Source organism: Orbicella faveolata, unplaced genomic scaffold (assembly GCF_042242905.1).
Source record: "Orbicella faveolata isolate gen_17 unplaced genomic scaffold, um_ofav_v1 contig_13, whole genome shotgun sequence".
Lineage (NCBI taxonomy): Eukaryota > Metazoa > Cnidaria > Anthozoa > Scleractinia > Merulinidae > Orbicella > Orbicella faveolata.
The window spans coordinates 25169805-25453564 of record NW_028301540.1 but is presented as its reverse complement, the minus strand read 5'-3'; the positions used below and the strand labels follow the sequence as shown (position 1 = coordinate 25453564).

Sequence of the window (283760 nt, the reverse complement as noted above, 5' to 3'; positions counted from 1 at the left end):
ACTTGTAAAGCAGGCTATTCTGGAAACGGAACAACGTGCAGTGGTATGACGTTACGAATTTAGAATAATTGTCAGGATGTAATGCGAATAAAAATTTGAATGCTCTTTTTTTCTTTCTTTTTTTTTTTTTTTTTTGCTTCGTGTCTTTTTTGTGTGCTTGAGGGTGTACAAATGCCGTTATTGGAAGAAGATGATTCTTTTGCTTGGGTGTTTTTTTTTTTTTTTTTGGATTGCGAGAAGTAGAGGACAAATTGAACTAAGCGAAACCTTCTATTTTCAACATAAAATGTAGTTTCCGGACAAAAACATCCCAATTACATGCACGTTGTTTGATTGTCCGGAAATGAAAGTAGAATTTGGCATAGAGGAGGCAGAAATTTAGTTTTTTTAATTTTATTATCGTTATCAGTAGCTGCTCCGAAGAGTATTTCTTTAGAGTTTAATGTGATGAAAGAGTTTTCCTTTTCATTAAACCAGCATAGCACTTTCCGGAGACTGGTTATGTTTTTATGAAAGACCAGGGAAACCACGTACGGCTTTGTACTTTTGTGATTGGATAGCCTAATGCAGACACCTGAATGAGTTGTTTTGAGCACCCGGAAGGCTAAAAATATGATATCTGCTCTCTAGTGCAGTGCGCTACCTCCGTGGAAACAGACTTTGAGCATTGCAAGCCCCGTCTCAATAGGCCATTTCCCATTTCTTTCATATGAAAATGAGATTTCCTTCACATGTAATTAAATTAAACTCGTTTTCATACGAATGGTTGTGCACCAGGCTTCGCTTTGATAGGGAGGTTTATATAGGCCAACTCTCAATGGGCTATCGAAACATTCATGCTAAACTAACAGTCACTTTTTATGAAATGTGTTTTTTTGTGTGGAAGTAAATAGTTATGTCGCTGGGTTTTTGTTTTTTCACATATAGACGTCAATGAATGTACGGCTGGAGCGTCTGTCTGTGATGCCAACGCAGTCTGTGCAAACAGTGAAGGCTCTTACAACTGTATTTGTAAATCTGGATTTACAGGGAATGGGACAGCTTGTTCAGGTAGGTACACAAGAGATGGAGACACTGTTGTTCATTCCCTCACTAATTGACTACTTCATTAAGCAATAAATCATTCTAAATCGATCAATTAATCAATCAATCAAGCACTCCGTCTATCAATCAGTCAATCAGTTGATTAAATTATCATTCATTCATTCGTTTGTTCGCTCGATCGTTTACAAAAATGCTTGACACAATCATGTTCCAAACTGATACAGTGGTATTGCATTCAAAAGATTTTAGTAAGCTTTGTTTTGATATAATCTGCTAACTTGTTTAACTGCGTTATCAGCATTACTCCACTTCCTGTAGAATGACAAGACGTCAGTTCAACGCAGATAATCTCCCCAAATTTTCACAACCGGCAATTTTTGGGAAATATGTCGAACACTGACTTCGTGACCCACTTTTAAAATTAAAGTGTCTCATCGCCTAAAAACACCACAGAAGGATCTGTTAATCACTAAATCTCCTAACATCAGCTGCAACTCACCAATTACAGGCCTCCGCACCTACCAATGTGCATCACTAACCACTCATAACCCAAAACACTTTCTCTTTGCATTTTTCAAAGGGATAGAAAGAGTAGTAATAATAAAGTAGTAATTCTAACATAGTTATTTTTTTTATTATTGTCCTGAACGTAGACATTGATGAATGCATTTCTGGGACATCTGATTGCAATGCTAATGCGGATTGCAGCAACACACAAAGCTCGTACACCTGCTCATGCAAACCTGGTTACACCGGAGACGGAAAGAACTGTTCTGGTGAGATGGGTTCTTTTCTTATCTTGTTGTTGTTATTTGTTGTTAACTCGCAGGTGGTCAAAAGTTTTCAGTGTCGCTTTCTACCTTTCCTTTCCTTTCATTTTCTTTCTCTACCTTGCCTTTCTTTTCCTTTCTTTTCCTTTCCTATTTTTTCCTTTCCTTTCAATTTCTTATCTTACCCATCATTTTCCTGCCTTTCCTTTCTTTTCCATTCCTTCCTTTTCGGTCCCTTTCCTTTTCTCTCCTCTCCCATCTCTTCCTATTCGTTTATTTTCTTTCTTTCCCATTCCTTTCCTCTCTTTACCTTTCAATTCCTTTATTTTCCTCTCCTCTCCCCTCCTTTCCATTCCATCATCCATTCGAAAAGACAGATGTGCGCAAATATTTAGAGGACAGGTGCGTCCCATACGGAGCTCAGTTTCAAATATCAGATGAAATTTCGTTACTTTTATAAGAACATCAAGTTGGCAGGGTCAAGTGCACGTATGCAGACGCATCACCTCGCATATCCAAATATCTATTTGTTTAATGCAGAAAGTAAAATGTCTTTCCCATCAACAGATGTGGATGAGTGTGAACGAGATGTGAATCTCTGTGACAAGAACGCGCTTTGTACAAACACTGATGGCTCCTACACGTGCAGCTGTAACGATGGATACCGTGGAAACGGCCAAAATTGTTCAGGTAACGGTGGTATTGAGAAGGTAGGCGGGAAAGGGGGACGTTAAAATGCAACAAGTAAAATTGTCTTCAACTTGTCTTTGTCTGTCTGTCTCTCCTCATCTTTGACTTATCTTCCGCTTCATCTCACCGCATGAAATGCCTGCGATTTGCTGTTGCTGTTGACCGGTCCTTTATTGAAAGAATAACGTGTTCGACTTCGTTCCTTAACTCGATCGGTGACTTCAATTCCATACGCTTATACATCGACGAACGGTAATTCGGCCTTCAACAACTTCGATTCGATTATTCCCAATGACCTCCTAATCGGTTTGATAACCTCCGTTGTCCGCCTTATCGATTTTTCGATCTCAGTCGTCAGCGTATAATTATTTTCAATAAAACAATAATCTGTTCTGTCAGAAAACCTTGGTTTTTTTTTTTTTTCACCACTGTGTTCCCCAAATAAAATTTGAAGTCTTCTAAGCAAGGTTACCCGCTGCGAAATTGTTCTAGGCGCATGGCTTTTTGTTGTTAACCGCAGAAATCGTTTGTTACACGATGAAATAGCAGGCGCAGAGCCAAAAGTGAAGAAACACTTAACAGATTATAATACTCAGTGTTGATTTTCTCTTCAATTGCAGTTTCAGTAAACTCATCGTTCCTTTGTTGTAGATACATTTATTCCCTTGTTCGTTAAACCGTAGAAAATGTTTAGAACTGTTCTTGGTTCAGCATCTTCTTCTGACGGCATCAAGCAGAGTTATGTCATTTCAAATTTGCTTTATTTAACACAATGATGATTGATTTATTATTTATTATTTGCTAAGACGAAATTAATCGGCGAACTTTGACGATTTTATAAAAAAGGCAAGACGACAGAACTTTCTGTTGACGTCTACTTTCTTTATCGACTGGGACAAAACTAGCGAAACTGAAAGGAATCTATCTTTAGGACATGATCACAATTTCGCCAGACTTGGCCGTGTACCAGAATAAGGGATTAACTACTTAATTGATTTGCCGCAATACCGCCCTTTTGAAAATCAATACTTTTCCAGCGGAGTGGTCAGCATCTGACATCGACACCCGCTAAAGTTTGTACACTTGAGGCTGTATTTAGCCTTACAGCCCTAAGTTTAGAACATTAATTCTCCATATCTATTGACAAGCAAGTGTTTCGATGAAAATTTGTTGGTACAGCAAAACAATAATAAGTTGAATACGTTCTTAATCTTCGTCGCCTGTTGACGACATACTCGGACGCGGGAAGAAAAGAAAGCAGATTTTTTAAATCACTCTAATGCGGGGTTTGTTTTCTTTTGATTTAACCTCTGAAGGCTCTGGGCATCTGTCTAACGGTGACAACGCGGGACAATCATGATCTTGTTTGGAGTAAACTCATAACATTCACTTCAATCATCACACAAAAAAGTATATACTATTGCTTTGTTTTATTCGGGATGGGAAGCCCTACTTGCGCAATGATATTGTTAACTGGAAGCGGGTGTGAACATGGTAGCGACGCTTGGCAAGAAGCAGGCATTTCATCAGGGGGTTAATTCTTTTCATGTTCTGAGAGTTGCGGGACAACGAGTGCGTGACCGCCCATGCAAAGATGACACTACTTCCACTCTGTGCGGCAAAACTTCTAGTCTAGACCTCACACTAGTAAACCACGGTATTGTTGTTTGGAAAATACTTCCGGGGAAATGGATATCGACGGTTGAGTTTCCTTGGGGAAACATCTTTTGTCACGCAAACGTCCTTTTTGACATATCACATAATCCCTTCTACCTTCAGTTATTACATGAAATTTTCGCGACACGTTTATTTCGCGATTTTGGGGTGCACATATTTCGCGACCCTTAAATTCTGCTTTTCTACGAAAATTTTGTATTTTGAATCACTGGCTTTAAATTCGCGTTTTCGAGTTACACACAATTTATTTCCTTAGCAATGTTACTTAAACACGTCCTCGAATTTAGTAAACCGACTTTGTCAAAGGTACAATGACGCCCGGAATAACGCCAAAAGTAACAAAAACGCAATGGCTGGACTATATGTTAACAATAGCATAATGCATATGTTAGTCACTTAATTTTCGTGTCATGTTTAGTTCGCGACACTTATTGTTCGCGTCACTTTTTAATTAATTTCGCGACATTTTTTTAAATTGCGAAATTCGTGAAATTAACGTGTCGCGAAAATGTCATGTTATAAGGTATCCCTTTAAGCAATGACACATATGGACTGATTTTGCACCGACTTCTCTCTATTTCGTTTATCTAAGACTCAAGTGACAAGTTATGAGAATATAGGAGCTAATCGTTTCAGCTATACAGTCGACTAAAACTCAAATCCAAGGAAGGAAGGAATATCTTCACCGCAGGGTTGATGTTTTTGCAGATGTCGACGAGTGTTTGCTATTGAATGTCACATGTGTTTATGGCGCGCAGTGCGTTAACACAGATGGGTCTTACAAATGTGAATGTTCTACTGGATTCAAGCAAGAACTCGACGGAAACTGTTCGGGTGAGATTCTTTGACGGAAATTCCCAGAAACAGTATATAATCGACTATCCATAAAAACGTCAAACAATTATAGCTCATTTCAGTAACAGAGTTGGGCTGAAGCAAAGAAAAGCCGGCAACAATACGCAACGCTCGATATCTCAATATTCTAACATTGCTCCAAGGCTTTCGGGTCAAAATTGTAAATCTGCAAAGTTTCTTTTGTCCCTCAATTCCCAGAAGACGCTTGGATACAAAGAAAGCAATACCAAATATAGGTGTTTGTCCTGAAAGACTCGGAGTTACGTTAGAATGATTGATATATCGAACGTGCCCTGTTCCAAACCATAAGGTTGGTGGAGGCGGCGACCCGGGAGGTCTGGTCCAACCCAATAAAATTTAGAAAAGTGAGCCTTGCTGACTTGGCCCCAGAATGTCGGAAATCCCATTTCCGAGGACCTCAATTGTGTTAATATTTTACAGTGGAGGCTCCCCTATAGGGAGACTGCCTTCGGCGGTCCGCATCTCGAACCCCCTTCACTTAAATCCTGCATCCGCCCCAGCGATGAGACATAATGCTTCCTTTACTCATTTCCAGCGGTCGCACATGTGTTTAGACGTCCTTTGGCCTTGTGGCATTTTTAACAATCTCGTCCCCAGAGCCCAAGCGCTCTCGTTCAACCGTGACCGAGCGACCAAAAGGATCGCGGCACCTGGGAACCAGACTGCAATTTATGTTGCTTTCTTGAATCGTGCGCATCGTTATGCTTTTTCAACTAATCCACGAGTTGGGTCCTTTATTCTTTTCTTTTGAAAGACATTAACGAATGCGAAACGGGAGCTAATGAGTGCGACGAGAACGCCAATTGCTCTAACACAGAAGGCAGCTACACTTGTCGATGTAAGACTGGGTTTGAAGGAGACGGCAATTTATGTCAAGGTACAACTGAACAGAACACTGTACACTTTCGTTTTGTTGTTGCTGTTGTTTGTTTGTTTGTTTGTTTGCTTGCTTGCTTTTTGTGACTATATTAATTACTTCACTTTAGAATGTTAGACATGATGAAAATCTCAAAAGTTTCTAACTCGATCGAGAGGCTAACTGGTTAAACCTCCACATCTGAGATGATATAAATGTTGAAAGCAAACTTATTCTGCCCTACGGTTGTTAACAATCAGTATTTGATAAGGACAAATTTTAAAAAAAGTTAACATATCAGAAAAAAAACAGCCACGTACAGTTGAAATATAAAATAAACTGAGTTCAAAAATTAACGACAACGGATATAAACGCAAGAAGGTAGAACGTGATGCAGTCATTCCCGTGTTGTTCTGTTGGGAAACCTAGCCTTCGCCAGGATGATTTCCTTTTGAACCCCACAAACAGGACTGCATCAAACGCGTTGATTACTTCCGTCAGAGGATATATTATATATGTGCGCTTTCCGTTCGATCAAATACTCCGGTTTTCCGGCAATTCCAGTGGCGAATGTAACAATATTTTCCAAAATCTGTAGATTTGAAGACAATCTCGCTAGGAATATCTTTGAATTTCAAAAATTTTCGGATTTTCCCAAAACTTCTTCGGGAAATATTAAAAAAAAAATACATTGAGTAAAACATACCATCATTCCTGGTAGCCTGCTCAATAGAAAATTAAGTTAATTGAAACGAAGTTTTTGCTTATCTTCCTCCGACGAAGATGAGTGTTTGAAAGGTACGGATGACCGCCACTTGTTTGCTGGGTGCAAAAACACTGCGGGCTCATTCATCTGTTCATGTCTTGCTGGATACTCGGGAGACGGAAGGAACTGCGAAGGTAGAGTTTTCTTGACGCTACACTTCAGCATCGCCCAAGACAAGCATAGTTAATATAACTACTATGCGATTTCTATGCTTAATCTATGATTGATTTACCAGGTGTTTATTAGTCTAATAATTATTAGTTTTAATTTTTATTTCCTTAAACAAAACACTTAACTTGTACCCACGACTGAGAACTCAGCATCCGCCAGCATGAATCTGACTAATTAAGAAAAAATAATAATAATAAATAATAATAATACGAAATGCTGCGAAACTCAAGCGTTGTTTGCAGTGTATTTTGCGTCAATGAATTAAAATCAATGTTGTTATAAACTCGTAGACATACACAAATTCCACTTAACAAGTAACCAGCATCAGTGATTTAGTGCAAGCGCTTCCAATTTATGTTAGTTATTGATGAGTACTAGTGTGAATCCAATCTTTGTAATGTGAATGCTGCGCGTTTCAATAAAAACGGCTCATTCGGGTGTTCTGCGGCCCTGGATTTGAACGGGACGGAGAAACCTGCACAGGTAACAATTAAAACCCTTGGGTTTTGACTTGCTAATCCTTTATTCCAGGTGGCTACTGTGTACTGAAAATTGAACTAAAGAATGTTTCGTGAATTTTCTGAGAATTTTCTCCCCTCCTGTCAATGTTGTCCCGAGCAATATAAACGATTGTAATTGTTTCTGTAATTGTTCACATTGTTTACCAGCAAAATTGTTAATTTAACTGACCAAGTGTAGTAAATGAAAAATTTTATTCTTTAGATATCAATGAGTGCCTGACCACCAACCCATGTGATGAAAATGCTGACTGCGTAAACAACAACGGTTCTTTCACCTGTACTTGTAGGAAAGGATTTACTGGAAATGGAACCACTTGCAAAGGTACTCATGAATATGTTTGTACGCTACGTTCTGAGCTGTTTGTTCATAGCATGACGTTGTAATTATTTATTTTGTCTCAGATATCGACGAGTGTTCCAAGAATGGCAGCCCTTGTGACGAGAATGCGGATTGTTCGAACAATGACGGATCGTACACTTGTACTTGCAAAGATGGTTTTACTGGAAATGGAACAGCTTGTGTTGGTAAATTATATTCTACATACATGTTGCATGTGCCTTGTATATAATTCTGCTTCTGTTTGTTTGTTTGTTTGTTTGTTTGTTTGTTTGGCTAGTTGGTTGGCTGATGGCCGTCGGTTTGGTGGTTTTTGTGCCTTACCCATTGTAGCTCACACTCTACTGTTACTGTTTTAAAACATTCTCGTTTAAGTTCATCATAAGGGGAAGATTTAAACGAGCATCCTTGTAATTCATAACCACATTACTGTGAACCTCATATGACTAAAACGTATTGCATGTTGTATCGCTTCGATCCGGCGTCTCGATGTACATTTTTAATTTATTTTTGTTCATATTAGATATTGATGAGTGTGCAGTCAACCCTTGCGATGTTAAAGCAGCATGTTTAAATACAAACGGTTCATACGAGTGTTCCTGTCGTCGTGGATTTGAAGGAGATGGAGAATCATGCACAGGTAATAGGCTTCTTGTGAATTCTTCTTGTAAGCCTTGTGGAGATAAACGACAAAGGGGAGGGGAGATTGGAGACTGGCAAGAACAATGCACACAACTTCTGCCTCCGCATTCTTTATTTTTCCTTTTGCAACCTTCCACTGGAAATCCTTGTGGGTTATAACGTACCAAGTTCACCAATTAAACGTTGTAGCCAGTAGCGTAAAATGGAAGGGCAAGAACTTCGATGAGAATGCCTCCCTGGTTTCACATTTTTGTCTGACTTGAAAGAGGAACAGAACACTCAAATTGAATGAACGTTTTTGTTTCTCGTCAGATGTCGACGAGTGTCTGGTCGCGAACACGTGTGACGAAAATGCTGATTGTGTCAACACCAACGGCTCTTTCATATGTTCTTGCAAAAAAGGATTCACTGGAAATGGATCAACTTGTAAAGGTGATTGTTATACTGTCGTAGCTTTTGAGCTGTATATACTTGGCATGAAATTTTTCGTTTAACTAACAATTTTGTCTTAGACATTGACGAATGTTCAAAGAATGGCAGCACATGTAACGAGAATGCCGACTGTTTGAACAATGATGGATCGTACACTTGTACTTGCAAAGAAGGATTTACGGGAAATGGAACAGTTTGTGTTGGTAAATTACAATTTGAAGAATATTTGTACCTTCGGGCTTTTTTCACATTTAATTAATTTCTTTAGTTCTATTTTTCATTTATTTTTTTTATTTTTTTTTTTTGCCTCTCGGTCTGTTTGCCTGCTTTTCTGTTGCTTGTCCTCAACGAGAAACATTAAATCAACTGGCGCAGACGACAAAACTGAAAATTGTTGTTTCTTAATAGATATCGATGAATGCCTGTCGTCGAAACCTTGTGACGAAAACGCTGACTGCGTCAACACTGACAGCTCTTTCATCTGTACTTGTAGACAGGGATTCACTGGAAATGGAACAACTTGCAATGGTAAATATTGCAAAGTGCTATTTTTCGAGCTACTTATACGTGACATCAAGTTTCTCGTGTTCTAATTATTTGTTTTCCCATAGACATCGACGAGTGTTCAAAGAATGGCGGCCCTTGTGATGAAAAGGCGGATTGTTTGAACAATGACGGATCGTACACTTGTACTTGCAAAGATGGATATACAGGAAATGGAACAGTTTGTGTTGGTAAGTAAAATTCTAAGAACAGGTTGTGCTTGTGAACATCAAGACTTACATAAACGGGCGTACACGGTAACATATTTGATATTTTTGTCGTTAGATATCGATGAATGTGTGACATCGGACCTGTGTGACGAGAATGCTGTCTGTGTCAACACCAAAGGCTCTTTTGTCTGTACTTGTCGACTGGGATTCACTGGAAATGGAACATCGTGCAATGGTACTCATTTTCATATTTTTGTTTTCTGGTTTCTTGGTTTTTTAATATGGTTTACATGGTATGCAAATCTTTTCTCAGATATCGACGAGTGTTCAAAGAATGGCGGCCCATGTGACAACAATGCCAACTGTTTCAACAACGATGGATCTTTTACCTGTACTTGCAAAGATGGATTTACAGGAAATGGAACAATTTGTGTTGGTAAGTTACCATTTGTAAACTACTTGTGTTTGCCTATTTTCATCGCGTGATTGGTTTTGCTTACACCTTACCTAGCCGCTTGACTACTATCTAGAGTTATTTTATCTTAAGGCAGATTAGGATGTTTTAAAATCTGTGGCATCAGCCATCAGCGCAAGTTATCATACTGCTCTTCCTTTGTACTATTAATGATGTGGATCCAATTTATGGATACATTAACTCTAATATAAAACAGGTATTGATCAATTCTATACTTGGTTCCAGACGTCGACGAATGTACAAAGAATGGAAACCCTTGTGATAAAAACGCAGATTGTTTCAATAACGATGGATCGTTTACTTGTACTTGCAAAGATGGCTTCGTCGGAAATGGAGTTATTTGTCTCGGTAATTCTTTGATTTTGTTGTTTTTTATTACAGCTGCTTCCATTACCTTTTTTTTGGTAATGATGTCGGTTGACTGCAAGAAGCCTCCACTTTTGCAGTGAAATATAGAGTTCTCCAGGCCTGCAGCGGCATGGATGGAATGCTAACTACTACGCAAGACAATCATATCTTTATAGAGATTTTTCCAAAATTAAGCGACATTAATGGAGTTACTCTAATGCGCGCCTTGTGAATAGCTATGCGTTCTCATTTCGGTAACGGCTGTACTATTTTTTACTTAACCTACATTGTTTTCCGGTTATCGATAACACCTTCTGGTTAGAAGAATTTTTTCAAGGGAAGATTACCACGATGGTCAACTTGAATCAGTTGATATAACTTGGTTGTTTTCTATCGTGCATGTTTCCTTCAGATGTCAATGAGTGCTTGGCAGATCCCAGTCCATGTGATGCAAGCGCTGCATGTACCAACACCAACGGTTCCTACACTTGTGCCTGCAATGACGGCTTCACAGGAAATGGGACATACTGTCAAGGTAACCAGCACATCTTATTGACTAAGATTCTTCAATTTCTTTCTTAATAGTAAGATGCGTTGAAACCAACGTCCCGAGAACATCATAGGTGCTCAAGGAAGCCTTTGATTGAAAAGTGTTAAACTCGAGCTCTTTGGGACGATTAAGATTTAATGTAACAGAAATAGGAATAACCGAGAAACATTATACTCAAGACACTTGCTAAGGAAGACAAAAATATCCCTGTGGCCTAGCACACACTGCATTTCTCCCAAAAATGTTGTCTGTCTCCAAAATGAAAGCAATGATTGCATAAGCACGACTTCTGCACACAGTAATCCACTGACATAGACACACTACCCAACACCTTAGCTTCTAGAGTGACCTCCTCTCTTACTTTCAAAACATCAGATATAGATGAGTGTTCAGCGGATTCCACTCCATGTGACGAGAGCGCAGACTGTGCCAACAGCGAAGGTTCTTACAGCTGTGCATGTAAACAAGGATTTACTGGAAATGGGACAGTTTGTGAAGGTAAATCAAACATTTAACGAAGAAAACCACTAAGCGAAGGTTTGCAAGAGACTTTGCTGAAGTGCACTCTTCTCGCGTAACTTTTAAAAAGGCATTTTAATTGACCTTTATCGTTAATAATTGCAGTGCTCCCGTTCAGTACACTATCAAGAGCCGCGAAATGTGTATTGTTTTTGCAGATATTGATGAGTGTTCCTCGAATCCTAGTCCTTGTGATGAAAATGCAGACTGTACCAATAGTGGCGGTTCGTATAGCTGTACTTGTAAGCAAGGATTCGCTGGCAATGGCACGGTTTGTAACGGTATGAGAGGAAGTTCTGAACAAAATATTTCACTTTATATCATCTTAGCAAAGATATGTTTATGTCACAATCCAATGGAATTATACTGAAACGTACGAACGGATTATTTCTCGTGTTTTCATCAGATGTCGACGAATGTTCTGCAGAATCAAGTCCTTGTGATGAAAACGCTGATTGTGCCAACAGTGACGGTTTTTTCAGCTGTACATGCAAACAGGGATTTACTGGAAATGGGACTGTGTGTGAAGGTAACAAGGGAAAATCTGATTTCGAATCAAAGCAAGTAACTGCGGCGTGGGGCGGTTTGGGTCTTTAATTAAACATTTCCTTTCTCTACTTGACTACGTCAGATATTGATGAGTGTTCCGAAGTATTAAGTCCTTGTGACGAGAACGCTGATTGTACCAACGCTGAGGGTTCTTACAGCTGTACTTGTAAGCAGGGATTCACTGGAGATGGTTCAGCTTGTGAAGGTACTACCCATACTTGGTTCCCCACTCCATCACTACTCCCACGTTTTTGAACTCTTTGATGGAAAGACATCAACTAAGTAATGATTCCTTTCTCTGAAATCAGATATCGATGAGTGCTCTGCGGATTCCAATCTGTGTGACCAGAACGCTAAATGTGCCAACAATGAGGGTTCTTATAGCTGTACTTGCAAACAAGGATTCACTGGAGATGGAACATCTTGCGAAGGTGGGCAAGACAATTTCTAAACTCTTCCTGTAGCCGTGACTTTACATACTACATCAGAAAATCCCCATTGTTTGTTTTATAGGACAACGCGAGATAAATCTTTAAAACTATGCAGATTTCCTCTGTCGTTCTTACGTTACTCGTCTCCATTTCATCCCCCTGCCATTTTGGTTTATTAAGCACTTCTCTCTGTGTTTGGAACTGGTATGATTACTTATCTAGATTGCGTCCTTCTCACAATCGCTTCTTTTTTGCGACTCATAAGATATCAATGAGTGTGCTCCAGATGCCAACCCGTGCGATCAAAATGCAGTTTGCGTCAACACCGATGGTTCTTCGAGCTGCACTTGCAAACAAGGATTCACTGGAGATGGAATAACCTGTCAAGGTGAGCGAAAAGGGAAGTCCTTTCCATTAGACACGAATTCAAATTTTTCGCCTTCCTTACAATCACATGCACTATTCAGTCTTTGCTGTCGCATCATTTCTACCTACAGTCTATGTAGGAATAAAGACAGAAATTAAACCACCCCCACATTTCCAGGAATCAGTGAAGAATTCGAGCGAAAAGCAGAATGCGTCATATTTGTATCATTAACATGGAGGAGGGAGGGATGGTGTCACTTTTTCAATTAAATTTACAGCGGTTGTACATTAACTTTTAAACTCAGTGCTTGGAATATAGATTATCTGTAAACATATCTACATGATGTCTCAACATATATAAAAGACCAGTGTCAAACATTTTTTTCCGAGAAATAATATTTCAACATCTTTGTTTTATTCAGATATCGATGAGTGCTCTGCAGATACGAGTCCCTGTGACGTGAACGCTGATTGTGCCAACACTGACGGGTCTTATAGCTGTACTTGCAAACAGGGATTTACTGGGAATGGAGCAGTTTGTGAAGGTATCCAAAACAAAGAGCCATAAAGAACACGTGATCGATAGTTTCAATGGTAGTTTTCCTCATTTTCTGTCACTGTAAATAAGCATTTATTCCGTTTTTATCACAATAGACATCGATGAGTGTTCTGCGGACTCCGGTCAATGTGACGTGAACGCTGATTGCACCAACAGCGCCGGTTCTTATAGCTGCACTTGTAAACAGGGATTTACCGGAAATGGGACAGCTTGTAAAGGTATCTTAGAATGCTTTTTACACAACACAATTTTTACAATCCTTCTCACGTCGTCATCAAGTTAGAATCCCATTTAATCTGCGTTTACAACCACTTATTTCCATTCTTAACGAATCAGATATAGATGAGTGCTCAGCTGATCCCAGTCCGTGTGACGCAAATGCTGACTGTACCAACAGTGACGGTTCTTTTAGTTGCACTTGTAAACAAGGATTCACCGGAGATGAAGCATCTTGTCAAGGTAGAGGCGAATGTCGTTATTTTGCCTTTAAACACAAAAAAATGACCAACCTCGCAATATCAATTGATTCTCAAGTGCACCTGTAAAATTACAACACCCATCCTATACTGTGTTCTTTTAAACTACAGACACAGAGTGCAAGGCGATGTTAATTAATGATATTTTTTTCTCATAAACATGTGGATCAACACTTCTACATTTACCAGCATGAATTCTTATTGTCGACAAAAAAAAAAGTAAAACAAACGCAGATGATAGTATTGGGTTTCCTTTGTAGCAAAATATATTTTCATGAACAAGCTGAGATCTATTAACAGACTCTTTTTAAATATCAGACATAGATGAGTGTTCTAAAGAACTCAGTCCGTGTTACCAGAACGCTGATTGCACCAACAGTGACGGTTCTTACAGCTGCACGTGTAAACAAGGATTTGCTGGAAATGGAACGGCTTGTCAAGGTAGGAGAGAACATTATACCTTATACTACAATCGTAATTTGACTTCCGCAAACTTACAATGACGCTGGAAGCGAGATAGATTTAAAACGACACAAGCTTTATTCTATTTTCTTGGTATCAGATATTGACGAGTGTTCAACTGATCCCAGTACTTGTGATGAGAACGCTGACTGTACCAACAGTGACGGTTCTTACAGCTGCACCTGTAAGCCAGGATTTACTGGCGATGGCACTGTTTGTCAAGGTATGCGTGATTTACAATCAAGAAGCCTTGTCATAAACTCGTGTTTCCTGAAAATATGAAGTATTCCTTTCCAATCCTTACCTGTTAGATATCGATGAGTGCTCTGTTGATCCCAGTCCTTGTGATGAAAAGGCTGATTGCGCCAACAGCGATGGTTCTTATAGCTGTACATGTAAACAGGGATTCGCTGGAAATGGCACATTTTGTGAAGGTATGCAAGAATTCTAATACGTTATATTTCATAAGAGTGTACGTTGTTAAAATAAAGTCGGTTGTCTTCTTCCCTTTCTATTACACCAGATATCGACGAGTGCTCCATTGATCCCACTATTTGTGATGAAAACGCTGATTGCACCAACAGTAAAGGATCCTATAGCTGTACTTGTAGACAGGGATTCACCGGAGATGGTGCAGTATGCCAAGGTACGGTAGAACATTATTTGTGTCAAGTCTATCCTTCCTCAGCAAATCGACGGAATCATATATAAACAGTTTACGGCACGGTTCTATGATTAAGTTTCCTTTCTTGTTATTTCAGACATCGATGAGTGTTCTGCGGATTCCAACCCATGTGATGAAAACGCTGATTGTGCCAACAATGACGGTTCTTACGTCTGTACTTGTAAATTGGGATTCACTGGAGATGGTTCAGTTTGTGAAGGTATAAGTGTAGAATATCATTACATCTCTCTCAGTTGCCATAGTTCGACTTACTGATCAAATAAAGTATGCATGTATGTACATACTGGACGACAGGTTTTGTAATAGTCAAGCTGTCATATTGCCAAGAGTAACGGTTCTTATGGCTGTACTTGCAAAATATAGATTCACTGGAAATGGTGCAATTTGTAGCGGTATCCGAGACCATTTTTTCAGATCTTAATGTTTTGTGTGTAAAATATAGATAAATAGCCTTCATTTATCTTTGGTCAGTGTTTATAGCACAAAGGCTAATGAGGCAGCGCAATTAAACAAACGATCCAAATTAAACAAAACATGGTTAATTGCTCTAACTGGAAGGAGAGACTCCAGTTGGCTATTTTCAAGTGTGGCCGAGAGGTGACCTCGGGAGTACGCTGATACAACTCCAGCTAGTGGTCAAAGCGGTACTTGAGCCCGCGTCTTCCGGTTTTCGTGCCCGGCGCCCTAACCACTCGGCTACGCTGCAGCTTTAAAGAGTCTCTTTCATATATTGCCCAGTTGACTGTTCCCTTTTTCTGTTTCATCAGATATTGACGAGTGTTCTGTTGATACGAGTCCGTGTGATGAAAACGCGGATTGTACCAACAGTGATGGTTCTTATAGCTGTTCTTGTAAGCAAGGATTTACTGGAAATGGAACATCTTGCAATGGTAGGCAATTTTCCTACCAAGATCTCTTAGAATATCTTGCATAAGTTGCTTATGTAATCATACATTCCACTTTTCTTTTATTTTCTCAGACATCAATGAGTGTGCTCCAGATTCCAACCCTTGTGATGAAAATGCGGTTTGTATCAATACTGACGGTTCCGCAAACTGTACTTGTAAACGAGGTTTCACTGGAGATGGAATAATTTGTCAAGGTATGTAAGAATATAACAGACATTTAATGTCAACACAGGAACAAATAAAGTCAGGAGGTGTTCGCAAGTTCTGTTTCCTGTTTGTTTGTTTGTTTGTTTGCCAGACTGTGTCTGTCTCTCTGACTGTCTATATGTTTTTTGTTTGTGATTTCATTAGTATCAAAATTTCATTTCGTATTTTAATTTCAAACAAAGAGATCCTCACAGACAACATATTCCTTGGTTAAACTGATGCAACCGAAGCAAGAACACTGAAACGCCGTCCAAAGATGTTCCTAAAAGATCGCAATACTGTACAAATAAACAGGACACACAATGCTTGTTCGAACTGCCTAACGTATCATTTACCTTCATATCGCATACAGATATTGACGAGTGCTCTGCAGAGACCAATCCGTGTGACGAGAACGCCGATTGCACTAACAGCGACGGCTCTTACAGCTGTGCATGTAAACAAGGATTCACTGGAGATGGAACAACTTGTGAAGGTAACGTTAACAAAATTCAAGTTATAATTCAGCTTCTCGAAAATGAAGAAGAGTAATTATTTGTTTTCTATTGCTTCAGACATAGACGAGTGTTCTGCAGAGTCCAATCCGTGTGATGAGAACGCAGATTGTACCAACAGTGACGGTTCCTACAACTGCACTTGCAAGCAAGGATTCACTGGAAATGGGACAAGCTGTGAAGGTTTCCCCTTTGTAATTAAAGCGTTTTCAATTCATTGTCATAAAACAAAAATCAAAGAAATTACTTAAGCCAATCCCATTGCACACAAACAATAAAGTGAACCAATCAAAACTCAAAGTAAACAGATGTAACTGACGGGAAGTGCAGGGAAACGTACGTGTGCGAGCGAGTCACGATTGGTTTCGGTTTTACTTCTGATTGGATGAAAAAGTGGTGCGAGCTTTTAAAAACAATCTCTTACCGAAGTATGTAAAACCAAAGCCAATGCGAATTATTTTCAATCCTCAAGCCAAAACCGTTTGTTGAGATTACCCAATGACTTATCTTTTCTATTACAACAGATGTAGACGAGTGCTCAGCTGAATCCAGTCCGTGTGACAAGAACGTTGATTGTACTAACAATGACGGTTCTTACACCTGCACTTGTAAACAAGGATTCACTGGAGATGGAGCAACTTGTCAAGGTTTCCCAGAATGTTGCAACAACCCATTTTACTATGCATGCTTTACAAAGAAAACTTTACGTTGAAATTAAGATAACCTAACTATTTATCATTTCACTATAACAGATGTAGATGAGTGTTCCACGGATCCGAGTCCTTGTGACGAGAACGCTGATTGTACCAACACTGACGGTTCCTATAGCTGTTCTTGTAAACAAGGATTTACTGGGAATGGTTCACTTTGCGAAGGTATGAGAGAGAATCCTCCTCTCGAGTTGCACCATCCTCACTGCCTGGGCGAGGGGAGGGGGGGGAGGGTGGGGCTTTAGTGTTTCATCTTAGTTTAGTGACCGCACACCAGAAACGTACACAGCTACTTATGCTAATCCTCGCAACATCTCTTAAGAGTTTGTTTTAAAAACAATTGCAAAATAGTAACCGTTACTACAAACTTAACATTTTATTTTGTTCCTTTGACATCAGATATAGACGAATGTTCCGCCGATTCCAGCCCGTGTGATGAAAATGCTGATTGCATCAACAGCGATGGTTCTTACAGCTGTACTTGTAAACAAGGATTCACCGGAGATGGGTTGCTTTGTGATGGTTTGTTAAAACACCTTTACACCTTAGCCAAAAACAGTACTAAGATTGCAGTGGAACTGTACTTCACTTAAATTTATTATTATTCTTAGTGGGCCATTAGGCGTCTGTATTACTGCTTCCCATCCAGACCCTCAAATATCTCTGGAGCTTGTTCCTTGCCATGATCATTCTTATGAGCGAAGCGATTAACTAAATAAATAAACTGGGCATCACGTTGATTGCTTTTCTATGCTAGATTATCCTATTTTGTGTCAAAGTTAAAACAAACACACCAACAGCTGAGATCAATTGTTCTTAGATTTTAATTTATCGATTATATTGTCTTTGAAATCCGATATCGATGAGTGCTCCGCCAATCCCAGTCCTTGTGACGAGAACGCTGATTGCACTAACAACGAAGGTTCTTTCACGTGCACTTGTAAACAAGGATTTACTGGAAATGGCACTGTTTGCGAAGGTATGGGCCGCGGAGATCGTTAAAAATAAGACGAAGTGTACTCTAAGTTGTGTAACAAATAATGGATTTTTTTTCTACCACATTTAGACATTGACGAGTGCTCTGTGGATTCCAATCCTTGTGATAACAACGCTGATTGTACCAACAATGACGGTTCTTATAGCTGTGCTTGTAAAGAAGGGTTTGATGGGGATGGAATAATTTGTAAAGGTACGTAAGTTGACTATATTTGAAAATAATTCCCCTATCTTTGAAAAAAAAATAACTGAGATTTATTCCAATTCTCTAATTTATTTGGCATCAGATTTTGATGAGTGTTCTTTGGAACTCAGTCCGTGTGATCCGAATGCTGATTGTATCAACACTGATGGCTCTTATAGCTGCTCTTGTAAACAAGGATATACTGGAAATGGAACAGTCTGTGGAGGTAATTATACTAGACGTTATCATTGAAACTATTGGACATACGTTTTTGCCAAGAAATTTCGGACAAAGTATGGTCTCCATAAAGACATGCGATGAATAACCTTTCCGTATTCTGCTACATTTAGATATCAATGAGTGCTCTGGGGATTCTAGTCCGTGTGATGAGAACGCTGACTGTACCAACAGCGACGGTTCTTACAGCTGTACTTGTAAACAGGGCTTCACTGGAGATGGTACTATCTGCACGGGTATGTTCTCGCTGTATAGTTACAGCATGGTCTTGTTAGTTGTAGATCGCTCATTGAGCTAATACATAAATAAAACTTCTTCATCGCGCTCTTTATTCAGTGTCACTTCGTTTTTATTGAAATCAGATATCGATGAGTGCTCAGCCGATTCCAGTCCGTGTGACGAGAACGCTGATTGTATCAACACGAAAGGTTCTTACACCTGTAGCTGCAAACAAGGATTTGATGGAGATGGCACTACTTGTAAAGGTATGCTGAATACCATACAAAGTTATGGCAAAGAAGCTATAATAAGCAACCAATTGTCCTTTCCATTGCATCAGATTTTGATGAGTGTTCCCTGGAACCCAGTCCATGTGGCGAAAACGCTGAATGCACCAACACTGACGGTTCTTACAGCTGTGCTTGCAAACAGGGATATACTGGAAATGGGACGACTTGTCAAGGTAAATACCTGGCTACCTTTCTATCGCTTTAAATTCGAATATGGTTTTATGAGTAAAGATGCTCTTTACAATTTTACTTTTGGCAAACTCACTTTTGTTTGTTTTTGGCAACCGAGGAATAGTTTTATCTAAAACAACTCGACAGGAAGCCTAGCAACGTCTCTTGTATCACCCTTAGATATCGACGAGTGCTCTTTGGGCACCAGCCGATGTGATGAAAACGCTGATTGCGCCAACAGTGACGGTTCGTACAGCTGTACTTGTAAACAAGGATTCACTGGAGACGGTATCGTTTGTAAAGGTACGACAGAATTTTAAACAAGCCCCTGTAGGCACTGAACCGCTAGGTGCGTTTATATCGCTTAGTAAGTGATGCTTTCTTTTTCCGTCACATTAGATATTGATGAGTGTTCAGCGGATGCCAGTCCTTGTGACGAAAACGCTGATTGTACCAACACTGATGGTTCTTACAGCTGTAACTGTAAGCAAGGATTTGATGGAGATGGGGAAGTTTGTGAAGGTAAAACTGGTTTGCCTTTATCATAACCTAATCCTTCGTGTAGTGTTACGTTATTTGTTGTGCGTAAAATCCAAATCGAATCAAATCTTAATTACCTTCCTTTGTGCTCCGCCAGACTTCGATGAGTGTTCTTTGGAGCCCAGCCCTTGCGATGAAAACGCTACTTGCAGCAACACAGATGGTTCTTATAGCTGCACTTGCAGACCAGGATTTTCTGGAAACGGGTCCATTTGCAAAGGTATGCAATAATGATTTTACGAAAATCTGACGCTTATGGCACAATTTCACTTACCATGGCTATAACATTAGAATAGATATTTACATGATAAAACTATGAAATTCTGTATTATGCCTATACACTACGAATTACAGTACAGTAAAATTGTCTAAGGGTTAAAATGCGGCAGAAGACGTTATTCCAGCAAAACTTTCCGGCACAAGGTGTTTCTAAAAGATTTGACTGTTGCTTATTTTTTAGAATGAGGTGGCGAATTTTTCGTCCTTACCTTTCTTGTGCTTGTCTTTATTGATGGACTTTTGCTTTTTATGTACAGCAATGTCCATCGCAACGTGGCTATCGAAAGTCCTCGCTGTGCATTACCTTGTATCTGGCTGTTCTCTGTAAATCACATAATGAAACGGGTTTTAAGGGAACTCTTTTACTGACCCATCCTTTCTTGGGAAATTGTAATCAACCAAAGCCAAACTAAGCTTGAATTAAAGACATCTTCAGAAACCACTTTATTATTATAATGCGTTCCTTTATCATGCCACCTCTAAGATATCGACGAGTGTTCTGCCAATCCCAGTCCTTGTGACGAGAACGCTGATTGCGCCAACAGTGATGGATCTTACAGCTGTACATGTAAAGGAGGATTCGCTGGAGATGGCATATCCTGTAGTGGTATGCAAACTTCTTTCCTATTTCTACTAGCTGTTCCTTTACAGACGAAGCAAATAAATAACTGGTCGCGTTAGAGGACGATCTATAAGTTACATTTCAAGTCAATCTTCACACGGACCAACTGGCGTAAGATTTGGACGCGTAACTCCGATATGTTTTGCATGAAACGATTGATATCACTGGAAATGGGACCGTGTGATTCACAACGATACAACCAGCACCATTGATAGAACTGGCCACGAGAGGTGATCAGAAAGCTATGAAATAATTATTCATTGTCGTTTCTTTTTCGTTCAGATATCGACGAATGTTCTGCGGATTCCAACCCTTGCGATGAAAACGCTGATTGCACAAACAATGAAGGTTCTTACAGCTGTACGTGTAAACAAGGATTTGATGGCGATGGCGTATCTTGTGAAGGTAAAAGCATTAATTAATTTCATTTAAAAGCATTCGTCCTAAGTCTTGACAAAATCCTTCCTCTGCTGGAAATTAAGCTTAATACACAATTTCCACTTCCATTACATCAGATTTCGACGAGTGCTCTTTAGAACCCAGTCCGTGTGACGACAACGCAGTTTGTACCAACACTGACGGTTCTTACAGCTGTACATGCAAACAAGGATTTACTGGAGATGGCGGCGCAGTCTGTGAAGGTTGGGGAGAATGTGGTCAAAAAAGCAATCCACTGCGCCCTCAAAACAATCCACTTTTTTCCAACACGTGTCACAAACCAGCCGCTTTCTTTCATCACACGTCATCATACATTTGAATGTCCTGTTCTTTCATTCTCGTGGCAGACTAGTTGGAACAGGATTACCCTTTACCTGCTCTAGACGAACTCTTCCAATCAAAATTCCACATCCTCACTTTTACAGCCTGTCGCTTATATTGTTTTTGGAGCGGTTCGTGATCGTTTCTTCTTTATCTCGATTCAGATATCGATGAGTGTTCTGCGGATTCAAGTCCGTGTGATGAAAATGCAGATTGCACGAACAATGAAGGTTCTTACAGCTGCACTTGTAAACAGGGATTTACTGGAAATGGAACGCTTTGTGAAGGTATACACGATGTTATTGTTAGACAAACACTATTTTAGCTATTTACAGAATTTAATCATTAACTAAGGCCCTATCTGTATACATTTTTTTTTACCCTAACCCTATCTGTATACATAATGCACGTGAATCAAATCATTTACTAGGTCGCCGCAAATCCATAAAATAGCTAATAATTCCATTTCGATCACATCAGAATTAGATGAGTGTTCTTCGGATCCCAGTCCATGTGATGAAAACGCCCTATGCACCAACAGCGACGGTTCTTACAGCTGTACTTGTAAACAAGGATTTACTGGAGATGGTACAGTTTGTGAAGGTACTTTTAAAAGACTGTACTCCAAATAATGATCAACATATAAAATATCCTAATTTGATCAATACGTCATCTTAAAGCCATATCATCGTGTTGACCATTCTCTAATAGCCAATGCACTTAAGAGGAAAGGGTTCCAATATCACCTTCAGGAATTAAAATGTTTTGAACTGTTCTGGAGTTTTCGCGACATTAATATACTTCCTTTCCGTCATATCAGATATCGATGAGTGTTCTGCGGATACCAGTCCATGCGATGAAAACGCTGATTGTACCAACAGTGACGGTTCTTATAGCTGTACTTGTAAACAAGGATTTACTGGAGATGGTGTAATCTGCACAGGTAGGTTATAGCACAGACTTGCTTCGATTAACTGAAGATGGATTCAAGATAGTAAGTCATGTTCCGGTAGGTATTACCCATGCATGCTTTCCCACTCCAGATTAAGTAAGGTGAAGTTGTACTTACAAAAAAGATTGGAGGCTCAGTCCAATAAACAGACTGATTATTTCTATTACGTATTACACCAGATATAGACGAGTGTTCTGAGGAATCGAGTGCATGCGCCGAAAACGCTGCTTGTACCAACAACGACGGGTCTTACAGTTGTACTTGTAATCAAGGTTTCACTGGAGATGGAACGACTTGTGAAGGTATTCTATGTTTCTCCAATGGTAATAACCCTCGTATTTCTCCTGATGACAACAATAGGTTGTAATACAGAACGAAAAAGAGCACCTAAGCGACAGGATATTCCTGGCAAAGTGTCTAAGTTAGGGGCAACTTAATATCGACTTGATTAAAAGACCAGGTTTCAGTGTTGAAGAAAAAAAACTACTCAATTGTGAGAGAAAAGAAGTAAAACATTCAGTGATGCAGTAACTTAATTTTAGCCGGTGGAAATTACTGCACTTACCAATTTAAATAACGAGTTGCTGAAAACTAAGGGTGCGTTTCTGACATCGAAAAGCGGATTCTGCACTTCTTTAATAAACAGATCAATCAAAATTAATCCAAGATCACTTGGATCATAGTACATCAAAGGAAACAAAAAATCCACTCTGGGAAAGGATTCTTCGGTTTCTTTCATGCACTGTGATCCAAGTGATCTTAGGTTAATTTGTATAGTAAAGAAACGCAAAACCCATTTTTGGATTTAAGAATCCAATCTTACCTTTTCCCAAGGAAACGCACCCTAAAATCGCTCGCATTTATTACCAAAATAGTAATCTTAGAGTCTTAAAGTTTTGCCAAATTTCCAATACTGAGTAGTGGCAAAACAACGTGTCGCAACATTAGAAAAGAGGGGAAATGTTTTAATCAAAGACTTCTCTGTCTAACATGCATAAATCATTGGGTCTTTTTCATCATACCAGATATCGATGAGTGTTCTGCCGATACTAGTCCTTGTGACGTGAACGCTGATTGTACCAACACTGACACTGACCGTTCTTATAGCTGTACTTGTAAACAGGGATTTACTGGAGACGGAACAATTTGTAAAGGTCTAAAGAGTCTTCGAGAAAAACTTCCGTCGTTGATGCTATATTAAGTTCTGACATGTGAGAACTATTTTTAAATTTTCCTTTTTCACTGCAGACATCGACGAATGTTCGGTGGATCCGAGTTCTTGTGACGAGAACGCTGACTGTACCAACAGTGACGGTTCTTACAGCTGTACTTGTAAACAAGGATTTACTGGAGATGGTGCAGTTTGTGAAGGTACTTATGAATTTCCAGAGATGGTTATCATGACTTCTGTCGGTTGTATTCCGTTCCTTTTGTTGTTTTTAAACTAAAAACATCCGTCAAGTATCCCTTTGTCACTCTGTTATCTCTTTGCACTTTACAATTTAACGTCTTTAACTCGCTATAAAAGGAAGTGTTTTTAAGCGTTTCCGTTTTAAGGTACGTTATTGGGCGCGTTTCATTGGATCACTTACCGTATTCCACTCTGCGCTATCGATAGAGCCTATCGATAGTCAATTAGCGTACCCAAATTCGCAATACGCGAATCAGGAGCCGTGTCCTGATATCCTCCGATATAAAGTCACTATTACTTGTACGGGTTTGGGTACAGAAAATACCTAATCGTGCCTTTTGGTACACTTCGGCGGCATTTCAGGTTCATTTGCTCTCGCCATGTGTATTTTGGCTAACCTACGCCTTTCCAAAATACAAACCGACTCGACCAGACTAGGCTGATATGTCGCCATAGCCTATCAAAAAGGTGGGCTACTTTAATTCAAAAATATGCGTATTGTTAACAACAATTTCTGCTCTTCGTCAAATCAGACATCGATGAATGTTCTGCGGTTTCCAGTCCTTGCGATGAGAACGCGAATTGCACCAACACTGACGGTTCTTACAGCTGTAATTGTAAAAAAGGATTTGATGGGGATGGCCTAACCTGTAAAGGTACATACACCAGGAAATATTAATGGAATTTTTTTAACAGATAATCTCTCTTGAGTGTTGAAAAAGTGTTTGCACTTGAACTTTAGTCAATGATTTCCATTGCCATCGCGTTAGATTTTGATGAGTGTTCTGTAGAGCCCAGTCCGTACAACAAGAATCCTAATTGAACCAACAGCGGACTTTTTTCAGTTGTATTTGTAAACAAGGATTTGCTGGAAATGGCCGCGCTGTTTGTGAAGGTGTAGGGGTATAAGCGTGAAAAGTAATCCACTGCGCCTTCATCACAGTCAAGTGAAGGCTGCTCAGTTTTGTTTTGTTGTTTGTTTTGTTGTTTTGTTTTTCGTTGTTCATTCATTTCCATCACACTGGATCAATCTGTTGTCCAGTTACCTTTACCTTCGCTCCACGAACGTTCTTTCTGGGACTTGGATTTCTGTTGTTCCATAGTTGCGACGTAATAAACATCACATCTTTCTCGTTCTTGATTATGACAAACAGTTTATACGTCTCTTACACCTGAAAAGTGCATTGAAGCCTTTGAGAAAAGGAACTGTACTGTGCAAATTAAAATTTAGATTTTCAAGGATGGCTCCTTTTTTCCTCAACAACAGATATAGACGAGTGTTCTGCTGATTCCAACCCATGTGACGAGAACGCTGATTGTACCAACAGTGACGGTTCTTACAGCTGTACTTGTAAACAAGGATTTACTGGAGATGGCACAACTTGTGAAGGTAAGCGCGCCGAATATGTAGCAAATCCACTCTATTGAGTCCATTGCAGATTAGCGTTACTATTTTGGCAAAATCTACATTGTATTGCTTGTACCTTGGAGCGCCCTACATTATGATTTAGGGCTTCTCACTTGACCTGGTGCGTGGGACTTACAACCTATAGTGCACTAAGTCACAATAACATCTTTTTATTCCGTCAGATATCGATGAGTGCTCCGCAGATTCCAGTCCATGTGACGAGAACGCGGACTGCACCAACAGTGACGGTTCTTATAGCTGCACTTGCAAACAAGGGTTTGATGGAGATGGTACAACTTGCGAAGGTATAGGCATGTAGGACTGCTGTTGAAAAAAATATGCTTGCGCTTAAACCAGAATTAAAAGAGGTTTGTGTTGTACTTGAAAGGTAGTAAATGATTTTCCTTTCTTACATCAGATTTCGATGAGTGTTCTTTAGAACCTAGTCCTTGCGACGAAAATGCTGATTGCACCAACAGTGACGGTTCTTACAGCTGTACCTGTAAACAGGGATTTACTGGAAATGGTGCAATCTGTGAAGGTGTGCGAATGTGAAAATGCGTCTTCATCACGCGCAGCATATCCAAATTATGTCGCGTTCTACATGAAATTCAGCACCAATTTTAATTTCTAGCGTCTCTTTTATATAAAATATTCGTCGACCGATCTTAATGAATCAAATGTCTGTCCACCACGCCGACAATGTGCTGAATCAACTCAACCCATCTCACTGAACGGAAAGGCACACTCTTTGGAAACACAGAACAAAATTTGGTTGATGTATTTCTTTTCAGATGTTGACGAGTGTTCTGCAGATTCCAACCCGTGTGACGATAACGCCGACTGTTCTAATACCGAGGGTTCCTACAGCTGTAGGTGCAAATTAGGGTTTACTGGAGATGGAACAACTTGCAAAGGTAGTTAATATTATACGTAAAGGTAATTGTGGGAATGCTTCTTCTGTATTTTGGTAAGCAATTCTGACAAAGCTGACGCAAGAAGGATCGTTTGTAGGCATCGCAGGTTTTTATTAGCTCGTCAATGTAGTAGTTTTCTTTGTTCAAAAGTTTAGTTCACTGGCCAAGAAGGTCTGGGAAGGCTACGACTCGCGCGATCACAAAAGGAGTTGCCATAAGTCTTCCCCTGTACTGCACGTGAAATGGATCTTCAGACATGGTTGTGGTCGTTCTAAACAAACGTACTTAGTGGCTTGCAAACTTTAAAATACCGCAGTTTGGTTGAAAACAATCCATACTCGATTTTGCTTATCACATCAGATATAGATGAGTGTTCTGCGGATTCCAGTCCGTGTGACGAGAACGCTGATTGTACGAACACTGACGGTTCTTATAGCTGTACTTGTAAACAAGGATTCGATGGAGATGGAATATCTTGTAAAGGTACTTACATGCGACAATGTTCTCGAACACTATCAGTTTGAAACTGGAAATCTCCCTCCTTGAACTCAATCCTTGTGATGGAAACTTTGATTGTATGTATAAATTGTTGCGTCTTTTCTTCATGTCAGATTTCGATGAGTGTTCATTAGAATCCAGTCCTTGTGACGAAAATGCTGATTGCACCAATACTGACGGTTCTTACAGCTGTACTTGTAAACAAGGATTTACTGGAAATGGTTCAATTTGTGAAGGTGTGCGAACGTGAAAAACTATTTACAGCTTCTTCATCACGCACAGCGTATCCAGATTATGTCGCGTTCCACATGAAACTAAACGTCATTTTCATTTGTATCGTCTCTTTTGTCTAAAACATTCGTCGACCGTTCTTAATGAATCAAACGTCTATCCACCACGCCGACAATATGCTCAGTCAGCTTTCTTTCGTGCCACACGAATTCTGAAATGTCTATGAAGTCCTTCGAATGCCTTTATACGCTTTGTTGATGCTAAGACGCAGAACGTTACAAAGCGACCCAATGTCATCACTTTCTTTACTCTTTCATCGGGGCATCGATAGGGTACGTCCACTGTTCTCACTGAATCGAAAGGCACATTTTTGGGAAACACAGAACAACATTTGGTTGATTTATTTCTTGTCAGATGTTGACGAGTGTTCTGCAGATTCCAAACCGTGTGATGAAAACGCCGACTGTTCTAATACCGAAGGATCCTACAGCTGTAGGTGCAAATTAGGGTTCAGCGGAGATGGAACAAGTTGCCAAGGTAGTTAATACTTCACAATTCGCAAAGCAGTTTCTCTTGGCGCTAACGTACATGTAATTTTGGGAGTGGGAGTATTCCTATTGTATTTTCGTAAGGTGTTCCTTCAAAGAAGACACAAGAACGACCGTTTGTAGCAATTGCATGTTTCTATCCGCCCGTCAAGTTAGTTGTTGTCTGTGTCCAAAGCTTCATTTCACCGGCCGAGAAGATCTGAGAAGGCTACGACTCACGCGATCACAAAAGCAGTTGCCATAAGTCTTCCGCTGTACTGCGCGTGAAATGGGTCTTCGGACATGGTTGTGGTTGTTGTCGTTCTTGTTGTTGCTGTTGCTGTTGTTAGTGTTGTTGATGGTTGCTCTTAACGATTTGCTCAAAATTGGGCACAATGGTACTAAACAAACGTACTTAATGGCTCGCAAACGTTACCGCAGTTTGGTCGAAAACAATCCGAACGCGATTTTGCTTATCACATCAGATATCGATGAGTGTTCTGCGGATTCCAGTCCGTGCGACGAGAACGCTGATTGTACCAACACTGACGGTTCTTATAGCTGTACTTGTAAACAAGGATTCGATGGAGACGGACTATCTTGTAAAGGTACTACATGCGACAATGTTCTTGAACTCTATTAGTTTGAAACTGGAAATCTCCATTCCTTGTGATGAAAATTCTGATTATATGTTTACATTGTTGCGTCTTTTCATCATGCCAGATTTCGATGAGTGTTCATTAGAACCCAGTCCTTGTGACGAAAATGCTGATTGCACCAACACTGACGGTTCTTACAGCTGTACATGTAAACAAGGATTTACTGGGAATGGTTCAATTTGTGAAGGTGTGCGAACGTGAAACACTATCCACCACTTCAATTCTTCATCACGCACAGCGTATCCATATTGTGTCGCGTTCTACGTTAAACTTAATGTCACTTTTATTTCTATTGTCTCTTTTTGTCTAAAATATTCGTCGACAGTTCTTAGTGAATCAAACGTCTATCCACCACGTCGACAACGTGCTCAGGCAACTTTCTTTCGTGCCACACGAGTTCTGAAGTGTCTTTGAAGTCCTTCGAATATCTTTATACGCTTTGTTGATGCTAAGAAGCAGAACGTTACAAACCGACCCAATGCCATCATTTTCTATACTCTTTCATCGGAGCATCCATAGGGTACGTTCACTGTTCTCACTAAATCGAAAGGCACACTTTTGGGAAACACAGAACAACATTTGGTTGATTTATTTCTTGTCAGATGTTGACGAGTGTTCTGCAGATTCCAAACCGTGTGATGAAAACGCCGACTGTTCTAATACCGAAGGATCCTACAGCTGTAGGTGCAAACTAGGGTTCAGTGGCGACGGAACAACTTGCCAAGGTAGTTGATACTTCACAATTCGCAAAGCAGTTTCTCTTGGCGCTAACGTACATGTAATTTTGGGAGTGGGAGTGTTGCTATTGTATTTTCGTAAGGTGTTCGTTGAAAGGAGACACAAGAAGAACCGTTTGTAGGAATCGCATGTTTCTATCCGCCCGTCAATTTGCTAAAATTGGGCACAATGGTACTAGACAAACGTACTTAATGGCTTGCAAGCGTTAGAATATCGCAGTTTGGTCGAAAACAACATACTGGATTTTGCTTATCACATCAGATATCGATGAGTGTTCTGCGGATTCCAGTCCATGTGACGAGAACGCGGACTGCACAAACACTGACGGTTCTTATAGCTGTACTTGTAAACAAGGATTCGATGGAGATGGAATATCTTGTAAAGGTACTTACATGCGAAAACATTCTTGAACACTATCAGTTTGAAACTGGAAAACATCCTTGTTGAACTTGAACATTCATGTACTGACTGATTTTACAGATTTCGACGAGTGTTCGTTGGAACCCAGTCCTTGTGACGAAAACTCTGACTGCGGCAATAGTGAAGGGTCTTATAGCTGCACTTGCAAAACAGGATTTACCGGAAATGGTGCAATTTGTGAAGGTGTGCGAAATTAAAAAACTATCCACTTCGCCTTTACAATTTCACATAAAAATAGACGCTACCATTTCTTTTCTATCGCTTCACGTATCGCTGAGGACTTCCTCCACCGTTCTTCGACGATCAGGATCCAATCATTATTCATATGAAAATGCGCAGTGTGTCTATATGTGACAAGGATATGGATCCACCGCTTCTTCATTGAGCACAGTCAACCTAAACAATACACAGGGTTTTCATGAATAGAATATCTTTTTTTCATGATGCAAGTACAGGCAAACCTCTCTACAACGGCTATTCTAGAGACAGAGCACTAGCCATTGTGGAGAGGTAGAGCAAATCTCTAGACTGGGACGAGAATATGTAGCCGTTGTGGGGAGGTGGCCGTTAGTATAGGTTCGATCATATTTCATCCTTAACTACGATGCAGAATCTTTTCAGCAACTATCCAGCACAGCCAACTTACTTTAAGCACCGTGGACCCAGCTGCTCAAAGTGTTAATAACGGTACCAGCTTTTAAAAAGTGACTTATCCAATGGATGGCGCTATCCATCTTTTGAACAACTAGGGCCTAGATTTTACAAGGGAACATCATATTTTCTCGTTCTCATCATTACATCGACATGGTGCGTCCACCATACGTCGCGACTCATTAAACCTAAACGGAATTACTTTGACGTGAAGGCCATTACCTCGCCAGCTTCAAAGCAGCGGCAACTGGATGACGCTTTTCGCTTTTCACTACGCGGGCACAACGATACTCAATGTGACAAATTAAATGTGTTAATTTACTTTATTTTTATCTCTCTAGATATTGACGAGTGTTCTGCGGATCCCAGTCCATGTGACGAAAACGCTGACTGTTCTAATTCTAAGGGCTCCTACAGCTGTACGTGTAGAACAGGATTCACAGGAGATGGAAAAACTTGTCAAGGTATACTTTTATACTTAACATTACAAAAGTTTGTGGCGGAAAAGGAATAAAATAGGAAGTGTAAAGCCGTGAGGCCCACTCTTGTCACGTTACTACAAGAAAACTATAGCAGAGAGGTTAGAGAGGGCTCCACTGAAGTCAACTATTTTTCTTCATGTGGAGATTTCGACAAGAGTGAGGTGTATAGATGGATGTAAGGTCGGGATGACCCTCCACTGCATGAAAGACATAGAGACATAGAGTGTTGTGAATATTTTTTACATATATTCCAGATATCGACGAGTGCTCTGCAGAGTCCGCTCCGTGTGATGAAAAGGCTGAATGCACGAACAGTGACGGCTCGTTCAGTTGCTTGTGTAAACAAGGGTTCACCGGAGACGGAAAAACATGTCAAGGTACTTCACCAATTCTTTAGGTTGGCATTACTTTACCATGTTTAATCAGGAGCTAGAAAATGGAGAATCGGTTTTTGATTACCTTCGAAAGTACAGTTTTATTGCCCTTTTTAGTATCAAAAGCAAATTAACAATTTCGGGCGTGCAATTACAAAAAACAAAAAACAACTGGAAGGTAAATTTTACGTGCGAACTGGTTCCATTATAAAGGCAGGAAAACGTTCATAAGCCAACAGTGAACTATTGATTTTGGGCTCCTAGTGCAAGAAATGCAGATGTGTCTGCGGCACAAATCTGTAGATGGTCCACTCAAACATAACGTCTTTAATCATTGATTCCATTCTATTTTATGTAGAAATAGCAGTTACTCCAAAGATCGATCTTGCTGTTATCATGGGTGCCTTATCTAATCCAACGTTGAACACAATGAAGGATGCTACTAAAGTCATCATTGACCAATACGGAACCAAACATACGCGTTACTCTTTAATAACATGTGGAAGAGAAGCCAGCACTAAAATCGACTTCACTGATGGTTTTAAAACCGCACAAGACTTTAAGAACGCTGTTAACGCTGTGCAAAGACCTGAAGGATCCCCAGACTTGAAGAAAGCTCTTGATCAAGCCATGAAGCTCTTCGAAGATGCTCCCCCGCGGCCTGATGCGAACAAAATCTTGGTAGTTTTGATTGACCAGAAATCAGTGAATTATCCTCAAGTGCTGTCGGCCAGTGCAAAAAGCCTGCAAGACAAGAATATCCTTGTTCTGCCAATAGCATTTGGCTCACTCGCTGACTTGGATGAGCTTACAAGACTCGCTCCAAGTAAAGGAGTTGTTATTCAAATTGACGGTGACGAGGATGGAGCTGCTATTGCTCAGAAGATCATGAACGATGGCGTGAAAGGTAAGTACTCGTTGTTGCTGTTTAGTGTTGTGGTTCTTGGTGCCGCCATTCTTAGTTATCTGATGCTGCAGTCGTTGTCGTCGTTGTTACTATTATTCTTGTTGTTTGGCATTGTCACCTTTACACCGCACTCACTTCGTCTATTCCTATTGGCTGCCAGTGTACTAATTCACAAGTGTCGACCACTTGCTTAGATAGCTTCGAACATAATGTACCTTCACGATTGAAGTGATCCATTTCAACGAGTAAGACCAATCCACTAGCTTTGCTTTAATTTACAGTAAAACAATAATTGCGTTCGGTTTTATCGTTTCCATGCTCAATGTCTGTGTTGGTGATATTAGCATTGCCTTATGTTGGGTATGTGCAGGGATCCCAGAGCAACTTTCGCATCATATAACCGTGACTAGAGGTTTTATATAACGTTAAATAATCTTTTAAAGGTAGCTTAATTTAACTACACACTGCAAAGAATTTGCTTAGTCGCTGTACATGTGTCCATGAATACAGCCTGTGTCAATTAGATATTTTTTTATTATTATTTAATCATAGCAACACTTACATGACTCAAACTTATATTACATGTCATTACTTACTTACAATTTTCTTAGGTCTGAATTTATAACAATGTTAAAAGCAAAAGGCTTTTTTTTTTCTTTTTTATGATAAACAATCTTTTTGCATTATTTCTCTATATACAGGACATTAATTTTTTTTGCAACATACAACGTAATAACTAAGTTGAAAATATATGAATAAAAAAGAAAGAAATACTGCTTATAAAGTTATTGATAATTATTTACTTTTAATTAAATTTAAATTAAGTACCTCAAACACTTCCCATTTCTTTTAAACTGGCTGATCTTATTTGCCTTAAAAGCTATGTATTTTTCTGTTTCATATTTGATTTCCGAAATTCTTTTGAAATGGTTGAAGATGGGATTAATTCCTTTACACCTACAGGTCCACAGATATGTTTTTCCTAGAATTGCTATATAGTTAATCAAATCCATTCCCTCCTTCAGAATACCTATCATAATGTCACGTACCGAGAGGCATATCAATCAGATATGGTTTTGCTCACAGGTTCTGATGAATGCGCGCAGTGTAGCGAGAACTCAGTTTGTCTCAGCAAGAATGGAGGCTTTATATGCTCATGTAAAATGGGATACGCAGGCAACGGTTTTAGTTGTGAAGGTAAGACTTAATGGTGTTCATCTTCGCTGTGTTAGGGCGAGCGTAGTACAGTAGAGAAAGGAGTCAAAATGATCGAGTGGTCGCAGGATGCTAAGCTTTAAGTGTGGTGTACCCGAGTTGTCTTCCAGGTCCTCGGCCGCACATCTAAAACCAGGGAACTGGTCTGCTTCCTGGTCGATGAGATTCCTAAACATGCTTTGTCCATCTGCGATATTTATTTCATTCTTTGTTCAAATTGGCCGTAAAAATTTCCTTTGCGTAGAGGTCAATAAAGATGTTTGACATTTTTATAGATATATTTGTTTGAGCCAAACGAATTAATGAACGCGTCTTTCCTGTTTCGTAGATGTCGACGAATGTGAACTGGGAACGGATATTTGTAACGGGAATGCGTTTTGCGTAAATAATGTTGGTTTGTACGACTGCTCTTGTATGGACGGATATACGGGAGATGGCTTCGACTGTCGAGGTAAAAGAATTCTTTACGACTGGTAATAACTGCGGATACACCCCTTTGTTCGTTTGTTTGTTTGTTTTCATGGGAAGTGAGATTAAGGTAAAGCCGGTACTTAACTCACATAACTTCCATCTCTCTGCCCCCTCTCCAACCCCCTTCCAGTCAGATGCTAGTCCATCGTATTTTTACCCCTCGGCATTTTGTCGCGTTGTCTTAACAAGTCGATGAGCATTTGTCCATACATTCGAGGAGGGACGTGTCTCACGCTCGACCACAACAAACAAGGTCAAGGTTAGGGCCAGAATGCAGTACAGAAATCATGAAACCACAGGGCCTGTCTTTACAAACAGTGAAACCGTTCAAAGGTATGCATTACAAAGAGTAATAGAACAAATAGAGGCACTCTTTAGAGGTGCGCAATGAATCCAAATGGAATTTTTCAAGCCCTGTTTCTACAGATTTGTGGTAATTATATGGTCAAATTTCCTTTTTTCAGAAACGGAAGAGACTGTTGGAGCAACTGGAGGGTGGAAAGGTTAGCTGTTATGATAAGTGTCGTCTGTTATTATAAATTGTAGCTCACATTAGCATGTTTCTTTAAGTTGTATTTGAAACGTCACTTTTTCCCCTTGAAGTCGTCAACGAGCATTTGGCAATATCTTGCGGAAAGATGCTCATCCAAGTGGTACTGAGCAAGGCATTCCTAATGGGCATGCGCAGGACTGACGTGCGCCTTAACGACCCAAGGTGTCTTCCCAAGGATAACGGGACGCACTTCCTGTTTGAGACTAACCTTACATCGTGCGGTACTAAGATGGTGGTTACGGACAATGCGTTTATTTACGAGAACACGATTCAAGAGAGGCCGACAGAGGGCATCATTACGAGGATGGCAGACGTTGACATTCCATTTAGGTAATGTTTAATGTGTAATTTTCAATGACCAGTGACGAAGTGCTAGAATATTTTTTGGGGGAAGGGTTATTCAATCTAAAATCAACTGCTGTTATGTATTGCAAATTTCAGGTGCTGTTACCTCAAGGAAGTTCAAGCAAGCGCCATTCAGTTGGAAACCAATAGGAAAATAATCCGAGGCAACGCCTCAGATATCGGAATGTTCGATATTAACCTGGGTGTGTTTAAAGATGACGCCTACACTCGTCCCTATGGTGACCAAAGCTTCCCTATCGGCGTTAGAGTTAATGAACGAATTTTCCTTCAACTAAGTGTGGACTCTAAAGATCCTCGTTTGGCTGTGCAGGCGAAACGTTGTCACGCCACCCCTGATCCTAATCCGAACAGTACCCTACAATACGATCTGATTCTAAACGGGTGAGTATGTCACGCAACACCCAGACTTTTCTCCTCCCCAGCTTTTGCAGTCAACACCGTGATCTAGTCCGTTTCTGGTAGTCTGTCCACACACCCTCTATTTTATCTGAGTTCGTCTACATCGCAAGCAAAATTATTAACCGCAGAGGATTTGAAAAAGCCCGAACTCAAAGGGGTGGCCCTGGAGAAAGACAAAAATAGAGGATTTGTGGAATTCTTTTGAGAAACTGAATTCTCTTTTCTTCTAGTAACCTGCGAGCAGGCTCACCTTTGAGTCACGCGCGCGAGTGGCGAAGAGCAACGCGATCCGGCGAGAAGGAGTCTGGTGAAGAGGCGCTCGATTTCGGGCACGCGGCAAGGCCGCGCGCGCTTGTGCTTCAAGTGTTCCTCGAGAAACATAAATTTCCCATTGGCTAAAGGGCGATTAACATTTCATCATCATGTCAAGGTACATCATGCACGCGGCATGCGATTGAAAGCGATTGAAGTCACTTCATATAGAATCAGTTGCCGCCAGATTTGCCAAATATGACCGTGATGTTACACTATCGATCTCCCCACGAGATCGATATGTGAAAACTAGTCCTCGATTTTGTCTTCTGGAGCATGAGGGATATACAACTAATCCTAGCTTATACATTACCGCAGAAATGAAGGGATTGGAGCAATTAAATGAAGACGCTAAAATCGCAGTAATCAGCGTCACATAAATGGCGTAACGCAAATTAACGAAATGAGTAATGCACATTTGCGCTGTAGCATCTGACACAGACCTGGGCCCTCAAAGTATCTGACAGAGACCTTGGGCCCTTAACCAGGAGACCAACTCGAGCACTAATCCTCGCTTGCAATCTTTGGTTACTGGAGTAACCAAAATCGGGGCTTCTGCCGGGAAGAGCCCCGATTTTGGTCTATTTTGGTCCATTGTTTCGTCCCATTTCTAAAATGGCAGTCTAATCCGTTCGTAAATTGTTTCTCTTCACAGTTGTCCCCAGGACTCCACGGTTCAGTATCACCATAATGGAGGAGTACAAGGCCTTCATCGTTTTAGTCTTCAAACGTTCAAGTTTGTTAACACACCTGACCCGTTTGTGTACATCCACTGCAAGGTAACGCAAGCATTTAGCAATCGCTACTTGATTGTTCTGTGGCTATTAAAATTCGACGAACTAAATTTTTGTTCCTTGCTACTGTCAGGTCTTGAAATCGTTTATTCTTATTGTGCTTCCTTTATTTATTTGTTGATTTGCTTGTTTGTTTTTCCAGTGTCCCTTCTTTGTCTGTGTGAACATAATTTGTAAACTGTTTCGCATCATTGAACGAAAGGGATGAAAGAACCATATGCAGTGTCCGACCTTACCTCGTATATCTTCGTTTTTGTTTGTTTCTTAATTAGTTGGCCTGTTTTCCGGTCTGTCCGTTTGTCCGTCCGTCTTATATCACACCCGTTTCAAACACTGCTTTTTCTTCCCTAGGCCATCGTTTGCAATTCTTCAGATCCAAATTCTGAGTGCTTTAAAAATTGCGACCTGCTTCCGAGGAGTCGTCATCGCAGAGCCCTCCCCTACAGTGCGCCTGTGCATACGACGTTACTCAGCCATGGCCCGATTTGGTTGACGAACTTCGAGGAAATTAAAGGTATGGTCTAGACTCTTTGAAGAGACATATATCTAGCATCTTATTGTGAAACAACTGTAGTCTAAGTCTATTTGAAACGGAGGTTTCACTCTGAAAACGCATCGAATGCTTTCCGTCCACAATACGCTGGAGGAATTTGAAAATGCCACAGTAACCGGTCATTTTGGATTTGTATTTGAGGAAAACTCAGGCAGGGAAATCACGTGATTATCGTGACGTCACCGTTATCGAAAAGCTCCGTTGTCAAAATGTTTTCCGTCCAGACTAAAACGCAAAGCCGGCGTTTTCAAATTCTTCCGGTTTTGAGAGCGTTTTCGAAAAGCTCCGTTTTCGTGACGGATTAGTGTGGACGGTAGACCTAACTGTAGAAATAAAGCGGCGATTTCAAATTTCTCCGGCGTAGTGTGAACGCTGCCTAAGAAAGTAGACAAATGCATGTCTATGCAACAAGTCAAATCTTTGTTTCCCTTTTATTTTTGTCCTTCAGATTCCGCGCCAAGACAAGATCCCCTGATTGGAGTGTCTGTAGTCATGGGACTTCTCGCTCTGCTCTGTATTGTGGTGTTTGCAGTTGTTCGTCGTAGAATGATCACGAGCAACACACAAGGAACATCGGCGGATGTTTGACGAGGAAACAAGACAATGAATAATTATATTATTTCCCTAAATTATAATGTTAAAGAAAGTGGCAAGAATAATCTATGGCCGCGCTAAGATAGGGGATTTATATTCTAGTGTTTACGTCCTTTACTCCTAAGAGTTGCCAAGTTCTTTCAAAATCGGCAAAAATTTTATTGTGCTAATGATAATCAAAAACATGCGATGTCATATGAAAGTACTGTCCAGTAGCTTTCATTTGAATGGTCGCACACAGTGGTTTCATCTACAAACGCAAAAGTTAAAACCACCTTGTACAGCACCGTAAACAGCACTTTATGACAGCGCTGGTCATTCGAATGGTGATCACACACTTGGCTTGAAAGTTAGAACTGCTTAAATTGACTCCGAAGAAGGCCGACTCGAGGAGTGAAGTAGCTAAACACGAAAAATTGAATTCCTTATCACCAAATGCTCGTGCTTAAAGAAGACAAAAGTAACAAGTTTTCAGGAGATACAGATGACTTTCAAGTGGACCAGGACCGCTTGTGTGGCGGGCTTGACTACAATGATTGTCATCGGTGAAATTACCTATAGGCGAGAGGGTACTGGGAACAAGAAATATTTTCATTCATAAGTTAAACTGTATCCGGGATTTTAGTTAGAAATGCTGCTAAGCAACAAGAAGTGCCCGCGTGGTGCCACGCTGACGGGACAGCTTCTGGTGTGCTCATAAGTGCTCGTGCTATCAGAAACTCGTCGACCGATTTTATGGAGATTTCCCATAAAGCGCCTTTTTTACCCTAACAAGTTAGGGTACTAGGGTACTTGGTGCTAGATTTAAAAACTTGGCAGAGTTTCCTCTAATATCCGGCCTTTTTTTAGCAGGTGAGCGAAATCTTGAAGGGACCGGGATTATTTCTTTGCATTCAAAAATAGATTGCTTAAACCTCTGAATACACTCGCTCTGTTTATTTTGAAGTAAAATGTTCTCTCACAGGATACTTATTAGCTATTTTTGTAGTAATTTAAAGAAACGACGCAAAAAGTTAAATTAGAAGCTTAGAGCTTTAGAATTGGGTTTTAGCAAAATGTAGAGGATTTCGTATTGCTGTTTTATATATTTAAGAATAAAAGAAAGCAGTCAAACAGGATTCAGAGATCTAGTAAACTGCTGTTTCTTCTCTCTGTATGCTGCGAGATGAATGTAAAATAAAGGGTAGTGCTTAAGTCAATTTGTGGGTGTCTACTCACTGTAAAATTATTTGCATTAAGTGATAGGAAAATGGAGATATATCTGATTGGTATTTCAAATAGGCCAATTTCGATACATTAAAATTCTCTAACTTGGCTCCGATAAAACAAAGAAATCGCATCGACGACAAGGGATGAAAAATTAATTTATTTTGTTCTGTTCCCCTAAGCCTCGGAGCCAAGTTAAAAATGTTATTTTAAAATTGGCCTATAAGAGCGCGGGCTCAGTTTGTTCCTCAGGGCTTTACTCTTGTGTTGCTGCCTCATTCCCCAAGCGCCGTCAAATTTCATAAGCGAAGATTGGGCACAGAGAACTTGAGGCGTAGTGTTAAAGATACCTGGGTAGGAGGCAACTTGTGCATCATGTTGTAATGAGGTATTGGCTCTCTTTTCACACTGGTGGTCAGAGTTTGAGTGCCAAATAAGGTGTCGCCTGCGAGCTCTCTCTCTCCTTCACTTCCCTCCAACCCCCTCCCTACCCTGGGAGCTGCCAAGAGACCTTGCTCGCAGGGTAAAGGTGACGGCTACTCCAGATCAGTGAAAATTGGCATTTTTCAATATTTGCGCGTTGCAAAACTCTGCCGCAATAACCGCAGAAAAATGGTTTACTGGGACGGAATACTGCCTCCCTCACTCCATCCCTCCTCGCTGACATTCAGCAACCGACCAGAAAAAGTCAGAATAGAGCGTTTTCATTCAGTGGCTAGCACCCATGTAAATTTATTGGAGCCAAAAGAAGTGTTTATATAACAAAAGAGTTCAACTCCCACAGGATTGGTTTGGTACACCAACATGGCCACCGTTTCTTTGTTTTGGAACACCAATATGGCTGCCGCGACGTCATTTCAAAACGCTCTATTACGAGTAAAGTAAGCAATTATTTTACATTTATTCCAGGGAACCAGGGAGATCCCAGCAGAATGTTTCTCTGCACTTATTTTATTGTGCGTATCTTTTTTAAATCATATGCGTAAAATTTATTGTACATAGTATTTAAATCAATTTATAGCAAAATTGAATCATGAATGAAATCGATTACTAACTGAAAAAAAAAAACATATAAATTTCCTTTAGCAGAAAAAGGAATTCACGTCTTATTCACTGATCTGAATTGTAATGTTGTATTGTATAACTGTCTTGCAGGGTAAGAACTACCTCTCTTGAAAACAACTTCAAATTCGCCGCGAAATGGTGCGAAATGACATGATAAGGGCAGGACCAGCCCAGCCCAATACAATGTTTTACACACTGACCGACAAGGAAAATGTTATACTCTCCACGTGACAAAACCTTGTCACCTAAATTTCCGTATAGTTTATATCAGCATAAAAACACCTCCCGAATTACAAAATTAAGAATAAAAAGCAGCGATATTAAAGAATGACGTGCATATGAGACCTTCACACGTACCTTCACTATATAATGAACTCACATAATGTACTTTATTTGAATTTGGGAATGATGGCATGGAGCCGTCGAAACGCACTATATAATGAACTCACATAATGTACTTTATTTGAATTTGGGAATGATGGCATGGAGCCGTCGAAACGCACTATATAATGAACTCACATAATGTACTTTATTTGAATTTGGGAATGATGGCATGGAGCCGTCGAAACGTCATTCTCTAATATCGCTGCTTTTTATTCTTAATTGCTCATCGAAAACCTTAGTTATTAGAAATTACAAAATGCCATACAAAAAGGTTATGGCACGAGCAACTTACAAAACACGCCACTTGACCGAAGTCAGTCCCAAAATGTTGGATGTTGACCTGGAAAATGTAGTTTGCTGTATGAAATAACGGTATAAAACTTTTCAGCCCATCGACGGTTCGTCATGTTGGGATCAATCTACTAACGTCATCCTTTGTGTGAATCAGGATGAAAAAATGTCGCTTTTTGCAAATTGGCGACAAAGTTGTCGGCGTCGAAATGGAAGGAAAGGAATACAGTTCTGAAATATGCAGCCGTTAGGCTGAGTTTGAGTAACAAACTCAATAACGACCACGAAAAAGACAAATATAAAACTCTGGTATAGCTCAGCGCAGTTGATAATAATCTGCATGCAATATAAACTGTATGGCAAGCAATAACCATTACTCTGCCGTATTATAACTCTCCCAAGTCCTACAATTAAATACACTGGACCCGTTCTTTCTTCTACAAATGAAGTCAATCAGCTTGGATTGACTACAGGTAAATGTAATTTACGTTTTGCATTGAATTGGTTTTTCGTGTCTTTACCTTCTACGGTGTTTTGTCTTTGAAAGGGAAGTTGTCAATGCAAGTACCTTTACACCAGAATATTTCAGAAACAATAAGCTCTCAATCTTGTGGAATGGGCCCTGTTCACGCCCACTTTTTTACCTCTCTAAAAGTAACTGCTTCAGTGTACAAACAATTTAGTTTTCTTCTTCCTCACTATTTCTCTTTCAAGACCTTTCATTAAATTTGCGCGACAATTTCCAGGGAATTATCGGCAATAGTCTCATCAGAAACTTCCCGTGGTTCTCGTTGATTAGCATTGTTGTTATCTACTTGAACCTTCGAGGGAAAATCTTGTTTATCTTCAGTTTCCAGAACAGGATCGTCGCTCGCTTTATTTGATTCACAGTCACTGCTTGCACACTCTTGACCCTGTGTGTTCTGATTACAAGCAGAGTTATCTGACTCCATCGTTTGAGTGTCTTCATTAACTTCATCTCCTTGATGTGTAGTAGTATCAGTCTCACTTTGTTCTGGAACCTCTGCAGTTTCATTAATGGGTGACGCAATTTCTCCCGGTATATTCACAATTTCGCTAGCAATATTTCCATCTCCTAAAACATCTGAGCCTTCGGTTTCAGGTAAAGTTGTTATCGCAATGGCATTGGATTCACCGATGGTGTTTGATACTTCGACATTCTGTTCGGTTTCTTTAGTCGGGACGTCGTTCCCACTACACTCGCCCACTTCACTGTCTTCCTGTTCACAGCCATAAACCTCTCGTTTAAAAGAGCCACTTCCGGAAATGCTCGCCCGCGAATCAGAATCAACGCTTTCAGTACTCTCGGCACCGGATACACTCCTCTCCAAGGTAACTCTTGACGCAGACCCCAGGCACGTATTTCCCAGTTGCGCGGCAGCACCATCAGCAGATGAACTTGCGCCAGATGGACCCTCTGCCCCAGGTGCCATCTGTATTCCCCAGCCAGGGAGAGGTGGTAATTCAGGGAGGTTTGCCGGTAGGATTCCATCAACGTCACTAAGGCTCGAGTTGCAGTCAAGATCAAGATCGAGCTGACTTTGATCAAGGGACGTCTCGTCTTCAGAGTCTGCACCGACACCTGCCTCTCTTTCTTGTAGATTTGCCAACATGGCTAGCATTTTCTTGTCTTTTCTCTTCTGATGAATGTCGTCGCTGATGACCTCCAGTGATCTCAAGCACTTGGAGTAGTTCTGTTTGGCTTCACTGAGACCTTTGTGGATTGAGTCCACCCTCAATTTTAATTGCTGAAGAAAAGACGTGTAACCTTTTTAAAAGCTAACAAATAGCTAAAGGAGAATTTGTTCTGACACTAACAAGTTCCACTTCATAGGACTACAGTGAAGGCTCTTATGTAGACTAGCCACTGCTAGAAGTAGCACATGCGTTTTCTAGAACTCGCCGGCAAATCTGAAAATTCGACAATTTGTCTCAATCTTTCTCACTGTTTAACACCTGTAGCCAGTAAACTCAATGATTGCCCAAACGGTGGTACAGAATTTATCGTTCTTCTGTTCCACCCTCTTAATTTCACAGTAAGACGTGACTTATGTGCGGTATTAACTCTTCTTACTGGTTACAAGTGAGGTAATTAATTTTTGTGATAATTACAACAGGTCGAGTGTATGATCTTCTCAGTTTTTCTCATCAGCTGATAGCAGCAGAGCCTGGCAACCTGTCCATCTTGTAAATTGCAAAACATTCAAAATTGTATAGTTCATTGTTACACACTCTCTATTTCATGGTACATGTAGATGATTGACAGAACCATGGCAGTTACATGTAGCAGGACTACCATCCTGACAATCCATTGGCAAATTGTTTGACAAACTGGCATGTATAGAGCCTGCCTCGTCATACCTATAGAACATGCACATCTTACTTGTGGGGGATGGGAGGGGGTGGGATGTTTGTACATGTACCAGCAGCAGACCAGTCAAATCAACTTGAACCTTCATCGGTCTACAGTGCATAATGTAATTAAAATATACTTACCCAAAGATGCCGATCGAAGGACACTTTTTGGACAAAATATGGCCTACAAGATAGAAAACAGTGCCTTTTAGTGTCAGTTGTTGCAAGTTTCAATGCAAATCTTGGACCACTTTAGGCTTTTCCTTTTTTTATTTATTTTATGTTTGTTTATTTGTTTGTTTATTTGTTTGTTTGTTTTTCTGTCCTTCTTTTACAGTTTAATGGGGTTTCAGTTGCCATTGTTCCTGCTGAAAATATTCCCATCTAGACCTCAAGAATGCAGTAGTTTTGAACTAAAAGTGCCCACAGCATGGAGTGTCAAGTTGTCCTTTGCATTTGATAGAAGACATTTCAACATGTAGATATATTTCCTATCTCTGTGCAGCCATGTTAATTATTCTTGATTCATTGTCACCAATGAGGTGCAAGAATTGAAGACAAAAAAGCAATTTAACGAAATATGACTGAATAATTAATCAACATGGTACGTCAGGTAATTTCATAGAAATATAAAATGAGCAGGCTTATTTCTACATGTCAGACACAACCCACCTGGCTTTCTCAACAGATTTTTTCAGTTTGCTTTGCATCGTCTTTGTGGTTTTCTCAATTTCCTGATAGGACTTATACATTTTTTGATGGGTGAACCAACTTTCCTTCTTCTGATTTTCAGCCTCGTTAACCTTCATATGTAAAATAGAGCACAGTGTATTCTTAATATTCCCAGCTAATGGCTGGATCTTGGTCTTGTCACTGCCACTATCAATAGAGATGTTGACAACTTTCAAAGCCTACCTACAAGCCTAAGTGACCTGTGCACCCACAAAATGTACCTAATGATATTCTGCTTCAAAAGCATAAACGAACTGGTCAGGAAGACTGGTCATATTACTACTAAATATAGAGTACATGGGATCATTGCTAGCCCATCTCAACAGGCCATAAAACATTTTTGACTGAAGATGGGTTGCCCAGGGAGAATTTGCCAGTGACTATTTATACATCCAGATAGAGAAGTTTACCGCAAGAGAAATTTCTCCATGAACACAACTCAATGGCCCACAAAACCCCTTTCTATAAACAAACTAATGGAAACAAAAAATAGTTCCTGTATGTGTGACTCTGGATAATCTGAGAGAAAAAAACCCTTAAAACAAGGTAAGAGATAATTATGGCTGTTATTGACCAAGTGTACAGACGGAATGGAGAAAAGTAATGAGGCCCAAGCATTTTGTCTTTAACCGTGTTGTTGAGACGAAGTTTACGTGCACTAATGTAGACAAGGTCAGTGTTTCCTCACGTACACCTGGACCAAACAGGCCTGGACACTAGGATTTCTATAATATTTTTCTGACATCCAGAATCAAAGCTGAAAACAGAACAGTGCATAATTGCGTGGTTTTAGCTGAAATGAAAGCAGTCTAAAGAAAAAGGTGGACTACTAGGTAAATCAATCAGAAATATTTATTCTAGACTTCACGCTTTACTGCAGTCTTTACCTCAAGTGTTGCCTGGTTAAGCATTTCTTGTAGTGCAGTATCAAATGCTCTTTTCTCTCCACTACCAAACACTCTTTGTTCAGCCTCATGTACTCTCTGCCGTGCATAAACATGCCTGCTGTTTGCTTTTTCAAACTGTAGTGTTGCTTTTTGTAACTCAAAGTGAGCCTATGAACAACAATGTAAAATACAGTTAGACAACTGAAGGTAACATGAAAACCAGCATTACATTTTTCATGACAGAGCATAACTGAAAGATTAAAGTGTTAGAAGATGACAGTTATTGGAATAGGGGTGCTTTCTAACAAATTGCTTATTACAAAGGGGGCACTTACTAGAAGGCCACTAAACCGAATCATCATAAGCTATTCTAAAAACGTTCTGCATTTTCCTACCTTTCGCATCTCTCTCAGCACATCATAAAAAGGTCGAGCCTTGTCTATACACTTTCCAAGCTTCTGTGCCTGGGCATTTAAATGATAAGTTGCAGCAGCCATGGTTTGGCGGAACACAGCTCTGGCCTCCTACAAGTATAGAACATGACAATGTAGTTCTAACATGATTTGCTGATTGTAAAGTTCACAGAACAGCGTTTTACCCACTACTTTCTAGAAGAAAGGACTCGAGCAGGAAACAGGAATTCAATAAAAGCGAGACAAGCTCTGTCGACAAGTTTTGGAAAAGCAGATGGAGGGCAGGTGAGCTTTTCTGGATGTCTCAGACTTTTGAATGCCACCAGTGCTGAAAGCCTCCTAGCACTTCTGGTTGTTTGACATGTCAAAAATAAACCAATCAGCACAAACCTTTGACAGAATATAACTACATGCTAATGGCTGTTTCACCCACACAAGAGACGTTTGAGATTTGTATCAAAAAAAACCCATACCAATGGAGATTAGCACTAGAGAGATCATGTACTGTACATACATGTACATGTTTTCTGAATATTAGTTACTGCTTGGTTTTGAATTTATGACATCTAAGTATTAACAAATTGGGGGAAATCAAGACCAACCTCTGAAGAGCTATCATCTGACAAGGGGAGAGGGTAATTGGGATGTGATATTTGACACCACATGGGAGGGAATGAGTATTTCAAAGAACTCTTGCTTTGTTTTACCTTGATCAAAATCATGGTGGAAATTGCAAAGATCAGAGAAATATAACATTAGGAAAGATGAAAAAAAATGGCCTGAAAAAGCTGCATGCTGCATTTGAAGCTACAATATTAAATTTTGTTATAAATATTTGTGTGTCAAAGTATGTTCAAACTTTATTTCTATCGCATAAATTAGTGTTCTCTCAGTCAATTTTTCCAAGAACATCCCAGGTGCAGGGGAATTTGATTGCCTATCAAGACCCAAATCATGTGTACTTAAGGCATCCACGGACAAGTGTTTATTGCTATCCTTGATCGACATTTCCATTGACAATTGTTCGACATTTCAATCACTACTCAGTTGACAATCGATCGACATCTCAGTCAACAGTCAGTTTAGAGTCAACTAATTTTCACAGACACACCATTGAGTGTTGATTGATACATTTGAGTCAGTTGACACTCAGCCAACTATTGACCGCCTGTCAATCAAGTGTCAATCAAGATGTCGATTGAGCATCCATTGAGATATGGATCGACTGTCAAGGATTTTGATCACCACTCAACTGTGGATGCCTTTAGTTTTAACACATCTTCCCCTGACCCTGAAGTGCCTGGGCATTGAACCACAACTTTTGGCTGAAGGATGAGAGTTTGCTTCAAAGTCTCATATGCCTTAGGGTTTCCCAGAAAATGAGGGGGAGGTATGTTGAAATTTTGAATTGACAGATACTCAAGTCTGTAAATGCAAATTTTTTTTTGTGCATGCCCATCAGACAAGGACCACACCCATAGATACATTTTAGCTCAGACTAGTGAATACATTTTGTGGATTTCAGATTGATGTCTTCAGGTTGTGGAGGAAAACCATGGAAACTGCGAAAATTGAAATATACACGAATGGTGTTAACGTCAGTGGAAAAAGCTCAAAGCTCAAGCTGACGTTGAGATGGCTGTATTTTCATTACAATTGACAATATAAACAAAGAAATTAAATCAATCACTCGTATCCCGTAAAACTAAACAAAGAATGGAAAACTATCCACACTTACATCAAGTTCAGCTTCCAAATGGTTTATTGAGTTGGCAGACACATTCAGTCTCTCAAGCTCGTCCTGAAATTTGTACACAGAGCACGATATTGAAGACAAGATGGCATGAAAAATTTAGCTTACTTCGCCGGAATTTAGCATACCTGTACACGAGGGTCTAACTCCTCTTCTTCTTCCTCGTCCTCGTCCGTATATTCATCTCCACTGTAAGAGGTCGTATCAGTCATACTGCAAAACGAAACGAAAAAGAAGAAAGAAAAACCAGATGGTAGTTACATGCAGTGCAAAAACAATTTGGTTCAACTCAGTGATATCCCGCTAATGAACGGAAAACTTCGACAAACTTCGGAAAGTTTTCGGGTGTTGTCGATTTTACGGAAGTTGAGTACCGCTGACCTCAATGTCAGCGTTTCATTCCATTGTTTTGAGACTTGTTTTGATGGGAAAAGGTGTCGGAAAGGTTCTAACAGTCGCTCTAACATGGGGAAAGTGGACGAATGGAAGGCGTCTTATTATTGTAATGGTAGCAAAACGTGGATTTATGGTCACCTTGTCATTTACACCCGTTGTATACGCTTTATAGAAGATAAAGGAGGAACGAGCGGCCTCGATTTTCGGATCTACTTCGAGAATTTCTTCGAGCTCAAAAAAGAGACTACGTCCATATTTTTTTCGGCTATAACAGTCCGTGTGAGGACTGATAAATATTGGTTTTCCTCGTTTGCAGATCGTGGTCATGTGTTTAATACAATCGAGCATTTCTGGAAGGAAAGACTTTTTGCAAGGTATGTGGAACCCCGACTATTTGTAAGAAAATAATGCACAGCTACACAGTGGGTAAGAAACTTGGCCCTAGCGGAGCTTGTATCCTTATGTTTTTCCTGCCTTTTTTTCTCTTTCTTTTTTAATCAGTTTTGGAGCTGTCCTGACTGAATTGAAAATTTTTTGAGAGCCAAGATGGCTGACATTTTGGAAATGTGACATCATTTTGGTGTTCTGTGACATAGTGATTGACACATGACTATCACTTAAGTAAACAAGTTTAATTTGGATGCTTTATACCCTGTATTTAACAAATTGACGTCAGTTTTTTATGCGTCTGGGCAAGATTTCCGTATAACCCCATACATTTATTATGCATACAGTTCTTTGTTTAACTAAACAATAGCGAAAACAATAGCGCTCCTTTGAGACTTATCTGATTTGAATAACTCTAAATTTTACCATTTTTTTTCTAAGTGTCGCATACTTTTTTTTTACTTTTTTTCGAATTTGCTATCTAAAATACACAAAAACGAAATGATTTCTTGGAGACTTTTGCAAGTTTTAGGTCTGAATTACGGAAAACCGAAATGAAATATCATAATTTGGGCGCATTTACCGTATTTTTAAACTGAGCACAGGCTTAAAACTGCTTAAAATAATAGCGATTTAGACCTGTTCGCTAGTTTAAAAAAGCTCAAAAATACTGTTTTAGGCCTAAGCAAAACCGGCCGCTTGCGGTTACCTATAATCTGTTGTGCGGGTTAGTGACCTTTATACTAATTTTGTAAATCTAAACAAAGTGAAATAAAATTCTAGCTTACCTGTTGCGTCTCTCCGCCTTTTTTCCCCTTGATTTCCTTCCTCAAATTCAGACCCATGCGATGAAGCTGTGTATTTTGTTTCTTCCCTCCATGAAGTGGCGATCAGATCACGAACTGTGCATACAGTGGTACAAGGAACAATTTACACATCTTTGCGCACTTCGTATAAGTCGGCGATATGCTTGATAATGTTTCCAAAAGGATCATCTCTATAGTGCTGACGCCACAACCATTCCTGTAGATAGCTTTCGAAGAGATCTTTGGATGTTCCTGTACGAGGCATACTTCGTTTGACTCCCCCCCATGTATTTTCAATGCGCTGGGTGTGCGCACCTGTGTCTGGGTCTACGAAGTTTAGGCTGTGGTTGACTGTCAGAAGTGATTGGGAGAAAGAAAAAAATCACACAACCCCCCCCCCCCCCTTTTTATTCACCAGGGACCTACACATGCGATGCATGTTTTAGTGCAGCGTGCAACATGCGTTAAACACATGAATAAGTAAATTGTAATGTTAATTTTTTGGAATGCAATCAAGTCAAGTAAAATAAAAATTATTTTTCAAGGGGTAAGTCTCAACTGAACCTTGTAGTGTAGTGGTGTAGAAGAGAGACTGGTGAGCGAGAGGTGTGTGAAAGATAAGTGGTTCGAGACCTGATGGGGCACATGAAAAAAAAGGAAAAAAATCCGTGAGGAGCCTGGGTAATATGGAGAAGAAAAAGAGGACAGAATGAAGCTAGGGGAAGAGGAGAATCGGCGAAAAGACAACGCGCGATAGCGCGCCACAGTTCGCAATCAAATCCTCTTTTATTCACATAGTAAGTAGTAATTATCAATGTATATATTCAATACCTTGGGGAGTTGCTATTGTCTTCAAAGACAATAGAGCGCATACATAATTAATAATTCTGCATGCATAATAAATGTATGGGGTTATACGGAAATCTTTCTTGCGTCTGTCCTCTTATTGATGATGAATTGCATGATAACATTGTCAAAGTGGCTGTGGAACCACGAGCCGCAGGCGAGTGGTTCCGCAGTAAACTTTGACAATGTTATGACGACATTTATCATCAATAAGAGGACAGACGCATGAAAAACTGACGTCAATTTGTTTTTTTACAATAACAAGACCCCAAAATGGTCAAATGTCGGGAATAAAAGAGGGGAGAAGACGCCGTAAACTTGTTGTGAACAAAGATAAGTGAATTTATTCAAAGTGATGGGAGCATTGTCAATAACTTTTCTCGCTTTTTGGTTGGCTACTTAAAAAAGTCCATAAAATCTCATTGGTTAAAAAGTTGACAGTTTGACAGGTGAAAGTTAAACTTGAAAGCTTGCATAAATTTAAATTTTATCTGTCTGTACTCTTATTGATGATAAAAATGAGCCAATCAGCGCGCGATTAATTAGACAATTATTGTAAAAAATTAGTTTGATTATCAATGCAGGGTTTTCACTAAGTGTCAGCTCCCAATGAAATTTGCCAGTTGAGAAAGAGGTTATTGCTGGCATGATTTTGGGCAGCAATCACTCCGTAAAGGGCAACAAAGAGTTTTTAGGTTGCATATGTACAATCATTTGGTATCGAACCATATCATCTACCTTGAGTATCGGTGCCACTATAACGGGCAAAGAAATTGAAACAAAATCTTGTTTTGAGCACTTGTTTAGCATGTCCTCTTTACATGCCTTGTGACCTCCATCTTCTAAATGCAAAGCTTGGTAACCCCACATTCAAGGCGTACATGTAGCAAAAGATTCTGATTGGGAATGAAATTTTGTTATCAAGTCTCTCATTTAAGATTGCAAGCCTAATACATATGAACGGTATGCCAGCACAATGAAAATCTCCATCAGTACACTATTTTCTTGGCCACAACCCTGCCATTGAGTGAATACCTTTGGAGATGCATGGGGGGGGATGATACAAAGTACTGCCATCCTGCTAAATCAGGTTAAGTTCTTAACTTTATTCTTAAAAGAGTGTATATTGTAGAAACTTCTCATTGGTATTTATTAGTTTTATTTAGACTAGTCTGATAACAGGGTGTTGCTCATGGACCTCAAATGTAACACTGATACATACAGTACATGTTCATGTAGATGAAGCACCTTCCTTTGAAAGATCATGGTGCAATATTTCAATGTAAGATTATTGTGGTACAGGATTGATTGGAATCACCTTCAGCCTTAGAAAATCACTCACTCATTGTTACTAAGGCTTGTACTTCACGTTTCTTTCTGTTTAATACATTTCAGTTCCAAAAGCCAGACTCCTCACAATACAGAACTCCTCAACATCTTGTACGATGCTCAGAAAACTCTTGCAACAACTGGTAAGACTGTGCAGAAACAAGGACAGCAAATTGACTCTGCTTGCAACAACATGAACAAGATACACAATGATCTGGGTGTTGCAGAAACTTTAATTTACAATCTGGATTCATGGCTAAGCAAATGGAACATTGAAACTCCTCAGGTGTACATAGATGTTCCAGAGCACAACATGATCATCGAAAAAGCTGAGTATCCTATTGTGTATGCCAGAACTCAAAAAGAAAAACACCTCCCTGGTACTTTGACAGTATCAAATAAATCATTGGAGCTCTTTAATGCAGAAAGAAATCTTGATGTCTGTTTTGCTGTCAAGGAGATAACAGAAGTCAGCGTCCATACTCCCTGGGAGGTCACAATATCGCAGCTAAGGATTGGCCATGCTGGGCATTCAGTGCATCTGATTTCAGCTCGTTTGGTTCACATTCTTCAAACTCTTGAGGTTCTGTTACCTGGCAGAATTAATTATGATGAGCCTCCTTATGATGCTGGGGATCAGGATGGCTACAGTTTGGATTCAGACCAGTTTCCTTCTCAAGGTACATGTACATGCACATACACCATGCAAGATATGTAAGCCTATTGACTGACGTAACCCTATGAACCTATAACAGGCCTACGTTATTGTGCTTTACAATATTGTATTCTGAGGGTTTAGCGTCATATCCCCTTGCACGCACTACGCGCCTATGATGCTATTCAAAGATGTTGTCGACCATGCTTTTAAAATTACAGATTAAACCAAGTGTGTGACCATTCAAACAAAAGCTGCAGAGTACTGTTTTCAGATTATACTGGTTATTATGCTGTACAAGGTCATTTGAACTTTTTGTCTGTAGATGAAACCTTAGTGTGTAACCATTCAAAATGAAAGCTTTTGAGCAGGTACTCTCATGTAGTCTTGTTTACTATGCTGTTCAAGCTGAGCGGCTCTGTAGCTTTTAAGGATAGTATGTTGGATTCTGGATTGAGATTTTGTGGTTAACTGCCTTTGCCAGGGTCACTCAGACTGCATTATGTTTTGGGACAAACTGTCACGAATTGTCACGGTGGCCTGGCAAAATGCTGCCAGGGCCGAGGGGGATGGGTAATCTACTGTAGCGTCTCTGTCGAGAGAATCAAGTTCAGAGGATTAAACAAATATTATTTACCTTCATGTAGTGACCCTACAAATCTGATTCAATGTTATAGGTGACGAGAGTGAAGAAGACAGCCAAGAAAAATTTCCTCCTTCAAGTAGTACAAAAGGAAAAGATTCCAAGGTGGTAACAGATGCTGAAGCAGCAGAAATGGGCCGTGTTCTGCAGGACATGAGAAGTCTCGCACTTGGCATCCAAGGGGAACAAGACAGACAGCTTGGACAACTGAACTTGCTGTCTGACTCAGTCGATAAAGTTAACGAGAGAATCAGAACTGATGTGCGCAAGGTCAACAAGCTCACCTAAATTTGAAGCATTTTTTTTTAATCTTAATGTAAAATGAAGAAAAGGTTTTAAATGTTTTCTGTGGGTCCCTGTATCACTCTATTAATAAGGGGTGGCCGGAATAAAGCCCCTAGTGACGTCTGATAAATTACCAGGTTGTCCTTCCAAATTGCTTTGTATTCCCTTGTAAAACACAAGAAGAGTTTGATGTTACATCAGCAGTCGCTTACAGTATTGCCTTATTCTGCACATCCCTTCATTCTTTACATGCCGTGGTTGTCTGAAACCTTTGCAAACATCGGTTCCCAGCTCGGTTTCAAACTGGAGCTTGGTGGGTTAATACGAGTGCACTGTGCATTGATAGTAAAAAGTTGTTTCCTTGGATTCTTTGAATGAGCAAGCAATTACTAGCGCTCAACAATTACTATGAAAGAATGAAGTTTAGAAGCCCAAATCAAACGGAAAAACTGCGCTAGCTTTAAATTCACAGAGATAGACCAACACATGATCAGTACATTTTTGTAGGACAAGGTGGCAAATATTTACTCCTAGCAGCAAACCTACGAAATTCAAATGTTTTATTAATAAATTAATGATTATAGTTTTTACTGCATGTACGAGAGGCTTACAACGGGGAAGATATTTGATGTTTTGGTGAATGTAAGCTTCCGACCTGTAAAAGTGGAAGCTTTTATTTGGAAAAAATAAAATGTATATTTGATTCATTTACTTATTTATTACCTCAGTCACGTTACGTTATGGTCAGTTATTTTGGCCACGTACAAAATTAGCTCTTATTGAAGTAAACCTGAAAAGTGTAGTTTACTCAGAAAGAAAACCACCAAAGAGATACTAAATTATAAATAAACCTTAAAGAAACAAGGATGGTTAAGGATGGAGAAGATTACCACAGATTACAAACGAAAAACTTAAAACCTAAACTTTTCAAGATGTGCAAACCGTGACGTAGCTCCTTGTATGTCAGGCATCCACGCTCTACGTCAAAAGTGCATTATTTGGCTTCGTGGGTAAATAGGGCCATGGGTTCTCGTAGAAGGTACAGTTTGCGATGAGACTGGGTTCTAGATTGACACTGTACCGTAAGGTGAACCAACACTCAAACCAATTTCCGTGCGTTGTTTGTTCAACCAAATGGTAAGCATAGAGGAAATGACAACACGGAAGTGCCATTTAGTTGAAGTTGTCAGCTTTTAGTCTCGCATTACGTGTCTCCAATCATCGCTAACTGTTCCTGTTTAAAACAGCGAAGAATACCGCGAACTTTCAGCTATAGCATACGGATCTTAACGGAGTTTTTTTTTCTAAAACATCCGGGAGACATAAAAATCACACTGGTAGTGAATATTGAGGTAAAGTATGAATTTTTTTGTGCTATCTGTAATAAGTAAATGTCTTTTTGAGGCGTTTCCAACCGATAAATAACCTACGGACTTCAAAATCGTATTTGTCATAGGATGAAAAGACGGAAAAAGCAGAAGATTAATTTTTTTTAACACTGATGAAAAGTGGTGACATTTGTACAATCTCGATATCATTATCGCGCCGTTTTGTTGTGATGTTTTGACACTTGCCTGACTGTAATCATTTCTGCCCTCGAAAATTTGCTGAACAGGAGAAAAATGAATCTGAATCTTGCTTTTGAAATTTAACCAAAGCTGAAGGCGTTTAATCGCTACGGTTAAACGAAAGCGTGGCTTAACTAAAGGAAAACAAAACACTTGCTAAAAGGGTGTTAAGGATTATATATTCAGGGCATTCGATGACGGCTTCACATCAAAACATTTGACCTCAATCTCGAGCATTTACTAGACATGTCAACAAGAACTTTAAAACAGTATTGACTTAATAAAAATCGTTGTATTGTGCTGAGCAGGGTCTCTGACGGCTGTCAACAATCCGGTTATACCAGCTGCAGAAAACTTGTTTTTAACCTCGTTTTAAGGCGCGATTTTCCTGACCTGTTATTGGATAGCATAGAATCACGTGGCGTTGATTGCCCACCATTTTAATAGTGTAAGCGTAGATATATGAATTTTTTTTTGTTTTGACTTGTTTTGTAGCAGAGCACTTTGACAAACGACGTAATTAAATGGAAAATACTTCATGAAAAGTCTTTCCCAAAAGTCCGAATGCACATTGTTCTTTTTCTTTGATGTTTTCGAATGTTTTGAACAGATTGATTGGAAGTAAAACCTTAAGCTCCGGTCATATAGTTCTTGAAGTTTTTGCCATTTAGCTGAATATTCCGATCTAGAAAAATTAAGTGTGCTAATGTGTGTTGATGTTTCCACCTTGAATAATGGCCTACAAACTAGGGGTCCTGAACCTATTCCGAAGCATAGCCCTTTGCACGCAGCCTGGTTTTCAGACCCTAGTTCAAATCAGTTTAACAACTTTATCTTGGGATTCGACTGAGCTGTTTCAATATTTGAGTTGAAAAAAAAATAATGTTTAACACCTGGTTTATACTCGATCATTAAATGCAGCCAGATTTATTTTAGATTAGACAGGACCAGGAGAATTATTTTTTTTTTTTGCCCTATATCTTTGAAAACGAAGCCAAGATGGTTTCACAAATCTGCATTTCAATGGTACGTTTAGCAGGTATAAGATGTACGAATAATCCATCGATGTTACCATTAATATTAAACTAAAACTCAGCGAATGCACCGAAAAGCGGCACAAAACAAGAAAAAACGGACATTAAAAAGAAATCCTATAGCTGGTGAGGTGATGTGGAAAGCCAAACCGGCCTGGTCAGTTAATAGAGCTTTGTCGGTCAGGGTAGCCTGTGTAGGCGTTCATTTCCAAAAACACGCGAAGAGAATGAAATCGCGCGCTCACTTGCTAAATCGTCTGGAAAATGGAAAGAAAACGTCTGCTACACAGGCTACGGTCAGGGTTAAAACGCCTGGCTGTCTGTCTGTCGTATTTAACCGATCCATCCTCGGCCTATAATTAGCGATTCTTTTGTCTAAAAATCTGGATTCTTTTCTTTTCTTTCAAGGGTAGTTGTTGGGTATTCCTGTTTTAATTCCTTTGAAGAGTTTCTCTTAATTTTGTGTTTCCGGGACTAATATAAGTGCAAGGAAAATGTGCTAAGAAATTTAGTTTTGTCAGTATCAGGAGAGAACATTCGTGACAGGTTTTCTATTCCAGTTAATAAATGATTTAACATGTTGAAACCAGAAGGCAAGTGGCTTTAATTTTGTGAATTGGTTTTCTTTTTTTGGAAACGAGACACAAACAAGATTTTGAATAATTAATGATTTAACACCACATAGCGTTTGGAGTATTCATATAACAAATTCATGCGGTGATGACAGTTTTCTGCCAGCAGAAAAAAAGATTCAGACTGCTATATCAGTAGTTGATAACAACTTCACAGGCCACAGCAGTTCAGTTTGCAGACACTTAGAAAGCACAGCGATGAGATGACCGCCGGGATGCACGGCACACGAGTGAAATAAGGAGGTAAGGATCAGGAGAATCGACACGATACCACGACAAATCAATTTTTCATGCACACTATTATTATTTTTCACTGTTATTTTTTTCTTCTAAGGCGCTTGTAATGAAATGTTACAAGTGATAACCAGAAAATAAATCACAAGATTTGTTGCATGGTCAGTCAAATATTTAGTACACCGGCGCCAAATGCATATGCCCAGTTTGAATGATCTTCAAAAAAGAAACTTTTGACGGCAAATAAATATTGAGAGAGCATAAACAACCGAAAAATAACGGTATGAACTTTGAATTAGAACAGCCTTGTGACTTAGCTCTCGCTGAATGCAGTTCATCTGATAGATACGCGAACAGTAAGGCTATGAATTTGATCAAAATCCCACACTTGACCTATAAATTTCCATAAAGAGCAAAGTCGGTATCACTCATAATATACCGGCTGGCTTAATTATTTTCTTTCCAGAAATTGAAAATGCTTAGCTCTAAGAATAGAATAGTACATCTGTGAGATAACATCTCTAAGTCAATTATCTTTTCTCTATTATTTTTGAAGAAAGCTCAGCATTACTTTGATACAGCAACGGGAATCATCGTTCATTAATCACCACCTTTCGTTTCGTATTTTCACCACTCCCTATCCCAACCCGGAGCAGAATTCCTTCTTAATTTACATTTACATCTGTTTGCATGTTTCGGCACATCGAGAACTCGGTTATAGATTAAAGTATACATATTGAAGAAAAATCAATTTACCATATGTTAGAGTAGCCAAATCGAGTCATCAAGAAGGTTTAAACGGTATATTGGCAATGCTTAGTTAAGCACTAGCTAGATGGTTTGTTATGAGACGAGACAAATTTCCGCGAAAATTATTTTCTTCCTTATAACGGCCTCGAGCACTTTTTGCAGGATAACAAGTTTAATTTGAAAAGCCGTTTCCAGGTAGAATTATTCTTTGAAGCGCCGTTACATGTATCTGTTGGACATTGTCATTTTAATTATTTCACGATAAAATGCAATACAGCTTTTTTTCAGATGAGTCTGCTGTCTGAAACGCAATTAAATTTAGTTTTACATTAGCAATTCAAAATAGAGCACAGGTTAAATAGCTTTCTTTGTTTGAGTGTAAATTGACGAGATATTCCGACCGTAACGAATTAAGTACAGCCTCAGATGTCTCTATTAAGGATTAGAATCTTAACATTTCTTTGAAAGATAATGAACGTTTCTGAAATAGGTAGAACAACCAGTCAGATGAATTTTCAAGCTTCACACCTTGAACTAAAACAAGAAAAACAATACATTTTCTGCTTGGAGAAATGCTGAGACTAAAGAAAGCAGATACAGCGGTAAAAATAAGACTAATTTCTTGGGAGAAACAAAATTTTACGATGTAAACAACCAGCTACATAAAAGCACTAACTTCACTGATAGCTTTGTTTTGCAGCAGGCTTGGCCTTGATAGATTTAATTATCATCATCAGTTCCGCTTCTCCGTATGGAGAGTGGCCCAGAAATTTCACTTCTCCAAGACGCTTTGTCAGCCGCCGCCAGCCCTGCCTCTACCCAAGAACAGTAACCCTATCGCCGTTCGTTCTTTCTCCACTGTCCTATGCCATGTTTCTCCAAATCTTCCTCTCTTGCGTTTTCCCTCCGATGCCCACGTCAGTGCAACTCGTGGGAGGGAACTGGTATCCATTCGCAGCACGTGTCCAATCCATGTCTACCTCCATCTCCTTACTTGTTCTCCGATAGTTTCCACGGTAGCTCTGTTGCACACCTCTTCATATGACATGCGCTTAGGCTAACAGATTTTTAAAAACCTACGCAGGCACTTGTGCTGGAAAGTATCTAGTTTGACTAGATTTAATAGGTTCTATCAATTACCTCTTGTAGCCTTCACTTTTAGCCGCCTATAGAATTTTCTAAACAATGTAACAAGGAGACTTGCCTCGGTTAACAAAATGCTGTTAGCGCGGTTCGTAGCATCCTTCTGTGGCCAAAAGAAATTAACTGATACTCGTTTATTTGGATAAAAGCTGACTGATAGAGACGAGCATGCGCTGAATACGAGAGAGATTTTATAATGCAGTAGCAAATTATTTTAGCCAAAAGAAAAGTCAAAGCCATGCAACCATAGATTACAGAAAAATTGTACAAAAGGTAAGGATATCTAACGTTAGGGGAAAAGTTCTGTACAAAATACAGTCTGGAAAACAGTTTAATGAATAAACTCACCAGTATGTTGAGTCTATTCAGGTATAGGCTTAAGGCTAATCTGACAACTTTCTTTGGAATAATATAGGTGCATATGATTGGCTCGAGCAAATTAACAGTGTACAATGAACGTCTTCCGCTGGGGATTATGGCACGTTGCCGACTTATATAAAACCGTGTTATCTAACTCTCACTGTGTATATGAATTGGCCACCTTTTCAAAGCATAACAAACAAGTTATTCATTTATTCTTGGGCGAAATGTACTTTCCTTAGTTGGGTTCTTGTGTAGTAAACAAATTAATGATTCACAAACTCCGTGCGACATGTCACGGGGACAAAATTCCGTAAATTTTTTGTGGCACGAGTTTAATAATCGCAGCATATTCCAGGTGATGAGTCTCTTCAACTGATATCACCGAGAAATGTCCCCGCATTTCATTTCTTTTATGAGTGTGTGTATGCATATTGTAATTTTGTCGCTTCCGCAAGGCTTCGTTACCCGATTCTGTTTCGAATTCACCGTGTCCCCTCGTGTGAAAAGGGCATGATGTTCTTGTTGTTCTACGTATCCACCAGACGTCCCTACTCCATGAGATGTCCCCTTGTATGAAGAGCACATTATTTCGTGGCTGCTATTTCTTCCTGCAACGTGTCCCCTCCTACGTCAGCACCAAAGTCTGTTACAACATTTATGCTCGCACGAGCCATGTGCTAAGCTCATTCGGACGCTTATAACTGCGGCTGAGTTTCTGTATCCTAATGCATTCTGTATTTCAGTGCTAGGACGTGCGTATAGTAACCTGCGCCTAGTAGCTGGCATTTTCATTTGCGCACGATTGCAAAATGCTTATTTTACATTACGTGCCATTGAAACCGCCAGAAGCGTGGAGTGTGCGTGTAATCGACTTTTATCAGGTACGCATCAAGATGCACGTGCAATTTAGCAGGCCATTACCAAATGTTAGCAAAACGCCATCATAAAATAAATGAGATATATTATACGCGCGCTATCATTGGTCGATAGTTGTGTTTAGATGAGATTGTGTAAACACGGAAAAGGTCCTCTATTATTTAATCAGAAAATACTTTCCTAAATGAATGGGTTCAACGTGCAACTTCGCGCAAATCATATCACACTCGCAGGAATCGCCAAGCTTACCGGATTTTTACGTGAAATTTAACGTAGAATTCGCGATAATTGCAAGGAATATCTTGAGGACCTTGAGCTCAAAACGTTCATCCTATTGAATAATGTAGGTAACTTTAAGGCTTATGTTGATATTATTTAGAAGCAATTTTATCAAAATCACCATTCATCTGTCGGTCCAATTATTATTATTACAAGTAATAGTTCTCACTGAGGTTGCCCCCCCCCCCCCCCCTCTTCTTTACTGCTTTTTTGTGTGTGTGCTGATTGAAAACAGTTGAAAATTATTGTATGAGCTAAACCTTATATTTCTTTTTCTTAGGTAAATTATATCGCTCATAATGTTCATATAACTTAGGCAATTTATCATCAATATGATCCTAACAATCAACTAAGTAAACTAAATCAGTTAAAGGACAATATTCACACATGATATTCTTTACATAATATTTCACGAAGCATTTACAGCGAAGCAGTTTACCGTATCTCGTTTGAAAGGGCTCAAAAAGAATTTTAATCAGTAGAACTTTTTATAGGAAAAAAAGGTTAACAAATTATAGAAAAGCAAAAAATTATGTCAAACCACTCTGATGATCGAAACAAACCATTTGTCTTGTTATACTAGCAAACGTATCTCGAAAGCAGAACAGAAGTAGAGAGCATCATCTGGACTTTGCTCACGATTGTTTTTTTCCGAGACGTAAACTGAAGTATCGCGTTACAGTCACCATGGCAACCTCCCAAATATGCAAATAAGAGTCAAGTTACATGCCTTCAACGAAAACGATGCAAAACTAAGCTCCCATCATTTACATTTACATTTGGATTCTTGCAAAGTCACCCAGTGGCATGAGCTCTACGCCACGTAAGATCACTCAATACAAAATGGCGATCCTAACAAACGAGATTCCAAACGTAAAAATAGCGAAAAAAGATGGCGGCTGTACGTTTTACCACAATACCATGCGAACCTAACACAGCTCATAAAAGTACAAGGAAAGCCATATTTTCGCAATATAGTTGTTTTCCTCCCAAGTCCCAAAATCCATCTTCAGGATCTTTGAAATCGTTTTCAATTTGTTCTAGAATCTTCGCAATTACTGCATCGTGCTAAAATCGTCACGTAGGCCATATTGGAGTGTCTTAGCTCAGCTTACCGAAAAATTAACCGGGACCACCGTGCGCGCCTAGTTTTTTCAAATCGGTATTGATTTGCGTACTACAGATATTACCAATATTTCATTACTTCTTTATACGCGGCAGCCACTGTTAATGCCTCCTAACCCTGCGGGGGCAACTATGCAAAACTATGGTTTACAATGTTATTTTGTGATTTATGGTTTGTTACTTTTATTTGCAGTTCACTGTAGTTTACTTAAGTTGTCGATACATGTAATAACGTTTTTGGAACAAATCTGGTTCGCGCAAACATAAGTTATACTGAATTTGAGTTTTTCTGTTTATCTTCTCCATGGAAAAATCGATTTCCCTTCAAATATACAATACCAAACTTTGATCTAATTCCAGAACTGAAAAAGAACAATTTTGATTTCGGTCTAAATATGACTTAATATATTACTTCATCAAGTTTAACAACATACCAAGTTCACAACACTCAAAGTTTACAGGATGTCAAACAACTTCGTTCCCAGCTAGGGTTTAAGTTGGATGTCAAGTCAAAAAATGAATTGTGAAAGTCAATGAAGTAAAAGTGGCAAAGCTTTTACTCCTTAAGTTCTGCGTAGAATTATAGTTTTTCAAAATAATCGACAGCGGCAGTTCCACGGCAGAAATTTAGGAAGTGAACGGATCGGATTTTTTATCGTAGGTATACTCCTTTTTGTATCTGCATATTCTTGGTATCTTTTTCAATCAGTAACACGGTATTGCATCTTCGCTGAGTGTTTGAAATCTTCCATCCATTTTCCCTTTCTCTAGCTCTGCACTGTGACAACCATCGCTTTCTGTTCTATGACGTCGTTCGTCTGATTTTCTTTTCTGTTTTACGATTAACATAGTAAGTAAAATGATTGCACGAATGACATAAATGTTCAAAATTTGTTCCACCAACTAGTTATGAGAAATGTACTGGGGAAAATCAAACAATCAGAAAAGAAAAATGTTTTGAATGAAAAATATAATCCCCTTCGCTCCACTTCAGTTTACGTTTATAGACAGCACAAGTTATCTGTTTAGGACAATGGAGATGTTGTAGTATAATTCGTCGCCACAAGATCTATCAGCGAGATAGCTCTAAAATAGAACTTAATTGCACGAGAGCCTTCCACGGAAAATAAATACGAACCGTAATATTTCAGTGGCGCGGTGTCATTATAAACTGTTCGCGAATTGTTTTTTTGTTTTAGATCAGTTCACCTCGTCAGTACTGTGTTTCATCAGGTTTGTTTTATTTCGTGAATTCAGTAAAATTCATGCGCGCAAAATCATTTTGACGTTTTTTTATATTTGCGAGCTGTCGAATTAGCAAGAAATGAGTTTGCATTTAAGAAAGGCACTTTTGATTGATTTTGGTTGAGCCCATTATATCTTAGCTATAGTTGTTGAATTTCTTGAGTTCGATAAAATTCGCCAACCGATTTGACGTTATATCGCTTTGTTGTCAAATGAACAAGTAACTGAATTATGTTTGGTTGCCTTCATTAATGTAGACTTACAAGCCAAGTGTGTAAATATTTGCCACAAATTAATATGCACATTAAAAGCACTTTAAAATTGTCATGTTTTCGCTTGACGACGGTCAACCAAAAAGTCGTCGAACGAACTAAAGTATATCCTAAGCATTTCACAAATATCGCGTAAAATCGCATAAAAATACTGTCACCTTTCTGGAGATTCTCAAAACATTTTCTAAAAATCGTAATAATTTTCTGAATATATCGAAAAATCCTCTAAATATCTCTTATACTTGTCTTAAAAATAAACCGATTTTGAAACCCTTTGGCCAAAATTTTCAAAACTTTCTTACAGTAGAAGGACTTGAGGAGGAAGATTCAAGCGCTTCGATGTTACCAGCATCCGCCATTTTGAAAATTTCTGCTTTAGCGCTTTTAGTGGATTACATTTTTCGAGTGGGAAGTCCCTGAACTGGATTGTTTGTGGTATAGAACCTAATATATGTTGTTTGGAGAAAATAGCGAGGAATACAGAGGGGTACGCCAAAAAAAAGCAAGGAATATCCATCTTGAAATACCCTTAAAATTTTCTAAATTTCATGTTTTACTGAATATCTCGGAAACTTCTTCAATATCACAAAAACTATCCGGATATTTGTAGAAAGGTCTACGTTATTCTTAGATTAGTTGTCATTTTAATATACTTCTCCGCGTGAATTTTTTTTCTTTTTTTGTAATTACCGAAAAGATTAGGAGAGCAACGTTCTATTTGCTATTATTAGCATTTACGTCTTACTGATGGACTTGCGGATTTTTAATTGAACAACAGGCTGCACCTGTCTTTTATTGACAAATTCAAACAATTAATTAAGCGTTTCGAGTTGCTTGGCATTTTATTCAAATTCACCTCCTTTACTAATCCCTACGACATTTTGTCGCCTCTTTAAACTCTCTTCACAGATCTGCTGACAAAGATTTCGCCTCAGTTTTGACCTTATTCGTGTGTTACTTCCCAGTGTCGAGGGAGCAATTCTCCGCGAGTTCGAAGATGTCCTTCCGGGCATTTTTAAAGCTGGTCGTGTATTTGTGCTCTTTGTACACTACGAGTCAAGGGCTTGCAAATAACAGGAGGGAGCTATTAACAATAGGTGGACTGTACGCTTCGGGAGCAATGACGACCTTTCAAAACTCTTCAGGCATCGTTAAGACCGTAAATGAAGCCATTCGATTCATAAATGAGCGATCACAACTTCTTCCTGGCTATGAATTGGCCATAGAATGGCGTGATACCAAGGTGAGTGCAAGTCTTATCGCATTTTGTAAGCCTTAATTAAGCTAAACGTAGCTAGGTAAAAGCACCAAGTTTATTTTTCACCCCAGTTCTATGTACTTGGCACTGAGCAGTTAAAGTTTTCCCCTTTGTCCAGAGCTTCGTGAACGGCTCGACGAGTAAAACTAAAATGGGCGTGGATTATGCTTGACTGTTTAGCTTCAAAGAACATTGTTATTTTAACACTTTAATATCTAGTTTGCATGCAAGAACCTTGAACTTCCAAATAAATAACTGCTCTGCTTTACTCTTCTCATCCCGAAATCCCTGACAGATAAATGTATTTCGTTTTAGAGGATGCCAAATATTTTTTAATGTCTGATTAATAATTTCCTTTATTTTGTAGCAAAACAGTATTTTGTTGTTTTGTTTTGTTTTGTCTTTTTGATATATTCCTGCTTCTCAGCTCAGCTCATTATTGAAGCTTTCTGAATTATGCACGTTATATCAAACAACTGCTTAAAATAAACTTTCAGAATTCAAGCCTTGATAGTCAAACACAATTTTGTGTTGCCTATTAAGCTTACCTGACCGGTGCCCAAAAGTCTGAAGTGTTTAGTAAATTGGTAGCGTGTATCGGGAAATTGAACTCAGCGTAATTCGCTGCCATAGATGAAACGGAACTAAGGTGATAAGTCAACAAAGAAACACGTAATTATGTTCCAAAATGGACAGATTACAAATTTCTTCTTAATACTTCAAGAATTTTCTAGAAAAAGAATTGATTAAGAGAACAAGCAAAATGATCAACTAGGAAGTGTTGCTTTGATTTACAAACAAATTCTCCGCACAAAGATCAAGAGATTAGATAACAACCCGTAAGGAGAATCGATTAATTAATATGCCGATCTAGCAACTAATAGAAAGCACCAGTTAAGAGTCAAATATAAAACTGGCTAAAACAAAGGTTAATTAGGGAGTTTTTCGTATCTTTTTTTTTTTTTTTTTTTTTTTTTTTTTTGACTAGCACTTCAATCAACCCATTTATATTAAGCCTCAAGCACACTGCTTTTACGTTTTGACGCCATACATGAACTGCTAACCTCAGTTTATCTTTTTTCTTTTGTCTGGATAGCGATCCGTTTTCTATATCTAATGACCTTGAAATAGTTAAAATGCGGCTTTTTTTTCAACCGAACGTGACGCTGATCTAACTGTGATAATAAAGAGTAAGTCCCTCTACATATTTTTTACTCGTTCTTTCCTTCACCTAATTCAAACCCCATCTATTTAAATGATTTTGCTAGTGAATATATACTGAAGCCTTTTGGAGTTTTTTTTTTTGTGACTAATTACCGTGACTAAACCTTATTTTGGGTCAAATAATTCTTCCCCAAAACGTCTCTCTACACGAACACTATATGTTCATGCACTTTCCATTCTCTCGGTTTTGAAGAAAATAAAGGTGTTCCAGTTGCTAATCATATTAAGTTCTTTCCAAATGTAAATGGAGTAAGCTTCTAAAATGAAGTTGACACGTACATCAACAACCTTTGTTGTATTTTCAGTCATTTGCGGTTTTTGAGGCAGAGGCTGACCCTCAATAAAAGACATAATACTATAAAAATAATACTATACTATTGACTACTTTGCACAGAACGTAAAGGTAATTTAAAGCGTGAACGTGAAAGTAGACTTTTAAAAAGTTCATGCATAATTAGCTTTTAAATTGTTGATAATTAATCTGTTCTCACCGAATGAGGATTGGTAATATTCTTATAATTTATGTAATATATCAAACACGTACGAAAGAAAGTTTTTGACCACATTTCCAAACACCGAGAAGAGAGTTGAAAATACGACGCGTAGCGCAGTATTTTTGACGAACTTCGAGTTGTTTGGAAATGTGGTCAAACACTGTCTTTCGTGTTTGATATATCTTCTCATATCGAAACTAAAATTAAGAAGAAAACGGAGAATTAAAATTGAAAAAACCTATGCTAATTAAGATCAGATATCCAAACACCGTCACGGTCATGATTTCCTTTGTTTAAACTTGATGAATTATTAATGAGTTTGAGAATGTTAAACCAGATATGTCACCCCCTAAACGAGATAAAGATGATCCTCATCAATGGGTTCTTCTGGTGACATCTCCCCTCAAAATGAAGGATTTTTCAATCGTTACGATGAACGGTTCCAAGGGAAGACAAGGTTTTAACAAAGATAGCATTGGTAATTTTCAAACCACTGTTTTTGTGGTGGATATTCTTTTAAATCAGCTGAGACTGAAAGGGGAAATAGAGAAATAAGGAAAACTGTAAACCTCACGCTATCAACAACAGTGACATGATATATACTTGTGGCCAGATTTTGATTCATTAACTGCAGACCACAACAACATATATTGCCGTCTCTCGGGGTTTTTCTCACGGACAAAAATTAATTATTGACTACATGTCAATGTCGTATATTGCATATCTTGAAGACTTTCGGTGATTTTCATTACCAGTGGAAAATTTAAGAAAGCGTTCTCAACATTTATGAAGTTACGCAATGATCTTACTGGCCTAGCTGATAAACGCAATCTTCAGAATAAATATTTGAAAAATCGAGACAGGATACATAATCTTCTCTCTGAGGCTGAATCGGTGTGTGTTATTTGAATGAAGACATTCAGCTACATTCAGATACATTCAGAAGTAAACTATCATAATGTGAGATTTTGTCGATCGTTTTGCTTTTAATCGACTTGTAACTTGGTCAGTCCTCATCCAAACACTACCCTTCAAAGCTTGCTAATTATACCTGATCGTACCTTTTTTGGATACGCTTTGGTGGTATTTTATAGGCGAGCTTAGTCGAGCAATGGTTCGGTAAGATACCCAAGGCGAGCCGACCAGCCAAGCCTGATATCCCGCCGAAGTGTGCCAAAGAGGAACGATTACGTATTTTCCGTACCCAAATTTGGCCAAGTGACCATAATAAGTACACATTGATAAGTTAATAAAGGTGGTGAATTTTGAAGCTCGGTAATGAAATGTGAAGGTGAATTAATCAACATGACACGAGCATGGGACAAAGAAAAATTCTGAGTTCCCGACGGTAATTGAACCCATGACCTCCCGAACACCGGGCGGGCGCTCTATCCACTGAGCTACGAGAACTCATGGAGAACAAGGTCATTTAACTGAGTTCATATATGGCAGGTGTCCTGCATACTGCTAGGATCAACACTATCGAAGTCATCGTGAGTAGTGACAAGTTAATAAATATGGCGAATTTTAAGCTCGGTAATGAAATGTGAAGGTGAATTAATCAAGATGACACGAGCATGGGACAAAAAAAAATTCTGAGTCTCCGACAGGAATTGAACCCATGACCTCCCGAACACCGGGCGGGCGCTCTATCCACTGAGCTACAAGAACTCATGGAGAACAAGGTCATTTAACTCAGTTCATATATGACAGGTGTCCTCCATACTGCTAGGATCCACACTATCGAAGTCATCGTGAGTAGTGATAAGTACACATTGGCTTAAGGGCACTTTCGGACTTGGGGGGCTGTGACTTTCTTGTCCGAAAAATTTGCGTAATGCCCGAGTGCGAGATTCTCGAAATCGGGATGCAAACGTACTCAAATTGCATGAAAAACAAAAATGTGCACAATTTCCACATCTAATGAAACTGCTATAATTCCAAAAATAGTTCTATTCAAAGCTAACATAATCAATCAATCAGACTCTATCAACAGTCTCAATCCGAGTGAAATCTAAAACTTATTCAAAGAAAAAATTCTAAAAAAAAGTAACTAACTAGAAACCTCATTTACCAGTTTTAGAAACCACGCAAACAGCATTATTTTGTAATGTTTTCTCTCAAGTGTCGTTGCCCGAATCATTAGCATTCAGTTTCCGAAAAATCACAGCTCCCCTCGCCCACCACCCGCGCCCCCCCCCCCCCCCCCCAGCTCCAACGCCCATGGCCATGCATTGATACATTGTGTAAAATTGTTATAAAAGACAGACGGTTAAACTAAATAATAAATAAATAAACAAATTCTAGCCACGTCAGGTCAGTGACTTGATATCTTAAGATACCAGGACAGTAGACACGGCTTCTGATTGGCTAACTGCGATGTTGGGAGCGTTAAACAACAAAACTTTCAAGCGCATATGAGCTGTTATTTTTGAAGTGGAAAATTCATATTAGTTTCCTCTCTGCGTCTTTTCATTTTTTTTTTCTTTTTTTTTTTTTTTTTGCAGTGTCAGTTAGGTCATGGAGTACAGGCTCTGTTCCAACACGTTAATGAACCGCCGACCAAGATCATGCTCCTTGGGGGAATATGCAGTGCCGCTACCAGGCCTATTGCCGAGTGCTCTCACCTCATGAACCTAATACAGGTACATACGTGTGTCAGTCAAAAGGCTTGTAACCAATCAGCAGTCGAGAGTTTATCTTGTGTGCCAGAGACGGTAGAGCGTTGAATGAGCACGCGAAACTTGTCCCTCTTAACTCGAAAGCTCTTTGTAATAATAACAATAATAATGATAATAATAACATTTGAAGTTTATATAGCGCAAATGATGATCAAACTCACTTAGATGATCAAATGCGCGTTGAAAATATCGTGAAAAAGCTATAAACTAGCAAAAAGACTAATTTGAGCCACAAAAACTGAAAACTGTTCTACAAAAGTAGGCATAGATTAAAATAGACATATGAAATAGAAATATTCATTATAGAGAGCATTTTGTGCCGGCATTGATAAGCCACAGGAAAGACCATATTGAATTCACAAGGCAAATTCAGTTGCTCTTCCTGTGCATAAACATTTCCGGGTGCGTAGTCTACAAAAAACACACAAAAAAATGCATCATTGTTTTTAAGGGCTTGTCGTGCCCCGAACGAATCCGCTCAGAGCTTTGCTGGGGCGTCAAAAGTACCATTAACGCAATTCTAAAAAACCCAAATTTTGGTACCAGACGGGCCGAGGCACAAATCAAAAATTGTCAAAGGCGCCTGAAATGCTAGGCAAAAAATGTGGGTGTCAATTCAAGACAGGTTTTTGTGTGGTGATATTAAAGCCACAAGACAAAACTTTGAACACATTATAATGTAAATTCTATAGTTGCTTTTCCGTTGTACACACTACGTCTGAGAAATTTGAAAACGCAGCTTTATTTCTATTTTTAATGGTCCTTTTGTTCGTCCTCTGCAGGTCAGCTATGGTGCATCTTCCTTTTATTTATCGGACAAAGAAAAATATCCACTGTTCTTCAGAACTGTACCTCCAGAGGAGGGCCACAATCACGGTCGCGTAGCTGTGCTGAAGTATTTTAAATGGGACCGGATTGCCATAGTAACGGAAAGGGAGCCTTACTACGAAGCTGTAAGCAAAAACCGCTATTCACGCTTTTTAAGAGTAAGGTGTCTAATTTGTTTTCGAGATGGTTGATCAATTGCAAAGAAGTTAGTTACTGAAAATAAAGAAGGAACCATACACTGGTCTCGACGTACAAGTAGATTTCAAGAACAAAAAATACAAATAAAGTTAGCGCACAAAAATGAGAAAGGACAACCTCAACTGGCCTATAAATGATACTTATTTACGGACAAGTAACTGTGGTTAACTAGTTGTTTGTTACTTGTTCACACATTTTCATGCAAAACTTTGATTGAACTCTTTGAGTATCTTCAGGAAGATTTACTATAGGTGATGTGGAATAATGTATCGTATATAGCATGATATAACGTAATGTAATATGATGTAATAGGACGTTATGTAACTTGTTGTGTTGTGATGTGATGTGATGTGTTGTGATGTGATGTGACGTGACGTGACGTGATGTGATGTGATATGATGTAATGTGATGTGATGTGATGTAACGTGACGTGATGTGATGTGATGTGATGTGATAGATGCGGTGTGTAATCATGTGACTTGACGTTATCCGACGTTACGTACTGTGATGTAACGTTATGTGATAAGACTTGATGTGACGTAGACGTTATGCGTTGTGATGACGTAGATAACATAGACAAGTTATTTTGCGACAATAATTTATTTCATCTATGCGGAACTACTTCACAGGCTTTGGCGAGTCTGACAAAACTCCTTGAATACAACAACATTACAATCGTGGCTCAGGAATTACTTGGTGACAGTAAGGAAGAAATTCATGAATCTCCAATCAAAATACTGAAGGTAGGAAGCGCCCGGCGGTTAATGATAATAAATTTAACTTTGTGAGGGACGAAGTAAATAGCGAAATATTCTACCCTAGGTATTGTTATTCGTAGCATGATAATATGTTATGGGGAATCACTCTGGCCAGGGACAAGTTCAAGACCAGGCGAAAATAGAAGCGAACAGCTAGATCAAGCCCAACTTACCCGTTGGGTGGGTCGCCAAACTCGTCGCTTTCGCGGCCTCGAGTAGAGTAATGGGGTGGAATACGTGTAAATTCTAATACACTTCATGTGTATAATCCTCAGGGAATCAATTACCAATGCATAGGTAGAGTGCATAGGTAGAGTGTGCGACCAGAAACAAAAATGCAAATCGACATGCGCAGCAGCCCCCTCATTCCCAGCTCTTTCCCTTGCCTGGTCTCCCAACTGTTGAAGGAAAGGTCCTGGGAACGAGCTTGCATGTGCAGCTGTAATCCAAACAGTTTTTTTTTCTTTTTAAGGTAGATTAGATCCAGCACATCTAATCTTCCAGAACTTGCATAAGGGTAAACCTACGTAATAATAAAGATCTAGAAACATTTCACTCAACCACACTATGTATGCTACCTTCAAGCAATAGAATAGAACAGAATGCTTTATTTAACGTAATACAGTCAAAATGGACTGGGGAAAGACTTAGATGGTATAGTCGTTAGTTGTTGTGGCTAAAAAAATATATTTTATCAACATTTATTCCATGATAAGCCTTGATGCCGTATTTTTTTTTTTTTTTTTACCTATTTTTAGGATAGAGATGCTCGAGTAATTGTTGGACTTTTCTCAGAGGAAAAGGCTGTAGAGGTTTTCTGTCAGGTATTTTGCCACTTAGTACCGAAATCAAAGCCCTTATAATCGCAGTTCTCACAGCGTTTTTGTTCCGTCGTTTCCAGGCTTACAAGCAAGGCTTTTATGGGAAGAAGTACGTCTGGCTGTTGATAGACTGGTACCAACCCCGCTGGTGGGACAAGCACGCTGTTCATGCGTCTAAGCTCAGCTGCAAGACGAAGCACGTGATCGAAGCCTTCGGTAATTACATCAGCACGGAGTTCCTGAAAGTCGGGCCCAACTCACCGGACATAATAGGAGGCGAGGTAAGGGGTATCAGAAGACCAAAAATTTAAGACTTGGTGAAAACTTGGGGAAAACTTGTTTGTAATACTACGAGGAAAGCACTAGGGAACGAAGACTGACAAGTAACTTTTATGTCATTTCTTAGAAAACCTATCTCAAATGGAAGGACAAAGTCGAAGAGCTTGGATTTTATTCAGGTTTTGCATACGATGCCGTTATCGCCATGGCTCTAGCTCTGAACAAGTCAGAAGAAGTCCTCGCCAGGAAAAATAAAAGCTTGGCGAATTTTACTTACGACGACTCGGAGATGGCACAGTTGTTCAAAAACTCATTGTCAGAAGTCACATTTCTTGGATTTTCGGTGAGAGCGGTTGTCAAGGCAACCTGCAGCCTCGTCCCAGGCTGTATTTCCCGTAAAAAAATAGAAACAAAAAATGAAACGCAAACCCGAAGGGCTTCTTTTTGCAATGCTTCTCCATCATTATTTTTTATTTGCACTACAACGGTGTGAGCCCAGAAGTTAGTGTACTGTGATGGTCAGGGTGGGGTGGGTAGTCCTGTTTTGGGTAGTCCCCTTACCTCCTGTGTTGGTGATTGATGTTTCAACGTCAGCAAAACATGCCTAGGTTTAGCTAGTCATACAGAACCTGAAGGAGATAACTAGTTTTCTACCAACTTACAGGGTCGCGTATACTTTAACAAACAAGGAGAGAGAAAAGGAGTGATAACAGTTGGCCAAATGCAAGGTGAGAACACTGTAGTGTTCCTTTGAAATGCCGGCAAAAAATGTAAAACTGCTTCATTATAGTTCATGAATTCCTCGGCAGTAGGCCTGGGGGAGCATTTGTAATGAAATCACAGAGACCTCGATAACAACATTTCTTATGTGTGCGATTCTAAATGAATTAACTTTTTCCCTAAAAAATACTTTTGTGACCGTTGCCTTATTTTGTAGTACTAGTTGTTAATCTTGCTCTTGTTTTGTTTTTTGGAGCGGTTTTCATTTGAGTGTCGAAAATAATCAGCCAGTTATTTTGGCTTTGTTTTTGTTTTTACCACTGTTTGAGATTGGCCGAGTAGTCTAATTGAGTAAGTAACTGGTTTGGTTTTGGTTTTACGGCATTCAACTGAAAACCGCTCTACAAGATATCGAAAAGAGCGGTTTTCAATTGAGTTCGGCAAAACCAAAACTAAAGCAATTACTCTTACCAATCACAAAGGGCACAGACAATACAGTGAAAACCAATCAAAACTCGAAGTCAATACATGTAGCTGACGCGAAAGCGCGGGAAAACTGTGAAAATGAGTCACCAGTGGTTTTCGTTTTACTTCTGATTGGATGAAGAAGTGGCCCGAATTCTTTTAGAGCGGTTTTCAATTTAGTGTAATTACTTTGGGTTTGGTTTTGGTTTTACTATGCTTTAAGATTGGCTGAATAGCGGGTCTAATTGGTAAGTAAATGGGTTGGTCTTGGTTTTACGACACTCAATTAAAAAACGCTCTAACCCAATCGTGTTGCGTAGTGATGTTAAACCAGTTACTTTTCGACACGTCCTGAAATAAAAACCGCTCTATAATTAGGTTCAGAGGAAAAAGACCATCGCCTCTTTGACCGCAAAATTAAACGAAAGATGAATTTAAGTGATTTTGAATATATATGTTTTGTAAGCCATGTCACGGGTCAGAAAAGCACCAATACTAATTATGTGTGTCATTGGTTTTACTTCAGACCAAGAAACAAAAATGCTGGGGAACTACACAGTGTTAACAGACAAGCTTGTTCTTGAATCCTCGAAGTTCGTTTGGGAAGGTGAGTCGCGTGTAATTAACTTGGATGCACTGTTAAACAGTCAATACAGCTGATGGGTTAACAATTTGAGCCCCGTCCCACTACGCCGGAGAAATTTGAAAACGCAACTTCCTTTCTACGGTTAGGCCAACCGTCTACACTAATCCGTCACGAAAACGGAGCTTTTCGAAAACGCTCTTCAAACCGGAGGAAGTTGAAAACTTCAGCTTTTCGATAACATGGACGGAAAACATTTTAAAAACGGAGCTTTTCGAAAATGATGACATTACGATAATCACGTGATTTTTCTACCCGAGTTTTCCACACACACAAATCCAATATAGCCGATGATTTGGGGGTTTTCAGATATTCTCGAGCGTAATGTAGACGATGCCTAAGATTCGTGTGGCTGCAGACATAAAAGAATTTCTGTTTAATGAGCACTTCAACAGGAACGGCATTTCCTGAACAGATTACCAACTCCTACTTAGTTATAAGCATGCTACATAACTATGCTTTGCAAGTCGATTCAAAGTGGAATTATCACGTCACATTCGTTCACAGGCGGCAGCGTTCCAGTGGACCAAATGACCACAGTCGACAAACTTTTGACAGTTTCCATTGGTTTGTTCGCTTTCTTCTGTGCGGTGGAAGTCCTGGGAATCATAATGGCCGTAGCTTTCTTGGCATTCAACATCAGCCACAGTAATCATAGGTAAGGCTTAAGTTAGGTCCGTAAAGCATGCAGAAAATAATGACGGACAGCAGGTGCCAAAAACACAAAAATAGTTACAATACACGCGCACCTTTTTTAAGACTTCTAAATATATAAAGTGTTAATTAGTATGTTTTCGCTTTCGGAGAAACCGATCATTTGGTTTCTATGAAGGAAGGAAGTAAAGCAGTAGTGTTTTCGAGGGCTTCTAAAAATATTTGTTAACGAACTGAATCGTGCGGTGAAATATAATGAAGTAACGTATTTTATACGGGTTTGCAGGTATATCAAATTATCAAGTCCTCGTATGAATAACGTGATTGTGGTTGGTGCGATTCTTATTTACATCGCCGGGATTCTGCTCGGCATTGACGGTAACTTTGTAAGCGCTGACGTTGAAGCAATTTTACGCTGCAGGGTGAGTAGCTTTAAAATTGAGCCTCTTATTCTCAATATCAGTTTCTACACGACAAAAGACAATAGACAAAAGAATGTTTTAGTTTTGTTTTCTCAAGAAATCTATTTCTGAAATCCGATTGCAAACGTGCTTGAGTTAGAGCGGTTTTCGATTAAGTGTTGTAAAACTGAAACCAAAGAAGTCACTCTGGCCAATCACAAAGGACACAGACAATCCAGTGAACCAATCAACACTCAAAGAAAATGTATGTAGCTGACGAAAAGCGCGGGAAAAAGTGTACGAATGATATGAGACACGATTGGTTTTAATCTCACTTTTGATTGGATTAAAAGTGGCATGCATGAGATTTTTAAGCCAATAGTGTAGCATAGTAAGGCAAAACGATTCAGTTACGTTTCGACATTCAAGTGAAACCGCTCTATGAAAGATAAGTTAAAGGTCTCAAAGCTCAACTAGATGGCCCCATGGTTAAAGCACTCGTCTCCGGATCGAGCGGTCCGGGTTCGAGCCCTGGCTAGGGCTATTTTGTTGTGTTCTTGGGCAAGACACTTTAGTCTCACAGTGCCCCTCCCAATGCACCCAGATGTATAAATAGGTACCGGCGATATTAATGCTGGGGGGGTAACCCTGCGATGGACAAGCATCCCATCCAGGGGGGAGTAGAAATACTCCTAATCGCTTCATGCTAAAGAAACCGGGATAAGCTCCGGCCTGATGAGCCGCTTAGCTGGTATGCAGACTTCACCTTAATACGCTTTCTTGACTTTTTTAATTTCCTCTTGTTGTTCAGTTTTCTACCTGGGTGGCTTGCTTTGGATTCACGTTAGGGTTTGGTGGCATGTTCCTTAAGACCTGGAGGGTTCACAAAATATTTCTCAATCGTACAAAGAAAATGGTAAGTACAAAAATCGCACAGAACTGGTGTAGTTACAGTAAGGTAAGGTCTTGAGCACGCTTTCTCTGTACCTGTCAGCGGCATTGACAAAGCAACCTTAGAAAGTTCGTTGCATCTTTGCCGCGCTCATAGGCCCTTTGCATGATCCGGTCACATGGTACAAAATCACACATGCTGGTGAACAAGTTGCACAGTGGGACTTCCAAAACAATGCCACTCGTACCAGTCCACCTGGGCCTGCCTTTGTTTTGGAAGGCCCACTGCGGAACTTGCTCACCAGCATGTGTGATTTTGTACCATGCGACCGGATCGTGCAAAGGGCCTATTGCGAGTAGAAAAACTAACCTCGTTACCAGGGCTTTTGGACTTTGAAATTTGGAAGAGACACCCCCCCCCCCCCCCCACTCCCCCCGCACCCCGTCCCCAATCCCTGGGCCTTAACGAGGTTGCACCAAAACTTAATTCTATTTCACGCATATAGGTGAGTTCTCTAGCAACTTAGTTAATTTTCATAGTATAACCACGGTTAAAGTATTGTGCACCCACGGTATTTTAAGTTATTTTGGCCACGTACAAAATATCTTTAAATTAAAAGAAACCTGAGAATAGTAGTTTACTAAGATAGAAAAACACCAAAGAGATAATAATAAATCATACAGCAACAAGGATAGTTAAGGATGGGGAAGATTGACACGGATTGCAAACGACGAACTTGAAAAATTTAGGCTAAACTTTTCAAAATGCGAAAACCGTGATGTAGCTCCTTTACACTGTATGGAAACCACAGGACGCAATTCTTGACTGATAATTGCTGATTTTGTTGTTATTTTGTTCCCTGCAGGTCATCAGTGACTACCAGTTGTTTGCCATGCTTGGATTGTTCGTATCTATCGACCTTCTTATTCTCATGGTCTGGGAAATTATCGATCCACTTTATGCCAGTAATTACTACTCTGAACGAGAGGTCTGCAAAACTTTGATGCCTTTGAATTCATTTTCACACACATTCTGACACCACTGAAGACAGCAACAAACAGAAGATTATCTTGAAATACGTTTAGTCTCAATGCTGAATCTTCCGTAGGAAAAAAGATGGCGGCTGTACATTTTACCACAATACCACATGAACCTTGAAATACCCATAAAGTACAAGGAAAGCCATATTTTTGCAATAATTGTCCCTGTGCTAACGACATTGTGTATGCTAGGTTTGAAAGTTTTAGAAGTTCTCTGTACATTTCTGTGAGCGTTGTTAAAGTTCTCATGCGGTAAGAGCGATGGGTAAATGTACCAGTCGCCATCTTTTCTCCTACGGAGGATTGTGAATTTAGCCAGACGTGATTTGTCAATCGTCAAGATCTGGAAATAGCAGTATAGACTATTTTACAACTATCTGCAATTATCAAAGGAGATGCTGTCAACGGCACATCACGAGTGCAATGGCTAAAGGAAGAGGGCATTTCTATCATTATTTTTCACCACAATTGCTACTAATCTCGCAATCTGATTGGTTAATTTGCCGTTGTCGATAAGAGTCCAGACAACGCTGCTCGCGTCAATGTATCCCGCTCTTGGTCACGCCAAGAGCGTGACCAAGAGCGTGACCAGTTCCTCCTCTATGCGTACACTGTATAACTTTCTCATATAACAAGCAACAATTTTAGAAAGATTGATAACTTTTCCGAAGAGAGGATGAAGGGTAATAGAGTGAATCCCCTATAGAGGCCGTCTTTCCGAGGTAATCCCTAGGACACTCGCGGTTTCGGAAATTCCAGGAGGGTCTAGAAATAAGCAATTCTGTGACGCTAATTTACTCACGTGAACAGTCAAAGTAAGCAGCTCTGCAAGCTTTTTTTATTCTCACAAAAACACACCCACGCTACACGCGTGGTAACACTCGCTCCGCACAGGAACTGGGTACCGAAGATTTTCTAAACGTAGTGCACAATCTGACATACCTCTTCACCAAGCCAAAGGGAGTTATCAAAACCAGAAAAATTTGATGGGGGTGAAAGAACTAAACTAGCGTGTTTCTTCAATTGTCTTTTCAGGAATACAGTTCATCCACGGACACACAGTACAAGCCTTATTATATCGACTGCACGTCTGCACATCCCAGTGTGTGGCTCAGCGTTATCTACGCCTACAAAGGTCTCATGTTAGCATTTGGTGCTTTTATGGCCTGGGAAACAAGGAATGTGACATTTGCCGCGTTGAATGATTCGCGCCATATCGGCATCTCTGTGTACAACGTGGTGTTTCCGTGCGCGCTGGGCATGACGGTCGTCAACGTGGTTGACTATCACCCGGATGTAACCTTCGCTGTTCTGTCCGTGCTGGTGGTGTTCTGTACTACTATCACGCTTTGTCTTGTCTTTTTTCCAAAGGTATTAACAGATCGTTTCCTAACTAGCTCTTTACTGGGAGGGGGAGGGCAAGGCCATGCACACTAGATAAATAAGTAACTTGGCCTAGGTTGTTGTGTTTTTTTTTTCCTGAAACACGGTATTTCACCCTGTAGGTGCCTCTTTCGACACAGTTTTGTTGGGTGATCAAAACAAAGTTGCGGGGCTGCCAATATTTCTAGCTGCTTTATCGCACAGTTGACGGATTTAAGCGTCGGCCTGTAAATCCACAAAGCTCTGAGAGGATTCTTCTCTTTATTTGACAGTAATACTCATTGTTCAGGCCTCAAGTTTCTTTAGGACAGCGTTCCTTCCGCCTTCCGCACGATCATGATTCCCTGGTGAAAAGCGACTCGTTATTCTCCATATTAGTGAGCTGATAGATCATCTCTCTAACTTGAAAAGCCTTCCCTGCAATAATTCCTAGTAACAGCTTAAGTTCTTTCCTTGACAGATCTCAAACGTTAGGGCAGACCCTCTTGGAACAAGCAGACCTCGTTTTGTAGCGGGTTTGAACAGTCAAACACCACAGACACGAACAGAGGAGAGACAACAGTTACGACCAGAACAAACTCGTGAGCCAAACTCCAACCCTAAGCAAAAACCAGAGGAGAAACAACGCGCTAATACCACTCTTATATGAAGATCAATGTCGATGCACGCAGCAAACGAAAAGCGAGGGGAAGTTGCCATGGTTCATCATTTTTTACTTGCGAACTCTTTTAGTATCATTTGTTTGAGAAGACAGGAATACCTTTACATTATCGTTTTACCAAGGAAGAAAATGATAAACTAGGAAATAGCAAGCTTGGTTTCACATTAGATAAGATCAAGAACGATCACGAACTACGGAGACTTCGGGCTTGTGGCTTCTAGCAAGGATGAGTTGGAAAGAGTTACAGATCTTTCTCCGATCTTTGCGCCACAAAGAATTTCGCGCTGACGAAAACACGAGAAGTTTGGCAGATTAGCGAGACATTTAGTACAGCACACGGTTAAAAAAAAAAAACTCTTTTGCCACAAAGAGGATCCTTAGAACTACAAGCCAGTGAAATTCTGACGTTCATCTGAGTTCTTGGAGGCATATTCTTCAGATATGCATTACCCATAACCTGTTAAATACAAACACAAAGTTATTGTCAACTGATGTTGAACCGTCTTCAATCAGTTTCGGTTTCAGTCTCACCGTTGTTCAAACACTGCAAGCCAAAGTTCAGGTTTAATAATCTGCACGAAAACTCTCAGCTTTATTATTGTTTTCAATGAGAAATTGTCATTAACTGTACGTACGAGGTATTACGAACCTCAGTCGCAAGCATTAAAATACGGGGAATAACCGGCTTAGAACTCTATTTTTTCCGATATTGGCATAACACGTATTATTGTATCTCTCAGTTAGTACGCGCGCTGTGATTGGTCAATTTAGCGGTCCGTAGTCTACCGTACGGCCCGCTAAAATTTAAAGCTGTTTTTGTTGCCAAAATGTTTCGTGATTTATCGCCAAGTGTTGTAACTTTTTTAGCAAGTAAAAGCTTAAACCTTTCTTTTACTTCTAAAATTGTGTATTAAAACCTGCTAACAACTTAAGAGTCACTTAACAACGATTTCAAATTGACTCGTTTTGCTTTCGAGGTGGATCAAAAATTTGAAGCCGTTCCGGGTGAAAAGAAATCGTTCCCGAACCCGTCAGACACACAGTAGAGATATAATAAATATCTTACTAACCTCGTTTTCTCGGTCCGTTCTGTGAGTAACGGATCCACGTTTTTTCCCCTTCGATTTATGGCCCGCGCGCTTCGCGCTTGGGGATGGGGAAAAAACTCGGTCCGTAACTTACTGTACGGCCCCCGCGCTCGGTTAGTAAGAGGTATATATTCTTAACTAAAGTTTCGACAGTCTGACTAGAAGACATCTACTAAGACATGTTCACTTCTACAAAGGTTGGTTTAACAAGCACATTTTAATATTTATTTACTTTCATCAGGGAGATCAGTTTAACAAACCACTGATACTCCTGGTTTCAACTCTCTTTCAACTACTCAGTTTTATTGCACAGCAAGAAAACAGGTGACACTGTTACGCATGGAGAACGTATAATTCATTAATTTTCAATTGGATAACAATCTAATGATCAGCGTTGGCTCTCGGTATAGCTAATTCAGTCAATATTGATGGAATTCTGAGACGTATGAATAGGACAACATCAACATCAAGTTTTAGCTGGAAAATTTCCCCCGTCCTTCCACCGTGAAAAATTCGCCCATACCAGCAATCGGAAGGTCTGAGAACAATCGTCCGTTCGGGAATGTTCGTTGTTTATCCGGAAAATCTCCGGAACAATCCTAACTCAAAACTGCGTCATGATAATTTATTGAAAATGGCGTATTCGAAAAATGTTCAGTTACATTCCCCCTGTCGTTAGACGAAACATTTCATCTGCTTTAAAACCTGAGAAGCTGAAAGGCGTGCAAGGAAAAGGCAAGTAATTTCTTCGGTTGTAGAGCATAGTTTACTTCTTTTTTCCTTTCTTCTTTCCCTTGGAAGTGGCATCCTGTTCGTTTGGATCTTTTCCCTCAGCGACAGCCAGTTTTTTCTTCAGCGCCAGAAGAATGGCCACCTCGGCTTCTACTTTTTCCTTTTCAGCTTTTTCCGCTTTCAGCTGACGAACCTTGTCACCCTAGAAACATAGTGGTGTTGAAACTTAATACCCACTAGCGATGAACAACTAATTTTTCCATGCGATAAAAATGCATGGCAGTATAGGCAGGTAATAGGAATTAACAAAAATCATCAACTAGGGGATATCGTCTCACAACTAACAAATTTACAGAGTAAAGCCAGTGATAAACCAGAATTGTAGCAGGTCTTGTGAGCTTGTAATTCTTTTGCTTGTTAGCAGCTGTTATTGTTTTGGTGCCAGGGGATTGCTTCTGTTGTTTGTTCTATTGTTCTCTCAAAGGGTATCAAGCCATTCATGTGAGACTTAACGGGAACTGCTTCTCGACCCTGACAAGCACGACTGGCATAGCATTGTGTTTGAAGACGGTCAGGGAAAATCAAACGGTAACATCTTACAGCTGAAGTATGGAAAATAACTTACGTTGAAAGAGAATTGGGGCCATTGAGAGTTAAGAAAGTTAATCCTCCATACGCATAAAGGCCGTATTCCCAAGGAAAACCCTCTCAAGTTATTTTTAGATCAGTCCCAGTTTTGGAAATCCCAGGAGAATCTGGAAATAGCCAATCATGTGACGCGCATTTTGCTCAAGTAGATGACCCACGTGGCTTAACACGCGTTTTCATCCTCCACGAAAACATCCATGCAACGGGCGTGGCAACGGTATTCGCGGACGAACTGGGTACCATGTCTAAAAATAACTTAAGAGGAATAACCTTAGGAATAAGGCCTATATGGAGGATTAACTCTCTTACAATTATCCTCTCTTGCTTGGGTCGATTCTAGAATTAGAAATCCACTAGCATTAAATAATCTTTAAATAATCCTTAATTAATTTGGACAACAGGCTCGAGGCCCACTTCTACTCCATGCCTCCAGCCCCCCAAAAGAATTATTTCTTACCTGTTTAGTAAGCTCCGCTTGCAAAACCGCCACGTCAGTGTCAGCGGTATTTTCGGTAACAGCGTTAGTCGATTTGTCGCCTTCAGGTTGTTGCTTCGGTTTGTTCCCGCCATACTTTGCGCGCAACTGATCCGCAACGGAGGCATCGATCTTTTGGAACAGCGGACTAGGCTAAGAGACAAACTTCACGTCATTTCGTTGGAATTATTCTTTTCTTAATAGCAATTACAACCTGGTGGCTGAAGAAGGTGTCACGCACCATATAAAAGAGGTTTCCAAAGTAAGACATCCCTGATTTGTCAATAGTCAGCGACAAAGAAAGGTCGAGTTTTTTATTTCGTAAATAATTCCTGTACAAGAAGAGGTAGGGCGTTTTCTGAGAAATAATAATCACAAAGAAAATTAAGTGTTTTTCTTGTTTTTTACTCTTACCGTTCCGATTTTGTGACCAGGTTGTAGATAAGGAACGAAGTTATCCAAGACTACATTTCCTTCGTCCGTAACCTGTAATTAACAACGGAGAACGTGTTATCTAGCTGCAACATTTTTGACCCCAAATTACTAAAGCCTTAAATGTTCATTTATAGACGCGTTAAGGTAGCCTCCCTTTTTTCCTCTACAAGATGTAAACAATGTGCGATCCTTTTATACATCATAAAAACAAACGGTAGAAACATCTACCCAAGTACCTTTACCCAGATCCTAAAATTTCTCTGCACGCCAAACGAACCTACCTGCAACTGGCGTTGAATTTCTTCACTGACGCCAGGCATGTAAGGGTGAATGAGAACGGAAAGTAACCAGGACAGGTTCGTCGCCACACCTAGTACTGTACCTGCGCGTGATCTAAAAAAAAAAAACAAAAACAAAAAACAAACAAACATGTGACAATGATTACAACAATTCCTCCAATCCATAGAAACGCACCAACATAACCAACGTGAGAGAGAACAGGCAACAATCTGTCTCCGCTCCCCCCCCCCCCCCCCCCAAAAAAAAAATTCTTGAGATCTGATCTTACAATCTGTTCACTTAGGGCTGGAGGTATGGTCACCGTGGAATAAAGGGGGAATAAAGTTTCAGCGTTCTAGACACAGTTGTTCAAGGGGTGGATAACACTATCGACCGGACATATTGCTATGCAGTGGATAAGGGTTGAGAAAACAAACTAAGCTAACCACTGCATAGCTATTTATTTGGTAGATAGTGTTGTCCACCCTTTGAAAAACCTGGGCGTGACCATTAGGGCACCGCACCTCCCATAATTAGGACTGCACATTTCATACCTGTCTGATTCGCTTCCCTTGACTAGAACCCAGGGCTGGTTGGACTGAATGTACTGGTTACCAAACTTAGACATGTTTAACACGCCTTTTAAACCTTCACGGAGCCTGCAAAAAATCATTTGTGGTAAGCGCCTAAAAAAATGTCTAAATATAGAAAACGACAGAGTAGCATAGGAAAATAAAACATGGACAGGATTGGATGTAAATGGTTGTCTTACCTCATTTTCTCAAGATCGTCAATGTATGTTTTTAGCTCCTTATTGATGAGCGCTATGAAATTCTTGTCTTCCTCAGTTAAATCCATGGCTGGTACTGCGCCGCCAAAGTTGTTGTGCACAAACATCAAAGCTCTGAAGAACAGTTCATTTCACAGTCACAAAAACGTAGAAAAGCAGAGACATTCAACGCACTCTGCCTGGAGCTCTAACGTTTCTTTATGAGCGAACGTTAACAAGGAGCTCAGTCACGATATTTTGAGTTATTTCGGCCACGTACAAAAATTGAAGGAAACCTGAAAATAATAGTTTACTAAGATAGAAAAACACCAAAGAGATAATGATAAACCATACAGGAACTAGGATGGTTAAGGATGGAGAAGATTAACACGGATTACAAACGATGAACTTGAAAAATTTAGGCTAAACTTTTCAAGATGTGCAAACCGTGACGTAGCTTCTTTAACAAGGCACATTCTCTGGTTCGGGTGTTCGATATAGAACGTCGTGCGAAATGAATGCTGGCGCGAAGTAGTATCCGCAGTCATATCGGTCAGCGGATTCAATTCGCAGGAAGCCTCTGCGGAGGAGATGTGTGCATTTTGGGTTGTCTTTTGTATCAGTTTGACGGTAACCCCTGGTGTAAGCCAATGAAAAGGAGTTATTCACATGTACTCATTTTTATGCACATCGGAGACGTTGCCACTTTCAAATGAAAAGTTTTGGCAACAGATGCAACAATCTCGCATTAAACGGAGTAAAAGGCGCCTGGAGAAAATCAAGTCGCTGAGGAATGAAATGAGCTTCGGCGGGTCAAAGAGTCGATTCAAGGATTTGGGGTGGGGCTACACAGTGACAAATTTATGCCCTGAACATGGAGCAGTGAAACCCGAGCACAAATAACTTATAATCTAAGGAAAACTTAAATGTTTGATGAGAGTGAGAAGGTAGATGCATTGCACAAGTGCCCACAAGTTTAGGAAGGAAAATGAACAAAAAATAATGAAATAAAAAATAACGATCATGCCTTACCGATTGATGAAATTGCCAAAGTTGTTGAGAAGTTCAGTGTTATTCTTCTGAATGAAATCTGACCAACTAAATGCGCTGTCCTTTCAAGATATAAAGCAGAATAAAGGTGAAACCAAAAATGATACAACCTCCAAAACTGATGCAAATGAACTTTTCAAAAAAGAGGCAGCTGTAAAACTTCACATATTTCAGGGCATTCCTATCTGCACAATCATCACAGCACTCAAAAAATACTTTACGGAGAACTTACTTGGTTCTCGGGTCTAACGTAGAGTAGGTAGAATCTCCAGATGTCTGCTGGAATACCCGTGTTGGCAGCATCGTTACCAAACACCCCCACCCCACGACTCTTAGAAAATTTGTCGTCTTCATAATTCAGGTATTCTGAGGATTGAACAAAACCATTAAAGAAAATTAAATTAAAGTTAGGTGAAATATTGCTTGTTAGAGCATTTAACAAGAAATATAAGGAGCAACGTAATTCGACGTTTTGATGTATCTAACATCACTATCAAGAATACAAGAATACATCGAAACGTCGAATTATGTTACTCCTTATATTTCCAGGCGAAATATTGTCAGAGAATAAAACCGAATCCAGTTAAGAAACACAAACAAAATATTGCTCTCCAAGGGCGCGATCCATTAAATCAAAATTTCCGGGCTGAGATTCGAAAATTTCTTGGTGGCGTCCGGATTGCGACGCGTACGAACAGTCTCGCACCATTCCACTCACAAAAAGAGTTTCGTACCCTTATTTGAAATGGCGGATGTTAGATCACTGTTGCTCGTGTCAGAGTTAGATGACCGTATTTCGACTTTATCAATAATAATATTGTGCAAGCTGTTTCATGCGTAGAAATTTATCCCGTATAACAGGTTATTTTGAGCAGACCGTTCCCAGTTATTTGCCGGTTGAGCTCAAACACCACGTTCGAATGAGGAAAACAACATTTGAAATTCTCTCGGAAAATAAACTGTTTTCAAAAAGCCAAAGGATACACTTAACTTGCGAAGCAGCTGCGAACCTGTTCTAATTGCACATCAGTGGATGTACGAGTAACACCGATAAATCCGCTGTTAGCAATCCGCAAAAGCTGCAATGATAAGTGTTTTCGTCCCTGTTGAACACGGAAAGTACCGAACAGCGAGGTACTGGAATTGAGAATAGATCGAAATGGTCAAATGGAAAGCTCAATTTTCGATCGGACCGGTCCAACCGAGAAAAGTAGTCCACCTCGAAAGGTGGACCTTGTTTTTTTTTTTTCGAACTTTTCCGATTGGAGCGAACCGATCCATTCAATTTTGGTTGAATGGATCGCGCCCCAAAAAATCGCCCCTCCCTACAAATTAACGTTTGTTATAGCAGCTGAAAGAAGAAAAAGTGCTTCTTTCCTTCTTTCTACCCTGGCTCCTCCTGGAAACCACGCGTCCAGGATTCCGAAACCAGTTTTACAGGTTTCTTACCTGTGGCACTGATGGAATTTAGAAGACTGTAATTGTCATCGGCGCCAATAAGAGTGCAAGGGAACACGACAGTGTGGAAGGGAACGTTATCCTTTGCCATGAACTGATTAAGAGTGACCTAGAACATACAAAACCATAAAGTTCACTGTTTAAGCTAAATTACTCTTAGCTTAAACGTAGCACAGAAAAAATAAACACTACACTAAGAAAAGATTTAACAAGGATTCACATTTTCAATGTTCTCAAGTTTGTCGGAAGATGTCAGATGTCTCAATTTACGTTTGGAAACTCGTTGGTTTCCGTTTTTGGAAAAGTCGCGCAAATTTCTCAGTTCCCGAAATTTACACGATACGTCATTTTCATGGTTCCACACAACTAAACTAACGGCTCAAACGCTGTAATAAATGGAAACTAATGAAAGAAATTTCTTTAGTTAAGCACGCTGACTAGAGAGAGTGAAGATTCGCAAAGCAATAAGAAACGGTAATGATATTGGTAGAAAGGTACGGTATAAAGAAATAGCTTGGTGTTATCACTCACTTGTTGAGGGTTTTTCCACCATTTCTCCCACTCTTTGGTGTAGTTAGCAGTGATAGAAAGGTACCTGCAACACCAACAACATCCAGAAAGATCAAGTAACGGCACAATAAATTAAACGATCTCTCCCCAGCGCCCTTAAAATGGAAACTGGTAAAAGCCAAGGGCGACCATTTTCACCTGTAAAACGCATCCTGTGCAGTCTTTACTAACACTGTGGATAACGCTTTAAACTTGTCTTACCCAATAGGTGCGTCAAACCACACGTAAAAGACCTTGTCCGTGTATCCCTCCAAAGGGACCGGGGTGCCCCATTTCAAGTCACGTGTGATACACCGTGGTCTGAGGCCCTCTTGGATCCATCCTCGGGTAATATGGCGCGCGTTTGAGGTCCACGTACCTGCAAAAGCCAATATTTTGAGCACGTTTAGCATCCTTGTTATTCGGTTTGCTATTGCCTCCTTGGTGTTTTTCTTCCTTGGTAAGAATTTAATTATTTCTGCATCTCAAAAGGTAACTTAAAATGTCATGACACAAAGATACCAGCACAAAACTTCGCTTAAACCTACCTTCCGAAGACGACTTCTCAACCCACTGTCGGAGAGACGGTTCAAGCTAAAAGAAAAGGAAACAGAGCATGATTAAAACTTAATTAAAGAAATTAGAAAATAACACAATTAATGTTCCTTGCATACGCTAGACATTTGGGTTACCCACACAAAAATCACAGAAAACAACAATAACAACTACAAACAGTGTTCAGAATTCCGCCTGGTAGCTATCAGTGAGGTCACGCGTGACTTTGAAAAATCGCGCTAAGACTGCGTGACCACTGGTGGGGAGATGCGTAACGTGACAACACTTACAAATTTCTTTGTTCTTTGGAGAGTTTTATCTGATGTATTCTCTGGGCACAGAGCATATCTTGCTGTGGTACTTGTATTTTCCTTTGTTGTGGGGTATAGTAATATGGCCACCTTAGAAACCTCTGATTATGACAAACTGGGAAGTTTTTTGTGTACGATTTTAAAACTACGAAATTAAAAGGCTACCTTGGTCAAATTCAAGAATAAGTGCTTGCTACTTCTAACTTTTGGTGTTCCTCCGCAAACTTTACATCTTGGCTTCTGTAATACAAAATAATCAATTTGCTGTTAGCAATCTTCTTGAGGAACCACTCCCTGTATATACTGCCTTTTTTTACCGCCATCTCCCTGAAGCAAACACATCAAAGATAGTACGTTCTCGTTACCTTCAGTTCAATGGCGTTTATAAGCTTTCCACACGCATCGCACTGATCTCCTCTGGCATCCTGCAAGAAATAAGTACAATTTTCTTAACTTACTACATCAAAATGGTTTTGAAGATCAAGCGATAACAACAAAATGCACGCTATCAAAACCTCGGTGCTAAAGTAACCGTCAGGTGGTCTTCGTAGCTAACATTAAGTGAGATTCTTAGTAAAATCTGTTACCTCTTACCTCAAAGTTGCAGAAAGGACAAGTGCCTTCCACAAAACGGTCAGCGAGAAATCTGCAACGACATGAAAAAAGAAAAAAAAAATGGTCAAGGACTAAAAACATCAACTGAAATACGAGATGTGAAATGTAAGATAATATTGCTAAATAGAAAAACACGTTAAAACATGTCTAAACAACCAGTTTCCGAAAAACTTTACATTGACCCTTGAACGGGTTTTCATAGGCTATAGTGTGGCAACGTTTCACTCTTTGAGATGTTAGTACAATAGCTTATGATAGCAAATAACTAACAAGCTACTTTGTTAACTCACTACTGGCAAAACCTGTTTGTGTAACTCGTAAGACAGGTGTTCACAGTATCAAACCTGTCTATGAAAGTCTTCTTGAACATTCAACACGTTAACATGAAAACTACGTCACAAATGAAGAGGACGGGTCTGCCAGGGGTCTGTATTGAATCTTAATCTAAATGCGATTTTTCAGGCTTGGAACTGTACTGTTTTAAATCGCTGTGCTATTTTTTAAGCTAACTCTCCCCTGTACCATTCATTGTGTTTAAGTCATAAATTAAGGTTGCACTGTTCTATTGCACAGCAACAAACTTGATCCACTTTTTACCATCAATTGCATCTTAAAAACTAAGCCGGTGACCTCATATATATATATATTTTTTTTTTATAAAAATCTTTTTATTACTCACAGAAGAAGAAACAGGCAAAATTAGAAAAAATTCTGTGCCGTGGATTTTGCTTAAATTAAAAGAAAAAAATGGAAATTTCAGGATTGGAAAAATTCCACCCCACAGTTTTTTCACAATTTCGCACATGCATTCCGCTTTTGCTGTTGAATAATTTTTTGCATTAAAAAAGTATGGTCACTGGATCAGTATTTGAGATATCAGCTTCGTGGATAAGGAATTCTTAGCGCGCGTTGTACGCGCAAATTAAAATCTCGACTTTGCAAGATCGCACTTTGCGCACGCGTGAAGGCGGTCCGCTACTCAGTAAAGCGCGCAATTCCACGCGAATAAACGTGAATACCCGTGAATAGTGTTACCATAAATACCCGAAAGTGAGACTGGCCTGGTAAAAAGAATGAAGAAAACTTGAAGAGTAGTTTTCTCCTGCTTTGTTTTAGACTGATAGCCTCCGCGATCGATCGCAGCATCAACATCACAATTTTCGTTTACGTTCAAGCACAGCGGTTTAAAGAATGTTTCTTCATTTGAAATTGCTTGAAGGATGGATATTTTCGAAGGTGAAAATTCGCGATATCGCAAACAGCTCACTAAACTTGGCGGAAACAAAGTTTTACGAAGTAGGCCTCGCGCCGCCATGTTTGCTGTTAGTTTTGCAAACTTTAAATCTTGCGCACTATCTTGCGACCCCTCGCCACGCGCTGAAGTGCGCGCTAGAGCCCAGGCTACTCACGGAAATATTTCTGTTTTGAGCCACCTTAATAGGACTCTCACAAACGTTTATGATCGCGTTACAGTTTATCGAACAAATAACTATGATGAATAACACAGCTCCATCGTCTTACCATTTTTTTAACTATCGACTTGCACAATATACCGTCATTCCCTAATCATTCAGTTATTCTAGATTCTTAAATTCCACATTCTTTGAGTCAGAACGTCATCATGCCTCTCTGCTGATACTTGCAAACTACACGTTTCTATCTAATGTATTAGGTATTATTATTGTAGTTTTAAGGTATTGAGACAGTGAGAACTGAATGTACCGTTTACAGTCCACGCATTGAAGTTGCTCTAGAGTATCCTCCACCAAATGATCTCGCTTGTGAAGACGCCAGAAAATGTCCTGAGCGATTCTGATAACAAGAGAACACGGTCAGGTTATTCTTGGAAAAAAGCCTAAACATCTTATTGAGCAATCTTCACCCACATTATTTTTTACATCTCAAAGGTAGATATCCACTCAATGTAAAAACAGCTGAATATAGTCAGAAAGAGCACGTAGAGTTTTGTTTAAATTCCAAGCTCAAAGGAAACAGTACGCAAGTTCCGACATTTGATGAAGTGCATATAAACTAGACACCTAGCTACACACCTACCATAATTCTGTGTCTATTTAAGGCAGTCTACGGTTTTCGTTGTCTCCTCTTTACTCTAAACTACGTCAAGTTGGTATGAGCGAAAAAACAACAACAACAACAACAACGAGGTATAGAAAGAAGCTAGGAACATTTCAAAATTTCCCTCAGATGGTCAGCAAGAAGTTCAAGAAAGCCAGTAGCAGAGTGGCCGCGCGAAAACTGTGGGCGAGGCTACTCTCTTCCGCTTTGACTAGTCCCCAGTTTTCTCCGTTTTTCGTTTCGTACTTGATTTTACAAAACAAGCGCCTGCTGCGCTCCATGCAAGCTTGAAAGTTCAATATAGAAATGAGGAAGACACGTAGATGACTTCAAAATAAATAAAGGAGTTTTCTTGCTTACAGTCTCGAAACCAGGGGGTTAGAGAGACAAAAAAAATGAGCCGAATTTCGCACAAATACTCACTCGGTTTGTTCTTCAGTGGTCGTCCTTCCAAAGTAATCAAACTTAATCTCAAACCATTCGTAAACTTCCTTGTGAAGTTTAAAATACTTGTCACAGATCTGCTGGGGTGTTAAGCCTTCTTCTAATGCCTAGCGACAAAGCCAAAGAAAGAATTAAACAAGATCATTAGAACAGAATTTCACTGAGTGTCGTAAAACCAAAACCAAAGTAATAACTCTAGCCAATCACAAAGGGCACAGACAGTACAGTGAACCAATCAAAACTTGAAGTGAATACAATGTCAACAAACACAAAAAGAACAACAACAATATATGTAACGCAAAATGAGGTTTGGTAGATGTATTGATGATTTGCAAAAGACACGAGTAAGTTACAGTTGTTACATATTCATTCAGCTGATTTATTGTAACCTGTTCTAATGAATTTAGCCACATCCACTCTGATCTTCCAATGGCTGTGTTTTTCTGTGCAATCAGGATAGAGTCTCAAGGATTCTAAATGCGCGATTTTGGTCTTACTTTGAATTAAAAATCAGTTAAGTTTGAACTAACAAGTATTGAACATTTACCTTAGTTTCAGTAGCTGTGCCGTATTCATCTGTCCCACAAATGTATAGCGTGTTATACTGACGAAGCCGGCAAAACCTGTTAAACAATAAAAACCAAAACTGGTAAAAGCACTGAACTAGAAACTGTCAACAAAACCGCTCTTTTCTTCAAGGGTGGATTTGTATATTCTATTGCACAAAATTAGTCGAGCTCTTTCAGCTATCACACTGGTCAATCACAACAGACGCAAGCGACAGGTAACACAATTGACCAATTCGAAGAAAATTCGCATAACTGTCGCCAAGCGCGGGAAAATTGTCTAACCGAAATTTCCGAAATGCAGGTAAATGGTAAACAACCATTAGTCGCAGGTTTGATCCGTTTTAGAGACAGGATGCGATCAAATAAAGTGCTTTTTAGTGGGTAAGGTACCTGGCAAATACGTCAGCACTGAGGACACAGCCAATGATGTTTCCCAAATGAGGCACATTATTCACATAGGGCAAGGCGCTGGTGATCAGAATGTTCTTTTCTCCTTCTATGGGAAGACTGTAAAATGAAAAGAGATGAAACAGAAACGAGTCATTTCAGTTAAAAGACAAAGAAGACTTAAAACTAACTGAAAAAAAAAAAAACGCTGAAAAAAATGGAACGACTATTGCTCTCTTAATAAAAGTTCAATAGCGCATCATTCTTCAGCGATAGAAGAGAGTCCTTAAACAATGTCTTGGAGTCATTTCCAACAGAGTCTTTCGTGAAGTAAAGAGCTGCAGTAGGAATGTTTTGACTTTTAGCATGAGAACTCAGCTTCCATTCAAGAACTCCAGAGCATGTGAACAGTAAATGCAATTCTCTGGTGTGTACACTTTCAAACAAAGCATCTATTTATACCTCCCAAGTGCACGCCATCATAGCACTGTCACAGTGAAGTGAAGACCAGTGAGGCAAAAAAAAAAAAAAAAAAAGATGTTGACCAGTGGATTGTGAAGGTAGAGTATGAAATAATATAATATAATATAATGATTTTATAGTGAGTATAATTCAAACTGACGCTGGTTAGTTTAAAGTTGAGTAGCTTACACTGGGTCTGCAAGCCGGCGAGTTTTTGGACGGCTTTTACAGCCATTGTTCCAGCTCTCGACGGCTTCGTCAACCTCTTCCTTCGAGCAAACTTTGGTTTGACTTGCCTGGAACAAAAGGAATGTTTACAAAGCTAAACACTACTAGGCTTTACTCAGCTGTAACATTACAAAGGCAAGAAACTTAACTAACGAGCCACCCAACCAAAGAAATTCTTCTTTTAGCTACACGTAGTCCTGAAGGCATAAAGCGTTATTGTGTGGAAGAACAGTTAGTTTTGCAACTAGAGTATGCAAGTTTGACGGTTTTCTGTTTTGTCTTGAGTTTTAGTTTGGGTTGAGAAGATACACCTTGAATCAAATGCTCAAGACAGTGTTTGTTACATTTCCGAACAACTGGAAGTTCGTCAAAAATACTACTGACACCACTTTGTGCATTGTATTTTCAACTAACATCTCACTAAGTGTTTATAATTGCGGTAAAACACAGTCTCTCACGTTTAATAGTATTACGTTGAATGAAAAAAGCAGATTTTATGTAATATGAGGTACCTTACAGCTACTATTTTTATGCATGAGTAAATGAATACGTATAAAATCTAATTCCTTTTAATCAACCAGTTTACTTATCCCTTATTCCAACTCACCTCCTCTAATGGCACAGCACTTTTGTTTTCCTGATGGGATGCTTGTGACCCTAAACAAGGCATTTATATGTATTGCTTTTAAACAAAATATGAAATTGTTCTGAACTAAAGAACAACTTGTTGCAAAATTGTTAGCAAATGCCAGGGGTCTGTGGAGGGGAGGGGAGAGGGAGGTTGCATAGTTTAATATTTTACATCACAGTGCCTATAAAACTCTCACTGAGGTGGAGTTGAGGAGATTTTTTTCTCAAATAGCGCAACATGATAGAGGCATGTCTTTCCAAACCTTTACGTGTAAATGGTTGATGTTCCACACCCCCGATCACAAAGGGTTTCTTGGTTTTAAATTAATTCTTTCACCCCTCTGGAAATTCAAGTTCATCTCCATACTTTGGCATTCAAATTAAATATTAAATATTTTTAATTAGCATTTGAAACCCACCACCCCTCAGAATTGCCAATGACCTTCAATGAGGTGGGTTAATGAATATTTTCTCAAATGCTTTTGCTTCGACATTAGTATTTATAGAAATTAGTACTTAAATTGTGGTGGTATGCTTGTTACACATGGTACAAAGACAGTTCTGTCTAATGGCACAGCACACAGCTGGAAGATTTTTCTGCCAGTTTCTGTTGAATGAAGTACTAGCTTGGAGTTATCCTGTACAACACATTAACCCTGCCCGAGGCTCAAATCCAGATAGCTTAATCTAAAGTCCAGCCCACTTAAAGGCCACGGCACCTTACCCTAAAGGTCTTTTCCAATTAATTTTGTTCTATTAGCTGATCAATCAATCTTATTCTCTCCCACCTTTTGTACTCTGTTTGGCTTTAATAGTTTCTTGTGGCTTTGAACTTGGTGGAGCTTGTGTTCCAGACATTGCCAGCAGAGAGTCCTTCAACAAGAATGACAATAATAATTTTTCACTGTCTATTAATTAAAATTGGTGTAAACTACATCATCCCAGAATTACTAATCCGTAAATGTGCTGTTTGCCAAAGTCAAGATGACTACAATAACACCTTGTTAGACCATGTCAATCACCAAGTAACATTAGTCTTTCTATAGACTGCTGTGACCTAGATGACCATTCATGGCAGACTAAATAGATAGCACAGTATTCTTGAAAAATAATCATTACCTTGTCAAAGATCACTGAAAGTATATGTACACGTAAGAAGAGAATGTACAAAAAGACAAGTCAAAATAATTTTATAGTAGAAGTGCGCAATTGTGGGGGACCCACCCCCTCCACCCCACTCTCTCAACTCCCACCTCCCTCCATAATTTGTAGTAAAATTAAATATTAATTTAATATTAATTACCTTAAATGCAGATATCCCTTTGCTTTCTGTCACTTCTAATTCACTTTTACAGAAAATATCCTGAGTCATAAGCTGGCTATGCCACCTTGTTATATTGCTGATGTGTGGATCTGTGGTATCAAAAGACATTCAGTTTCTAGGACCTTCAGACATCATTTAATATATATATAAAAAAGAAACAAAAAACATGTCAGAACTTCAAGACATTCTTAACCTTGCAAAAAATCGAGATTGTGAGACAACTTTATGAAAAAAAAAACAAAACAAAACAAACAAACAAACAAAATGAGACTGCAAGACACACACAACTGCTTAAAAAACCTGAGACTACAAATGCTACATTTATCAAAATCAACAAAAATTTTGCAAGACTCGCAGATTTGTAAACAACCATTCACCAACCCTTTTCTACACTGCAGCCACACACTGCAAGCTGGGGAAACAGTTACTCATGGAACAATAATTTAGAGCAAATAATACACTACTGTACACGTACACGAATAGAAACAAATCAAAGACAATTATACATACCAGAGAAGCCAGATTCATTAATGAACAAAGGATGAAGAGATCCCCAAAGAATGACATCAGCTAATCCAACTTGATCCTTAAACCAAAAAAATAGTAAGCTGATGAATTTTCTATGTCACGTAGTCAAGTATGCAAAGAAATTAATCTATGGTATACTTATTGTTCATTTACTTATTAATTAATTAAAATTAAATAATAATCGTATTCTGTCCTGTACACCTCGATGTTGAGTTGTCTTGTAGTATATGGCAATTGATCACAACTTCTCTAAATAAATTCGAGTTTTTTGTTTCATTAAAGGGCTGGATCTGGCCTGGCCCATTTGAAAGGTGGATAATGCTGTACACCAGATAATTATAAATCACTATCCAGTGGATAGCGTGGTTTGTTTTGTTAACACTCATCCACTGGATAGATATTTATCCAGTGGATAGTGTTATCCAGCTTTCAAACAACTGTGGCCTAGCTGATGGGTACACCCAAAACCAATGTTAGATCACTCAGACCAATCAAGTGTAGAGCAAAATGCACATTCTAATGGCAGAGCTCTGGTGGCCCGAAGGGCTGCCAAGCAGAGCCCCATACCCATATAGGAAAGAAAAGCTAAGGAAACTCATGAATTGATTTTCTCATGGTTATCACGGCTAGCGGCATTTATTGCTCGTGGGTACATGACGGCAACGATGACGGCGACGACAGCGACGACTGAGTCTCGCAAGATGGCGGCCATACACCGAATTTCGAGTAAATCCGCAAAATCCCGTGAAATTCACAAAAACATGCAAAATCCTGCGAAATTCGCTGGAAATCTTACCAAACACTTATCGGCACAATGTTTGAAAGTTTTTTTCGCTGTTGGGGCTGCTTACTTGCTGTAAACTTGCTAAATTACCTTGCAACTTCATCACTGCAACAAGTAAACAACATCCCAAAATTACCAGGCATTCTTAGATTAATGTCGCTAAAAACTGGGCAGCAGCCACGATGTAAAAAGCTTTGTCATTGGCACATTTCTAGAGTGCATTGTTGTTAAAGAGCATATGATGTTCTCTGTTAAAAATAACCTCGTGGTCAAACATAGAGCAAACCGCAACCTAAACAGAACAAAACTTTGAAGATGAGGCAAACAACAAGAAGACATTCCACCAAGCAAATTGATTAGTAAATATCTAAGCGTAACTTTTGTGTTTTTAATATCCTGATTCTCTTATTTATTTTTCTTGTGTTCTATAAGCTTGCTTGTGAAGTACGATTTCATATTGCGGTACAAAGCCTGAGTGAGTAAATGCTCTAACAGCGCCTAGTTTCATTAAAAACGTTCCTCAAATCAGCGCAAAACCAATATTCTAGCGAAATTTGCCAGAAAACCCTCGCGAAATCGGCCGTGTTTTACCGATCATTTTTCAGTGAAATTGGCCTTGAAAATTCCCACAAAATTCTCGCAAAATCGTCCCTGGAAATCCCTCGAAATTTGACTTTTTTCTCCGCAACCTACCAGAAGCCCTGGATATTGGACATCCATGTTATGGTCAAAAAACAAGGTATCCGCTGACCAGAATCATGTGATCATATCCCAGGTTCAAGTTTAGAACTCATCGAGGTCACATGACTTTTTTTTGAGTTACCCCCTGACCAAGTGTTGGTTTTTGATTGAATCGCAGGCTCACATTAACTTGTTGAAATCAGGGCTACAGTATGTTGTTCAGAAGCCGGGCTCAAAAGTTAACCGAAGTATAAATTTTTCTTGTATACAAATGTTTTTCACTGCTTTTGTTTTGTGTTATTTGAGATTACTCTTAAAACAGAAGACCAAACAGTGTACAGAAAACCTCACCGCAAAGTTACAAACTCAAATCAAAATTCTCGCTTATCCTGGGTTAGCTTATTCGGGCTTTGAACAAACTGGCCCAGGAGCTCCGCATTTCTAAGAACCAGTTAAGACTCAAAGTATTTTTAAAGTATGTAACTGTGTGAGTGACTCATATTGATTCATTGGTTTTGGTTATACTTCTGACTGGATGACAAAGTGGCATGAGTTTTTTAAAAGCAGATCGATCGCTTGGTGTTGTTAGTTATTCAAAACCAAAGCAAATGAGATTTAATTTTGACACTCAAATAAAAATCTACTGGCTCTTATGCCAGTCAAATCACGATCAAATTGAAACTAAAGGGAGCAGGAGGAGCAGGGAAGAAAATACTACATGTAACAATCCAAACAAAACAAATCAAAATTGAAATCCTTATTAAAGGGTAGGAGTCCAACACGTTTGCTTTGGTCACTAAAAAATAAGGACAATGAGCATTTAGTACTCAGTTTGAATTCATACCCCAGAGAAAAACATGTGTGATGATAACTCTCCATCTGCATGTCTCAACAGATTCCTTACATCCTCTACATGGCCACTATCCTGTCTACCCAAGCCAATGGACAACACAAGATGAGAGAAAAGAACAGGCTGCAATGAAAGAAAGTTGCATTACCTCCTGATGTCCAATCTACTGTACTCTTCTCCTTCACCTACGGAAAAACCTACCTGCAAAGATGTACTCTCCCACTCCACCCATTGATTAATGACTGCTTCCTTGTTAGGATCAGGGACTTCACTTGATTTTCTGCCCAGTGCAAGGAGATATCTGTAAAAGATGACTGCACTAAGTTATTTATAATTACAGTTAGTTTCCATTGGTACTTTTAGTTTCTGTTCTGTCAGTTTCTTTGGCCCTAATTCATCCTGTGATTCTATATTTTCATTTAATGCCCATACATTTTGAAGACAACCTCTCATTAATATTGAAAATAAATGTGCGTGTCTCTGAACCATTACAAAACTTACCTGCAAATGCTATTTGGACTGTTTAATAAACTTCCACTATCAGTTTCAAGCACAGGAAGCTATAATACACAAACAGTAATATTAATTACTCTAACTAGTGTTGAAATTTGAGGATCTAAATTGCATGAGACAACATCCACTAAACTGAGTTCTTAAGGCACCTGGTTCTAAATTATTTATTTATTAATTACTAGACAATAAATCTTGAGTGTTCATAACCAGGCCATCACTGTTGTAACGTCGACCAAAGAAGTTAACTCTGCACATATGGGATTGTTAAAGGTCACCATCTTTACCATTTTCAAGTTAATATCAACAAGCCAGGGGTTTTTTTTAAGAACAGACATTTTATGACACAGTCTGACTTCAGAATGTCATTAGCTTATAATAAAACTATTTTAAGCTAATGATAGTCTGAAGTCATATTTAACCATAAAGAGTCTGTTCTTAGTCTGATAGCTACTCATATACACTCCAACTAGTGGCTGATAATTAAAGTAATATAATTTAATTAGTAAAAGTTCAAACATATCTTCCCTGGTCCCAGAGGTTTTTCTTGATTTTTCTCCACATGAGAGAGCTGAGAGAGAGCCATGAAGTGGTGAAAACACGAGTCATGTTTGCTGCTTCATGGCTCTCTCACAGCTCTCTCCTGTGGAGAAAAATAAAGAAAAGCCTCTGGGATCAGGGTAAAACAAACCTTACTACTTCCTGGACAGTGAAATTTGTTTTTGTCTGAAAATAGAAAAAAAATAAGGAAGTCAACAAGATATAAACAAGATATTATTAACCAGCATGGCTGATGATAAGAAGCCTATTAATCTTTATCGTAATGATCAATACATTATCAGTATACCTGTAATAGCAACTTCAACTAAAAATAGACACTGTGCTCCTTTTACCTTCTATCAAACAAAGTACAACAGTTTCTTTAGAAACTAGAAATCACTTTATTTCATATGTTTGAATGTATTGAAATATATTTGATCAAATGTACATCCACTATCTAGTACACATACTTTATTTCAATGCATTTAAACATTAATACAGATGTAAAACTGATCCACTGGCAGCATTAAGCTAGTTAAAAATAATAATTATTAACATAGCAAGGGAAATGAGGAGAAGGGTGGGAACATAGGAGGAAAAAGGGCAGGAAGGTTATGGGAGACAGGATCTCAAGCAAAGAGCAGGGAGTCTCCCTGCCAATGACATCCTGCCTCCCAGGTATGGGTTTTCTGAAATTTTATAGAAGGAAGTGGGAGAAAAATTCCAAATATAGCTGATTAATTAAAGGTATTTTTGTTAATCAAGATCTTAGACGCCCTTCATGGATGAGGAAACTCATTATATCTCTACCCTCCCTCCACACTCTCCCATACAAACTATAACCTTCAATGTGTGGAGTATACTAGGCAGTATCTGTGATGACAAATATTCTTTTTCGGGAATATGTAGAATTCTCAGAAAAAAATAAATGAGCAAACCTTAGCTCAGAATTACTAGAGAGAAATAGTTGCATGGGTGAGGTGGGGAGTTTGCTGGGAGGTGATTCACATAAAGCGCGCGCCCCTTAAATCACTTCAACCATTTGTTGAACAACTACAGATCTTGTTTCCCTCTTGTTTGTGCACCAGTTTTTCAAGATTTCCTGCTAATTCTTTACAACAATGAATAATGATACGATCTACTGAATTTGATCTTGCATCAGAAAGAAATTACAATCATCACTTGAGAAATTCCAAAGTGAATCGAGAAGTTTATCACGAAGCACTGAGCTTAAATCACACGTCTTACTGTAGACGTTTATTTCTTTATTACCAGCTATCTTAAAAACAAAAGATCCCTAAAATTCCATCACAGTTCCGGTTTCGTTTTCGTTTCACGGAGGAAGTGAACTTAAATTTTACCTTCATAATTGATGTACTGTACGGTCAGTGGAACGCCTGCCAGATTCTTTGCTGCCAAAATGCGAAGCAGGACCGGGTTTCCTCGGTCACTGTAAAGCTTCATGATTTCGCCAATTTGAGATGAAAAGTACCTGCTGTAGTGTAAACGTCTTGAAAATACGGTAGATCGGAACAAAGACAATGATTTGACCCCCAAAAAGATCCCAAACATCTGATGCAACTAGTTTTGTCTAGTTTTCACGTGTGAATATACCGGGTTAAAGTGTCGAGGAAGTCTGGAACGAGTAACAACCGCAGTCCAAAACACTGCGGGTTCAAGAAAGATCCGCCATCTTTTTGCAAACAGGAACTGAATAGTGGGTGAACGTGGCTGAATTTGAAAGCGAATTCAGGACATCTTTCCTTCCAGTTCACTGCGATCTCAGAGTTTCCAGGCCTTGATTACCCTCATAGGAGATATGTCGAATTCACAGAGACTAGCGTTCGCCATTATCGAACATCTTTCTTCGCAGTTGAAATCCGGTGCTGTGATCGGCGATGCAGCGGAGAGTTTAGACGGTGAGTGAAGTCTGCTTAATTGTACATTTTTAACGCGCACGTGTTAGTTTCGTCTCTATTGTAACGTTTAGGGCAAATCTTCTCAAACTGCTTGGTGGATTTGTTGTAACTGTGTGTGTCGCTCAAAATGTACTTGTAAGAAGACCTTTCTCGTGATCACAGTTTGTTCTGTGGACTCTTTCATTTTACGATTGTTAAAGTCAATACAATATAACAGAATCTTAAGACTACCTTCAATTTTTAATCACACTATTTGTTTTAATTGCTTGATACATTTGTGGTAAAATTGTATTCTAGTAATTCTTATAGTACACTGTATACAAATGATACATTTTTTATCTGCCCCCAACCCGCCATGGAGGGCAACCTTGGGCACTGAGTAAAGTCTGTTTCACCATAAGGGGGGCAGGGGGGGGGGGGGGGAGGGGGGGGGAGAGGGAAGGGGGTGCAAGGTAAAAAATTCAATGTCCCAATACATTATAATTGTATATATTTTTGTTATCTTCTTGTGGACTTCACTTTATGCTTGATCAACTATCAGTCATTACCTGCACATGTTACTGCAGGAGTTTCCCAGTTAACCAAACTGAGAAGGTGTAAAGTTACCAGTATTTTTTCCTCAGGAGACTTTAAAATCTGACAAAGTCAATTTCCCAAGGCATTTTTAAAGAAAATCCCTTTTTTTTCTTGGACAAGTTAAATATAAATCTATTACCATTTTTCCCGGAAATTGAAATTGAAATTAATATTAATAAAGTAGAAACCAAAATTTGAATTTTCAATTTTCAGTTCTCATGAATTTCCCAAGAAATTAATGAGCAAAGTATAACAAATGTTTTTGAAGAATTCGTAATAATAATTCATAAACTGTGTTTGGAGTATGCTGGGAGTTTATTCTTGGAGATCAAGGATTGGAAGAAAGTTAAGATGAAAATTTAGAGTGCGCAAGTTGTTAAATTGTTAACTTTTAATTAGAAATACTTCTGTTCAACACGAAAGGTTCTATCTAAGATACTGTGTGGCTCCAGAAAATATCCATACCTCCCAAGAATGGTTATTTGGTTTGCACTCCTCTCCTCCCGGGAATTTCCAGTTTTAATTAGCTTCATACTTTCCCTTGAAAATTTGGCTATTGAGAATTCCCTCCTCCTCAGAATTTCCAGTGTCCCTCCATGGTGTGGGTATAGATTTTCTCTGGACACACACATTGGGGATGTTAGTATCAATTTGAGGTGATGTCTGAGAGTTCACAAGGTTGTTACTAGATCTGTGTGTGTTACTTGAACAGAGAAACTTTTTTTCTTCTAGTTTCTATCCAGTGTTTAGAAGCTGTTTATGATATAAACAGAAACGACCCTACACAAGTTGAAACATTGAAGTGTGATAAACCTCTAGGAGAAATATTTGAAACTGCAACCCAGGTTTGTGTCTCTTTAAATGTACTTTGAATTATGGACTTAATTTAACTGGAATTTTATTCATAACTGTTACAAATAAATGCAACTTACAGTAAGATTTCTCTTTTGCAATTACATTATTAGTGTCTAACTAAATGAATTTCATAAATTGAAGGATCATTGTAGATATGTTATGTATAAATAAGGTTATATATATTATTAATATCAAATTAAAACACAAATCTTCTTGACCATGTTTGACCACATTTCCAAATGCTAAGAGGAGAGCTGAAAATATGATACATAGTGGTGTATTTTTGACAAACCTAAAGGTGTTTGGAAATATTGTCAAACACTGTCTTGAGAGGTTGATATAGCTTCTCAGTCCAAACTAAAACTAAGGAGAAAACAGAGAAATAAAATTGTAAAAATCTATGCTAATCAAGATCAGATATCCAAAGACCGTCTCGGTCATGATTTCCTTTTCTTAAACTTAATGAAGTACTGATTAAAATGAGTTTGATAAGTATTTCTCTTTCCACATTTGAGTGTTTCTAGAAAACATTTCTTTATCTGTTTGTAGACAAGGGGAGGATCAACAGCTGCTCAGCCTACTGCCGAAGACAGGGCCAAAGCAGAAGAACTTAAAACTGAAGGTACAGTATAATCTGTGCAATAATGCCAGCATCTTATAACCTTAACTCACCAAATTCCTTCTTTCCCTTCCTTTCAATGCCATACTTTAAGTGGTGTACCACTGGTGTTTTGTTGACTGTGGAACAGTAGATTAAAACTCTCACTAGTCCAACATTAGACCAGCACTAGCAAAATTCTGAATCCTGACCTTCTTGAGCATTCTTGTCTAGATACATTGTACATATATATACAATGTAGTGAACATGGCCTAGATAGCTCTGGCACAGGTGATTAGCATGCACTTTACAATACTGTATATTACACAGTGTGCTAGTTTGTGAAAGGTCTCAAAGGTCTATCAATATTTAGTATCACCCAACTAGTGGACTAATTAATGCAATCCTGTATTTTAATAGGCTACACTACTAGAGGACTATTAGTAATAGTCCTCAAGTAGTGAAATTGGCGCAATCGACCATGACACGTTCTTTCATTTTATTCCCAAATAAATATTTCTTCAACTTGCATTTGCTAAATTTTATTATTGCCTTTTCTGTCCAACTAGTTGGGTGATACTAAAACAGTTAGACCCTTCGCCCTCAAGGGCCACGGGTCAATAGCCCATTCGGCTTCGCCTTATGGGCTATGGGTCTAATTGTTAAATATCACTGTACATTCCTTAGGAAACCAGTTGATGAAAGAAGAAAAGTATAACGAAGCAATACTGTGTTATACCAAAGCCATGGAATTGGACAGTGCTAATGCTGTCTTTCCTTGTAACAGGTTTGTGGAGATTCTATTGTCAGTCACCTTTCATTTTGATTGTTTGTGAAAATCCTGCTAAATCCATGTTCCCATCTTTTACACATACATGTACATGTACACTAGAGTATCACAGGGTTTCTATAATAGGCTCTTGGTCAAGTAAGGGTACTTGTTGTTTCTCCATACTATTAACAATACCAGATCAGTGGAAGAGAATGACAGGATCCATTGTGTTTTTGGATAATATCCATGCTCATCCCACTGAGGCTCATTTGATATATGGTAATGGGAGGGGGGGTAGCTCAAACGATAAAACTTTTAAAAGGAAAGAATGAAGCTCAACTGGAATTTCTAGCTGGGCAAAGAGAGGTTTTCAAACAAAGAAACCCCAGTATGGTAGTGTGGATGTTTTCTGGAGTAACACTGACAATATTGTCACTGACGTAAGACATGTCTTGATCAATATTTCTTCTATGTAGGGCTGCTGCCTACAGCAAAATGGGTGAACACCAAAAGGCAATAGATGACTGCCAGAAAGCTCTAACTCTGGACCCCAATTATGGAAAGGCCTATGGACGAATGGGGTGAGCTTACATTGTTCTTGTGTGATGACAAAGGCAGTTACATGTACAAGTAGTAACCTTCCCATCAATGACACCTGGGTCGTGGTTTACATTGATTTGTTTACCCTGGGTCTTTCATATATTTCAGTTTATCATATCACAATTTGAACAACCTCCAGAAAGCCAAGGAAAGCTATGCAAAGGTATGAAACTCTAATTGAAATACTTCATCGAAAATAAGAAGTGCTATTGACGATATCATTGTCACTTGTTTCTGTCAAGTCTATTCATTGTGAACTCAGACAATTCTCATCTGGAGAATGTTGTGAAGTAACTGACATGTTGTTTCATTTGTTTCAAAGGCTCTAGAATTAGAGCCTGGTAGCACATTTTATCAAAGCAGCTTATCGCAGGTGGAAGAAAAGCTTAGGGAATCCCAGCAAGGAGGGGTTGGTAACACCAGACCTGCTCCAGGAGGTCAGTATGTGAAAAAGACTCTTTATTGTAGTACATATCGGACAAATGTAATAGGGTTTTTTGTGTTATAAATTATGTCAATGGGCTTAGCTGTGGTCTGTTAAACTAAGTGATAGACATAGTGATCCCAAACCTTCCCACAATGCTCCTTAATCAGTTAAATTTAGTTGGAGCTCTGAAGACTTCTAAATCTGTAAGGTTAACTGAAGATAATTGTACTTTGCTCCCCAAAGTACATGATTGTATGGTTTTGTTGTACAGTTGTAAAGTGCTATTGAGCTAAAGGGAAATAGTGCTATATAAATAAAGTATTATAATTATTATTATTATTATTATTGTTATTATTACTATTGTTGTTGTTGTTATTGAACATTGTTGTTGTTGTTATTATTATTATTATTATTATTATTATTATTATTATTATTATTACAGTTACAGTTACAGTACACTTTTCCAAGGATGGCCAGAAATAATCAGTGATATTTTCAAGTTCAAACTTCCACTGTATCTTAAACAAGTTCTTTTGAAGTTTTGTTTTACTGTAAAGTGTACAGTTGCCCAGTTGGTATGAATTAATCACCAAATGCAACTGAATGATTGGATCTCAAGTCAAAATATCCTTTTCTTTGCAATTTTTTGCCTCTAGGTGTTCCAAATTTAGGAGGACTTGATTTGGGCAGCCTGTTAACAAACCCTGCAATCATGGATATGGTATGTCTTTTTTCTTGGCTAGTACATGTGTTAACTTTAATACATGTAAAATGTGATTCCATTCCTTATACTACAGTGTACTTCATGTTTCATTCCTGAGAATGGAAAGTCATTGGTAATAAGTGAGCCAATGAACAAACAGTATCATTCACTATGAGTTGCTGGTGAATTAGATTTGCATTTAGTTCTGGAAATGCACGCTGTCTTTCAACATTATTATTACTCACAAGAACAATTTCTTTCAAAAAGTTACTTCAAAAATTCTTCTTCTTGGAAAAAAAACTTTTAGTTAATATTACATTATGTTAATTATTATTATTATTATTATTTTAATAATAATAATAATAATAATGTTTATTAGTGGCTTATAAAAAAATTACAACTGTAAAAATTCTTAGGACAATATATATATCAGGGAAACACTAACTTACAAACGAATTACAAATTACACTCATTCTTTACAACCCTTATAAATTTGTCTATTGTCATTTGTCGAAAAAATTTAAATAAGAATAGTAAAAAATACTCTACACATTTAAATGGCAAAAACTCTACCTTAAAAATGCACTGTAGCTATATGCAGGTCCACTTCTTGGCTCAGTGCTCGTGGCTTCGGCTAGAGTTCCCCGGAAATAGCATTCTCAATTGCCTTAACAAATATTTGCATGTCCTTTTTTGATATATAAATCAATGCCCGACAGTTCTACAGTAAGTGGACTCTCCTAGGAGCTCGCGAGCCTCTTAAACAAAGTAATGCTGATCTTAGCAGCGCAAAAGATACTCTTGCCCTGATCCATGACATGGTAGTCGCATAACTTTCGCCCTTCTTTGTAGCAACTAACTCAGCAAGTCTACTATGGTATCGATTACATTCCACTGCCCTTCCACCCGTTGTGCTAAAAACTAATGGCGTGAATGTAGCTTGCTCTACTTCTAACACATGGCTGGCATACTGGTGCTTCTTCTCTGTTTCGTGCTGCCTGATTATCTAGTCTGGATCCAAATCTCTATTGGAGTCTGCATTCGGATGGCATACTCTGACATCAAAAAAAGCCGACCTCTGCCTCTCCCAGAATCCCCTAGCAACTATATCCAGCCGCGCATCAGGGGTGGTGTTGGCTCCCCTATTCAAATCTTCTCCTGTGATGTCTTGCAAAACTGGTTCGGTTTCGACACCATCGCATACCATGCTAAGCAGTTCTGCCTCCAAATCCCGTAGTTCATTATGGCGTTGGATGATAAGTCCGCCTCTTTTGCATATCATAGCATGATCCACATTGAATATGTCCCCGCAAACACAAACAGAGGGAGTATCAGGAACTTCCCAGTCGTACCTGAGTTTCACAGCGTCTCGGAGCTCACTCTTGTTTAAATCAAAATTCATATCTCTAATTGGCAAAACAGTAAGCCAACTAGAAGCACCTTTCTGAGTGGCAAGGTCGACAGCTCTCAAAATTTTTCCTGAAATCGAGCCCTTCACCTCATCAAGTTTTTCCTTCAGATAGTGATACTTCACTTGGCTCATCTCCCGTTGTACAGCGTGTACTTCACTTTTGTCTGGTGGCTTATGCGACTGTGATTTCATTTGATGGGCTAGTGGACCAGAGATGTTGGCTGATGCTGCATACTCTAAAGCTGCTGTTTGGCTCGGATTTATTAGGCCCATACCTCCCATTCTCACTGGCAGTGCCAATAGCTCACGTTCAGCTTCTGTACAATTGTGACCTGTAATTATTATTATTATTATTATTATTATTATTATTGTTATCGTCCTCATTATTATTATTATTATTATTATTATTATTATTATTATTATTATATGTAGATTCCTTTTATGCACTAAACCAAGGAAAGAAATGGAAATCAAGACTGCATAATTATATGAATGTGTTATGTACTGTAGACTGTATACATAGTACTTTGTTTATGTCCTGAGTCATTGTGTCTGTGAACTCATCTCAATTTTTAATGGGCATTTTTTTCAAGTACCCCCAAATTCCTAGGGAGTGTACAGTCATGTATACTTACGAGGTTATTATTATTATTATTATTATTATTATTATTATTATTATTATTATTATTATTATTATTATTATCGTCCTCACGTAATGTTTGCTTAGAGTCCTTAGGGCCGAGACCAAACCATGGTCCTGGGGCACTAGGGGATAGCCAGTTTTTAGCTTGATAGCACCCTCCTCAAAATGTGTGCTGTACCTAGCAAGGTTATCTTTTGTAGTTCACTGATGCTTAATTGGCCAGGAATTCTTCCAAGATAAGTTTCTAGTCCCTTTTTGATAGCTCCAAGTGCTCCAATGATAACTGGTATCGTTTCCGTTCTCATGCCCCACATTCGGCTTGTTTCGATTTCCAAGTCCTTATATTTGGATAGTTTTTCACTGACTTTCACGGATGTGTTTCTGTCTGATGGTACTGCCATGTCAATAAATTTACAGGTTTTCATTTTGTGGTCTTTAATCACTATATCGGGTCTGTTGGCTGTTATTTTCCTGTCTGTGTGTATTGGCATGTCCCATAATATCGTGACATCCTCGTTTTCTGTAACTGTTTGCAGTTCATGGTCATACCACTTTTCTGATGTCTTTATATTATAGTTGTGACAGACTTTCCAATGTATATACGCGGCTGCTTTATCGTGTCTGTGGGTATATTCTGTTTTTGCAAGTTCAGGACACCCAGACACGATATGGTCAATTGTTTCGTCGTATTTGTTACACATCCTGCATAGGGGGCTAGTACCATCTTTGATAATGCTGGCGTGGTATGATCTGGTAGCTAGGCTTTGGTCTTGGGCTGCGATTATGAATCCTTCCGTTTCTGCCTTCAGTCCACTGCTTTTGAGCCACTCGTTGGTTTTGTGGTGGTCAACATCTGCCTCCTTTATTCTCTTTGGGTATCTTCCATGTAGGGCTTTGTTCTCCCACTGCTTTGTTAATTTTTCTTGGGTCTTATTTCATGCCATTTGTTTGGTTCTCTTTGCATATTTGGCGGTTGTTTCTTCTGCTTGTTTATCTGGTATTGTTAGGTCTAGTTCTTGTTTGAATTGTTCTGCTTGCCTTTGTATAGAGTACAATTTCTTTCTGCCATCATGTTCTTGCACTAGTTCGATTAGGGCATCATCAGTGTTCTTTAGGTATGTATCGAGCCCTATCGTGGTTGTTTTGTAGGAGGCTTCTAATTGGATAAGACCCCTACCACCAGCATTTCTTGGGAGGTAGAGTCTGTCTACATCTGCTTTTGTGTGATGCATTTTTGATAGGGTGAGTAGTTTTCTTGTTTTTGTGTCTAACCTCTTGATTTCACTCATCTTCCAGTCGATTATGTTAAAACTGTAGGTTACCACTGGGATAGCTAAGGTGTTGATTGCCTCAAATCTATTGGCAGCATTGAGCTCCGTTTTTAGGACCATCCTTACTCTGCGTTAGTATTCCTTCCTCACTCTTTCTTTCATCTTGGCATGCTGTATACCATCACCTTCATCCACGCCAAGGTATTTATATGTGTTCTCTTGGTCTAGTTCCTTGATACAGGTGTCAATGTCAAGTTGTAAATCGGAAGTTTCTGTCAGCTTTCCTCTTTTGAATGTGGCTTTAGCGCATTTGTCCAGCCTGAATTCCATCTTGATATCATTGCTGAATGTCTTTACAATATTGAGTAGGCCGGTTTGCTGGCTGTCACTTTTTGCATATGTTTATTATTATTATTATTATTATTATTATTATTATTATTATTATTATCGTCCTCATTATTATTATTATTATTATTATTATATGTAGATTCCTTTTATGCACTAAACCAAGGAAAGAAATTGAAATCAAGACTGCATAATTATATGAATGTGTTATGTACTGTGCACTGTATACATAGTACTTTGTTTATGTCCTGAGTCATTGTGTCTGTGAACTCATCTCAATTTTTAATGGGCATTTTTTTCAAGTACCCGCAAATTCCTAGGGATTGTACAGTCATGTATACTTACGAGGTTATGGGACAAACTGATTATTTGTCCTAGTTATAGTAATGCTAAATTTCTTTAATTTCATTTCAGGCCCAAACCTTTATGAGTAACCCAGGTGTTCAGCAAATGTAAGTATAAGTTTTGATGTAGTAAAATACTGAGATACTGCATGTAGTGCCTCTACTAGTAATACGATTTGAAGTAGATGGTTGTCCTGGTTCAGCACCCATCTGAAAGCAATAAGTTAGAAGCTGATATAACAACCTCCTCTTGAGGACCAGTTTTCAAAAACTGCTGAACGTTAAAGCTGATGATTCACGACAGAATACCCTGGAGTTCTGGAGAATGCCAGGTCTTATCAAAAGCACAGTGTATGATGCTTGATCCACAGATTATTTCCTTCCATCCATGGGCACATGCATCTTTTAATTGTTGTTAGTCTCCACAGAGTCCTGTTGTACGGTGTAAGTGCATGGTATCAGAAACATTGCAATGCTATAAATACTCTTGCTTGTATAAAATGACCATTTAAAATACTGTCAGAGTATTTAACTGTAACTATAGTATTTATAAGGTCTATTAATTTGAGTATTATAAGAAATATTACATGTAGAAATGATATCAACTTGAAAAAAAAACATCCTAGTTCTAGAGGGTCAAGGGTTCATATCCCATCGGGAACTCAAATTTTTTCCGAGTTGATTTCATTTCTGCATTTAGTATTTGACATATTTCTTATAATAAGTTCACTTTGAAGGGATGTTGGTTGCATCTTTGATATGCCTCAGTGTAACTGCGTGATGCAGTTATGAGTTCATACATGTATGTGCCAAGTCATTATTGTGTGACCACGTGATGCAGTTCCAGTCACAGACCCACATTTCACCCTTGCTCACCATAGAATCTCCAGTAGCTCGGTGGTTAGAGCATCCAGCTAGATCACCAAGGCTCATGGGTTCAAATCCCATCTGGAACTCAGATTTTTTTCCAAGTTTATGTCATTTCTATTAATTTATTGTGCTTTTAGGATGACAAATATGATGGGAGGCGGTGCAGGAGGTGGTGGAGGTGCCGCTGGCATTTTTCAAGCGTAAGTTGCATTTCACACATGCCATCTCATGTTTTGCTAAAGCTGTTTGATATAATTATTGGCATAGGCTTTTTGCATTTAAAAATGCATGTATTGTACCTCATACATGTAATTATCAATTGGCATCTTTTGGAATAATGTTTGAATAGAAGAACTCGTAGACAACCAGTTTGGAAACCCTATTGGGTCATTTACTCAAGGTTGACAGAAAGAGGCTTGTCTTTTATAGTGTGTTCATGTTTGTGCAGGGTTGTAGATCAGCTGCCCACATTTTGGACTATTTTTTTTTTCCTCTTCTGGATTGTTGAATTTCTGACTGATGAGTGCCTTTTCTGAAAATTTAGACATCATTTAACAAATTTTCACTTAAAACTGCATAACATATTAAGGGAGCACAGCCCTGGATGTCTATAAGGTTAGGTTTTTAGTCACATATACTTGTATAGAATTTTGGATGGCTACTTTTTGAATTCCTGGCCAATACCCTGCCCATTTGTTTAAAGCTTTGTTAATAATGGCCTTACCATAGTCAAGTGGTGGAAATTGTTCCATTCAGAGAAAAGGTAGACACCCGTGAATGTCTAAAATTGAAAGACGTTAATAAACTTGGTTGCTTCAGTGCCCAACAGTTCGGTGAACAGATGCAGCAGTCCAATCCAGAGTTGTTTGATCAGTTAAGAGGCCAGGCCCAGGCTGCCGTCGATCAACACAGAGCACAGAATCAACCCGGGGAAGGACAAGATCCCAAACCAGGTTAGAAATGCATCAATTGGACATTGCAACATTGCAACATTATAGCTAGTAAAGTAAAGAAGAAGTAAAGCCCAACTGGCTCCTAGCTCTCAACATTTAACTCCAGTTTCTGTAGCTTAGAGTGGCTACAAGTATGCTTCCCCCCTGGATCCGATGCTAGTCCTTTACAGTTTACTCCTCAGCATTCTGTCAGGTTGCCGGGATAATCCACTACTACCTACTCCTGGGCCAGGTTGTTCAAAGCCTGATTAAGCTAACCCAGGATTAGCAAGAATTTTGATTTCAGTTTTGTAACTTTCTGGTGACGGTTTCAATTTATATTGTTTGTCTTTCAGTTCTGAGTTTGAATAATCTCAAACTACACAAACCCAAAGCAGCAAAAACTGTTTATACAAGAAAAATTGATACTTCAGTCAGTTACTTTTTAACCTGGGTTAGTGTTAACTGGCTTTTGAACAAACCATCCCTGGATGGAGAGAGGCACTGTGAGATTATAAAAGTGTCTTGTCCCCAAAAAAACAAAACCCAACTACATGTACCCCAGCCAGGGCTTGAACCTGAATCGATTAATCTGGAGTGCAGTGTACTAACCATTAGGTCACCACCTCCTCACAATCAAAATCAACTTGTGTGCATTGTATCTAGTAAATCCTAAGGTTTCAATTGATTCAGAGATGGTTCTGCAGCAGAGGGAGTGTGAGCGACCTCAGAGCAATATCCAATCAGATTGGTGAAGGCTCTTGACACATACATGTAGAACTGTGTTCTTGACTCTTTGTATACATTTTTCCTCTGCAGATGATGGAGATGCTAGTTCACAGTAACCCAGTGGTCCTTGAATTCTGATTAATTATAGCTAAAAATATTTAGTGTGTATCATATTGGATGGATGAGCCTTGAAGAATTATAAAGGTAGAAAGAGAGATCAGCATAGCTTAGTCTGCCTGTTTTCCTCTGACCCAGAGTGCTGTTCATTTTGGGAGATTCTGTGAAGAACAATTGTATTTCCAGGCAGACACAATCCTACAAATCAATAAGTAATCTACCAAAATGAACAGATTAGGTAAGTGTCAGATATGAAATGAAAAAGAAAATATTCTGTCCGTAGGGGCTTTGATCTCTGCTGAAAAGATAAACATGCCAAGAAAACCTTATTACCAATCTGTTAAAGTGCACTCCTTCAGGTCACACTGTACAAGTGTTTCTACTTTCTTGTTGATCTAAAGAGGAATGAGTGACAGTCTAGTTTTGATCACTTAACTTATAAAAAGATCAATTTAAAGTGTTACAAAATGAATCATTTTAGAAGGTAAATAATATTTAAAATCCATGTGTGTGTTTAAATACATATCTAATTTATAAGTTGTTGAACTTGATTCTTGAAATAACAGGGACATGAAGTAGACCAGGTAGCCTAAACGCTAGCATGCAAATTTGTTCAGTGTTTCTCACAAAATGCCAAACTATAGCCTATCGGGAGTGGAGAGAGGGGGCTTTATTCACAGGCTACCTCCTAAATGAATTATCTTTTGTTTGCCTGTGCCACCTTTTTGATTACTTGATGGGCCAAAAGGTTTTGGCTAACAATTACAGTCGAACCTCCACTTGGGACAACCTCTTGTAAGTGACCACCTCTCCTCAGTGACTAGTTTTCCAAAATACCAAAAGTTTTCAAGTCAAATCACTACAAGTATTTGGAACCTCTTGTAAGCAGCCACCTCTCGCAAGCGACTGCAACCACTTTCAGAACTAAAAGTTTGAAATTTTCTTTTGTATCTAACCTCCTGTAAGTGACTGCTTGACAGATAACAGAGTGAAAATTGGATTTAAAGTGTTGTAACATTTTTGCATTCCTGGAAAGTACATGAGACGGACATTTCTCAATGGGAAGTACTTTTCATGCGAATACAACATTTAAAACATGTGGTAAGGCTCTGCAGTTTACAATATGTTAATGAGGCAAAGTTTTGTCCCAATATGGTCTAATCTCTCATAAGCGGCCACCTCCCGTAAGCGACCACTTAGGTTTGAGATTTTGGGTGGTTAGTTACGGGAGGTTCGACTGTAGTCAAAATCAGCCAAGGCTAATATCCAAGACTAATAATATTGCCTAAGGATTTTCATTTAAGTCTATGAAACTGGTATTTTATTTAATATTGTTATGCCTCAATAATTTCTAAGCCAATAATATAGTAACCAATGGAGAGAAGTGTTGTGTCCTAATCATAGGTTTGCAGTGTTTTTAAAGGTCAACTTGTCACAAAAATAATTTTGACAAAATTTGTAAATCAGTTATGGAACATTTAGTATGCAGTCACTGTGTTCATGTATTTGTAAAATTATACAAAAAATATGTCAAAATATATAGGTTCTGCTACCATTACCACTCACTTCTAAATAGCATTGAAATATCCTAAAAATTTGTCACCTTGGGACATTCCAAATTTTTTCAAGATACTTTATTTCGAGATTGAAGCACTCTATGTTCTTTAGTTTAGCATATGTGAAACTAATAGCCTTAGTTACAGGGTTGAAAGTTCAGCTCCTGATATGAGAATCACCTGATTGGTCTGGACATGTGAGCTGTTTTGTGTCCTGATAACTTCCTCCCTCCCTCCCCACCCTGCAGACTATTTAGCAACGCTTCCGTAGGGCAAAGATCTCTTCTTCAATTCTTTTTACGAATGTGTTATTAGCTTTACAGAAGCAGATCTATCGTCTTCCAAGTACCCCCAAGTAAAACAAAGTTTACAAACCCTCTCTTATGTGTATTTTGCAATGTCGACAAAACATTACTTGGACGGGAGGAGTGAATGGTTGATGTTCCGGTGCCCCGTCCCTACCATGATTGATCCTCGGAATTGGTACTCTAGACATAGCTTAGAGAACTTCATGTTTGAAGACTGCTCGAACATTTGAGCAGATTTCATCTAAAAAATGGGTTTTCATTGGTCTTTAGCTGCCATTGCTGCTGGTTACCTTGTAGGTGAATTTCTACGTGAAATTCTTCGGCGACTACTCCCAAAAACGTACTACATATACGCCAACGAACTCATCTCCACTTTTCAGTTGTCTGTTTGCGTCTTCGAGATATCAGTCATCGGAAGATTCTATAACGTCTGGATTGCACTGTTCTGTTCTTTTTGCCTGTTAACATTAAAAAATGCCGAATACATTTTCGAGGGAGCATTCGCGAATCCATGTGGCCTTATGGAAGACTTCGTGTACAAGAAAGGGTATTGGATAGCGGACAATGTAACGAAAATTGTATTTCAACTTTTTGGCGCCCTTCTGAGCTTTCCGTTCATTCAAATGCTGTGGAAGTCAACGTGGAGTGATCTACACCATCAGCAAGTGAGGAAGGGTTTGCGATCTACACTGGAAGTTTCTCTGTTGTACGGAATTTCGATCGAAATTTTGGGCACGTTCGTGACGACAATCAGTGACTTCTTGTCGCGTGGCGGACTCAAGAAGTTCAACCCTGTCATTCGATCGGCGTTGTGCGTCCTGGTTAGTTACTTTCTCGCCGAAACCACTGGAACATGGATGAATCCAGCCCTGGCCACTGCTCATTCGTTTGTGTTTTGCACGAAGAAGGAAGTAATATGGGAGCATTTGTTCGTGTTTTGGCTCGGACCGATTGTTGGGACGCTAGCCGCTATCGAGGTAAACACGAGATTATTGAAGCCCGAGGACAAAAGAAAGAAGAAAAGCTTGGCGAAGAAGATCAAAAAATCTTCAGCAAAGAATCATAAAAATGGAACACTGAAGCCTTCCTCGGAAATGAAGAAAAGACACGCCAAAAACGCGTAAAATTAATTTTAGTGTTACTTGTTCCGATATAGTGAACTAAAAAGTTGCAAATTAACAGACAATAAGTGCTTCAAATTGAGAGTTGCACAATATCCCGTCTAGTTTTCGAACGATTTTATGAAAAATGTTAAGTTTTTAATTTCTTAAGTGATGATTCGCTTTACTTTCTTTAGGGAAATATTCCTCCATGTTCGGGCAACAGGAAGTGTTAATTATCGTATTTGTATTTAAAAAATCGTGTATAAATTGACACAAAATGTAACAGTGTTCCTGGAGTCTATCACAGCATATTTAAAATTTTTGACTACGTGGGGCGGTAGTCTCGCAATAGGAGAGCTTATCGGTAAATTTAAGAAATCTTTTCATTTTGTGGTATGTACAGGTAATTGCATATACTATATTTTAACTGGTTGCACATTTTAGGTGATAAATATTCATTATACGTGATGAGACAAACTAAATGGCGCTTTATGTTCAGTAGCGCATGAAACTGACTGTGATAGACTGGAAAATTATCCTGGGATTTACGAAAAAAGAACAACCTAGCTTGAGCGGTTCACCCAAATTTTTAAAAAAAATTGGTCATAGCAATTTCTATTCCATCTAATTGTGCCACCAAAATTTGTCTGAATGGTTTGAATTCTAAAAATCCAACAATTTTTAGATTATCTTCAGACGTAATATTTACCAGGAAATTTCCAAACCATTTGCCTGCTTACCCAAATTTTCAGAATTTCTAGTAGAACAGGGAGCACCACATTGAAAGTATTTGTAAGTAGATACATGTATTGCTATTTTAATAGCCTGCAATTACAGGCTCCTGCCCTGATCGCTTCACTCTCCGAATTCTTCTGTTTCGTGCTCCCCAAAATTTTCTTTCCGTCCTTGCCGGGAGCCTGTTCGCAGGTTATGCTATTAATGGCAAGTACCTGAGCAGTCATTTCTTTTAGCCAATTCTAGATTGAAAAAGATGGGGGTAAGTTACCTTAAAACTAATAGGCCTATCACTGTTTTTGATGCCATCTTGATGGGTAGGCAAAGTGGTCAGAAATTACAGTGTTTGTGTGGGAATCAGACGACAAAATTAAGAACTTTTTTTAAATACTGAATTTTGCACAACTTGTGCATCACAACTTTATCATACTAGGTAGCAGATTGTATTCACCAAATTTGAAGAACGTAGTGGGATTTCCAATACATTTGTCTATAAATGTTTTTCTCGGGAAGCGTATCTACCCAGCCAAATTTGCAGACATATGTACTGAAAATAAAAATTCACTGAGTGTCATTTAGTCAAGTTACATCCTTCACACTTGGTGAATGCAATCTTCTACCTTTTTAGTGCAAAGTGCACTATTGGGATGGTTATGGGAGCTGCCTGGCCCTAAGGAAATAAGGCGTTAAGGCCCTATGGCACTGAGGTGTAAACTTTAATGTTTGTTTAATCAATTAATTTCAGTCAATTAATTAGTCTAGAGGCAAGGAAGTAGTAGGGGTAGGGTGGGAAAGGTACATGTGTACACTACGTAAAACACATTCCATTCCCGTTACTTAGCTCTGAACATTGCAAAGCTATATATTTGTTCCAGGTAACCCCTTGCTCTCCTTGTGGTACCATTCTCCTTAGAACAAAACTAATTTGCCCTAAACGCATGCGTAGATTAGTTAGCGTTCGTGGCTTCTATATTAGGTGAAGGATACATTGCATATGGAATCGTGCACAAATGTTGAGTGGTTTTCCTTATGGTAGAGCTCAAAATGTAAGACGCATGCGTTCTAGCATCGTTGGTGTTATACACTATCTTTCCACACGGTATTTTATATATCATGTCATGTGACCAAGGACGGCAGTTATTTTTCAGGTAGCACCAATTGTCCCTTTTTATTGCAAAAGTGAAACGTTGCTGGGGCTGCGTATCTTTTAGAATCACACACAGGTCGGTTCAACGAATATCATCTGCTGTTTTCAATCTACAATAGTGTGCTTGTCAGGGTTCAAATGTATTGCTTCTCCTTAGCAGCTAATGTTTATTTCTTGCCTTAATTGTGTCTGTAAGAGAGACCAAAAAGTTCCCAAGTTAGTGGCTTTAATACTCTACAAATTGTAAATTTGTAACAAAAGAAACCAGGAAAATGCTCAAATATTGCTGCAGACACCGTGGCACCTAATGAAAGCGCAAATTAATTTAATCAGTCTTCGAGGAGACTCATTCATATTGGCCAAGTAGCGCTGTTTATCTTCAATACTTTTCGTTGAAATGTTTCTCAGCCATCAATATCGTTGTGTGTTAATTTTGAATTGTTTTATTGTTAACAACAAAGGCGGCAACTGAAAAAGAAAGTCAGGTATTTCGTGACTATATCTGATAATTAAATTAGTTCTTGTTCATCAGTAAAAATTTGCATTTTTAGTAGAACAACATCATTTCTGTTCCGTTTCTTCATCACTACATCAGATATTTAACTTTCTTTCATTTATCTCCAAAAAACAAGGACATCTTCTGTATGTTTTGGAGAAGGGTTTCATATTACATGCCTTTGCGAGGAAAACAAAAGTATCAAGTTAAAGTTGGCGTGAAGAGCTAAATTGTCACGTTTGCTGCTTCAGCGTATTATTGAATTTAAAATGGACGAAAATCAATGTAAAACACCTGTAGTAATTAATTTGTGCGTAATTTTTGGACCTTGAATGAAAATAAAACCTTGAAACACACACTGCAAAGAGGAAAAGCCGTAGCAGACTACCAAGGTAGACACAAACCGGAAGTGAACTGAGTAGGGGTGAGTACTTATAGGACTATTGTACCAGAGCTATCAATTGCACTCTGCACTATCTGAGATTGTCTCACTAGTTTAACGTTGCGATTCACCCAGTATTTTAACATTGCAATTGTGTAAAATTCCATTTTTGAACAAGTTATTTGCTGCTGTTCGGGAAACGAGCCCACCCTCCTCCCCTGCACTCCTTGCTCTTGGGGAGGAACAAAGACTGTAGTGGCGGATCCAGACTTTGAGCTGAAGGGGGGGGGGGGGGGCGCAGTCTTGTTTTGCTTGCCCTGCTGGCTTTTCTTCCTTCTGTGAGTTCGTCTTTTTTTTTACCCAAAATAAGGGGGGGGGGGGCCCTCCCCTGGATCCGCCACTGGACTGGATATGAGAGAGAGAGAGGTGGAAATCGAGCCTAATTCACATACAAATACTGATATTTCTGACCACTTTGCCTATGCGTCAAGATGGCGTTGAAAATCATGATCAGGCCTATTAGACCAGTTGGGAAATGGATCCACAGGTTTTCAAGCCTAATGTTATTATGGAGGGATTATCAGCTATCTCAATTCGCATACTTCCCAATTCAGGCTACTTTTTCATAGATCTTGGAAAGCAATTGCATAATATAGTTGAAGAGGGGTTATGCAGAAAGAATTGAACACTCAGTTCTCCCTCCCCACTTAAGGTTTGTTTCATGATAGACTGACACCCATAAGTCATTTTAAGGTTAGTCTTGCTAATTAATTGTCAATTGAGTAATTAGATCAGTGATCTGGATATCACTAGAACAAATGAAGCCATCACTGAAATTTGGAAGAGATGAAATAACTTTGTGATCACTTAACAGTTACCACGGCAATAGTTGGTAGGGAACCCAACTTGCAGTGGCAGTTTTCAGTGGGGCCCTCCAAAAAAAATGTAAAAGGTTGAGGGAAGGGAGTAGAAGATTGGATTCAGTCATCTGCTTATAAAGCCGGGCTTCAGTTGCCCCAGTGAAGGGCTAAATCTTGAGACATGAGGTTTCCAGTATTCCAAAATATGTTATCTTTGCCTCTTGGTAACCCACACGCAGGTACACTACAACAACCCCAGAATACCCCTTTGAGATCAAAAGTGGCACCTAAAGAAGAGAAGCAGTATTACACTGAGGAACTATTCACATGACCCCTTGGTTCACCACCACCACCACCACCACCACCACCCCTCCCCCCCTCATCTACTGACAACAACAACAATGACAACAATGCTTTATTTTACTCTAGACACTTAACGGGAATCTTCTGTTGTTGAGGGAAGACCCGAGCCAAATCTGGAATAGATGGAAACATCTGTGGAGCGGCCATCCAGATGGCTTTGAAGAGGTTTCACTGGTCTCACTGTGTCGATCGATAAGTATTTATTGTGGATCGATTGTGTTTTCACTATGTGAAAGAGGGGTACTACCTTATGTAAGAACCCCTGACGAGTATATAGGTTATTAATAAGTGCCAGTGATTTTCCACTTATAATTAAATTTCGACCTGCACCCTGCAACCTGCAAAATATACTTGCCGGAAGCCATATAGGATAAAGGATATAGTTTGTTTCCCGGTGTTTGTTCACTGTTTGTTCTGACTCGTGATTTGCAGAGCTAGGTTTTGGCTAGCAACATATCTAGTATTATAAGTATGAATGCTACTAGCATACTGGAAAACATAGGCACGCAAGGCGTGCAAGAGTTATTTTTTTTTTTGTGAAGTGTTGGAGATAGGAGCATTTATGGAGCTGTTAACAGTAATGATTTGGTTAATTTGACAAGTGTTTTTGGTCACGATGTACAGCAAGAAAGAAACTGCGAGTTTATGATGTACGTGCGATGTTACATCGGTCATGGTAAGATAGCTAAATAGTAAGCCATAAAATGTTTGACTGAACAAAGTACAGTAATCTGACAAATCTCCAGATTAATGTAGATACCATCTTATTTTCTAACAGGCAATTTGATTCGTTCTTTGATACAACCCACACTGTGATTGGTGTGACACGCGCACATGCATAACTCCCTCACTCACCGATCACATAGCCCTTCCAACCCCCAAGAGGGACTTTTTGCTCAGAACTGACTCAAGTTAAATAAGAGACCTTTTCGCATTTTATACAAGTCATAAGTTTACCCTTTTTACACAACACAACACAACACTACTTCACCAAAAATAGAAAGAAAGACAAAAAAAACCTCTCTGACACGTTGAAAGTCTGATTTAATTAAATTGCACTTTAACTTGGTGCCACGCAGTCTTCAAAGAACATTTGAGCAGTTCTCGTACTTTTTACCTTTAAAAATATCGGACTGAAATGAATGTCATCTATTAAAACTATTAAACTGCTACTGAAAAGACGTAAAAACCGTCCAGAATTGAAAGCTTCTTTTTTGTTTAATATCCTGGAAACAATAGCCGATAACTTGTCGGTACTAATAGAATTAACTCCCATATAAAAAACCAAAGTGTTAAGTTACCATTTGTAACTAAAGATAGCAAACACCTTGTGGGAAAGAGTAGTGACGATTCGTCAGCTCTAATTGAATTTACTCCCTTGTGAAAAACAAGAGTGTCAAATTACCCTTTGTAACTAAAAAATAAAAATATCTCGTTATATTTGCATGCAACAAGAACAAAACAATCGTTACCTGCACTTACTATTGTAAATGTTAGAACTCTTTCAAATCTAAAGTCTCATCTTCTCTAAAACATGTCCTAAGAACTAGAAGCGACGATTCGTGACCTCTAATTGAATTTACCCCTTGTGAAAACAGAATTATCAAGTTACCTTTGTAACTAAAAATGAAACTGAGTATCTCATCCCATTTGCATACTACTAACTGATGAACTGTTTCAAACCTCAAGGCTCATCTTGTTTATAACTAAAATACTCTGCCTAACCCACAGAAAATGTCAAAGTAAACCCAATATATGAATACTTCCTCCTCTTTTATAGAGGAATAAATACAGCCATTCTGAACTCTATCGGGATCAGATCTTCTCACATACCATTTACCTTTAAAACAAGAAATTTGATTGGCTGTTTATGGTAGATCCGGTCTGATTGGTGTGACATACATACATCTCTCACTCACTCACTCACTCACTCACTCACTCACTCACTCACTTGCTCATCCATTGACCCATCCATAACATACCCGATGCGCCGACTAAGAGGTATTTTTTTACAAAAAAAAAAACTCAAAAATCGTGAAAAACAATAAGTGGGCATTAAATAATTTTAGAATACTGTGATGTTAGATCGAGGACTGTTGAGTTTTTTCTACAAATTCAATTTTCATCTGTCCTGGTCTAAAAACAAACCCATGCCCTGTTTAAAATCTCTGCTAAAACAAGTTTTTGTGATGAGCTTTTTGTTTTGTAATGTTATGGAAAACTGGTTGTAAAGAGACGGTTTTTCACACGGTACAAAACGTGGACCCCTCAATCTGGACCCTCTGCTGGACCCCCTTTTGGACCCCCATCTGGACCCCTTCTGGACCCCCTTCTGGAACCCCTTCTGGACCTCCATTTGGACCCCCATTTGGACGCCCATCTGGACCCCCTATTTTTTCTTCCAGAAAAATCGAAAAATCATGAGTGGCCGCTATTTTCGGCAGTTCATTGAACTTGAACCGGGTTAATGGTTACCATGGAAATTAATTGAAGAACAATAGATTTATTAACCGAGTTAGGTTAATTTTAAACTACCTTTCTTGCATCGTCTGACCCAGGTTAGGGGTCTCTGATCAATGCCGTGCATCACAGGCGGCCCATGTTGTTGGCGATTACGTTACAATTTTAGCCATTTATAAGACAATGTAAGAATGCTTCGAACATTACTCTAAATGCTATGTGTAGAAAATAATTTGAATAAAATGGCTTACCTTATGTTTGCATTGCGTTGTTTTAATGTCTCTGGGTTCCTGGAGGTGGTTTAGAGTCATTTAGGCGAGTTTTACTTTCTGGCGGTTTGCTTCCCCTAAAGAGAAATGAAAGGCGAGCGACCCACTGGCTCGACGGCCTGCACTCAAAGCTCTGTAAATTCCACAAAAATGGTCTAATCTCGTAAGAATTGCCTCATGGCAGCCGTCGATAACTCTTCTTCCCATTCGCTTTCTCCCAAGGTTTCGAAGTTTATCGTAACCGCTCGAGAATTGCTGGTTTTCCAGCTCTTGCTTTCCATTTCGGCTCCATTTCGATCCGTAACCGATTATCTTGGCCACAGGATTTGAATTTCTAGCTTAGTGATCTCGATTATCACTCTACAGTAATATTTTCAGTTTTCTGTGATCTTGTCCCTCTGGCCGGTAGGATCTTGAAAATACTACCAGCCAGAGGGACAGCTTGTGTATAAGGTAACTGGACTTAACCCTTTAAGTCCCGATAGTGCCATATGGCACAAAATGTTATAATAAGCTTAATATTTGGCCAGTTCATTTCAAATTTAGACGCCAAAAGGATCTTTGAGATATCTTTACATTGAAAGCATGAAATCATACCCCCCTCCTGAATCAGACTTGATTAAACACCCCTCAAGTTTTTGAAACTTTTACGCTTTACAATTTTACGGTCAAGTGAATATCTGATAAAAATCTGCACACCCAGAGCTGCAAATTAAGCTATTGTTTAGGGGTATACCCAATATATACAAGGAATAAGGTATTTTTGAACGTTTTCATTTTTTTACTTTGAAGACTCCTCAATTCAATTTGTGACACCTTGTATGTCTGTTATGGTGATTTAGGACATACCCCAAACAATACCTTTTAACTGGTACATTACTTGTGGTCTTTCGATCTATGGTTATAATTTTAGAAAAATAAGGTTTTTCTCTCATGGGTTTAAAGGGTTAAGTGCATGCACATTTTTATTTGTAGAATAGTTTGAAACATTGTTCTTTAGTTTTATACCACACTAGAATGGCTCTACAGTTAAATATTTTCAGTTTTCTGTGATCTTGTCCCTCTGGCCGGTAGGATCTTGGAAATACTACTGCCCAGAGGGACAGCTCGTGTATAAGGTAATTGGACTCAAGTCCATGCACAGTTTTATTTGTACAATAGTTTGATAATTGCTCTTATTGCTTAAGACATAAAGCAGGCTAGAATATTGAGGATTCCCATTTATATGAAAGTTATCAGACACTTGATGCCTTAATAAAATTTATTTTACATTCACTTCAAGTGAAACAGAGTGCCAGACTGTATTAGGACACATTTCTGACATGTCCAGTGGTCTCAAGTTTTATACATCAATATATAATATATTATTTTGTGACTTACATACTCTGTAAGGATAGAGGAATCTCTTCAGGATTGTTAAACTTAAAGAATTGGATACTGTTCCTTAGCATTGTAAGACTATCTGTTTATGGAATAAACACAAATTAAAGTAATGAAAATGTCCTTCTATTGTCTGTTTTTGGTGAATGGTGTTTACCTTTAAACAAAATAGGTTTAAGGAAATCCTTCATTTAACCAAAACGTATTGCTTAAAGGGCACTGACCTGACATACTCACAAAGCCACTCTCATTGCAAAATTTCTAGTCTATTTCCCTCATGTTTATTAAGCCTGTATCCTGCAAAGGATAAGTCACTTCTAAAATGAGGCTTTCTAAATAACAAATGTAAACAAGTGTAAATAGTTAATAAGTGTAACCCCAGTTACCCTAAAAATTAATCAGATTGAATAGTTTGCTGAGTTTGCATATTTGTGCACCCATGAGTAAAATTGGGGGGGGGGGGGTAGGGGGGCGGGAGCCCCAGAAGAATAGGGGGCAGGAGGCAGGAGAGGAAAGGGTGGGAAGTGAGAGTTCTATGAAGGTGGGAATCATTTATTTAAAAGCATTAAAATCCTTTCAAAAACAAGAACCCAAATGCTTTTTGACTTACATTTACCTCATCTTGAGACTTCTGGACTGAAGGAAAAATTAAAAGACGTGAAGAGCTAGAGGAGCAAGGCTGAAAACAAAGCAAAAAAGGAAAAAAAAGCTAAAGGATTGCGCAGCTAAATGATAAGTATGTGTTTTGAGTGTCCTTATTTACAGGGGATGGGGCAAAATGGAAGAGGGTGGGAGTCAAGAGATAAAGGTATGGGAAGCAGGAGAACTGGGAGGGTCTGACCCCCTTTCACCCCCCTTTCCCCCCCCCCCCCTCCCAAAACAAAAGAAATTGTTAAACAGCTTAATTGAACGCGATTAAATTTTTTAGTCCACACAAAACAATTATATATAAATGGAACAAATAGAGCTACAGTTGCATTAGAAAGCTTATAGGGGTCCTTATGATGAAGGTGACAGAGCTAATAATCTCCCACCCCTAGTAACTAGTCTCAGACAATGTAAATGGCATGTGATGAAATTGGCGTGAAATAGGCAGAAAATTCAAGTGACAAAGACTCTGGTGGCCATGTTGGATGACAAGAACAATAAACTAAGCTAATTCTTTTGTTAATGGTCATCCAACATGGTAGAGATGGCGTCAGATATATGCCAGTTAGTTAGATTTATGGTAATATAAATGTGCCAGGCTCTTTGTCTGCACTAAGTCCACACAAACTCGCACTCTTTTGACTGAACATTTTCTTACACATTTTAATTGAATCCCTATACATAGGATACACCTGAGCAAAAGAATGATTATGATTGTGGTGTCTTTGTCTGTATGGTAAGCTCTGCAAATACCATAGTCTATCAATTACCATGTCTCTTTAAATAATCAGCTTGGCTTGAGTTAATTCAAATCAAAGTGTTCATCTTTACCTGAACTGATCACTTGTGCTAGTGATACATTTTAAATTCATTGGTATTATCTATGTTTAGTTTCCAGAGCATCTCAGCAGGGGAGAAACTCCTAATTTCAACCAGGTATTTTGAATCAAAAGCAAGTATCAACACTTCTCATCACATGACAAAGTAATGGAAAATCAATTTAAACCAAACTACATGGATACCAACTACACATCTCCTATTCATAACACTTTCTTGCAGAAATTCACTATGTTTGTCTTATCTTCCAGGATGACATTCCCTCTCTCCATGAAGTGATGAAAAGGCAGATCTTACAGCAAAAGCTACCAAACTGAAGGAATGTACATTCAAAAGAACTCAAAAGTTCTCATCAATAGTAAAATATTGATTTTATTGCAACAGAGCATGAATAGACTTTTACAGACACCATGAACTTCAGTCCAATTAACTTATACACAAGCTGGCCTTCTGGCTGGTAGTATTTCAAGATCCTACCAGCTAGAGGGACAAGATCACAGGAAACTGAAAATATTACTGTAGAGTGATTCTAGTGTAGTGTAAGACTAAAGAGCAGTGTATCAAACTATTCTACAAATAAAACTGTGCAACGACTTGAGTCCAATTATCTTATACACAAGCTGTCCCTCTGGCCAGTAGTATTTTCAAGATCCTACCAGCCAGAGGGACAAGATCACAGAAAACTGAAAAGATTCAACTGTAGAGTGATTCTAGTCTAGCATAAAACTGAAGAGTAATGTATCAAACTATTGTACAAATAAAACTGTGCATGAACTTAAGTCCAATTACCTTGTACACAAGCTGTCCCTCTGGCCGGTAGTATTTTCAAGATCCTACCGGCCAGAGGGACAAGATCACAGAAAACTGAAATATTACTGTAGAGTGATAATCTAGTGTAGTGTAAGGCTAAATAGCAATGTATCAAACTATTCTACAAATAAAAATGTGCATGGTCTTAAGTCCAATTACCTTATACACAAGCTGTCCCTCTGGACGGTAGTATTTCCAAGATCCTACCGGCCAGAGGGACAAGGCAAAGGAAGTTTGAATTCGGGGATCCGTCGAATCAATAAAAAAAATTCGTCCTTAAGGAACGACGTATTTAAAAACGTTTGTGCCTATTATAAGTCAAAGACGTCGACAGTGTAATGTGTTAGACGGCTTTAATACAAATTTACGGTTTACGAACTAGACGGGAAGAGATCTAAAGAAATATACAGCATTTGCCCAACAACTCACTGCTTTACTCTCTACACATTATTCTTAACTTGTCAGGTGAATAAAAACGTACTTGTCTTGTTGATCAACATAGTTTTATCACTGGCAATTCGCATATTTATGTGACTGGTATAGTCCGCCATATTGGAATAGCCGACAATTTCCGAAAACTGCTCGACTCGGAAACTCGCTCCTAGTAATCCTCGGTTGTCCTTCTGAGCGGTAGGATTTAGGCACAACCATCCATTTCCCGCCTGAAAAATCACGTGAACAACGTAGTGGAGGGAGGAAGAAGGGAAGAGAAAACGTAACATCACGAAAGACATGGCGCGTCGTAAAATTCTACCAAAGTTTAATCGCTATAGTTATTATATCGAAGAAAATTCAGCTGGAAAGCTTCTTGGTAGGGCAGCTGGAGGGAGCCAGCTGCCACCTTAAAGAGCATAAAAAGAGACTGAGTTTCCCAAATGTCAGTGTTTTTGGTTTAAACACAAAGATGTAATACACTTAAGCTTTTGAAAAGCTGTGATTAAGAGAGCTTTGTATGGTGTTTAAAATTTTCAAACTATCAAATTGTCCTATTCCCAGCTAGCAGAGGCTCTTTCCCTGGTGTTCGCTGACAGGAGAAAAGAGACCTCTGCCATGGGTCAAAAATGGCTATATTGAGCATGCTCCGCAGCTTAGCGACCAAGCCATCACGTACTGTTCATAGCACATGACGAAATGAGAGCGGAATTAATGTAAAGAATGCACGAGACACAACAGGCTCAAGTTGCGGTCAACAAACAATGCAAGAGCATGTGTTTTAAATAGAGCTGTCCAAGACTGAGGACACTGATTAATTAAATCAAAACCATTTTCAACCCATGGTAGGGGTCTCTTTTCTCCTGTCAGCAAACACCAGGAAAAGAGCCTCTGCTAGCAGGGAAACTGCCCTAGAATCTTGTGCTAAAAGATAGACTTAGTTTGAAGAACTATCATCGACCAAACACTTTTAAGTTTAGTTTCCTTAATCGTATTGTAGAATTCGCTTCCATTTGTAGTTAGATCATGGCCTAGTATTTCAAGTTTTAGGCGTGGTGTAAGGAGCGTCTTAATGAATACCAACTGAACTGGTTGGCTTATAGAATATATTTGTTTTAATATTTTTTCATATAATCATAATGTAGGTGATCTCAGACCATCCGTATGGCATTTCTGTGTTCATTAATTTGTTGTCATTAATTGTAACAAATAAATAAGTAAATAAATAAAACATCATTGGCCTCAAAATCTTAGCAATTTCATCACCTCTTTCCATTTCTGGAATCTGTTTCATACCACAACCACTTTTTATGATTGACAAGGTCGCGTGACATGGTCATGTAAAGGACCTATTGTACAGTCTTTATACCACTTGGACGTTTATATAAACCATTGATTAAGGTTACTGTCAACAAAATAGGGTGCCTTCCAGAAAAATCTTCCTATGTGTGCTACTTAAAAGAAACCACAAAAACCTATGAACCACTGTAAAGCCAACAAAAAATATAGATTCCAAAAAAAAAAAAAAAGTATACTTTTAACCATTTTTGTTTTGGTAGACACACAAGCCTCCAAACACAAACCTGACAGTGTTTGCTTAACTTAACTTACCGGCCTTTGTGTTTAGGGTACATGTATCTGTGATATGATCAAAATTATTATTAATAATAAAGTGTAGATGCAAGACAACTCATTAACCTAAAATTCATGGCTGTAAATTAATGAAAAAGGAATAAAGTTTGTTTTTGGTGGTGGTGGTGGTGGTGGTGGTGCTACAACCATTGGACAGTAACCTTGAGTAGACTCCTCACCAAGTAAACACCCTGTGTTGACATCACAAGTCCCAAACTTTTCTTCCCAATATTAATTTACCGTAAAACATTACCTCTTTTTGGTTGATGTGGACTTAACAAATCGCATGTGGTTTAGCGTTGTCTGGACTCTTATCGACGATATGTGTCATCGCAGTGGTCAAAATGCTATGGACCAATGAGGCGCAGCTGAGTGAGTCCACAACAAATTTTGACGACTGCGATGATGCGTATCATCGATAAGACTACAGACCACGCTAAACCATATTTCGATTTGCTTTTTACCACAATATCAACGTCAAAGAAAATGTTTTGTTCAGAGCGAGAGCTGAAAAAGGCATTGTGTGACACATTGACGTGAGCAGTGATGTCTGGACTCTTATTGACAATGGCAAATTAGACAATCAGATTGCGAGATGAGTAGCAATTGTGGTAAAAAATGAATTTGAACCCCTTTGCCACATTGACAAAAATTGTCCACTTTTGAAGCATATTTTCTGCTAATTTCAATCAACAAAACAGTGGTCCATATTGTAAAATTCAGACTTCTCGGGGAACCAATCAGAGTTCTCCTTATCATTACGAACCAGTTTGCCACATAAATCCAAAACGGATTTTGTACCAGTGTTTCTTTACTACACAGATAACCAAGATCACTCGGATCATGGTGCATCAAAGAAACTAACAAGTCCACTCTGGGATTCTTCAGTTTCTTTGATTCACCTTGATCCAAGTGATCTTGGATTAATCTGTTTCATAAATGTACGTCTAGTAATGGTCATCAAATCCCTGGTTTCTACACTTTGATATCCACACTATCGTGCTCTACACATGGATTCCGAAGTGTAGAATACCGTGACAAACTACCACTGCTGTAATTCTTTATTTACTTCTGCACTTCTCTCTGTGTGGACGATGGTAGAATACCATGACAAACCCTAGTTTGTCACAGTATTCTACACTTCCTTACTAAGATTTGTTTAGTAAAGAAACACAAAATCCGTTTTTAGATCTAAGAATTCAATATTGGATTTTGCCAAAGAAACATACCCTGACCAATAATGATATTAATGTGAGAGACAAAAGAACAGTACAATTGCTACAATTTTTTTTCTGTTACAAAATGTTATTTATTAAACAGACATCTTACTTATGTACAAGTTTCATTGTGTTTTCAAAAATTAATGTGAAGACAAACTATTAGCAAATGTTCCATTTTCAAACTGACTTGGAGAGGCATTATGAGAAGATGGAGAAAATAGTAGTGGAATGAAGGAGACACAACCATCTGACCAACACTGAAAACAAAGGTGTTTTCAATACATATGTAAATAAAAGCAATGGATGAGAAGTTCTTCACGTTTACAATAGCATTTGTTACCACTGCTCTCATGACAAGGGGTTTAGAATTTTGTATAATCTTTAAATATTATTTTATGTGTGTATATTTCCATTCAATTAAAACACTATTGACTGCTATTTCATGTGATCAGTGTTTATTATGCTGCATGCAGGGTGATTCTTGCTTTAACGCCTGTGGATACAACTTAATATTAAGTGTGTGGTCTTTCATATAAAATCTAATATTTTTTTAGTATTTAGTAGCACATAGGTACTCTTTGTTTTTCAATAGAGCAATCAATGTTCAGTTGAGTGTTGTAAAATCAAAACAAATGCACATTTTACTTGAAACACTTAAGTGAAAACCACTATCATCCAGTGATGTATTTCTGCCAATCAGTCCAGAACTTTGCCACCAACATTTAGAAAGGGAAAGTCTATGTCATAACAGTCTCCCTTGCTACTGGGTTTCTAGTTCATGTAGCATTTTAAAAGTGACTTGGAGTACCTCAATCTACTCGACCCGTGGATGAGATGTCAGTCCACTGCAGGGTCACTTGCTTTGGAGTAAAAGAATTGAACAAAACTTACAACAGTGAGAAGGGCTCCTTTCTTGAAGTCTTGCTGGAAGGTGACAAGTTCTGGGACTGTATTAGGAGGGCCTCGTACAAAGCCACTGCATATTACAGAATAATAAGAATTAATTACTCTTACTACTGATTACACAGTCGCATACTTGTGTGCATACTATCCATATTACTGGTACTGGAACTTGACCTACACTGTACATGCACATGTAACAACATTCTGCATTCAGTGGAATCCCACAAACCTGGGTCAGCTCCAATAGTCAGAATTTCAATTAGAATTAATTTCATCATTTTTACTCCTGCCAGTCACTTACTTATTCATTAGCAGAACTTTTAACAAGTTTAAAGTATCACTCTGCAATTATAAAAGAATCCAAACTTTCAAATCTGTGGTAAATAATGAGAGGATTTTTATATAATCAGTGATCTAGATTTTTGTTATTCCCAGAAAGCCTAGATAATCAAGACAGGATAAATATCACTATAATTATAACTTGATATCAGTATAAACTAACGTCCTAGTCAAGAATACAGTCAAGTAGTCGGTTTTTATTACTGAAATCCTCTGCGTGCAGAACTTACTAGATAAGTTAATTTTATGCAAATTAGGGAAAGAAATGAGGAGGGAATGGGGAGAAGCTTTTTCCTCTTTCTCTGCACATGCGCTTTTTGCAGCTCATGACTTCACGGCTCAACTGCTCAACCACTAAAAACTTGTTGTGGGGGCATGATAAGAAAAGAAAGAGACTGCTTGCAGTCTAAAAAAGTACCGGGCAATTATAAAAATAACTTTCCTCCATTCAGTCTCACCTTGGCATGATTTCAAATGTTGGTTTCAATCTTGTTTTAAATACAGCAACTAGTTCTTGAGCATGTTTGTCTTCATCTATGTTGAAAGTGACAACAAGATTTCATCGGAATTTATAGTGAAAATTCTATCTAATACGTCCCTGGCAAACCTCTGAAAAGGGGACGGATTTGGCCATGCAGCATTGTTGTATTGTAGCAGTAGCAATTGTTGCATGTGTCCTGTCATTTTTCTGTTGTAATAAATGAATTGCATTTCAAAAATAAAGCAGCTACAGTATGCTCCAAAGAAGAACCCATAATAAAGTAAGAGGAAGCTTATAAAATTTGTGCTTGGAGCCAACTGGGCCTCGCAGCTTGAACTTCTAGCCCAGATTCCAGTAGTATAAAAGCACAAGGAGCACATTGCTTCTTCCCCTGAATCGGATACTTGTCCAATGATAGTTAACCCCCCCGATTACACCCCCCAGCAATGGAGGAAGCAATCACTCAGATTCTTGAATTTTGTAATAGAACACACTGACTTTGTACTAGTCAAAGTTAGAAAACACTGAATCGTTTGTTAATTTGCAATGTACTTTTAAACAAATTAAAACCATTTTGCGGCTTCAAAGGTTTATCGAGCAATCTTACTCATCTATCAGCATAGCAATTAGTAAATCAGTATGATGTTTTGATTATCACATCTTTGAATTAAATGTTGTTGTTGTTGTTGTTATGACGTGCATGGACTCCTGAATCAAAGTCAAACAGGAATTCAAAACTTCATGACCTTTGTGATAACAGTCTGAAGGCCTCCCTAAGCAAGCTCGGCATCAGTACTGGGAAGACAGTAGTCTTTTTCCTGTCCCATAATGATACACATACCTTTAAATATAATTGCTAGTCTTTCACCGACTGGATCCCAAGCCATGGAACGAACACAGCCCCCTACAGTCACTAACTCCTCATCCAGCTCCCAGCTGTATGATGTCAAATCAGCACATCTTACAGCCAGCCGTGCACCTTTTGCCACAGATGTTTTGTTGTCCCCATTACCTTAATATAAATATATTAAAACAAACTTCTTAAACAGCAATTATTCATAAAAAAATTAATCTCCACATAACTGACATTTTTTTCATTTTGTGTTAAATGGTGTAAGTGCACATTATGGTACCCCTTGGTACCCTGGGTGCCAGAGGTTTCTCTTGTGTGGTTTCTGGTGTCGGTCATGTCTATATTGGGACCTGCACGAAAAACCTCTGGAGCAGAGCGCGATTTCTTTGACAGTGCCATGCCAATGACAGGCCAGTTTTAATCTCTCTAGTCCAAAATCTGGACTGGAAAGCTGATTGGCTCCTAATGACCTCCCAAGGGTTTTCTGATCTAACAGACATGGTGATTGGTTTCTAAGAATAGAGAACGTGAGCCAGTGAAATGTCGTTGGGTGACGTGATGATCATGGCTGGCGGATTTTGAGATTGATGTTTGTTCGTGCACTGTAAGGTTTGTGAAAGATCAAGATCTGGTCAAAGCCATAACAAAAATTCCTCAAAACTATCAACGGTGTTGACAACTTTTAAATTAAACGCCAAGCAAAGGGATGGAATTTTCTTCACAGCAAGGATGTTTTGGCGGTTTTGGCAACAGGATTTGGGAAATCGTTCAGTCAATCAATCAATCAATCAAACTTTATTAGGAGGGTGACACTTAACAGTTAAAAAACTAATGAACTTGTGGCCCTCTATAAACATTACTACAATTGTTATTTCAATTAATTTCTGGACTCTGTGTTGAACTACACAATGCTCCCAACGCCGGTGTACCAGAAGAGCTGGAACAGCATTTTGAATGTGTACTTTCACCATTTGCAGTTTCTCCTTTCTAACAGACAAGATTCTATTTGTAATATTCTCAGTTTAAATTTGTGACTTCTTTGACAGTCGCTTCAAGTTTTTCGATTCGTCGATAACATGTCTTACAAAGAATATGCAGCCCGACAGACAGATTCTTGTCCTTGGCAGTGAAAAGTGTCGAGATTCTTTCGAAGATTTTCAGTTGTTGAGCATTTTCAGGTACAAGGCTGTAATATCCACCATTACACATAACGTTAGTGTCAAGTAAACAGCAAGAGAGCGACGAATTCGAATTAGGAACCTTTTTAACGGGAGTATTAAGTAAACATAGTTTTTAGTCCCGTAGAAGCCATAATTCAAACCAGAGCAGATTTGTCATGTCACGCGAATGTGTCATGTCTTCACATGCCAGTCCATGTGATCACAGTGGGAGATGCTTGCTGTGATTAGTTTAAAAGTAATCCAATAAAATTTATCAAAGTTCAATGAGAACGGTGAATGAAACCGTTCCGTACCAGGGGTTTTTCTTGCCGCTTGTGCCAGCAGCCGCCGAAGCCAAGCAAAGTATTTCCATCCACCACGAGGGAGAAAAAACCTCTGGTACCCAGGGTAACCCCTTGGCAGATGCTTTTAAACTAGGTAGGTGCAACCCCATTAGTTTTAAATAACAGTCTCCGTACCCAAACTAGAATTCATAGATGAACTAATGCATTAATAACAATATGGTTGGTTCTATTTCTTACCAGTTTGTGATTCAGTTAACATGCTATTCATGCAGACTTATTCAGTTGATGTTGTTGTTGTTGTTGTCAGTATCTATTTTTTGTTTCAAGTACTTACCAACATCCTGAAATTGTAGTGAATATAGTGCAGGCTCATTTGCCACAGCAAATACTAGAACTCTCCCATCATGACTCCAGCATGCTGCCTGGTGAATACGCAATGTATATAGGGAATACAAACTCATTCAGAAGCACAGTGGAACCTCGCCTTGCAACACCCAGTTAATGGGCATCTTTTGGAGAAAGGGAAAGAAGTGGATAACACATTTCCCTTTCCCCACCTTAAATTTGAACTTCACTTACAGTGAACTCACAACAACACGAGGGAATGTGAGTGGGCCAGCAAAAGAAAGTGGGAGTGGTCACTGTACAAACATTTGAGCCCATTTCACGGTTTGGTGATTTTGTAGTAAATCAAAATTCAACAAACATGGCCCAAATTGCCATTAACATAAAGGCAGAGGCTGATTAAAACACTATGTACCTCTCAAATAATTTCTCACTATACATCTATTCCAAGTGCATTGTTTAAATCCCTGACAAAAATTTGCTTTTTGCTCATGCAGCATTTAGAGTTGCCCTCGTCACCTTCAGGGCTGTAGCCAGACTTCAGAACAACATGAGGCGCGAGCCGCTAGGGGGGTCTGGGGGCATGTTCCCCCAGAAAATTTTGAAATCTACAAGCTCAGAAATGCTCTTTTAAACATTTTCCGAGGCATTTTTCTTCAGAAAAGTCAATCTTGGGCAAGTGTAGAAGTTCACTTGTTTATTGCTGAGTGATACTTGCACCAAGTTAATGACCATCTGCATTTTAAAGCATTCAAATGTTGTAACACGTATTATAACAATAAGATGAATCCACAAAAGTAGCCAATGTTTATGGATTTTATACTGTAGATAATTAGGAGAAGTCTTCAGTAACACTTTTTTGAAGTTAGTTCTTAGATGATATACAGAATCATGCTCACTTATCAGTTATCTGTTTTGATACACTCTTGCTTATGTTCTTCAAAAAAGGGCCAAAATTGTCCCATTTTGCCTTATGCTAGCTACGGCCCTGGCCTTAGTAGAAAGTGACCCTAAAAGGTTGCCCTCATCTTCATGGTTGCGACACATTCACGCAACGTATGAAAGGAAACAAATAACCTGAAAAGAAATTTACATGTATGCTGCACTTCCAGAGTCTCCTCCAGAGAGATTCAAAATGTACATTATAGAAAGCTGCTGTGCGAGGTGAGTGTAGGCGCAAAGTCAAATGGACATGCGTCTGCACTCATGTTGTTCAGTAAATTCTCTCCACCCGGAAAAAAAAACCTTTTGAGGCTATGCAGAGGAGAGTGTACATGTATACTGTACCCACATCATATATGCCGACAATGATACATACTAGGTTCCTATTCTACAAATTTCATGATCAATTATATTCATTATAAATATAAATAATAATTGTAGTTATTATTTATCATAATAATCAACTTCCAGGGAGAATATTATTTATTATTTCTAAAAATACCTGACAGGCTCCTGACAAATTTGACCACTTTTCACAAGTCCACGTCTGAGTCTCCCATACCCTACATCAAATTTGAATCAAATATTTGTTATTATACTTTTCATAATTTTTAAATAGGACTAAATAGCTTTGGCAAAACTATTATTAAAATGAACTAATGACAGTAGTCCACGATATATTTCACTTATAACTTCTCCTCAGTTTTGTCGATAGTCAAACCTGAACAAGCTGGAGGGTGTTGCGGCAAATAGATTCCTCTCATCTGGTGACCATGCTGTCAGTGTCACACCTCCTCCAGCTCTATATAAAGGCGTGGCTGTCTCCAGGGCAACATCCCATACCTTTACAGAAGAAATTACTACTGCAGCATTGTATCAATTCTAACAAGTACAATTATATCAATAATGACATGGTACAGAGGTTTCTTTGTGTCAAATAATCTGAGATCAACATTGGCCTTTTCGAATATGTACCCAATTACATTTAAAGGGATAGTTTCACGGTTTGATGCATGTGTGTACATAACTTGTTGGTCTTGTCCAAAATAAACTGTTCCGCCCAAACAAAAAATTCGATGTTCAATTCTAAATTTGCCATTTTCTGTCTAAATCCATTTACATCTTCCATAAAATTTGGACACCAGTCATTCTGCTAGCCTTCATGTAGCTGTGTAGCTACTCAAAGGCTATCATTATGCTTTCGTAAAATTATAGTCTGGGATTTCTGAAATACATCTGATTAATACAAAAACGAAAATTTATGTACTTTATGCATGGAATTGGAACATACGAAAGGAATTATAACGAGTATTGAGTATTCTCAATATCTTTTGCCATTATTAAAGGGGCAAATAAATGATGATGATGATGAGAAATCTCACCTATATTGTCAGGTTTTTGCGACCAACTGTGAAATTCTCAAAGACAAATTTCCCACAAAAGTCACTTGCACGCTTCCGATTGTTTTATAAGTTACAATGAAATTGAATGATTGACATTGTACCTTGCACATGCGCTGAGCAGTGAACCCATCTCTTCAAAAAGAGCAAAGCATGAATCAAAATAAATGGCCAATAAACTCTTTGGAATTCTACAGCTTAACCTTTGACTAGTTGATGACATACAGTAAATACCACCATGATATTTATTCCCATTTTCTGGGTGTTGAAAGTGTTTTTTTATACATGTACCTCCCAACTCAAACACATTTTTCAATTGGAGGTGAAAGTGTCAAGTGTCATGGGTCAAAACTCCAAACTCCCTAAGCAAACAACAACTTAAGTTTTGACTTACACTGTGCGTAGCCTCTTACGACAATGTTCTTTCTGAGAATGTTTTTTTTTTGTGTCACAGCTTTTGACAGGAAATTTTTGCTCACTGATTTAATGCATCCACTAAATTGATAATATCAGCAAGGGGAAACACATGTATTAAGGTTAGGGATAAAAAGTGAAATCACTGTAAAGAACTTAGATATGAACACAATGCATCCTACCATCAAGTTACTGTCTGCTGGAGACCCGGACACCAGTAACTGTCCACTGGGACTCCAAGAGACAGTCGTCACAGGACTGTGGCCTGGATAAGACAGGTGACGAACAGAACTACCTCCTAGCCTGAAGAAGAATTGGTTAAAATTAGTTTTTAGGATTTGACCTAGTTAAGTACCCAAACAAACAAACAAGCAAATCGGCACCTGTCATGCAAATGTTTCTGTTGACCTGCATCAAATTCTTTTTGCTTTTATAAGGTTGAAAAAGGTTATCAATAAATATTGATCTTGGGTGAAAAATGGACTGTTTCCTATGAGAAATTGATGTTAAATTTTTAACAACTCAATTTGAAATTTTAAACCTTTGTATGTTTCCAGCAAGTTTCATTCTATAAGATTGTTGAAATTGTTTAACTAGTATGTCACACATAAGTTTCAGATTTTTATTAGTATGCAATTTTTATATATTTTCAGCTTGCTCGGTGCAGCTAAAGGATATGCACTGTGTCATTTTCTCTGCACTAAAGCAAGTCAAAAGAGGTTCAACTCTACTTCCAGGGTACCTTGTACAAGCAACCGTTTATTTACATGTAACACAGACCTCAGGATAGGCGAAGAAGGGTTGACAGTCCACACAAAGAGACCACCGTCGCAGCCTACAACCAACACTGAGCCTGACAATGGTCTGAAATGAAAAAATGTTGAATGTTACTTGTCATACATGTAAGTGATATTCATATTAATGATTTTTTTGCATGTACATTTAGATCAGAGTTGTTCATGTGGGGTATAGATTCAGTTACTTTAATATATTATTTAAATAACTTATTGGGTTTATTTGCATTTTTGTTTATAAGTAAGAAATATGACATGTATAAAGTATTTCTAATGATTTGTTGCCAATTTTCCAAGCTTTAATTTGGTATACACGCAAGAGATTGAACTTCAAGATAATATGACTCCAGGGTTTCATCAATGCTTTTAGCAGGAGGGTAACTGGTTTTCACATACGGGGAAAACTATTTGAACTGAACTTTTTAATTAGAAAAACTTTACGCTACATGGTCACACCAGCCAGGCAAAATCATCCTCACAGCCGCTCAGTTTGCCAGGTACCTGGCACTCAATGAAACCCCTCACTGATGATTGTATAAATGTGTATTACAGCATCTTTAGACTGGAAACACAAATTCTTGAAGGTCTAACAGGGTACTGTTTTCATTTGGAGAACCTAACCTCCATGCAACACAACTGACAGCCTTCTGTTGTTTGTGTTCAAGTATAGGAACCAAGTCACTGCAGACAAGAGATGATTAGAAGATTTAGAAGGAATATTATGCAAGATCTCTGAAAGTAGTTAAAAGGTACAGGTACATGTAGTTGATACATGTAGACATGCCAAGTTATACATTTTCCAAAATAAATACTTACATGTAAGGTAAGAAATTTCTTTCATTATATCATTATGTTGTGACTGTCTACAATTACATTGTATTTAGGAAAATAATGCTTCATGAAATTGACACGCATTTCAAAAATTCATGTTCATTTAAGTGGTGTTAATTTAGTATGTTAATTTTAATTTCTGCGCTGTTAATTAAGTTGGACGATAATTTCCGCGACGTTAATTACCATTATTTTCCCCCAAATCTTGACACACTCCAGACTTTCTTGACACAGACAAACAATAAATTTTATTCGCACAATTTACATTTCACATCTCAGTCTTTCACATTAAGAAATCGTTTACTGTACTTCAACTGAATTTCTTCATGTTCGCTCTCAGCTTTACAGTGTTAAAATAAATTTGTTCCTGTTCTCAACAAATTCTGTTTTGTTTTTTTTTGGTGTAGCAGACGTGTTAATTTCCCTCATTTTGAAATTTCACCCTCTCTCTTGCATTAATTATCTTTATTGGGAAGCAAATTTACCTTTAATTTACGTTAATTTAAGTCGCACTAATTTCAAATACATTCCTATAATGAGGTACTAAATGCGTTATGCTAATTACATCAATAACAAGCATGTACTGTGTAAATCTGAGTTTAACAGACTGACTTAAAAACTTATTATAATTCTTAATTAGTAAATTTTAAATGTTGCCTGCAACAAATAAAATGGCAGATCATCCAACCACAGGCAGTAATAAGCATATTACTGTCATCCATCTTAGATCTGATCAATAGTTTCTTTTCGCTTGTGACAGAATATTCCACAAATAATTATTATTAATTAAAAAATGTTAGAAATGTACACATTAAGTTTTTTGACTTGTACTGTAAAAGTGTGGAATATTTCCACATATGTCTGTGACTTGCCTTGATAATGTGTACACTTTCACTGAATCATCCTGTAAATACATCACAAAAGAAAGCAAAGCTCATTTTAAGAACAAGCAGTTTTTAAAAAGAACATTTTACAGTGTAAAGATTGCTTATTCTGATCAATTCAACAAATAAATATTATACCATGGTAACTACATGACATAGAATTATTTATCATATCAAGGGACCATAGGAACATGGACATTATTTCCTTTAAAGTTAGAGTACTTCATTATTTGTGTGCCAAGAATGAGATTATAGATCTATGTCATGACGAGACGCAGGTGGAGTAACTGATTTCTGAATTAATTAAGTTGCAGTTCACTGGGTAATTTTAAAAAATTTCTGTCAACAGAGACAAAACTCTTTCTGACAGTACTTCACTACTGGTAATTTTAATGCCTATTGCTTCATACATGTAGACGTTGATTTTCTGACAGATTGACCTTCAAATATGAAAGGAATGCAGGGATAACTACCCCGCATTCCTTTGAGGCACTTCCAGATAGACACCGCTGCGTCTCGTCATGTAATAACATTTTTGAAAAAGTGTACAAAATTTAATTTTTTTAAACACATACTTGCCATGCCAGAACAAACTTAGCGACATGAGGGTGCCAGGCAAATGCCCTAATGGGTGAGTTTTTCCTGCAAAAAGGAACAAAATTTAATTATCATAATTCTTGATAAGAATACATGTACAGTATAGTATCGAATGGTAATAAAATTGTACATGGTATAGACCTGTATGCTGACCACTACCTACTGTACATCAGGGGTTTCTGGCACCAGGAAAATTGACCAGCTGTGAAAGCGATTTTGCCCACCTGGTTTGAACATCTGCGAGAAGTTTTTCATATAAAGAAGTTCAGTTCAAAAAGATTTTCCTGACTGTGAAAACCAGTTGCCCTTCTGCTGAAAATGTCAATGAAGCCACTGGTACAGTACAGATGTAGGGATCCCATCCCTCAAAACCTCCTGATGTTTAAAATGAACAAGTTTATCGCATAATATTACAATTTACTAGATATCTTAGAGGAAGGTTTTTTTAATAATTAAATATTAATTTTATGATTTATATTTACCAAGATGACACAACAGAGAAGACATTAATCATTTCTTCTCTAGACAACTGCAAAAAAAAAAAAAAGAACAGAATTCTTAGTTTATAAACAAGGATTGCAGTGGAAGAATACCATGCTCCATGTAGCAGTTCTTCTAGATGGGTAACCAGCTGAATAACAGTAAAATAGCACTCATCATTTGTAGGTAGGAAAGGAAAAAACCCACGTCTGACTGCCCGGGGCAAGTAAATTTTGCTCTTGTGCAAGTGAAAATGGAAGTTTGGTGGTCCGGTAAGCAAGTAAAATTAGCCTCAGTAGTCTTGTTAGTTGATAAGGCATAACATTGCAAGCACACCTATTAGGCAAGTAATATTTTAGTGGGTACAACTGAAAACTGAAATGTACTGGCCCACTGGGCAACTGGATTTCAATTTTTTTTTCCTACCCTGCTTGGGGAATTCACTATTGTTGAAGATGTCAGAGATACCCAAGAAGATGAGGGGGATGGGTATGGTGATCATTCTGGTAAGGGAAGTCCTGAAAAATAACCTGTTGTTGATGACCAACATTTTGACAACCTGGGCAGGGTCAACAACGGCTTTGTCTTTGACAGTGACCTCTGCTGAAGAACTTACAACAGTGTCAGTCACTAACAATTTACGGCATTGTTTTCAGGATTATCCTCACCTTGAAGATCATGCAGGCCTGTCTAGACAAACTATACTAAAGATCTGATCTCTCTCCTCTACATGGGCTCCCTAGGGGAGAGGGTAGTGAGTTGGGAGTGGAAAGGCACATGGGGCTCCCCAGCCACAGACCTACCAGCCTACATAGTCAAGAAAGCACAAAAGAGGCTTCTGCAGAGGAGAGAGAGATCTTAGATAAAATGTATTGCAACTTACATTTAAATGAGGAGATATGTTACCATACAGTGATAAGAACCATCTCACAACAGTGTCTGTCCCTCCACTCAAATGCCACAGCCATGAAGGTACTTCAAGAATAACATTTTATTTCTTAACATAATAGTTATGTACATGGAAAGCAATTTACAATAGGCTGTGTTTGATCAGTATATATATGTTATTGGCCAGCTGGGAGGTCCGTATAGGGAAAAACTGTGACCGAGGTCTTGAAAATTCTGCCCCAGGCTGCAGGCCAAGGGCAGCATTTTCAAGCCCGAGGTCACAGTTTTTCACTATACAGACCGACCCTAAGCCGGACAATAACATGTTTATCTTTTTTTCTTGCGGTAAATTGGCTTACAAGAGGGTTTGTTTATGCAACTTTGTCATTGAATTGGCTTACGTGCTGTGCACAAACCAATCCTAAAAAAATCTAACTAGCGAACGAGCGAGTAACTCAGATACTAGGCAAGGTAAGATGTATTAAAGAACAGATTTATTTCAAACTACTTTATGTTAGTGACATTTAGTTCACCAATTAAGTTCTCCGAAAGTGTTTTTCCGGTGTGAAATTTCGTGCAAAGATTGAAGTTGTACTACAAAAACAATTTCTGTCAGTCATGCGAATCACTCAAAATCAGAATTTTCTACCGTAAATTGAGTAGCAGATAGTGAGGAAATTCATTAAGTGTATTCCACAGAAATTCTCTCAAATACAGCAACGATCAGAGAGGTAAACTCGACTGAAATTGAGTCATTTTTTAATTAAAATTGTAGAGAGAGACACACGCAGGATTAAGCACCATTACAGCGCCGAGCTACAAACAGCCAAACAAACTCTCACAACTTCAAAAAACTCAATTGAATTTACATACAGTGACTTTCTTGGTCATTTAAAGGTGAATAGAGATAAACTTGCATTGATTAATCTTCGATGGAAGTGTAAAAAGGGCGAAAAATTGACGATTACCGCTAATTCATTCACGAAAATAGATCAACTCGACAGATTCCGCCCACTGTGGCAGTCCGGATAAGAAAATTCCGCCCGCTCCCGGAACCAATCAGATTGCAGGATTTGCTGAATTCTGCCCGCTCACGAGCTGAGAAAAAGATAAATCGATATACTTTAATTTATATTTGGTGGGGTGTTTTCTTTGTATGCAAGTCTCTTTTAGGAATTGAGAAACAAAAAACCTAAAAATATTCGCAATTTTTGCTCTATTAGAATATTGATATATTGAGCATAGCCTATTCAGATAAGATAAAAAAAAAACTAGAGACCCAAATCAATGTCAGTATTGATTTGGAAAATGACAAATTCCGCATAATTAGATGGCTATGTGCAATGTTTGAATCGACCAACAAAACTGTGATACCTACATTGTAAACTTGGTGTTACTGGTAAGATGTGGAATTTATGTATTTATGTAGACTTGATGAACTTTGTTTTTACAACTTCAGCATTAAAAAAGCTAAATAATACTCCTTGTAAAACACATCCATGGTCTATTACTCTATAGGCATCTATGGTATTCATGTACATGTACAATGTAGCTTCAATACTGTAATCCCCTGATTAGTAACAGAAGAGGGAGGAAAAGGAGCAGGAGGAGGAGGAGCAGGAGGAGGAGGAGGAGGAGAAGGAGAAGGAGCAGGAGGAGGAGGAGGTCGAAGGAGGAGGAGGAGGAGAAGGAGAAGGAGCAGGAGGAAGAGGAGGAGGAGGAGAAGGAGAAGGAGGAGGAGGTCGAAGGAGGAGGAGGAGAAGGAGAAGGACGAGGAGAAGGAGCAGTAGGAGGACGAGGAGAAGAAGGAGTAGGAGGAGGAGGAGGAGTAGGAGGAGGAGTAGGAGGAAAAGGAGCAGGAGAAGGAGTAGGAGGAGGTGTAGGAGGAGGAGGAGTAGGAGGAGAAGGAGCAGGAGGAGGAGAAGGAGAAGGAGCAGGAGGAGGAGGAGGAGAAGAAGGAGTAGGAGTAGGAGGAGGAGTAGGAGGAGAAGGGGCAGGAGAAGGAGTAGGAGGAGGAGTAGGAGGAAAAGGAATAGGAGAAGGAGTAGGAGGAGGTATAGGAGGAGGAGAAGGAGCAGCAGGAGGAGAAGGAGAAGGAGGAGGAGAAGGAGCAGGAGCAGGAGGAAGAGGAGGAGGAGGAGAAGGAGAAGGAGGAGGAGGGAGGAGGAGGTCGAAGGAGGAGGAGGAGAAGAAGGAGAAGGAGGAGGAGGGAGGAGGAGGTCGAAGGAGGAGGAGGAGGAGAAGGAGAAGGAGGAGGAGAAGGTGCAGGAGGAGGAGGAGAAGAAGGAGTAGGAGTAGGAGTAGGAGGAGGAGTAGGAGGAAAAGGAGTAGGAGAAGGAGTAGGAGGAGGAGTAGGAGGAGGAGTAGGAGGAAAAGGAGTAGGAGAAGGAGTAGGAGGAGGTGTAGGAGGAGGAGTAGGAGGAGAAGGAGCAGGAGGAGGAGGAGGAGTAGAAGGAGTAGGAGGAGGAGGAGGAGTAGGAGGAGAAGGGGCAGGAGAAGGAGTAGGAGGAGGAATAGGAGGAGGAGTAGGAGGAAAAGGGGTAGGAGAAGGAGTAGGAGGAGGTGGAGGAGGAGGAGTAGGAGGAGAAGGAACAGCAGGAGGAGAAGGAGCAGCAGGAGGAGAAGGAGCAGCAGGAGGAGAAGGAGCAGCAGGAGGAGAAGGAGAAGGAGGATGAGGAGGAGGAGGAAGAGGATCATCATCATCATCATCATCATCATTATCGTCATCATAACCATAGAGCATGCAACTCATGACTGGTGCTGTGTTTGAACACCCAATACATGAAAGACTCCATGAAGCATTATTGTACAGAGGGTCCATGCTTTGGAACATGTTGACTGGCAAATATAGTGACTTCTCAGAAATCCATGCAGTAATCCATGCTATAAAGTTCTAAGAAAGTTTAAACCCTCAGACACTTAATGATTCGATGTTAACGTTACATTGGCCAGCTCAACACTCAACAATTTTGTGTGATACTAATCTATATGAAAAATTATTAATTTGCTGCACAATTTCTCAAAAAATTTTAGTACATAGTCATTACATTAACCTTGAAGTTGAGAATACTGATATTTTATCAACAGTACATTATTCTTTTTAAAACAATTATGTCTAATTTTTATCTGTGGTAGATCTCATGTCACAATTCCACAAACTCTTAGGTTTTATACACACATGTGTCACGTCTAATCTTATACCCAAACCTTACTCTGTTTGGCATGGGACATCTGGGTCCAAGATTATGTCTCTAGCAGCAAAAGCTATGTATCTACACATACTGTACATAACTAGCATACACACCTTCTTCCTTGTTTTTCTGGATTTCAAGCAGCATTTCAGAAAATCCTCTAGAATGCCTTTAATGAAGTTCAACACAATAAAACACCACTTACACAAAGTTCTTAAATTGTTTGTAATTTCAGAATGAAATGTATCCAGATATATAATACCACCCTATTTCCCAAGTGGGAAGAAGGAATTAATGGTCACAATAATTGTTTAAAATCTACTTACCAAACCTTGAGAAGCTTTTTGTAAATACTTTCTTCTTTCTGTACCATTGTGTTCCATTTTTGATCAGATGGCCTTAACAAGCTATTCCCAGTCTTTATGCTCTCTGTTTTTATATTGATTAAGGGATACTTAATTCCCTGTTGGTATATGAATTGACAAAAAGGCTGTCAGCTTTAAGATTGTGATATCCCAGGCTATCAAGATCGACATTGTCAGTGATTATGTAATGTCACTTAAGCACACAGTTGTGACATTTCAGGCTAAGACCCAGGCCAAACATCCAACTTCGCATAAGACAAACTTCAACTGAGCAAATTAAGTTCATGATAAGTTCGATGTTTGACTCAACTGAATTTGTCCGACTCAATTTAGATCAGCCAACACATTTTTTTAAAAAATTTATGATATGTTTAATTTTTATCAGTTATTGATCTCACGTCACAACTCCACAAGTTCTTAGCTTTTATACATGCACGTATTAGGTCTAATCTCATACCTAAACCTCAAAATTGGGGGTATGGGAGATCTGGGTTCCAAGATTCAACAGACAGATAGAACATGTTGGTCAATCTAAGTTTGAATTAAGTTCTACATCTGACCCAACAGTTGACCTTCACCCATTTGAATTAACTCAAATTGCAATTTAATTAGTTTGTGTCCTGTGGAGTTGTACATTTGGCCTGGGCCTAATTGCGGGAGGGTAGTAGGATGGATTGGTCTTTTTTCTGGGGGGAGGGGGAGATGGGATCAGATTCAGGATGTCTTGGGTACAGAATTTTGGGTAGGACGAAATTGTAACAAACGCTGATAAACCCTCATACTGTCTGTAATATTATCTCCCTTCGCTGCTATAAGTTAACCATAAGCTTAAATAAGCTTATTAAAGTTTATCCCACATGTATGTACGTTTACATTACAAGACCGCGACCATGAAAACAATTAATATATTTTGTACCTGAGTAGCAGGAACATGTTTCGATAACTCTGCAGTCTTGGAACTTTCAGCGATCAGTCTGGCATTCATCTCACATAAGGTTATCTCTCCTTCGGCGGGAGGAGGCGGAAAAACGGACAACGAAGACATCTGATTGGCAACAGAATGTACTTTCCGTCCCGATCAAAACTTCCGCAGTTGAAAGATGGCGGGAAGGTCTTACTTTACTGCCAGGCGTTCCAAACGGACGGGGGAGACTGGAAACAGTGGGTGTTTTGGCGGGGAAAGCGCGAGAAAATGATATTTTATGCGAATGCACGGGAATTACGGGAAAATATCTGCATGTTCGGGTGATACGATTGGTGTAATTTCTTAGAAATAGTAAGACAGAAATGTCTCAAGCTAATGGCCGCGAAGGAGATGAATGCATCGCAGTTTTTCAAGCATTTCTGGAAGAGCACCACAGGGAAGACATCACGAGCGTTCTTGTCGCTGACGATCCTACTGGCCAGTATTGTGTCGTGGTGAACGCATTAGAACTGTTTGATTCCAACATCGAGGTCAGCCAAAAACTGCTAGCAGCTCCGAACAAGATGTTGCCTTTGTTTGACGGCGCTCTAGCCCAGGCGGCTGTGTCCATTATGCAGGAAAATGCAACGCAGATGTCCATGTCGTTCAAGTCGCATTTACACGTGAGGTTGTCTAACCTTCCGATCTGTCCTGAACTTCGCAGAGATAAGATTCCCAAGACGTCAGACATCGGCCGATTTCTTGCTCTTTCAGGTGGGGTAACCGGTTGGTCAGGAGCGGTTGGGTTCCATGGGTTATTTTATCCCCCGGCCTCCCCCTCCCCTCTTTCTCACCTGACCTACGGCTGACTCAAAGGCCCAGGGTGCTCTCCATTATGCTGAAAATTCCGGTCGGAAGTCAAATAGAAAGGGCCGTTTCGGTTCAATCCGACCGGAATACTTGGAAACACCTCTAGAGGTGGTCCAGTTTGACCGGTTGAACTTGTTGGAGCTAAATTTGCTGTTCGATTTTAACAGACTGGATTGTTACCCTACTTCTTTAAAGTAGATTTTCACTTTATGTGGTTGACTCGGGAAAGGAACAAAATTGTAAGAGCCATTTTTCTCGGTTGGCCCAGTTTGATTGGAAAATGTCGTTCCATTTTCCTCGGTTAGACCTGCTGGTACCTAACCTGTCGGCCTGGCATAATGGAAAGCATCCTTAATGTTTGCTGTCTCCAGCAAAGTAACGGAACCAAGGGAGGGAACCCCTTGCCCTTTATTTCCGTCTTTCTGTCTTAAAAACATAAGGCCTCAAGAAAAGAGGGGGTTGAAGAGGTAAAATGGGAATTGGAATCTGTCTCTTTTTTCAATTGGAAAATGACATTTAGGTCACTTGGACTAGAAATCACAAACAAAGAATGGGAATGGGACTGGGATTTGAGAAAAAAATTTGGGTTGAGAAATGAGATTTATAGCGCCCCCCCCTCTTCGCTACTTTGGTGCTCTTATGGTTAGTGCATGTGACTCTGGATCGAGCAGTCCAGGTTTGAGTCCTGGCCGGGGACATTGTATTCAGTTTGTGGGCAAGACACTTTACTCATCCAGGGGGGATTAGAAATATCCCTAGTTGCTTCATGCTACAGAAACCGGAATATGCTCCTTTCCTGATGGGCCACTTGTCTTGTGTGCAGACTTTACTTACCTTACCCCTTCCCTACCCTTCCCTTCAGGATCTTTGTCATAATTTGTAGTGCTGTATGTGTAACCAAACAGCTGGGGTTTTTATGAGCTAGGTATGTTGATCTTGTATGTCGATACATGCTAAAATCAATTACACTGTCCTTCATTTATCTTTAGGTACTGTCATCAGAGTATCAACAGTAAAGTTATTGGAATACGAGAAAGAATACATCTGTGCCCGCTGCAAACATGTCTTTGGAGTCCAAGCTGACTTTGAACAATTTTACTCCATTCCTAAACCTACAACGTGCCCATCATCCAAAGAATGCAACTCTAACAAATTCACTTGCCTGTCGGATGGTGGTAAGTTCCCATTCAGTTTCTCTACAAAGGTTTGAATTGGTGTGTTGGAAAAGATTGATTAACTGATTGATTGATTGATTGATTGATTAATTGATTGATTGATTACAGATTAATTAATCAGTCATAAATTAATCAATTGCAATTGGTTGATTAGTAAAATGATTGATTGTTGATTGATCAATATGATGTATTGAGTTAAGTTGATTGATTGATTGTTTGTCAATGATTAATTGATTGTTTTGTTGATTGAGCCCATCTCTTCCTGTTGATTGATTATTAATTGATTCATCGATTAAACAATTAATCAATCAACATTGATCTAATATATAGATTTAGCCAAGCCTAAAAGTGGAGCTCCTGGGCCAGGTTGTTCAAAGCCTGATTGAGCTAACCCAGGATAAGTGAGAAGTTTTTCGAGATCGTTAACTTTGGGGTGAGATTTTCTGTTTATATTGTTTCGGCCTTCTGGTTTGGTTTGAATAATCCCAAGAAAAATTTATACTTCAGTTAACTTTTTCATGTAATCCTGGGCTAGCGTTAACTGGCTTCCGAACAACCCTGGCAACAGCAAGTTAACCTGACATGAGCCTGTGATCCAATCGAAAACCAACTTTCAGTCAGCGGTCAACTTCCAAAAAACATGTGATCTTGATGAGCTCTAAAGTTGAGCCTGCGATATGGTCACATGATACTGGTCAGCGGATACCTTGATTTGACAGATATCAACTGACCATAACATAGATGTCTAATATCAAAGAGGGACGCTATAAACCAAGGTTGTATGTTTCTGTCAACCTATTAGCTGGAGTATGGCCGTCGTCTTGTGCAACTCCGCTGTTGCCGTCATGCGTATGTGCCCCTGCCCCATGCCCGCTAGCCATGATAACCATGAGAAAATCAACTCATGAGTTTCCTTTTCTTTCCTATATGAGTATGGGGCTCAGCCTGGCATTCAGGCCGCCAGAGCTCCGCTATCAAGTAACTGATGTGTTGATTTAATTCATATTTTTTGTTTGATTGATTACTCCAGAGTTACAACTATTATTTTACATTCTTGTGAGCTTCATATGATTTAAAACTGCAGACGTGATAGCAATTCTAAGTTCTGCTCATTGCATAGTCCTATTTAAATCTTTATGTTATTCACTTCAATTCAAAGCATCAGAACCTACAAGTTGCCGAGACTACCAAGAAATTAAAATCCAAGAGCAGGTTCAGAAGCTTGCCGTCGGTACCATTCCACGCTCCATGTGGGTCATACTTGAAAATGACTTGGTAGATTCCTGTAAAGCTGGTGATGACATAACCGTGTGCGGCATTGTTATGAGAAGGTGGAAGCCAGTGTTCCTAGATGTAAGTATTAAATAAAAGCAATATTATTATCCATATCACACTGTACTCATATTATCAGTGTCGGGAGCCAGACTTGCATGTAAGCAACATGACATGAAGTAACACAAACCTGTGCAATAGCATGTAAGTTTACACCAAAGACAGACTCGTTAGTGCCGTCAATAAAGTCTGCACACAAGCCAAGAAGCCCATCAGGATGGCACTTATCTCATGAAGTGACTAAGAATATTTCTACTCCCCCAGGATGGGATGCTAGTCCATTGCAGGGTTACCCCCCAGGATTAAATTTACTGCTACCAATTTGTACAGTTGGGTGTAGAGGCATGGTGAGAGTCAAGTGTCTTGCCCAAGAAGAAAACACAATGTCCCCAGCTGAACCTGCACTGCTCAGTCCAGAAAGAAGCACACTAACTGCAAGGCTACCTTGCCTCCCATTAGTGCTGTCATTAGAGTTCTCTATTGATCAAAAAAATTAAATGCCTGTTTAGAAACTGAAGTGGACCCTGAAGTTGACTACTGTCTTGCTTTAAAGAGACAGCTATAAGTGTTGGGGCATTTGGTTAGCAATTGCATTATATACACATTAAATGTTTGAAGTTTCTGTGACGAGGTTGCTTTTTAAATTGTGGCTGGAAATTCCCTGTAAATGATGTCCTCTCTTGATTAATCATTGCCTTCCTTGGCAAGTTCTTAGTTTTGCAAATTTTACCTTTTGTGTAAAACATGTACCGTCCTGTTAACACAGTCTTGCATCCATTGATAATTCTGCAGAGTCGCTGTGACCTTGAGGTTGTTCTCAAGGCAAATCACTTGTCTGTCAACAATGAGCAAAGAGCTGGCGTTCTTGTCACTGAAGAACTGAAGCGAGAGTTTGCCGAGTTTTGGGGGAGATATAAAGATGTCCCCCTCCAAGGTAGAAACCACATTCTCTCCAGCTTTTGTCCGCAGGTTTATGGCTTGTATGCTGTTAAACTTGCGGTTGCCTTGGTTCTCATCGGTGGTGTGCAGAGAGTGGATGCTTCTGGGACCCGGGTGAGGGGAGAGTCGCATTTGCTGTTGGTTGGAGACCCAGGTGAGTGATGCATCCACAGGTAACGAATGGGTGTTGTCTTTCTTATTAGATCAGATCTGCCTCAACTGAAGATGCCGATCTTGGAGTGTGTCCGCACTCAGCCAAAGTCACCCAATTCAGAAACTAGGAATATTGCCACTTTCTCTAGATGGTAGGGAAGTCCATTGACTATTGGTCACCCCCCCTCCCCTTCTCTCACACCAGACTGGCACAAAACTTTGCAAGTACCCACCTGGGGCAGGGGGAGGCATTGTGAGAGTTAAGTGTACCTTCCATGCCTAGCTCGAGAAGACAACATGGTGACCCAGGTCACAGTTATCTATATACTAAATCTGTAAATGGTTAAATTTGCATTCAGGTACAGGAAAATCTCAGTTCCTAAAGTATGCGGCCAAAATCATACCTCGTTCAGTCCTGACTACTGGAATCGGTTCAACTAGTGCTGGGCTGACTGTGGCCGCTGTAAGAGACTCAGGAGAGTGGCAGCTTGAAGCTGGGGCCTTGGTTTTAGCAGATGGTGGCCTGTGCTGTATTGACGAGTTTAACAGTATCCAAGAACATGACAGAACATGTGAGGACAATTTTATAAACAGTCAAAGCATCTGCATTAAATGACATTGCGATTTAGAAATCTCCCTGTAAGTTGCGAACACTAAAAGGCATTTCATATTTTTGTTAGCAAAATGATTGCACAGGCAAAGAGAATTGTTATTTTGATAAACAAGACTGTGGACTTTCCCTCCTGGTGTTTTCTAAAAGAAATAGGACAATCTTTTTTCTGTATATCCATTAATATTATAGAAACATGTCTGAACAAAAGTGTGTGAGAACTCAAAACAGCTCTGGAAACACTCATGACATCCTCATCCAACATATATAATTTTCCCAAACTTCTACTTTTGTTTCTATGACTCAATAGAAATAGCAAAAATGTTTTGTCCTGCTTAAATCATGTTAACTAGTTTATGTAGATCCTTGTTACTTATTTCCTCTTCTTTTAGGATTAAAAAAGATGGATTTCCGGGGGATCCACTTCGTGAACTTGAAGCATAGTGCTTTAAAGGCGGTACTGAATTACCGTCGCTTACATCTAAGCGTGAACACGTGATGCCGAAACATGCTCTAATTGGGTGTCAAACATGGCATGATTGGTCGTCAAACATTTGAAGTTTAGCAGACCGTGGCGCGAGCTGTCGCGCTCAAAGTTCAGCACACGAAATGTCAGAAAGATTGGACATTGAAGACTTCTTCAGAGAAATTGACTCTGACCTGTGTCAATATACATACGCCTTTCGCGAAGTGGTTTTAGTTCTAGTATAAACAGGAAATATTGGCAGGAGCGAGACTTTCAGAATCTCTCAGAGCGTAAAAGTTCGCGTTACGGTCTGCTAAACTTCAAATGTTTGATGGCCAATCATGCCACGTTTGCCACCCAATTATAGCATGTTTCGGCGTCACGTGTTCACACTTAGATGCAAGCGAACATTTGTTTTGTAGTATTTTTTGCTCGCCCATCATTTCAATTTTCTCATCCCTTCTTTTCTCCCATCCCACTCTCCGCCTCCTCCACAGTACAGATGAAGTTCTTGCTCCAGTTTTCTTCAAGCTCCCAGCCTTAAACCATTCGGCAGGAATGAGAAGCAGCTGTTCTCACGGACAGTGTACACTGTAGTTCCAAGAAGCAAACTCGTTTGTTTTTCAGGTATTCATGAAGCTATGGAGCAACAGACGATCAGTGTAGCTAAAGCAGGAATGGTTTGCAAACTCAGCACAAGAACAACAATTTTGGCAGCCACGAATCCCAAAGGACCGTACGACCCTTCTGAATGTCTTAGTGTAAACATTGCCGTGGCGAGTCCGTTGTTAAGCAGATTTGATCTCCTTCTGGTCTTACATGATGCCAGAAATGAAGAGTGGGATAGGTGCGGTAATATTAAGCAGTAACTTAATAAGTTTGGACTGTTACAATGCTTAGCTAATGTTTAAACACACAAAAATTCTTAGCTGGTGTTCTTTCAATGATGTTTTGAAAGCACTTTTCCACGTTGCATTTGTTTGGTTGTTTTTGCCTGTTTGTGTTTTTTTTGTTTTTGTTTTTGTTTTTTTGTTTTTTTTGTTTGTTTGTTTTGTTTTTGTTTTTGTTTTAATTCTGGATAGCGCCGTTTTCAATTGGGTGTTGTAAAACCAAAACCAAAGTAATCGCTCTGGAAAACCACAAAAAACACAGACAGTCCAGTGAACCAAACAAATTTAAAAGCAAATAGATGAAGCTGATGCAAAGCGCGGGAAAACGTGTGCGAGCGCGTCGCGACTGGATTTTGGGGTTTTACTTCTGATTGGATGAAGATTGGATGACAAATTATGGCGCTACTTTTTTAAGCCAATCATATAGCGTAGTAATGCAAAACCAAACACGTTCCTGTTTGTCTTGTTTCAGGATCGTATCATCGTTCATTTTGGAAGGAAAGGGCCTGCGCACAGCAGCCTCCTCGTCAGAGCCGCTTTGGAGCATGGAAAGAATGCAGGCGTACTTCTGTTACGTCAAAACTCTTAAGCCTCAACTTACAGCAGAGAGTACAAGGTGAGTGGATCGTGCGTCTGGCTTGACCAAGCAATCTTCTCTAATCACACGTTCAATAATAATTCTTCCGCTCAAAACACTTCGAACGCGGGTCAAAATACTCTATAGAGAAATCGTTGTTTACAAGATTTGCCTTATCAGCATAGCGAATCAGACTTTGATGGAGCTACAAAAAAGATAGCTCTGAATATTGAAAGACCATAACACGTTTAACTTTCCCAATGAATTTGAACCCGATGTATTCAATACTCATTGCGCGACGCAGCATTGTTTGAGCTCATTACCGTTTTTGCCACCCAGAAATTTCGCAGTTTTATAAAAATAATATTTCCTTCAATATTACACCCAACCACCCCGTTTTCTTCAGAGGAAGCCTACGCTTTATCTTCGCGCTATTTCCAGTAGAAAGAAACTTTTTTATGATCTCGTTCTTATGTTTGCACATGACTGTACTGTTTGTAAGAAAACGTGCGTCTAATTTGTATTTGCAGAATTCTGAGCCGGTACTATCATTGTCAGCGGCAAGCCGACCTGCGCAATGCAGCACGGACCACCATCAGATTATTGGAAAGCCTAATAAGGTTAGCGCAGGCGCATGCGCGCTTGATGTTTCGCGAATTCGTCACCGTTCAGGACGCCATTGTGGCTGTGACATGCGTAGAGTGCTCGATGCAGAACAGCGCCTTATTAGGAAGTATGAACGCGCTGCATACGAGATTCCCGGATGAGCCTCAAGAGGAGTACTCGCGCCAGGCCAAGCTCGTTCTAAAGCGGCTGAACCTTGAAGACATGGTTGGAGCTATTGACGTAATGCAGTCCATGGAAAATGGAGGCAAAGCTGATAATGATGCCGAGAACAACTTACAATCAAGGAGTGTTAACCTGACAAAGGACAAAGACAAAGAGCCAAGCTCTTCAACTGATGAAAAAAACGATAGAGTTGCTAACGACAACGACATTTCTAATGATTTTTCTGGCTTCGCCTCTCCCGAGCAGTTAACAGGGGTGTTTCCAATCTCTTCGTCAGAATTCGGAACCGACGTTTTCACTGAAGAAGATGCCTTGGAAAAGTCAACGTTTCCTATGTGTGAAACAGCCAGTCAAAGCAAAGGGAGAAGGGACATCGCGAATTCGATCGAGCAAACTTGCTTTAGAAACCCGCCTACGCTCAGAACAGTTATGAGAAACAAGGAAAATGTCGATTCGACAAAGACTGATAATTCTTCTGCGTCTTCAGTAGATAAAGGTAAAAGCATAATGCAGTTGTTTTCGAAGCCAGTCCCTGGACTTTCGGCAACTGTCACACAAATTGATCGCAAAGTCCCTCAAAGTGAGGGCAGCAGTATTTTTGTGACAGATGAACTTGATGATGAAGATCTTGAGATGGACTGGCCATCAGATGTCCTGTGTTCGTTTCAAAAAGAAAGGACTGTTAATCATTCTAGAAGTGTGTTGAGCGGAAGCAGTGAGAACAGCCTAGCTAGTAATTTGATGAGGTTTAACTCGAAGAAAACGTGAATACCTGTATTACTCTTCACAATGATAAATAAACGATTTGTAACTGAATATGAATTAGAAATGTAGAGAAGGGATTTTGACCTTAAATTCGAGAAGACTAAAGTTTACAAAGAATTACCGAACTGATTAAAATTATCTACAGAGCTTTAAAAGCACTCCAGATAGCCTAAAACAGCGTTTTGAAACACTTCAGCGAAATCCGTCGCTTTGTGCCCCTAAAAACAATCATGATGTGTTATTTCAATGCAATGATAGCACAACAGTTTTTTCCCTTTAATTTCCTTTATTGGACATAAATGATTAAACTATTAATTAAGTCCAATAAAATTCCAAAAAATAACAACCCAGTTCAAGTTGCCTAAAATAAAAATAATTCTAGCGGCCCATAGCCAACTACGCAGACACTCCGGGCCCATCACGCAATTCCCTCCCCGCCCCCCCTCCCCTCCATTTTTTACTTGAGGGAAGAAGATTGCGTGAAGATCCCAAAGATCGTCTGTGCTGGAGGCTAAGAGGCCCCACGTCTCGACTTCTCCAGTAAATTACAGCTTCGGAGGCAGATTTCCACTACTCGAATATCCATCTCGCCTTCATCTGGTGTTACAAGGAGGTTAAATATTGATAACAAATTACAATTCTAGCTGTTATAATGCCTTTAAACTGGTTAATACCTAGCCTCTATTTTCCACCAATCAAACGTGCGCATTAAACATGATTACTTTTGGATGCGTTGAACATTTCTGTTCGTTATTCATCTTATGAGCTTAGCTATAGCGTCAGATAAATGTAATCGTCTAATCTTGAACCGTATCACTGCACTTCCTTACAGCAGATTGAAAAAGTAAACTGGAATTCTTCCTAGGAAATGAATTTAACAGCATTCACCCTTACGTCTTAATTTCTTCACCTTAATAGTGTTATTTTACGCACGGTGAAAAACAAACTTACTGAAGCCCGGCCCACCTCGTTCAAAATTCAACGTGAAATTAACCCTTTGAATACCAACTACGCATATATGCGTAATTAATAGTCGTGCTCTTTGTACCACTTGTGACGTCATCTATTTAAATGTAATCAGATATTCTTGATAAGCAGATAGTAGTGCTAGGCTAGCACTTTCCGCACAATGGTCAGGTTTAGATATCGACGACATTCCGACGTCGCAAATCGAAAAACAAGGTTATCAGTTTTGGTGCAAAACCGTGGTGAAATGGTCCACAACGCCTATGATTGATCAACGTCCATTTCTAGGCTTCGCCCGTAATGAACATCCAACTTTTCACTGCAGTCAGAAAGAACATACAATACAAAAGGTAGCCAGTGTAAAAGGGCAGAGAAAAACAGAAAGGAAAGGGCCAACAAACGAAATTGAGAACGGTTAATGGCAAAAAAAAAAAAAAAATTGGCTTATGCGCACGCCCGTAATTGAAGTTTTGCTCAATTTTGTACCTAATCCTCGAAAAATCTCCTTTTAGTAAAGAAAAGCTTTTTTAGCAAAACTTAGGCTTATTTAGCGTCATGGTAGCTAAAAAACCTGACTAAACGGTTAAAAACGGTATTTTTTGGCGAAAGTTTGGTATTCAAAGGGTTAAAAAAAAAAAAACCATCACATTGTTCGCTTCGGTGGGAAATAGGTCAGAACATTACGGGGATACCCCTTCCCCTCTCAATTTTACGGCAAGTCCCCTGCCTAGCTTTCCCCTTATCGTCGATAAATTAGGAAGAGGCTAACATCTGTGGGATCTTTATGTTAGTGTAATTTACAACCCTATACAGACCGGCGGGCTTTATTGACTGTTTCTATGACATCGCGGGGAGTGGGTGGGGGGGAACCAGTGGTGCAATCCGCTTTGACTTCTGAGTGTAGATGATTGACTATATATAACGTTTTACTATACATTCTTCAAAAAAATCCATTGCTTTCTTTCCATCATATTCGGGAGGGGAAATACGTTGAAGTAAAGTTGAGAAATAAAGTGAATGCAGCCGCGAGGTTCCCTTGTGTGAAGCGAGCCGAGTGCGGTGCAATTGCCCAGTGAGATCCCACCCCCCAGGCCCGCAATTCGCTCGCTCTGCTAACCATTTTGTTTTTCCACCCAGTACTTTAGGCCACTAGGAAATCTGTTTACATATTAAGCTAAAGGAAGTCATTGCTGTGCGCTGTAAAATATTACTAATTAATGATAAGAATTAGCGTATTAAGTAAACTATACTAATCAATCTTGTCCATAGCACACTGGAAACAGCAACATCTCTGATTGATTTTCAACGCTTTCGAACATCTAATGAGCCACACTCGCATCCTATACGCAATTTTTCTTTCTTGGTGTACGACTTATCACCTCTCCTCGTGCGAGCTTTATAGGTAACTGGTAATTCCTCCTCTTTAGAGAAACAATAATGGTGGTGCAATTCTAATTCACATCTCTGACGGGCAACTTGGCCAATCATTACGGTGTCGTCATCCGGTGGATCACATACTGTTTCATAGTATTTCCCTACGGGAAAGTACTCATTTCCTCTCTGGTCGACAAATGGATGAAACACTTTTGGAATGACTTTGTAGTGGCAAAATGGTGTATATGTGACGTCATTTTCAGGTAAGAGCCCAGCTTTATGTTGGATGGGCAGTTTGTGTCTGCAAAGGAGTACAAACACTATCTGTTATTAGTAGAATTCTACTAGTATACTAATACAAATGCTGTAATTTGATTGGCTGAGCTACTCGTATACTATCAGCCATTATAGTTCACCACTAAATTTTCTCCGATTCTTATTGGTTTAAACTGATCCCGTGACGCGATAGTGTTCATCCGCGGAGAGACACTATCAGCCCATAGTACCCGTCCGAGGAAAATACCCGGATGGATAGTACTCGTCTGTGAAAATATTTCTGTCAACAAGCGGGCTTATAGAAAATAAACAATCGAATTTATAATAAGAGAGTTTGTTTTTGTTTTCTTTTTCAAATTTTACGTTTGGCTTTCACGGCTTTCATCTAAAAAAGTTGAAAATAATTCAATATGATTTTTGAACTGGCGCACGGAAGAAAATTTAGTGGTGAACAATAAAGACAATAGAGAGTTTATGTCTAGGAACTATCGGTCTGATAGTTGCCCCTTAGAAATTTGATGTTCTTAAAAACTAACATATTTGCCTCATCAACTATCATCTCATAGAAATCTCGAGCTCATAATCTAATTGTTAATTAGTAGAATTCTACTGGTATACTAATGCAAATGATGTAATCTGATTGGCTGAGCAATTGGACACTATTTAAACAAGATTTTTATTTATTTTTTTTTTTTCAGGGCCTGCTCCTTAACCCCATGCGGGGGGAAGTAACCCTCTTTAGCACTTCCCCTCACAATTACACCGCCACCATCTTGACGGGATAATGACTCCACCTACTTTACGAAATGCCCCTGCTTCTTCAATTATTTCAATTTAAAAACCCTGGATATCACAGGCAGTACGCACTAAATTACGTACGTTCTGTAATGATGCAGATACTTGCAAGTTGAAATTACCTGACTTCAATATCATTGCTTGCTTCTGTTTGTTTTGCCTTCATGGTTCGAGTGTCCTCTCTGCAAAATTAATTTTTTTGTGTGAAATGCGTTATTTTGTCATGCTTGCGTGTCAACGGGTTACCAGTCGTTTAGCTCCCAAGTTGATTAGCTAAATTAAATGACCCGCAGTATACTTGTGAGGCCACCATATGTTGAATTAAAGATATCTACCTTACCGAGAGATATCCATTCTATTTACCACATTGCGTTTATAGATCAAGAGATGTTCGGAGCTTTTGAAACTAAGTTACCGTTCAGTAAGTTTTGCCTCGCTACAATTGACATTTTTTCCAGTTATAAACCCACACAATTTTTTTTTTTACGAAGATTTAGACTAAAATGAGTCATGCTGGACTTCTAACAAGCATTTTACGGTTTCTCACATTATTTGTATAAGAAGTTAACTATTGCATATTGGACTTAGAATTAATGTCATCGCATTTGTCAGCTTTTTAAGTCCGCATTAGCAGTTTTGGTTTTATAATTTAGCGTCAGAAAAAGACAGAGATCATATAGTCTTCGGCCGATAATCACAGAAATACAAGTATTCTTAGGAATAGTTTTTTTTTAGACTTTTTTTTCGTTAATTTTCCTCATATTTAGTTACAAAATTTATTTCGTTATGTCCAATTACCACCTTGGCGAACGTTTGCATATTTCTTGCCCTCTCTTTTTCTCTTTTTTTCTCTTTTAATATCTGTTGCCTAAGACAGTAGATGCTGTTGAGCTGGAAATATTCACAGTGTGGATATTCTTAGATTGTAGCATGTGGCATTTCTGTTTTCGAAGGTACTTTGTGTCTGGATGGTGTTAAAGTAATTTCAGAGTCAGCCTGTGGGCATTAAGGTGGCTCAAAACAGTTTCCAGCAGTTAGATTTTGATGGGTCATTATAACCACTCTGTGTCATAACCACTCTTGAGTTCAGAGCCACCTTAAAGGTTTGAAAGTTTACGGTGGTTCTGAACCCAGTGTACAGTTTCAAAAAAAACTTTGCCAACAGTTGCGTCTTATCATGCTTATCAAAATGTGATAATATAAAATTTTTTTCACTGTGCCGTTTTTGAATTATAAGCCCCTGAAGCTCTAATTGAGGGAGTTTTTACCCGGTCATACTGTTGCTATGGTAACCTATTTTGTAACAAAAATTATAACAACGTGTTCACCAATGATTGGGCCGTGTTTTGATACTATGATTGTAGCATCAAGTGTTAAAGAAGGGTTATAATGGCCCATCAAAATGGCTAACTGTTGGAAATTGTTTGAGCCACCTTAAAACCAGATATAACATCTTGCTGAAATCAGTTTTTACTGGATCGATCGAACATACGGCCAGAGCTGTTTTTGTTGTTGTTCGGTTAGTTTTTCCGTTAAGAGAAAGGAAGAATTTTACGCGGATAAGTTAAAAACATATAATTGTGTTGTATTTACAAATTTTCGACGCACAAAATTATATTCTTTTCAAAATCTCAGCCCGGCTGGTTTATTCTTAAAATGTTCTTAAAATTTCGCAAATTTCAGCCTCGATGTTCAGTTATAAAATACATTCTTATAAAAAGAGTGTACTGTGCGCCGTTGTTTTAAATCTATTGTGGAGAGCCATTATTAAAGTTCCTGTTTTTGTTGTCGCACTTCAACCAATCCCTTCCCTCCCTTCCCACCAAAAGAAATATAACAAAACAAAACAGCTTCTGATAAGGTTCACTACCTTAGGTTTTCCGCATTGTTGAAATATTTTCATCATTCGTCCACTCGCCAGTCAAGCGTGTCCCATCAGTCATTCGACTCACGCAAGCCGGCTCAGTTGTCGCTTCAGTGTCAGTTGTTATTCTATGTATCGCTTAATAAACTAACTGTGTTCTCATGTGAACCTGTAGCGAGGGCGGACTATGCAAAGTTTGAGCTTCTTTGCTACCAAAATAACCCGCACTTGAGATAAGAGTTATTTGCGTAATTGTGTTCAATCTTTAAATGCGCTTTTTCCGTGTCGTCAGCACTAAGCAACAATATTCACAAACCTTTCGTGTTGATCCCTAGCTTTGTGCTTTTTCCAAAGGCCGAGGTCCAGTTTATTAGGCACAGATTTATCACGGAAAAATCCAGGGACCTCGTCTGCCAAGGAGACACCCAGGAACAGGACCAGCATTAAAAGGATCTGTATGAAACGGGAACAGACATGACATGTATATTAAAATCTTGAAACTTCCCTCAAGGTGTGACATGGAACGGGCTGTGTTCTCAAGTGATTCACTCAGCAGGCTTTCAACTTATTTCCATATTTTTTTCTTGCTTGTTAGATTTACTTGAATTTTTTAGTCCCACACAGCACTAAGGGATTTAGGTTGATTTTGTTGGCAGTAGCCAGTGATCTAGATTGTATTCGAGGGATGATACAAATCGTGTATAAACCTTTGTATGATCGGCGACGATATTGCATAAACTTTCCAATTGTGATACCTTGACGCAGACATTGAAGTAAACGAAATGTTAAACTAATGCGTTATCGACTTGTGTCTTGCAGAGTATATTGCCTGTAGATGTTAGACACTCGGCTTGCGTCATGAAGAAAAGTGTTGTAGCTAGTCAGTTCCTAACTCAACTAGACAGCTTTTGGGTGTGTTTGTGATGGAAAATTCGACCTGGCCTGTATTCTAAAGAAACACCGACAAAATTCGTTCAAAATCGACTTACCTTTTTTCCTTCCATGTTACGTTTGAATAGTCGACGCCCTCGACAAAGTTTGCTTTCAACAAACTGCTATAAACTGCAGCCACTTAATGAGCTCTTGTTCTCGCCGAAACTGTAGCTGACCAACAGGGAATGAATAGAAATAACACGTACTATATAAGCTTACATAGCACCCACACTTTGCCTACAGGCACTTTGTGGTTGTTAAGGCTCATTTAACATATTGTGCCTTAGTAAGTCAAGCGTAGGTGAAACAATCGGGGTTTTTTTTATGGAAACGAAAATGTCACGAAGCAAATAATTAATTCTGGTGACTGTTTAACTCATGCGAGTTGGTGGAAAGTTCTGTTAATAGGAAGTCGTTCTTTCTTGGCAAAAGCTACGTTGTAGGGTTAAATTGGCAAACTCGAGAAAAATATCTTGGTTTTTTTTTTATCGAGTTATTATGGTGTTCAAAAGGTGAAGACATTGTAACTATGAAGAGGTATCTCTCAAAATTTCACACAGTTCCCACAGTTATATATATCTCTCTGAGATATTTAACGTCACCGAGAAAATTTCACATAAAAACGATATTAGCTTTGTTGTCGGGTAATTCGGTTTAAAACGAAGGCTGGAATCCGTTGCCTAGTACAGTTGTTTACACTTCTTTAAGGCAACAGCGGTTATATTGACTTAATCGTCAACGATCATTTGTAGCAATTGCCGATTAAAACGGGTCAGTTTGTTTGTAATTTCGTTTAGTCATATACACTGTCGTGTTTAGACCTGGGGAAAATAAATCTTGGAGACGAAGGGATACGATGTTGTCTAAAATCAAAAATCTCTCAGAATTATTGATTTGCATAGCTGTCGGCGCAGAGGCTAATTAATGACGATTCTTCTTTTCCGTAAGCTCCTGTTTTTTAATTTCGACAAAGGGGAAAAAGCGCATTCCCAGACGAAGAAACAATGGCTGGCCCGTTTCTAAGTAGAGGGGCGATGACGCCGGCTCATTGACTTTCTAATCGGTGTTGATAGTCAGCGAGCGGGCAAATCAAAATACTGCCTTCTGGTCTTTCAGGAAGGAAACTGGACGATTGGTGCCAGAGAAAGAAAAAATCATTGGAACACCGCAGGAAATTGAAAAGAAAACTGAAGAACTGGACTTTCCGGAACGAAATCGGATGATTGCAAAGAAAATGAGGTCATTAAGGAACCTTTTACAATAACAAAAGGAAAGCTTTATTTGTTACGAGACAATTTAATGGGAGTTCCATCCCTCAGAAACAAAGCCCGAGGGTTTGTACATAAATTACTAGAAAATTAATTGCGTCTCATTAATTTGCCATGTGTATGCAAGTTACCATGTGAATGCTAATTTACCTTGTGCACGTGTAGCATATCCAGTTTTCTTCAATATTTAGATCTAGAAAGGCGTTATCTACCCAGCAGAATCACAATTCACCAGTTGGTAATAATTTTTCCGGCGCTTTCCGGCGTATCCATCCGTCCGTCCGTCCGTCCCTCCTTCGGTCCATCCATCTTTCCATCTTTCGTTCACTTGTTTGTTCGTTTGATTTTCTTTATAATTACTTCTTCTGTTAGTTTCGCATAAGGTTTCATTTAAAAGCAAAAGCTCCCAGAATTTCACAGTGCCAGCCTTTCAGCGCCAAGGTCAATCTGTGATGGTGCTTCTTAATTTGCCGTAAACTTCTATTTTCAGGAAGGAAATTAGACGGTTGGTGTAGAAAAGGAAGGCACTGAAACGCAGTAAAGAAATTAAAAAGGAAGTAACTAAACAAAGCACTGGCCTTTCGGGAAGGAAACTGAAAGATTAACAAAGAAAATGAGGTCTCTAAGAAACTTTTTACAATGAAAAAAGGAAAGATTAATTTTATCGAGACACTACAATGGGAAATCCATCCCACAGAAAAACAACCCCTGGGTTTGTATAAATGACCTTCGAAAATTGTTTGCGTCCTATTCATTTTGACATTTGCATCTACAGTCTTATGCAATAACCCTTGGCAATTGTCTTCAACAACTAGCTAGAAACTTGTTGTCTACCCAGCTAATCACAATTCACTTGCGAGAATTTTCCTCGCACTTTTATTCACGCTTTTCCGCGAATCCATCCATTCCTCTGTCCATCCTTCCTTTTGTCCTTCAGTCCGTTCTGCGTCCGTCCGTCCGTCCGTTGGTTGGTTGGTTGGTTGGTTCCATGTGGTTCTTTCTTTTCTTCATTCGATCTTTTGTTAGTTCGTTAGTTCGTCGTTAGTTGGTTATTTCGTAAGTTCTTAAGTTGGATAGTTCGTGAGTTCGTGAGTTCGTGAGTTTCTGAGTTTCTGAGTTTCTGAGTTCGTCAGCTCCTGAGTTCGTCAGTTCGTCAGTTCTTTGAGCCAACAAATTTCCCTGCACTTAGAAACGATGACCTGTTTCTAAGTAGGAGGCCGATGACGCCGGCGCATTGACTTTCTAATCTCGTAGCTTGGTATTGATAGTTAGCGAGCGGAAAAATAAAACGACTGCCTTCCGGTCTTTCAGGAAGGAATTAGACGATCGGCCGTAAAGAAAACGAATGCGTCGGAACGCAGTAAAGAAATTGAAAAGGAAGTAACTAAAGTATTGGCCTTTTGGGAAGGAAATTGGATGATTAGAAAAGAAAATGAGGTCACTGAGGAAACTTTTCTAATGACTAAAGCAGAGATTAATTTTGTTGAGAAAATTCAGTGGGAAATCTATCCCACAGAAAGATAGCACCTGGGTTTGTATCAATGACCTTCGAAAATATTAATTGCGTCCTACTCATTTTCTCATTTGCATCTATAGTCTTATGTAATAACCCTAACCCGTCCGTCCGTCCGTTCGTTCGTTCGTTCGTTCGTTCGTTTGTCTGTTCGTTCGTTCTTACGTTGATTCGTTCTTTTCTTCATCCTCTTGTTAGTTCGTTAGTTCGTCGTTATTTTGTAAGTTCTTAAGTTGGAGAGTTCGTGAGTTGGTCAGCTTGTCAGTTTCTGAGTTCGTGAGTTCGTGAGCTCGTGAGTTTCTGAGTTTCTGAGTTCGTCAGCTCGTGAGTCCGTCAATTCCTCAATTCTTTGAACCAGCAAATTTCCTTGCACCTAGAAACAATGACCTGTTTTTAAGTAGGAGGCCGATGACGCCGGCACATTGACTTTCTAATCTCGTTGCTTGGTATATTGATAGTCAGCGTGCGGACAAATCAAACAACTGCCTTCCGGTCTTTCAGGAAGAATATCAGTAGTGGACTATAGGTGTAGAAAGCAAAGTCACTGAAACACCGTAGGAAATTGAAATGAGAACAGTACTAAAGAACTGGCCTTTCCAGAAGGATATTGGATTATCTCAAAGAAAATGAGGTCACTAATAACAAAAGGAAAGCTTTAATAATTTTGTTGACACAATTTAATGGGAGTTCCATCCCTCAGAAACAAATCCCGAGGGTTTGTACATAAATAATCTTTTTTTAAGGTAAACTAGTGAGCAGCGCTCTGCGAACTTGCTAACTGCAGTTGTAAAACTTTGTTTCGTCTAACTATCGGAGACTTCTTCAATTTACACTAAACGCCTGTATTAAAGCCATACTAGCGTTTATTTCGATGGTCACAAACCACAAAGGTTTGGCCGGATTTACGAAAGGGAACAGGCGAAGCTGTGACATATTTAATGACGCAAGGCGTGAGAACGTTTTGGGGGCCACATTCTTAGCTAAAATCGTGGCTCTCAAAACTTTCTCACGCCTTGCGTAAATATTTCACAGCTTCACCAGCTCCCTTTCGTAAATCTGGCCAAGCCTTTGTGGTTTGTGACCATCGAAATAGTCTGACTCATTTTGTCATGTGCATTTGTAGTCTTATGTAATAACCCTACGCAATTATCTTCAACAACTAGCTAGTGTTGCACATGTATACCCAGCTAACTGACAATATCACTTGCCAGAATTTTCCTCGCGCTTTTTTCCCCCACTTTTCCGCAAATCCATCCATCCATTCATTCTCCCATCCGTCCCTTCGTAAATGTATGTCCTTCATTCCGTCCTTGCGTCCGTTCGTTCGCGAGTTTTTGCTTTCTTTCCTTCATTCTTTTCTTAGTTCGTCATTTCGTCATTTCGTCAGTTCGTCACTCCGTCACTCCGTCACTCCGTCACTCCGTCACTCCGTCACTCCGTCACTCCGTCACTCCGTCACTCCGTCACTCCGTCACTCCGTCACTCCGTCACTCCGTCACTCCGTCACTCCGTCACTCCGTCACTCCGTCACTCCGTCACTCCGTCACTCCGTCACTCCGTCACTCCGTCACTCCGTCACTCCGTCACTCCGTCACTCCGTCACTCCGTCACTCCGTCACTCCGTCACTCCGTCACTCCGTCACTCCGTCACTCCGTCACTCCGTCACTCCGTCACTCCGTCACTCCGTCACTCCGTCACTCCGTCACTCCGTCACTCCGTCACTCCGTCACTCCGTCACTCCGTCACTCCGTCACTCCGTCACTCCGTCACTCCGTCACTCCGTCACTCCGTCACTCCGTCACTCCGTCACTCCGTCACTCCGTCACTCCGTCACTCCGTCACTCCGTCACTCCGTCACTCCGTCACTCCGTCACTCCGTCACTTCGCCACTCCGTCACTTCTATTATTTTAACCTCTCTAAAACGTTAATCTAAAACGTTAATCTAAAACACCTCACCGTACAAAGTCTATAGATAAAGAGTTCGTTGCACTCTTAATTTAGTCACAACAGTCACATACTGACCTTGGGCCGTCTGTGGGCGAGCGCGTTCATATTGCACAAGCCGGGTTGATATTTTGCTAAACTTGCGATCTCGACGAACTCAAGAGGAAACAGAAGGTCTGTGGACAGGCTAAGGTGGCCGCTGTAGAGAGGTCCTACTGTGCAACAAAACAAAACAAAGAAAAAAAAAAGAACATAAAAATATTCGCTGCGACTGTATTTGTCGTGTTAAACACATGCAATGGTCCGGCAGCGAATCAATCATGAGCTGTTATGCCCAGTAGTCTAACCCTTGTACGTTTGGACCAAGAAAAAGAAAAGAAAAGAAAATTTCATGAAACATAAAGGAAGAGATACAAATATAGGACACTGCGTTTTTGCTTCATTGCAAAGAAACCAAGCCCCCGGATCAGGGTAGCTTGTTGTACAGACGGAACTAGCAGGCTTTCTCATCTTATTACTTAGCTCTTATTAACCTAGCAGGAGGTCTATATGGGAGATTCTTGACCGAGGTCGTGAGTACAGACCGAACGCATTGAGGTCTGTGCACACGACCGAGGTCAAGATTCTCCTATACAGACCGACTGAGCTCGGTTAATAAGATGTTTATTATATGGTAAACTAGAGAAATTTAATTCGTTTTGTGTAACTGGTTTGTAATAACTGACATGTTGCTTGCGAACTGCGATGAGCTGAACTTAATTCTGCCAAAGTTTGCTCGTTCTTATTACTTTTTTCTCTCATCAGGCTTTTTGGCACTTCCGTAAGTAAATATTGTTAATTGAAAATAGTCAATAATTATATTTTTGCATTCTGGTTTGCAACTTTTTCGCCGTGAAAAATTACCGGTCTAGATGCCGGTCTAGATGGGAAAATATAGACCGCTTTCAATATCGATTTCAGCCAATCAAATTCGTGAATTCGGTAGTTCCCAGTCCTTGTGAGACACAGCCATATAATTAAAAAGGACCCTTACGGACCTAATAATTTAATTAGTTCTGTCCGAGCAACATTATAAAAGACTGGGTTTAAATTGCTTCCAGCGAGTCGTCCAGCGGTTTCTTCGGCAAATCGTGCGCAAGATTTACCACTTCAGAAAACAACTGCGCAACGAGTGAGTAATGGCGGATTCTGTTGCAGTTTTCTAGCGAAATAAACACTTCATTTTACAGCACAGGTGGAGATCTGCTAATAATTTTGGAAACCTTACACGAAAGAAATCGTTGCAATTGATCCCGGGACACGAAAATGGAATAATAGCTTAGTATATTTATTCGCTCAAGTTGTCTTGGTTCTGATAAGTTACATTTCACTTCTCTACGATGTTCAGCAAGGGAGGCCCTGGCAAGCCACGGGGCTTTGGTTTCAGTGGATTTGCATTGGCAGCCAAGAAGGAAGAACCTCTGCCAAGTAATCTAGGGAGAGGAATTCCTATTTCTAGACCAGATCATGGGAATGTTAAGATAACTAAACCTTCCAAGAAAGGTGTTTCTTCATTTCCCTTACCAGGAGCCAGGAAACCGTAAGTATTCTGTAATAATTATAAACTACAACAACAGCAACAACAATAGTATATTGACACTCCCTGATGGGGCTTTTCAGTTACAATACAACTACAGAACACAGGGCCACGTATTTAAATCCCATGAAAGAAAAGAACACAGTAAAACCTGCTGTGCGTTCTGCCTTTTTCTACGAAGAGACGATTTGAAAGTTAAATGAGGTGGGCATAAACGACAGGGTATTCTGTGATCATAACCCTAACCCTAATTGGATTTCAATGTTGTGTGACTAAAAGTGGTTAGATTGGCTGCCTTAGAATTTTTTTAAAGTTATTTGGGGATTGCAACATAGCAACCTGGTAATTATTTCAGTAAGAGTCTACAGAAGATGCCATAATCAGATTTACCAAGACGTTACAAAAGTTAGAGGAAAAATTATTGGGAACATGTTGCTAGATGGTACTTGCTCAAACAGTTTTACAACAGGTAAAAGTAAATAGAGCACCTTTGCGATTTAGTGAAGCTGACTTATTGAGTATTTGCCCTTCTTCAGAGTTTGCGAACTCTAGCAAAGGGCTAATGATTGAAATTTCCAGCATTACCCTCGCTAACTTGCTAGGGTGGTTAATTTACCTCTTTCAACTGCTAGCTGATTAACAGCCAAGTGTTTCACTTGCCAACCGATGCAGCCCAACAGTTTCTTTAAAAAGGTCTTTGCATTGCCAAAGGGTATTTACCTTTTGATACATGTACATGCAGCTTTAACAAAGTTGTGAGTTTCCTTCCTCTTCTCTCAGTGTTTCTAAAGGAAGTAGAACAAGAATACTCTACTTCTCTGAGTTCTCCTAGAGGTTCACGAGTGTGTATAAACACAAGAAGTGTTTAAATACTTACTTAAGAAAACATTGAGAGAAAAGAGAGGAAACTTGAGCTCCTATTATGCAACTATTTATAGATGGGGTTACTCATTTTTTCCTGTTGAATGGAAGTAAAAGAACCCATTCTATTTATAGAATCTTTGTAGATAGCGATAATGAAGATGATGAGACAAAATTTGTTGATGATGATGATGACAGTGATGAAGGCAGGCCAGCAAATCAGCAAGCAGCAAATGACGATGATGAGGAAGATGAGTTGGATAAGTTCATGGCAGGAATTGAAGTAAGATGATTAAATTAATTAAATTATAAGTAACTTTTTTGTTATACATGTACATCGGATTAATAATTTTGAAAGGGGCAAGTGTCATTGATGCAAGAGTTTTATAAAAGACCAGACATTAGGCACAACGACCTCCTGTAAAAACAATTTTGCCCTGGTGCTTTGAACATCTCCACCAGCGTCTTTTGTTCTAAAGACAAAAGTAACTTACAATCCTGCTTAGGTGTACTGCCCATTTGTCTACCCCCTCACCATCTAGAGTCTTCTTAAAACTCCTTGTTATAGTGCTAAAGCTGTTGATGTTATGAGTCCAAAGTACACCAAGTTGAGGTCTATCATACTCAGTTTGAGGCAATCTCTGTTGTGATAATATTTTCTCTTACATTTTTCTTAACTCTTTAGCATGAAGTACAAAAGGAAACAAGCTTGTCTGAGAAAGAAAAGAGTGAAAAAGACAAGAAAAAGTTAGTGGACGATGTACTTTGTTTTTGTCTCAAGACATGTTATTAAAAGCTCTGATGGCTATTTTCTTTTTGCCTTAAGCAATCATTAATCGATTTGCCAAATGCTAATCTCATGGTAAAAATGTGTTGCACTTAACAATAATAGATTATGAGCTCAAGATTTCTATTGTGAGTGATAGTTGAAGGTGGCTCAGCCCAAGCAGAGTCATCTATCATGCATAGAAATCAAGAGTGAATAATCTAATTATTTTTTATTATCTGCTAGTCATTCAAAACTTTATCTAAATCATTTTCACAGACATTTCGAAAATGTAAAGAAATGGCCCAAATTTTGTTAACAAAAGCAAACTGCTATGCTACTCACTATCTACATACACTTGTACATGTACAGCATTAAAGATAGTGAGTAGCAAAGCCAATAAGATACATGTAATGTCATTTGCGATAGAATGCTAAGTAGATTTAAACTTAATAACTAATCTTAAGTTATAGATGCTTGCTTTGATACATCTATCTTTGATATCTTCCCTTTTTGAATTCTACCACAGTCAAACTCTCCTTAAGGATACATGAACACCAGATTATGGACAGTTCACTTGACCCAAGGGAAACCTGAATTTATATATTAATCTCTCGCACCATAATATAGACAATATTGACACTCTGCTTCGGCCCTTTGGAGTTTATTTTTATTCAGTGGGAACCACGTCAATCCAGTTGCCAACGGGCCACAAAAATCTGGCCGTATTATTGGGGTGGCTGTATTAAGGGGTTTCTTTAAATGGGAAAATGACTGACTGAGTTTTTGTTTGTGCCAGAATGAAGTGGCCATAATAACAAGGTGGCCATAAGGCGGGGTTCCAGTGTACTCTATGACTGAACAATAATTATTAATGGTTCCTTTACTGTGTATTGCTATTGATTTTTATTTATTCCAATTTTTTTTTAATTGATTGCAATGCAATGGCAAGGGAAAAAAATACCATTAATTAATAGTTTACACATGGAATTCACTGTTAAAGGAGCTTAGTCACTGTTTGCGCATATTGAAAAGTTCAGCCTCAATTTTTCAAATTCGTCGTTTGTAATCGGTGTTAATCTTCTCCATCCTTAGCTATCCTTTTCCTTTATGATTTATCATTATCTCTTTGGTGTACTTCTGTCTTACAAAACTGTTAATTTCAGGTTTCCTTCCATTTAAAGGTAATTTTGGATGTGGCCAAAATAACGCAAAATACCGTGACTAAGCCCCTTTAATAGTAGCTTACAAAGGAAATCCTTGAGAGTAGAATTGATGGATATCATCACTCCCACAGACCCTTTGGATATAAAATGGGGCCTAAATTTGAATAACAACACTTTGTACATCCTTAGCCTCTTGCTTAAATTTCTAGTCAAAGGATTTTTTTTTATGTGAATATGAGGCTTATGATGTGTAAGTATTGAACATTATTCAAATTTAAGAGCCATTGCTAAGGGTCTATTGCTTGCCCATCGGCCAGGTAGTAATTTGCCACTTTTAGATGTTTGCAGTGATAAACTCAGATCAGTGAGAAAGGCCTTGAGTATATTCACTTGTTCAACATCGCTAAGACTAATTGGGCCAAAAGGAAAGTTGGAAATTCTTTGCATCCTGAATAACATATTTTCATTTGAACTTTTTTGTATTAAAACTATGAAATAATTACCAATGCGTGTTATTAAAATAGTAAATATAATTTGTTTAGTCTCTTTTTAATTGTGCTAATAATGTGAAAATATGCAAAATACACCAGGATTAGAAGAGATGACATTGAGGATGAAGATGACCATGAGTCGTATTTCAACTACGTGAAGAATGCTCCTGTAGTTGCTTATCCTGATGACGAGGAAGAAATTGAGTATGACAGTGACGGCAATCCCATTGCTCCAGAGAAATCAAAGGTGTTGAATTATGTTCCATAATAATAGGGAGTTGAAACAAAATCACAATGACAGTGGCAATGGGAATGTTGTTAAACAAAAGGTGTAATGCACAATACAATAGCTGTGCACGTGTATTGTAATTCTTGATATATTTTTTGGCTTTTCCTCTGTAAAACAACAATGTGAAATGTCCAGATTCTAAATTTTAAACCTTATGTTTTGAATTTTACCCTGTGTTGCATAATCAGTTTCCAGATAGCTTTGACAAAGAGAAACAAACTAAATGACTTAAGAGTATATTGCTGACGTTGTCGTCAGCATTGCCATCTTAGCTACATGTACTTAAGCTCCCTAATCTGCATGTGCATGTGGTGATAATGAATTAATATGTACATTGTACATGCAAACTGTACTGGGCAGTTGATCAAAGAATGAAAATTTGTAGTGACTATGCTAGTGATTTCCCAAATTAAAAAGTTGGCAGTTACCTGCCCAATGTTAACTTTGCTCTGATTAAAACAGGGACAGACATCTCCCAGCTGAATCAACAGCCTCCTGGATAGTAACTTTGTACTAACATTTTTTTTCTTTGTAAACTTATAGTAACTGTATGTTTTTACATCTGTATTTTGAAAACTTTTTGCACATGTTGGTCAATTAGAGACATTGTTACTGTTATTTACTGTTTGGATTTATTTGTTTTTTGTTTACAGATCATTGTGCCACTTCCAGTAGTGGATCACTCAGAGGTATTTTTCATTGTTGCGCCTGTTTAATAAATGCAATCAATATCTAATTATTTTGTATTTTATGGGGAAACAAGTATCAATACAAAAACTTTAAAATTTTTTTAAAGTAAAATATAATGGGGAATTCTCAAGTCTAAAGAATTTTCCTGGAATCATGTACTTAACTAGTTTTAGATCTAAATCTAATGTTACATGTAGTTAACACAGTGCATGCTTGAAAGTCAATTTCAAATTCATAATCAAGTTTAATTTCAACTTCCTGTAAAAGAAACATGGTATTTTTCAATACTGTTGTATTTCTGTTATTTCCCTGGAAAATGCTTGACTGGAAGTCTAAATTCCATGCTAAATATCTCTCTTGATAGCCAGTCATTCTTTGGGCTAATTGCAATTCCCAATTAAATTTACTTAAATGTGCTCTTGGTTTTTAAAAGTTAGATTTTGGTGGCAATTCTGTTTTGACTCATTTTAGATTGACTACCCAATATTTGAGAAAAACTTTTACATTGAACATGAGGAAATAGCCAAGCTTACAGAACGTGAGGTGCAAGACTTGAGGAGAAAATTAGGGATGAAGGTACACATAGATATGAGTGATATGACCCAGTGAAGAATTTGTTAAGAGATGCTGTAAGTGTTCTTAATACAATGCAGGGATGCTGGTGCACAATATATTAAGGTATATTCCAACATCTTGTGAGAGTAGCCTAATGGTTAGTGCAGTGAACTCCGGATCAAACAGTCCAGGTTCGAGCCCTGGCCAGGGTCGTTGCACGGTGTTCTTGGGCTATACATGTACACTTTATTCTCACAGTGCCTCTCTCCACCTAGGTGTATATTAAATGTAGGGTACCGCTGAATTTAATGCTGGGGGTAACCCTATGATGGCCTAGCATCCCTGGTTCTATGGGCCATTGGCCTGTCATAGATGTTACCTTTACCATGGAAGAGGTAGCAGCAACTGTGAGAGAAGAGGAGCCTTCCCCAAAATACCGACATAAATCACATAGTTACTTTTAAAATCTGTATTCCTTTATTCACATGTAACAGCAAAGGATTTCCATCTACCCCAGAATATCACAAAATGCAAAAATGAATGATTTTAAAATTCAGTGTGGACTAAAATTTTCTGTTTCTATCAAGTTTTAGTATAAATCTACTAGCATTCTATCACGAATGCTGTTCGATGATTGGCTACTCTTCTTACTATCTATTCTACGCTAGATAGTGAGTAGCATAGCAGTGGGCACATGTTAACAAACTGACGGCCGCTTCTTGGTGTTTTTGAAGCGTCTGTGAAGAGGATTTAGATAAAGTCTTGAATGACTATTAGATTTATACTAAAACAATTAGATGATTCACTCTCGATTTCTATGCGTGATAGAAATCTTGAGCTCATAATCCAATTGTTAAATAGAAACATGAGTGAAAGCTTGGGAGAATGAGAAAAGCAGTGGGAACATGAGCCGATAGGCAAGTGCTTCCACAGCTTTTTCCAGTCCTCCCAAACTTTCACAAGTGTCTCTATAACTCGATAGAAGCACAAAGAATATATTTAAGAGCTACCGGTATCCTTTTTAGAAAACAGCCAAAGAAAATAGCGAACAACAAGACGAAGAAAACCTTTCTGTGCTTACATCAAGTTATAGAAATATAATTTTTAACCAGTCAGGTCGCATATTTTCTTTGGGCTTTTTCTAATAATTTGTACTTCAACCAAGACTTCTGCATCGCATGACTACAATATTCAAGTTATATACTGGTAAATATTGCTGTAATTGTCTGGCAGGTTTCAGGAGCTCTGCCTACAAGGCCATCCATTAGTTTTGCACATTTTAGTTTTGATGAACAGCTTATGGGTGCAATCAGGAAGTCAGAATACACACAACCAACTCCTATCCAATGTCAGGTATGAATTATAAGCATTCCCTTGCAGTAGTTAGCCTGTCCTTGTCTCTGGCTGGACAGTTAAGGCTGTAGCTTGAGAAGAGCCATGGGATCAGGGTGTGGTGTATGTTTTCAGTTACGCTAGCGCTGTAGGATAAAAATTGAAAAAGAAAAGTCTTTGTAATCCTTTGATATTCTTAGAAGTTTGACTTTTCCAAAATTGTTGGGAAATATCTCGAAGAGAATGCATAAAATAGCATTTCAGAACTTCTTGATTTCAAACTTTTCTCGGGGAGCTCCTTAGAGGCCTGTGCCTTTGGTACTCGACCAGTGTCAGCCGTCTACTTCATAAACTAGCCCTTTACTCCCTAAATTAATGAAGACCTTAATCTCTTTTCAGGCTATCCCGATAGCACTCAGTGGCCGAGATATCATCGGCATTGCTAAAACAGGTTCTGGCAAGACCGCAGCTTTCTTGTGGCCAGCACTGGTTCATATCATGGACCAACCTGAGCTCGAGCCTGACGACGGGCCCATTGCACTCATCTGTGCTCCTACAAGAGAACTTTGCCAGCAGATCTTTGTCGAAGCGCGGCGGTTTGGAAAAGTGTACAACATCCATGCCGCAGCTGTGTTTGGTGGTGGTAACAAGTATGAACAGTCCAAAGCACTTCAAGAGGGAGCAGAAATTGTTGTGGCTACTCCAGTAAGTTAAAAGTAAAAAAAAAAGTTCAAGTTTATTATTGTACTCTATAGGGTTATAGTTAACTTTTCTTCATGCAAGCAATCATAGTGTAACTCACCATTAGACTGCGAACAGTCCCTCTTTTGCGTGAAAACTCGTGGGGATGAAGCAGCGCAACAGAGAAAGCGGTCTTCAGTATGCGAGCGTGACATGCGAAGCAGTTCGTCTTCCTACGCACGCGCGACTCGCGGCTTGCATGTCACGCTCGCACGCTCACTTGTTTTGCGTTCTTCCTCACGGATTTTCGAGCAAAAAGGAGACTGCTTACAGTTTAGCCCAGCATAAGACAGTTAGACTTGTAACTGTACGGAAGTGACAGTGCAGGCGCTTTGAGGGTGTTTTGTCTAAAAACAAGTTTGAAAACATGTTAAAAACACAACACACTGTCTAGTAAGTTGGAGTAAAATATCGTTATCAAAGTATGAGAAAACATCTACTATGTAATGTGCTACACAGAAATTTGAGTTTACTTTCTAACAGTCCTACTCTAATTGAGTATATATGAACCTTGTCGTTCTCCAACCCTAGGGCCGCCTGATTGACCATGTGAAGGCCAAAAGCACCAATCTTCAACGAGTTACATACTTGGTGTTTGATGAAGCTGATAGAATGTTTGACATGGGATTTGGTAGGTGGCTCACTGCTACATGTCTTCCATTTCAACGGTCCTTATCCGGGGTTTCATTCGCAAATGTTAAATTTAGAACTACAGTACCGTACGTCTCATTTCTCCCGAGCGGTGTCTCGTTTCTCCCGGCTGAGCGCACTGGAAGTACAAATCGATAAAAGCGCTTCCCACTGTGGTGGCATTCGATGGTAGTTTGTTTTCGACAGACCTTAAAATAAGAACCACAGTGTACAGAATGTCAAAGAGTGCGACTTAAAAGTACCATTCAATGCTGTCACTGGGTCACGCACTATGACTAGACTTTCAGTAACAAAATTGCATGTACTACGCTCTTTTTATATGAGAATAATTGTTAATCCAGTCCAGACTAAATATTCTTATGTTTCTACCGATTTTAGGCCGAAAATATTCGTGTGAATAGCGTATAACATTCCCTTTGTACATTATTATATAGCTGTCTCTCACAAGGACTGGGAACTACCGAATTCACGAATTTGATTGGCTGAAATCGATATTGACCGCGGTCTAGATTTTCCCATCTAGACCAGTTTCATTTTGCGTTGAAAAAGTAGCAAACTAAAATACAAAAATGTTCACTATTTTCTTTTATTTTCTTCTCAATCATTTATGGAAGTGCCAAAAAGCCTGATGACAAAAAAAAGTAAAGAGAACGAGCAAATTTCGGCAGGTTTAAGTTAAGTTCATCGCCGTTCGCAAGCAAAATGTCAACCAGTTACATCAAACGAGTTAAAGTTTTTTTCTTTGCCATATAAATAAACATCTTATTAACCGAGCTAATTAGGCCTGTATGGGAGAATCTTGACCTCGGTCTTGTGTACAGACCTCACTGCGTTCAGTCTGTACTCACGACCTCGGTCAAGATGCTCCCATACAGACCTCCAGCTCGGTTAATAAGAGCTAAGTATTGACTTTGATGACGTAAAGTAATTTTGGGGACAGACTGCAGGCAATAAAGCCTGATCGTGATATGACGCACATAACTTCTTGCAAAATGTTAATAGTTTTGAACATACGGCTGGTGCTGGTTTTGTTGGTTTTTGGCTGGTTTTGCCGTTTAGAGAAAGGAAGAATTTTATACGATTTAGTTAAAAACATATAGTTGTATTGTACTTACAAATTTTCAACGCACAAAATAGTATTCTTTTCAAAATCTCAGCCTCGGGTTTATTCTTAAAATATTCTTAAAATTTCGCAAATTTTAGCCTCTATATTATTATAGAATATATTTTTTAGAAAAAAAAAGTGTACCTTGTGTAGCATAACAGACAGTTTATTGCAGGTTTTATTTGTATCACAGTTCAACAGCTCAACAGCTTTCACTCGAATGGTCACACATTAGGGTTTCATTTGTAGACTCCAAAGTTATAACCGCTTCGTACAGCACAAGCAAGCTGTACTTCACAAGAGTACTGCTTCTTGTTTTAATCTCGATGTTAGAAAGGCATTGTTTAAACCAAGGCGTGATTATGAAAGTGAAAGGGTTTTTGTCTACTGGATGTATAAAGAACAGGTCGTGATACAGACCAACAAAACCATGAGCTAACTTTGTGATGTTATTGAACGTTTGATCCGCAGAGCCACAAGTGAGATCGATTGCAAACAATGTTCGCCCTGACAGACAAAGTAAGCTTTAGCACATAATTTATAAATTTCACACCCATGTTTTAAAATCCTTGAGACCTTGGTAAAGCCTGTACTCGAACCGAGTGGCCCATCATGGTATTAAATTAAAGTCAACTTTGTTTTTACGGGGTAGCTCTTTCAGCACTTGATTGCACTTATTTCTAGCTTCTGTATCATGAAGGTACTAGGGGTATTTCTACTTCTCCCGGGTTGAATAATATTCTTCTTTGTTCAACACCCCCCCCCCCCCTCCCCCGCTTTCCGCCCCTCCCCGACATTTAATGTTCCGGTTCCGAATACAGGCTGAGATAGGCACTCTGAAAGTTAAGGGTCTTCAGAAGACCCAAACCCGAACCTGCTCCATCTAGATACGATCGCGGTAACCAATACGCCTTGGCCTTCCATACCCACCTTGACCTAGCAGCGGTTAATTCCTAGCAATTATTTCTTTACCTGCCTAAATTCAGTTGTATAGCTGGCATGAACGTTCTTGTCATAATCTTGTTCGTAGCATTGCTCTTCAGTGCGACGTTCAAGAAGAAAGTTGAAATGCTTTGTCGGGATATCCTAACGGATCCTATCCGAGTGGTCGTGGGAGAACTTGGCGAGGTAAGCGCTAAGAACGGTAAGCGCGTTCTTTGTTTTGGCGTTCGCAATCGAGCAGTCTGACAATCTGTGATGGACTTAACCGTTTGACGTTTTCTATTTGACAATTCAGGCAAATGAAGACGTGACGCAGATTGTGGAGATCTTGCCGAGTGTCACTGACAAATGGACATGGCTGACAAGACATCTGGTCTCTTTCACATCAGGTACTGTCAAAAAAATGGTTTTTCCTTCGCTAAAAAAGTGAAGCATTTAGTTACTTTCAAAACAACACTCTAATAATTCCTTGCTATTTTCTTTTATCAACCTGTAAGTACAGGTAATTGTATGTAAGCGAGTGCAAATAAGGATTACACTATGAGTGATATTTGAATGAAGTATTTTTCTCAGTCATATATGAAACAATTGGATTATGCGCTCGAGATTTCTGTTGCGTGATGGTTGACGAGGGCGCAGCCCGAGTCAACTACATGTATCAGAATTGGTTTGGGACACCAACTAACTGTCGTTTCTTTGTTTTGGAGCACCAATATTGTTGCCAAGTCATGTGGAAACACTATTGGAGAGGTGTTCTTAAAGTTTATCTTGACAAACGTATCAGCTTTTTTCTCGTTTGTCCGTCGCTTGAATGATAGACAGTTGAATAGGGTGGTCTGATTCTAATTCTAAATCTAATTCGGCCGGGCTTTCTTCAGTATGATTCTGGTATGATTGACCTTTTAGGTACTTTAAGCTTTGGCGTATTTTCGAAATTAAGTTTTAGGGGAAAGAACTTTTCAGTTAATGCTAATTAAGTTTCTTTCCCTTTTTCCTACTTTAGCTGGCAGTGTACTTATCTTCGTAACGAAAAAGGCCAACAGTGAAGAACTCGCCGGAAAACTTAAAGCCAAAGATTTTGAAGGTTTGTTCAGTGCGCTTAGCATATCTTTTGGTCTACAGAGTGTTGGCGTAGCTTCAAAATAATATCTCCCTTGATTTTCCCGTGGTAGCTTCTTTTGAAAAAGCTGTTTTTGCCAGCGGCACGATCGTTCCTCCACAAGGATTGCATGGCGACGAGTCAACAGATCTCCGATCAAGGAGAATGCTTTTCTAGAAATGAAGAACGGGATTTCTTCGGGAAACTTCTCTCACTTTGTTAAATCTCTCTTTAGTTGTTTTAGGGCGTCGATTGCAAACAAGCCTAGACTGTGTTGTCGACGACTATATCTAAAACAAGTCGACAATTATTGCTTTTTGTAGTGCTCGTTAGCGTTTACTTCATATGCCGCCGCTTTTGCGAGAAAATCCTTTTCGTGCAAGGCTCTTTCATTTAACGGGAAACTGCTGCCAGCGAAGATGATCGCGACATGCCGATGTCTGTCACTGTTGCGTTGACAGTAACCATGAAACGTTTTGGAGGTTTGTCATCGATTGCTTGCTTGACATACTCGCTCTATTGTTACCGATGACTTTGTTCGCAGTCGAGAACTGACTGGGTAAAGGCGTTTTAAATTCCTCTAGTCTGTTATGTTTCTTACTAATGATACATGTTGCTGTCTTTAGTGGTTTTGCTGCATGGTGACATGGACCAGTTCGAGAGAAATAAAGTTATCAACTCGTTCAAGAAACAAGAGATTCCTATTTTGGTTGCCACCGATGTGGCTGGTAAGAAACAATCGATTCTTTGTGTTTTTGTAAGTAGAGAAACGGTATCAGCGCCAAGTGGTTCAGGCGCTGGATTAATTTGAAATTCGGTGGTCAGTGTTCAAGTCCCATTTGACCGCTATGCACCCTAGGGCCTGGTTGTTCGAAAACCGGTTAACGCTAACCCAGGATTAACCCAAGTTAACCGAAGTATTAATTTTCCTTGAGTAAAAATGTTTTTCACAGCCTATGTTTTGTGAAGTTGGAGATTATTCAAACTTAAGACTAAATGACAAACAATGTAAACAGAAAACCTCACGAAAAGTTACAAAAATGAAATCCGAATTCTCACCACTCCTGGGTTAGCTTAATCGGACTTTAAACATTCCGGCCCAGGGGCCGTTTCTCATTGAAAGCCCTGGAAACTTTTCAGGTCCGCAAAGCCATTTTTAGTTAATCTGTATCTGAAAAACAGAGAGGTGTGCACGCCTGAAACTTCTTCTATGAAGAGAACCTCTGTTGATATTAATGATAGTGCTATGTGAATAAAACAGCTCTGTAATCATAAGGTTTGAGATTTTGCTACTGCTTTCCGGTTGCGAAAACGTTTCGGAACCTTCGAGAAACGGGTCCCTGGACCCTATCCATTGGCCCAAAAGTGCCGAAATGTTGCAAACGTTACGAGGGAAATGGTGCGGAACTTTCCCGGGACACTAGTGCCGACGTCCAATGCCGAGCCAACGGCTTCGCCTCCAGCCGGTTAGGGATTGTTGAGCTTGTTATGGTTAATTTGTGACATTTGTTTCTAATGTTTTAATGTTCCCTCCATCATCACTTACGGAGGGTAAATAGATGTCTAAAATAAAGCAATGAACCAGTCAAAGCTCAGTGCAAGAACACAGCCGTCGCAAAGCGTGGGAAAAAAAGCGCGGGAAAAGCTGCTTACGCCATAAGTCATAGTTGGCTTGCGTTGCGCACGTGATTGGGTTAAAAAGTAAGCTCTGATTGGCTTAGCATGATTGATTCTTTTTCAAACCAATCGGAGAAGAGCTCTGCAAACCCTGAACTCAGCAAAACACATAATAACTGTTGACCGTCGATTCAAAATCTTTTTTCAGAAAGTTGAGCGTTTGTGCTGTCACGTAACAACAACAACAACAACAACTTTATTTGTACTCAACACAGAAATTAGAAATTAACTGAACAAAAATAAGTTAAATTAAAAAGAGTACATGTGTTAATATCATTCCTTCATAGCACGTGGCTTGGACATCCCGTCGATTAAGACTGTCGTAAATTATGACGTTGCACGCGACATTCACACACACACGCACAGGATTGGTCGAACTGGAAGAGCAGGTAAGTTTTCATTGCAGTCGCCTTCGTTCATATTACTGCTCTTCAAGACCGTTTTAGATTGTACTCGATAACTATTTAACTAATAGATTACATGTTGCCGTGTGTCTCTTTTGAATGGGTGCGTTCCTTTGGGGTGATCTTGATCAGGATCAGTGATCCAAGATCACTCGGATCTTAGTGCATCAAAGGAACCGATGAATCCGTGACCAGAGTTCGTTTCCTTTGATGCACCATCTTGGATCACTGATCCTGATCCAGATAACCCCAAAGGAACGCACCCTAAGTAATCGCGAATGACGTCAAAATGTAAGAAAAATAAAGAGCCATTAGGCGTGTGTGTCAGTAATGTTCTTACTACATTTTGACGTCTTCCGTGATCTATTACTGAACAGACGCACGGCAACATGAAATCCATCTTTTTTATTCAGTAAAGAAACAAAAATTGTCAATGACCTCATCTATACGTCTGTCCTCCAATAGATCATAAGTAAGAACCAATCACAATACGAGAGATTATTCGACTTATTACATAATGCCGAGGAGTGGGTTACAGAGGTTTTGCACGGCAGCCATGTTGCATGGTAGGAACAATGAAAATGTTTTGCATTAGAAAGAACATTTTTGTCCCATTGGAAAAGGAATCTATTGTTCCTGTCATGCAACATGGCTGCCGTGCAAAACCTCTATAGAAAATTTTTCTTGCGGTTTTGTTTTGTTTGATAATGAACGGGGCGATTTGAGACCATGTTTTTGTTTTCTCTGTACAGGCGAAAAGGGTGTGGCATACACGCTCCTTACGTCTGCGGACCAAAACTTTTCAGGAGATCTGGTGCGGAATTTGGTGAGTTGTAAAGTTTGCTTTGGTGTTTAAAGGGTAACGGAATAAGATATTTGATTGGCGACGAAGAGGAAACTCTCTCCCTATATAAGTTCTTTGACTCCAGAAGCGGGTTTTTGCAATCCCAGTTACGCTAATATGAGGACTTAATTAATTCTTTGAAGAAAATCTTACTTGAGAAATCGAAGTTTTCGTTATACTCGCTAATGGGAAGTGTTGAGACAACTCGTGCATCTTCCAATACCGCAATTTGCAATTTTATTGTGGGAGGTTGGAACGGAGTATGGAGGTAAACTGCAGGTGTTTGCAACGCGCGCGAAACGTGTGTTCGAGAGAGTTCCACGCGGTTCGTGCGCGTTGTATAACTTATATTGTGTATCCGTGGATTTTCCTTTTTTTGAGGGCTAGTTTTCATTTTTTCCTCCTCAGGAAGGTGCCAATCAAGCGGTCCCTGAAGCTTTGATGGACATGGCTATGAAGGTATGAAGACCTTTTCACTATCTTTGGATATGTTTACTCCAAGAGTTCTAAAGCTTTGTGTCTGTGTGACTGTCTCATTCTCATTCACAGAACGCCTGGTTCCGGAAGTCGCGTTTCCGTCACGGCAAAGGAAAAGCCAGCGGAAGAGAGGGAAGACCACGGATGCGTGAAAGACCCGGCCTGGGAATGCAGGCATCGACGGTAAACTGCTTTTGTTAGATAAATGGATATTACGATACTTGTTTTGTTATAAAGTTGCGGTCAATGAGAAGGTTAATCATTTATACCCTCATCGGCGGTTGATTTACTTTATTACACGACTAAGCTGGGTTAGAGAGTTAATAACTCAATAAAATCAACCAATAAGATTGCTTCATTGCTGGGCCAACATTTTTCAAGTATTGTACCAGGCTATGTCCTGAAAGATCTCGCGTGCTCAGGGTGAACTGAAACCAATCAGAACGGTGCTAATATATTTTCAGCCAATAAGGAGCTTAACTGAAGCCAATTGCGACTCGACCGTGCGTATTTTCCCGCGCTAAGCACGACTAGCACGTTTATGTTACGAGCTCTGATTGGTTCACTGCGTTGGTTCTCGGATGTGGCCACAGCTTTGGTTTTGGTTGACTACAGTCCTTTAAACCGTTTTGCAGACACCTCATTTGCTTTAAGTTAAAAGTTTTTCCATTAAGAAAGGACAATTTTCAAATTCCATATGCACGAATGTTCACAAGGAGTGATGTAGAGTTTTTTTTTTCAGCACTTTGGCGTCTCTGCTTTGGGCGATATTCCCTCGAGACAACTGAGAATTCAGTTGGATCTAAGCCACGCAACTACGAATAGAAAGTTACCAGTGAGTTTCTAGAGAACAGAAAAGTTAAGGATTTTCTTGTTTTTTTTTTTTCCACAGGACAACCATGTTCGTGATGACAGAGGAGCACAGCATTCCCACTCAGATTCAACTTATCCGCAATGGTCTTCCGTGTCATCGTCTTCGTCCAAGTCTTCATTTTGTCCGCCATCTTCCTCAGCGTCAGGCGGAGTGTTCGGTTCTACAGCAAGGAACGATCGAACATCAGCTCTCAAAGCCGCCTTCCAGGTACTTATTTTCCATCCCTCCATTCTTAGTGCGTTAGGAAACGTTACGTGATGTCATTTAAAAGTTGGTAAGTTACGTTACTTTAATATGACAAAGACAAGATCACGATACCGTCACGCTACTATTACGCTAGCTTAAGGTTGATACGTCACGGACGACGCCTCTTTAAAAGATCAAACCAAACTTATATTTTTTCAAGTTCATCGCACATAATTTGTCTAAATTGCATTTCTTTTTTTCCGTCGTTGTTTCTTTCGAGTTTATTTCTTGCCCATCCCCTCTAGCAAACTGTTAACTTTGAAATGACATTGATAATAGTAAACTGTGACATACCGTCACGTAGATGAACTAAATCACGTTTATGGCAGCTTCTGTCACGCTTCAGTCACGTTTTGTAATACTCTCGTTCACCAGGCGCAGTACAAGTCTCACTTCTGCGCCGCCGCCTCCTCCACCTCCAACACGTGGGACGCCAGAAGTCATCACAGCACTGCCAAACCTCCCGACAGGCCTAAAGCGCCCAAACCACCAAAACCGCCCGTCAAAAAATCACGCTGGGATCCAGTCTAGTGAAAATCGCGGGGGTACATCCAGAGGAGACGGACCTTAAAAATCCATCGCTTTTCCTATGACATGAATAGCTGTATCTTCGTCGTTGCTCCTCGGAGAACAATTGTTACAATGAGAAAGTTTTAACATTTGTGTTGTCCTAGACGTGGTTCTATTTGAGCAAAAAATGAAGTTGACTTGTTACTCGCATGTTACTACTGTTGGCATTGTAGAGAAAAGCTGAACTAGGCAGAATTTGTTCTCAACCAATATAGTTACCTGGTTTGTAGGACTTTTAAAGCTTGCAGTGACAAAAAGGACGAGTACATCAACAAAACAAAACGCAAAGAAGGCGAAATAAAAATAAAAAACAACAGAATTATTAAGAGTTTCCGGACCCTTCTCCTCACGTCTGAGCCAGAGGTGTATGGGCGAACATTTAGGACTACGAAAACCAGCGGCTTGATAGAAGATGACCATTACATACTTATGGTTAGCACCCGCTTTGAAAACTCCAAGAAAAATATTCATACCCTTTGAAAGCCCTTGAAATGAAGAAAAATCCTTGAAGTTTTACCAGCAGCAGTCTTCAAATGCCCTGAGACTACAGCCGGGATAAACTAGCAAGGCTAACATAGATAAGGGAATAACAATACTTTATTTATATACAAACTAAGTTAAGAAAACATTTTAGTCTCAAAAAGTTAATTCCGATGACTCTAACAGTGCAAGTAATCCTGCACGTCCTCAATGGGATTTTTAGCACTCTGTATTTTATCTCCCTCAATCTAAACAAATTTCGCTTGATATTTTGAGGGAACTCAGTCTGTAAAAATTGCTGAATTGTCCTTGAAAATCCCGGAGTAAAAGGTTTGACGTCTGTTTGAACCATACATACATGTTGGACTGTAGGTTTTGGCCACGTACCTAATGTAAAGAACTCTGGACAGCACAGGCTTCCTATCGAGAGCATTAGCGATATCATTGTACCCTATTGTCTTCATGCTAAGACTCTTGCTAATAATTCACCTTGGTTTGTGGACAGGCGATGGCAGTTCGCCTTGAAGCGTAAAACGTAACGAAACGTAGCCAGCTTTCTCAATCGCGGCAAGAAGAAAGAAATTAATAGTGAATTTACGATTTGCGGACGACGAAGACAACTACGAGTACAGATACTGGACGGGGAGACTTGGGACTGTACGCAAGGTCAATTTATTTTCCCTTCCTTTGATCTTCATTTTCCATTTAGGTCACAATTTTAGGCTAGATTAACTTATTTTAGGAGGCTTGCATTTTATTTTGATAACAAGAAACTACAGTTTGGCTTCTAAATTTTGTTCCCGTTTTTTTTTTGTTTGTTTCAGCCACCTCCTTCTTGCCACCAGATAACCCGGCATGAAGCGAATTTACTTCCTCCCCACGGCCACCACCCTGTCTACCTTGCCTGCCCCCTCCCCTTGCGCCCTTGCCACACACCGCCGGGACGAGAAAAGGAAGGCGTGATTGAACACCAGCTATCACTTGGTTAGCAAATTTATTAGCAACGGGTAACATATACCAGAAAATCATCGCCTTTTCAAGAAAGGTTCAAAAACTTTAATTCAATATTGCAAACTGGTGGTTTTTGGTTCATTTTTTGGAAGAAAAATTACAAGAACTCCGACCGTTTCCTTAATGATTAAATCGACTAATTATTAAAATTCTTATAAGTAGTTTTTTTGGAAACACATTTCAGAATAAAAACTAGCGCTAAAAAACGACGTTTCGATCTCCCTGAGATTATTTTCAAGTTATAGAAAAAGGGAATGAAATATACATATATAAATACAAATCAGGGCGTGAGAATTCTGCGATAAGCGACCATGGCTAATACTAGAAAAACATTTGCTATAATAAAGGCTGAAAAAGTTATAGTTTCTGGCTTAAAGTCAATGATTGTAAAGGAAACTATTTTTATCTTTATAAGAATTCCAATTCAAGAACTCCACTTAACTTGATGAAACAACTACGAATCATTGTTTGTTATCGATCAATTACTGTTAGCTGTGGTAAGCGAAGATCAGATGTCAGCATTAACGTCACTAACAGGATTAAACCTGATACTGGTATTATTTCTACGATGACGGCCTCAGTTTCATTTCAGTGAATTTGAGTGAAAAACCACCTCTGAAGTGGTACCACCTGGCTCCTCGGTCATCACGTGTATCTCCCAGGTATTGTCCGTTTAGATTGGAGTGGTGGCAATCGCTGTACCACCAGGCGCCTGTATATTGTACAGCACAGTTGATACTGCTCCTTCTGTCATTGTCTCTGTCTTTTGTAGTAAACGCCATGTTATTATGCCATGCTAATGAATCCCCCGCTGTACCTGAATATGAACCCACTTCAAGTCGATACTGCGCCTGCTCATCACCAATGTTAAACTTGCCATATTTGGCGTACACTTTAGCTCCATTCCAGTCCTCCAGCTCCACTCGTAGAGAGCTCGGTCTAGAGGCCGTCAGTCGGTGGATCTTGTCGTTTCCTAACCAGAACTCCGCAGTCAGCTGACCAAACCCTGCTTTGTAGTCGTTCCATCCCCGATAGAAGTCTACCGAGCCATCTTGTCTTCTCTGAAAGACAGTCCAGCCTCCACCGTCAGTGCGCATGTCACAGTAGACAGTAAATTGTCCTCTACCACCTGGGTTGACAAAGTACAACCCACTTTGAGTATAGCCAGATTTTAGCAGATCCGAACAATCTGACAAAAAGGAGAAACTTACGCATTAATTTCAACTTTTTAGTGTAACCTAGCTCTATATAAAAATTCTAGTCAGTTATCTTTGCAGGTAGTGATAGGAAGGAATTTATTTTTCCTCCCTCCCTTATTGAATGTCTTCTTTAAGAGTCCCTGTCCATAAATATGGGAAATAACTCGGGAAGGGTCGAAAATTCGATTTCTCTCATATTCCTATGGTAGATAGGCTAGGACATGACAAAAACTGTTGGATAGTTTTTTTAGGCAAAATATCCTTTCATTTAAAAGAAATATGCAAATTACTAAATTCCGTTAAAATCGTCATTTGACGCACCATTTTATTAAATAAGTTTGAGAGCCTCGCATGCAAAACCACATCATTCTTCCGTCTTTAAAACACTCAAATATTTTTGTGCAATGTTTAATTGTGTACTGGGTTGATTTTAGGGAATGTTGCGGTTTTTGTTGGGTGCAAAATAATTAAATTTCGAAGACATGTATTTCATTCACGTAAAAGTACTTCGTAAAAATAATTGATTTTCACCATGTGCGAAACCTTCAAATGGATTAACCTTCTGGTGGTTGAATGGCAGAAAGATGGTCTACAGATGCCTGTAAAAAATTCTTTGGGCAAATGATTGTGAGCGACGCGAGAGCTTTTCAAAGTACGTTAAAAATGCAGATATCTGACTATCCGTCGTCAAATTTCAATTAACGGGTTAGACATATATTTTAGCACGCGCCACACGTCTTGAGCTATATTAAGTTGACATAGACACAGAGCTGATAATTTCGAAATGTTCTAACCTTTTTTGTTGTAAAAGGCAGGTCCAAAAGCCGATTTGACATGTTTCTGTCACCATTCGTCGCACATAAAGGAGAAGTTTGCTTTTGTTTACACAACGTCCGGTGTACATCGCCAACTGTCAACTTATTTAATGGTCGAATACCATGAATCTATAACCCTCTTTCGACACATATGATCACTACTGCATCTAAGTCAAAAACGGCTAAGTGATTTGTAGATAGTTGCTTGCTTTGCACTACACCAAAATATTACGTTTAATGATCGTTTGATCTATTGCTGCTTGAATCCTCGCTTGCAGCGGTTTCTTGTTTGTTCGTCACGTAATGGGGTCATCCCATTTTACAGGGTAGGGGTAGGTTAATTTCTATCCTAATACGTAAGACTCCGTAATGCTGGGAACCACAGGGAGCACACAATCTTGTTGAGTAGGAAGAGATTAAATTAAGCAATGAAAAGAATGAATGGTTAACCATTGCCCGTGTTGTCATCTTTTACTAGACAACCGCTACCTACACGCCCTGCGTAAATACTGTAACGCTAAACTCGTACCTAGGTCTTTTCGCGCTGTGCAATTATTTTTGGTTTACATATAATACAGAGGGCTACCCTAGGGGAAATAGGAGGTGGCTGCTTTATAGGGGTTGGCCGCTCGATAGAGGTTGGTGTACCTTGAATATTTTTTCACCATCGGGTTATAAATTTGTTAGTAAACATGGAGTCAATTCAAGACAATCAGACGTCATTCTCGGAGACTCAGGGGCAGTTAGTGGGGGCGGGAAAAATGTCTAGACGGGTCTTCGCCTGAACTTTTCTCTCACCCGCTTAGACTTTTCTCCGCTCCCAATAACTGCCCCTGGGTCTCCGAGGATGACGTCTATAATGATTGTCTTGAATTGACTCCACGTTCACTAAGAAATTTATAAGCCGATGGTGAAAAAATATTCAAGGTACACCAATCTCTATTACGCGGCCAACCCCTATGAAGCGGCCACCTCCCATTTCCCGAGGGTAGCCCACTGTATTACATGTAAACCCATGTAAACCAAAAATAATTGCACAGCGCGAAAAGACCTAGGTACGAGTTTAGCGTTACAGTATTTACGCAGGGCGTGTAGGTAGCGGTTGTCTAGTAAAAGATGACAACACGGGCAGTGGTTAACTATTCATTCTTTTCATTGCTTAATTTAGTCTCTTCCTACTCAACAAGATTGCGTGCTCCCTGTGGTTCCAAGCCTTACGGAGCCTTACGTATTAGGATAGAAATTGTCCTATCCCTACCCCGTGAAATGGGATGACAGCATTGCGTGACGAACAAACAAGAAACCGCTGCAAGCGAGGATTCAAGCAGCAATAGATCAAACGATCATCAAACGTAATATTTTGGTGTAGTGCAAAGCAAGCAACTATCTACAAATCACTTTGCCGTTTTTGACTTAGACGCAGTAGTGATCATATGTGTCGAAAGAGGGTCATAGATTCATGGTATTCGACCATTAAATAAGTTGACAGTTGGCGATGTACACCGGACGTTGTGTAAACAAAAGCAAACTTCTCCTTTATATGCGACGAATGGTGACAGAAACATGTCAAATCGGCTTTTGGACCTGCCTTTTACAACAAAAAAGGTTAGAACATTTCGAAATTATCAGCTCTGTGTCTATTTCAGCTTAATATAGCTCAAGACGTGTGGCGCGTGCTAAAATATATGTCTAACCCGTTAATTGAAATTTGACGACGGATAGTCAAATATCTGCATTTTTAACGTACTTTGAAAAGCTCTCGCGTCGCTCACAATCATTTGGCCAAAGAAATTTTTACAGGAATCTGTAGACCATCCTTCTGCCATTCAACCACCAGAAGGTTAATCCATTTGAAGGTTTCGCACATGGTGAAAATCAATTATTTTTACGAAGTACTTTTACGTGAATGAAATACATGTCTTCGAAATTTAATTATTTTGCACCCAACAAAAACCGCAACATTCCCTAAAATCAACCCAGTACACAATTAAACATTGCACAAAAATATTTGAGTGTTTTAAAGACGGAAGAATGATGTGGTTTTGCATGCGAGGCTCTCAAACTTATTTAATAAAATGGTGCGTCAAATGACGATTTTAACGGAATTTAGTAATTTGCATATTTCTTTGAAATAAAAGGATATTTTGCCTAAAAAAAACTATCCAGTAGTTTTTGTCATGTCCTAGCCTATCTACCATAGGAATATGAGCGAAATCGTATTTTCGACCCTTGCCGCGAAATTAAGAATTTGTCTAATTTTTACAGGCAGGCAGTCTTAAAAGCTAGTATTATATTACAGAAACTGTAATAGGAAGGAATTTTGCACGAAGTTTGTTAAGAGCTGACCTATTTGTAATATCGAATAACTCTGTTCCTAAAAAGACACTGATGTTTTTAAAACAGAAGAAAAATTACAATAAGGAATAACCAAAGCTTCTTTTACTGAAAATAATGATTCTGACAATTATTTTTACAATGATCTTTTCTCCGGACTGAATACCAGACACGTTGTCCCAGACATGTCAAACGGTATATGCGCGTAATATCCGGTAATATTCTGCCTGGGATTGTAGCAGAGGAGGGAAAATACCATATACTAGTGGAGTAAGTAGACCTTAAGTACTTTAGATGTGAACGGGTCTAATTTCAAGTTAAGTAGCCCCTTATGTAGTTATGGCAACGCATTTCAAAAAAGCCGAAGCACACTTTCAAGCTGAGTTCAATCATCCTTACCAGCTCACTTAAGCACTATCAAAATAATTTCAGGGAATTGAATGTCAATCAAATGGGTTTTTTTTTTCGGCATACCAGTACAGCGCACAAGACTTGCCGTACGACTCGCCCATCATTTTCGTACTACTCGCTTGATTTAAGAAGTCCAACTTTCGAGAAAATAAAAACCACCATAGAAAGCGAAAGTGGATTTTAGCAGATCAGTACAATCTGAAAAAGAAAATGGCGTCTTTATAATTTCAGTTTTGGGGGTAATTTTTAGCCTTTTCCAGGCGTTTATTTAGCTGGGGCGCAGCGTGAAAAACAGCGCGCTTCTTTTGTTTATTTATTTATTTATTTATTTATTTATTTATTTTCGCCCGCTGTTTTTTGCGCTACGCCGCAACTAACTGAACGCATGGAGAAGGCTAGGTAATTTTACATATGAGAAACTTTCCATGACAATTTAAATATTAATTTCATCTGGTATCACAAGGAAAAGAAAACAAACAGCGGTTACAAACATTACAAATAGACAACGCTTGGTCTAAAAAATCTTAACTGCATTAACTTGACGTTTGGTATGTTACAACATACACATTCAAAAATGACGGTGATAAACTTTTACAAAAAAGGATAAATTTGAACATAAACCGAGGCAGTGGTGACAATCTAAAAAAAATAATAACAAAATTGATTCTTATTAAAAAACAGCTTCTCACCGCCAAGTTTTTCATTAAGTGAGTTTCTTTAATTTTGCGCGCATGTAGGACTTTCCAGTAGTAGCGTGGATTTTTTATTTTTAAATTTATAAGTTTATTTAGACCATGCATTGTCTATTTGTATTTTTTGTAACCGCTGTTTGTTTTCTTTTCCTTCTGAAATTGAAATGGCCAAAGAACAAGAATATCTCATTTGGTATAAATTTCGAGTACGTCCTGATTTTAGCAGATTAGGACAATCTGATAAAAAAAAGAAAAGAAAAGAAAGAAACGCATGCTTTAAATTTTCTTCTCAGTTCAACAAGCCGCTCTATAAAAAAAGTTGCAGTCGGGTTTTTTTTGCAGGTATCAATTGAAGCAAAGTATTATAATAGTATACTACTAGTACAGGGAAAAAAATCATTTCTTAAAGTATGACTGTGATGCACATGATAAGAGACAGAGATCCTTTTAAAAAAGAAGACGCGCTTTAAAAGGAATAGCTTCTCTCTCGCTGTTCTCCTAATCGCCAGATGCTGTAGAATGGCGCACAACCTCGTTTTCAGAGCTTTTCCCTTAGGAAAAAGCCCTGGGAACAATAGGTTGATTGGCACACAGACCATTGTAGCTGAGATGCGTCTTCTTGAGCCTTTAACATGGTGGCTTGCGGTCTTTCTTATTATACTGACATGCTCAATTCGTGGTTTAATAGTTAACACAGTACTGAATGAAGCGACTGTTTGCTTCACGGTGGACAACACGCCATATTAGAAAGTCAACTTCTGTCTCGGATCGAACCGCTTTGCTTTAATCGCCAGCGCTAACACTTAAGTTTTAGTTTCTAAGTTTTTGTCAATTTGGCTTTACTTATTGATTTTTTTTTTTTTTTTGGTTGATTCTTCAGAGAAAATCCCGAAAGATGCCGGCTTCTTGCGCACCACGTATATGGATCACTACGCTTCTGCGATAGATATCATTTGACTTGTGGGCGGGTTAGAGAGAAACTAACAGGAATACTGGATTCAGTTATTCAAATAAAACCTTTCGTACAATATTAATTGTGCACCCAACACCGTACAGCATCTAATAAAAGTAATGATTCATGATACTGGACTGTTTACGTGGTGAATGTGCGCTTAAGACTAGCCTGACGTTGGCAGTTTTACGGACATGCCATCGTCGGACAAGTTTTTCAGCGCGCTTCCAAATGTAGCTAAATGTTTGAATTCGGTTCAGTTCAAACGAAAGCGTTGCCAAGAGTTTTCGTCGACGAGAGATTCAGTCGTGAGAACTTATGGTTATAAAGTAAATTGCCAACTTCATTTCTGAATATTTCTTTCTCACAGTGTAAAAACATTATTTGTTTGTCAGCATTCTTGAGCACTGCGTTTCTTTTTAGTCACAGAGTTACCTCAGACTGTCAGGTCCTTATTCTCTTTCATGATCTGACACATTTTGCCATCCAAAATCGGCCGTCTTTTCATTTTGCAGTTCTAGATGCTACTCTTTTCTCTCTTTTAGCGCAATCTAACTCTCTTTCTCCGACAAATATACAGTTTTGCCATTGATAACTTACCGGTACCACTTGCTATTGGTCCCACACTAACATCACTTATTGCCTCGATATCAAACACTCCTGCACTTGTTGCCACACAAATGTAGATCCCAGCATCTTGTCTTCTCAAATCTCTTAAGAAAAGTGCCTCCCCTTTTCTCTGACTCCTCCCCACGGGCAGTGCTGCTTCTTGTCTTTTCCAGCTGATGACTGGTGCTGGATCACTAGTAGCGCTGCAGTTTAACGTCAAAGTGTCGCCAATAGCAACAGAAACTTTTCCAGGTGGCCTAACGGTAAACACAGGAAGAGAAACCACAACCAGTTGAGTTTTCTTTTCAACATTTCCTAAAAGGTTTACCGCTGAACAGAAGTATGCGTCAGAGTCGCTTTTACGGACGTGGGAAATTTGCAAGACACCCTTGCTATGTTGCGCCCTTCCCTGGGGTAACTGACCAGACGTCTTCCTCCAGGTCACCACTGGTGCAGGGTATCCGGTCACGTGACAAGTTGGTAGGGTGACGTCACTTCCTTCCGCGACGAACTTAGGTCCCGGCTGAAGAGAAACTTGAGGATGAACTGCAATCGAGTGAATATCATTAAGGCTGGTCTGATTTAGATTTCTAGATTTCAATTATTTTCTTTTGTGGGGAAAAAGCTGAAATTCAGAGTCTGCATGGATTTAACTGTCAGCCGAGCATTAGAAGGGTTTTTTTTAACTAGAACTGATAGCTGAGAAACATTTAGATAACTGAGTATTTCCGCCTGGAAAGAGGTGGATATAGCAAACTTTTTGCTTGTAACTGAATAAAATAACTCAAACGTTTGTCTAGACTTATGAGATAGGCATAAAGCGCCAGGATGATTTGGAACTTTGTGACCGTTCCTAAAATTTGTCAAGAAGTCTGTGGGTTCGAGAGAACGCAGTTCTAGTTGGGTAATGCGGAAAAATTCGAGATTTTGGGTATGTGTCTTTCTATGGACACCAATTTGGCCCCCAAAAAATTCTTCAGGGGCGAATGAAGTCATGTCCATGTTCGTCCAGGTGCTTTAATTCGAGTGTTGTGCTAAATTGCGGACTTTCGAGTGTCGAGGCAGCTTATTGTGGACTGTAGCGGATAAGTTGTTTTAACCACAGGATTGCTTTCGTACACCAACATGTCCTCCGTTTCATTGTTTCGGAAGTGAAAATGCCCTGTAGATGTTCCCCCAAACCAAAGCGATTCAAAGTCGTTTTCGTAAACAGGATAATTGTCGTAGTTTTGGTAATAAAAGCATGTCGTCTCGCATACCGACGAAACAGGCATTGTTTGTGTCGATTTATATTACATGGTCAGTATAAAACATAGACTACGGACTGCAGACTTTGGACTGCGAACTGTGGACTGCGAACTGTGGACTGCGGACTGCGGACTGCGGACTGCGGACTGCGGACTGCGGACTGCGGACTGCGGACTGCGGACTGCGGACTGCGGACTGCGGACTGCGGACTGCGGACTGCGGACTGCGGACTGCGGACTGCGGACTGCGGACTGCGGACTGCGGACTGCGGACTGCGGACTGCGGACTGCGGACTGCGGACTGCGGACTGCGGACTGCGGACTGCGGACTGCGGACTGCGGACTGTGGACTGTGAAATGCAGAGTGCGGACTGAGGACTGCGGACTGGTGACTGCGGACTGCGGACTGGGGACTGCGGACTGGGGACTGGCGACTGGGGACTGCGGACTGCGGACTGCGGACTGCGGACTGGGGACTGTGGACTGCGGACTGGGGACTGCGGATTGCGGATTGCGGACTGGGTATAAAACACGGACTTAGATATTAAACGCGGACTAAGCATTACGGACTGGGTATAAAACACGGACTCAGGTATAAAACGAGGATTACGCATTACGGACTGGGTATAAAACATGGACTCAGGTATAAAACGCGGACTACCGACTAAATGCGGCCTACCAACTGCAGGCCGTGTTTTTGCTGATCGGTCGTAACTAATATTACGTAATACAGGTATAAACGAGAGCAAACCTTCTCGTAGGCACGTGCTTTGCGATCAATTGGTTTGTTTTCGCTGCTGCCTGAGGGAGGCCAATTTCACGCCTATCTAACAGCTCAGGCACAAAATGTTGTTCCTGGAATTTTTGCTTTTTGAACATACACGTTAAGATCTATCGACCGAAAAGCACAGCGTAACAATAGAAAGTAACTCTAGACATTGTTGGGCGGACTACTTTTTGTGATTGCGGCATTATTTATTAGTTCTACATTTCATACAAACTCGTCCATTTTCAAAATGTCATTAATATGAAATTAGTATGCTTGGGCTACCTCTCACGGAAGAACGGCTGTTAATGCACGATCTTTTGAAGGGTGTTGAGTTCTAATCTGTGATTACATATCGTGAATGGCCTTTTTATCACTATTTTCTATACAGTTAACAGTTGCAAAATGTAGACTATGAGTAGTCTACATTAGTCCATCGTGCCCGCGCCTGGTCCGAAAGAAGGAAAGTATGCCCGCGTGAAATATAGTTCAGTTGCCAGAGAACTGCGCCGGTATAGCAGAGGTTGTGGGTTCGGATCCCGTTCAAGCTTGATTTTTTTTTTCTGGCTTTAATCTCACAGCTGATCATGTTGTGCACATAACTGTGATGATAATTCATGTCTTTACACGTTTCTCCCTAGTTAAAATATATTATCTTTCATATATTCACCTCCGGAAAGGTTCATGGTAACCCCTGGGGATAGGTCCAGATCTCTCCATGATGGTACCATCGTATGATTCGAGTTACTTTTCCTCCCTGGAGACGCCACTACTCCAAGGGAGATAGGCTCTGTTTTCTCTGCCACCCTTGTTTGGCCGCACTTCTGTTTTTCTTTCTTTTTTTTGTTTTTTGTTTTTTTTGTCTAGAAGTTTGCCCAGTGCCTGACTCCGGAGGATGGGGCGGGGACCAATGCGAACCCCCCCCCCTCCCCCGATGTCGTCAGGTCGCTAAGCTATCAGCTGAAAGAATTTGAGCTTTGTCTTCCCCTCCCCCCTGCCTTGGATGGGGGGAGAGGGGCTGTTCCAAACTCCAAATCCCTTAACAGACAGACCTTTAAAGCCCTATTAATTCAAATTTGTCAAGATTTACTGAAAGCTGAAAAATAGCTGTTAACTGTTAGCCGAGAAATGGTTTAAATTATAACTGATAACTGAGAATCCAGCATCACCAGGCAGGCCCTCGAGATACAACCTTATTTGTCTGAGTGTAGTGTTTGTTGGGGTAAGCTAAGATGCATTTACCTTGAAACGCTTCTTTGTTCACCTTTATCTGTTTACGATGACTCTTTTTCAGTTCACCGCACCATAAAATGGCTTCAACAGGTCGGAAATGTCGAAATCGACGTAAATGTTAATCAAACTTTTAAAGCAACTGAAAATTGTAGCCGTTTCCAACGAAAAAATCAAGGCTGCATTCGTCGTAATTTAACTGTAATGTCAGTATTCAAAATAACCAGAAACTCACCATTTACTGTTAATCGCACCACTTCCTGTAAATTCCCCAGGATGTTCGTTGCTGAACACTGATACACGCCTGAATCACTTCCGGTCACCTTCTTTAACTCCAGCTTTCCACGTGAAACCACTGACTGAGTGATTTGTGACTGACTGTTCAGTTTACTCCACGCTACTACAGGTTCAGGATTACCGCTGGCTGAACACTGAAACGAGGCTGTTCCACCTTCGTTCACTGTCAACGTCACAGGAGAAACAACAACAGCAGGAGATGATATCGATTCACCGGGTTCGCCTTTAGTTCCCGGTATGCCTGCGGGTCCCATGTCTCCTTTCTCGCCTTTGTTTCCAGTCTCTCCCTGTAAGCCTACAGGTCCCATAATGCCTTGCTTGCCGCTCTTTCCTGGCGATCCCATAATACCTTGATCTCCCTTGTTTCCAGTCCTTCCTTTCTGTCCTCTTCGTCCCCGGGCTCCTTTGTGTCCTCTAGGTCCAGGTGAACCGGGAGGTCCTGGGGGGCCTGACGAGCACGTGACACCCTTTGACTGGCAGAGATTTACTCTCCCTTCTGATAAAAGTTTGTTTATTCTGAGCATCGTTTCTGCTGTGTGTTTAGCTTCTGTCGAGTTCTCATTTGAATCAACTTGACGGCTGTGTCTGTTGAGGTTAGGGGAAGAACCTTCTGGGAAGAAAAAAAATGAATTTGAATGGAAAGAACGGAAAGACTGCAATATGCAAAGCATTTATAACGATATTAATTTTGTGTTAAAGGTAAGGAGATTTTCGTGTCCGTGTTGCCATCATCGCCGCAGGCAAGCATTAAGTTTTCATCACTAGCTTCATGAAATGACTGAAACAGAATATTTGACGTCTCCTTCAATCAAGACTAAAAATAGTAATTGAAACATCACCAGACAACTTATCCTTTGCTCCAGTTTCCCGATGAAAAAAATGACCAAAATGACCCCATCGGTGTTGCCAAGTTCGAATGGACTTGTTCCCTATCATTGTGTCCTCTTTAATTGTAGACAAATTTAACTTGTTTCAAATGACGAATGATTATTTTCATGGGAAATTGTCTGAGGTGGATTGAAGAAAACTTGACCTGCTAACCTTCAGTTTAGACATTGCGTCTGCACAGCACAAACAGACACGTAGGAACACGTTTATTTGTGATTTGGTTTACACCTCAAAGAATCTACACAGTATACACAATTTAAACAAGCTTTGATTCTGATAATTGTATTTCTTGATTGTAACAACTTGTAAACTCTAGCTTGTATCACAAAAACTTACCAAGAGCATTCTTGATGATCTCCCTGTCTGCGCCATTTGACGGGGACTTGGCCTCCGCAACACTTTCAAGAGTGTTTATTCTTTTCTTTTGCTCGTGTAATTCCAGCTCAACTCTTAAAAAGCCGGCGCAGTAAAACACAATGGAGAGAACAGAAATAATGGCAGCACATGAAGGCATACTTTGCTTTTGAACAGCCATGATTTCGGCGATATCAATCCGTAATTCCACAACGTAAGTGGAATACAAACTGCTTTAGCTCGTTACGTGATACTGGGATCACGAGTTTGGGTAACTTGCCAAATGGTCTGCTACTGATGTCATGCGACTGAAACAAATATAGGTTCGCAAGGCATATATGATTGGAATATAATCTTAGCCGCCTGCAGCATACAAAGAGTCCGCTTACTCTTTAACCTAAGTTCTCGCACTGAGTTCGCAAACCCACCGCAATATATTCTAGTTACTAAAGAGATGAATTTTTAAGACACTTAGATTATTTGTCATCATTAAATTAACCGTCTTGGCGAGTTTGTGAAGCTGGAGTTTCAAGTGATAACACTTCATCAGTGCAAAGTGACGAGAAAACTTTGTATTTCTAGTTGTGTTGTTTTCTTTTTTCTATTTCTCCACTTCATCTTGAAATACAACAGTTTATTACAATTACAGTGAGAAGAAATAGTGAAAGGCAAGCTACATGAGTTAGACAAATTATATGCTCCAATTACTTTTAGTTCAGGATAAAAACGAAACTTAATAAAAGAGAGGACAGGGAGGAAAGAGTAAATACAAAAACTAATAGGATTTTACAATAGTTGATGTTAGAACGCACCAGCGACTCTCACACGAAAGCTTTAAAATCTTCTTCTGGCGTATCAGAAGGGTTGTTATTGTTTTCTATCCTTAGTTGAGTTCCTGTTGACACACATACAAAAAAAACATTACATGAAGTAGGGTAGCTGTGGTAAATAGTTCTATGTCAACAGAGGTTGTGACCAGAAAAGATCTGAAAAAAGGCTTCACACCGCACGATTAGACCTCTCCCTAGAGTAAAGTTAGGCAGTAACACTGCCTACGACAGGCATGGTTGAATCGCGTTTGTTTTTCTTGTTAAGTGTTAGCGACAATTTGAAAATTAGAATATTTTTAGGGACTAGCAAAGTCATTGTTGGAGACTTAATAAGGAATGTGTTATGTGTACTGGACACAAAATTAACAGGGTTAGAGATGTCCTTCATAAATTTAGTGTCCATAATGTTTCGTTACTATTGCTACAAAAAAGTTAACGGTTTAACTAGGCAATATTATCCTTCATCCAAAATAACTGCTTGGGTTGCAAGACTTTTGAAAACGTATATAGAATGGGCAAAAATTATATGAGTAAGATTTAAACCATTCAAAGCGTTGACCAATTAAAAATGATACAATTAAAACATACCTTTAGTCCTTTTCTAGAGTTACTCAGCTTTAAACGAGCTCACCCGAGGGGTTATGTAAAACAGAGAGAAACTTCTTTGTCTCCTAAGTTTTGTTCTTCGTTTTCAGATCGTCACGGTAAAAGTAAAACCAACCAACCAGCGCCATTCCCGCCATTTTTTTTTTTGTTTTGGAGCCAGATTGTTTGGAGCCACCCAATTACTTATAAAATTGTCACCCACTGTAACTATTGTTCATAAAAGAATTGTGCGCCATCCCTCTTTGTTGTTAAGACTTCCTCCTCGCGCTTTTTCCCTTTGCGTGCTACTAAAATTGCCAGCAACTTATCGACACTAGCATTCCGAGGTCATACAGATACGTTTACATAGTTTGCATTGCCAGTGAATCGACTTTCTCGTGCGGAATCCGCCCGTCATATTTTCATTATATTTGCTGGGATTCTTTCCCCCGGAAGAATTTCAAAAAATAGATGCAGGGATACTATTGATATCCGACACTGACTGGCCACAACCTTGTTCCCAGGGTCTCTCATCTTACTGCCCCCTGGAGCGAGCGAGGAGAGACCCTGATTGGATCTGGTCACGTGCCACTTTGACAATTGAGAACATCAGGGAGGGGTCCTCTGTAATCAGAATTTTTTTAAAATTTATTTATTTAAAGTGCCACGTTTTTAACAAATTACACGTATCACAAATTACCCTGGTTGGGTCTGGTCACATGCCACTTTGACAATTCAGAACATCAGGGAGAGGTCCTCTGTAATCAGCAATTTGTCGCGTTGAGCTTTGTCGAATTTAAAGTATCGCGCTGCGACTGCCATTAGCCGCGGCGTTTATCAATACTTAGCTTTCAGGCTGAAATTTCGAATAATATCTATTCCGACGTTTACCTAAAGGTTAAGCAAGTCTGTCTCCAACCTTTACCTAAAGGTTAAGCAAGTCTGTCTCGAGGCAATTTAGTGGCCGTGAGTTTCAGTGTTGCCGTCTTACCCACTGATTTATGGAAAGTCAGTCATATTTCAACTGTGGACGTCGAGCAGCGCAAGTTCATCCCGTAGTAATTGTTGTTTCTCCTTTGAATGCACTCGATCAAATTGATGCAAAAAAACATAAGAATGTCTCTAGGAAAACGTATAGCTTTCTCAAAGTAAAGCCACGGCAGTCTCTGAAGAAAAGCTGGACGAAGATAAATATGATATTCGTGCAAGGCACTGTGCTTAGTGCTTAGTGTATAGTCTTTCCCTGAAGAAAAAAAGATTTTAGACTGGTGGGTCTTCAATTCGTTTTAGACCAGTGGGTCTTCGTTTTAGACCAGTGGGTCTTCGTTTTAGACCAGTGGGTCTTCGTTTTAGACCGGTGGGTCTTCGTTTTAGACCGGTGGATCTTCGTTTTAGACCGGTGGGTCTTCGTTTTAGACCGGTGGGTCTTCGTTTTAGACCGGTGGGTCTTCGTTTTAGACCGGTGGGTCTTCGTTTTAGACCGGTGGATCTTCGTTTTAGACCAGTGGGTCTTCGTTTTAGACCGGTGGGTCTTCGTTTTAGACCGGTGGATCTTCGTTTTAGACCGGTGGGTCTTCGTTTTAGACCGGTGGGTCTTCGTTTTAGACCTGTGGGTCTTCGTTTTAGACCGGTGGGTCTTCGTTTTAGACCGGTGGGTCCTCGTTTTAGACCGGTGGGTCTTCGTTTTAGACAAGTGGGTCTTCGTTTTAGACTGTCATTCACAACTCGACCCTTGCACTATCTGTTACATGCTCCTCAATTGAAGGCCATGCCCTTCACGATTCATGAAAAATTGAAATTTCTGCTGTTAGGTAATTACGAACCAAAGCTAAACAGAGTGTCAAAAGGAGTCGGAGCTATTATGCAAACCCTTTCCTTCCTGGTGTAGCGAAAACTGTTGTTGAATAGCTATTGCGTTTTGGGTTGGGTATTCTTTATTAACTTTTGGATCTTTATTTTCACGTTATTAAGAGATCACATCCCCAAAAAATTACATTTTCATAGTGTGTTTGTTCACAGCTCGTTTACTGTCGCGGATCAATTAGAACGAATCACAATAGAGGTTAATATAGAGAGGTGTAGGTCAACTGTACTTTCTCGTTGGATGGTCGAGCGCGCGGAAAAACAAAAACCGCGGGAAATTAGATTAGCGCAAACACAAATGGGTAGGGAGTGGGGAAAGGAGAAAATCATTTAGGGTTTGACTTGGGATTATACGCATAGCATACAGTTGAACCTCCACTTACGGCCACCTTTCTACAACGGCCACTTCCTTTGGTCCCAGCTGACAGTCCATACGTCCAGTCTTATTTTAATCTCTCTACAACAGCCACCTCTCCACAAAAGCAACGGCCACTTAAACGCGTCCCAGCTGCCAAAATAACCTCTCTCAACGGCCAGTTAAGCTTCTGGGCGTTCAGACTTAGGTTGCTTCGGCTACAGACGAGCGGATGGAGGATGTTTACATGTAAGGAGAAAAATACTAGCGCGTGGAAGATCGTAGAGGGAAGATCATCCTAGCACCATATGTTTACTTGAAAAAGGATGTGCTTGGCCCTGGCCTTAGGATATTTTTAGCCGAGATTAAAAACGAAAAGGTTTTCTCATCAAAAGTCCTTGAATTTTTACCGGCAGTCTTTGAATGCCTTGAGACTACAGCCGGGATAAACTAGCGAGGTTAACATGGAGAAGGGAACAATAATACTTTATTTATATGCAGTCTTAGTTAAGTAAACATTTTAGTCTTAAAAAGTTGAATGTGATGACTGTAACAATGTAAGTAATCTTACATTCCATGATTTTTTGAACATTCTGTATTTTATTTCCCTCCGCCTGAACAAATTTCACTTGTTATTCTGAGGGAACTCAGTTTGTAAAAATTGCTGAATTGTCCTTGAAAATCCTGGAGTAAAAGGTTTGAAGTCTGTTTGAACCATAAATACATGTTGGACCGTAGGTTTTGGCCACGTACCTAATGTAAAGAACTCTGGACAGCACAGGCTTCTTATTGAGGGCATTAGCGATATCATTGTACCCTATTGGTTTCATGCTAAAACTCTTCCTAATAATTCAGCTTGGTTTGTGGACACGCGATGGCAGTTCACCCGGAAGCGTAAAACGTAACGAAACACAGCCAGCTTTTTCAATCGTGGCAAGGAAACCTCTCTCTTTAAATGTAAAATAGCAAGCATTGCATAAATTTTACCAGGAGCCATAATCGAGTATGCTCCTGATTTCACTGATTAAATCGACTAATTATTGAAAACTGTGACACGTTACCATGGCTATTACTAGAAAATCATTTGCTACGACAACTGCTGGGAAAATTATAGTTTCTGGCTTAAAATCAGTGATTGTAAAAGGAAAATATTTTAATCGTTATAAGAATTCCTAATGAACGTCACTTAAGTTAATGCAACAACTACTAGTTATTGTTTGTGGTCGATCAATTATTGTAAACTGTGATGAGCGAAGAGCTGGTATTTACGTTACTAACAGGATTAAACCTGTTACTGGTATTCTCTCTACGATGACGGCCTCAGTTTCATTTCAGTGAATTTGAGGGAAAGACCACCTCTGAAGTGGAACCACCAGGCTCCTCGGCCATCACGTTTATCTCCCAGGTATTGTCCGTTTAGATTGGAGGAGTGGCAAGCGTTGTACCACCAGGCGCCTATATAGCGTACAGCACAGTTGTTGCTGCTCCATCTGTCATTATCTCTGTCTTTTGTACTAAACGCTCTGTTATTATGCCTTGCTAACGAATCTCCTGCTGTACCTGAATATGAACCCACTTCAAGTCGATACTGCGCCTGCTCATCACCAATGTTAAACTTGCCATATTTGGCGTACACTTTAGCTCCGTTCCAGTCCTCCAGCTCCACTCGTAGAGAGCTCGGTCTAGAGGCTGTCAGTCGGTGGATCTTGTCGTTTCCGAACCAGAACTCAGCAGTCAGCTGACCAAAGCCTGCTTTGTAGTCGTTCCATCCCCGATAGAAGTCTACCGAGCCATCTTGTCTTCTCTGAAAGACGGTCCAGCCTCCACCGTCAGTGCGCATGTCACGGTAGACAGTAAATTGTCCTCTACCGTCTGGGTTGACAAAGTACAATCCACTTTGAGTATAGCCAGATTTTAGTAGATCCGAACAATCTGACAAAAAGGAGAAACTTACGCATTAATTTCAACTTTTTAGTGTAACCTAACTCTATATAAAAATTCTAGTCAGTTATCTTTGCAGGTAGTGATAGGAAGGAATTTATTTTTCCTCCCTCCCTTATTGAATGTCTTCTTTAAGAGTCCCTGTCCATAAATATGGGAAATAACTTGGCAAGGGTCGAAAATTCGATTTCTCTCATATTCCTATGGTAGATAGGCTAGGACATGACAAAAACTACTGGATAGTTTTTTTTTGGCAAAATATCCTTTCTTTTAAAAGAAATATGCAAATTACCAAATTCCGTTAAAATCGTCATTTGACGTACCATTTTATTAATTAAGTTTGAGAGCCTCGCATGCAAAACCACATCATTCTTCCGTCCTTAAAACACTCAAATATTTTTGTACAATGTTTAATTGTGTATTGGGTTGATTTTAGGGAATGTTGCGGTTTGTATTTCATTCACGTAAAAGTACTTCGTAAAAATAATTGATTTTCACCATGTGCGAAACCTTCAAATGGATTAACCTTCTGGTGGTTGAATTGCAGAAGGATGGTTTACAGATTCCTGTAAAAATTTCTTTGGCCAAATGATTGTGAGCGACGCGAGAGCTTTTCAAAGTACGTTAAAAATGCAGATATTTGACTATCCGTCGTCAAATTTCAATTAACGGGTTAGACATATATTTTAGCACGCGCCACATGTCTTGAGCTATATTAAGCTGAAATAGACACAGAGTTGATAATTTCGAAATGTTGTAACCTTATTTGTTGTAAAAGGCAGGTCCAAAAGCCGATTTGACATGTCTCTGTCACCATTCGTCGCACATAAAGGAGAAGTTTGCTTTTGTTTACACAACGTCCGGTGTACATCGCCAACTGTCAACTTATTGCTGCGGAGCGAGCGTAGCGAGCGAGCAGCAACATAATCAGGATTTAAGAAGAATATATAGAAGGGGGTACGAATTCTCGAATTCATCACTTTTTACCAGAATGCATTGCAGTTAACCAGACTGCACTGCGCCACTTTTACCGGAGTGCATTGCGCCTCGAACAACAAGAGGATGTCATACTCGTCGAGCCGTCGTCCTTTTTCGCGTGGATTCCACTGAGAAAGTTTGCTCTGATTTACCTGTAAAGCGATGTGAAGGAGATCGTACTTGACTTTTACAACTCTTGCTATGCGGTATGTGAAAGTTTGTAAATCTGGACGATTAATTGTGACATCTTAATCTTAGTATGTCCATTTCTCAGCAGTCTCGCCTCCTTCGTCGAATTCTTAAATGAAGAGGAATCGTCGTTACTAAAGCCTGTAGAATAATTAAAACAAACGAAAACCGTGCAACACGCTGATTTCATATATCGAAACATGAATTTAAGCTAAAGCGTGAGCATTTTCACACATCGCGATGAACACGTTCTCGACACAGTCTGTTAAGTTCTAGAGATATTTAATGCGTACCAGTACAGAATTTATAAGTTAGATTTCTGCTCCTACAATTTCCACATCTTTCGATTTTCGCGATCTGGTAAAGGGGAGGCTGATGTGTATCGTTTTATGTCCAAACATACTTCAGATAACAATGTGCTTTTTTGTCTCGATCCTTTGTCACACCTCGCCATCGATGCGTCATCATGCATGAAGTTGATGCATACAAGGACAGATTTTAAGTGACACCACGATTTGACACTACCTTGAGAAATAACAGTTAATTTAAGTCTTGAAACGCGCAGACAGATGAATCACGGCATTAAATATGTCACTATCAACAGAATGTGCCGCAGCATTACTCTCCCTCGGGGAAATAGGAGGTGGCTGCTTAATAGGGGTTGGCCGCTCGATAGAGGTTGGTGTACCTTGAATATTTTTTCACCATCGGGTTATAAATTTGTTAGTAAACATGGAGTCAATTCAAGGCAATCAGACGTCATTCTCGGAGACCCAGGGGCAGTTAGTGGGCGCGGGAAAAATGTCTAGACGGGTCTTCGCCTGAACTTTTCTCTCACCCGCTTAGACTTTTCCCCGCTCCCAATAACTGCCCCTGGGTCTCCGAGGATGACGTCTATAATGATTGTCTTGAATTGACTACACTTTCACTAAGAAATTTATAAGCTGATGGTGAAAAAATATTCAAGGTACACCAATCTCTATGACGCGGCCAACCCCTATTAAGCGGCCACCTCCAATTTCCCGAGGGTAGCCCACTGTATTACATGTAAACCCATGTAAACCAAAAATAATTGCACAGCGCGAAAAGACCTAGGTACGAGTTTAGCGTTACAGTATTTACGCAGGGCGTGTAGGTAGCGGTTGTCTAGTAAAAGATGACAACACGGGCAGTGGTTAACTATTCATTCTTTTCATTGCTTAATTTAATCTCTTCCTACTCAACAAGATTGTGTGCTCCCTGTGGTTCGAAGCCTTACGGAGCCTTACGTATTAGGATAGAAATTGTCCTACCCCTACCCCCTAAAATGGGATGACAGCATTGCGTGACGAACAAACAAGAAACCGCTGCAAGGGAGGATTCAAGCAGCAATAGATCAAACGATCATCAAACGTAATATTTTGGTGTAGTACAAAGGAAGCAACTATCTACAAATCACTTAGCCGTTTTTGACTTAGATGCAGTAGTGATCATATGTGTCGAAAGAGGGTCATAGATTCATGGTATTCGACCATTAAGTAAGTTGACAGTTGGCGATGTGCATCGGACGTTGTGTAAACAAAAGCAAACTTCTCCTTTATGTGCGACGAATGGTGACAGAAACATGTCAAATCGGCTTTTGGACCTGCCTTTTACAACAAATAAGGTTACAACATTTCGAAATTATCAGCTCTGTGTCTATTTCAGCTTAATATAGCTCAAGACGTGTGGCGCGTGCTAAAACATATGTCTAACCCGTAAATTGAAATTTGACGACGGATAGTCAAATATCTGCATTTTTAACGTACTTTGAAAAGCTCTCGCGTCGCTCACAATCATTTGGCCAAAGAAATTTTTACAGGAATCTGTAGACCATCCTTCTGCCATTCAACCACCAGAAGGTTAATCCATTTGAAGGTTTCGCACATGGTGAAAATCAATTATTTTTACGAAGTACTTTTACGTGAATGAAATACATGTCTTCGAAATTTAATTATTTTGCACCCAACAAAAACCGCAACATTCCCTAAAATAAACCCAGTACACAATTAAACATTGCACAAAAATATGAGTGTTTTAAAGACGGAAGAATGATGTGGTTTTGCATGCGAGGCTCTCAAACTTATTTAATAAAATGGTGCGTCAAATGACGATTTTAACGGAATTTGGTAATTTGCATATTTCTTTGAAATAAAAGGATATTTTGCCTAAAAAAACTATCCAGTAGTTTTTGTCATGTCCTAGCCTATCTACCATAGGAATATGAGCGAAATCGAATTTTCGACCCTTGCCGCGAAATTAAGAATTTGTCTAATTTTTACAGGCAGGCAGTCTTAAAAGCTAGTATTATATTACAGAAACTGTAATAGGAAGGAATTTCGCAAGTTTGTTAAGAGCTGACCTATTTGTAATATCGAATAACTCTGTTCCTAAAAAGACACTGATGTTTTTAAAACAGAAGAAAAATTACAATAAGGAATAACCAAAGCTTCTTTTACTGAAAATAATGATTCTGACAATTATTTTTACAATGATCTTTTCTCCGGACTGAATACCAGACACGTCCCAGACATGTCAAACGGTATATGCGCGTAATATCCGGTAATATTCTGCCTGGGATTGTAGCAGAGGAGGGAAAATACCATATACTAGTGGAGTAAGTAGACCTTAAGTACTTTAGATGTGAACGGGTCTAATTTCAAGTTAGGTAGCCCCTTATGTAGTTATGGCAACGCATTTCAAAAAAGCCGAAGCACACTTTCAAGCTGAGTTCAGTCATCCTTACCAGCTCACTTAAGCACTACCAAAACAATTTCAGGGAATTGAATGTCAATGAAATGCTTTTTTTTTTTCGGCATACCAATACAGCGCACAAGACTTGCCGTACGACTCGCCCATCATTTTCGTACTACTCGCTTGATTTAAGAAGTCCAACTTTCGAGAAAATAAAAACCACCATAGAAAGCGAAACTGGATTTTAGGAGATCAGTACAATCTGAAAAAGAAAATGGCGTCTTTATAATTTCAGTTTTGGGGGTAAATTTTAGCCTTTTCCAGGCGTTTATTTAGCTGGGGCGCAGCGTGAAAAACAGCGCGCTTCTTTTGTTTATTTATTTATTTATTTATTTATTTATTTATTTTCGCGCGCTGTTTTTTGCGCTACGCCGCAACTAACTGAACGCATGGAGAAGGCTAAGTAATTTTACATATGAGAAACTTTCCAGGACAGTTTAAATATTAATTCCATCTGGTATAGCAAGGAAAAGGCAACAAACAGTGGTTACAAACATTACAAATAGACAACGCATGGTCTAAAAAAACTTAACTGTATTAACTTGACGTTTGGTATGTTACAACATACATCCTCAAAAATGACGGTGATAACTTTCACAAAGAATTATAAATTTAAAAATAAACCGAGGCACTGGTGACAATCTTAAAAAATAATAACAAAATTGATAGTTACAAAGAAACAGCTTCTCATCGGGAAGGTTTTCATTAAGTAAGGATTTTAAGTCACTGATCAGTAGCGTTTCTTTAACTTTACACGCATGTCGGACTTTCCAGTAGTAGTGAGAATTTTATATTTTTAAATTTATAACTTTATTTAGACCATACGCTGTCTATTGGTATTGTTTGTAACCACTGTTTGTTTTCTTTTCCTTCTGAAATTGAAATGGCCGAAGAACAAGAATATTTCGTTTGGTGTACATTTGAGTATGTCCTGATTTTAGCAACTATAAAACTAAGACACTTATGCGCATGATAGGAGTCAGAGACCTTATTAAAAAAGAAGCCGCGCATTAAAGGGATAGCTCCTCTCTCGCGGTTCTCCTAATCGCCAGATGCTGTAGAACGGAGTACAAACTCGTTTTCAGAACTTTTCCCTTAGGAAAGAGCCCTAAGAACAGGGTTGATTGGCACGCAGACCATTGTAGCTGAGATGCGTCTTCTTGAGCCTTCAAAATGAATGGTTTGCGGTCTTTGTTATTATAACATTCTCACTTCGTAGTTTAATGGTTAACAAAGTACTAAAATCCATTGAATAAAGAAACTGTTAAGGCGGACGATGCGTCATATTAGAAAGTCAACTTCTGTCTCGGATCGAACCGCTTTGCTTTAATCGCTAGCGCTAACACTTGTGTTTTAATTTCTTAGTTTGTTGTCAATTCGGCTTTTCTTCTTGATAGCTTTTTTTGGCTGATTTTTTAGAGAAATACCCGAAAGATGCCGCCTTCTTTGTACACCACACATGCGGATCAATACGCTCCTGCGATGGATATCATTAGACTTGTGGACCGGTTAGTGTCTTTGCGGAGGAGAGAAACTAACAGGAATATTGGACTCAGTTACTGAAGGAAAACCTCTGTTACAATATTGATTGTGGTCTTACAACACTGTATTTAGGTGGTGGATGTGCGCTCGCGACCAAAAAAAAAAACCACCAAAAAAGCGAAAACAAGAAGCAAACAAACAAACAAGCAAACTTGTAAGGGCTCTTTCAAATATTTGCTCTGGTTCTCTCCAAACGAAAGCGTTCACTTTCCAAGATTTTTCGTTGAAGAGAGATTCAGTCGTGAGAACTTATGGTTATAGAGTACATTGCAAGCTGCATTTCTGAACAGTTTTTTGTCACAGTATAAAAGTGTTATTTGTTTGTCACAGTGACTTGTGACTGACAGGCCTTATTCTCCTTCATGACCTGACAAATATAGTCTCCCAATACAGACCATGTCTACAAGTTTTTCAAATCCGTATTTCTTTCTTATTTCACTTCTCACTCAACATGGGATGAAAACATGTTTCTCGCTAGTAAAAACTTTCAATCATTAAAAGAACGTTTCAAATAAGACATAAACTGTGTATAAGTATAAACTGCTTTTTACCCTCTAAAGCTTGGGAGTTGAATATTTTAGGACTGCTCCTTAAAACTCTATAAAGTAATGGTGGTTGGACTAGAGGATTAAAACTGTGACATATCGATTTCTAGTCCAACCGCTCACCCACGCTTTTTTGTTCACAGGAAAATTAAAAACAAACTCACAAATAAAGAAACAAACTGAAACAAGCTGGTTTAGCTGATCATGTCAGTTTTTGTTGATCGATAAAAGATGTCGAACTTCAGGAAATTAAATTTCTTTCTCACAAGTTTAATAATTCCGTCCGCACATTACCTGTACCTTTTCCTTCAATCACTTTAACGTTACTTATATTCTCGATATGAAACACTCCTAAAGCTGCAGCCCTACTAATAAAGATCCCTGTAAATTAACTATCTGAGATATACGCATATTAGAACGCCTTTTTACAGCCTCCAACGCAGTTCATGAGCAACCTTTATTAAGACTATGGACTAAAGTTGATTAGTATTGTTTTTGTAGAAGAAGGCTAGTATTTTAGCATAGCTTTGCTCATATAAAACTACTTACCTCTTGCTTTAACTTCAACATAACTTATTGCCTCAATATGAAAGACTCCTGAGCTTGTAGCCACACAAATATAGTTCCCAGCATCGTCTTCTCTGAGATCTCTAATGATAAGCGCATCGTTCCTCCTGTGACTCCTCCCCGCGGGCAGTCCTTCTCCTTGTCTTTTCCAGCTGATGACTGGTCGTGGATCACCAGTAGCGCTACAGTTCAACGTCAGAGTGTTGCCAGTACCAGCAAATACCTTTCCAGGAGGCTTAACGGTAAACACAGGAAGGGAAACCACAACTAGCTGAGTTTTTCTTTCAACATTTCCTAACAGGTTGACTGCTGAACAGAAGTATGTGCCAGAGTCACTTTTACGGGCATCGGAAATTTTTAAGACACTGTTGTTATAGTGCGCCCTCCCCTGGGGTAACTGACCAAACAACTTCCTCCAGGTAACCACTGGTGCCGGGTATCCGGTCACGTGACAGGTTGGTAGAGTGACGTCACTTCCTACGGTGACGAACTGAGGTCCCGGTTGAAGAGAAACTTGAGGATGAACTGCAACCAAGTAAATATCATTAAGCTAGTCTTATTTAGATCTCTTGATCTCAATTTTTTTTTCCTTTTTCAGGGCAAAAAGCTAAAATGATAACCTTCTATGCAGGGTCTTTATGGCTCATGACGCAGGATTAAAAGATTGCACAACAAGCCATAAGGAGTAAGAGACTACTGAAATGAGGGTCTGCATGGGGATGACTGTTAGCTGAGTTTTGGTAATTTTTAAGGGAGCTGAACACAGCTTTTGATACCTGTGTTTCATTCACCTGTTTCTCTAAAACCCTTGATACCTCGGTCGCCAAAAATGGCAGCAAGCAAGTTAACAAGTTAACGTATGTGCCGTTGCCATGGCAACATGAATAAATATAAACAGGCCTTTTAAATTGGTTTTGTTTATTTGTAGAAAATCTAGTCATTAGATTTTCTTTATAATTAGCATGCAACAAGCTTGTAACGATTCTCACAAGTTAACACCATTTTTCTAATAATTTAACAGAGAGATCTTTAATTATCCTTGTCGAAGGTTCACTGGAATATATATCTAGAATTTACTTTGTTAAAGTTCAATTATTTTCAATACTGCAGTTACTTATTTCCTAACGTATTTTCGTGCCAAATTTCGTGAAATTCTAATGAGTGGTTCTCGAGAAATAGGCATATTTCCGAGAGTGCAATTTTTCATTCAATCGCAATTTTTTGACTTACTACGCATGCGCTGCATTTAGCTGGGTTCTTTCGGTAACAAAGAAAAAGCTGAGAACTGCTGGGTTCTTTGCATCGTTATCTTTTCTAACATATCTTTGTAATAAAAGACTAAAGCCATTAATACACTGCGTTCAATTATAGAGAAAATAGCACAGATAGTGCGTGGTGCTGAGTAAATAAAATGATCGCTCTATTGACGGCATGTTTGTTTTTTGCAAACCTTGTGCGCGCGCTGAATTGCATCAGCAAAAGCGCGCGCGAAAACTGCGTTCGACCACCTTAACTTATAGCTGAGAAATGTTAAGGTAATTGGTTTGACCAAAATATAATAGGATCTCCTTCAAGAGGACGGTAAATTCCTGTCCGTTAGAAACTTCCGTCTTATTAATGCTATCTCAACTTCTTGGAGGTTAGTATCTGAAAATCCTCCTTCGCGATGCCCAGAAAGTGAAGAAAAAGAAGACATCATTTCCACCAAATATGTGTACAACTTGCTGTTGAAGAAATTCTTCGTAGCACCTACTGCTGAAACTAAAATCTTAAAACATGGTTTCACCCCGGAAACCGTCCAAAAAGTGTACGAATTACCTTTCCAGATCAAGTGTGACGTTAAAATAACAATGTTTCAATATAAGATAATACACAACATTCTCGCAACTAAAATGTCTCTTTTCAAAAAAAGAGACATTTTAATCCTTTGACTACCAAATGTACACCAAAATATGCCGTTTTTAACCGTTCAATCAGTCTTTTGGGGCCATGGCGCTAAATGGGCCTTAGTTAAAAAGCTATTTTTTTTTTACCAAACAGATAGATTTCTCCAAGATAAGGTGCAAAATTGTAGAATATTTTAATTTGATGCATGCGCATAAGCCAAAATTTGGACTTGCTGTTGTTTGTAGTTGTTGTTGTTGTTGTTTAGCAATTGAACGTTCCGAATTTTTTTATTGTCCGTTTCCTTTCCATTTTCTCGGCCCTTTTACTTTCGCTACCTTTTGCGTTCCATATTCTTTCTGACCGACCTAAAAAGACGTTGGGTGTTAATTATGGGCAATGCCTGGAAATGGGACCTTGATCAATTATCGGTATAATTGGCCACTTTACCACCATTTTTGCACCAAAACTGATGACGTTATTTTTCAATTTGCTACGTCAGAATGCCGTCGATATCCAAAATCAACTGTTGTACGGATAGATCTACCCTAGCTCTACCATTTGCTTATCGAGAATATCTGGTGACATTTGGATTGATGACGTCACAAGTGATACAAAGAGCACGACCATTAAGTAGCCGTACATGGCTCGTTGGGCGTCCAAGTGCTGATAGAAGGAGTTACATACAGGTTCGACTGTATTCGTCTCCAAACAGCTAGTTCGAAGTCACTCGAAAGTTCTGAGAAATAATCGGATTCTGCTTGACCCTGTTCGGCTAGCCCTTGCTTAGAAGCAGGTGTAAAGGGAAATTTCATTAGAAGTTTAAGCATTTAAACTGTGGTTGACTTAAACTGTAGTTGGCTTGATAGTTCAGTTGCAAGAGAACTTCACCGGTATCGCAGAGGTCGTGTGTTCGAATCTCGTTCAAGCCTCATTTAATTTTCAGGCTTTACTTTTACAGCTGCTCAAGTTGTGCACACAACTGCAATGATCATTCATGTCTTTACACCTTTCTCCACAGTTAAAATGTATGATCTATCATATATTCATTCGCAGAAAGGTCTGTGGAAACAATTTGCGATAGGTCCAGATCTCTCCATGATGGTACCATCGTATGATTCGAGTTATTTGTTCTCCCAGAAGGGAACCCGTTTTCTGTCCATCCTATCTTACATGATAACACAGGCTACCCTGTAGACGCTACTACTCTAAGAAAGATAGGCTCTGTTTTCTCTGCCACCAATGTTTGGCCGTATTTCTTTCTTTCTTTTTTTCTCTTTTTTTTTTTTTTGTCTACCAGTTTAGCCAGTGCCTGAGTCCCTGGGAGGGGGCGGGGACCAATGCCATCCCCCCTCCCCATGTAGTCAAGTCGCTAAGCTATCAGCTCAAAGGATTCAAGCTGTGTCTTCCCCTCCCACTTGCCTTGGGGTGAAGGGGCTGGTCCAAACTTCAAATCCCTTGACAGACAGACCTTCAAAGCCCTATTAATTGAAATTTGCTAAGATTAACTGAAAGCTGAAAAATAACTTGAATTTTAACTGTTAGCCGAGAAGTGGTTTAAATTATAACTGATAACTGAGAATCCAACATCACCAAGCAAACCCTCGAGATACAACCTTATTTCTCTGAGTGTAGTGTTTGTTGGAGTGAACTAAGATGCATTCACCTTGAAACGCTTCTTTGTTCACCTTTATCTGTTTACGATGACTTTTTAAGTTCATCGTACCAGAAAATGGCTAAACAGGTCTGAAATGTCGAAATCGACGTAAATGTTTATCAAACTTTTAAAGCAACTGAAAATTGTAGCTAGTTCCATAGAAAAGTCAACGCTGCATTCGTCTCAATTTAACTGTAAAGAAACAGAGGGTGTTTTGGCTCCTGCTAATTAAAAAGCGAACTTTGCGTGCTTCAAGAACGACAAACGTTGTCTGGAAAACCTGCGTAGTGAGGCCACGCGTTTCACTGGATAGCTAATGTCAGCATTCAAAATAATCAGAAACTCACCATTTACTGTTAATCGCACCACTCCCTGTGAATTCCCCAGGATGTTTGTTGCTGAACACTGATACACGCCTAAGTCACTTCCGGTCACCTTCTTTAACTCCAGCTTTCCACGTGAAACCGCTGACTGAGTGATTTGTGACTGGCTGTCCAGCTTACTCCACGTTACTGTAGGCTCAGGATTGCCACTGGCTCAACACCGAAACGAGGCTGTTCCACCCTCGTTCACTGTCAACGTCACAGGAGAAACAACAACAGCAGGAGATGATATCGATTCACCGGGTTCGCCTTTAGTTCCCGGCATGCCTGTGGGTCCCATGTCTCCTTTCTCGCCTTTGTTTCCAGTCTCTCCCTGTGGTCCTATAGGTCCCGTAATGCCTTGCTTGCCGCTCTTTCCTGGCGATCCCATAATACCTTGATCTCCTTTGTTTCCAGTCTTTCCTTTCTCTCCTGTTCGTCCCCGGACTCCTTTCTGTCCTCTGGGTCCAGGTAGACCGGGAGGTCCTGGGGGACCAGACGAGCACGTGACACCCTTCGACTGACAGAGATGGACTCTCCCTTCTGATAAAAGTTTGTTGATTTTCAGCATCGCTTCTGCTGTGTGTTTAGCTTCTGTCGAGTTCTCAGTTGAGTCAAGTTGACGGCAGCGTCTGTTGAGGTTAGGGGAAGAACCTTTTGGGAAGAAAAAAAATATAGTTGAAAGGAAAGGACGTAAAGACTACAATATGCAAAGCATTTATAACGATCTTAATTTTGTGTTAAAGTTAACGAGTTTTTAGTGTCCGTGCTGCCATTATCGCCGCAGGCGAGCATAAAGTTTTCATTACTAGCTTCACGAAATGACTGAAACGGAAATACTTGACGTCTTCTTCAATCGAGACTAAAAAAAAAGTAATCGGAGGTTCAATAGTCAACTTATTCTTCGCTCATTTCCTGATGCAAAAACTGTCAAAAAAATTACCCCATCGGTGGTGCCATGTTTGATCAAACTGAAAAAGTGAAGGGAGTTGTTCCTTATCATTGTGTTCGTCTTAACTGAAGAAAAATCCGTTTGAAACATAATCATTATTTTCATTTGAAATTGTCTGCGGTGGATTAAAGAAAACTTGACCTGCTAACCTTCAGTTCAGACATGAACAAACGGACATGTAGGAACACCTTTATTTGTGATTTGTGTTTTCAATCACAGACTTAGAACACAGTATATGTAATTTAAACAAGGTTTGTTTCTGATAACTGTATTTCTTTATTTTAACCTAACTTATCAACTCTAGCTTGTATCAAACTTACCAGGAGCATTCTTGCTTATCTTCATGTCTGCTTCGTTTGTCGGCGACTTGTCCTCCGCAATGCTTTCAAGAGCGTTTATTCTTTCCTTTTGCTCATATAGTTCCAGTTCAACTCTTAAAAAGCCGGCGCAGTAAAACACAATGGAGAGAATAGAAATAATAGAAGCAAATGGAGGCATGCTTTGCTTTTGAACAGCCATGATTTCGGCGATATCAATCCGTAATTCCACAAGGTTAGTGGAATACAAACTGCTTCAGCTGGTTACGTGATACTGGGATCACGAGTTTGGGTAACTTGCCAAATGGTCTGCTATTGATGTGATGCGAGACAAAGTTGGGATGGGTGGGTTGTAAGCAATTTAAACAGTAACTGATAGGTCCGCAAGGCGTACATGAAATACTGGCCACTCACGTGGAAAAGTAAAGCCCCGCAAGGAGAAACGGAAATGAAACTAAATTTTGTAGGGAAATTGCTTTTTACCGGATATATCTCAAGCCATTTTAGGCCTAGGTCAAGGAGTTTTACTGGTAATTGTAATTTCGGTTTTTAGAAAGATCATCCAACAAAAAAGAGTTGAAAAGCGTTTTAGATGCAGGTCAATTGTTTTAATCTTCGCACGTTTGGAATGACCGTTCCAGGTTTCGCAGAAAAAATTTATAGGGCTAAAGGTTATCTTTTTTTTGTTTTTTTTTGTTTTTTTTTTTCAGAAAATTGGACTTTTGATCCTTTATATTCCCGGCAAGGAAGAAATTAAGGACGAAAATTAGCTACAATTCCAACGTAGCAATGTAATTTTCATAAAAAACGCTCATTTATTGATCAGTACAAGTAAAATTCGCCACCAATTCGCCGATCTAAAAAAAAAGTAACAAAATGATCACGTAACACGTCACGTGATCAGATATATTTGAAATAATAGTTAAGGCAAAGAAGGACGCCGACTTGTATAATCAGGGAAAATTTCAGGTTGATTAAACAAGTGTATCAAGAGATATAGTTGCACAACTATAATTAATTACCCTTCACTTTTCTGACCCTGGCTTTAAACTGTTTGGGATTCTGTCAGTTATTACAGACTTGCGTTGTTTGGCTTCCGTTTGTGACAGTGTTTGTTCAGACGTTGCGCCGATTTATTCCAAAAGATCGAAAAAGCCTAAATACCTCCGTATAGAGAACAGCCTAGTTGCAGAGGTAAAAAAGCGAAACAAAAAAATATTGATTTAAGGGTAAATTTCGATACCATTAAAGCTCTAGCATGGCGTCGAGGTTTAGAGAAATTAAACAAAAAAAAAATGTTTATTAGTACCTTAATCTTTATTTGATTTCTTAGTTACGTTTTGTTCCCGTAAGCCTGGGAGCCACGTTAGAATTATAATATTTCAAAATTGGCCTGTTAATATTTTTTGAATTCAGTCAATTCTTCGACTGTCGTGTGATTCTTGTGGTATCGTCTTATCAACATATTTCTTCGAGCATCAGTTTTTCATATACTTGTGCAATCAGAGACAAAGGAGCGGGACATTTTTTCTTCGTGGGGTGGTCGGTGTGGCCGAATGGGAGGTGTGAAAATGAGCTACACTTCCCTGTCGAATGTCTTTCACTTTGTTACCCAGTGCCGCGCTTGTGTGATCCGTAACATGTTTCACGTAGAAATGCCGGCAATTTCAAATTGATATTTGCTTTAGTGGACCTAGTAATTCCATAAAGAAACAAGGTATGTGTACTTTTATTTCACAGAAACGAGGAAATACGAAAAAATGGCAGTGGTACAGTAACCGTTTTGGTGCCAAGATTCGAGCAATTTCCGAGGTGAATCTAACGCTGGAGCCCCCCACCTGCCAACCTTGCTCATCTATAATACGCGTGAGGATGTATCGACTAAAAAGCACTCAAATTTCTTAGAAAGCAGCGTAACGATGGAACGCAACACCAGTTACTGTTGGACGAACTTTATTTCGTGATTGCGAGATTATTTATTAGCAGAAAATATCAGTTCTAAATTCCATACAAACTCGTACATGCATTTTTAAAATGTGACTAATATACAAATATATGCTTGGGTCACTTCTCATAGGAGAAGGGCTTCTAACACACTCTTTTGCAGAGTGTTCAGTTCTAATCTGTGATCGCATATCGTGAATGGCCTTTTTATCAATATCTTCTATGCAGTAAACAGTTGCAAAATGTAGACTACGAGTAGTCTCTCTCTCGCTCAGTCCATCCTGCCCGGGCGTGGCACGAAAGAAGGAAAGTACGCCCGCGTGAAAACTTGGGGCGAGAAGAGCGCGAATGGAGTGACTACCGACAAAGCCCCTAGGTTTTTGCGCGAGCGTTTTCTCTTCGAGGTTAATTTACCGTTGCTTGACAGACTAAGCGAAAGAGGGACTACTTGTAGTCTATGCAAAATGCCATCTAGTTAGTGAACATCTGAAATAATTCGTTTTGATTGGATTGGGATTGTTCAATTCAAGTGAGAGCTCTCCAGCTGATACATTGTATATCGTGTTTTATTACGTACTTCAGTGAGTTTGCAGCATTATCTTGAACATTGATGAAAAAATTCCAAAAAGATTTGAACTTATGAGAAAGCAAGGGTAAAGAAGAAACGAAGGATAAAATATTAAAAAAAAAAAATTCCACAGTTCAGACCAGAGCAGCAATTTTGATTTCCTGACATTCTGTCACAAAATCAAATTTGATCATCTGTGATCTACTTTGTTCACCGTGCACTTCCTTCTGAAAATAGTTGTTAATATTTTTGCCCTATAAAATCTTAATTTTATCCCACTTTTTAAATGTATGTGATTATCATAATTTTACTTAGCCCAATAGAATCTCAAAATAGCTCACCCGCCGCCAAATTGCTTTAATTCCTGTAGCTTAATGTTCACGCTCTAACATTGAACCAGTTAGATTTGCGATGATCCGCGGCCGGTTAAAGTAAAATACATGTAGCGATCTCTCAGCTGTCAGTTAAAATGACAGCCCATTTTTCAGCTCAGGAAAAAGAGTCACTTCTCAGCTGACAGTTAAAAAATTGACCAATTCTCACTGACTCGAGCTATCAGTTTAGCCCACAGACTCTCCTAAATAAACACTAATAAGTTTGATAAGACACGCAAACTAGGAAATACAAAGTAAACCTCATCCGAACTCTCACTTTTCGTTGTTTCCGCATCTGTTCGTCACCTTCTCTTTTGCGCTCTTGTTTGAATGAACTCAGGAAGTTATTGGAAATAATCTTAGTTCTACCTTATTTAGGGGTACAAAGCAAAATTGTAACCAAACAACTGAAGACCTGCATTAATAAATTTTATGGCTGCATTAATCTTAGAGCTATTTTCCAAAGCGCTTATCGCATCAAGTCTTTATCTCCCTACAAAGATATGATGGGATCAGCCGTTCCCAACTGTCAAAAGTTGTGTATAAGGCTAGTTGTTGGGACTGCCAGGATTTCTACATTGGAAAAACAAAACGTAGATTGCATGACAGAAAAACTGAACATTTTAAATCGATCACGAGTAGCTGTCATGCTTCTGCTATTGCAGACCACGTCAACTGGTCACAACTTCGAATGCCGGGGACCAACTTTGATATCTTAGCAAAAGGTCGGACAGATACACATTGCAAGATAAAACATACTCTGCTAATAAGGGAATTAAAACCCACCCTAAATGATAATGTAGGCAGCGAAAAGCTTTATCTTTATTAGTTTGCATTGTTTATATGCAAATATTTTTCTTAGCTTCTGTCATGGCAATTGTTAACAAGGAGATCTGTTAGATCTTATAACCGCGCTTTTAAAATTTAACTGTTCGCTTAGCACTACCGTCGGAACGCAGTGGACATTCCAAAGCAGTCATTGATGATTCTTTTCTTACTGTAGACATCACATCACTTGATCAACACAAACTGTATTATTACACCATCAGTGGTAGCCTTTGACAAATCTCCGATGACGTAATGGTCTTAATCTAGAACTTTCTTCGGGATATGTATGGGCATGAACGATATGAACGACACAATAATAACACTATTAACAACACCTTTCTTTCTTAAAAGTCATGATTAAATTTAATTGGTGTTTTCCACGAGTAAAGGGCTAGCAAAGTAGTCACACAATTCATATAAAAAAAAAACCTATCCCGACCGATGTATCGATTTTGGTCACTCCAGTGACCACAGATTGAAAACGTGACAGAAAATTGGCGTTACTTTCGATTCTAACCAAATTTGTCATATCCCCCCCTCGGCAGAATTTTGTTAAGTTAGCTAATTAAGTATGCAAGCCGCCGTAATGGCGGTCGCCCTCGGCGAAATGTTTATTTGCTCAAAATTGGGGCAAAATCTTTCGGAGATGGAAATCAGGACATTTGTAAGGATACAGAAAGTAATTTGGGACCAGTTGCTGGCTTCTAAGGCTGAATTTATCCAGAAGTAAGCTGTATTTTCGTTTTCGTGCCGAAAGCCACGCGATGAAATATTATCGGCTTGTTCTGCTGTCTTGTTCTGTTTTTTCTCTTGGTCATTTTTGTAGTCCGCCGAGGCCAGTCTTTCGTCTAAATCAGTTGAAAAAAGTTCGAAAAAGATGTTCCCATTTACGTTTAAGCTCTCAGGCGATAATTCTGGAGTTTTTTGGCCGAAACGTCGGCTTTGTTATGTTCGTGTTTTCCGGTTGCTATGGGCGACCGTGGCTTCCTTTGTTAGGTCAAGTCTGGGGAGTGAGGTCACAAGAAACTTCCAATTAATTCTGGTTTTGTTCGATTTCGCTGAAATTTTAACACGATAAAGCTGGATTGTTAAGGAATAGATTTACCGCCTGCCGATGTGTGGTAGCTATTAACGGTTAAGTGATATATCGCTTCGAAATCAGGGTTTTGAAGAGATTTTTTTGCAACGTGTGGGTTCGGCGTGATTTTGTAACCGGAGGTTTTTGTTGACCCCGAAGGAAAAAATATCCGGAAAAGGTCATTTCATCGAAGATTCAAACGAATATAAATACGTATACGTTCCGAGCGAAATTTCTGCTGAAAAAATATAATTTTTGACGAGCGCTAGGTTTTTAATTTTTTCCCCGCGAAAGTCAGTATCGGAGATGAGATTTATTAATGTTCCAACAGCTTTTGGCGAGTAAACATCACAGGTTGCGTGACTCAAAATTTGGCCGAGTGGAAGCTTGGGTCTGGTCGCCTACAAATCGAAAAAAAAACAAAAAACCACGGGTAAACCATGAACCGCGCTCGGCCCATGGCCGCGCGGTTATTAGTAACTTATTTTAAATTGTAATTTAGTTGTTACTTCTGTTCCTAACGGTCACCTCTGAAGATGTATGTTGAAACATACGAAACGTCGAGTAAATGAACTTTGTTTTTTAACATCCGTTTTATTGCCATGTTTATCACCGCAGTATGCGTGTTATTTCTTATCAAGCTACGATGGCCAAAGAAAAAGAGTATTTACTAATCAGTTTATTCTCTCGATCCATCCTGCACGACAAACAAATGATCGAGTGGAATAAAGAGAAACTACAATAGCCTGAACTTAAAGCTAACGAGTCCACAGATCATTGAAGCGAGAAATGATATTAAATTGGAGCGATTTTAACATGAGTGTACATCAAGGAGTGTTAATCAAAGGATAGCGGGGAGAGGCGTTTATAAGCTCGCGCTCAACGTTGGACATCAGGTAACCCAAGATCAGGAGTAGTTTAGCCCTCTCCCCCCCCCCCCCACCCTCATGGTGCATGGTCTCCCCCCTTTACGATCGCAAAGAGAGAAGCAACGCCTGATTGCAGAAAAGTTATCTTCTAAATAAAGTTACGAAGAACGAGTAATATACAGCAGAAAAACTATATTCTTTTTCAAGAAAAGGATCTCAACTTTAAGTCAATCTTGTAAAATCAATGATTACAAAGGCAGCTTTTTATATTTTAAAAGAGTGCCTGCCTGTAAAAATCAGACAAATTCTTAATTTCGCGGCAAGGGTCGAAAAGTCGATTTCGCTCATATTCTTATGGTAGATAGGCTAGGGTATGACAAAAACTACTGGATATTTTTTTTGTCAAAATATCCTTTTATTTCAAAGAAATATGCAAATTACCAAATTCCGTTAAAATCGTCTTTTGACGCAGCATTTTATTAAGCAAGTTTGAGAGTCTCGCATGCAAAACCACATCATTCTTCCGTCTTTAAAACACTCAAATATTTTTTTGCAATGTTTAAATGTGTACTGGGTTGATTTTAGGGAATGTTGCGTTGTCTTTTTGGGTGCAAAATAATTAAATTTCGAAGACACGTATTTCATTCACTTAAAAGTACTTCGTGAATATAACAAATTTTCACCATGTGCGAAACCTTCAAATAGATTAAGCTTCTGGTGGTTGAATTGCAGAAGGATGGTCTAGAGATTCGTGTAAAAATTTCTTTGGGCAAAGATTGTGAGCGACGCGAGAGCTTTTCAAAGTACGTCAAAAATGCAAATATTTGACCATCCGTCGTCAAATTTCAATTTACGGGTTAGTGAAACAATTTAATCATTGTTCGTCTGTTTGTTCATATATATAATAATATGTGTATATTTATGTAATCGTATTCTATAGTGTACGTGGCCTCGGTCCAAATCACGTTTGTTTGTACGTTCTGATATTTCAGACAACAGCTGATAACGCTTGTGCCTGTACTCACTAGAATTCTAAAAAAATCGCCATAAAACAAATAGAGATCAATGAAGCAAGAACTAGCTGAAATAAAAATAGGAAATCACAACGTGTCTAATTCGTGAGATTAACAGACTAAATTAAATTAGTACTTATGTGAGTAAACAACCCTGGCCATGCCATTTTATTTGGCGTATTTTGTTTGCCTAGTGGCGAGGCATTGGTATGTTTGTAACAGAAAATAGAGGGCTGTTGTCAATACAGTCCAAAATTATTGTCAGTAAAGTATTGTAAATAAAACACCTTTTGACCGGTCACCCTCGCGGCCACCATTTGGTCGTTCCGATAAGGGTTTCATTATTGTCTTTACCCCTATTAAGCGGCCACCCAAAATATTAGGATAGAAATTGTCCTACTCCTACCCCCTAAAATGGGACGACAGCATTGCGTGACGAACAAGGAACCGCTGCATCAAACCATGATGATCAAACGTAATATTTTGGTGTAGTGCAAAGCAAGCAACTATCTACAAATGACTTAGGCGTTTTTGACTTAGATGCAGTGGTGATCATATGTGTCGAAAGAGGGTCACAGATTCATGCTATTCGACCATTAAATAAATTGACATTTGGCGATGCACATCGGACGTTATGCAAACAAAAGCAAACTTCTGCTTTATGTTTGACGAATGGTGAAAGAAACACGTCAAATCGGCTTTGGACCTGCCTTTTACACAAAATAAGGTTAGAACATTTCGAAATTATCAGCTCTGTGTCTATTTCAAATTAACATTGGTCAAGTCATGTAGCGCATGCTAAAATATACGTCTAACCCGTCAATTAAAATTTGACGAGGGATGGTCAAATATTTGCATTTTTAACGTACTTTGAAAAGCTCTCCCGTCGCTCACAAACAATTGCCCAAAGAAATTTTTACACGCCCATTCTTCTGCGATTCAACCACCAGAAGCTTAATCCATTTGAAGGTTTCGCACATGGTGAAAATTAATTATACTCACGAAGTACTTTTAAGTGAATGAAATACATGTCTTCGAAATTTAATCATTTTGCACCCAAAAAGACAACGCAACATTCCCTAAAATCAACCCAGTACACATTTAAACATTGCAAAAAAATATTTGAGTGTTTTAAAGACGGAAGAATGATGTGGTTTTGCATGCGAGGCTCTCAAACTTGTTTAATAAAATGATGCGTCAAATGACGATTTTAACGGAATTTGGTAATTTGCATATTTCTTTGAAATAAAAGGATATTTTGCCAAAAAATCTATCCAGTAGTTTTTTTCATTCCCTAGCCTATCTACCATGAAAATATGAGCGAAATAGAATTTTCGACCCTTGCCGAGTTATTTTCCATTTTTATGGACAGGGACTCTAAAATTCCAAAAACTAGTTTTATAAGAATTCTTAATAAACGTCACTTAAGTTAATGAAATAACTACTTATTATTAATTGTGATTGATCAGTTATTTTAAGCTTTGACCAGCGAAGATCGGATGTTGGTATCTACCGCTCTAACACGATTAAACGGGTTACTGGTCTTTTTTCTACGATGACGGCCTCAGTTTCATTTCAGTGAATTTGAGTGAAAGAGAACTTCTGAAGCAGTACCACCTGGCTCCTCGGTTATCACGTTTATCTCCCAGGTATCGTCCGTTTAGATTGGAGAGGTGGCAATGCTTGTACCACCAGGCGCCTGTGAACTCTACACCCGGGGAGAAGGGGGGGGGGGGGGCACTGCCATATATGCGCTATATAGGTATGTGCCGCTGTGAAGGGTATGGTTTTCAAGCAGTTTACTCTGGGATAGGGTATATAAATCAGAGCATTTGGGTCTAGAATAGGGTTTCATTTCTCACAAAACTGACTGGTTGGTTGAAGATTTTATCTAGAGTAAGGAAACCAGGAACTGCCACTCAAAAATATAAACACATCAAATCGGCAAGATTAAATTTACGCAAATCAGCCTCGACAGAGTCGATAGATGGGGGGATTTGGGGAATTTACTCTAGTATAGGGTAGCAAAATTCAGCTGAATTAGCTCTGGTATAAACTAAGGGTTCCAGGGTCCCATCGGCACATCCCCACCAAGAAATTTCCCAAAGTACCCCGCCACCCGGGACTCTAAAGCACAGTTGTTACTGCTCCATCTGTCATTATCTCTGTCTTTTTGTAGTAAGCGCCATGTTGTTATGATATGCTAACAAATCTCCCGCTGTACCTGAATATGTCTACCTCCCCCCCGCCTCCCAATGCACCCTTGCCACACACCGCCGGAAAGCGAAAAGAAAGGCCTGATTGAGCACCAGCTCTCACCATAGCAACTTTATTAGCAACGGGTAATATATACCAGAAAATCGTCTCCTTTTCAAGAAAAGGTTCAAAAACCCTAAGGCAATCTTGCAAACGCATGGTTTCTGGCTCATTTTTTGGAAGAAAAATTACAAGAACTCCGACCGTTTCCTTAATAATTAAATCGACTAATTATTAAAATTCTTATAAGTAGTTTTTTTGAAACACATCTCAGAATAAAAACTAGCGATATAAAACAACATTTCGATCTCCCTGAGATCATTTTCAAGTTATAAAAAAAGCGGATGAAATATACATATATAATTACAAATTAGGGCGTGAGAATGCTGTGATAAGCGACCATGGCTAATACTAGAAAAACATTTGCTATAACAACTGCTGTAAAAATTGTAGTTTCTGGCTTAAATCAATGATTGTAAAGGAAACTATTTTTATCTTTATAAGAATTCCAATTCAAGAATTCCTCTTAAGTTAATGAAGCAACTACGAATCATTGTTTGTTATCGATCAATTACTGTTAGCTGTGGTAAGCGAAGATCAAATGTTGGTATTTACGTCACTAACAGGATTAAACCTGTTACTGGTATTATTTCTACGATGACGGCCTCAGTTTCATTTCAGTAAATTTGAGTGAAAGAGAATCTCTGAAGTGGCCCCACCTGACTCCTCGGTAATCACGTGTATCTCCCAGGTATTGTCCGTTTAGATTGGAGTTGTGGCAACTGTTGTACCACCAGGCGCCTGTAAATTCTACAGCACAGTTGCGACTGTCCTTGTTATTATCTCTGTCCTTTGTACTAAACGCTATGTTATTATGATATGCTAAGGAATCCCCCGCTGTACCTGAATATGAACCCACTTCAAGTCGATACTGCGCCTGCTCATCACTGATGTTGAACTTGCCATATTTGGCGTACACTTTAACTCCGTTCCAGTCCTCCGGCTCCACTCGTAGAGAGCTCGGTCTAGAGACCGTCAGTCGGTGGATCTTGTCGTTTCCTAACCAGAACTCAGCAGACAGCTGACCAAAGCCTGCTTTGTAGTCGTTCCATCCCCGATAGAAGTCTACCGAGCCATCTTGTCTTCTCTGAAAGACGGTCCAGCCTCCACCGTCAGTGCGCATGTCACAATAGACCTTAATTTGTCCTTTACCGTCTGGATTTACAAGGTACTCTCCACTCTGAGTATGGCCTGAGTTAAGCAGATCTAAGCAATCTGTTGAAAACAAAATATATAGTTAAACGCTAAAATATTTTTAAAACATTTCATGACTAAAACAAGACGTTCTCTCGAGTTTTTGTGTCTTTATTGAACGACTTCACACGAGCTTTAAAAAGAATTGTTCATTAATTATCTCAAAACACTGTGTCTATTCAGTGGCGTTCCCTGTCGCCATATAGCGCTTTCAACCTCAGAGTAAATCTCCTTTGAGGCCGGTTAATATTTTTTTCCAATTGTATTTACTAAAATTGAAAAAAATATATCAATGTTTGAAGTCACTGCAACACTTTCAACCCCCCACCTTCCCCTCTCGATTGTTAACCAAGTAACCTACAATATCTGTTTTCCCTTGTACACCGGACGACACTTACCTCTCTTTGTTGGTCCATTCTGATCACGAGACACATGCACGCAGGAGACCTGGGTTAGGTTGAGACAATTAAAAGAGTTATCTAAATGCTAATTATTTAGCTGCAACAGTCAAAACAATATCTCTAGTTCCTTAGAGGGTTTCGTGGCTCTGAACTCGCTCCACAGAATTATTTTTAAATTCCTCAAAACGTTATATATTAACATGTTCTGCAAAAAAAAACAAACAAACAAACAAAAAACAAACAAACAAACAAACAAAAAAACAGACAAACAAACAAAGGGTTAGCCAAACTCAATTTTTGAGATTTAAGAACTGAAAGCTAAAATGCAAGGTGTCGTTAACTGGTTGGACTGTTCCTATATTACGGTATTATGCCACGAATGCAACATGCAACTTGTTTATCGACGATTGAGCAATTCTGTGATACCAATATTACAACATCACTTGATAAAGAATGATAGATTGATCCGTATAATTGAAGGAAAATGCTGTAAACTATATCGCCAGCCACCTTCAGAGAGAAAAAAACTGACCTGTACAGAGCCATAGTAAGTAGATCCACTCCTCCATTGAAAGTCTCCTGGCTTCATTTGTCATGTTTTGCTATTAAGCTCGCATTTGCCATGGGGATGAACGTTAAAAGACTTGCAACTGTTATTTCCAATGCATTTCAACTGACATTCGAACTCGTCCACAACTACAGCCGTCCTCATGACGTGACCAACTAAAGCATGGTCTGAAAACAACACAAAAAGGAAAGTTTCAATGATGTAAAATATCCTACGAAGAGATCTCAACAAAACTTCTTTTATCCACTCTAGTTGCGAAGAGTTTACTTACCGAGTTGAGTTTCAAAAACACTACCACAAAGGTCTTTGTTCGCTGCCACAAATAACACAACCAGGAAAATGTTAAGAGTGATCATCACCAGCTGAGTTAGGCAGAGAGTGGCCATTAGGGCGGATCTGTTGTATCCTCTTGGTGTTAGTAGTGATCCTTCAGTTCCCGGGCTTCTTTGCCTCTGGATACGTGACTATAGAGCGCTGTCAGTCTTATAGCTAACAGGCTGTCAGTAATTCATCACAGTGACTGACGTAAGGTTCTATTTACCACATAATACTACATACGCAATTAGACAGATCTGGCCGGCTACAAAGTGACGGATAATTTTTATAATGTGCCATACAATTTTTAGAGGAAACATTAAAAGGAAAAAAAGATAGCAAAGCCAGCACAACGTAGAATTTGACTTGATTTAATACAATATTTCGTCTGGCCACTGCTACACTCCTTCTGTCATGTAGGAAAATAACACAATGTGTCATATACCCACCTGTTTTTTTAAGGGCAGCGATTGCGAAATACAGTGTGATATATACGTAGGATAAGTTGACAGGCTATTAGGGACATTCAAGCCAAAAGGCTCAATTCTTTTAGCTTGGTTAATTTGAGTGGTTTTCCTAGTTTAATGATGGAGTGACTAAAGAAAACTTTATTTTTCCAGAGAATTAGTTGCATGCTCCTGACAATCTTTTCTTATTAAAACAAAAAGACATGAATTCTTGAGGAGAATATACATTTCCGGGTTCTTGAGCGAAGCCAAAAGACAAATATCATCTATTATTAAACAATCATAGCTCACATCCGTTTTGACACTGTAATAGCTTGATATATCATTCGAATAAATTTCTTGCTATTATAAAATTAACGCGGATACAATTGATTTTTCCATAAAATCGTTTGAAAAACAAAAAAAAACTACCATTCTTTATCCTTTCTCTCTCTTTTTTTTTTTTTATAGGACCTAAATAGGATTAACTTAATATTAGTCAAATTGTGAATCTTAAATTATTTAAAATCATTGACACTTTGAAGTAAATATATTTATTTGAATTTTGTTAACCACATTTTGTCGATCGTTGCTAAATTTAAAAACACTTTCTATAAGGGAATGACATGGAGATGAAACAACTTCGCTCTTTTTGTTTTTTGTATCTATCTGCTTCTGTATATCTGTATGGCAGAAAAGACAGAGAACGATTTTAGGTTAAATCATATATTCATCATTTATGACCCTGTTTTGGAAAGACATCAACCAGTTTGGGTATATTGGATTACTCATGGAAATAACGAAAACATCCAGGCTTAATTTTAATGCAGATATTCTTATTCGTATATAGGGAAAGACTTGCTTTAATAACTCCCCTTTAATATTAACAGAAAACAAGAGAGTTTGTATAGTTTAAGTATTTTATATTTTTGCGAAAAAAAAAAAAAAAACACACTTGTACATGTTGAAACTGAATTGACAACTACTCGAATCGTCCGCGACAGTTAAATATGGCGATGAAAGCAATCCTACGAAATGAGTGCAAACATTAGCGGTGTCGTCATATGTAATCATTAAAGCTCACAAGAAAGCTGCACCTGCTTTGACAAAGCTATATTTGAGGTTCTTGTTTTAAGTCAGCTCTCTTTAAGCTACCAGCTCCCTGTCCCTCAGAGACTTCTGTCAAGAAATACCGTTTAAATGCCCAGTAAAAAAAGACAATTTAAAACTGAACGCGCCTGTATACAGCCCCGATCACTCGTTAGCTTTTCAATGTTTATTTGTTTATTTACTGTGGTGCAGCTGTCCGTGACAGACGTTAACTGTCACAATGATACAGCACTACGTTAAAACTATCCAATACTCCTAATAAGATGTGATGCGATGGTATTGCGGAATCTCTTCTAGGAAAACAACTGTTTTCTTTTCATGGTAGTCACTAACGGGCCGTTCTCGTCAGCGACCAGCCCTGGCTAGTTAAAATAACTTTCTTCTAAAATCCGAGGTTGTCTTTTTCGAGACCTTCGAAAGGATCTTGAAAGCAGGGAATCTTTACAGAGGCCAGCAAACAAGGAATCCTTCGATGGAGAAAGCTTTAAAAAGAAGAAACAAAGAGAAAAAACCCCTTGGGGGAAAAGGGAGCTGCCGGGTAACTGGGTTCATGACTCGGCGCATGGGCTAGCCTGCGAACGAAGCGAGGGTGCCTGCAGACATTCTATTGATGTCGCCGTTCTGTGATACCAGCTCCTGGTATCATGATTTGATTGGTTAAATCGCCGGTTCGTTACAATAGTGCATTTGCCGTTCTCTTTTAAATTTCGGTCTCTCGACCTCTCGTTATTTCACAAGTGATTCTGAAGAGTACTTTATGCTCTGTTACGAGGAGGAATTTTAAGTAGAAGCTAGTGAAGTGGAGCCGTTTGGCGGTGCTATAGCCATTTTTTTTTAGAGATCAAAGGCATGGTTTCCGGACTTTCCGCTGATATCTTCTTGTCGCTTCGCACCTCTATCATGTGCTTATAATTTCTTTAGGATCATTTCAGTATTGCTTTGCTCTCCGACTTCTCCTGTTTCGCGCTCACCGAAATTTTTTCCGTCCTCGCCGGCCGCGGGAGCCTGTTCGCAGGCTACGCATGGCCGCACGGGCAAGTTATCAAGTTAACCCATTTGATTCCACCCTTCATTAAACAACCGTCAGCGAGCTGAAGACTCTAGTAGGAAAAAATTGAATTTCTCAGTAAAAATGTTGGCGGCCAGTCCCGGAAATGCCGCGGTAGTGGTGATATTTCTCATTACAATTTAACGACTATCATTTGCATATGATGTGAAGTTTATATGAAATAATTCATATATGAACTGCGGTTGTAGATGACAGTGAAGAATGATCATCGCAGTTAATTTTCCAATTTAAGCAATTGGAAAGAAGTCACTGTTATCATTTGCATATTTGTTGTATTCTTTGTTGTTTGGCAGCTCCTCAGGCCGATCTAAGGCCATCCTCTTTTTTTCTTTGTTTAGCGTCGTCCGACCGACCCAGATTAGGGACCTTTAGCAATGAGGACGAGAACGTGGACGACGACGTATATGACCGATTGAGCCCTGGAACGGGACCGTCGACCACGGCGGGAAACGTAAACACTTTAGTAAACCGGTTACGTGGACGAACCCTTTACTGCAGCTTTCTGTGGCAGTCAACAGGAAAATGTCAAACAAATGTCAAATGTTCCGTTAATTTGAAAATGCAAAAATTATCCACTACAACAATTTAACGTTTATTCAGTTTAATCAACGTCAGGTGATTCAGAGCTAAGCTAAGTTTATAGTCGATCCGAGCAGTTCGGATATTCTTCAAAGCCCAGAACTCTTCTTAAAAATGCCAACTGGTATAAATTACAAAACTATAACGAAATGCCCGCGATTTGTATTTATAAAAGCACTACTACGTACCCTGCAGTACTTTTATTATCATCCGCCATTGCTTTCTCCACTTTATACTGTAAAGCTCTACCTGCAACTCGAAAGAAATCAAGTTTTTTTTTTCCATCACAGTACGATCAAATTACTTCGGCACTGTATTTATTCACTAAACGACCCTTTACATTGAAGAAATTCCTAAGATACGTAAGTAGAAATTAGAAAACAAATAAAACGTATTCTCGTTCTCGGTAAGACGGCAGATGGCGGCAAATGGCGTCCTGAACGAGATGTGGACGACGCGTAGTGCTCGATTGGGCATGCGTGGTAGCTTCGAAGTTCGTTTTCCCAACTTCCGGTCGGTGACGTTCACGTTCTCGTCGTCATTGCTAAAGGTCCCTATTTTCGCGTTTTCAAAAAAAAAAAAAAAAAAAAAAGAAAAGAAAAAAAAAGTTACGGAGAAGGCAATGAAGGCAATGACACATTATTTCAAACAATTGTCACTTTAATCTGAAACATAAGCAATTTTTTGCCATACAGCTTTTTAGTTTTTCCCTGTTCTCGTTTGATTTTAACAACGACGTCGACTTTTTCCTTACTCCATTGCCGAGGTGTTGACTTTGTAACCACACCTTGTTGTTTCCAGGCTCCACGGATATTATGCTGAGGTACCGGGCCTCCTAGCTCCAGACTCTTTTTCCAATTTTATTTTTGCATTTTTTCTTCCTTTTCCGACCGACCGACCCAAAATCAGAAAACGCATTCTACAATAAACGAAAAAAAAAAAAAAAGGGGGGGGGGGGGGTGGGGGAATGGCCTAACGCGATTTCAGCGAGTTATCGTTCTGTGGGTTTCCACTACTCACAGAACGATAACTCGCCGAAAAATGCAACAAGGCAACAGGGTAAGTAGACTTTATTCACAAAATATAAGAATAATTGACTTTTTCAGCAAAGCCGTTGCGTTCCCATACAAACCTTTATAAATTCAACGCGTTGTAACACAACACCTCCATATGCTGTAAGGCGAGAGTCACGTTTCGCGTAGTAAATTCAGTCTTTACGTAATAGTATATGCCACATGTCACGTTTCGCTGAAGGTTCGCAAAAAGTAAAAAGAAAAAACAGAAAAAAAACATGTAACTCCTCTCATTTTGAGCTTGGGCCGCTGTGACCCTTGGTTCGTATCCTGTCGCACATTCCTCTTATTACCATAAGACTTAGCGTTAAAAAAGTGACGTTTCCGTGAGCCACATGATGTATATGCTTCAGATTTGTAACTGTCATTGTTCCAGCTGCGCGCCATATTTTCGCGCGCAGCCCCTAAGTCAGGTCGGTTATAATATATAGATTTAGGCCAGCCTAAAAGCGTAGCTCCTGGGCCGCGTTGTTCAGAGTCAAATAACCCAGGAGAAAGGTAGAATTTTGATTTCAGTTTTGTAGCTTTGCGGCGCGGTTCTCTGTATATTGTTTGGCCTTCTGTTTTGAGCTTTAATAATCACTGTATACACAAAACAAAACAGCCAAAAAACATTTGTATAGAAAAAAAAGTTATAATTCGGTTAACTTTTAATCCTTGGTTAGCGTTACCCGGCTTCCGAACAATCCTGTCCTGTTTTCAACAAGTTAACCTGAGATGAGCCCGCAATCCAATCGAAAACCAGCACTTGGTCAGCGGTCAACTTCGAAAAAACACGCGACCTCGATAAGCTGTAAACTTGAGCCCGCGATATGGTCACGTGATACTGGTTAGCGGATACCTTGTTTTGACAGGTGTCAATTGATCATAACATGGATGTCCAATATCAAAGAAATACACGGTAAACCAAGACTGCATGTCTCTGTCAACCTATTATTTGGAGTATGGCGGCCATGTTGCGCGACTCCGTCGTCGTCGCCGTCGTGCGTACGCGCCCACGAGCAATACCGCTAGCCATGATGACCATGAGAAAATCAACTCATGGGTTTCCTTTTCTCTCCTATATGAGTATGGGGCTCCGCTTGGCGGCCCTTCGGGCCGCCGGAGCTCCGCTATTATTGATATAAACTTAACTGAAAATAACTCCCTGTCATTTATTTCTCAAGTTCGGTCAACTCTTAACAAAGAAATGACTCGGCATCAATTAAACTTGATGAAACTTAAAAAGAGGTTGACTTTTTACTCCAGGTTCAAAACTGATTGTCATAAAGCTGAGTTGAGTTTTTGAATACAGTAAAGAATCCCTCACATAAAAAAAAAGCGGTAAATAAATTTCGCCTCGGAAATAATCGATTACGGATTGATACGGGTAGACAGAATTTGGCATACTTTCCTGTCACCTTTACAATAATATACGCTTGAAATTTTTCGAAGAAATAAATAGAAAATACAATCATTTTGATGTGTTAGATGATAGAACAAAAATTATTTTTATTTTCAAAAATGTTGACCCTATATCTGTAGACTTACAGCTGCCCTACATCCATTCATGCATCAATTACAGGCAGAATAATATTACTTAATCAATTAAATCATTGTAATTTAGTTTCATTATTATAGCTGTATCGTGTTTTAGGTAATACCATGTACTAATATGGGAATACTGAAATAAATTGTTGTTGCTGTTGTTGTTGGTCAGGGCTGTTTGTCATTAGTCTGTGTGACATTAGACAAACTCAAGTCCATAGTTTTCCTGGCATCACTTCTTGTTTATCAAAATAATCTTCAAGACTTAATTGAGATTTCTTGAACACTAGTCCGAAACAGGAATAGTTAAACTACCTAACCTCCAGACCCAGCTGATCATATCGTTCTCATGCTTTATAGAGTAAGGGCCTGTTTACAAGGAGAGAGGGTTACCCTAACAAGCGGGTTGCTCTAGCACTCACACATTTCCTGTTTTGTTTTTTTTTTTTCTTCCTTCGTCATGTTCACAAGAAAGCCAGGGTTACCCGGGTAGGCGAGTTACCCTATCTGCGTGCTAGTGTTACCTTAACTTTCTCCCTTGTAAACACTCCAGGTAGGGTTAACCGCCTACCCGTGTTAACTTTCTAATTGTTTCCAGACCCTTGAAGCGTAACCGCGCATTAAGTTGTCCAGGGTTGTAGGGTTACCCTACCTGTGAAAGTTTGCTTGTATACCCGGGCTTTTTGCCCTCCAGCTAGAGTTAACCCGCTTGCTAGGGTAACCCTCCCCCCTTGTAAACAGGCCCTTAGAAGCTAGCCGCTAGTGTCTTTATATCGGTACTAATCGCTTGTGTCATAATACCTTCAACTGGAAAGGTTTTAATACTTCTAAGAAAACAGCAGGAGATAAAATATCCGCGCTTGACACCTTGCATTACACTTCAGAACGCACTGAAAGGGGAAATCGAGAAAAGATGGAAAAATTGTAACTGCTAAATGATTATGGCTAAATAGGGTTTTGTATACAACATTAGTCTGTCTACAGAACATCTGTTCTTGATGAGTTCGTCGAGAGCTCAAGCTAAAGACTACGAGTAGTCTCTCTTTTGCCTTGTCCGTCGTGCGTCACGCGAAAGAAAACCGCGCTAATAAACATTCCGCGCGAGCTCGCTAGAAGGACTAAGCGAAAGAGGGACTATAGCGTTTCCGTGGGGTTTGGGAGCAAAGAAAGACCGAGGAACGGCATTTTTGGTGTTTTGCCAGCGCAGAAAGTGGGGCTAGAGAGCCCCTCCCCCCCCCCAGCCCCCGCCCCCGTTTTTACTCGCTCCATTTTTCGCGCTGTAATTTTTTTCTCCCTAACCCCACAGAAACGTCTGCAACGCAGGGTAGAGGGACCAGCAAAAGTATTATCCGCATAAGTTTTAAAATAACCTCCAACGCGACCGCGTCAGTTCCCGTAGACTCACAAAAATATTTACATTCTTTCGTACTAAATATTTTCACATTAACTGGTAATGTTTAAGCGTAAAAGGTAATTTGTAAAAGTTTATATTTTTTACATACATTATTCTAACCTGGAAGCACAAATATAAGGAAACATTTGCAGTCCCAAGCATGTTTACTGATCGCAAAAAAACTCCGTGCGACTGATTCGAATATTTCCCCTGATGAACAGAAGTAGACAGTATTTTTACATTGCCGTTCCTTGGTTCAGGCTTACTGTTATGGATCTTGCCTTTAGAGTACTTTTTCACTGATTCCAAACAATATTCGAGCGAACAATATACGACCGGATAAAAACTGAGCTATCCGTCGCGACTGGAACCAAACATATGCAATCAAACTACACCCAGTGAAATATAGCTGTTCCCATGGTTAACATCCCAAAGCCAAGGTGATTCAAAGTCGTGTTCGTGAACATATAAAGTAAACTATAAATCACGAGGTAGTCTCTAGAAATCCGCCTTACAATTGCTCACTTACTCAGACTACTACCAATCTCGTTCCCAGAGTCTTCATTCCTCTTGACCAGCGGTCTAAAAACGAGAGCTGTGGGAGCAACCATTTCAGGCATGCGCCATAGATGCAGACTGAGCAGTGAAACCGGATTGGCAGAATTCGGTTATTTCAAAATGGTTGCTCCCAGAGCTCTCGTTTTTCGACCGCTGGTCAAGGGGAACGAAGACTCTGAGAACGAGATTGGAATACTACCAAAACCACGAGGTGCGCGATAGTTTTTGCGCATATGACGTATGACATATGACGTCATTCAAAATAGCGCAGAAAATGCAGACATTCGACGAAATAGTCTCCCTTGAAACCACAGGACGCCCAAGATTATGAACTGCGGTCAGTGATAGCAATAATCGCTTATATAGATTTTCTCAAGATTAGGTACAGAATTGTAGAATATTTCACTTTGGTGCATGCGCATAAGCCAAAATGTGGACTTGAGGCTGTTGTCGTTTTTTTTCCGATTGCCGGTTCCCAATTTCTTTAGTGCCCGTTTCCTTTCCTTTTTCTCGGCGCTTTTACTCTCGCTACCTTTTGCGTTCCATATTCTTTCTGGCTGCCCTAAAAAGTTGGGTGTTAATTATGGGAAAAGCATGGAAATGGGACTCTGATCAATTATAGGCCATTTTACCACCATTTTTTGCACTAAAACTGATAACGTTGTTTTTCAATTTGTTACGTCAGAATGCCGTCGATATCCAAAAACGACTGTTGTGCGGATAGATCTATCTTAGCTCTACCATCTGCTTATCAAGAACATCTGGTGAGATTTGAATTGATGACGTCCAAAGTGATACAAAGAGCACGACCATTAAGTAGCCGGATATGGATCCTTGGGCGTCAAAGGGTTGATATAGGGCGTTACAGGTTCGACTGCATTCGTCTCCAAACAACTAGCTCGAAGTCACTCGAAAGTTTTGAGAAATAATCGCATGCTGCTTGACCCTGTTCGACTAACCTTTGCTTAGAAGGAAAAGAAAAGGGAAAGTTTATTAGAAGTTTAAGCATTTAAACGGTTGTTAATGGATCCTAGTTGGCTTGATAGTTCAGTTGCAAGAGAACTGCACCGGTATCGGAGAGGTCGTGGGTTTGCATCCCGTTCAAGCCTGACTTAATTTTCAGGCTTTAATTTCGCAGCTGCTCAGGTTGTGCACATAGCTGTAACGATCATTCATGTCTTTTCACCTTTCTCCCCAGTTAAAATGTATGATCTATCATACATTCATATGTATCATATTTTTCCTTCTTTTGATCTTCATTTTCCTTTTAGGTCACAATTCTAGGCTAGAATAGCTTTTTTTAGGAGGCTTGCATATTTATTTTAATTTGATAACAAGAAACTACAGTTCGTCTGCTAAATTTTGTTCCCGTTCTTTTGTTCCTGCTCTACGCTGGCCACCAGATAACCTGGGATGAAGCGGTCTTGCTTCCTCCTAATGTCCTCCTACCCCGCCTTCCCCCTTGCCCCGCACCGTCGAGAAAGGTAAAGGAACGCCTGATTGCAGACCAGCTATCAGCTCAGTCAAGTAATTAACAACGGGTTATATATACCAGAAAATCATCTCCTTTTAAAAGAAATGATCGCAACTTCTCGGCAATCTCGCAAACTCGTGGTTACTGGCTTATCACATTAGTAATTGTAAAGGAAACCTCTCTCTAACTGTAAAATAGTAAGCATTCCATAGATTTCTCCATGAGCCATAATCGATTATGGCTCCTGATTTCACTAATTAAATCGACTAATTATTGAAAACTGTGACAAGCTATCATGGCTATTACTAGAAAATCATTTGCTATGACAACTGCTGGGAAAATTATAGTTTCTGGTTTAAAATCAGTGATTGTAAAGGAAAATATTTTAATCGTTATAAGAATTCCTAATGAACGTCACTTAAGTTAATGCAACAGCTACTAATTATTGCTTGTGGTCAATCAATTATTGTAAACTGTGATGAGCGAAGATCAGATGTTGGCATTTACGTCTCCAACATGATTAAACCTGTTACTGGTATTCTTTCTACGATGACGGCCTCAGTTTCATTTCAGTGAATTTGAGTGAAAGAGTACCTCTGAAGTGGTGCCACCTGGCTCCTCGGTAATCACGTTTATCTCCCAGGTATTGTCCGTTTAGATTGGAGTTGTGGCAATTGCTGTACCACCAGGCGCCTGTATAGCGTACAGCACAGTTAATGTTGTTACCAGCTCTGTCATAATCTCTGTCTTTTGTGGTAAACGCCATGTTATTATGCCTTGCTAACGAATCTCCCGCTGTACCTGAATATGAACCCACTTCAAGTCGATACTGCGCCTGCTCATCACTAATGTTGAACTTGCCATATTTAGCGTACACTTTAACTCCGTTCCAGTCCTCCAGCTCCACTCGTAGAGAGCTCGGTCTAGAGACCGTCAGTCGGTGGATCTTGTCGTTTCCTAACCAGAACTCAGCAGACAGCTGACCAAATCCTGCTTTGTAGTCGTTCCATCCCCGATAGAAGTCTACCGAGCCATCTTGTCTTCTCTGAAAGACGGTCCAACCTCCACCGTCACTGCCCATGTCACAGTAGACAGCAAATTGTCCTCTACCGTCTGGGTTGACAGAGTACAATCCACTTTGATTATGGCCTGATTTTAGCAGATCAGAGCAATCTGATAAAAAAGGAGAACGTTATGCGTTAATTTTAATTATAACATAGTGCGCGCGCTGGTCCTACCTTACTCCTATTGAGACATCCTGGTAAAAATTTGTGTAAATAACAAGACTTGAGCAGTTTTATGTTAAATGAAAACTTTCCGTCGAGTTTTGCTGCGAGCCGTATCTTTTTGTTAAAGTTTTGGCAATGCAAACATAATTTTGAACAAACCAAACCCTACTTCGAGTCTTTGAGCATTTTGATTCATTTTGGTCACATTTTCATTGAGTATTTATAACTTTCTTTGCCTACATTTTCATTAATTGGAATAAACGAATTTTCCTTGACAATTTTAGAAACCAATATAATGGGATCCTTTTTTTTCTTCACCGTGCTTTGTGAGAACTTTGTAGTGAATCACAAATAAAACATGTTTTAGCGCCCAAGTTGCTGTCACTATGTTATAAAAGAATTGGTTCATGCTTAGCGCGCGTATATCAGGTTATGGATTCACTTGGGAAGAGTTGCTCTCGGCTGTGCCTCGAGCAGTGCTCACGCTTTTTGAGTGCTCTCCGAACTTTCCGCGTGCATCCCGATAAGTCGATATACGCACGATAAGTATGGACCAATTATTTTTTTTAGTGTAACCTAACTCTATAGAGAATTTCTAGTCAGTTATCTTGGCAGATAGTCATAGGAAGGAATCAGTTTTAGTCGAAGTTTCATAAGTTATAATTTTTCATAAGTTATAGTTTCATAGGTTATCGAATCATTCTTTTGGTAAAAAACACGGATGTTTTAAAACAGCATAAATATAAAATAAGGAATAACCAAAGCTTATTTAACTGCAAATTATGATTCTGACAGTAATTTTTTTACAAAGATCTTTTCTCCGGACTGCATGCCAGACACGCTGTCCGAAACATGTCAAACGATGTATGCACTTAACCCTCGGACGTAGAAGCTAACTCATATACCCTACCGGACATTTTGGGACGTTTTAATAAAACAATCATAGGATCAACACTATCGAAGTCATCGTGAGTAGTGATAAGTTAATAAAGATGGTGAATTTTAAGCTCGGCAATGAAATGTTAACTTATCACTACTCACGATGACTTCGATAGGACACCTGTCATATATGAACTCAGTTAAATGACCTTGCTCTCCATGAGTTCTCGTAGCTAAGTGGATAGAGCACCCGGCCGGTGTTCGGGAGGTCATGGGTTCGATTCCTGTCGGGGATTCAGAATTTTTCTTTGTCCTACGCTCGTGTCATGTTGATTAATTAACCTTAACATTACAAGTAGACAACTGTATTAACTTGACGTTTCGTATGTTACAACATACGTCTTCCAAAGTGACGGTGATAACTTTTATAAAAAATTATAACTTTAACAATAAACCGAGGCACTGGTGACAATCTAAGAAAAATAATAACAAAATTGATACTTATAAAAAAACAGCTTCTCACTGCTAAGGTTTTCATTAAGTGAGGATTTTAAGTCACTGCTTAATAGCGTTTCTTTAATTTTACACGCATGTCAAACTTTCCAGTAGTAGCGAGGATTAAAAACAGTTGCAGTCAGGTTTTCTTTGCAGGAATCAATTGGAGCAAAGTATAGAATACTACTAGTACAGGAAAAAATCCTTTCCTAACTATAAAACTAAGACACTTATGCACATGATAAGAGTATGAGACCTTATTAAAAGAGAAGACGCACTTTAAAAGGGATAGCTCCTCTCTCGCGGTTCTCCTAATCGCCAGATGCTGTAGAATGGCGCACAACCTCATTTTCAGGGCTTTCCCCTCAGGAAAAAGTCCGGGAAACAAGGTTGATTGGCACACAGACCATTGTTGCTGAAATGCGTCTTCTTGAGCCTTCCACATGAATGGTTTGCGGTCTTTCGTATTATAACATGCTCAATTCGTGGTTTAATGTTTAACATAGTACTGAATAAAGCGACTGTTTGCTTCGTGGCGGACAATGCGCCATATTAGAAAGTCAACTCGGATCGAACCGCTTTGCTTTAATCACTAGCGCTAACACTTAAGTTTTAGTTTCTAAGTTTTTGTCAATTCGGCTTTACTTATTGATTTGTTTTTTCTTTTAGCCGATTCTTCAAAGAAAATCTCCAAAGATGCCGGCTTCTTGTGCACTATGCATACGGATCAATACGCTCCTGCGATAGACATCATTTGACTTGTGGACGGATTAGAGAGAAACTAACGGGAATATTGGACTAACCCAAAGAAAACCTTTCGTACAGTATTAATTGTGCACGCAACACCGAACAGCATCTAATAAACGTAATGATGCATGATAATGGAGTGTTGATGTGGTGAGTGTGCGCTTGCGACTAGCCTGACGTTGGCAGTTTTATGGACAAGCTTTTAAGCCTTTTAAAGCCTTCCAAATATAGCTAAATGTTTGCCTCCGGTTTACTTGAAACGAAAGCGTTGCCACGAGTTTTCGTCGACGAGAGATTCAGTCGTGAGAACTTATGACTGTAAAGTAAATAAATTGCAAACTTCATTTCTAAATATTTCTTTGTCACAGGGTAAAAAGGTTATTTGTTTGTCAGCGTTTTTGAGCACTGCGTTTCTTATTAGTCATAGAGTTACCTCAGACTGTCAGTTCCTTATTCTCTTTCATGACGTGACACATATTGCCACCCAAAACAGGCCGTCTTTTCGTTTCCCAGTTCTAGATGCTTCTCTTTTCTTTTTTTTAGCGCAAGCTAACTCTCTTTCTGCGACAAATATACAGTTTTGCCATTCATAACTTACCGGTACCACTTGCTATAGGTCCCACTCGAACATCACTTATTGCCTCGACAGCAAACACTCCTGCACTTGTTGCCACACAAATATAGATCCCAGCATCCTCTCTTCTCAAATCTCTTAAGATAAGTGCCTCCCCTTTTCTCTGACTCCTATTCACGAGCAGTGCTGTTTCTTGTCTTTTCCAACTGATGACTGGTCTTGGATCGCCAGTAGCATTGCAGTTTAACGTCCAAGTTTCGCCAGTAGCAGCAAACACCTTTACAGGTGGCTTAACGGTAAACACAGGAAGGGAAACCACAACTAGTTGAGTTTTCCTTTCAGCATTTCCTAAAAGGTTGACCGCTGAACAGAAGTATGCGTCAGAGTCACTTTTACGGACATCGGAAATTTTTAAGACACTATTGTTATAGTGCGTCCTCCCCTGGGGTAACTGACCAGACGACTTCCTCCAGGTCACCACTGGTGCAGGGTATCCGGTAACGTGACAGGTTGGTAGAGTGACGTCACTTCTTACCGTGACGAAATTAGGTCCCGGTTGAAGAGAAACTTGAGGATAAACTGCAACCAAGTAAATATCATTAGGCCTGGTCTGATTTAGAATTTTTGATTTCATTTTTTTTTCCTTTTCAGGGGTAACAGCTGAAATGATAGCCTTCTACGCAGGCATCCTTATGGCTCGTCACGCAAGATTGAAAGATTGCGTGACGAGCCATATGGACTTCCGTGTAGGAGGCTGAGAATTGGCAACTTTTACTTGATAGTTGAGAAACGTTAAGATAATTGTCAGCTGAGTAGATTGAGCTTTTCCACCTCGATAGAGTGGGGTATAGCAAAGCATTATACTCGTAACTAATTAAAGTTAGCCACTTTCACGTATGTCTGGACGTATGGGATATATAGAAAGTGTTGTTGGATGCTTACGCCGAAATAAAACGGCGCGAAATGGCACGCTATATGACGAGTCATGGTTCTAAACCCCTTCTAACAATATGGCTGCTTAGTGTGGTGTAGTGAAAGCTGTTTTAAGTTTCTTTTGCCATGGAGAACAGAGGATTGTGGAAAGACAATAAGCCATCTGACAATAAATCTCAAAGAACACTTAATTATTTTATTGTAGTAAAAATACGTCTGTGTAACTTTCTTGGCATAAAGGAAAAGCAATCAAGTATAGCTTTAGATCCTATGAGCTTTATAAACTCTACTGCTTGTCTAAGAGCAGCGGGAAGTACGAAAAATTATGTGATCATCAGACCACTAAAAAGTCAATGTTGGAAAGAAGATGACTTGGAGCTTCTTAGAAGTTCTTTGTACCAGTCTTAAACTCCCTATTTGCATCAAACCTTGGGGTAAGAGGGGAGGAGGCGGTGGGGGGACTATATACCGCCCTCGCTGATCTGGAACTTTGTGGATGTTCTTAAAATTTGTCAGGGTAAATTTGAATGTGTCACCAATCACTGTGCTCGGGCTACATATCTTGACACTTCAATAGAAGTTCTTATCGTATCTTGTGTACCAATTGTTTGGTCTCGTAACTTGACGTTTATATGGAAATGCAACCAAGTTTTTTTTTTCACTGAGATTTAATTTTTTTTTTTAAGGTTTGACTTTCTGTTTCAGCGAAATTTTGGATTGTAAAGATTTTATTCTATTATCCTTACTCTTCTTGTATTTTCATAATCAATTTCTTGTGTTCAGATAATTTGATTTTGGAGTTATACAAAACAAACTGCTCTAACAAACATTACACATGTACTACGTATTTTCGTGTTTATTTTGTTATCGCAGCTTGTTTTATATCCCTTCTCAAATTGAAAGGGCCGAAGACCAAGAATTTTCGAAGTGTTCCGGCATTTGTGAGAAATTTTGGAAGTTAAGATAGCGTATTCAAAATGGTGGACATTTTCAAATATGACGTCGCCAGTTTAGGCGTGATATGACGTCATGTTTGACACGTGATTATCAGTAACTTAAACAAAGTTTTGAACACTTAGCATGCCATAAAAAAATTGACTATTAATTTTTTCAAGAGGTTTTTGGATATACAAAGGGAGCGAGATGATCAGAAAGCCTAATTAGGCTCCCGAACGAACGAATGAACGAACAAAGCCCGGGAAAAAATAGGTTAAGGTCTTCGGAAAGTGATAATAGGCATAGTCGATTCTGTACATAACGGCCACCCTCAGGAAATCAGTTTTTTGGCTGCCCTGACGCTAAATGGGACTTAGTTTTGCTGAAAAAGCATTTTTTTTTTTTTTTTTTTACCAAACAGATACATTTCCCCAAGATAAGGTACAAAATTGTAGAATATTTTAATTTGGTGCATGCGCATAAGCATGTACAAAATTAAAATATTGTTGTTGTTGTTGTTGTTGTTTTTTTTTTGATTGCCTGTTCCGAATTTTTTATTGCCCTTTTCCTTTCCTTTTTCTCGGCCCTTTTACTCTCGCTACCTTTTGCGTTCCATATTCTTTTTGGCTGCCCTAAAAAGTTGAGTGTTAATTATGGGCAATGCCTGAAAATCGGACCTTGATCAATTTGTATAGGTAATCATACGGTTTTTCTCGTTCAATTTGGAATTAACTTGCACGAGTGAACTTTTCAAAAAGCTGAGATTGCACGAGCCACTTCGGCGAGTGCAATTTCAGCTTTTAGAAAGACTCACATGAAAAAAATTTGCGTAGAGGAAGTACCGGAAGACCTTTCTTGAAGCCATGTTTTCTCATTCGAGAACACTTTTTTCAAAGTTTGCGCACAAAATTTTGGTCCTCAGTTTACTTTATATCATTGTCTTCGAAAATTTTCTATTGTCTTTCAGCCAATCATAATTCAGAATTACGATGTGTAATTTGCACTGGTGTTACACTTTTTGCACTGGTGTTACACTTTTTGCACTGGTGTTACACTTTTTGCACCGGTGTTACACTTTTTGCACTGGTATTACACTTAAACTGCACTGCTCTCAGCCAATCAGAATCGAGTAATTTTTTCATGTATATTATTATAGGTATAATGGACCATTTTACGACCATTTTTGCACCAAAGCTGATAATGTTGTTTTTCAATTTGCTACGTCAAAATGCCGTCGATATCCAAAAACGACTGTCGTGCGGTTAGATCTGTCCTAGCTCTACCACCTGCTTATCAAGAACATCTGGTGAGATTTGAATTGATGACGTCACAAGTGGTACAAAGAGGACGACCATTGAATAGCCATATATGGCTCCTTGGGCGTCAAAGGATGTTTAAGGGCGTTATATACAGGTTCAACTGCATTCGTCTGCAAACAGCTAGTTAGCAGTCACTCGAAAGTTCTGAGAAATAATCGAATGCTGCTTGACCCTGTTCGGCTAATCTTTGCTCAGAAGCAAGTAGAAAAGGGAAAGTTCATTAGAAGTTTAGGCATTTAAACTGTGGTTAAGGGATCCTAGTTGGCTTGATAGTTCAGTTGCAAGAGAACTGCACCGGTATCGTAGAGGTCGTGAGTTCGACTCCCGTTCAAGCCTGATTTAATTTTCAGGCGTTGATTTCACAGCTGCTCAAGTTGTGCACATAATCGTAATGATTGTTCATGTCTTTCGCCTTTCTCCCCAGTTAAAAAGTATGATCTATCATATATTCACTTGCAGAAAGGTCTATGGCAGCCCTTGGCCATAGCTCCAGATCTCTCCATGATGGTACCATTGTATGATTCGAGTTATTTCACTACCAGAAGAGAACTTCTTTTCTGTCCATCCTATTTTGCATCATAACATAGGCTACCCTGGAGACGCCACTACTCTGAGGGAGAGCTCTGTTTTCTCTGCCAACCGTGTTTGGCCGTATTTCTGTTTTTTTTTTTTTTTTTTTTTTTTTTTGATCTTCAAGTTTACTCAGTGCGTGAGTTCCGGGGATGGGGCGGGGACCAGTGCTAACCCCGTCCTCCTTGTAGTCAAGTCGCCAAGTGTGTTCCAAACTTCAAATCCCTTAACTGACGGACCTTCAAAGCCGTTTTAATTTAAATTTGTCAAGATTAACTGAAAGCTGAAAAATAGCTCGAACTGTTAACCAAGAAATGGTTTAAATTATAACTGATAACTGAGGATCCAGTATCACCAGGCATACCCTCGAGATACAACCTTATTTCTCTGAGTGTAGTGTTTGTTGGAGTAAACTAAGATGCATTCACCTTGAAACGCTTCTTTGTTCACCTTTATCTGTTTACGATGACTTTTTCAGTTCACCGCACCATAAAATGGCTTCATCAGGTCGGAAATGTCGAAATCGACGTAACTATTAATCAAACTTTTAAAGCAACTGAATGTTATAGCTATTTTCAAAGAAAAGTCAACGCTACATTCGTCTTATTTTAACCGTAAGGAAACAGAGAGAGGTTTGGTTTCTGCTAAAAAGAGAACTTTGCGTGCTTCGAGAACGACAAACGTTATCTGCAAAACCTGCGTACTGTAGCCACTTAACCAGAAACTCGCCATTTACTGTTAATCGCACCACTCCCGGCTGTGAATTCCCAAGAATGTTTGTTGCTGAACACTGATACACGCCTGAGTCACTTCCGGTCACCTTCTTTAACTCTAGCTTTCCACGTGAAACCGCTGACTGAGTGATTGTTGAATGACTGTTCAGTTTACTCCACGTTACTGCAGGCTCAGGATTACCGCTGGCTGAACACTGAAACGAGGCTGTTCCACTTTCGTTCACTGTCAACGTCATCGGAGAAACAACAACAGCAGGAGATGATATCGATTCACCGGGTTCGCCTTTAGTTCCCGGTATGCCAGTGGGTCCTATGTCTCCTTTCTCGCCATTATTTCCAGTCTCTCCCCGTAGTCCTACAGGTCCCACAATGCCTTGCTTGCCGCTCTTTCCTGGCGATCCCATAACACCTTTATCTCCCTTGTTTCCAGTCCTTCCTCTGTGTCCTCTTGGTCCTGGAGGACCGGGAAGCCCTGGGGGACCTGGCGAGCACGTGACACCCTTTGACTGACAGAGATGCAGTCTCCACTCTAATAGAAGTTTGTTGATTTTGAGAAACGTTTCCGCTGTGCGTTGAGTTTCTGTCGAATTCTCTGTTGAGTCAACGTGACGGCTGTGTCTGCTGAGTTTAGAAGATTGAATTTCTAGGAAGAAAAGAAAAGTCTATTTGAACGAGAAGACTTTTAACCAACCTAGCCTTTACAGCGCTTTCAAAGCTTGGCACGTGATTATTTTCAATGCTTTAGTTTAGTTTTTAAGGCAATGAGGTTTAAAGTGTTTGTTCTGCAGCCATTGTGCGAGAAGCGAATAGCGTACGAGATTATCACCGCAACGGAAATGCTTGGTTTTTTCTCATTAATTAGACTAAAATAGTAACAGCAGCATCCGTGAACAACATATCCTTTGTTCATTTCCTGATGCCGAAACTATCAAAAATCGACTGTAAGCTTGCACAGCCGGAGAAAGACAAGGAACTATAGCTTATCACTGTGTTATTCACAGTTGAAGAGTAGTATCTCTGAACATGATCTTTTTGTAAATTTGTCTGCATGGGATTAAAGAAAACTTGACCTGGCAACCTTCTGTTTCCTTTGCGTGTTCACAGCACAAACGGAACAAGCAAGAACATGTTCATTCTTTATTCATTTTAACTCTTAGCTATTTCTAGTCTTTCTAACCCCGTACGGTATTTACATTGGGCAAGCCATGATTCTGATGATTGTATTCTTTGATCTTAACACTGCTTAAACTTAAGTTACATAAGACGCACTTACCAGGAGCATTTTTGATTATCTTCATGTCTACGTCGTTTAACGAAGACTTGGCCTCCGCAACACTTTCAAGAGCGTTTATTCTTTTCTTTTGCTCGTATAGTTCTAGCTCAACTCTTAAAAAGCCGGCGCAGTAAAACACAATGGAGAAAACAGAAACAATAGAAGCAAAAGAAGGCATACTTTTCTTTTGAACAGTCATGATCTTGGTGATACTGGAGCAATGTCCAACTCTACAGCGAGTTGTAGTGGATAGTCTGAATAGTGGGTAACGGTATAAGTACTGCTTCAGCTGGTTATGTGATACTGAAGTCACGTGTCTGAGTAGCATGCCAAACTTTCACTTAATCATGTGAGACCGGACAAAGTTTCCTTTGCAATTCATCTTCAGCAGTAACGGGAACTTTTTCTTAAACGGCAAATTAACAGACAGTAACAATTTTTGATAGGGATAAAAAAGCATTCTCTCTGACATCTGTTCATAAAAAAAGTTTTGAAAGCACTGCAGTTTTCAGCTAAGTAAAACAATTCTTTATAAAAGTGATTTGAGTACAATAACGAAGCAGAAATTAGACAAACTAGCTCGCTTGGTTTATCTTTTTTAACTCAACACTCCTGGCTAGCTAGCAAGGGACGAAGTTGCCAAACTTCATTTCTAACTGCAAACTTTTCTGCTAGTTACACAGCTTACTGATTTGGATAATACATCTGTTCTTTCTGAAGACGAAACGATTATCGGCGAAATACACCTGACGCCACCTCTCTCGGGCAAAGGAAAAACATTACAGTAAATGGAGAAAGTCAAACTTCGATTGTTTGAGAGTGATTATGTGAGTGACAACTAATTAAGGAAAGAACACCCAGGAGAAGGTTTTTGATCAAATTTCGGACAGTCATAGATTTGCTGTGAGGTGAAAAATTGCTGTTAAATTTTCAAACAAATGTCTGTAACTTTGCTCGTGCACTGCGACTCGCTTTTACAGACGTATGCGCTCAGAAAAATATAAACCTTAATTGTGGCTTTCCTAGCGAGGCTATTTCAATCCCTCGAATTAACTTTATCAGTGAGTTGTGAGGAGTTCGTTCGATTCGCAATTTTTCCCTAACATCTACTGAATTTTTTTGCCTTTTTGCCCCGTCCCCTCCCCCCAAAAAACAAGATGGCTGCGTCAGAAAGTGTGAAAAGATTGCTGGGCCCATACGGAGTACGGACCTCTACGGAACAGTTCTGCAAAGTAACAGCATTTCAGCTGGACGGAAAAGATAGGTTGGTAAAATGTATAAGCTTTTCTTTTCTGTCGTCCACACGAGAATACGACTACAAAGCAGTCTGGTTCCGAGGTAAGTTTACGTATGTTGTAAAGGTAGGAATAACGTGACAAAGCCTCACAAACAATGTGCTTTGATTACATAATTACGGCCGGAAATATGATCTATGTATAAGCCTTTGTTGTTAAAGTATCCGTGAAAATATTCCTACTACGTGTCGCGTGGAATATATATAAAAAACTAGTTCGTGCTTTCCGTCTAAAAATTCCAAAAAGAAGACAAGCAGAGGATTCTGCTCTGATTAGCTCCTAGTTCCGCTGGATTTACGTAACTGTTCACCCATATCTGTAAACAGCGGTTATGTTGTAAGAAGAAGATCTGTTAGATCTTATAACCGCGCTTTTAAAATTTAACTGTTTGCTTAGCACTACCGTCGGAACGAAGTGCACATTCCAAAGTAGTCATTGATGATTCTTTTCTTACTGTAGACATCACATCACTTGATCAACACAAACTGTATTATTGCACCATGACCACCATCAGTGGTAGCCATTGACAAATCTCCGATGACCTAATGGTCTTAATCTTTGTAGAACTTTCTTCGGGATATGTATGGGCATGAACGATATAAATGACACGATAATAACACTATTAACAACAGCTTTCTTTCTTAAAGTCATAATTAAATTTAATTGGTGTTTTCCACGAGTAAAGGGCTAGTAAAGTAGTCACACAAGTCATATAATTTAATAATAATACTCTATCGCGACCGATGTATCGATTTTGGTCACTCCAGTGACCACAGATTGAAAACGTGACAGAAAATTGGCGTTACTTTCGATTCTCACCAAATTTGGACAGTGGGATGATCTCATCATTAGCCAATTATAGGCCATCTTTCAGCTCTTTTCGTCATATCCCCCCCGCGGGAGAATTTTGTCAAGTTAGCTAATTTAGTATGCAAGCCAACGTAATGGCGGTCACCGTCGACGAAATGTTTATTTGCTCAAAAATTGCGGCCAAATCTTTCGGAGATAGAAGTCAAGACATTTGTAAGGATACAGAAAGTAATTTGGGACCAGTTGCTGGCTTCTAAGACTGAATTTATCCAGAAGTAAGCTGTATTCTCGTTTTCGTGCCGAAAGCCACGCGATGAATTAATATTATCGGCTTTTTCTGCTGTCTTGTTCTGTTTTTTCTCTTGGTCTTTTTTGTAGTCCGCCGAGGCCAGTCTTTCGTCTAAATCAGTTGAAAAAAGTTCGAAAAAGATGTTCCCATTCAAGTTTAAGCTCTCAGCCGATAATTCTGGAGTTGTTTGGCCGAAACGTCAGCTTTGTTATCTTCGTGTTTTTCGGTTGCTATGGGCGACCATGGCTTCCTTTGTTAGGTCAAGTCTAGGGAGTGAGGTCACAAAAAATTCTAATTAATTCTGGTTTTGTTCGATTTCTATGAAATTTTAACACGATAAAGCTGGATTGTTAAGGAAAGATTTACCGCCTGCCAATGTGTGGTAGCTATTAACGCTTAAGTGATATATCGCTTCGAAATCAGGGTTTCGAAGAGATTTTTTTGCAACGTGTGGGTTCGGCGTGATTTTGTAATCGGAGGTTTTTGTTGACCCCGAAGGAAAAAATATCCGAAAAAGGTCATTTCATCGACGAATCAAACGAATATAAATATGTATATGTTCCGAGCGAAATTTCTGCTGAAAAAATATAATTTTTGACGAACGCTGGGTTTTTAATTTTTTCCCGCGAAAGTCAGTATCGGAGATGAGATTTATTAATGTTTCAACAGCTTTTGGCGAGTAAACATCACAGGTTGCGTGACTCAAAATTTGGCCGAGTGAAAGCTTGGCTCTGGTCGCAAACAAGACGAAACAAGAAGATCTGTTAGATCTTATAACCGCGCTTTTAAAATTTAACTGTTCACTTAGCACTACCGTCGGAACGCAGCGCACATTCCAAAGCAGTCATTGATGATTCTTTTCTTACTGTAGCCATCACATCACTTGATCAACACAAACTGTATTATTGCACCATCAGTGGTAGCCGTTGACAAATCTCCGATGACTTAATGGTCTTAATCTAGAACTTTCTTCGGAATACGTATGGGCATGAACGATATCAACGACACAATAATAACACTATTAACAACAGCTTTCTTTCTTAAAAGTCATGATTAAATTTAATTGGTGTTTTCCACGAGTAAAGGGCTAGCAAAGTAGTCACACAAGTCATAAAAAAACCCTATCCCGACCGATGTATCGATTTTGGTCACTCCAGTGACCACAGATTGAAAACGTGACAGAAAATTGGCGTTACTTTTGATTCTCACCAAATTTGTCGTATCCCCCCCCCCTCGGGAGAATTTTGTAAAGTTAGCTAATTTAGTATGCAAGCCACCGTAATTGCGGTCGCCGCCGGCGAAATGTTTATTTGCTCAAAATTGGGGCAAAATCTTTCGGAGATGGAAATCAGGACATTTGTAAGGATACAGAAAGTAATTTGGGACCGGTTGCTGGCTTCTAAGGCTGAATTTATCCAGAAGTAAGCTGTATTTTCGTTTTCGTGTCGAAAGCCACGCGATGAAATATTATCGGCTTGTTCTGCTGTCTTGTTCTGTTTTTTCTCTTTGTCGTTTTTGTAGCCCGCCGAGGCCAGTCTTTCGTCTAAATCAGTTGAAAAAGGTTCGAAAAAGATGTTCCCATTCAAGTTTAAACTCTCAGGCGATAATTGTGGAGTTTTTTGGCCGAAACGTCGGCTTTGTTATCTTCGTGCTTTTCGGTTGCTATGGGCGACCGTTGCTTCCTTTGTTAGGACAAGTCTGGGAAGTGAGGTCACAAAAAAATTCTAATTAATTCTGGTTTTGTTCGATTTCGCTGAAATTTTAACACGATAAAGCTGGATTGTTAACGAATAGATTTACCGCCTGCCGATGTGTGCTAGCTATTAAAGCTGAAGTGTAATATCGCTTCAAAGTCAGGGTTTTGAAGAGATTTTTTTGCAACATGTGGGTTCGGCGTGATTTTGTAATCTGAGGTTTCGGTTGACCCCGAAGGAAAAAATATCCGGAAAAGGTCATTTCATCGACGATTCAAACAAATATAAATATGTATATGTTCCGAGCTAAATTTCTGCTGAAAAAATATAATTTTTGACGAGCGCTGGGTTTTTAATTTATTCCCGCGAAAGATGAGATTTATTGTTTCAACAGCTTTTGGCGAGTAAACATCACAGGTTGCGTGACTCAAAATTTGGCCGAGTGGAAGCTTGGGTCTGCTCGCACCGAAGTCGAAAAAAACAAGAAGATCTGTTAGATCTTATAACCGCGCTTTTAAAATTTAACTGTTTGCTTAGCACTACCGTCGGAACGCAGTGCACATTCCAAAGCAGTCATTGATGATTCTTTTCTTACTGTAGACATCACATCACTTGATCAACACAAACTGTATTATTGCACCATCAGTGGTAGCCGTTGACAAATCTCCGATGACGTAATGGTCTTAATCTAGAACTTTCTTCGGGATATGTATGGGCATGAACGATATCAACGACACAATAATAACACTATTAACAACAGCTTTCTTTCTTAAAAGTCATGATTAAATTTAATTGGTGTTTTCCACGAGTAAAGGGCTAGCAAAGTAGTCACACAAGTCATAAAAAAACCCTATCCCGACCGATGTATCGATTTTGGTCACTCCAGTGACCACAGATTGAAAACGTGACAGAAAATTGGCGTTACTTTTGATTCTCACCAAATTTGTCGTATCCCCCCCCCTCGGGAGAATTTTGTTAAGTTAGCTAATTTAGTATGCAAGCCACCGTAATGGCGGTCGCCGCCGGCGAAATGTTTATTTGCTCAAAATTGGGGCAAAATCTTTCGGAGATGGAAATCAGGACATTTGTAAGGATACAGAAAGTAATTTGGGACCGGTTGCTGGCTTCTAAGGCTGAATTTATCCAGAAGTAAGCTGTATTTTCGTTTTCGTGTCGAAAGCCACGCGATGAAATATTATCGGCTTGTTCTGCTGTCTTGTTCTGTTTTTTCTCTTTGTCGTTTTTGTAGCCCGCCGAGGCCAGTCTTTCGTCTAAATCAGTTGAAAAAGGTTCGAAAAAGATGTTCCCATTCAAGTTTAAACTCTCAGGCGATAATTGTGGAGTTTTTTGGCCGAAACATCGGCTTTGTTATCTTCGTGTTTTTCGGTTGCTATGGGCGACCGTTGCTTCCTTTGTTAGGACAAGTCTGGGAAGTGAGGTCACAAAAAAATTCTAATTAATTCTGGTTTTGTTCGATTTCGCTGAAATTTTAACACGATAAAGCTGGATTGTTAACGAATAGATTTACCGCCTGCCGATGTGTGCTAGCTATTAACGCTGAAGTGTTATATCGCTTCGAAGTCAGGGTTTTGAAGAGATTTTTTTGCAACATGTGGGTTCGGCGTGATTTTGTAATCTGAGGTTTCGGTTGACCCCGAAGGAAAAAATATCCGGTAAAGGTCATTTCATCGACGATTCAAACAAATATAAATATGTATATGTTCCGAGCTAAGTTTCTGGTAAAAAAATATAATTTTTGACGAGCGCTGGGTTTTTAATTTATTCCCGCGAAAGATGAGATTTATTGTTTCAACAGCTTTTGGCGAGTAAACATCACAGGTTGCGTGACTCAAAATTTGGCCGAGTGGAAGCTTGGGTCTGCTCGCACCGAAGTCGAAAAAAAAAAAAACCACGGGTAAACCATGAACCGCGCTCGGCCCATGGCCGCGCGGTTAAAAAGACCACGGGTAAACCATGAACCGCGCTCGGCCCATGGCCGCGCGGTTAATTAAGTTGTCTATGCCAAAGGAAACTGTTATTATCCTCTGTATTTTGTATCACGTATAAGTTAGCTATCATTGTGTAAATAAGAACCTTGATGCAAGCGATAAAGTAGATTTAGTTGATTGTACAGCAGTCGAGTGTCCTTCACTCAGTGTGTGAGCTGGCGATAAACCCAGCGTTTGCCCAAGCGTCGAAACCGACACTCGGCCGTAATTCTCCCACAACTAGTGGTAATCAAAGATTATGAGTGCTTTCGACGCCGTCATCACTTTAATATATATACCCTAAGTGATTTCACTAACTGACTTTCAACCTCTGTCTATTACTAAAATCAACATTTTTCATCAACAGCCAAGGTTTTACAGACAGATACATCATAGTGTCAAAGTTCATGCCAATGAGGAGGTCCCTTGTATAAATAGACGATATTACATGCCCGCGCGTGGGTGCAAATTTTACCTTCGAGTGTATAACTCGAACGAGTCAGATATCGAGTTGAATAATAATTTTAATAATTAATAATTTATTGATTTATAGTGCGCTTTTTAACATACCAGGTGATCAAAAGCGCATTACAACAATAAATAACCTAAAACTATACAAGTATTAAAAATCTACAATAAAATTTAATAATAATAATAATAATAAAAAACACTACATCATTTATTATATATACATATTTAAGAAATATTAAAAGCTAATTTAAAAAGATAAGTTTTAAGATTTGACTTAAAAGTGGAAATACATTTGATCATGCGGAGGCTAACAGGAAGAGCGCTCCACAGAGTGGGTGCAGCCACACTGAAGGATCTGTCACCAAATGACTTTTTCATTCTCCCCGAAGGATGCTTTAATAAAACACCTTCAGTAGAGCGTAGCGAATAGCGTGTAATAGTCTTAATATGAATTAAATCAATGATGTAACTTGGTGCCATGCCATAGAGGGCTTTGAAAGTAAGTAATAAAATTTTAAAATTAATTCTAATATCGAACGAGTCAGATATCGAGTTGAACACGAGAAGATACAATTCGTATCCGCAAGCGGGCATGTAATATTCTGTTTACTATATAAACATACTAATGACGACGTTTTTGACGATTTTCCGAAGATTTCCGACCACTTTCCGAAGATGTGCGAAGATTTTCCAAAATTGTTCCGAATGCCAGACGAACGCTTCTAAACATTTTCCGAACATTCCCGAACATTTCCCGAGGATTGCCAAAGATTGCTTAAGATGGCCGAAGACGACCGAAGAAGATCCGAAGAAGTTTCGATCATACATCAGCAAAGTTAAGTGTAGTTAAAGGGACAAAAAAAATGTTATCAAAAAGGAATGATATCTTTACAGTGAGAAAGAGAAAAATAGTATCGTCACTGCTCGCTATGAAGATTTGATTTTTTAGTAAAAGGAAAAAATCCTGATATTTCACTGGTGTTTACATAATAAACTACGATTTGTTAACACGTTGCGTGACATATAAATCGAACTTTTGATTTCCGAGGTCTTGATTTTTTGTAAAACTGGTGTTTATTTTTGTTGAAAATCAATGACAAGTTTTCCGAGCTCGAATTAATTCAGAATGACTCATGTTTTTCGTGTTTTCGAGACCACATACATGTAATAATCTTTGTTCAAGCGAATTTACTCACCGAACACAATCGAACGCAATCCATTGGATTCCGTTTGATTGAGTTCGGCTGCCGAACCCAATCAAATACACTCTAATGGATGGAGTTCCATTCGGTTTGATTTGTTCGATTGAGTTCGATTGGTTCGGAAATCGAACTCACAGAAAATTCGGAGTTCGATTTGGCTTGATTTGCCGAACTCAATCGAATTCAATCTACGGATTGAATTCGACTGAGTATTGAGTTCGATTTGCGAACGTTCGATTGACTATGCCGGAAAAAACACATACAGGATGCAAATGACAGTGATTGATCAACCTGATCAAACAGAAAAGTGAGTAGTGAATAGCGCCGGTTCACAGATCGCCCTAGTTTAGGTAAACCTAGGCTGCGAAGTCTGCGAACAGGCTCCCGGCGACGGCGGGAAAAAAAAATTGGCAGGCTGGGGGGGAACCAGATACCTTCTTGACGTGACAGTGCTTGTGTTGATTTCCAAACCGGAAAGATCTTTTTAATTTTGAAGTAGAGTTAGCTAATGGGCAACGGAGTCAAGGTCTCGAAGGAAAACAATAGTGCCATCTGCATATAAAGAGACTTTAATAACTTTCTCACCTACATTAATGCCTTTTATGTTGTCGTCATTTTTGATAGCTCTTACAAGTAATTCTATGCCAATTATGAATAGCAGCCCGAACAAAGGACAACGTAAACCTTGTCTAACACCACGTTCTAAAGGGGAAAATTTGGACGCAAATCCATTATTTACAATACAGCTGGAAACGTTGTACAAGATTTTGACCCCGTTTTGAATGTCGGGTCAATCCATAAAATTTGGTTAGATACATTGTTAAAGGGCACGAAATTGCGACCGATGACGACCGATACGGTCGCCAATGCAGGTAACATTTCATCTTGGCGACCAAAAATTCTGATTTAGTAGATAGCCATAATTGTGACTACATTTCTCTGTGTGTTGTGAACTCTTAACTACAGTCGTAGATTTTTGAATTCGTTTATTGATCGATCGAAAACATATCCTTCTAAAAATCACACGTGTCGTATAATATATACAAGTAACTTGATCATAATATAAAAACCGGAAAATCAAGTTGATATCAAGTACGATCTGTACAAACAAAACCAAAACTTCGTGACACTGTGTTGACGATCAATAACGGTTATTTTCTCCGACGTTATGTCCAGAAATACGCATTGAAAGATTTTTGCTTCTAAAACATTCATCGTAAGAAAAGAAGTCAATCCATCCTTTTTCTTTGCTGTGTAAGAGATTCGCTCACATCGGAAAACTTCCAAATGGCTGACCGTGTTTGAAATCGCCCTATAGTGCATTGCAAACCCTTGAGCATTGAGTACGTAATGTATGCCTAAGGATCGTGCCTCTTGTTATGCGCTGATCCTTTGTGCTACGCATACAAAATTAGCGGCCAAAAAGGTCTCGGAAATTTGTTCTTTACTTTTTTCTTTTTCTTGACTTTGTGTCATGGATTTAATGTTGAATCCGTGAGCCCCAAAATTAACCAGTAGGAGAAAATAAAGAAGTTAAGAAGATCTACAGTTGCTGTACGTGTGCTGCTCAGTAGTCTTTGTTTAAAAACTTGTTATAATTATAGATGCATTTGCCCCAGAATGCAGAAATGAATTTTAAGAGATCCAAATTTTAAGAATCTCCCAGGTGGGGCACGTTCACGTACACCCCCACCCCAAGGTCATACCTTCAGCTCGAGATGTACCTTCACTGCCTTCTCCTGAAGTTTTTCCGCCTACTCCGATTCTTATTGAAAACCCTGTGCTGCTATATGATTCTCTTTTAAGATTTCCATTTCCTTTTAATCTGTAGTACGCATCTCCTTTGACACATGAAGAAGAACAATAAAAATATTACTTTGGGACCACATAAAGTGTCTGGAATTCGGTACCAGTGGGAATCCTTAAAAGCGGAAGTTGTTTTCCATACACTTCTATGCCGTTTCGGCCAGAAATTTAGTCTCTGTCTGTTACAGAAAGGTTTCTGTAATAGCTGGGTGTCCGCAAGACAAGGGTTGACTGTATAACATGTTTATGCTACAGATTACATCCTACAAGTATGTTTTCTTACGATAACTAACAGTTGCTTCAGTTGTATAAGTTACAAGTTAATGACAAGTGGTTAGTACAACTGCATTCATACGTGAACTGTGGATAGAATATATGACGGAAAAATGCTCCTCACAAAAGCCTTTTGCAACCTAGGCAATTCTAGTTTAAAGAAGACTGCATGGCTTCAAATTTCACGCAAAGAAATGATCCTCGCAGCTGTTTATTATGTAGACAAAATTAAATATTGCAGTTGTTGCCTTCATTTATTGATGACCACGATACATGTACTTGAAGTCTATTTTCTTTTTATCTGCACAAATTACTTGCCATCCTCTCTAAGGGGTCTCATTAAGTGACGGCTGCCAGCGAGGAAAAAAAAACAAAGAACGCGTACTTCGATTACTTTTCAGGAAATAAGACGTGTGTAAGCTGTAAAGAGCAATATAGGGAAAAACACAGGGTTTTTGGAAGGTGACTGAACCTTGACTGTCCTCGTCTCTGGACAGTCAAGGCTGTAGCTAGGGAGGGGGCATGGGATCAGGGTGTGGTGTATGTTTTCAGTTACGCTAGCGCTGTAGGATAAGAAAAAAAAAGAACGCGTACTTCGATTACTTTTCAGGAAATAAGACGTGTGTAAGCTGTAAAGAGCAATATAGGGAAAAACACAGGGTTTTTGGAAGGTGACTGAACCTTGACTGTCCTCGTCTCTGGACAGTCAAGGCTGTAGCTAGAGAGGGGGCATGGGATCAGGGTGTGGTGTATGTTTTCAGTTACGCTAGCGCTGTAGGATAAAAATTGAAAAAGAAAAGTCTTTGTAATCCCTTGATATCCTTTCCAAAATTGTCGGGAAATATCTCGAAGAGAATGCATAAAATAGCATTTCAGAACCTCTTGATTTCAAACTATTCTCGGGGAACATGCCTCCTGACCTCCATGGAGGCCTGTGTCTTTGGCACTCGATCGGTGTCAGCCGTCTACTTCATAAACTAACTCTCCACTCCCTAAATTAATAAGAACCTTACTCTCTTTTCAGGCTATCCCGATGGCACTCAGTAATCGAGATATCATCGGCATTGCTAAAACAGGTTCTGGCAAGACAGCAGCTTTCTTGTGGCCAGCACTGGTTCATATCATGGATCAACCTGAGCTCGAGCCTGGCGACGGGCCCATTGCACTCATCTGTGCTCCTACAAGAGAACTTTGCCAGCAGATCTTTGTCGAAGCGCGGCGGTTTGGAAACGTGTACAACATCCATGCCGCAGCTGTGTTTGGTGGTGGTAACAAGTATGAACAGTTCAAAGCACTTCAAGAGGGAGCAGAAATTGTTGTGGCTACTCCAGTAAGTTAAAAGTAAAAAAAAAAGTTCAAGTTTATTATTGTACTCTATAGGGTTATAGTTAACTTTTCTTCATGCAAGCAATCATGGTGTAACTCACCATTAGACTGCGAACAGTCCCTCTTTTGCGTGAAAACTCGTGGGGATGAAGCAGCGCAACAGAGAAAGCGGTCTTCAGTATGCGAGCGTGACATGCGAAGCAGTTCGTCTTCCTACGCACGCGCGACTCGCGGCTTGCATGTCACGCTCGCACGCTCACTTGTTTTGCATTCTTCCTCACGGATTTTCGAGCAAAAAGGAGACTGCTTACAGTTTAGCCCAGCATAAGACAGTTAGACTTGTAACTGTACGGAAGTGACAGTGCAGGCGCTGTGAGGGTGTTTTGTCTAAAAACAAGTTTGAAAACATGTTAAAAACACAACACACTGTCTAGTAAGTTGGAGTAAAATATCGTTATCAAAGTATGAGAAAACATCTACTATGTAATGTGCTACACAGAAATTTGAGTTTACTTTCTAACAGTCCTACTCTAATTGAGTATATATGAACCTTGTCGTTCTCCAACCCTAGGGACGCCTGATTGACCATGTGAAGGCCAAAAGCACCAATCTTCAACGAGTTACATACTTGGTGTTTGATGAAGCTGATAGAATGTTTGACATGGGATTTGGTAGGTGGCTCACTGCTACATGTCTTCCATTTCAACGGTCCTTATCCGGGGCTTCATTCGCAAATGTTAAATTTAGAACTACAGTACAGTACAGTACTACAGTAATCTCGGTACTGTTAGTTAATATATAAGTGTGTTCCTCATCATTGTATATTGTAGAGTTGTTATCGTAAGCTAATTATATATTTATTTTTGATTGTAAGTTAATTGTAGATATTTTATTCTTCTGTAAGTAACTTTAATGCAAGTAACGTATGTCATTGGTAAATAAAAAAAAAAAAAAAAAAAAAAAAAAAGAACTACAGTACCGTACGTCTCATTTCTCCCGAGCGGTGTCTCGTTTCTCCCGACTGAGCGCACTGGAAGTACAAATCGATAAAAGCGCTTCCCATTGTGGTGACATTCGATGGTAGTTTGTTTTCGACAGACCCTAAAATGAGAACCACAGTGTACAGAATGTCAAAGAGTGCGACTTAAAAGTACCATTCAGTGCTGTCACTGGGTCACGCACTATGACTAGACTTTCAGTAACAGAATTGCATGTACTACGCTCTTTTTTATATGAGAATAATTATTAATCCAGTCCAGACTAAATATTCTTATGTTTCTGCCGATTTTAGGCCGAAAATATTCGTGTGAATATTCTTAGATTATAGCGTATGACATTTCCTTTGTACAGTATTATATGGCTGTCTCTCACAAGGACTGGGAACTACCGAATTCACGAATTTGATTGGCTGAAATCGATATTGACCGCGGTCTAGATTTTCCCATCTAGACCGGTTTCATTTTGCGTTGAAAAAGTAGCAAACTAAAATACAAAAATGTTTACTATTTTCTTTTATTTTCTTCTCAATCATTTATGGAAGTGCCAAAAAGCCTGATGACAAAAAAAAAAGTAAAGAGAACGAGCAAATTTCGGCAGGTTTAAGTTAAGTTCATCGCCGTTCGCAGATGTCAGCAAACCAGTTACATCAAACGAATTAAAGTTTTTTCCTTTGCCATATAATAAACATCTTATTAACTGAGCTAATTCGGGCTGTATGGGAGAATCTTGACCTCGGTTTTGTGTACAGACCTCACTGCGTTCGGTCTGTACTCACGACCTCGGTCAAGATGCTCCCATACAGACCTCCAGCCCGGTTAATAAGAGCTAAGTATTGACTTTGATGACGTAAAGTAATTTTGGGGACAGACTGCAGGCAATAAAGCCTGATCGTGATATGACGCACATAACTTCTTGCAAAATGTTATTAGTTTTGAACATACGGCTAGTGCCGGTTTTGTTGGTTTTTGGCTGGTTTTGCCGTTTAGAGAAAGGAAGAATTTTATACGGTTTAGTTAAAAACATATAGTTGTATTGTATTTACAAATTTTCAACGCACAAAATAATATTCTTTTCAAAATCTTAGCCTCGGGTTTATTCTTAAAATATTCTTAAAAATTTCGCAAATTTTAGCCTCTATATTATTATAGAATATATTTTTTAGAAAAAAAAAGTGTACCTTGTGTAGCATAACAGACAGTTTATTGCAGGTTTTACTTGTACCACAGTTCGACAGCTCAACAGCTTTCACTCGAATGGTCACACATTAGGGTTTCATTTGTAGACTCCAAAGTTGTAACCGCTTCGTGCAGCACAAGCAAGCTGTACTTCACAAGAGTACTGCTTCTTGTTTTAATCTCGATGTTAGAAAGGCATTGTTTAAACCAAGGCGTGATTGTGAAAGTGAAAGGGTTTTTGTCTACTGGATGTATAAAGAACAGGTCGTGATGCAGACCAACAAAACCATGAGCTAACTTTGTGATGTTATTGAACGTTTGTTCCGCAGAGCCACAAGTGAGATCGATTGCAAACAATGTTCGCCCTGACAGACAAAGTAAGCTTTACCACATAATTTATAAATTTCACACCCATGTTTTAAAATCCTCGAGACCTTGGTAAAGCCTGTACTCGAACCGAGTGGCCCATCATGGTATTAAATTAAAGTCAACTTTGTTTACACGGGGTAGCTCTTTCAGCACTTGATTTCACTTATTTCTTGCTTCTGTATTATGAAGGTACTAGGGGTATTTCTACTTCTCCCGGGTTGAATAATATTCTTCTTTGTTCAAACCCCCCGCTTCCCGCCCCTCCCCGGTTTATTTAATGTTCCGGTTCCGAATACAGGCTGAGATAGGCACTCTGAAAGTTAAGTGTCTTCAGAAGACCCCAACCCGAACCTGCTCCATCTAGATACGATCGCGGTAACCAATACGCCTTGGCCTTCCACACCCACCTTGACCTAGTAGCGGTTAATTCCTAGCAATTATTTCTTTACCTGCCTAAATTCAGTTGTATAGCTGGCATGAACGTTCTTGTCATAATCTTGTTCGTAGCATTGCTCTTCAGTGCGACGTTCAAGAAGAAAGTTGAAATGCTTTGTCGGGATATCCTAACGGATCCTATCCGAGTGGTCGTGGGAGAACTTGGCGAGGTAAGCGCTAAGAACGGTAAGCGCGTTCTTTGTTTTGGCATTCGCAATCGAGCAGTCTGACAATCTGTGATGGACTTAACCGTTTGACGTTTTCGGTTTGACAATTCAGGCAAATGAAGACGTGACGCAGATTGTGGAGATCTCGCCGAGTGTCACTGACAAATGGACATGGCTGACAAGACATCTGGTCTCTTTCACATCAGGTACTGTCAAAAAAATGGATTTTCCTTCGCTAAAAAAGTGAAGCATTTAGTTACTTTCAAAACAACACTCTGATAATTCCTTGCTATTTTCTTTTATCAACCTGTAAGTACAGGTAATTGTATGTAAGCCGGTGCAATTAAGGATTACACTATGAGTGATATTTGAATGAAGTATTTTTCTCAGTCATATATGAAACAATTGGATTATGAGCTCGAGATTTCTATTGCGTGATGGTTGACGAGGGCGCAGCCCGAGTCAACTACATGTATCAGAATTGGTTTGGAACACTAACTGACTGCCGTTTCTTTGTTTTGGAGCACCAATATTGTTGCTAAGTCATGTGAAAACACTATTGGAGAGGTGCTCTTAAAGTTTATCTTGACAAACGTATCAGCTTTTTTCTCGTTTGTCCGTCGCTTGAATGATAGACAGTTGAATAGGGTGGTCTGATTCTAATTCTAAATCTAATTCGGCCGGGCTTTCTTCAGTATGATTCTGGTATGATTGACCTTTTAGCTACTTTAAGCTTTGGGGTGTTTTCGAAATTAAGTTTTAGGGGAAAGAACTTTTCAGTTAGTGCTAATTAAGTTTCTTTCCCTTTTTCCTACTTTAGCTGGCAGTGTACTTATCTTCGTAACGAAAAAGGCCAACAGTGAGGAACTCGCCGGAAAACTTAAGACCAAAGATTTTGAAGGTTTGTTCAGTGCGCTTAGCATATCTTATGGTCTACAGAGTGTTGGCGTAGCTTCAAAATAATATCTCCCTTGATTTTCCCGTGGTAGCTTCTTTTGAAAAAGCTGTTTTTGCCAGTTGCACGATCGTTCCTCCACAAGGATTGCATGGCGACGAGTCAACAGATCTCCGATCAAGGAGAATGCTTTTCTAGAAATGAAGAACGGGATTTCTTCGGGAAAGTTCTTTCGCTTTGTTAAATCTCTCTCTAGTTGTTTTAGGGCGGCGATTCCAAACAAGCCTAGACTGTGTTGTCGACGACTATATCTAAAACAAGTCGACAATTATTGCTTTTTGTAGTACTCGTTAGCGTTTACTTCATATGCCGCCGCTTTTGCGAGGAAATCCTTTTCGTGCAAGGCTCTTTCATTTAACGGGAAACTGCTGCCAACGAAGATGATCGCGACATGCCGATGTCTGTCACTGTTGCGTTGACAGTAACCATGAAACGTTTTCGAGGTTTTTCATCGATTGCTTGCTTGACATACTCGCTCTATTGTTACCGATGACTTTGTTCACAGTCGAGAACTGACTGGGTAAAGGCGTTTTAAATTCCTCTAGTCTGTTATGTTTCTTACTAATGATACATGTTGCTGTCTTTAGTGGTTTTGCTGCATGGAGACATGGACCAGTTCGAGGGAAATAAAGTTATCAACTCGTTCAAGAAACAGGAGATTCCTATTTTGGTTGCCACCGATGTGGCTGGTAAGAAACAATCTATTCTTTGTGTTTTTGTAAGTAGAGAAACGGTTTCAGCGCCATGTGGTTCAGGCGCCGGATTAATTTGAAATTCGGAGGTCAGTGTTCAAGTCCCATTTGACCGCTATACACCCTAGGGCCTGGTTGTTCGAAAACTGGTTAACGCTAACCCAGGATTGGAAGGTAGCCGAAGTATTAATTTTCCTTGAGTAAAAATGTTTTTCACAGCCTATGTTTTGTGAAGTTGGAGATTATTCAAACTCAAGACTAAATGACAAACAGTGTAAAGAGAAAACCTCACCGAAAAGTTACAAAAATGAAATCCGAATTCTCACCACTCCTGGGTTAGCTTAATCGGGCTTTAAACATCCCGGCCCAGGGGCCGTTTCTCATTGAAAGCCCTGGAAACTTTTCAGGCCCGCAAAGCCATTTTTAATTAATCTGTATCTGAAAAACAGAGAGGTGTGCACGCCTGAAACTTCTTCTATGAAGAGAACCTCTGTTGATATTAATGATAGTGCTATGTGAATAAAACAGCTCTGTAATCATAAGGTTTGAGATTTTGCTACTGCTTTCTGGTTGCGAAAACGTTTCGGGACCTTCGACGAACGGGTCCCTGGACCCTATCCATTGGCCCAAAAGTGCCGAAATGTTGCAAACGTTATGTCCCCTCCATCATCACTTACCGAGGGTAAATAGATGTCTAAAATAAAGCAATGAACCAGTCAAAGCTCAGCGCAAGAACACAGCTGTCGCAAAAGCGTGGGAAAAAAGCGCGGGAAAAGCTGCTTACGCCATAAGTCATAGTTGGCTTGCGTTGCGCACGTGATTGGGTTAAAAAGTAAGCTCTGATTGGCTTATCATGATTGATTCTTTTTTAAACCAATCGCAGAAGAGCTCGGCAAACCCTGAACTCAGCAAAACACATAATAACTGTTGACCGTCGATTCAAAATCTTTTCAGAAAGTTGAGCGTTTGTGCTCTCACGTAACAACAACAACAAGAACTTTATTTGTACTCAACATAGAAATTAGAAATTAAGTGAACAAAAATAAGTTAAATTAAAACGAGTACACGTGTTAATATCATTCCTTCATAGCACGTGGCTTGGACATCCCGTCAATCAAGACTGTCGTAAATTATGACGTTGCACGCGACATTCACACACACACGCACAGGATTGGTCGAACTGGAAGAGCAGGTAAGTTTTCATTGCAGTCGCCTTCGTTCATATTACTGCTCTTCAAGACCGTTTTAGATTGTACTCGATAACTATTTTACCAATAGATTACATGTTGCCATGTGTCTCTTCTGAATGGGTGCGTTCCTTTGGGGTGATCTTGATCAGGATCAGTGACCCAAGATCACTCGGATCTTAGTGCATCAAAGGAACCGATGAATCCGTGACCAGAGTTCGTTTCCTTTGATGCACCATCTTGGATCACTGATCCTAATCCTGATAACCCCAAAGGAACGCACCCTAAGTAATCGCGAATGACGTCAAAATGTGGCAAGAAAAATAAAGAACCATTAGGCGTGTGTGTTAGTAATGTTCTTACCACATTTTGACGTCTTCTGTGATCTGTTACTGAACAGACGCACGGCAACATGAAATCCATCTTTTTTATACAGTAAAGAAACAAAAATTGTCAATGACCTCATCTATACGTCTGTCCTCCAATAGATCATAAGTAAGAACCAATCACAATACAAGGTATTATTCGACTTATTACATAATGCCGAGGAGTGGGTTACAGAGGTTTTGCACGGCAGCCATGTTGCATGGTAGGAACAATGAAAATGTTTTGCATTAGAAAGAACATTTTTGTCCCATAGGAAAAGGAATCTATTGTTCCTGTCATGCAACATGGCTGCCGTGCAAAACCTCTATAGACAATTTTTCTTGCGGTTATGTTTTGTTTGATAATGAACGGGGCGATTTGAGACCATGTTTTTGTTCTCTTTGTACAGGCGAAAAGGGTGTGGCATATACGCTCCTTACGTCTGCGGACCAAAACTTTTCAGGAGATCTGGTGCGGAATTTGGTGAGTTGTAAAGTTTGCTTTGGTGTTTAAAGGGTAACGGAATAAGATATTTGATTGGCGACGAAGAGGAAAGATCTCGCGTGCTCAGGGTGAACTGAAACCAATCAGAACGGTGCTAATATATTTTCAGCCAATAAGGAGCTTAACTGAAACCAATTGCGACTCGACCGTGCGCATTTTCCCGCGCTAAGCACGACTAGCACGTTTATGTTACGAGCTCTGATTGGTTCACTGCGTTGGTTCTCGGATGTGGCCACAGCTTTGGTTTTGGTTGACCACAGTCCTTTAAACCGTTTTGCAAACACCTCATTTGCTTTAAGTTAAAAGTTTTTCCATTAAGAAAGGACAATTTTCAAATTCCATATGCACAAATGTTCACAAGGAGTGATGTAGAGTTTTTTTTCAGCACTTTGGCGTCTCTGCTTTGGGCGATAATCCCTCGAGACAACTGAGAATTCAGTTGGATCTAAGCCACGCAACTACGAATAGAAAGCTACCAGTGAGTTTCTAGAGAACAGAAAAGTTAAGGATTTTCTTGTTTTTTTTCCCACAGGACAACCATGTTGGTGATGACAGAGGAGCACAGCATTCCCACTCAGATTCAACTTATCCGCAATGGTCTTCCGTGTCATCGTCTTCGTCCAAGTCTTCATTTCGTCCGCCATCTTCCTCAGCGTCAGGCGGAGTGTTCGGTTCTACAGCAAGGAACGATCGAACATCAGCTCTCAAAGCCGCCTTCCAGGTACTTATTTTCCATCCCTCCATTCTTAGTGCGTTAGGAAACGTTACGTGATGTCATTTTAAAGTTGGTAAGTTACGCTACTTCAATATGACAAAGACAAGATCACGATACCGTCACGCTACTATTACGCTAGCTTAAGGTTGATACGTCACGGACGACGCCTCTTTAAAAGATCAAACCAAACTTATATTTTTTCAAGTTCATCACACATAATTTGTCTAAATTACATTTCTTTTTTTCCGTCGTTGTTTCTTTCGAGTTTATTTCTTGCCCTTCCCCTCTAGCAAACTGTTAACTTTGAAATGACATTGATAATAGTAAACCGTGACATACTGTCACGTAGATGAACTAAGTCACGTTTATGGCAGCTTCTGTCACGCTTCAGTCACGTTTTGTAATACTCTCGTTCACCAGGCGCAGTACAATTCTCACTTCTGCGCCGCCGCCTCCTCCACCTCCAACACGTGGGACGCCAGAAGTCATCACAGCACTGCCAAACCTCCCGACAGGCCTAAAGCGCCCAAACCACCAAAACCGCCCGTCAAAAAATCACGCTGGGATCCAGTCCAGTGAAAATCGCGGGGGTACATCCAGAGCAGACAGACCTTAAAAATCCATTGCTTTTCCTATGACATGAATAGCTGTATCTTCGTCGTTGCTCCTCGGAGAACAATTGTTACAATGAGAAAGTTTTAACATTTGTATTGTCCTAGACGTGGTTCTATTTGAGCAAAAAATGAAGTTGACTTGTTACTCGAATGTTACTACTGTTGGCATTGTAGAGAAAGGCTGAACTAGGCAGAATTTGTTCTCAACCAATATAGTTACCTGGTTTGTAGGACTTTTAAAGCTTGCAGTGACAAAAAGGACGAGTACATCAACAAAATAAAACGCAAAGAAGGCGAAATAAAAATAAAAAGCAACAGAATTATTAAGAGCTTCCGGACTCTTCTCCTCACCTCTGAGCCAGAGGTGTATGGGCGAACATTTAGGACTACGAAAACCAGCGGCTTGATAGAAGATGACCATTACATACTCATGGTTAGCACCCGCTTTGAAAACTCCAGGAAAAATTGTCATACCCTTTGAAAGCCCTTGAAATGAAGAAAAATCCTTGAATTTTTACCAGCAGCAGTCTTCAAATGCCCTGAGACTACAGCCGGGATAAACTAGCAAGGCTAACATGGATAAGGGAATAACAATACTTTATTTATATACAAACTAAGTTAAGAAAACATTTTAGTCTCAAAAAGTTAATTCCGATGACTTTAACAGTGCAAGTAATCCTGCACGCCCTCAATGGGATTTTTAGCACTCTGTATTTTATCTCCCTCAATCTAAACAAATTTCGCTTGATACTTTGAGGGAACTCAGTCTGTAAAAATTGCTGAATTGTCCTTGAAAATCCTGGAGTAAAGGGTTTGAAGTGTTTGAACCATATATACATGTTGGACGGTAGATTTTAGCCATGTAGCTAATGTAAAGAACTCTGGACAGCACAGGCTTCTTATCGAGGGCATTAGCGATATCATTGTACCCTATTGTCTTCATGCTAAGACTCTTCCTAATAATTCACCTTGGTTTGTTGACAAGCGTTTGCAGTTCACCCTGAAGCGTAAAAATTAACCAAACGTCGCCAGCTTTCTCGATTGCGGCAAGAAGAAAGAAACTAAGGAATTTAAGATTTGCGGACGACGAAGACGACGACCGCTGCACATATTGGACGGGGAGTCTTGGGACTATTTGCTTTACGCCAATTCAATTTATTTGGCGTTAATTATGTATCATAGTTTCCCTTCCTTTGGTCTTCATTTTCCATTTAGGTCACAATTCTAGGCTAGAATAACTTATTTTAGGAGGCTTGCATGTTCCTTTTGATAAGAAGAAACTACAGTTGGTCGCTAAATTTAGTTCCCGTTCTTTTGTTCCATCCACCTCCTTGCCATCGCATAACCTGGGATGAAGCGGTCTTACTTCCTCCGCATGGCCACCACCCTGTCCACCCCCCTACCCCCTCGCGCCCTTGCCACACACCGCCGGGAAGAGAAAAGGAAGGCGTGATCATAGTTAATAGAGGGGACTGGTTATGAAGCCCGACAAACATCAAAGGAGGAGACAAAGATGCCAAGATTTATGTTGGAAGGTCCACGATCGTGCACAATTTTTTGTTTCGCACTCATACACTATGCACGAATTACGTAACCAACACGTTTCTATTGGTTAGTTCCTTAGTACGGAGTAAACAACTGTTGTGTTTTGCGCACGGTCAAGGCCAAGAAAGAGAACAAAAACATACAACAAAGAACTTTAAAGAGTTTCATAGCCATTCCCCTCTATTAACTATGGCGTGATTGAATACCAGCTCTCACCATAGCAAATTTATTAACAACGGGTCATATATACCAGAAAATCATCTCCTTTTCAAGGAAAGGTTCAAAACTTTAAGTCAATCTGGCAAACTCGTGGTTTCTGGCTCATTTTTTTGAAGAAAAATTACAAAAATTCCGACCGTTTCCTTAATAATTAAATCGACTAATTATTAAAAGCTGTGATAAGCGACCACTAGAAAATCATTTGCTAGAACAACTGCTATAAAAATTACAGTTTCTGGTTTAAAATCAATGATTGTTGAGGAAACTACTTTTATGTTCATAAGAATTCCAATTCAAGAATTCCACTCAAGTTAATGAAACAACTACTAATCATTGTTTGTAATCGATCAATTACTGTTAGCTGTGATAAGCGAAGATCAGATGTTGGCATGCGCATTTTCGTCACTAACAGGATTAAACCTGTTATTGGTATTATTTCTACGATGACGACCTCAGTTTCATTTCAGTGAATTTAAGTGAAAGATCACCTCTGAAGTGGTGCCACCTGGCTCCTCGGTCATCACGTTTATCTCCCAGGTATTGTCCGTTTAGGTTGGAGTTGTGGCAATTGTAGTACCACCAGGCGCCTGTATAGCGTACAGCACAGTTGATACCATACCTGTCATTATCTCTGTCTTTTGTAGTAAACGCCATGTTATTATGTCCTGCTAACGAATCTCCCGCTGTACCTGAATATGAATCAACTTCAAGTCGATACTGCGCCTTCTCATCACCAATGTTGAATCTGCCATATTTGGCGTACACTTTAGCTCCGTTCCAGTCCTCCAGCTCTACTCGTAGAGAGCTCGGTCTAGAGGTCGTCAGTCGGTGGATCTTGTCGTTTCCTAACCAGAACTCAGCACTCAGCTGACCAAAGCCTGTTTTGTAGTCGTTCCATCCCCGATAGAAGTCTAGCGAGCCATCTTGTCTTCTCTGAAAGACGGTCCAGCCTCCACCGTCAGTGCGCATGTCACAGTAGACAGTAAAGAGTCCTCTACCGTCTGGGTTGACAGAGTACAATCCACTTTGAGTATGGCCTGATTTTAGCAGATCAGAACAATCTGATAAAAAAGGAGAAACTTACGCTTTAAAAAAGAATTGGTTCATACTTAGCGTGCGTATATCAGGTTTTAGAATAAAAATAGGACCTTGCGCGCACTCTGATTGGACAAAAATTTTATCAGAGTATAAAACATAGAAAACTTGTTTTATTGTTTTTCGCCACATTACCTCTGTATCATAAAGCAAATGAAGAAGCCTAAACCGTGTATTTAACTGTGATAAAACACTCTGGACATTTGAGAATACTCGAGAAATGCAAAAAACAGTCGCCTTCGGCTCGTATTTTCTACATTTCCCTCGTGTTCTCAAATGCCCGTCGTGTTTTATCACAGTGTAATACACGGCTTAAGCTTCTCTATTTGTTAATTATAGATTTTCTAGTCAGTTATCTGGGCAGATAGTGACAGGAAGGAATTTTGGTCCAAGTTTCATCTGTTATAATTTTTCCTAAGTTATAGTTTCATAGGTTATAAGCTATGCGTAATATCGAGCCACTCCTATGGTGAAAAACACTAATGCTTTAAAAACAGCAGAAAAATTATAATAAAGAATAACCAAAGCTTCCTTAAGCGAAAATAATGATTCTGACAGTACTTCTTCACAGATCTTTTCTCAGGACTACATATGAGACAAGCTGTCCCAGACATGTCGAACGGGATATGCACTCTGCCCCCGGACGTATAAGGTAACTCATACCCCCTACCTCATATTTTGGGACGTTTTTAATAAAAAAAAATTATTGCACTAGCGCTTGTTGGATACGAGATAATTATAGTCAACTCGGTGCTACTCGCCTCGTTGACCATCTGCCATCTCATCCAACGCGCGCTCGTAGATCAATTAAAAAAAATATTCTACCCTGGATGGTAACACAGAAGGGAAAATACCATATACTAGTGGAGTAAGCAGACCTTAAGTACTGTAGATGTGAACGGGTCTAAATTCAACTTAGGTAGCCCCTTATGTAGTTATGGCAACGCATCTCAAAAGAGCCGAAGTACACTTTCAAGTCGAGTTCAATCGTCCTTACCAGCTTACTTATGCACTATTAAAACAATTTCAGCGAACAGAATATTAATTAAATGGGTTTTTCTTCGGCATATCAGAACACAGCACAAGACTTGCCGTTCAACATGCCCATCATTTTCATAATACTCGCTTGCTTTCAGACATCTGGCTTTCAAGAAAATAAAAACCAACATAGAAAATGTAAAACTCGAACTTCAATGAGCTTTTTAATAATAATTATTAGACCTGCTTTCCGCGAGTTGGAAGATGAATGGAGTCGTGTAAGTGCCTTTGCACTCCCTGGTGCATTCACTCGAAGTGAAATTCACACTGCCGGGACAGTGCCGAGATATTCAGGCGAACCAGTGCTGTTTGTTCCTTTAGCAACAACTTTAATCGACAGTTTTTGTAAGAGAAGCAAATCCAGGGCAGCCCATAAATGGCTCTCTCACTTGAAGTATACTTAGAAGTTACTTTGAGGTAACTTGCTATTGCAATTCACGACTTAAATACGAAAAGGCAGCGCAAGCTGACTAGTTTTGTTTCTCTTGGTGAAGAGAAGTACTATCGGACTTCTAGGAATGTATTTCTGGGAATCAACTCTCTTTATAATTGTGATAATTTAATCATTCCACCCATACAATGTATCTTACCTGTACCTCTTCCCTTAACAACTTCAACGTCACTTATAGTCTCGGTGTCACAAACACTCCTGCACTTGTAGCCACACAAATATAGTTCCCAGCATCCCCTACTCTCAAATCTCTTATGATAAGTGCATGGTTTGTCCTGTGACTCCTCCCCACGGGCAGTGCTTCTCCTTGTCTTGTCCAGCTGATGACTGGTCGTGGATCACCAGCAGCGCTACAGTTTAACGTCAAAGTTTCGCTACTAACACCAAACACCTTTCTAGGTGGCTTAACGGTAAACACAGGAAGAGAAACTACAACTAAGATAGTTTTCCTTTCAACATTTCCTAAAAGGTTGACCGCTGAACAGGAGTATGCGTCAGAGTCACTTTTACGGACATCGGAAATTTTTAAGACACTGTTGTTATAGTGCGTCCTTCCCTGGGGTAACTGACCAGACGACTTCCTCCAGGTCACCACTGGTGCCGGGTTTCCGGTCACGTGACAGGTTGGTAGCGTGACATTACTCCTTTCGGTGACGTACGAAGGTCCCAGTTGAAGAGAAACACGGGGAAGAACTGAAATTAAGTAAACGTTATTATTTGAGTATTTAAACTTTATGAATTGGTGTTCCATCTGCCGTTGCTTCTAATAGACTCAGGGAACACTAAAGATGTAGTAGTAGTACTGCTAGTGCAACTGACACTCGTCAAATTATTGCTTACTTTTAGATTAATTTTCTTTAGAACACCGTACGCATACAAACGCCTTTATACGGTCTAGAGCTGATTGAGAATTATCAACTAATCCTTTAAGTTTACACAAGGAAGAGAGAGCAAGTTTATTCCCGATAACATAAAAACAAGGTGCTACATTAATTTTTTAAAAACTTGTAAACCTGTCCTAAAATAACTATTATCGATAATTTTTTTAGCATTTAATATTTCAAGAAACTCACCATTTACTGCTAATCGCACCACTTCCTGTGAATTCCCCAGGATGTTTGTTGCTACACATTGATACACGCCTGAGTCATTTCTGGTCACCTTCTCCAACTCCAACTTTCCACGTGAAACCCCTGATTGAATTATTTTTGACTGATTGCCCAGTTTACCCCACGCTACAGTAGGCTCAGGATTACCGCTGATTGAACACAGAAACGACGCTGTTCCACCTTCGTTCACGGTCAGCGTCACAGGAGAAACAACAACAGCAGGAGATGATATCGATTCACCAGGTTCGCCTTTAACTCCCGGCATGCCAGCGGGTCCTATGTCTCCTTTCTCGCCTTTGTTTCCAGTCTCTCCCTGTAGTCCCACAGGTCCCATAATGCCTTGCTTGCCGCTCTTTCCTGGCGATCCCATAATACCTTGATCTCCCTTGTTTCCAGTCCTTCTTTTCTGTCCTCTTCGTCCCCGGGCTCCTTTGTGTCCTCTTAGTCCAGGCAGACCGGGAGGGCCTGGGGGACCAGACGAGCACGTGACACCCTTTGACTGACAGAGATGGACTCTCGCCTCTGATAAAAGGTTGTTGATTTTGAGCACCGTTTTTGCTGTGTGTTTAGCTTCTGTCGAATTCTTAGTTGAGTCAAGTTGACGGCTGTGTCTGTAGAGTTTAGAGGATTGACCTTCTGGGAAGAAAGAAAAAAACTTTTCTAAATGGAAAGGACGGAAAGACTACTATATGCAAAGCATTTATAATAATCTTAACTTTGTGTCAATGGTAATGAGTTTTTAGTGTCCGTGCCGCCATATTATCGCCGCAGGCGAACATAAAGTTTTCAGCTATCTTTAAAACGAGGAACGGGGAATCGGGGAATGGGAATGGGGAACGGGGAACGGGGAACGGGGAATCTTTAAAATGAGGAATCTTTAAAAGCGGGAATCTTTAAAACGGGGAGTCTTTAAAAGCGGGAATCTTTAAAACGGGGAATCTTTAAAAGTGGGAATCTTTAAAATGGGGAATTTTTAAAAGCGGGAATCTTTAAAATGGGGAATCTTTAAAAGCGGGAATCTTTAAAATGGGGAATCTTTAAAAGCGGGAATATTTAAAATGGGGAATCTTTAAAAGCGGGTATCTTTAAAAGCGGGAATCTTTAAAATGGGGAATCTTTATTAAAGCGGGTGATTTCTTGTCAACCACTGTTTTGACTTTCCGTCCTTGTTCCTGGTTTTTGTGATAAAAACGGCTTCAAACGACCCTTCCCCTATCACATCTTGTTCGCCGAGATCATTCCACTTAAACTGTGGAAGACCTTCAAAGCGACCGATTCTTTCCTCTTTAAAGTGAATGCAATGGGCACTTTGAAATTGTCTTCGTATGACTACATGGCGTAGAAAGAGGTATCATTAAGCACGCAATGACGGATTATACGCGAAATTCGCCGTTACATCGTTCGGGCATCGAGCATCGAATTGCTTTATTGCCGGTTTTCAGTGTCATGCTATTCAAAATAAACAAAATAAAAATCAAAACAGTTCAAATGATAAAGTCCAGAATCTTGAAGAGAAAGAAGGTAAATATGCGATGACTTTCGCTAAGATTCAGGTCACAGCAATGTTTCTTACGCAAGACATGTGGAGAATTTTTTTACCCAAATTTATAGAAATTTTGATGGAGATGCCATGCTGGCGCCCATCGGGATGGCGGCCGGAAACCAACAGAAACGTCTGTCACTGAGTTTTGCTACAAAAGCGTGAATTTATCTCTTCAGCAACTCAAAAACATTTTAAAAATAATACTTTTTTTAATACATGAACTGTTCAGATAGCCAAATTTCCCGAAATAACTCACTCTTTTAACCAACATGACAGCTTTCTTGCCCGTCATGTAAATGCCGCGTCACGCAAAAGATTAGAAATTCAAGCGCAGTCTATTACAAAACCAAGAACCCACTTGGAGCAAAAGTTTGTATGACTATTAGTTTTCAGCTGCTCTTACACATCATGAAAGTAAAATCTCAGGATGATTGATAGTTTTGTAGTTTGAATTTTAGCGACGTCATGTGAGGGGACTGTTGATTTATCGATTAAACAATCAAAAACGTGTTTTCCCTGCCATATATTTGTCGTTAAGTCGTAAGTCCTTCCATTAGCACATGATGAGGCTACGACAAATATCCATCGCTGCGAAACTAAACGTCACAGTCCGGAGTTAGATTCTTTGGTCGGTCTAGCGGATCTCAGAGTGAGAATCGAGATTTGAACCGCTCCACTATCCCGCTAAGCCGATGTGCTTTAATAGCGTGCAATAAAATTACAATGAATAAATTCCACAACTGTCTCTGTACCTGTTGAGTTGATACATGTGAGAGAATAAATAGCTTCCGGTGGGAAACTGAGAGATTCTCGTTCACTTTTCAGTAAAGATTAACGCTATTAAATATTCCCCACTTTAAAGATTCCCCGTTTTAAAGATTCCCGCTTTTAAAGATTCCCCATTAAAAAGATTCCCGCTTTTAAAGATTCCCGCTTTTAAAGATTCCCGCTTTTAAAGATTCCCGCTTTTAAAGATTCCCGCATTTAAAGATTCCCGCTTTTAAAGATTCCCGCTTTTAAAGATTCCCGCTTTTAAAGATTCCCGCTTTTAAAGATTCCCGCTTTTAAAGATTCCCGCTTTTAAAGATTCCCGCTTTTAAAGATTCCCCATTTTAAAGATTCCCCATTTTAAAGATTCCCGCTTTTAAAGATTCCCCGTTTTAAAGATTCCCGCTCTTAAAGATTCCCGCTTTTAAAGATTCCCGCATTTAAAGATTCCCGCTTTTAAAGATTCCCGCTTTTAAAGATTCCCCATTTTAAAGATTCCCGCTTTTAAAGATTCCCGCTTTTAAAGATTCCCCATTTTAAAGATTCCCGCTTTTAAAGATTCCCCATTTTAAAGATTCCCGCTTTTAAAGATTCCCCGTTTTAAAGATTCCCGCTCTTAAAGATTCCCCGTTTTAAAGATTCCCGCTTTTAAAGACTCCCCGTTTTAAAGATTCCCGCTTTTAAAGATTCCCCATTTTAAAGATTCCCGCTTTTAAAGATTCCCCATTTTAAAGATTCCCGTTTTTAAAGATTCCTCATTTTAAAGATTCCCCGTTCCCCGTTCCCCGTTCCCCGTTCCCCGTTCCCCGTTCCCCGTTCCCCGTTCCCCGTTCCTCATTATCATTCTCCGATTCCCCGTTCCTGTTTTAAAGATAAGTTTTCATTACTAGCTTCACGAAATGACTGAAACGGAAATGCTTGACGCCTCCTCCCCAATCGAGGCTAAAAAAAGTAATTGGATCATTTAATACAACTTATCCTTTGCTCTGTTCTTAATGCAAAAACTGTCCTAAAACGATCCCATCGGTGTTGCCAAGTTTGATCAAATTGAAAAACCGAAGGGACTTGTTCGTTATCATCGTGTTCATCTTAGCTAAAGAAAAATGCGTTTGAATTATGAATGATTATTTTCATGAGAAATAGTCTGCGGTGGATTAAAGAAAACCTTGACCTGCTAACCTTTATATCAGACATTGCGTCTACACAGCACAAACGGAAATGTAGAAACACGTTTATTTTCGACTTGCTTTTTACTCACATACTCGACACATACGTTACACAGTATATGCAATTGGAACAAACTTTGATTTTGATAATTGTATTTCATGATTGTAAAAACTTGTTAACTCTAGCTTGTATCAGACACACTTACCAGGAGCATTCTTGATGATCTCCCTGTCTGCGTCGTTTGTCGGCGACTTGGCCTCCACAACGCTTTCAAGAGCATTTATTCTTTTCTTTTGCTCGTGTAGTTCCAGCTCAACTCTTAAAAAGCCGGCGCAGTAAAACACAATGGAGAGAATAGAAATAATAGGAGCAAAGGAAGGCATACTTTGGTTTTGAACGGCCATGATTTCGACGATATCAATCCGTAATTCCACAACGTTAGTGGAATACAAACTGCTTCAGCTTGTTACGTGATACTGGGATCACGAGTTCGGGTAACTTGCCAAATGGTCTGCTGTTGATGTCATGAGAAACAAAGTTGTGAACGGTGTGCTGTCAGCAATTTTAAAACAATGCATAGATAGGTCCGCAAGGTATGCATGATTAAAATACTGGCCACACACGTGGAAGAGTAAAGCCCCGCACGTAGAAGCGGAAATGTAGCTAAAATTTTTTAGTGAAATCGCTTTTTTCCGGATATATCTTAAACCATTTTAGGCCTAGGTCAAAGAGTTTTACTGGTAAAAGTAATTTATTAGTTATATTTCTTAGGACATAACTAACAGTGGAACTACATTTACCACATAGTAAGATTTTTGAGGTATATCTGGTGCTTCTGACGGATCATGTGACACGTCGCGTGAAGTTAAGCGGAAATATCCAATATTTGACGAATTGATTTCGGTTTTTAGAAAGATCATCCAACAAAAACGAGCTAAAAAGCGTTTTAGATGCAGGTCAATTGTTTCCATCTTCTCACGTTTGGAATGATCGTTCCAGGTTTCGCAGAAAAAATTTATAGGGTTGAAGGTCATTTTTTTCAGAAAATTGGACTTTTGATCATTTATATTTCCTGGCAAAGAAGAAATCAAAGAGGACAATTAGCTGCAATTCCAAACGTCGGTAGCAATGTAGATAATTTAAATTTTTCATAAAAGACGCTCGTTTATTGATCAATACAAGTAAAATGTACCACCAAGTCGCCGATCTGAAAAAAAATAACAAAATGATCACGTATCACGTCACGTGTTCAGCTATATTCGAAATAATAGTTAAGGCAAAGAAGGACGCCGAGTTGTATAATTAGGGAAAATTTCAGGCTGGTTAAATAAGTGTAACCAAAGGTACAGCTCCACAACTATAGTTAATTACCTTACACTTTTCTGACCCTGGCTTTAAACTGCTTGGGATTCTGTCAGTTAATCACAGACTTACAGTGTTTGGCTTCCGTTTGTAAGAGAGTGTTTGTTCAAAAGTTGCGTCGATTTGGTCTAAAAGATCTAAAAAGCCTAAACCCCCTCGAGAGAACAGCTAACATGCAGGGAAAAAAAGCCAAACAAAAAAAAATATTGATTTAAGGGTGAATTTCGATACTATTAAAGCTCTAACATGGCGCCGAGGTTTAGGGAAATGAAACAAAATATTTTTTTTGTTTTGGAACCTCAATCTTTATTTGATTTCTTAATAAAGTTTTGTTCCCCTAACCTGGGAGCCACGTTAGAATTTTTATATTTCAAAATTGGCCTGTTAATATTTTGTGAATTCATTCAATTCTTCGACTCGGTTGTGTGATTCCTGTGGTATCGTCTTATCAACATATTTCTTCGAACATTAGTTTTTCACATACTTGTGCAATCAGTGACAAAGGAGGGGACATTTTTCCTCTTGGGGTGGTCGGTGTAGCCAAATGGGACTTGCAGAAATAAGCTACACTTCCCTGTTGAATGTCCTTTTACCTTGGTACCCTGTGCCGCGGTTTTGGTCCATAATATGTTTCACATATAAACGGCGGTAATTTCAAATTGTTATTTGATTATGCGGACTTAAGTAATTCCATAAAGAAACAAAGTATGTGTACTTTTGTTTTACAGAAACGAAGAAAGTCGAGAAAAAATGGCAGTAGTAACAGTTTTGGCGCTAAGACTCGAGCAATTTCAGAGGTGAATCTAACGCTGGACCTTCTGCCTGCCAACCTTGCACATATATAATACACGTGAGGATGTATCGACTAAAAAGCGCTCAAAGTTCTTAGAAAAGCAGCGTAACGGTGGAAAGCAACACCAGGTATTGTTGGACGAACTTTATTTCGTGATTGCTAGGTTATTTATCAGCAGAAAGTATCAGTTCTAAATTCCATACAAAACTCGTACATGCATTTTCAAAATGTCATTAATATACAAATATATGCTTGGGTTACTTCTCAAAGGAGAAGGGCTGTTAACGCATATCCTTTTGCAGAGTGTTCAGTTCTAATCTGTGATCAAATATTGTGAATATCTTCTACGCAGTAAACAATTGCAAAATGTTGACTACGAGTAGTCTCTCTCTCGCTCAGTCCATCCTGCCCGGGCGTGGCACGAAAGAAGGAAAGTCTTCCCGAGGGAAATCTTGGGGCGAGAAGCGCACGAAAGGAGCTAGGGACTACCAACAAAGTCCTCAGGATTTTGCCCGGTCATTTACTTCTTGAGGTTAATTTACGGTCTTGCTTGACGGACTAAGCGAAAGAGGGACTACTTGTAGTCTATGCAAAATGCTATTTAGTCAGTAAACATCTAAAACAATTCGTTTTGATCGGATTGGGATTGTTCAATTTAAGGGACACCTCTCCAGCTGATACATTGTACATCGTGTTTCATTACGTACTTCCTGGAGTTTGCTGCATTTATAAACTTGTTTCATTATCTTGAACATTGACGAAAAAATTCTAAGAAAGATGTTAACTTATGTGAAGGCATGGGAAAGAAGAAACGAAGGATAAAATATTGCAATATCCACAATTTTCGACCAGAGCAGCAATTTTGTTTTCCTGACATTCTGCCACAAAATCAAATTTGATCAGTAATCTGTAATCCACTTTGTTCCTTTTAATCGTGCACTTCCTTCTGAAAATACTTGTTAATATTTTCGGGCTATAAAATCTTACTTTTATCCCACGTTTTAAATGTATTTAATTAACATAATTTTACTTAGCCCAACAGAATCTCAAAATAGCTCACCCGCCGCAAAATTTCTTTAATTCCTACAGCTTAATGTTCACCCTCTAACATTGAACAGTTGGATTAGCGATGATCCGCGGCCGGTTAAATTAAAATACATGAAGCGATCTCTCAGCTGTCAGTTAAAATGACAGCCCATATCCCAAATCTTGCAGATCTCAGAAAGAGTCAGTCTCAGCTGACAGTTAAAAGGTTGACCAATTCTCACTGACTCGAGCTATCAGTTTAGCCCACAGATACTCCTAAATAAATACTAATTAATTTATTCGCTCGATCCATCCTGCACGACCAACAAAAAAAAAGATCGAGTGGAATAAAGAGAAACTATAATAGCCTGAACTTAAATCTAACGAGTCCACAGATCATTGAAGTGAAAAATGATATTAAATTGGAGCGATTTTAACATAAGTGTACATCAAGGAGTGTTAATGAAGGGATAGCGGGGAGAGGCGTGTATAAGCTCGCGCTTAACGCGGACATCAGGTAACCCAAGATCAGGAGTTGTTTGGCCCTCCCCTCCCCCCACCCTCATGGTCCATGGTCTCCCCCCTTTACCATCGCAAAGAGAGAAGAAACGCCTGATTGCAGAAAAGCTTCCTTCTAAATAAAGTTACGAAGAACGAGTAATATACAGCAGAAAAAGTATATTCTCTTTCAAAAAAAGGATCTCAATTTGAAGTCAATCTTGTAAAATCAATGATTGCAAAGGAAGCTTTTTATATTAAATTCCAAATACTAGTTTTATAAGAATTCCTAATAAACGTTACTTAAGTTAATGAAATAACTACTTATTATTGATTGTGATTGATCAATTATTTTAAGCTGTGACCAGCGAAGATCAGATCTTGGTATTTACGTCACTAACAGGATTAAACCTGTTACTGGTATTCTTTCTACGATGACGGCCTCAGTTTCATTTCAGTGAATTTGAGTGAAAGAGTTCTTCTGAAGTAGATCCACCTGGCTCCTCGGTCATCGCGTTTATCTCCCAGGTATTGTCCGTTTAGATTGGAGTAGTGGCAATGTTTGTACCACCAGGCACCTGTATACTCTAAACCCGGGGTGGGGGAGGCACTGCCATATATGCGCTATATAGGTATGTGCCGCTGTGAGGGGTATGGTTTTCAAGCAGTTTGCTCTAGGCAGGAGCCATAGTCGGGGACGGAGACCGTAAGTCTCGGGATCCGCGCGCACCTATGATATGAGACAAGTTTTCTATTTTTAGAACAAATTGCGCCATCTTGACGTCATATATCCACGCGGATCCACGCACGTGTCAGGGGTTCTCCCGTGGATGTTGTCACGTTGCATGATCAAATGATGAGAGTTGCGAGATTCTCTTGCAGATTTTTCACAGCGATGACAGGGAATAAGGCTAGGAATTAGATCCAGGGCTTTTATATGTAGTTTTATGCTCTGAACTGATGGAAAAGGTGAGTTTTTCAGGGTCGAAAACAAGACTTCAATTTCGCGCTGTGAATGAATAATATGTGCTCGCGTTAGTTGAACGCGTAAGCTTTTGCGTTTGTTCTGTAAAGAAAAGTTATGAAAGAAAATTCTTTACTTAGGTATCGAGTTAATTTGAGAGTTTCCCGAAACAATGCTTAATCATAACCAAACCCTGTTTTTGATAGTTTCTTATTGCTTCTGTTTCTTTGGCGAGTTTGCAAAAGTTTTTTAACAGAAAGTCTGACACGTACATAAGTAGCTCATCTGCATAGTGCAGCGCGTGCACCTTCAAATCCGAGTCGGTGTTTTCAATTGTCAACAAATCTTGACAAAGATTTCTTTCGTTGTCTTTTGCGCTGAGACCCTGCAACAGTTTTCACCAACGCCAAAAGGCTACTAACATCATGCGTATTTCTTTAACATAGTGAAATTTTACACTGCGAAAATAAAAAAGAAAATAAAATACACATAGAGTTTGAATAACTCAACCAACGAAATCGAAATCGTTTTTCGAATTGATTAAAGAAAGCGTCATGGTAACTTTGCTGATTATTTCTGCTGTATATTCCCATATTTTCAGCTAAGATTCTAATATGTTCTCAAACATTTATGAACCTTAAACATATTTAAAAACTAGTGATATTATATGAGTTCGATGTACGTTTTCACACGAAAGTGGGGAAGCTAAGTCCAATTTATCATGTTTTACTGACTGTACAAAACACGCATCGGCGGGCGCTCTTTTTCATCGACAACAGACAATTTATTTGATTTTTACACAAACAAAACTGAGCAGCATCTACAGACATAAACTTTATTGTCATTTATTGGGCCTTGATAAAGCATCAAGCGTTGCTTACAATTCAGGCGAAACTCAAACTTGCAATTACTTTGTTTTACTTTTCGGTCGAGATAGACCTGGCGAATTCCTCGCAAACGTGTGGCAAGAGGAGGGAACTGGACTTTGAAGTCCTGAAACGGTGCTATATCCAAATATATCCAACTGGTTTTTTGCTGTGTTATGCGGAGCTCTTGTAAATGAAACAGCGGAACACAACTTGGTCAGCGATATGAAGCGGGACATAACTGAATTCGGCACTGTCTTACTTCACTCAAACTGGAGCAGCTTACGACGAAAATACTGAAGCAAAATTCCAACAGACATGAACGTATTGATTTGTGGGCCAAAAACACCAAACATTTAGGGAATTTGGGACGCCATTTTCCCGCGCTATATCCGCAAAAATCCACGCAGGATGTACGCGCGTGTGCCGCACATGATGGCGTAATTTGTTCTAAAAATAGAAAAATTGTCCGATATCATAGGGACAGCCCCAATACTAGAAATGGCGTGGGCTTACGGTCTCCGTCCCCGATTATTGCTCCTGCTCTAGGATATCATTTCTTACAAAACTGACTGGTTGGTTGAAGATTTTACCTAGAGTAAGGAAACCAGGAATTGCCATTCAAAAATAAGAAAAAATCAAATCGGCAAATTTAAATTTACGCAAATCAGCCTCGACAGTGTCGATAGATGGGGGGATTTGGGGAGTTTACTCTACTATAGGTTAGCAAAATTCAGCTGAACTAGCTCTGGTATAGGCTAAGGGTTCCAGGTTCCCAGCGGCACATCCCCACCCAGCAATTCCCAAAGTACCCCGCCACCTGGGACTCTACAGCACACTTGTTACTGAACCATCTGTCATTATCTCTGTCTTTTGTAGTAAGCGCCATGTTCTTATGATATGCTAACGAATCTCCCGCTGTACCTGAATATGTGTACCTCACCCCCCCTCCCCCCTCCCCTTGCGCCCTTGCCATACACCGCCGGGAAGAGAAAAGAAAGGCCTGATTGAACACCAGCTATCACCTTAGCAACTTTATTAGCAACGGGTAATATATACCAGAAAATCGTCTCCTTTTCAAGAAAAGGTTCAAAAACCTTAAGGCAATCTTGCAAACTTATGGTTTCTGGCTCATTTTTTGGAAGAAAAATTACAAGAACTCCGACCATTTCCTTAATAATTAAATCGACTAATTATTAAAATTCTTATAAGAAGTTTTTTTGAAACACATCTCAGAATAAAAACTAGCGATATAAAACGACGTTTCGATCTCCCTGAGATCATTTTCAAGTTATAGAGAAAGTGAATGAAATATACATATATAATTACAAATTAGGGCGTGAGAATGCTGTGACAAGCGACCATGGCTAACACTAGGAAAACATTTGCTATAATAACTGCTGTGAAAATTATAGTTTCTGGCTTAAATCAATGATTGTAAAGGAAACTATTTTTATCTTTATAAGAATTCCAATTCAAGAATTCCTCTTAAGTTAATGAAACAACTACGAATCATTGTTTGTTATCGATCAATTACTGTTAGCTGTGGTAAGCGAAGATCAGATGTTGGTATTTACGTCACTAACAGGATTAAACCTGTTATTGGTATTATTTCTAAGATGACGGCCTCAGTTTCATTTCAGTGAATTTGAGTGAAAGATAACGTCTGAAGTGGTACCACCCGGCTCCTCGGGCATCACGTTTATCTCCCAGGTATTGTCCGTTTAGATTGGATTCGTGGCAAATGTTGTACCACCAGGCGCCTGTATAGCGTACAGCACAGTTGCTGCTCCATGTGTCATTATCTCTGTCTTTTGTTGTAAACGCCATGTTATTATGCGGCCATGTTAACGAATCTCCCGCTGTACCTGAATATGAACCCACTTTAAGTCGATACTGCGCCTGCTCATCACCAATATTGAACTTGCCATATTTGGCGTACACTTTAACCCCGTTCCAGTCCTCTAACTCCACTCGTAGAGAGCTCGGTCTAGAGGCCGTCAGTCGGTGGATCTTGTCGTTTCCTAACCAGAACTCAGCAGTCAGCTGACCAAAGCCTGCTTTGTAGTCGTTCCATCCCCGATAGAAGTCTACCGAGCCATCTTGTCTTCTCTGAAAGACGGTCCAGCCTCCACCATCAGTGCGCATGTCGCAGTAGACAGTAAAGTGTCCTCTACCGTCTGGGTTGACAGAGTACAATCCACTTTGAGTATGGCCTGATTTTAGCAGATCAGAACAATCTGATAAGAGAAAAGGGCGCGCTTAGAAATTAAGCTATTTTGTTCATATGAAAAACTTTTCATGACAATTTCTTAACTAATATTTGGCCTGGTATAAATTCGGTTATTTCAAAAAGTAACAAACGAACATAGAAAAGTTTTGAAATTTTGTTTACTTATATTTTAGTTTACCCTTCCGGCTCTCTTTCCTAACTACAGACTGTGTGAGAAACTGACAGACTTCAAGAAAAGGAAAAGTCGGGAATAACTTGTCAAAACCCGGGAAAAAATACAAGTAGAATCCTTTTTTTAGAGGACATAAAGCAATAGGAATAAATGAAAAATCATTTCCTAAATGTTTTGTTCATACCAGTTACAACTCTAAACCAACGAGCTCCACAATAAAAACTGCTCTCGCTTCTTTGCCTTTTGCTCGACCTCGCCTGACTTTCTCTCTAACTATAGACTCGACGTCATGAGAAACGCAACTTAGGCACTGAAGGCTCTTTTTATGACAAAGTTAATCATTCAAATTCCATTCATAACTTACCTTTTGGTTTTCGAAATTCCACATAACTTACTGCTTCGATATTAAACACTCCTGCACTTGTTGCCACACAAATATAGTTCCCAGAGTCCCCTACTCTAAAATCTCTTAAGATGAGCTTCTCTTCTGTCCTATGACTCCTCCCCACGGGCAGTTCTGCTCCTTGTCTTTTCCAGCTGATGACTGGTCTTGGATCACCAGTAGCGCTGCAGTTTAACGTCAAAGTGTCGCCGGTAACAGCAAACACCTTTTCAGGTGGCTTAACGGTAAAAACAGGAAGGGAAACAACAACTAGCTGAGTTTTCCTTTCAACATTTCCTAAAAGGTTGACTGCTGAACAGAAGTATGCGTCAGAGTCACTTTTACGGACATTGGAAATTTGTAAGACACTGTTGTTATAGTGCGCCCTCCGCTGGGGTAGCTGACCAGACGACTTCCTCCAGGTCACTACTGGTGCCGGGTATCCGGTCACTTGACAGTTTGGTAGGGTGACATCACTTCCTTCCGTGACGAACTTAGGTCCCGGTTGAAGGGAAACTTGAGGATAAACTGCAAGCAAGTAAATAAATCGAAGTTAGATAATATTAATTTATTGATTTTTTTCTGTTGGGGTGTAAATGAAATTGGCCACTTTTACTTTTGTGTGGACTTTTAGGATAGACAGTTGGATGATCCCGAAAAGTGTAATAGTTAAACGGCGTGGAAAAGTGCAGTATTTGACGAGTCATGACTCTAAGACTCTCTCTAACAATATGGCTCTGTAGTGTGGTGTAGTGAAAGTTATTTTAAGTTCTTTTATGCCCCCTTCCATCGAATGGTTTTCAATCATATTGACTACACGACTGATTTAAGCCAACAGTCGAGCTCTGTTTGCTAGAGTGCTTAAAATAACGACAGCAACCCGCTGGGATAATAATTTGGCCATGTGTCGTGGCCGCTTTTAATTGATAAATTACTAACTAATAATTAACTATATCATAACATAATAATCATTGATAAAGTATATAAAGTCGTCATACCAACGATTTAAAAGTAATTTAAGCTCTAGTAAAGGTAAGGGCCACGAAAAAGGCAGCATAACAAAAGTACACATAAGTAGAAAGACTATCGGGGGAGCAAGGGGCGGAGGCGGGTTAAGTTCTTTTAGTCATGGAGAACAAGGAATAGTCGAAAGACAATGAAGCTGTCCGATAATAAACTTCGACGAACACTGAATTACTTTGTATGATAATAATAATAATAATAATAATAATAACAATAACAATAATAATAATAATAGTAATAGTAATAGTAATAGTAATAGTAATAATAATAATAATAATAATAATAATAATATACATAAAAAAAAAAAAAATTACTCGGTTCTGATTGGCTAAGAGCAGTGCAGTTCAAGTGTAACACTAATGCAAAATGTGTAACACCAGTGCAAAAAGTGTAACACCGGTGCAAATTACACATCGTAATTCTGGATTGTGATTGGCTGAAGGACAATAGGAAATTTTCTAGGCAAATGATATCACGTAAAATGATGACGAATATTTTGTGCGGAAACTTTGAAAAACGTTTTCTCGAATGAGAAAAAAATGCCTTTAAGAAAGATCTTCCGTCACTTCCTCCACGCGAATTTTTTCATGTTTATATTATTAATAAGTAATCATACGGTTTTTCTCGTTCAATTTGGAATTAATTTGCACTTGTGAGTTTTTCAAAAAGCTGAAATTGCACTCGCCAAAGCGGCTCGTACAATTTCAGCTTTTTGAAAAACTCACTTGTGCAAATTAATTCCAAATTGAACTCGAAACCGTATGATTACCTATACTAATAATAATAATAATCATAATAATAAATAATAAAAATAATAATAATAGAACATCTTGCTGACTTTCTTAGCATACAGGAACAAGCAGCCAAGTATGGCTTTAGATCCTATGAGCTTTGTAATCTCGTACAAGGCCAACATTGTAACAAAGTTGACGTAGAGCTCCTCACAAGTTCTTTGAACCGGGTTAACCGTACCAGCCTCTTCAAGGCGTTCAGTTGGTTGGGGCGCAACACGAAAAACGACAAGCGAAAAAATAGGGGAGAACCGTAGCGAGAGAAAGCAAAAGGACGCCTGTGGGCAAACTTAACAAAGTTCCTTCCACCCACTTATCGACCGCCTACACGGACCCGTAACATGACCGCAAGCTTGTGGTTTTCAGTTGTCAACTTTATACAGTGCCAGTTAGCAAAATGTTCTCGGAATATTTCAAACTTTGTCCCTCGAAAGCCAATAGTTAGAGACACATGGCAAATCACAGAGGTATCAAACTCTGTGAAGCGAAGGGTCGAAATACGGAAAACAGAACGGCAAATGTACAGATGTCACGAACCGTGGGAGTCGAGTAGACCTGTCACCCCATTTTACACACAATCTCGACTTTCCGTTCTTTACGACTTCTTCGTCCATGCCTTCGTCAATACCTTTGCCGTTGCTCCAGCTCCAATTTTGTTCAAGCGTTCAACTTGGTCTTTTTTATCATGGCCACGAGAGCTAGATAAACCACGATGATCGTTGAGACGGCGCCGTCTTTTCCATTCATCGAAGATATTACTCGTGGAAAGAGTTGAAAAATTAAACTCTTTCCAAAACTGGTGGGAAGGATTGCAAAGACATCTTTGCCATTGACTATATTATTATGCAATCCTCCTGTTATTTGCTACGACACTCAACATGGGAAAAATTTAAGACTTTAAGCGTCTTGTTTATCACAGATTTAAACACAGCGTAACTAGTTGAAACGTCTCTGACCGCCGCCATACTACATTTCTCATCTGCGTCAGTAACGCTCGAGTGTTGACAAAACCTGTCAGAGTCGACCAATCGGAGGGCATTCCAGATCCTAGTATACCGGAACGACCTTTTGTTAAGTTTGGCCACAGGCGTTCTTTCGCTTTCTATTGCTGCGCCTCTCCCCTATCCTTTCCCTCGCCATTTTTCGCGCCAACGTACCGAACGCCTGGATGAGGCTGTAACCGTAGTAGTAATAGCCTTACCGCTTATATAAAAGCGCGGGGATGTATAGAAAACTATGCGATCATCAGGCAAGGTCACAGCCTGCAAATACGGTAAAACAAAAGTCGAAAATCCGTCTGTGTTCGCAGTCTAAACGGGTTAAAGCTGAAATGAAGACGGTTTGGTGCTCCCTACCAGTCCTCTGTACCACTCTTAACCCAACTTGTATAACGCCTGGCCGGAACAAACTAACCGCGATGATGTATTTCAAACTCTGTGACCGTTCCTAAAATTATGCAAGGAATAATTTAATGTGCCAACTGCTTGGTCTCCTATCTTAACGTTTCTATGGCAACCATTTAAAAATTGTCCTTAAAACGCTTGTTATGATTGGTCACCTTTACGTTAATCTTTTTATTTCACCATATCATAAAATGGTTTTGACGTGTCGGAAATGTAGATTAATCAATGTTATAGAAACACATTAGCTAAATATCTGCGCTATAGGTCGAAAGAGTTGCCTGCAGCGTACAATCCAATGTTCTCCATGATATAGTGTGTCTCAGTTGTCATCTCGATTCATTGGATTAAAATTGTAGCCGCTTCCAGGGAAAAGCCAAAGCTATATTTGTGTAAGTTTTACTTTATAGAAACAAAGAGGGCGCTTTAGGAAAATCGAACTTTTCGTGCTCCCAAAATGATATACGTAATTTGTAAAATGCATTGTGTATCAATGTATTTCACCGGAAAACTTATGTCAGGATTCACAATAACCAGAAACTCACCATTTACTGTTAATCGCACCACTTCCTGTGAATTCCCCAGGATGTTTGTTGCTAAACACTGATACACGCCCGAGTCACTTCCGGTCACCTTTTTTAACTCCAACTTTCCACGTGAAACCGCTGATTGAGTTATTTTTGACTGTTTGCCCAGTTTACCCCACGCTACAGTAGGCTCAGGATTACCGCTGGCTGAACACTGAAACGAGGCTGTTCCACCTTCGTTCACTGTCAACGTCACTGGAGAAACAACCACAGAAGGAGATGATATCGATTCACCGGGTTCGCCTTTAGTTCCCGGCATGCCTGCAGGTCCCATGTCTCCTTTCTCTCCTTTGTTTCCAGTCTCTCCCTGTAGTCCCACAGGTCCCATGATGCCTTGCTTGCCGCTCTTTCCTGGCGATCCCATAATACCTTGATCGCCCTTGTTTCCAGTCTTTCCTTTCAGTCCTCTTCGTCCCCGGGCTCCTTTCTGTCCTCTTGGTCCAGGTGGACCGGGAGGTCCTTGGGGACCTGACGAGCACGTGACATCCTTTGACTGACAGAGATGCACTCTCCCCTGTGATAAAAGTTTGTTGATTTTGAGCATCGTTTCAGCTGTGTGTTAAGCTTCTGTCGAGTTCTCAGTTGAGTCAACGTGACGGCTGTGTCTGTGGAGTTTAAAGGATTGACCTTCTGGGAAGAAAGAAAAAACTTAGTTAAATTCAAAAAACGGAAAGACTACTATATGAAAGCATTTATAATGATCTTAAGTTTGTGTTAAAAGCAAGGAGTTTTTAGTGTCCGTGCTGCCATTATCGCCGCAGGCGAGCATAAAGTTTTCATTTGTAGCGGTACGATATGAATGAAACGGAAATACTCGACGTCTCCTTCAATCGAGACTATAAAAAGTATTTGGAGCATTAGTAGGAAACTTATCCTTTGCTCATTTCCTGATACAAAAACTGTCAATAAAAGTTACACCATCGGTGGTACCAAGATTGATCAAACTGAAAAAGTAAAGAGACTTGTTTCTGCCCTGGTCATTGTGTTTATGTTAATTGAAGGAAAATTCGTTTGAATCATGATCATTATTTTCGTGTGAAACTGTCTGCGGTGGAGTAAAGAAAACTTGACTTGCTAACCTTCAGTTCAGACATGAACAAACGGACATGTAAGAACACGTTTATTTGTGATTTGTGTTTTGGCTCACAGACGTAAAACACAATATATGTGATTTAAACAAGCTTTGATTCTGATAAATGTATTTCTTGATTTTAACCTAACTTGTCAACTCTAGCTTATATCAAACTTACCAGGAGCATTCTTGCTTATCTTCATGCCTGCGTCGTTTGATGGCGACTTGGCCTCCGCAACGCTTTCAAGGTCGTTTATTCTTTTCTTTTGTTCGTGTAGTTCCAGTTCAACTCTTAAAAAGCCGGCGCAGTAAAACACAATGGAGAGAACAGAAATAATAGAAGCAAATGGGGGCATGCTTTGCTTTTGAACAGCCATGATTTCGGCGATATCAATCCGTAATTCCACAACGTTAGTGGAATACAAACTGCTTCAGCTGGTTACGTGATACTGGGATCACGAGTTTGGGTAACTTGCCAAATGGTCTGCTATTAATGTCATGCGAAACAAAGTGCTATTCTTTTTTTTGAACTACTTGTATCTGTTGTATTTGTTTAGTGTTATATATATAGATAGGTCCGCAAGGCGATTGGAATATAATCTCAGCCGCATGCTGATACAAACTTAATCTAAGTGGCCACAATGGGATCGGAAACTCACGGCAATATATCCTGATTAAAGAAGAAAAGAATTTTAGGACACTTAAGTTGAATTGACTACCTTAGCGAGTTTGTGAAGCAGGTGTTTTGAGTGTTAACACTTCATCAGTGTAAAGTGACGAGAAAAGTTTGTATTTGCATTTATGATGTTTTTTTTTTTCTTTTTTTCCTTCACTTCATCTTGAAATACAACAGATTATTACAATTACAGTGAGAAGAAATTTAGTACGGCAAGATATAGTTAGAGAAATTATACGCCCTTTAACTGAATTGGAGTTAGTTTAGAATAAAAGAAAATGTATTATAAGAGTTTTATCAAACTCAAAATGTAATGAGATGTTACGATGGTAGATGTTGCGATACTTAGAACGTACCAGCGACTCTCGCACAAAAGCTTTAAAATCTTCTTCTGGTGTATCAGTAGGGTTGTTATTGTTTTCTCTGCTTAGTTGAGGTCCTGTTAACACCAAAAAACATTACACGAAGTAGGGTAGCTTTTGTAAACAGTTCTATGTCAACAGAGGTTGTGACCAGAAAAGATCTGGAAGAAGGCTTCACACCACACGATTAGACTTCTCTCCAGAGTATAGTTAATAGAGGGCACCCTGTACTAACTATGTCCAGAGTGATGACCTCCTAAAATTTTCTATGACAGAACTGGTTGAATCGCGTACGTTTTTCTTGGGAGAGCGTTAGCGTCAATTAGAAATTAGAATATTTGTAGAGGGTGGCAAAGGGTAGTGGGGGGTATCAATTATGCATCACGCTGAATTTTTCTATTAAATCACGTATCACGAATAATTTTTTTCACTAATCACGCGTCACGTAAAAGGAAGTAAATACAATACCAACTTTACTTGCTCGACCCTAAAAGTGTCTTTAAAAGGAGAATTCTGCCGATTCAACCACAGGAATACATCGGCAAATATTCCAAACATTTCCCCCCGAAAATGACAATTATTGTCCAACATAAAATTGGTGATCCGTACGGGAGATCGGGCATAGAATGACACCAAACTCTAACGTCTGTTTTTGTTTCAGCTGTTTGGGACTACATTCTTTCAGACCTTTCATACGATAGTCTGAGATTCGGATATGGTCTGATGCACTGCCAAAGATGATCGGTCGACAAAATGGACAAAAATAACAGTGAAATTTATAGTCCTTGTGCAAAGTTTCACAATTATCAGTTGACTTATTCCTGTTGTGTCAGAACTGTTTGGACCTATTGCACCATGAAGATCAACGAAGATCAAAGACATCAGAGGTCAAAAAAAAAGACCAGAAAATGGTGTCACGTCTGCCACGATTTATGGATCTTTTTTAAAACTCTATTTACTATTTACTGTGAATGAATGGTGTCCTTCTATTTCAAAGAACGTTCACTTATCACGGAAATCTAGTTGGTAAATCGCGCATCACGTGCTTGTAAAATAGCAAATCACGCATCACGTGACGATGTTACCCGGCTAATTTGATCTCAATCCTGAATCACGCTGCTAATTTTGGGCCGATCATGCGTCACGCTAAAACTCTTTGCGGGTACTAGCAAAGAATTTGATGGATACTTAATAAGGGAGGCATTATGAGTACTGGACACGAAATCAATAGTGTTGACATGTCCTTCATAAACTTAGTGTCCATACTGTTTCGTTACTATTGCTACAAGAAAAATAACAGTTAAACTCTATAATATTCCCTTTCATTTAAAATAACTGCGTGGGTTGCAAGAATTTTGTAAGCGTGTATATAATCATTGACAAAAAAAAAGTAGAGGAGTAAGATTTCAACCAATTTAAAGCGTTGATCAATTAAAAATGATACAATTATCAAACACATTAAAACATACCTTTAGTCCTTTTCTAGAGTTACTTAGCTTCGAACGAGCTCGCCCGGGGGGTTATGTGTAACAAACAGAAACTTGGAACTACATAGGACAAACCGGAAGATGCTTCCAAACCCGAAAAAAGGAACATCAACGAAATTTGAAGAACCATACAAAGGGCTCAAATGTCGCAAACCATGCGTGGCAAAACAACCACTCCATTGACTTCGATAATGCTTGAGTTATTGACAAAGGCAATTACTGCGTTCGAAAAACACTAAAATCCTGGTACACAGCTTAAACCGTCGACGCGGATAATAACTCAGAACCGTTGCCTAGGCAATACTCCATTTTACTGTAATGAGACCTTATTTATATTTTTATTTTTTAGCTTTTTTTCACATTTCTTTTTGTATTCTATTTTTATAAAATTTTTTGCACCCTTTTTCGTATATATTCCGTTAGCGCGCTTACATTTTTCATTCGTTAAAAGCTATAGACTGATAGCCGAAAGCTTGAGTTTTTAATCTTTTTAACCAGAGAACGTTTTTTCACTTTAAAAAGAAAACTTCTTTGTCTCCTAAGTTTTGTTTTTCGTTTTCAGATCGTCGCGGTAAAAGTAGAACCAACCAACCAGCGCCATTTCCGCCAAATTTCTGTATTGGAACCAGATTATTTGGAGCCACTCTATTACTTATAAAATTGTCACCCACTGTAACTATTGTTCATAAAAGATATGTGCGCCATTCCTTTTTGTTGTTAAAACTTCCTCCTCGCGCTTTCTCCCTTTACGTGATAACAAAACCGCCAGCAACTTATCGGCATTAGCACTC

The 283760-nt window shown here is 39.4% G+C and overlaps 17 protein-coding genes, 1 long non-coding RNA gene and 2 pseudogenes across 37 annotated transcripts in view; 8 read left to right on the top strand and 12 right to left on the bottom strand.

Moving 5' to 3' along the window:
* Positions 1–38162, top strand: part of LOC110058624 (uncharacterized) — a 147400-nt gene extending 109238 nt beyond the window's left edge. For 3 of the 13 annotated variants that reach the window (XM_089285168.1, XM_089285175.1, XM_089285167.1), the window contains 77 exons: positions 1–43; positions 928–1050; positions 1698–1820; positions 2382–2504; positions 4890–5015; positions 5812–5934; positions 7574–7693; positions 7774–7896; positions 8232–8348; positions 8663–8782; positions 8863–8985; positions 9191–9310; positions 9394–9516; positions 9611–9730; positions 9809–9931; positions 10196–10318; positions 10731–10853; positions 11244–11366; positions 11546–11668; positions 11794–11916; positions 12019–12141; positions 12245–12367; positions 12633–12755; positions 13156–13278; positions 13388–13510; positions 13629–13751; positions 14087–14209; positions 14331–14453; positions 14542–14664; positions 14754–14876; positions 14992–15114; positions 15683–15805; positions 15895–16017; positions 16383–16505; positions 16585–16707; positions 17049–17171; positions 17277–17399; positions 17634–17756; positions 18301–18423; positions 18518–18640; positions 18765–18887; positions 19014–19136; positions 19211–19333; positions 19512–19634; positions 19731–19853; positions 19969–20091; positions 20635–20757; positions 21055–21177; positions 21288–21413; positions 21696–21818; positions 22012–22134; positions 22352–22474; positions 22663–22785; positions 23732–23854; positions 24428–24550; positions 25162–25284; positions 25485–25607; positions 26097–26219; positions 26580–26702; positions 26831–26953; positions 27363–27485; positions 27961–28083; positions 28199–28321; positions 28737–28859; positions 29134–29256; positions 29353–29475; positions 30285–30407; positions 30680–30802; positions 31158–31706; positions 32793–32903; positions 33250–33372; positions 33857–33895; positions 33996–34275; positions 34387–34692; positions 35678–35801; positions 36168–36330; positions 36818–38162. The exon at positions 1–43 is cut by the window's left edge and continues 80 nt beyond it. In XM_089285168.1, coding sequence (XP_089141294.1) covers positions 1–43; positions 928–1050; positions 1698–1820; positions 2382–2504; positions 4890–5015; positions 5812–5934; positions 7574–7693; positions 7774–7896; positions 8232–8348; positions 8663–8782; positions 8863–8985; positions 9191–9310; positions 9394–9516; positions 9611–9730; positions 9809–9931; positions 10196–10318; positions 10731–10853; positions 11244–11366; positions 11546–11668; positions 11794–11916; positions 12019–12141; positions 12245–12367; positions 12633–12755; positions 13156–13278; positions 13388–13510; positions 13629–13751; positions 14087–14209; positions 14331–14453; positions 14542–14664; positions 14754–14876; positions 14992–15114; positions 15683–15805; positions 15895–16017; positions 16383–16505; positions 16585–16707; positions 17049–17171; positions 17277–17399; positions 17634–17756; positions 18301–18423; positions 18518–18640; positions 18765–18887; positions 19014–19136; positions 19211–19333; positions 19512–19634; positions 19731–19853; positions 19969–20091; positions 20635–20757; positions 21055–21177; positions 21288–21413; positions 21696–21818; positions 22012–22134; positions 22352–22474; positions 22663–22785; positions 23732–23854; positions 24428–24550; positions 25162–25284; positions 25485–25607; positions 26097–26219; positions 26580–26702; positions 26831–26953; positions 27363–27485; positions 27961–28083; positions 28199–28321; positions 28737–28859; positions 29134–29256; positions 29353–29475; positions 30285–30407; positions 30680–30802; positions 31158–31706; positions 32793–32903; positions 33250–33372; positions 33857–33895; positions 33996–34275; positions 34387–34692; positions 35678–35801; positions 36168–36330; positions 36818–36957 — 10107 coding nt within the window. In that variant the 3' untranslated portion in view covers positions 36958–38162. The remainder of the gene's footprint in view (positions 44–927; positions 1051–1697; positions 1821–2381; positions 2505–4889; positions 5016–5811; positions 5935–7573; positions 7694–7773; positions 7897–8231; positions 8349–8662; positions 8783–8862; positions 8986–9190; positions 9311–9393; positions 9517–9610; positions 9731–9808; positions 9932–10195; positions 10319–10730; positions 10854–11243; positions 11367–11545; positions 11669–11793; positions 11917–12018; positions 12142–12244; positions 12368–12632; positions 12756–13155; positions 13279–13387; positions 13511–13628; positions 13752–14086; positions 14210–14330; positions 14454–14541; positions 14665–14753; positions 14877–14991; positions 15115–15682; positions 15806–15894; positions 16018–16382; positions 16506–16584; positions 16708–17048; positions 17172–17276; positions 17400–17633; positions 17757–18300; positions 18424–18517; positions 18641–18764; positions 18888–19013; positions 19137–19210; positions 19334–19511; positions 19635–19730; positions 19854–19968; positions 20092–20634; positions 20758–21054; positions 21178–21287; positions 21414–21695; positions 21819–22011; positions 22135–22351; positions 22475–22662; positions 22786–23731; positions 23855–24427; positions 24551–25161; positions 25285–25484; positions 25608–26096; positions 26220–26579; positions 26703–26830; positions 26954–27362; positions 27486–27960; positions 28084–28198; positions 28322–28736; positions 28860–29133; positions 29257–29352; positions 29476–30284; positions 30408–30679; positions 30803–31157; positions 31707–32792; positions 32904–33249; positions 33373–33856; positions 33896–33995; positions 34276–34386; positions 34693–35677; positions 35802–36167; positions 36331–36817) is intronic. The other 10 variants (XM_089285174.1, XM_089285172.1, XM_089285171.1 and 7 more) reach the window with 10 other exon arrangements.
* A 929-nt stretch (positions 38163–39091) lies between these two features.
* On the bottom strand, positions 39092–46376 carry LOC110058686 (uncharacterized). Its single transcript, XM_020765338.2, has 7 exons — positions 46199–46376; positions 46056–46118; positions 44300–44428; positions 43905–44072; positions 42958–43088; positions 42427–42469; positions 39092–41678 (listed from the first exon to the last, which is right to left on the bottom strand). Exons 1-7 carry the CDS (start codon positions 46280–46282, stop codon positions 40632–40634), a joined length of 1665 nt encoding a protein of 554 aa, XP_020620997.1. The 5' UTR covers positions 46283–46376; the 3' UTR covers positions 39092–40631.
* LOC110058709 (synaptosomal-associated protein 47-like) lies at positions 46332–52124 on the top strand. The gene is made up of 3 exons (XM_020765369.2): positions 46332–46840; positions 49901–50514; positions 51167–52124. Exons 1-3 carry the CDS (start codon positions 46332–46334, stop codon positions 51418–51420), a joined length of 1377 nt encoding a protein of 458 aa, XP_020621028.2. The 3' UTR covers positions 51421–52124.
* A 9682-nt stretch (positions 52125–61806) lies between these two features.
* Positions 61807–77024, top strand: LOC110058561 (gamma-aminobutyric acid type B receptor subunit 2-like). The gene is made up of 15 exons (XM_020765211.2): positions 61807–62181; positions 66422–66559; positions 67378–67548; positions 68251–68364; positions 69138–69203; positions 69281–69481; positions 69607–69822; positions 70144–70207; positions 71191–71271; positions 71815–71965; positions 72248–72383; positions 73174–73278; positions 74120–74242; positions 75330–75665; positions 76138–77024. Exons 1-15 carry the CDS (start codon positions 61936–61938, stop codon positions 76324–76326), a joined length of 2337 nt encoding a protein of 778 aa, XP_020620870.2. The 5' UTR covers positions 61807–61935; the 3' UTR covers positions 76327–77024.
* Positions 77025–77624: 600 nt separating this feature from the next.
* LOC110058585 (methionine--tRNA ligase, cytoplasmic-like) lies at positions 77625–96998 on the bottom strand. 2 transcript variants are annotated; one of them, XM_089285161.1, is made up of 29 exons: positions 96677–96998; positions 95467–95501; positions 94767–94825; positions 94467–94566; positions 94260–94388; positions 91933–92008; positions 91402–91511; positions 90887–90971; positions 90076–90125; positions 89430–89536; positions 88782–88898; positions 88370–88445; positions 87802–87929; positions 87025–87114; positions 85282–85333; positions 85053–85112; positions 84853–84927; positions 84370–84415; positions 84044–84200; positions 83804–83867; positions 83264–83381; positions 82047–82180; positions 81797–81876; positions 80768–80899; positions 80550–80654; positions 79998–80109; positions 79696–79767; positions 79264–79434; positions 77625–78360 (listed from the first exon to the last, which is right to left on the bottom strand). In XM_089285161.1, the coding sequence occupies exons 1-29, from the start codon at positions 96885–96887 to the stop codon at positions 78193–78195; spliced, it is 2919 nt and encodes a 972-aa protein (XP_089141287.1). In that variant the 5' UTR covers positions 96888–96998; the 3' UTR covers positions 77625–78192. The 2 variants fall into 2 exon arrangements, with proteins under 2 accessions (XP_089141287.1, XP_089141289.1); XM_089285163.1 differs by lacking the exon at positions 94260–94388.
* Positions 96999–97005: 7 nt separating this feature from the next.
* LOC110058623 (small glutamine-rich tetratricopeptide repeat-containing protein alpha-like) lies at positions 97006–109992 on the top strand. Its single transcript, XM_089285164.1, has 12 exons — positions 97006–97234; positions 98543–98655; positions 99215–99287; positions 99951–100050; positions 100512–100616; positions 100744–100798; positions 100958–101072; positions 101719–101783; positions 105850–105887; positions 106787–106849; positions 107469–107602; positions 108401–109992. The coding sequence occupies exons 1-12, from the start codon at positions 97135–97137 to the stop codon at positions 108424–108426; spliced, it is 987 nt and encodes a 328-aa protein (XP_089141290.1). The 5' UTR covers positions 97006–97134; the 3' UTR covers positions 108427–109992.
* LOC149115779 (uncharacterized) lies at positions 99365–103796 on the bottom strand. Its single transcript, XM_089285166.1, has one exon. The coding sequence runs from the start codon at positions 103558–103560 to the stop codon at positions 102772–102774; it is 789 nt and encodes a 262-aa protein (XP_089141292.1). The 5' UTR covers positions 103561–103796; the 3' UTR covers positions 99365–102771.
* A 283-nt stretch (positions 109993–110275) lies between the features above and the next one.
* On the top strand, positions 110276–114131 carry LOC110058622 (aquaporin-12-like). Its single transcript, XM_089285165.1, has one exon. It carries the CDS (start codon positions 110540–110542, stop codon positions 111413–111415), a length of 876 nt encoding a protein of 291 aa, XP_089141291.1. The 5' UTR covers positions 110276–110539; the 3' UTR covers positions 111416–114131.
* Positions 114132–118088: 3957 nt separating this feature from the next.
* LOC149115778 (uncharacterized) lies at positions 118089–120337 on the bottom strand. The gene is made up of 2 exons (XR_016206133.1): positions 119711–120337; positions 118089–119568 (listed from the first exon to the last, which is right to left on the bottom strand). It is a non-coding gene; the product is annotated as an uncharacterized LOC149115778 (long non-coding RNA).
* A 4792-nt stretch (positions 120338–125129) lies between these two features.
* LOC110058620 (aladin-like) lies at positions 125130–141390 on the bottom strand. Its single transcript, XM_089285160.1, has 17 exons — positions 141154–141390; positions 140199–140335; positions 139986–140041; positions 136677–136768; positions 135796–135842; positions 135292–135358; positions 134705–134736; positions 133623–133682; positions 132988–133071; positions 132390–132510; positions 131115–131236; positions 130896–130956; positions 129441–129528; positions 127630–127800; positions 126766–126841; positions 125957–126041; positions 125130–125322 (listed from the first exon to the last, which is right to left on the bottom strand). The coding sequence occupies exons 1-17, from the start codon at positions 141280–141282 to the stop codon at positions 125206–125208; spliced, it is 1545 nt and encodes a 514-aa protein (XP_089141286.1). The 5' UTR covers positions 141283–141390; the 3' UTR covers positions 125130–125205.
* Positions 141391–141401: 11 nt separating this feature from the next.
* Positions 141402–149771, top strand: LOC110058619 (DNA helicase MCM9-like). Its single transcript, XM_089285159.1, has 8 exons — positions 141402–141915; positions 143001–143186; positions 144346–144539; positions 145311–145611; positions 145970–146182; positions 147314–147533; positions 148049–148192; positions 148684–149771. Exons 1-8 carry the CDS (start codon positions 141525–141527, stop codon positions 149708–149710), a joined length of 2676 nt encoding a protein of 891 aa, XP_089141285.1. The 5' UTR covers positions 141402–141524; the 3' UTR covers positions 149711–149771.
* A 202-nt stretch (positions 149772–149973) lies between these two features.
* Positions 149974–156145, bottom strand: LOC110058673 (uncharacterized). The gene is made up of 4 exons (XM_020765327.2): positions 155972–156145; positions 155299–155435; positions 153241–153300; positions 149974–152348 (listed from the first exon to the last, which is right to left on the bottom strand). The coding sequence occupies exons 1-4, from the start codon at positions 155984–155986 to the stop codon at positions 151976–151978; spliced, it is 585 nt and encodes a 194-aa protein (XP_020620986.2). The 5' UTR covers positions 155987–156145; the 3' UTR covers positions 149974–151975.
* Positions 156146–161773: 5628 nt separating this feature from the next.
* Positions 161774–258669, top strand: LOC110058618 (ATP-dependent RNA helicase DDX42-like). Of its 2 annotated transcripts, none has more exons than XM_089285132.1 (20): positions 161774–162221; positions 163215–163362; positions 163765–163826; positions 165602–165749; positions 166445–166480; positions 166953–167057; positions 168270–168389; positions 168768–169073; positions 169641–169740; positions 171337–171384; positions 171896–171993; positions 172103–172196; positions 172811–172891; positions 173533–173634; positions 174871–174972; positions 175740–175813; positions 176240–176290; positions 176381–176491; positions 257544–257732; positions 258147–258669. In XM_089285132.1, the coding sequence occupies exons 1-20, from the start codon at positions 162022–162024 to the stop codon at positions 258303–258305; spliced, it is 2334 nt and encodes a 777-aa protein (XP_089141258.1). In that variant the 5' UTR covers positions 161774–162021; the 3' UTR covers positions 258306–258669. The 2 variants fall into 2 exon arrangements, with proteins under 2 accessions (XP_089141258.1, XP_089141259.1); XM_089285133.1 differs by lacking the exons at positions 257544–257732; positions 258147–258669 and adding exons at positions 177201–177389; positions 177804–178326.
* LOC149115777 (uncharacterized) lies at positions 179456–191560 on the bottom strand. 2 transcript variants are annotated; one of them, XM_089285135.1, is made up of 4 exons: positions 191266–191560; positions 189980–190651; positions 186493–187047; positions 179456–180678 (listed from the first exon to the last, which is right to left on the bottom strand). In XM_089285135.1, the coding sequence occupies exons 1-4, from the start codon at positions 191462–191464 to the stop codon at positions 180053–180055; spliced, it is 2052 nt and encodes a 683-aa protein (XP_089141261.1). In that variant the 5' UTR covers positions 191465–191560; the 3' UTR covers positions 179456–180052. The 2 variants fall into 2 exon arrangements, with proteins under 2 accessions (XP_089141261.1, XP_089141262.1); XM_089285136.1 differs by having other exon boundaries at positions 189980–190648.
* Positions 195382–208980, bottom strand: LOC149115776 (uncharacterized; annotated as a pseudogene). The gene is made up of 4 exons (XR_016206122.1): positions 208626–208980; positions 207339–208007; positions 203433–203975; positions 195382–196848 (listed from the first exon to the last, which is right to left on the bottom strand). The product of XR_016206122.1 is annotated as an uncharacterized LOC149115776 (transcript).
* LOC110050174 (fibrinogen-like protein A) lies at positions 217598–220508 on the bottom strand. 2 transcript variants are annotated; one of them, XM_089285151.1, is made up of 4 exons: positions 220047–220508; positions 219740–219942; positions 219205–219253; positions 217598–218827 (listed from the first exon to the last, which is right to left on the bottom strand). In XM_089285151.1, exons 2-4 carry the CDS (start codon positions 219794–219796, stop codon positions 218205–218207), a joined length of 729 nt encoding a protein of 242 aa, XP_089141277.1. In that variant the 5' UTR covers positions 219797–219942; positions 220047–220508; the 3' UTR covers positions 217598–218204. The 2 variants fall into 2 exon arrangements, with proteins under 2 accessions (XP_089141277.1, XP_089141278.1); XM_089285152.1 differs by lacking the exon at positions 219205–219253.
* On the bottom strand, positions 229141–239289 carry LOC149115775 (uncharacterized). Its single transcript, XM_089285157.1, has 4 exons — positions 239009–239289; positions 237731–238378; positions 233268–233822; positions 229141–230492 (listed from the first exon to the last, which is right to left on the bottom strand). The coding sequence occupies exons 1-4, from the start codon at positions 239205–239207 to the stop codon at positions 229864–229866; spliced, it is 2031 nt and encodes a 676-aa protein (XP_089141283.1). The 5' UTR covers positions 239208–239289; the 3' UTR covers positions 229141–229863.
* LOC149115774 (ATP-dependent RNA helicase DDX42-like) lies at positions 249855–257044 on the top strand. The gene is made up of 9 exons (XM_089285147.1): positions 249855–250166; positions 250734–250833; positions 252666–252713; positions 253213–253310; positions 253420–253513; positions 254128–254208; positions 254850–254951; positions 256045–256146; positions 256917–257044. The coding sequence occupies exons 1-9, from the start codon at positions 249870–249872 to the stop codon at positions 257018–257020; spliced, it is 1026 nt and encodes a 341-aa protein (XP_089141273.1). The 5' UTR covers positions 249855–249869; the 3' UTR covers positions 257021–257044.
* A 251-nt stretch (positions 258670–258920) lies between the features above and the next one.
* LOC149115773 (uncharacterized) lies at positions 258921–267933 on the bottom strand (annotated as a pseudogene). The gene is made up of 4 exons (XR_016206121.1): positions 267481–267933; positions 263762–264433; positions 262828–263381; positions 258921–261165 (listed from the first exon to the last, which is right to left on the bottom strand). The product of XR_016206121.1 is annotated as an uncharacterized LOC149115773 (transcript).
* A 5858-nt stretch (positions 267934–273791) lies between these two features.
* On the bottom strand, positions 273792–280739 carry LOC110058616 (uncharacterized). 2 transcript variants are annotated; one of them, XM_020765268.2, is made up of 4 exons: positions 280623–280739; positions 279331–280002; positions 275554–276099; positions 273792–275024 (listed from the first exon to the last, which is right to left on the bottom strand). In XM_020765268.2, exons 2-4 carry the CDS (start codon positions 279914–279916, stop codon positions 274399–274401), a joined length of 1758 nt encoding a protein of 585 aa, XP_020620927.2. In that variant the 5' UTR covers positions 279917–280002; positions 280623–280739; the 3' UTR covers positions 273792–274398. The 2 variants fall into 2 exon arrangements, with proteins under 2 accessions (XP_020620927.2, XP_089141268.1); XM_089285142.1 differs by having other exon boundaries at positions 279331–279999; positions 280623–280727.
* Between the last annotated feature and the right edge of the window lie 3021 nt (positions 280740–283760).

Excerpts from the sequence above, each read along its gene's own strand:
- LOC110058619 (XM_089285159.1), top strand. The coding sequence starts at position 141,525 with ATGTCTCAAGCTAATGGCCGCGAAGGAGATGAATGCATCGCAGTTTTT. Across the intron at positions 141,916-143,000 it reads CCGATTTCTTGCTCTTTCAG|GTACTGTCATCAGAGTATCA; the intron begins GTGGGGTAACCG and ends ATTTATCTTTAG. Across the intron at positions 148,193-148,683 it reads CTTACAGCAGAGAGTACAAG|AATTCTGAGCCGGTACTATC; the intron begins GTGAGTGGATCG and ends TTGTATTTGCAG.
- LOC110058561 (XM_020765211.2), top strand. The coding sequence starts at position 61,936 with ATGTCCTTCCGGGCATTTTTAAAGCTGGTCGTGTATTTGTGCTCTTTG. Across the intron at positions 69,823-70,143 it reads TCACATTTCTTGGATTTTCG|GGTCGCGTATACTTTAACAA; the intron begins GTGAGAGCGGTT and ends ACCAACTTACAG. Across the intron at positions 71,966-72,247 it reads ATCAGCCACAGTAATCATAG|GTATATCAAATTATCAAGTC; the intron begins GTAAGGCTTAAG and ends ACGGGTTTGCAG.
- LOC149115779 (XM_089285166.1), bottom strand. The coding sequence starts at position 103,560 with ATGAGGACGATAACAATAATAATAATAATAATAATAATAATAATAATT.
- LOC110050174 (XM_089285151.1), bottom strand. The coding sequence starts at position 219,796 with ATGAAGCCAGGAGACTTTCAATGGAGGAGTGGATCTACTTACTATGGC. Across the intron at positions 219,254-219,739 it reads CTTACTATGGCTCTGTACAG|GTCTCCTGCGTGCATGTGTC; the intron begins GTCAGTTTTTTT and ends AACCTAACCCAG. Across the intron at positions 218,828-219,204 it reads GAATGGACCAACAAAGAGAG|ATTGCTTAGATCTGCTTAAC; the intron begins GTAAGTGTCGTC and ends TGTTTTCAACAG.
- LOC110058709 (XM_020765369.2), top strand. The coding sequence starts at position 46,332 with ATGCAGTGCAAAAACAATTTGGTTCAACTCAGTGATATCCCGCTAATG. Across the intron at positions 46,841-49,900 it reads AAGGAAAGACTTTTTGCAAG|TTCCAAAAGCCAGACTCCTC; the intron begins GTATGTGGAACC and ends AATACATTTCAG. Across the intron at positions 50,515-51,166 it reads AGACCAGTTTCCTTCTCAAG|GTGACGAGAGTGAAGAAGAC; the intron begins GTACATGTACAT and ends TCAATGTTATAG.
- LOC110058585 (XM_089285161.1), bottom strand. The coding sequence starts at position 96,887 with ATGTTTGGGATCTTTTTGGGGGTCAAATCATTGTCTTTGTTCCGATCT. Across the intron at positions 88,446-88,781 it reads AGTGCTGACGTATTTGCCAG|GTTTTGCCGGCTTCGTCAGT; the intron begins GTACCTTACCCA and ends ATTGTTTAACAG. Across the intron at positions 78,361-79,263 it reads AAGCGGAGCTTACTAAACAG|GGTGACAAGGTTCGTCAGCT; the intron begins GTAAGAAATAAT and ends CTATGTTTCTAG.
- LOC110058686 (XM_020765338.2), bottom strand. The coding sequence starts at position 46,282 with ATGACTGATACGACCTCTTACAGTGGAGATGAATATACGGACGAGGAC. Across the intron at positions 44,073-44,299 it reads TGCTGAGAGAGATGCGAAAG|GCTCACTTTGAGTTACAAAA; the intron begins GTAGGAAAATGC and ends TGTTGTTCATAG. Across the intron at positions 43,089-43,904 it reads TTAACCAGGCAACACTTGAG|GTTAACGAGGCTGAAAATCA; the intron begins GTAAAGACTGCA and ends TTACATATGAAG.
- LOC110058618 (XM_089285132.1), top strand. The coding sequence starts at position 162,022 with ATGTTCAGCAAGGGAGGCCCTGGCAAGCCACGGGGCTTTGGTTTCAGT. Across the intron at positions 172,892-173,532 it reads TAAAGCCAAAGATTTTGAAG|TGGTTTTGCTGCATGGTGAC; the intron begins GTTTGTTCAGTG and ends TGCTGTCTTTAG. Across the intron at positions 175,814-176,239 it reads GAGATCTGGTGCGGAATTTG|GAAGGTGCCAATCAAGCGGT; the intron begins GTGAGTTGTAAA and ends TTTCCTCCTCAG.
- LOC149115774 (XM_089285147.1), top strand. The coding sequence starts at position 249,870 with ATGGCACTCAGTAATCGAGATATCATCGGCATTGCTAAAACAGGTTCT. Across the intron at positions 254,209-254,849 it reads TAAGACCAAAGATTTTGAAG|TGGTTTTGCTGCATGGAGAC; the intron begins GTTTGTTCAGTG and ends TGCTGTCTTTAG. Across the intron at positions 256,147-256,916 it reads TGGTCGAACTGGAAGAGCAG|GCGAAAAGGGTGTGGCATAT; the intron begins GTAAGTTTTCAT and ends CTCTTTGTACAG.
- LOC110058673 (XM_020765327.2), bottom strand. Across the intron at positions 153,301-155,298 it reads GCTAGGGATCAACACGAAAG|AGAGGACACTCGAACCATGA; the intron begins GTTTGTGAATAT and ends TTAATTTTGCAG. Across the intron at positions 152,349-153,240 it reads AGCAATGATATTGAAGTCAG|ACACAAACTGCCCATCCAAC; the intron begins GTAATTTCAACT and ends ACTCCTTTGCAG.
- LOC110058620 (XM_089285160.1), bottom strand. The coding sequence starts at position 141,282 with ATGTCTTCGTTGTCCGTTTTTCCGCCTCCTCCCGCCGAAGGAGAGATA. Across the intron at positions 140,042-140,198 it reads AAAAAGCTTCTCAAGGTTTG|GCATTCTAGAGGATTTTCTG; the intron begins GTAAGTAGATTT and ends ACTTCATTAAAG. Across the intron at positions 136,769-139,985 it reads CCAGAAAAACAAGGAAGAAG|TACCTTCATGGCTGTGGCAT; the intron begins GTGTGTATGCTA and ends TTATTCTTGAAG.
- LOC149115775 (XM_089285157.1), bottom strand. The coding sequence starts at position 239,207 with ATGACTGTTCAAAAGAAAAGTATGCCTTCTTTTGCTTCTATTGTTTCT. Across the intron at positions 233,823-237,730 it reads GGTGCGATTAACAGTAAATG|TTTATCCTCAAGTTTCTCTT; the intron begins GCGAGTTTCTGG and ends ACTTGGTTGCAG. Across the intron at positions 230,493-233,267 it reads ACCTATAGCAAGTGGTACCG|ATTGCTCTGATCTGCTAAAA; the intron begins GTAAGTTATGAA and ends CTTTTTTATCAG.
- LOC110058616 (XM_020765268.2), bottom strand. The coding sequence starts at position 279,916 with ATGCTCAAAATCAACAAACTTTTATCACAGGGGAGAGTGCATCTCTGT. Across the intron at positions 276,100-279,330 it reads GGTGCGATTAACAGTAAATG|TTTATCCTCAAGTTTCCCTT; the intron begins GTGAGTTTCTGG and ends ACTTGCTTGCAG. Across the intron at positions 275,025-275,553 it reads GGAATTTCGAAAACCAAAAG|ATTGTTCTGATCTGCTAAAA; the intron begins GTAAGTTATGAA and ends TTCTCTTATCAG.
- LOC110058623 (XM_089285164.1), top strand. The coding sequence starts at position 97,135 with ATGTCGAATTCACAGAGACTAGCGTTCGCCATTATCGAACATCTTTCT. Across the intron at positions 100,799-100,957 it reads CCAAGGAAAGCTATGCAAAG|GCTCTAGAATTAGAGCCTGG; the intron begins GTATGAAACTCT and ends TTTGTTTCAAAG. Across the intron at positions 106,850-107,468 it reads GCCGCTGGCATTTTTCAAGC|TGCCCAACAGTTCGGTGAAC; the intron begins GTAAGTTGCATT and ends TGGTTGCTTCAG.
- LOC110058622 (XM_089285165.1), top strand. The coding sequence starts at position 110,540 with ATGGGTTTTCATTGGTCTTTAGCTGCCATTGCTGCTGGTTACCTTGTA.
- LOC149115777 (XM_089285135.1), bottom strand. The coding sequence starts at position 191,464 with ATGGCTGTTCAAAAGCAAAGTATGCCTTCATGTGCTGCCATTATTTCT. Across the intron at positions 187,048-189,979 it reads GGTGCGATTAACAGTAAATG|TTCATCCTCAAGTTTCTCTT; the intron begins GTGAGTTTCTGG and ends ACTCGATTGCAG. Across the intron at positions 180,679-186,492 it reads ACCAATAGCAAGTGGTACCG|ATTGTTCGGATCTGCTAAAA; the intron begins GTAAGTTATCAA and ends CCTTTTTGTCAG.